This window comes from Lissotriton vulgaris, chromosome 5 (assembly GCF_964263255.1).
Source record: "Lissotriton vulgaris chromosome 5, aLisVul1.2, whole genome shotgun sequence".
Lineage (NCBI taxonomy): Eukaryota > Metazoa > Chordata > Amphibia > Caudata > Salamandridae > Lissotriton > Lissotriton vulgaris.
Genome location: NC_141693.1, coordinates 1,467,125,353 through 1,467,413,710, shown reverse-complemented (window position 1 = coordinate 1,467,413,710; position 288,358 = coordinate 1,467,125,353). Strand labels below are relative to the sequence as shown.

General features: G+C 47.3%; 1 protein-coding gene across 1 annotated transcript; it reads right to left on the bottom strand.

Annotated features, from left to right (window-relative positions):
• Positions 1 to 104,396: 104,396 nt before the first annotated feature.
• On the bottom strand, positions 104,397 to 274,347 carry RAB7B (RAB7B, member RAS oncogene family). Its single transcript, XM_086923424.1, has 6 exons — positions 274,126 to 274,347; positions 165,679 to 165,740; positions 163,903 to 164,029; positions 163,109 to 163,324; positions 134,598 to 134,723; positions 104,397 to 106,315 (listed from the first exon to the last, which is right to left on the bottom strand). Exons 1-6 carry the CDS (start codon positions 274,135 to 274,137, stop codon positions 106,226 to 106,228), a joined length of 633 nt encoding a protein of 210 aa, XP_086779550.1. The 5' UTR covers positions 274,138 to 274,347; the 3' UTR covers positions 104,397 to 106,225.
• Between the last annotated feature and the right edge of the window lie 14,011 nt (positions 274,348 to 288,358).

Sequence of the window (288,358 nt, the reverse complement as noted above, 5' to 3'; positions counted from 1 at the left end):
CTTATGAGGTCGGTACATTATGCGACATTGAATTGTGCTCGAATTGTTACACTAACATTTGGTTGTACTTTTACTGAACACTTTCACTGCCTCCCATGGACGTCATTTAGGGGTCACATCTGCGACGGCTTGCATTCCCCTTGGGACCCTTGGTACTGCCTTTGCAACCCCTAGCTCTTGCTTTTTTCTTTAACCATTTTAGAGAAATATCATACCCCCTGAATATTGTTCTAGAGCATTTATTTATTATTTATTTATTTATTTCTGACATTTATTGAGCGCGAACGAATACCCGTAGGCGTCTCGGCGCTAGACTATACAGCTATCTTTCCCCAAGATATTGATAACTTCGGAAGATCATGGGCAGTGTCACTGGTTAAACAGCCAGGTTTTTAGTTTCTTCCGAAACTGCAAAAGTGAGGGGCTGGTTCTGATATGTTGTGGCAAAGTATTCCATATCTTAGGAGCCGCAACTGAAAATCGGGGGTCACCCCAGGAGACTGTTTTGGAACGTGGAACCACTAATTGGTTGAGAGTTATGGATTGAAGCTGCCTGACCGGTTTATAGGGTATAAGCTGGTCCTTGAGGGGGCGTGGTCCTTGATCGTGAAGTGCCTTGTAGACAATGCAGAGTGATTTAAACTTGATCCTGTTTTGGATCGTCAACCAGTGGTATGTCCTTATAGTATCAGAAATGGGTGCAAACTTGGGTGTTCTAGACAGCAGACGTGCTCCTGCATTCTGTATTGTCTGCAGTTTTTTTGTTACCCTGGCTTGGGCATTTAGAAAAAGTGCATTACAGTAGTCTAAGGATGAAAGTAGTAAGGAACTGACCAGTGTTTTGGCAGCAGCATCCGGTAGAAAAGGGATGATTTTCCTTATCATTCTAAATTTATTTTAAAAAATTCCCATGAAATTGTTGTTGGATTTAACTTTTTCTTTTTACTTATTATTTAGTAAATAACGTTTTTCACATGTATATGATCTGTACATTTGAAACCATAAGGACAGAATACACAAAATACTTAATATTGAATCTCACATGAAAACATTACATAACAACATTATATAAACACATACACAAGTTGTGACTCAACAAAAAATACACTTGGTCATTACATACAGGACATATTTACAAGCCACAAATGCTAATACCTCATCTAATTTGTAACTAAATCTAACATCTTAAACAAGACTTAGCCTAAAGGGTGTCCTAAAGATTGTTTATGTGGGGACCTATGCTGTTTTAGGTACTCCCTACGTGTAGTATAACCTACTACCGGTTGGCCCTATAGAGGTCAAAGTGTAAATGATCTGCTAGATTGAATTCACAAATTACATCTCATAAAATGCACTGCCACTGTACACTTAATATTTCAATGTATGGTCGCTCTTGGTCTCAGAGGTTGTTGCGTCGATGCGTTTTGACCTTCTGGGGTGGGCCTTTGCAGATCTTTCATGGAAGGTCTTCTTCAGTTTGAATATGTTGGGAGGACATGTTTTCCTGTCTTAATATGCATGACCTATCTTGGGCATGTTGTCCATGATCTTGAGTGGATCCTACGGGAGGGTCCTGTTTGAGGAATGGGCCCTTTTAAAGTTAGTGCACCAAGGACCTTTCTGGGGTGTCCTTTTTAGGGCCTTATGTATGGTTTGTTTTCATGTTTCTCGTGGCAAAGTGCTTGTGTTTACTGGAGCCACATGCTTTACGGAACAGAAGCTGTTCATCCTGATGAACGTCGGTGGGGGCTTTAATATCCTTGTTTTTGTCAATTTTTATTATTATTCTAGTAGTGAATAATATTACATTATTTGCTATTAATTTAAGAAATAGCTGGAATATAACTTTCCCTAGCAGCTAAGGTAAGTTAAAAAATACTTTTGAGTGTGTTTATGTAAGAGAGAGTCTGTGTTTGTGTGAATGTGTGTGTATGTGTAGGCAGAGTGTGGGTATGTGTGACTACATGTGTATGTGTAAGTATGTGTATGTGTAAGCAGCTGTATGCATGAATGAAAGTGAAGGTCAAAGGGCATGTGAAGTCACATCCGCTACCCCTGACATTTTGGTGAATTGATAATAATGCTGCCTCCATTAGTCATTAGTTGTACTCATTATGTAGACCCTGTGTTGATCCACCACAGGGACTGGGGTGACTGGTCGGTGTGTGAGCTGTTTTTTGACTGTTTGTGGGCCTGTCTTCTGATCTACATTATGCTCAAATCCATGTAGTCTTCCACACATAGGAAAACACTTATACAGAGTATGTTTGCAAGTTCAAAAAGTTCTTAATCTCTAAATATGGACCACGTTTTAGCAATCTAATGCACTAAATGTACCACTTCTATTTTGGTACCTGGGCTGTTTTTCTGTCCTAGTCTGGCACTGCCTCTCTAAACCTGCTGTGTGTATTTATATGCTCCACACATCCTGCTTTCCAACCACCCTAAGCCAAAATGCTTTTTGTTTCTTTGTTTCACAAACAGTAGCTGATCTTTTCAAATGTTTCTGTTCTCTTCACAGTGTTCCTCACATTCACCCTTTCTAATTACAATTTACCAGCTCCAGTATTACATTTTGGCACTCTATAAAATGAAGTATGTGTGAGCATGAAGATATTTTGTTGAGGAATGGGCTTCGACGTCAACTCTCCCCTAGGAGTACATTCCAAAGTCATGCAGCGAGTTGTATATTTGAGATCTGAGCTATAGTAAGAACTTTTTCTTACTAGCCTCTCATTTTTTTGTGCACGTACCATTTTTGTACTTTTTTACTAACTGACATTGGGTAAGCTCTTGAGCGTACCGGTAGCGTCAGAAAAGTAGAGACCTTAAATATGATATTAGGACGGCACTTTATTTTGTGAAATTATTTAAACATATGAAAAACAATTATTCAACAAGTTTGTTCAAAGTTTAAATACATAATGTCTTATTGGCTATATATAAGGTAACAAAAATACTAATAACACTTTTTTATTATAATGTTTCAATGTGCTGCACAGCACTCACGCTGCTCTACAACATATCTTAAAGATATTGGCAAATCAAATAGCTCTGGCTAAACACTTATAAGGCTCCACAAGCGAGACCTATTTGCTACGCCAATGCTTATTTTAGACTGTCCTACCGCTGCCTGTGAGCCCTGTACTTCATGCAGAAAGCAGAAAGGGTCTGCGCAGTCTGAGAAAAACGAGCAGACTGTAAACAGGCACAGCAAAGGTCCCGAAAGACAAGAGAGAAATACGACAAGAAAAAGGCTGGGGTAAAGTTAGAGACCACATTTGCTCTGCAAGTATGGATCTGACGTGCTTCTATGTGGCACTGTTAGCGGGATCAGTTTAGAACGTATCCTTCCCAGTTGCCTCTCCACATGGTCAATTCCTGAGATGTCATATTTGGGTGCAGCTCATGTCGAGTAATTTAATGTGACGTCATATTTACGCTAATAACCCTTTTTGAAACCTGCACAATGCTACCTACCTCTTTTCAGTCACAGAATTTGGCAAGTATGTCCCCGACACAAAACAATTCGACCAATACTGAGCCTTTTTCATACTTTCCTATTTTCTTAAAAAGAATCTATCCTAAATTATTGCACGTTTTTGACACAAAGGCTTTATTATTCGGATGCGAAGAAGTCTGTAACACTGGAGCACAGCACAGAGTGCAGAAAATGTTGAACAATCAACCCTGTGCGTTTCTCAAACCCGTCAGGCCAGGTACACTGCTTAGGCTTGACGCTAATTTAAAATGTGCTGGCGCTCTCTTGTGGTGGTCTAGCAGAACGACTTGTCTAAGACGACTTAATTGTTATTGTACATTTTAATGCTGTTACCATGTGCCACATTTTACCCTGTGGGAAATTAAAGTTTGATCACTTATATACTTTTTACAACAAAATCTCGGTTATTTCTGTGTCAAAGACGAATCAATGTGTAATCACCGTGCCTAACAAAAATAAACGTGTTCTTCTAACGAAAACTGGTGCTATGTATAATGTAAAGCGCTCTGATACCCGATATCTCGGATCTAGTTCGCGCTAAATAAAACTCTAAAAAAAAAAATCACCCTGGTGACAAACTTGCTTAATGTGACCAGATCTTGTGATTATTCGTAAGATATTTTCTTTCGTTACTTTATGACATGTACTTGTAACACCTCTTTTGTGTACGGGCATTGGGAATGTATTTTATCTCGAACGGGGTGCGTTCTTATCATGTACCTTTGTGTACTTTGAGGTGCATGTAATTTTATGTTGGTTTGTTGTAGTTGTTAACATTTTTTCCAACAAAAGACAATTTTACATAACTCAGGCTTTGATTCATGAGTGTTTTTTAATATTTAAAAATGTAATCACATAGCCCTACTTTTATGTTAATCAATAACACACTGGAAATGTAGGGGAGAGGCCCTGAATGGGAGACCGTACTACTCCCTGTCTAAGTACGACTCAAAACGAAGGAAGAAGGAAGGGGGCGGAAGGTAGGATCATTTTCCTGAAGAACCGAAGAACCGAAGGAAGAGTGAGGAGTTTCTACTGGCACCGCTTCAAAGCGTGGCCGCCGGTACACACGTGGGCTGAGAGAAGGAAAGTGTTACCTGAGCCGGAGGAAGCCGCCGGAGACTGCGAATGGCGGTAAGCAGCGTGAGGAAAGCTGCGTGAGGGACCAGAGTGCAGAAGGGGCCCGAGACAGAAGCAGGCGGCAGACGAGTGCACCAAAGGCCGGGCGGAACAGCCGCGAGGCGTGCGCATGCGCAGTGGGCGCGAAGCTGGCCCCGACGTGCGAGATGCGCCTTACACACGGCGCTGAGGCGGTGGCTCAGGGGAAAGAAAGGGAAAAGCGCCCCGGAGCTAAAAGAAGCCAGCAAGCAGCGGCAGTGGTGTCACTAGGGCTGGTGTCACCCGGTGCGGGTAACTCATGGTGTCACCCCCTCACAACTTACCGGATTGACCATCTCACCCTCTGCCTGCACCATGTTCCCTCTGCCTGCACCATCTCCCCGCCGCCTGCACAATCTCACCCCCTGCCTGCACATCTCTCCCTTAGCCTGCACCATCTCCCCTCCACCTGCACCATCTCTCCTTCTGCCTGCACCATCTCTCCCTCCGCCTGCGCCATCTCTCCCTCCACCTGCGCCATCTCTCCCTCTGCCTGCCCAATCTCTCCCTCTGCCTGTGCCATCTCCCCCCTGCCTGCACCATCTCCCCTCTGCCTGCATCATCACCGCCTCTGCCTGCACCATCTCCCCTCTGCCTGCACCATCTCCCCTCCGCCTGCACCATCTCTACCTCTGCCTGCACCATCTCTCCCTTTGCCTGCACCATCTCCCCTCCACCTGCACCAACTCACCCTCCGCCTGCACCATCTCACCATCTGCCTGCACCATCTCCCTCTCTGCCTGCACCATCGCACCCTCTGCTTGCACCATCTCCCCCTCTGCCTGCACCATCTCTCCCTCTGCCTGCACCATCTCATTCTCTGCCTGCACCATCTCACCCTCTGCTTGCACCATCTCTCCCTCTGCCTGCACCATATCTCCCTCTGCCTGCACCATCTCCCTCTCTGCCTGCACCATCTCCCTCTCTGCCTGCACCATCTCACCCTCTGCCTGCACCATCTCTCCCCTCCACCTTCACCATCTCACCCTTCTGCCTGCACCATCTCACCCTCTGCCTGCACCATCTCCCTCTCTGCCTGTACCATGCCTCCCCCTCCGCCTGCACACCCCTCCCAAGTGTGCTGGTCTTTTAACCCTTTCCTCGTCGCCTTCTCCACCCCCCCACCCCCATGATTTCCCCCACACAGTACTCGCTCTTCACAAAGTGACTGTCTGAAATAATTCCTGAAATTGCTTCTGCCTGGCACGGCACGGCAGGTTGTGTGGTCAGTCCATGTCCGACGTTGGCTCTCATGCACTGTGAGTCATCACATGTTCTCTTTCGCATGTGCAGACTAGAGCAGTCTAAAACAGAGGTGCACTTCAGTGCGAGCTCTGGTGTGCGTGGGGCAGTTGGGCCACGTCTTTTTAAAAATATTTTGTAGGTTTTGCAGTTGCTTTGTGCCTATTGCATATGCTTGCAAAAAATTACAAAATGCTTCAGCCTTACCAAGGTCAGACTTATTGGCTTTGCCCATACTTGCGATTCCTTTGCAGGAAAGAAAGATTTCCGTAAAAAATATTGCATTTTTTATTTGATGAAATTTCAAACCGCTTTGAAGAGGGAAATATTATTTTGCAATTGTCCTCTAGTTTGTGTTTAATATGAGTATTAAGGTCCCTTTATTTATGAATAAACGTTCAGCTCCACATTTTGGAAATTACAGGTTTTCGTTTCTCTTAAGTCTCCGGTGCTCAATACATTACTTTGATTCCATCTGGGTGCACGTTATTGTTCCTGTTGTATTGTTTCTTTAACCTAACTGTACAAATCGATGTTATTTTCTGCCAGTTCATTCATCTTCCTTACGGAACGATCAGATAACGCTCTGCTGCTCACTCGGCTCTCACCTCAGGTGTCACCCCATGTGAGGGTGTCACCCGGTGCGGTCCGCACCCCCCGGATCCCCCTAGTGACGCCACTGAGCAGCGGGGGAAAAGGAAAACGAAGGGGCCGAAGACCTGAGAAACAAGCACTAGCAAGTGCAAATGTGAAACGAGGAAAACAAACGTGTTAAGCACTGGCACATGAGACAGCAGCAGCTACAGGGCATCCAAAGTGGGAAAGCAGTGAGGCGAGGGTGTACCAGGACACAAGGTGCGAACAGCAGGCAGTCATTGTGTGAAAATCGAAGTGGGAACGTAAATCCCAAAAAGCCACAGGAACAATGTCGGTTATTACCCCAGACAATGCAGCGCAAGGGGGACTGCAGCAGCAAGCAGCCCCAGCACAGGTGGCAGGCCCGGCAGGACAGCAGGCAGTGGGTCCAGTGGTCCAGCAATCACCACACTCGCAAATCAACCCTATACCGCCGTTCAGTGCACTGATTGACCCAGGGACAGCAGCACCAAGGTGGACGGTGTGGTTAAGCCAACTGAACAACTACTTCACTGCTACAAGGGAAAAGGACAATGAAGTAAAAAGATCCCTGCTTTTGCATTTTGGCGGAGATGAGCTCTACAAATTGTTCACACATTTACCGAACACTGGGGTAGCGACGGACTATGATTCGGCAGTACAGGCCCTAAATGCACACTTTGACCCTCAATTGAATCCCCATTATGAACGCTTCAAGTTCAGGCAGTCGAGGCAGTGGGAAGGAGAAACGATGGACGCTTTCCACGCTCGGTTGAGGGAGCTGATAAGTACGTGTCCCGATGATGATCAAACAAAAGAAGTGACGGCGCAGTTGATTCAAGGCTGCAAGAACAAACATCTCCGGACACTAATACTGAGACAACCTTGAATAACACTTGATGAAATATTGATGTTAGCCAGGTCACACGAGCTGTCCGATGCACAAACCACAGTGATGGAAGCTGCCATAAACCCAACAGCGAACACTGAGGTTACAATTAAAACGGAAAGAGTAGATGCAGTGCTGTACAGTGGACGAGGAGAACGAGGAAGATGGCCGACCAGAACGCAGCGCCGCACGCCATGGGGTTCCTGTGGGTATAAAGAACACAACCAAGATGGCTGCCCAAAACGTGGCAAAGCGTGCGCCAAATGCGGAGGACTAAATCATTTTGCCAGTGTCTGCAGGAGCGGTGCGAGAGGAAACTTTCGAGGAAAAGGAGCATCAGGCAGAAAAGTACCGACAAAAGCAGTCAGACAGCTGGCCTTAGAGGAAGCCCAACAGGTGAAGGGAGCCAAGTCACAGTCCCGCTACCCACAACGGTTGGATGACTTGTCAACCGAGGATGAAGAAGAGTGCTACTATGTCTCGTTCGTGAACGAACTTAAGAGAAGACTGAGACCGCAACCGAAATGTCAGATCCAAATCGACGGATCGACAGTCATGGGAGTCATAGACACAGGAGCCACGATCATCGTGATGGGCATTCAGCACTACAAGGCATTGAAACCAAGGCACCAACTGGTGCCGTCGAAAGCTCGGATCCTAACATATAAAAGCAAGACACCGCTACCCGTGTGAGGGAAAATGACTGTACATGTGAGAGCAGAGGAACAGGCGCTAACGACCACTTTTCATGTAATCGACAAGACACTCAGGTCGCATTGTGGCAGGAGTAGCATTGCGCAGCAAAGGCAGACATCTCAATGTAAGAATAAACACAGCACAGTAAACATGTGTGTGACGCTCTAGTGTTTCGCCGGTCTCGGCTGAGACCCGGAAGCACCACCACACTTTAGAGCACCTTCTGGCCAGGCGTGGCCAGAAGGATATAAATAAAGGGACAGAGGTCGCTCGGGGCTTCCGGTCCAACAGACTACCATCAGTGTGTAGTGGCATTCATTCATTACGCTGTGCATGCCCTACGTTGTTTTACCCCTCATTCCCTTACACTGGCGACGAGGGTGGGATAATTTTCCTGAAGAACCGAAGAACCGAAGGAAGAGTTAGGAGTTTCTACTGGCGCCGCTTCACAGCGTGGCTGCCGGTACATACTTGGGCTGAGAGAAGGAAAGTGTTACCTGAGCCGGAGGAAGCCGCCGAGACTGCGAATGGCGGTAAGCAGCGTGAGGAAAGCTGCGTGAGGGACCGGCGTGCAGGAGGGGCCCCGAGACAGAAGCAGGCGGCAGACGAGTGCACCATAGGCCCGGCGAAACAGCCACGAGGCGTGCGCATGCGCAGTGGGCGCGAAGCTGGCCCCGACGTGCGAGACGCGCCTTACACACGGCACTGAGGCGGTGGCTCAGGGGAAAGAAAGGGAAAAGTGCCCCGGAGCTAAAAGAAGCCAGCAAGCAGCGGGGGAAAAGGAAAACGAAGGGGCCGAAGAACTGAGAAACAAGCACTAGCAAGTGCAAATGTGAAACGAAGAAAACAAACGTGTTTAAGCACTAGCACATGAGACAGCAGCAGCTACAGGCATCCAAAGTGGGAAAGCGGTGAGGAGAGGGTGTACCAGGACACAAGGTGCGAACAGCAGGCAGTCATTGTGTGAAAATCGAAGTGGGAACGTAAATCCCAAAAAGCCACAGGAACAATGTCGGTTATTCCCCCAGACAATGCAGTGCAAGGGGGACTGCAACAGCAAGCATCCCCAGCACAGGTGGCAGGGCCGGCAGGACAGCAGGCAGTAGGTCCAGTGGTCCAGCAATCACCACACTCGCAAATCAACCTTATAATGCCGTTCAGTGCACTGATTGACCCAGGGAAAGCAGCACCAAGGTGGACGGTGTGGTTAAGCCGACTGAACAACTACTTCACTGCTACAAGGGAAAAGGACAATGAAGTAAAAATATCCCTGCTTTTGCATTTTGGCGGAGATGAGCTCTACAAATTGTTCACACATTTACCGAACACTGGGGTAGCGACGGAATATGATGCGGCAGTGCAGGCCCTAAATGCACACTTTGACCCTCAATTGAATCCCCATTATGAACCCTTCAAGTACAGGCAGTTGAGGCAGCGGGAAGGAGAAACGATTGACGCTTTCCACGCCCGGTTGAGGGAGCTGATAAGTACGTGTCCCGATGATGATCAAACAAAAGAAGTGACCGCGCAGTTGATTCAAGGCTGCAAGAACAAACATCTCCGGACACTAATACTGAGACAACCTCGAATAACACTTGATGAAATATTGATGTTAGCCAGGTCACACGAGCTGTCCGATGCACGAGCCACAGTGATGGAAGCTGCCATACACCCAACAGCGAACACTGAGGTTACAATTAAAACGGAAAGAGTAGATGCGGTGCGGTACAGTGGACGAGGAGAATGAGGAAGATGGCCGACCAGAACGCAGAGCCGCACGGTTCCTGTGGGTATAAAGAACACAACCAAGATGGCTGCCCAGCACGTGGCAAAGCGTGCGCCAAATGCTGAGGACTAAATCATTTTGCCAGTGTCTGCAGGAGCAGTGCGAGAGGAAACTTTCGAGGACAAGGAGCATCAGGCAGAAAAGTACAGACAAAAGCAGTCAGACAGCTGGCCTTAGAGGAAGCCCAACAGATGAAGGGAGCCAAGTCACAGTCCCGCTACCCACAACGGTTGGATGACTCGTCAACCGAGGATGAAGAAGAGTGCTACTATGTCTCGTTCGTGAATGAACTTAAGAGAAGACTGAGACCGCAACCGAAATGTCAGATCCAAATCGACGGATCGACAGTCATGGAAGTCATAGACACAGGAGCCACGATCAACGTGATGGGCATTTAGCACTACAAGGCATTGAAACCAAGGCCCCAACTGGTGCCGTCGAAAGCTCGGATCATAACATATGGAAGCAAGACACCGCTACCGGTGTGAGGGAAAATGACTGTACGTGTGAGAGCAGAGGAACAGGCGCTAACGACCACTTTTCATGTAATCGACAAAGAGGCGGATTTGTTAGCAGGGAGCCACACGGCAGAGGACCTCAAGTTAATTTTCTTTGCGAATGCAGTCAAGGCACTACACACAGAGGAAATACCTCAAATGTTTCCATCACTATTCCAAGGGTTAGGAACCATCAAACGGCCACCGGTCAAACTGCACATTGACCAAGCCATACAGCCTGTGGCACTGAGGCATCGGAGGATTCCGTTTCATCTTCGATCCGCAATCAAGCAGGAGCTGAGGAAACTAGAAGAGCAAGGGGTAATAGAGAAGGTCACTGGGCCGACACCATGGGTGTCACAGATGGTGATTGCGGAGAAACCCCGACAACCAGGCCAAATACGCATATGCATTGATATGCGGATGCCCAACAAGGCGATCAAACGGGAGAGGCACCTCAAGCCCACAGTGGATGATATATTAACAGATCTGAATGGAGCCCAGTGGTTCTCCAAACTAGATCTAAATGCGGGCTACCATCAGCTAAAACTAGCAGAGGAGAGTCGCTACATCTACGCATTTAGGTCTAAGGAGATATAAGAGACTCAATTTCGGAATAACCTCAGCTGCGAAAATCTTTCAGAATGCAATCAAGGAGATTCTGTCAGGGCTACCGGGAGTACTAAACGTCAGTGATGACATACTGATCCACGCAAAGTCAAGTGAAGAGCATCATAGAAGATTGAAAGCCACGCTTCGGAGGTTGTCAGAGTTTGGAGTCACACTCCATAAAGAGAAATGTCAATTCTTCAAACAGTCCATAGAGGTTTTCGCGTACGTTTTTGACTCAGAAGGGGTCAGGGTGGACCCCCGGAAATCGTCGGCCATAAAGTGTGCTGCAGCCCCAACCACAGCGTCAGAAGTGCGAAGTTTCATGGCCATGGCAAAATACTGTGCTCAGCTAGCCACCAAAGCAGAACTACTGAGGAACCTGACGAAAAAGGAGAATCCATGGCAGTGGTCTAAGGTGGAAGCCGAGGCATTCGAGAAGGTGAAGGCAGTACGGCGATAGATCAGGAAACATGGACCGAAGAATTTGTAGACATGATCTCTCAACTATCATTCCCCCAAGCGCTGGCAGCTGACGTCATTATAGCCCAGTATGACAACGATGCAGTAGCTACACGAGTAAAAGAAGCTATAGGAGCCGGATCATGGGAAGACTTCTTGCGCAATGTCAGTGGCTGGAATGAGGCAGACCGTACACGCCTGTCACAATTTTGGAAAGTACACAACAAGCTCAGTAAAGCCGACAATAGACTGATACTGCGAGGATCCAGAGTAGTCATTCCCGTCACTCTACAGGATCAGGCAACCTTGCTGGCCCATCAAGGTCATCAGGGAACTAAGGAGGATGAAGGCCCGCATGAGGGAGAAAGTGTGGTTTCCCAACATGGAGGAGAAAGTTGACAATGTGGTACGAAACTGCCGAGCGTGTCAACTCACTAGTCTGCCGGAGACTCCAGCACCCATTATCACAGAAGACCCATCTCCATCACCCTGGACCTGGCTCAGCCTGAATTTCGGCAGTTTCCCGGATGGAAGGGTGACAGTAGTGTTGATAGACAGTTATACCAAATACCAAATACCCAGTAGTTGAGGTGGCATCACCACAAGCTTTGCAAATGTGCAGCCGATACTCAGCAAAGTCTTTGCGTTGTTCAGAATTCCCCAGTTGATCAAAACAGACAATGGATCACCATTTCAAGGTAGCGAATTTAAGGAGTTCCTACACAGCCTTGTGATTAAACACCATCGAGTCACGCCTCAGTGGCCTCAGGCTAATGGGGAGGCGGAAAGATTCATGAGGACAGTTAACAAAACCCTAAGGATAGCCATGGATGAAGGTACAGACCCGGAAAAGGCACTCCAGCATTTCCTGAGGGAGTACAGAAGTACTCCACATGGCACCACGCAAAGATCTCCCTGGTCGCTAATGTTTGCGGGACCACGACGAGACCTGCTGCCGATGGCTGAAGGTTTGATGCCTGAACCATATGTGCCTGTGAACCAAGAAAGGTTTTGGATCCTACGTCTACCCAGCCCGGATCTCAACTACAAAGTAAACCGAACAAGGTGGCTGGATAGGGAAAATTTGTCTCACAAATTTAGGTCACGCAGTCAATTTATACTACGTAGCCACAGTCATCCGTACCAAAGCAAATTTATTTGATTTTTATCTGGTTTCTCAATTTTTTCAAAACTGCATGGGCAAACCAAAAAACTGTCACGACAGTGAGTACATGAATACAATATTTACATATATACACACATACCAATATACATTATTTACAAAGTGAGAGAAACACAATTAATAAAGACAATTTGTAAATGACACACCAAAAAGAACCAATAACGTGATTCAATACTCAGACATTAGTAGCATTTATGTGCAATTAGAAAATTCATACATAACAAAAAGGGTACAACCAGTCCATGGAGATGTAAAACCAGGGGACAGGCGGGGACGGATGGATTAGTACACCTGCCTGCCTGACAACACTGTGGTATAATGTTTATAATGGGTTGCACCGTTAGGGTCCCAGATGGTATATTATTTCTTTTCCTAGGTGCACCCTTTTGAATAACCACAGGGTGGAAGTGTCGACGCGTTTCGAACCGGATAAATGACGGTTCTCTTCAGGACGGGGACTGGGATCAGTGTCTGCACGTAGCAAAGAGTGTGCCGTGGTGTCGGTAAAACGCCAAAGAAGATGAGATTTCTGTGGTTGGCCTGTTAGAGTTCTTGCATAAATTGTTGACCGCCACACGGTACCAACACGAAGGAGTAGAGCTGCTTACATGTTGATTAATTTTTTCAAATAAGCTGACTTATTAGCTTATGACACGGGTGGCGTCAGCTGATAGGATTCAATCACTCGGAAACTCGTGCGTCAAGAGTTTCCGAGTGATTGAATCCTATCGAAACAGAACTAGTCTCGATCAGTTCCGAACTGATTCTACGACAGCTGACGCCACCCGTGTCATAAGCTAATAAGTCAGCTTATTTGAAAAAATTAATCAACATGTAAGCAGCTCTACTCCTTCGTGTTGGTACTGAGGTTCCGTGACAATTGTAAGTGGTGTTTTCGACTCATACGAATATGGTCGAGTCTGGTATCTACGAACCGCAAATGACGAGTTTAGTAAGTGTGCGCAGTTTCGCTGTGCTAATTTAAACCGTTCGTTTGTTATGTGGGTTTTTCATCTGTACCCACGGGTTCCATCTTAGATACGGCACCCATTTTGTCTCTTGCCCTCAAGTAGCCAGCGAACGGACGTTGTCCGCTTCGCGACCCTGGGACTCCCAAGATATCTGCGGAAGACACATGTTCTTTGTGAGTGTCTTTATGACGAGGGGGTTGCTACTGTAAGGCAGATGGCGCCGCTCGAGGCTCATCTTGCCGCACGGACTTATTGTCTCAGCCGTGCATCTCATTAGGCACGTCCCTTTGATGCCTGTATCTCGTGTTTCCCGATACCTCCCCTTTTACACCCTTTCCGATCTCCCCACTGTCTCCGTCTTCCTCTACACCTGTCCTTGTCCCTATTTCGATCTGTTTTACTGCTGATTGGAATTTGCTAATGGTGGGAAGATGGGTTTTTACAGTTGGGAACCGCCAAATGTTTCCGCACTTATGTTTCGGACCTCATGTGTTTCAAAGTGACCAAAGCGACCCCTTTGGGGGATAATGATGAGAACCAGGCTGTAAACTTTTGTGTGCCATGTTGTCCTATGGGTAAAAACTGTATAAAAGGAGCGATCCACAGAACCAATTTGAAGCAGTCTCCCCAAGTTGCACGCTGTGTACTTGCCGTGATCTCTGTGTTCCCTGCAGCAAATAAACCTTGAATCTTTGACGTCGAAGGAAGTGTCCCGTGTCTCTGTGATTCGTACGCCGGAGCAGGTTACCCACGAAGGTTTCAGGTGTTGTGCCCTGGCACCGCTGGGTCTTAAAGAACCCAGTCCTTCAGTTGGCGCCCAACGTGGGGCTGCATCAGTGGTACCGGTCCAAGCCCGACGATCGTGAGGAACTTCGTGTGAAATCTCCGAGGGAAGGTGCACTCCGCTTCATCGATCCTGTTGTCGAAATAAGTGGCCCGAAGACTTTTCCCGCGAAGATTCCCGCCTCCGGACGGCTGCGACGGACTGCTGCCCTGACTGTAGACCTGTTTTGGCGCCTGGCGTAGACCTTGGTATAGCGAGACGATTGACGGGCCTTCCTGGTGACGCCATCGATTTTTGAGTTAAGTATTTGTGGGTCGCTCCCATAGTTCTTGGTTGTTGACACTTTAGCGAGTGTTTTTGTTGTTAACGCTGTGTGAGTGTTTTTGTCGGTGACACTTTGCTAGCGTACTTTGTTGTGTTGTTTGACGACTGCAGCCGCCAAAAACCGAGGGTTTTGTTCTTTGCTGGGACTTGGTAAATCCCGTAACCCTTGAAGTTTGTGAAACTCGGCTGGTGTGCAAGATGCCTGGTCGTAGTACTTTGTTTAGTTGTTTCAGACCTTGTGGTATGGATTCCCGACTGGAGGATTCGTGTCCGATACCTCCGGTTGGAACTCCCACGTATGAGCTCTATAGTAAGCATGGGCTAGGCCCAATCACCTTTAACGATTACTGGATTAAATACACGAAAAAGGACGGCGACCTTCGTTGGCCACCTCATGGTAGCTTAGAAGCTCCGATCTTAGATAATCTAGAGATTAAATTGTTCAAAAGAAAGTCAAGGCCGGCCATGTTTGATGCCTTTCGGTTGTGGCGCAAAGAAGCCCGGCAGAAAGAAATCAGACAGACTAAACGTAACCAGAGAGATAATGTTGCTACCATAGTGAAGAAAGCAGAGCAATTTCAGCGAGATAAGGAGGTTAAGGATAAGGAAGTGTTTGACCGATTACAGCGTATGACTGTAGATAAATGTTACCCCGCTTTGCCTACGGAGTCGGAAAAGAAGGAAGAGCCAGTTGAGGATCCCTTAATGTCTTATCTTATGAAGTCGCCACCTCCGTACGTACAGGGTACCGCAGCTCCTGTGGTCCCTGCCGTACCTATTCTTTCGCCTATTCCTCTTCCGCCTGTTCCTCAACCTACACCCGCTATTCCGACTGTTCCTGCTCCTTTGTCTGTTGCTATCCCTACTGCTCCTCCGCTTCCACATACTCCTGCTCCCGCTACTGCTACTGGTCCTGTTTTGTTAACTCCTGCTGTTGCTACTGTTTCTACTCCTTCTCTTGTTAGTCCTGTGTCTTATTCTTCTCCCTCTGTTCGTAGTCGCAATTCTCCTCTTGCGACTAGCTTCTATTCGCTCGGACCTGTTCATGGGTCCGCTGGTTCCGATGGTCCTCAGAGACGTAGTCAGCTCCCTGGAAACAGAGAACGCGTTGCGTTGTATAATATGGCGATGGGTTGGATGGTAAATCCTGTTAGATGTCCACCCCGTGTTGTTCTCGAAACATTTTGTCAATTCAATATACCAACCCAGAGATATGTGTTTAACGAAATGTGTAAGTACCTTTATGATCAAATAGCGGCTGATGCGCCTGACGAGGTGCTCACCGCTCTGTCTGATCTCCAGCTTCAGTTCGCAAATGGACTGATAGTGGATACTAACGTTCGACGTGCTGTTGAACGATTGCTATCTCTTCGTCCCGCTCCCATCCCTCATGCATTGTTTGTTGAGGATATTGAAAAACAGCCAGACGAGTCTGGCCAATATCCTATGCGTGAAGTTCCGCCGGTTTGGATACCAGCAAATCCAAATGCTCAACCTCCTACATTGGCGCATTTCCAGAGAGTATGGATACATCTCCCATGGAAACGCTCGGAAGTGTTACAGGTGAAGCAATCTTTGCCTGACCCACGCAAGAATCCTACAGGGTATTACAAAGAATTATCACAGCTTGTAGATGCTACGGTAATGAATCTTGCCGATATCGATATGTTGTTCGGCAATGTCGTGCCGCAACCGGTATGGGCAAAGATTCGACAGGAAAATCATCCGGCTGAATTAGGTGGTGCTTGGGCTGCCATTGTAGCGGCAGATGCCGGACAAGTAGCTGCTACTAAACCCGACCAGTTGATTCTTGACCTTCCTCAAAGGATTATTACGCTAATGAAAACCCTTATGCCAGCTATGAAGGTGAACTGGGACAAATTGTCAGCTTGTAAGCAAAAGAAGGATGAGAGTGTTTCCGACTTCTTTACGAGGTTTGAGGAGGCATTCATCGACCATAGTGGTCAGGATATGGGCACCGAGGGTGGTCAGAGATTGTTTGTGGATAAATTTGTTTCGAATTTATTGCCCGACTTGAGCAATAAATTGAGAAATTCGGAAAGTGCATGGGCCGTTTCTACTTCGGCTCAGATATTGGCTACGGCACAATACTATGAGAATAGAGAGAAAGAAGAGACCGACCGTGCTGATAAAAAGACGAAAGAGCTCAAAACTAAAGTGTTGTTGCAACAAGCGTATCCTCCGCGGTCAAATCAGAATAATTCGCAACAGAATAGGTCACAGCCACAATCAAACAGATCCCAAACTCGTAATGATTCCTCTTCCCAAAGATCCTCGTTAGGGTATAATCAATGTGCTTATTGTAGACAGGAGGGACACATTAAATTCAATTGCCCTGTTTTGAATGAACGTAACAATGGTAATTCATCTAAAGGAGGTCGTGGTGGTTCGCAGCAAACATCACGTGGTAGAGGTCGTGGTTCTCAGAACGATCGCTCGGATAACTCATCCAATTCTAATAATTGTTTCGATCAACGTGGATCATCGCAAGGACGATCTGCGCAGTACAATGTAGACGATTATTACGTCGATCAGGGAACTGACGACAGTAATTACTAGGACAGCCAAAGACAAGGAGAGGGAGTGGTATCAGTTCCGGTTGATCAGAGAGGGCCTTACGTCGCAGTTGCTACATCGGGCGTCGTTGAGCCTTTTCTGTTGGACACTGGTGCAGCGAAAAGTTCTATCATATATTCGAAACTCCCTGGCGCACCTTTGTCTGGCTTAACAAATGTTTCCGTTGGATTCTCTGGCGCCCCTGTTAGCAATCCAGTTTCGTGCCCCTTGCCCCTTAAAATTGGGCCACGTGAGCTAGAAGCTCCGTTGATTTTGACTACGGGTTGTGGTGAAAATCTTTTGGGCCTGGATTTGCTTAAACGTTTGTACGCAACTTTGTATTGTTCTCCTGCGGGTGTAAAGCTTACGTTAGGAGAGAGGGTTGTCTCTCCTATGTATTTGTCCCTCGATAAGCTTCCACCGGAATTGAGTTCTCTTCCTGTATCTTTGTGGGCAACGGGTCCGAATGATGTGGGCCTACTTGATATCTCCCCTTATGTTGTACAGCTGAAATCTAATGTGCGATTGCCACGTATTCCCCAATATCGTATCTCCCTCGATGGTGAACGAGCGCTGTTGGCGATCATTTATGATTTGATTGAGAAAGATGTTATTGATGAGACTCGGGGGAACGTGTGCAACAGCCCTGTGCTGCCCATTCTTAAACGTACTGATCCTTCAAAACCGCCTGTTTATCGCTTTGTTATCGATTTACGGGAGGTGAATAAAATTGTGGTTCCTCAATTTCCCGTTGTGCCTGATATCACGGCGCTACTGACTCTGATTCCAGCTTCTGCATCATGGTTTTCGGTGATTGACTTGAAAAATGCGTTTTTCAGCATCCCGATTGCCGAAGAGAGTAGGGACCTTTTCGGTTTCTCTCTCGGTGGACGTAGCTTCCGGTTCAAACGCGCTCCTCAGGGCTACTGTGAAAGTCCATCTATTTACAGTCAAGCCTTGAAGGGTCAACTGGATGCATTTAGGTTGCCGGTTGGTGCGGCCTTAATCCAATACGTTGACGACTTATTGGTGGCTGCTGATACTCAGGACATTTGCAAAATTGCTACGGTATCATTGCTGCAACATCTCTGCGAGTTAAATCATAAGGTGTCACCTTCTAAACTCCAATATTGTTGTCAAGAAGTAACCTATCTAGGTCACTTATTGTCAAAGGAGGGAAGGAGATTGACCCCAGAGAGAATTGCAGCGATTGCGCGAATGGCTGTGCCAAACACCCAAAGAGATGTGCGTGCCTTTCTAGGTATCACGTCGTACTGCAGGCAATGGATTCCCAATTTCTCGTTGCTAGCGAAACCATTGGTGGCTCTTACGTGCAAGGATGTTTCAACCCCTTTACCATGGACGGAAGAATGTCAGAAAAGTTTTTCTGAATTACGTGATTCATTGTGTTCGGCTCCTGTGTTAGGTACTCCTGACTACAGCAAGCCGTTTACGTTATACGTCCACGAGAGGGAAGGTTGTGCTTTGAGTGTCTTAACGCAACCTTTTGGTGGTAAGCAACGTCCATGTGCATATTTTTCCTCGACCTTGGACCCAGTAGCTAGAGCATTGCCGAGTTGTTTACGAGCAACAGCGGCAGCTGCGGTCTCCATCCGACAATCAGCAGGATTGGTCATGGATAATATGCTTACGGTGATGGTTCCGCATGCAGTCGATACTCTTTTGAATCGAACGAAAACTCAGCACTTGACGAGTGCGAGGTTGTCTGGGTACGAGTTGACGCTCTTGGCAAGCCACATTCAGATAAAACGTTGTAACGTTCTGAACCCGGCAACCTTGTTACCAATTAGCACAGAGTCAGATGAAGTAGCAGAACATGACTGCTACTTGAGGACTGAAGAGGAAACAAAAGGTCGAGTGGACCTTAAAAACACCCCATTGGAAGATCCGGATGGTACTTTGTATGTGGATGGGTCATGTTTTAAGTTGCCGAATGGCGATGTGACTACTGCTTATGCTGTTGTAACGTTGAATACCGTTGTTGAGACTGCAAGGTTGAATCAAAATTCTGCTCAAGCTGCAGAATTGATTGCTCTTACTAGAGCATGTGTGTTGGCGAAAGGGAAACGCGTGAATGTGTTTACCGACAGCCAATACGCGTTTGGCGTTGCGCATAGCTTTGGACGATTGTGGAGAGAGAGAGGTTTCTTGACGTCGCATGGTACGAAGATACAGCATGGCCAGCTTGTGAATGATCTTTTGGATGCATTGACTTTGCCTACGCAAGTTGCGATTGTTAAGTGTAGCGCGCATCGTAAGGTGACGGATGATGTTGGTCGTGGTAACGCGTTTGCGGATGAGATTGCTAAGGAGACTGCCCGAAACCTTAGCACTCGGATGTATGTGACGAGTTCGGTTAGGTGGCCTACAGAATCGAGTATGTGTGAAGACACTATCGAAAGTGTGAAAGCAATTCAGAATGAGGCCACCGAGACTGAAAAGACGAAGTGGAAAGAAAGTACGGGAAAGTTGGATGTGAATGGTTGTTGGATTGATTTGTCGGATCAGAAAAGATGGATGTTGCCGGATGCGTATGTGCTGGCCGTTGTGACAATGGCGCATGGGTTAGCACATATTAGCGCGAAAGGTATTTGCAAGTTGCTATCTCCTGTGTGGAAGAATGATGGCATTACGAAATGTGCTGAACGTCTGGTGAAGAATTGTATGGTGTGCATAATGTACAATCCTGGCAAAGGAACCCCAACTCCTCCTGGCAGTTTTGCTCCTCCTTTGTATCCCTTTGAGGTGATTCAATTGGACTTCATCCATATGGAGCGATGCAATAACTTGAAATACGTTTTAGTTGTGGTTTGCGCATTCTCCCGATGGATTGAGGCCTATCCTCTCAAAGACAATACTGCTTTGTCTACTGCGAAAATCCTACTGAAGGAATACTTTCCTCGGTATGGAATGCCTAGAGTCGTGTGGTCAGATAACGGAAGTGAGTTTGTTGGAAGTGTGATGAAGAGTGTGTGTAAGGGCCTTGGAATTAATCAGAAATTCCACAGCGCCAATCATCCTCAGTCAGCTGGATTGGTTGAAGGGTACAATGGCACCCTTAAACTAAAGTTAGCAAAGATTCAGGCTACGACTGGTCTTTCGTGGCCTGACGCTTTACCTTTAGCATTATTATCAACTAGGGCGACTGTACACTCCCGAGTAGGGCTTAGTCCCTATGAAATAGTGTTCGGCCGTCCTGCGAATGTGTGGGGGGTTCCTAGGCCAGGAATGTTTTCTGATCTTGAGTACCCAATGTTGATCGATTATCTACATGACTTGACTGCTAAACTGAGGTTAATTCACCAACAGGTTCACGACGCATTGCCGACGCAGACGGAGGGTCCAGGCCACCAGCTCCAGCCCGGAGACTGGGTGGTGACAAGGAACTTTTCACGCAAAAATAACCTGGACCCGAGGTTCACCGGACCCTACCAGGTGCTCCTGGCCACGAGGACTGCCGTTCGTCTCGAGGGACGTAAGAATTGGGTGCATGCCACGCACACCAAACGAGTCCCCATCCCTTTGCCAGCAGACCCGTGGGTAAGGAGAGGCATTGCGTCATCTGAAACAGAAACATTGTCGGCGTTTGTGCCTTTTAGCGACGCACAGCTTGTTGAAGAACCCTCAGCGCAGCAGAAAGACATTGTTGAACAATTAGCATCAAAAGACTCAAGACCAGAACACTCAACTGATCAGCAGGACGCTGTCGCTTCAACGGATCCTTTGTTTGACGAGCAGACACGTCCTGGGAAAACCCGATACTTTTTGCGATCTCGCATTAAGGACAAATAAAAAGATCTTGCTTTTCTGTATTGACAACTGCATTACCCCGTTTTCCGTGATCAGTTTTGAACTTTCATGTTACTGTAATTATTTTGCACATATTGAGCTTCATTCCTTATACCTTTTGCCTTTTCAGCTGAGAGACTTTGTTTTTGCATATATATACATATTGTGCATTGAAGGCCGTAGGGCCGCGCGCGTACTTCCTTCTGGATAGTAGGTCTTGACGCTAGGTTAAAGACCGTCGGTTCCTGGGAACTCCTAGGGATTGACTATTGCTACACAGAACGAAGTGCGTCAAGAAACGTTGCGGACGGTCGTAGGGAATGACATTCTCGAAGCTGAATGATTTGGAGGGAGCTCAAGTCCACAGATTCAAGCTGCAGCAACTCAGTCGTACCAAATGTTTTATATTCCAACTGTTTGTATTGTTTTTGACTGCTTCTGCATTATTGGCGGGTGGGGTGTATTACACGATGTCTTACTTCTTACCTGCTACACCTACTCCTACTCCTTACCCCAATCTTACCTCTACTGTTTCCCCTCATTCCTTTCATATGTTACCGGAACACGAACAGGCTAGACGTGTAGAATTCCGCAATAATTCCTTTATTCAGCTCCTCCATCAGCATCAGTTAGTGGTTAACACTACTAATTGTTGGGTGTGTGGGTTGATGCCACATACTACGGATAAGGGAATTCCATATCTGGTGTTACCGTATAGTTCCCAAGGGTCAGCTCGAGCATTTCAAACAATGTTTCGAAGCGCACTGGGTTTCCACCCCATTCGAGAACCACGTTCCCCCTACTCTGGTCCTACCTCGTATCAAAAACCTTTGTCGATAGCAATAGAGGATTTAGATAGTGATATCTATGATCCCTCGCTTATTCCTGAAGAAGAGGTACAAGCCTATAGAGTCCTAAGTAGAGGTGAATATAGTGCGTTCACTAGTGAAAAGCAGCTTAAAAGCTCGCCTCCGATATGGGTCGTACCCCACACTGGTAATTTTTGTCTTATGGGTCGTGGCCGAAGATCGCAAGCCCGACTTGGAGCCAGTGCTTGCACTGAAAATTACATTCTGCCGATGTCCTCGTCCCCTGTGTTTCTGGCTGCCAAGGGTACATACTTTATCTGCTATGATCGTGCATATGCATGGTTGCCCGCTGACTTCATGGGCTCATGCTTCATTGCAAATCTGTTGCCTCCGACGTTCACTGTAGATGCCGATTATCATAAGACTAGAGTTGTACGAGGCGTAATTAGCGAAGAGGATACTGCCGGTCAAGAGGCAGGAGACTTTTTCAAGGGTTTCCTCCCGTTTTGGGGACCTATGGTCAATAGTAGGAACCTGAGACAGTTGACTCGAGTGGTAGAATCGACAGCTAATATTACTGCCAGTGCCCTTGGTAATATCACCACAGAACTTCAGGCGGAGAGACTTATGACGTTACAAAACCGTATGGTTTTAGATGTCATCTTAGCAGATCGAGGTGGGGTATGTAAGGTGATCCATTCGAGCTGCTGCATTTTCATTCCAGATAATGCTCCTACTGTCTATCAAGCCATCTCGAGGTTGCATAAGATCTCCGAATCCATACACGTGGATGTAGGGGATTGGACGCTACTTGGGTGGTTTTGGGGCCTGATGTCGACTTGGGGTTGGAAGATTCTGATGATCATCGGAGTCGTTGTAGTGTTCCTGTTCACGTGTTGCCTTTGTGTGCAGTGTGGTCCTGCCTTATGTGGCCTCTGTGCTACAACGTGTATGAGACAACCATCTGTTACCAAGGGGACTCAGTTGGACAGAGCTATGCTACAGCAACATCTCGATGGTCTGATGAATATCGAATATGATTCCAACTAGTGCTTGCCTACATGAGGGCAAAAGGAGCGTCTGAGGTTCCGTGACAATTGTAAGTGGTGTTTTCGACTCATACGAATATGGTCGAGTCTGGTATCTACGAACCGCAAATGAAGAGTTTAGTAAGTGTGCGCAGTTTCGCTGTGCTAATTTAAACCGTTCGTTTGTTATGTGGGTTTTTCATCTGTACCCACGGGTTCCATCTTAAATACGGCATCCATTTTGTCTCTTGCCCTCAAGTAGCCAGCGAACGGACGTTGTCCGCTTCGCGACCCTGGGACTCCCAAGATATCTGCGGAAGACACATGTTCTTTGTGAGTGTCTTTATGACGAGGGGGTTGCTACTGTAAGGCAGATGGCGCCGCTCGAGGCTCATCTTGCCGCACGGACTTATTGTCTCAGCCGTGCATCTCATTAGGCACGTCCCTTTGATGCCTGTATCTCGTGTTTCCCGATACCTCCCCTTTTACACCCTTTCCGATCTCCCCACTGTCTCCGTCTTCCTCTACACCTGTCCTTGTCCCTATTTCGATCTGTTTTACTGCTGATTGGAATTTGCTAATGGTGGGAAGATGGGTTTTTACAGTTGGGAACCGCCAAATGTTTCCGCACTTATGTTTCGGACCTCATGTGTTTCAAAGTGACCAAAGCGACCCCTTTGGGGGATAATGATGAGAACCAGGCTGTAAACTTTTGTGTGCCATGTTGTCCTATGGGTAAAAACTGTATAAAAGGAGCGATCCACAGAACCAATTTGAAGCAGTCTCCCCAAGTTGCACGCTGTGTACTTGCCGTGATCTCTGTGTTCCCTGCAGCAAATAAACCTTGAATCTTTGACGTCGAAGGAAGTGTCCCGTGTCTCTGTGATTCGTACGCCGGAGCAGGTTACCCACGAAGGTTTCAGGTGTTGTGCCCTGGCACCGCTGGGTCTTAAAGAACCCAGTCCTTCAGTACCGTGTGGCGGTCAACAATTTATGCAAGAACTCTAACAGGCCAACCACAGAAATCTCATCTTCTTTGGCGTTTTACCGACACCACGGCACACTATTTGCCACGTGCAGACACTGATCCCAGTCCCCGTCCTGAAGAGAACCGTCATTTATCCGGTTCGAAACGCGTCAACACTTCCACCCTGTGGTTATTCAAAAGGGTGCACCTAGGAAAAGAAATAATATACCATCTGGGACCCTAACGGTGCAACCCATTATAAACATTATACCACAGTGTTGTCAGGCAGGCAGGTGTACTAATCCATCCGTCCCCGCCTGTCCCCTGGTTTTACATCTCCATGGACTGGTTGTACCCTTTTTGTTATGTATGAATTTTCTAATTGCACATAAATGCTACTAATGTCTGAGTATTGAATCACGTTATTGGTTCTTTTTGGTGTGTCATTTACAAATTGTCTTTATTAATTGTGTTTCTCTCACTTTGTAAATAATGTATATTGGTATGTGTGTATATATGTAAATATTGTATTCATGTACTCACTGTCGTGACAGTTTTTTGGTTTGCCCATGCAGTTTTGAAAAAATTGAGAAACCAGATAAAAATTAAATAAATTTGCTTTGGTACGGATGACCGTGGCTACGTAGTATAAATTGACTGCGTGACCTAAATTTGTGAGACAAATTTTCCCTATCCAGCCACCTTGTTCTGTTTACTTTGAACCATATGTGCCAGCAGCCACTCAAAAGCGTAGGAAGAAGAACAACGACCGGGCGAGCCAGAAAAGGCGAGCAAGGGAAAGGGAGCTAGACCCTGGAGATGCTGTGCTGATACGGACCCCATATGAATCAGAGCCATGGACCACCACAGCGACGAAAGGCACGGCTGTGACAGTCCAGAGAAATGGAGAAGAAGTAACTAGAAATTGGTCCTGGTTCAAACGCATTCCTTCTGGGCCTGACACCCTGGGACCTGACGTGAGGTCAACTCCCGAGGTTGTCATCCTGTCGGAAGGCGCCAGTGACCCCAACGCCGGTGGTGAGCCTGATATCACCCCAGATATCAGGCTCTGGAGAACTGGAGCCTTTGACAGCTCGGGGTCAAGGTCGCCACAACCTCAGACCAAATCCCAGGCCACGTCAGAGAATGGCAGATTTTGCATGTTGACTGTGAGCGAAGAAAGGTCCCGGACAAAATACCAACTTGGGAAGGGATGTGACGCTCTAGTGTTTTGCGGGTCTCGGCTGAGACCCGGAAGCACCACCACACTTTGTAGCACCTTCTGGTCAGGCGTGGCCAGAAGGATATAAATAAAGGGACGGAGGTCGCTCGGGGCTTCCGGTCCAACAGACTACATCAGTGTGTAGTGTCATTCATTCATTACACTGTGCATGCCCTACGTTGTTTTACCCCTCACTCCCTTACAATGTGCACCTCTCTGAAGTACAGAAGCCGCACCACAGTTCAACGAAGTTCTACCACATAGCGCCTAGAGGACCGGTACTCACACGAAGATGTGGTAGACATAGGCCCAGGCGCGGGGTACTCCAGCACATGGTACAGGCAGTTCTGCAGCTAGCAGTACTTGACATTCTGGTGACAGCTCTGCGACATGCTGTAAGAGGGAAGCTTCCTCAGCAAGGTCACGCGGGCACACTGTTTCTCCCTGCGGGAATCCTCAGGCTGTCCGACTGAGCTCCCGGTGCCTAGCAGCAGCATCCCATCCCCATGGTTGGAGTTAAGCAGCACTTGCCAGACTCCAGATCCTTCATGCCATAGCGCTCCAATCCCCAGCCACTGCTCTTCATCCAGAGCCTGAGGCTGCAAATACCAGATCCTATACTCCTGGGCCTTCAAACGTTGCACAGCCGACCCCCCACCATGCACAGCCTTTGGCTGTGTTCAGCATTCGGGTTGCCCATAGGGCCCGACCTGCAGCCAGGTCCTGCATCCAGCCCTCTCAGACAAGCAACCTACGAGCACACTAACCTCCACTGTGTGTGACCTTTGGCTGTGCGCAGCGTGGGGTTGGGCTCAAGTTCTGTCTGGAATCAGGCACACTTACCAACTTTGTCAAAAAGTCACAACACCAAAATATAAAGAGTGGGCCTATTGGCTTTATCAAGGGGTGAGCATATCAATATATATAAAGCAGATCTATCATTGTTGTCCGAAAACTACCAATATTTTTAATCAAATGTATTTTTCAGTAATTCACAAAATGTATTGTTTAAAAATAGTGATTATTATAATAAAATGTAATAAAGTTTTAATTCATAAAAATAAAATCAACATATCTGTGAGTCCTTTTTTAACATCGTTTTTATAATAGCATTTATGGACTAAAACGTGTTTAACAAAAGACTCAGAGATTTGTTGTTTTTCTCAAAAAGAAAACCTACATGTCTCTGAGTCTTTTATCATTTTTCAGACCAGGCTTATTTATTATTCACTTAAAAAAACCTCTTGTGTGTCTCCTGGTGCCCACCCAGGACACCATTAGTAAGACTTTTGGGTACCTGTGGGAGCTAGCATTATTTTCTCTTCCGTGAGGCCCTGGTGCCCACCCAGATCACCCATAGGTGGGTGCCCAGGTGTCCACCCAGAGCACTCACAATGCAGTGGTCATTGGGGGCCACTGGGACAACCCCAAGGCCCAAATGGCCCCCTTGTGTGAGCCAGGCATTGTTAACTTTTTAGGCGTGTGTTCTGGTGCCCATCCAGGGCACCCTCACTGCTGGAGATGTTTAGGACTGTGGGGGGAGCCCCTAGGTTCCTGCAACTCCAGCTGCCCCCCCAGCCAACACCATTATGGGTACTGGCAAGAGCTAGCACATTCTCTTGGTTCCTGCACAATTGGGAGCAGAATTGTTTGACTGCTCCCCTTAGGCGGAACCAAAATTGAGTTCCATGCCCTGGAGAGAGCCAGCAGGGTATGCCCACACACTCCCAGGCAGGGAACCATAGTGTCCTGGGGGTAAGCTATCCGGGACAGTGTACAATTTCGGGGGCTGATACCAGCACAGGGAAGGAGTCGAGGAGCTGCGCACCCTTTTAAAAACAAATTCAACCCCCAGAGGATGGAGTCCCCAGGGCTTGTAGAGGTTCAGTGAGGGAAGCTGCACTCCCCCCCCTTAATTTGTATATCGGTTCAAGGGGGGGGGGGGGAATGGGGACCCCAAGATCTCAGAAAGGCTCTGGGATGTTGGGATGTCCCCAAGGACCCTAAAGGGATGTATGACGTTACCACGCATACTTTTACCACGCATGCATTTACAACGTGGTTTTTACAACGCATACCATTACAACGCATAGCGCTTTGGGGTGCTGGATAGTGAATAGTTTAATTTACTATTCCAACTCCAGTCCCCGTGGACACTAGGGAAGGTGTTGGATAGTAAATTAAACTTATTCCCTATCCTAGAGCGCCCCCCAGAGCAATGTGTGGTACTGGTCTGCTTTGTAAAAGCTGCGTTGTAATGGTAGTGCGTGGTAAAAGATTTGTTGTAAAGGTTGTATACCGCTGCAAACCCTGTAAAGCACAAGAAAGACGTGTGCAGACCGCATAACCCCCAAAGATGTCTGATGGCACTGCAAGCAAGGAGTTAGCAACGTATGCTCCTGGTGTTGAACGGCCAACACCACAAGAAAGAAGAGCAAATACACTAAGCGCGAGAAGAGGGCGCCATGAAGAAGGACCAAGAGCGCAGAATCCGAGGTGCGCGATGCATGCACCCAGAAGCTTGACAACACGGGCAGGCACCCAGGAGAGTGAGACATCTCCACAGAGAAGAAGCAATGCTGAAGGCAGCAGGAAGAGCCTCTACATCTCCACTGCACCAGCGAAGACCCACTGTGGGCTAAAGACAGTACATTGTCCTCTCTCACAGTTCCCCAAGATGGAGTCACCAGTGACCCAAGACAGGCAAGAGGAGAGTCGCCTACTCCAAGTGGCAAGCTGCCACCACAACATGTGCACTGAAGACTTGTGACACATTGCTGGACGCCCTATCGCACCGCAAGCAACAAGGAGCATGTCACACAAATTGACTGACCCAGCAAAGCATACCTGAATGGAGGCAGGAGCAAGTGCCATGACGGTGCAGGCTCGAGGCGCAAGTAGGATGCCCTGAAAGAAGTTGGTCTGCCATCCGGGTTGAGGAGCACCACAAAAATCTCTAAGGAGGGAATGGGACCTGTCAGAGGTCCACAAGGAGTCGAAGCAAGTCCTACTGACAGCACAGACTTACGACAGGTCTGCAGCAAACAAAACATGCAGTCCAAAGAACCAGACACAAACAGTGAGATGTCCATGTGGCGCGAACATGAGACATGTGTCAGGACGCCACTTTAGAGTGAGGAACCTGGTCGGAATGCAAGGAAGAGCTTGACAGGAAGCCACATTGCGAAGGAGGAGAAGAGCGGGGAAGGACGCCACATTATGAAGGAGAAGAAGATAGTGGCACAATGCCACAGGGCAAACAACCACCACAGGCACTAAACAGAAAAGTAGACGAGCGATGGCACAATGCCACAGGGCGAACAACCACCACAGGCACTAAAGAGAAAGGGAGATGAGCAATAAGAGGACTCGTGCCAGCACTGGAGAAGGTGTTCATTAACACAAGCCAGCCAACAGGGTGTAAAGACGTCACTGGAGACAGCTTCACGGGGGGACCAACTATAAGCTGCTAGAAAGCGCGATCAGCATGCATGCCCCATGCTTCACAGTGCTACTGTCCAGTCACCTGTCACCGGCTGCTTGCCATCGATGGGCTCATGGCTAGCAAGTGCACCTATCAAAAGATAACCGCAAGTGGTCACAAAGTCCCTCCATTCCTCCTCACTCCAAGATATCACCTCAAGCAAGATATCACCCCCTGTTGCCCAAGTGTAAGAAAGTTATTGTACTTATTACCCAGGTGCAACACCAGAAACACCTGAGGAGCATCGCACCACCAGAGTGGATCCAAACGCCTGAAATACCTGGAGACCAAAGGGACATGCCTGGTGCCATGGGTGGCTAGCCACCAAGAAACCTGCTGTGTGCCCCTGTGAACCTGCGGCCTGCTGAAGAGAGCATACTCGACCATTTGGACCATCCACCCTTGGGGTTGCACGAGGTTTGACAGTATCTTTGTTGGGAGTTTCACAGTGACCCCTCAGTGCGGCTTACGAGAGACCCCACACAGCCCACGTAGTCATGTGGCAATCCAGGCGCAAGTGAATTCCAGTGAGAGGGGAATCCCAACAAGAGAGATGTGCCTGCAGCAGCTCCATGACAGGCACAGGGAAGTGTTGAGGTCACGGATGGAGACTGACCACCCGAAGACCTCCTGAGGAAGGCATGGGACCCTTAGTATTGATGGCCAGAGCATACAGACCCTGAGATATCACCTGTTGTGGTTGCCAGAGCGACTTGGATGTGGTCCTGTTGGCAGTTCTTCAGCGATTCCTCTGCGCGGCCTACGAGAGACCCTGCACAGTCCACACTGTCCCGTAACAGCCCGAGAGAAAGGGCCTCAAGGAGACTTCTCTAAGAGGGGAGTCCAGGCAGTATAAGGAAGTCTGAAGCCACTCTATCAGTGGGTATTGGGAAGCATCATCGACTTCAAGGAAGGCCCTCATCCACCAAGGTCATCCTCAGTCTTTTCAGGTTTGCCATCCACCTTAGAGCCTTGAAGAAGATCTCCAAAATGGACGCCACCTCAGCTCCAGGTGCACTCCCATTGAACTGTGGAAATAGTTTGCAACACTGTGAGACCTGGCCAGTCCGAATTACATCACAGAGGTGGACTAAAACCTGCTGGCCGTGCGGTCCAGTGATCCAGCACTGCCAGGCAGATGGCCTGAAGAGACTCAATAGTGCACTGTATTGTTGTTTTTTCCCATAGGCTGGACTTTTGTTTGTTTTGTTTCAGTTAAAGTTTGGGAGGGATGTAGTCCCTTGCTGGACATGTTTGAGTGTTCAGCCCTGTGCAGTAGCCGCACTTTACACCCACCCATCACAGACGTTAGCTGTCAGGTGACCCTTATGTACCGGTCGCACATGCCCTGGGCAGTTCTCGTTATCACACCTATGTGTGGCTGTCACTTGTTTGTGTAGCATGGGAGCCCAGGGAAAACAACACAACAATGTAAACAGAAGATCCCCGCACACCTCGTAAGGTGTTCTTATAACTCAGCATCGCTCCTCCTGGCTGAGGTGGGTTGAGAATCTACTAAAGTAAGGTGTTGTGGCAAGATACCAACCAGTCTGGTAACATAATATCGAGTTTTCAATACTGATATGCAAAAATATAGAATATCAACTACCGTGCTATATCGTGAAGGTGAGTATCCATTGATAAGGAAAGGGTTTATTTTGCTAAACTCCACATCTACCTGCCTTCATTATATATGTACATATTGTGAAGGTACGTGGATGTGGAGTTAAGAATAGTAAAATCTTTACTCGCCAATATATACTTGCCTTCACAATATTTGGTTGTAGATATTTTGGCCAGGTCGATATTTTTGTACTGGACATCTGACAAGGAAAGGCTTCTTTAAAATGTTTTTCTTCGCCTTCGTAGATTCTGATACTTATGGCCTTCTGCCACCTAGTGGACAGTTACTGAATAGTCATTGTGCGAGTTAACTTTAAGGCTTCATTCACATCTAGATAATCCTAACACACAGTCACATATCTCTTGCCTTTTCCTCCGAAGAGATTGATTTTTTTCCCACTGGATGTATGGGGGATGCAATAGCTGTTAGTGAACTCAAGCATAAAACGTAAACAAAATTCTGTTGTACTGCGCATACGTCTTCTACTTAGCCAAGGGAGATCCACCTCTCTCTCCTTGCACTGAGGTGTCTTCTCAGCACTGTCGTGCTAGCAAAGATGTAGTGCATGGTTCCTCTCAGTTTCCCTGTGGAGAATCAGGGCGGCCAGGTGTAGGGCATGTCTCTCTGACCCGATGAGGATGGGGCACAGAGTTGGCAAGCCTGTGGAGGTCCCTTGTACAAAGTGCCTTCACCTTATATGTAGTCAGTTGAGGGACTGCAGAGAGGACAGTGGCGAATGGTTTCACACAAAAATGGTGGGTCAACATAAGTAAAATTAAACATACAAATAAACATTTACATTAAAAAAAAAACACTTTTACTCTCCTTCTTAGCCTGCAGCAGTCCTCCGTGTCCAGCACCTCCTCGGTGTTCTCCAGCCGGCGTCAGACTCCTCCGGCAGAAGGTCACGCAGCTCCTTATCCAATACAGACATTGTGCTCTCATGCTAGATGAGAGAAGTGTCTTGATTGGCTAGAGCAGGCTGCTTCAGTGCTCCCAAGAGCACTGAAGGCCTGTGCCTGCTCTCAAACCCAACTGTCTATGACAGCCGGGTTGGAGAGGTTGAATTGTGCATGTCTGTTTGGCCATAATAATTTAAATTTGTTTATTGTTTCCGGTCAACATCGACTAAGCACATTTCCCAATATAAAACAGCTGTTAGCGGTATAAATTTACATCACATGTTTACATCAATATTCGTCTGTTTCTGTACATAGAGAAGCTAATATTCATATCATCATATCTCGATCCTCCTACATCCTCCAAGGTTTCCAAAGCTCACGACATACAAATACAATTTGATACATATCTAGACATAAGTTGAAATATTACATCTACTCTCCGCTCACCAGTAAACTGACGCAAGTATCATATGTTCTACTGTCTCGCCAACACCCTGCATCAACCATCCACCTGTATAGTCTGAAGATATTGCATTAGGGGTTCCCAGAAATCCCGAGGTCTATTATACAGGTCCTATCGACCGCCAGCCTTTAAACTGTGCAATAACCACTCCTTTAGGTTTTTAATAGAAAAATAATTTTGTATAACAGTGATCTATGTATGTTTGTGAAAACCAACTGTGTGTTTTTGAAAAGAATCATTAGATATATATAAAAAAAAATGTAAAATATAAAGATATATTTGATATATGTGATGAAATTATAGAAAGAAGAAAAAACAAGTGAGAGTTTTCTAATAATTTCAATAGTACGTAATTTTACTATACACTGTTTTCACGTAAATCAAGGGCTTATCTAATTCTTTGTAAATGTTTAAATATATCTTGTGGTTAGCTTGTTGTTTACCCCATTGATTTATAGCTCCCTGATCGCCATTTGCAGCCGCAAATGGGCAAACAACTTCATGGGTGTATTATGTATGCTTAATGACGGGTCATTTCTTTGAATAAATCAACAGTGTGCGAAAACATCTGTCATAGTGGATAGTTTCATTTCCTCTAACAGTTGTAAAAAAAAAATCTGTTGCGTAACTGATAGTTTTAGATGGTGCGCAATAGGGAGTGATAAAGCGTAAATGGAGAGTTTCTGCGCTCTGTACGCTAGCGTATACCATGCTCTTGAAGTACAGTGCAGAGTTTGAATCGTGTCTCTATGAGTGAAAGACTTTGGGTCTGACACATAGGCTATCAGTGGAGTTGGTTGTACACTATCCCTTTCCACTGCCACGTGTACTATGTACGCATGTGTTTATAACCAATAATGAGCATGTTTACGCTGTGCGCAATAAAAATATAATTGTAAATCTGGTGCTCCGAAACCTCCCTTATGGTATGGTTTTGGTTAGCTACTGCATGGCCGATCTCAGTTTAGAGAACATCGCCTGCGTTAGCCAGATGGGAATATTAATAAATAAATATAAAAATTTAGGAAGGACTATCATTTTTTGCAGAGCTATCCTATCTGCTAGCGAAAGGGGCATCTGTATCCATCGATCTATCTGATCTTCAAGTTTAGTCATCGCCTTTCCATAGTTTTCTCTTATCACCAGTTCCGGATCCCTATGTATCCATATGCCCAAATACTTTACTGGGTCAGTTTGCCTTTTCAGGGGATAATCTAAGTTCGGCTGTGTTGCGGCCAATGTAAGAGGCATGACCACCGACTTGTCCCAGTTTATTCGCGAACCCGAGTATTGCTCAAAACGGACGTATTCTCTTATAAGCTTATTTAAATGAATATTGGGATGGCGAGTAAAGAGCACCATATCGTCAGCATATAGTGAAATGCTGAGGGGGCGGAGATGAAACTGTAATGCAGCTTCCGAGTGGCGCTGACGAATTTTACAAGCTAATGGCTCCAAGATCAATGTGAACAAAATAGGTGAGAGCGGGCAGCCCTGCCTCGTCCCTCGACGTATGCTGATGGGAGCAGATGTGTGCCCATTAATTCTGATTCTAATGGTGTGTTTGTTGTATAATAGTTCTATCCATCTCAGAAATGGCTCTGGAAAGCCCATTCTGTGTAATACTGTGAACATGTACGCCCATTCCAGTGAATCAAAAGCTTTCGCAGCGTCTAATAGGGCCGCTGCTGCTGGGAGCTCTGGGTCTAGGTGGTAGTACACTGCAAATATGGTGCATATATTTTGGGTGGTGGATCTAGTTGGAACAAATCCAGCTTGATCCGGCAATACTAGCTTCTCCTGCAGGAGCTGTATCCTGGTTCCAACAACCTTCACTAGGATCTTTACATCAATATTGATTAACGATAACGGACGGTAAGAGTCACATTTAGTCAAGTCCTTGTCTGGTTTGGGGAGCGCCACTAGAAGTACTTCTCTTAGCTAGGTAGGGAGGCTACCCTCTTCATATGTCTCATCGTACATTTCGGCTAAGTGTGGTATCAACAAATGCCCTGACTAGCTGGCCACCAGAGGTCACTCCATAGACCATTGTCTCTGCCGACCACCAAAACCTCTGATTTGTTGGAATTCAATTGGAGGCAGTTAGCAGTCATCCACTCGGCCACTGCCGCAAGATCGCTCTGAAACTTAAGGGTGTCTTGCTCGATGTTATTAGAGAGTGCCACCACTAACTGAGTGTCTTCAGCATACGAGACCATGGTCAAGCCCCTACTCAAGGCTACAGCAGCCAAAGGTTGAACATAGATATTAAATAGTAGGGGGGTAGGGGGCTAAGGGAAGAACCCTGTGGCACCCCTTGCTTGATACCATATTCCCGGGACATAAACAGGGGAGCTGATACTGAGAAAGACCTCTCATGAAGGAATGAGGCAAGCCACTCCAATGCCTGACCTACAATTCCTACCTCCGCCAGACGTCGCAGCAGAATGTCATGGGATACCGTATTGAACGCTGCGCTTAAGTCCAGCAGGATCAGTGCTGAGGTTTGTCTCCCCTCCATGGCTCACCAAAGATGTTCTGTCACAGCCAGAAGAGAAGACTCTGTGCTGTGGCCAGGTCTAAAGCCATTTTGAGATGGGTCCAGTATGTTGTTAAGAGTGAGATAGTCTGACAGGAGGGAGTTCACATACGCCTCTGTAATCTTGGCTGCCCAGGTAGCAGAGAGATAGGCCGGTAATTTTCTGCTTTGATGGGATCAAGAGCAGCCTTTTTAAGCAAAGGTATAACTTTGACCTGTTTCCATATCCGGGCACAGTAGCAGTACTAAGGGAATTATTGATAACCTAAATCAAAGAGGGTAGAATAGTTGACAATACCTTCTTGAATTGGCCAGGTTTAAGAGAGTCAGCAGGGGAGCCTGACTTAATCCACCCACACAGCAATCGCTGCAGATCGACTGAAATCGGGGAAAAGGAGTGGAGAAAATTTAGCTGCTGACCGCACAATGCCGCTGGCGCATTGCTGTGAATGGTCAGAAAGGAGCTGAAAATATCTTCTACCTTTTTAACAAAAAAGGTGGCCAGCTCATCTCGCTGCTTATTGGACTTGATAGTGGACCTAGCTGCATTTTCCCGAGATTGCAGACTGGCAAGTATGGCAAACATGCTCTTATCTGGATTGGTGCTTTCGCGGATCTGGTTAGAGAGAAAAGCTGCACGAGCCAGATAAATGGCTTTATGGTATTTTTTAATTGCTGCCCTTAAGATGTCTTTGGCTATTGTGCAAAAATCCCTTCTCCAGATCCGCTCCAGCTTCTTGCATCCTTTGCGCATGTGAGCGAGGTCCACATTATACTAAGGCTTTGTTTTAGTTTCACAACTAACTGACCATTTCATAGGAATGAGGCTATCTAATGGGCACCGGATCCATTCAGAGAACAGCCCATATGCCTCATTATTATCCTCCGGCAGATCAGGCCGACTGGCAAAAAGGCCCGCCTCGAATTGATCCCAGTCCAATTTATACCAGGGACGCCTCAATAGAGTCAACCGACCCTTGGACTGGGCGGGAATGACTCCATGCAGCGACATAGACACCAAGAAATGGTCCATCCAACCCATCCTGGCCAGAGCACATATAGGGCCATATGTATGAACACATTTTCCCATAGACACAGAATAGGTAAAACCCTTTGATACAACTGGCCCCATGTGATGTGGGATATGTTTGTAAAAACTGGGTCCAATAAGTGGCCCGCAGTATGCGTGGCCCCTGTGACCAACTGCCGCAGTTGACATACTGCCAGGTCGGCTACGAAACTCGCGTCCTGATCATTGTCTAAATGGAGGTTCAGGTCTCCCAACACAGTGAAATTAGCAGTATTAACTGCTAATGTGTTAACCATGTCTACCAGGGCCTCTCTAAAGCCTAGGAAGGGTCCAGGGGGTCGGTACACAAGAAGTCCCGAAATAGTGTAGTTAGGGCTCAAGGTAACCTTAAAATAGGCACTCTCACAGCCAGAAATCAACTGTTTGGTGAAGGAGCAAGGAAAGCATTATCTATAGATTATCGCTTAAAGTTACCACGGACATCTGACTGTTTAACCAATAAATGCACTCAGGATTGTAACACAGGTGACACTGAAATAAAATGTCAGCTGAAACGGCGTCTCCACTTCTTTGGCTGTCAGTGAGCATGAGAGGAGTAAAGGAAAGTCAGCGCAGGAGAAACAAAAGTGAAGACAGAAGAGAATGAGAATGAGAGAGGAGAGAGAGAACAAAGGGGCATATTACCAAGGGCCTTATCGCCGCTTTAGCTGGAATTTTTCCCACTAAAGCGGCGATATATTTTATCGCCCTATTACCTAGCTGTCGCTAACACCAGTTAGCGACAGCTAGTAGGAGATAGCGATCATCTTGGGGCCTACTTTGCATGTCAGCAATAATTATCACTAATGACATGCAAAGTGGGTGTGCCAAGATGTTAGCGACTGGAAACAGCCGCTAACATCGCTATCTCCTATTACCTACTTTTGGAAATATTCGCGCTAAGCGCGAATATCTCCAAAAGCTAATGCCTGCCCACGAGCAGTTCTTAGCCATGTTATCCAATGGTAGGTGGATAACATGGCTAAGAGCATTAGCTCGGTAATGCATGAATATCGCTGACTTTTCAGCGATATTCATGCATTTCGGCCGATTTTTATCGCTTTTGAGATAAACCTTGATAATAGCAAGGTTTATCTGCGATAAAAATCGGCGGAGCTCGGCGATAATAATATTGCCGCTAAGCCAACATAGCGATAATTATCGCTAGTTGTTGGTAATATGCTCCAAAGAGAAAATAGGAATAAGCCACAGCATAGTGGCAGATCCGTGATAGACAAAACAGCTGTGTTTGTATTTTATCTGCGAGAGGGAGAGATAATAAAGAGACAGCTAACACAGAGAACAGTATAAGAGGGAAACGGCGCAACAGGTGTGAGAAAGGTTGACATGAGCGAAGTAAGAAAGACAGACTATACCAACAGGTGAGAAAGACACAGTAAGAGCCACATAAAAGGTTTTAGACAAGTGTGAGAAAAAAGTGATAAGGAGACAGATGGCTGAGAGAGATAGCTGAGAAACAGCAGATAGGTGAGAGGGGCATACGTGGATGAGAGAGGTGATTAAGATGAAGATTGGTGTGAGAGATAACTTGAATAAAGAGGGGAGAGGATTGTGAAAAAAGGGCTATAAGGAGACTAACGAGAAAGAAGGTAAGACCGTGGCGTAAGTTGTGATAAACAGACAGAAATGTAAGAGATCATAACAGATGAGAGAGGTGGAAAGATAGGGGATAAGTAGATCAGCGATAAAGAGACAGATGAGAAACAGGTGGAGCGGTACACGGGTGGGAGACAAGTGATAGAAGCTATAAAGAGACAGAAGAGAAAGGTCATATCATTTCGCTTCTTGTGGTGTGATGTGGGACAAAGGGCATGTGATTTCACTAATGCTGCCCCTGGCATTTTCGTGAATTGACGTCCATGATTTTAGTATTCTCTCACCCTGCTCTTTTTTCTTCATACCTTCTCGAGAATTACCTGTAGACAGACTGGGAAAAAAATTCATAATAGAAAATGAGAACTTGAAATAGTCCTAGTGTAAGCTTCCTTTACTTGCATCCATCCCTGTACTTTTGACCCACGAGCCATCAAAGACAAGTTCCTTTCTTTTCACCTAATAACAGGGCACATGAAACAGCTTCTTTAGATGCTTCCCCTTATTGGCTGATTTATCCCATTTTTCACTGTCTTTTCTTGGCTGAAGAGGAGTTCTCTCTTGCACAAGCTCCCTGCCTGGAGGTCTTTCACTTGGTGAGTGTTTGCATCTTCTGAACTTGAGTTTGCCAAAGGTTAATATGGAAGGGCCAGTTACTTACTGGTAACCTTCTTCACTCTGAGCTCTACTCTTCACTGTCACAGTCCTTACACATTGAGCTTCAGCTCATCTCAGGCAAATCACCAAGCCTAAAGAATACAGGGGCATATTATCAAGACAGGCGATAAAATTAATGCAGTTTTAGCGGCAGAAAACTGCTGCTAAAACAGCGATAATGGGCTTGATAATATGCTCTATGGAATTCCAATGGAAGCCCATGTTAAATGTCCTTCACATCTAACATGGGCTTCAATTGGAATTCCATAGAGCATAGCCCATTATCGCCGTTTTAGCAGCAGTTTTCTGCCGCTAAAGCGGCGATACTTTTATCGCCTGTCTTGATAATATGCCCCACAGTTTCCCATCCTCCCAATATGGTACCCAGCACACATTCTTTCACCTGGTTTAGAAGACAATGGCAAGGCACCTCACCTTGTTTTGACCTGCATACCACCCTATATAACACACTCAATTTCAGACCATAATCCTTTGCCATTCTACTGCAGCACAACATTGTCAAGTAAAACTTTTGTCAGTGAAGTTAGGTATTTTTTGCTTTCTCTTTTTATTGTCAATTTTTCCTATTTCAGTTATTTTCTTGTGGGTCATAACATTTACTTCACTCTTTTTTGGATAAGGGCAGGGAGGATAAATCCTCATTTTACAAAGGAAGAATTGTCAGTCATGTAGGATGAAACTATTAGTCTACAATTGTTTGGAGTTCAAGTCCAAAATACAACCCTATCCCACAAAAAGCAATTATGGACCAGAATAGTTGATAAAGTGAATGATGTAACAAACACCCTGAGCACACAGGAGGAAATTAGGAAGAGGTGGAGTGACCTGCAGGGGAGAGTGCATTCCCTGGCCTCCAAGTATCACCTGGAGTCCCAAAGAACTGTTGGTGGTTTTCCTAGCCCCACCCCATACAACTTTTTTTCTAGGAGGAGGTCTTGCAAAGCCTAAATCCTGATGGCTTGACAGGAATCGCTGGTGGATTGGAGACTGGTAAGTTAAACTTTTGAATGTGTCACTAAACCTAAATGTCGTTTTTGCTTTTCATTTAGCGTGTTTTGCACCTTTTGGAAACATAGAATCCTATATATATTTCCATTGTTTTACTTTGTCTTGTTTGTCTGAAATACGCATGGGCGGAAAATCCGTTTCGCTCGCGGATTTTGCGGATTTTTGGGAAACTCGCAATCCGCGAGATTTGCGAATTTCCCGCAAAATCCGCAAATTCACACGCAGCGGATTTTTTTTGCGGCGCGCGGCGTTGGTGATACAATTTTTGCGGCGCGCGGCGTTTATCATCGTTTGCCGAGTTGTTTTTCTCGATAGTTTGCGAGTGCTGCGCCATTTTGGATCTTGCTGTGTGATCCCGCGGGAATTGGCGAGCGCGATTACGTCATCGCGGCTTGCCAGCGATAGTTTGTCAACGCGAGTACGGCGAGATCACGTCTCGCGGTACTTCGCAATTGCGAGATTTGAGATGCGGCGAGCAGCAAGAATCTCGCACAAGCGAAAATATAAAATTTGCAATTCTGCACAAGAAATCCACCAGCAAGCAGCATAAACCTTCTTGAAATGATGATTTTTATCTGAATAACTCCTTAGGTTGACATTTGCCTGCACTTTTTTAGCGAGGAGTCCATTTTGGGGAGGGGGGGAGGGGGGTGGGAGGAAGGAAGTGCCCCACAGTCTTCAACTTCCTGTTCCTGTTCAGCAGGCTCCTCCCAGTGCTTTGTCCATCTCCTGGTCACTTTTCATTTGGATCTGGAGCTGGAAGGATTACTTTTTGTGGATGCTGCTGGATCTTTGGATTTGAGGCCTTTTTGACTTTCTTTGGATCACTGTTGGATTAGAAATTTTACAAGTAAGTTTGTTTGGGGCATTACAGTTGCTGCAACTAAAATTTTGGAATTTTCGATTTTTGGGCTGTTTTGGGGCCTTTTGCCCAGGGGTACTCAGTGGTGGGTGGACTGAGTCTTTCTGTGGGTTGTCTTGAACTTAAACATCATGGAGGGCATGGATGGATTGGGATTGTGCTGATTTTTCAGTGATTTTCGTTTTTTGGGGCTGTACTTGTGGCCTTTTCACCAGGGGTATTTGAGTCTAGCATGGGCCTAGTCTTTCTGTGGGCTGTCTTGAACTTAAACATCAAGGAGGCCATGGATGGAATGGGATTGTGCTGATTTTCAGTGATTTTCGTTTTTTGGGCCTGTACTTGTGGCCTTTTCACCAGGGGTATTTGAGTCTAGCATGGGCCTAGTCTTTCTGTGGGCTGTCTTGAACTTAAACATCATGGAGGGCATGGATGGAATGGGATTGTGCTGATTTTGCAGTGTTTTTCGATTTTTGGGGGTGTTCATGGGGAGGGACAGGCCATGTGGCTGGTGGCCATTTTGAGTGCAGCTACAGGCACTGGCCATGTGCTGGCAGGCAAGTGGCCATTTTGAATGCAGGCTTTGTTGTTAGGCCTGCAAACATTTTGCCTACTTTTCAACCTTTATTTATGCCCAGGGGTAGTGAGTCTTGCATGGGCCTAGTCTTTCTGTGGGTTGTCTTGAATTTAAACATCATGGAGGGCATGGATGGATTGGGATTGTGCTGATTTTTCAGTGATTTTCGTTTTTTGGGCCTGTACCTGTGGCCTTTTCACCAGGGGTATTTGAGTCTAGCATGGGCCTAGTCTTTCTGTAGGTTGTCTTGAATTTAAACATCATGGAGGGCATGGATGGATTGGGATTGTGCTGATTTTTCAGTGATTTCCGTTTTTTGGGCCTGTACTTGTGGCCTTTTCACCAGGGGTATTTGAGTCTAGCATGGGCCTAGTCTTTCTGTGGGCTGTCTTGAACTTAAACATCATGGAGGGCATGGATGGAATGGGATTGTGCTGATTTTGCAGTGATTTTCGATTTTTGGGGGTGTTCATGGGGAGGGACAGGCCATGTGGCTGGTGGCCATTTTGAGTGCAGCTACAGGCACTGGCCATGTGCTGGCAGGCAAGTGGCCATTTTGAATGCAGGCTTTGTTGTTAGGCCTGCAACCCTTTTGCCTACTTTTCAACCTTTATTTATGCCCAGGGGTAGTGAGTCTTGCATGGGCCTAGTCTTTCTGTGGGTTGTCTTGAATTTAAACATCATGGAGGGCATGGATGGATTGGGATTGTGCTGATTTTTCAGTGATTTTCGTTTTTTGGGCCTGTACTTGTGGCCTTTTCACCAGGGGTATTTGAGTCTAGCATGGGCCTAGTCTTTCTGTGGGCTGTCTTGAACTTAAACATCATGGAGGGCATGGATGGAATGGGATTGTGCTGATTTTGCAGTGTTTTTCGATTTTTGGGGGTGTTCATGGGGAGGGACAGGCCATGTGGCTGGTGGCCATTTTGAGTGCAGCTACAGGCACTGGCCATGTGCTGGCAGGCAAGTGGCCATTTTGAATGCAGGCTTTGTTGTTAGGCCTGCAACCATTTTGCCTACTTTTCAACCTTTATTTATGCCCAGGGGTAGTGAGTCTTGCATGGGCCTAGTCTTTCTGTGGGTTGTCTTGAATTTAAACATCATGGAGGGCATGGATGGATTGGGATTGTGCTGATTTTTCAGTGATTTTCGTTTTTTGGGCCTGTACTTGTGGCCTTTTCACCAGGGGTATTTGAGTCTAGCATGGGCCTAGTCTTTCTGTAGGTTGTCTTGAATTTAAACATCATGGAGGGCATGGATGGATTGGGATTGTGCTGATTTTTCAGTGATTTTCGTTTTTTGGGCCTGTACTTGTGGCCTTTTCACCAGGGGTATTTGAGTCTAGCATGGGCCTAGTCTTTCTGTGGGCTGTCTCGAACTTAAACATCATGGAGGGCATGGATGGAATGGGATTGTGCTGATTTTGCAGTGTTTTTCGATTTTTTTGTGCTGTATAACTGAACTGATGTTCCTCTGTCTTCCATTGTTTTTAGGTGCACAAGACTCAAGAGAACCACCAGTGCCAGGAAGAAGTCCTGCAGCGGTGTGTGTGTGCAGCATAACGTCACGCGACGTCACGTCTGGCCTCAGACAACTCTACAATTCGTGCAACTGCGGCCTACTGTCTGACCTGCTCTGAAGAAGATGGCCGCAAAAAAAGGTCTCCGTACCTCCTCTAGCAAGAAAGTTGCTAGTAAGGAGCAGAAGAAGCAAGTTACCAAGGAGGCTGGTGTGCCACCCGCCACGTTTTTTGGGAGAAAAAAAAAAGTACGCCTGCAGCAGCAGGATCTGCTGGGGACCAAGCTGGGAGCAGCACCCCTGCTCCATTGGGTTCAGTGCCTCCACCACCACGCCAACTTAAGTCAAAGCCCTTGAGTGCTTCAGAGGCAGTCAGTGTACTTCTCCAATCACCATCGACCAGTGAAGTTGGCTCATCGCAAGAAAGTAGCAGCAATGTCCCTGAATCAACACAGGTTGTTGTAACTCATCTGACAAGTGTTGAACAACCACAGCCGCAACAACAACACCATGTGCAAGTAGTACACGCCCAAGTACATGTGGAAGGAGAGGCAGCAAAAGGAGATGCGCAAGCAAAGGTGCATGGAGGTTCACAAGTGCCCACAATAGTTGTTCCTCCCGAAGTAGGGGCACATCAGGAAATCGACAATGAAGCCGAGGTATCATTGGAAGCCACTCCTCCTGATGATCATTCATTGTCTTCCACATCCCTAGCAAGGAAAAGATCAAGGGGGGTGTCTACATCTTCTTCAAGCCCACCTCGTTCTGATGCAAGTGATCTGTCTTGGGAACCACAACTGCGGTCTGACAGTGAGGCACACCATGATCTGACACAGGTACCTAAGCGTAAAAGGAAGGTCGTCGAAAAACTCATACCTATGAAGTGTGATGAGGCTCAACAAGAAGTGACAGATACTGCTGGTGATGAAGCCTCTCACGATGACGACGAGCCAGTCATCACAAAGGTCACTGCAGCCCCACCGGGCATGCAGCAAAGAGACATTTTGACCCTATCCCGAGAAGCTGCTGAGCGTGATGATGATGTCGACGAGGAGGCAATGGAAATGGAATCATTAGATTTGGAGTTAAGTAGTACACCAAAACCTACCGCTTCCATATTTCTTCCTCGCAAGAAGGTACCCACCTCGTCCTCGTCCTCGACCTCAATTCGTGGTGGTGAAAGTGCAAAACGTACTGAAGTTCGGCAATCCACATCCTCCACTTCATCTGGCATTAGCAGCAGGACCACCACCACCAGTATCGCCGCCTCCTCCGGCCCCCAAAGACATTTCAAGTCTCCAGTCTGGGACTTCTTTAGTGTTTGCCCAAAAATGGAAAACGTAGCCATTTGTAGCCTTTGTAAGGTTCGAGTTGGTCGTGGTAAGCTTGGTTCTAACTATGGTACCGGAGGCCAGAGAGGTCATCTTAAGAGAGCGCACCCTGTCCAATGGTTTCCGCACCTAGAGGCGTTTAAGCAAGCCAGAATTGCACGTAATGAAAACGTTGATTTTTCATCTGATGATGACGAGGAGGAAGAAGACGATTCAAACACTTCACTTACACCCAGTACCCCTGTCAGCAGCACACCCCATGTGAGGCACACTAAGAGTGTGGGAGAGAGTGAGACATCAATGCGGAAAAGTTCATCAGCGAGCGTAACTGGGTCGAAGATATCATCATCATCCCGTAAATCCTTGGTCCAGGGCAACATTAAAAAGATGTTGTTTACAGAAACGCAATATGAACGCAACCACCCACTGACGCGTCTGTATAACACTAAGCTGGCTAAAATGCTAGCTCTGGACCTTCTCCCTTTTTCTTTTGTAGAAGGGGTTGGTTTTCTAGAATTAGTGGCAGCGCTCTGCCCTAAATGGAAGGTTCCTAGCCGGTTCTATTTTGCCCGAGTTGCGGTTCCAGCACTACATGAAGATGTTCTGAAGGTGATTGGGGCAGCTTTGCAGAAGAGTGCTGTTCACACTATACATCTGACAACAGACATGTGGACCAGTGGCGCAGGCGCTGATTACATGTGCATCACTGCACACTGGGTCTCTTTTTCAGGGGCTAAAGCAAAGCTAAACGCAGGTGTTGACGCGGACATTGTTTTTAAAGCTGCTCGGAAACATGCAACACTAGCCATGTTTGGTTTGGAGAAACGTCACACAGCAGAAAACATTTTGGATGTCTTTAAGACAAAGGTCCTTAACTGCCTGTCCCCACTAAAATGCCAGGTTGGTTATGTTTCCACGGACAATGGCGCCAATATAGTTAAGGCCATGAGGGACGGTGACTATTTCAGAGTGCCGTGTTTGGCGCACTGTATAAACCTGGTTGTCCAAAAATTCTTGGGTAATAAAGGCAGTGCAGCGTACAGTGTATTGGACACCTGCCGAAAAATGTGCAAGCATTTCAGCCATTCTTTTAAGGCCCGGAAGCAGCTGAGGAGCCTGCTATATCAACATCAAATGCCAGTGAAAGCACTCATCCAGGAGGTGGTAACACGTTGGAACTCAACCTTCTACATGCTTGAGCGTCTGTATGAGCAGTATACGGAACTCGATCAATATTTCCTTACATAGGGTACAGAGGAGCTGAGGATGGGTGCGGCGCAATGGAACATAGTTCAAAGCCTGACACGCATGCTTCGTCCTTTTGAGTTCTTCACGCGTGCAGTCAGCAAGGAGGACTCTAATTTGGGAAAAGCTATCCCATTGTTGTACATGCTGGAGGACCAACTGAAGGAGGTGTGTTCTGTGTATGAAAAAGATGACAAAAACCAAGACTCTTTGCTTCTGGCTGAGAAATTATTAGAGCTCCTACAAGGTGATGAACGTCTTAAAAAGATCCACTCAGAACAGCATTACATTTGTGCTACTATTCTGGATCCACGCTACAAAAAGGCGCTGGCAGGCCAAGCATTCTTTCCTTTTGATGATGAACATGTTCCAAAGTACAAACGTTGGCTAGCCTTGTCAGCCAAGAGGTTTGAAAGAGAACGGCTGGAAATTGAAGGAAATGGCAGTACATCAGCAGGCCATCCCCAGTCAAAACAATCCACTTCTGCACCTGTGGCACAAGTGACCTCTCAGCCGTTAAAGACACCGGCAACCGGATCATCTGCACGAGACACAACAGAAACATTGGAGGCTGAAGAGGATTGGCTATCTCTGCGTGGGTTTGGTTCTCAAAAGGTCAGAGGCACAGCAAGAGCTAAGCAAAGTGGAGGAACCTTGGATGAGGACCTTGAGTCGATGGTGAAGGACTATCTGAATGACTCAACAGAGGTCTATGTTAATTCTGACCCATTGGCGTATTGGCATGGGAAAAAAGAATTGTGGCCACAGCTCACCAACCTGGCTTTAAACTACTTGTCTTGCCCACTCGCAAGTGTGTCTTCTGAACGGGTTTTCAGTGCTGCTGGTGGCATTGTAACTCCCAAACGGAGCCGCCTCTCGCCCAAAAATGTGGAGAGGTTAACAATGATCAAGATGAATCAGCACCTCATACCACCAGATTTCAGAGTACGAGAAAGCGTGCCGGATGAAGAGGAGGTGGCCAGCAACATAGATGAGGGAATTTCTACTCTGTCAGATGACACTGAGCTCACCCTGCCTGAATTCGCAGAGTATGATGACGAAGCCTTATTCTTATTCCTGGACCGTGATACCGAGCCCTGAAAATGAGACAACGAATCAATAACTTTCTTTTTTATCCTTATTCACTTTTATTCCTGTGTGTCTGTCTTTCTTTGTTGTGCACAGTTAATATATTTCAAACTTTAATCAGATAATCACAAAATCAAGCCCATCAGCAGAACTGTCTTCACTGGTTTGCTAATTGATTTGAAGTTGCCGCAGTCTGCATTCCTCAGGTTCACAAGTTCAGAAGAACATGCTCCTCTATCCTCCTCCTCCAGACTCCTATTTCCATCAAACCAGAGGGCTGGTTTACGCCCAATGAGGAAAGACTCAGCACTTGTGGGGGTGTTGTTGTACCTCTTTGCAGGTGAGTTGACGGCTCTGGGGCCATTGCTGGGAAGCTCTAATACCGGATAAAAGTGTTTTGGACCAAATCCCAGGCGGAAATTTTTTTGTGTTTTTGATGACTTGCTTGCCTTTGAGGTGCTCTTAGGGGGGGTTCCGTCTGTTTGTGGGTCAGTTTCGTGGTCTGGGAGCACTGCTGGGACACTCTAATCTTGATTGCATTTGCTTTTCAGGAAATCCGTCGTGGCAACCCCGACTTATGGCCTGGCTACGCAGCGCGTTTGAACCGAAGGCCGAGAAATATTGCAAGTATGAGATTTTGCTTTTGGCCTGTTTGGGGGTGTTATGCTTCTTGGCGGGTGGGTTGGTGGGTCTTGGGGCATTCCTGGGAAGGTCTAATACCGGGTAGAAGTGGTTGGGACAAAATCCAGGCCGATTTTTTTTTGGCTATTTCTGACATTTTGCTCAATGTAGCCTTTTCGGGGGCCTGTTTGGGGGGCTTCCTGGTGTTTGTGGGTGTGTTTCGGGGTCTGGGCTCACTGCTGGCTATATATACTTTACTTTGCAAGAGGTTTGAAGCAAATCCATGGTGGCAGAGGGGAGTTAGGGCCTAGCTGCAGAGCGCGCGCGGAGTGATTTGGGAAATTTGTGAAAAATTGACTAAGTCCCCATTTTTGTACTTTTGCTCTTTGGCTGTTTGGGGGTCTTCTACTCATTTTCTCCTGGGTTGACGGCTCTGGGGCCATTGCTGGGAAGCTCTAATACCGGATAAAAGTGTTTTGGACCAAATCCCAGGCGGAACATTTTTTGTGTTTTTGATGACTTGCTTGCCTTTGAGGTGCTCTTAGGGGGGGTTCCGTCTGTTTGTGGGTCAGTTTCGTGGTCTGGGAGCACTGCTGGGACACTCTAATCTTGATTGCATTTGCTTTTCAGGAAATCCGTCGTGGCAACCCCGACTTATGGCCTAGCTACGCAGCGCGTTTGGACCGAAGGCCGAGAAATATTGCAAGTATGAGATTTTGCTTTTGGCCTGTTTGGGGGTGTTAGGCTTCTTGGCGGGTGGGTTGGCGGGCCTTGGGGCATTCCTGGGAAGGTCTAATACCGGGTAGAAGTGGTTGGGACCAAATCCAGGCCGATTTGTTTTGGCTATTTCTGACATTTTGCTCAATGTAGCCTTTTCGGGGGCCTGTTTGGGGGGCTTCCTGGTGTTTGTGGGTGAGTTTCGGGTTCTGGGAGCACTGCTGGGACACTCTAATCTTGATTGCATTTGCTTTTCAGGAAATCCGTCGTGGCAACCCCGACTTATGGCCTAGCTACGCAGCACGTTTGGACCGAAGGCCGAGAAATATTGCAAGTATGAGATTTTGCTTTTGGCCTGTTTGGGGGTGTTATGCTTCTTGGCGGGTGGGTTGGCGGGTCTTGGGGCATTCCTGGGATGGTCTAATACCGGGTAGAAGTGGTTGGGACAAAATCCAGGCCGATTTTTTTTTTGGCTATTTCTGACATTTTGCTCAATGTAGTGTTTTCGGGGGCCTGTTTGGGGGGCTTCCTGGTGTTTGTGGGTGTGTTTCGGGGTCTGGGCTCACTGCTGGCTATATATACTTTACTTTGCAAGAGGTTTGAAGCAAATCCATGGTGGCAGAGGGGAGTTAGGGCCTAGCTGCAGAGCGCGCGCGGAGTGATTTGGGAAATTTGTGAAAAATTGACTAAGTCCCCATTTTTGTACTTTTGCTCTTTGGCTGTTTGGGGGTCTTCTACTCGTTTTCTCCTGGGTTGACGGCTCTGTGGCCATTGCTGGGAAGCTCTAATACCGGATAAAAGTGTTTTGGACCAAATCCCAGGCGGAATTTTTTTTGTGTTTTTGATGACTTGCTTGCATTTGAGGTGCTCTTGGGGGGGGTTCCGTCTGTTTGTGGGTCAGTTTCGTGGTCTGGGAGCACTGCTGGGACACTCTAATCTTGATTACATTTGCTTTTCAGGAAAACCGTCGTGGCAACCCCGACTTATGGCCTAGCTACGCAGCGCGTTTGGACCAAAGGCCGAGAAATATTGCAAGTATGAGATTTTGCTTTTGGCCTGTTTGGGGGTGTTATCCTTCTTGGCGGGTGGGTTGGCGGGTCTTGGGGCATTCCTGGGAAGGTCTAATACCGGGTAGAAGTGGTTGGGACCAAATCCAGGCCGATTTTTTTTGGGCTATTTCTGACATTTTGCTCAATGTATCCTTTTCGGGGGCCTGTTTGGGGGGCTTCCTGGTGTTTGTGGGTGAGTTTCGGGGTCTGGGAGCACTGTTGGGACACTCCAATCTTGATTGCATTTGCTTTTCAGGAAATCCGTCGTGGCAACCCCGACTTATGGCCTAGCTACGCAGCGCGTTTGGACCGAAGGCCGAGAAATTTTGCAAGTATGAGATTTTGCTTTTGGCCTGTTTGGGGGTGTTATGCTTCTTGGCGGGTGGGTTGGGTTGGCGGGTCTTGAGGCATTCCTGGGAAGGTCTAATACCGGGTAGAAGTGGTTGGGACAAAATCCTCACGGAAAAAAGCCTTTTGGCACTTTTTGTAACTTAGGGTTCGTTAGGGTTAGCCCTAGCAGCAGGATTGCATGTGTTTCGGGGTGTTCTAGATTTTTGCAACTGAGTTCTGGGGTCTTAGAGCACTCGTGAGAATGTGTAATTTTGGTTGCAAGTCATTTGAAGAAAATCCATGGTGGGAAAGGGGGGATTTGGCATAGTTAAAGGAAGCCTTTGCCACTATTCTTAACTTAGGGTTCGTTAGGGTTAGCAGTATTTCTATTGCATGTGTTTGAGTGGGGGGGATTTCGAGTCTTGGAGCGATGCTGGCTATGGCTACTTTTGCTTGGTTGCTTGCAAGTGGTTTGAATGCAATCCACGGTGGGTAAGGGGTAATTAGGAAGGGGGTACTTCGGCCTACTTTTACTTTCAAAGTAAGTTTTGTCACCAGCTTTCTGCTAGGCCTCGTTTTTTGAGATTTGATTGGGGGTCTTCTACATTTTTGTGACTGGCTTTAGTAAGGGTCTGGGTGGGAGCACTACTAGGAAGATCTAATTTTGTTTTAAAACACAGTTTACAGTACACCTAGCTTGAGGGGAAAGATCCACTACATTAATTTGCCCATACTTATTTATCCTTCAAAAGGTGACTCAGACAGAGTACGCACTTTCAAAAATATTGTACCGTCTACTAGGAAAATCAAATTGTGACTTTTTGCACTCCACAGCCTACATACCTTATATTTATTTATCAGTGGTGTTGTAATATTATATCACTTCCTGTTTTTCGTTGAATAATTACAGGCCAGGTTTCAGTCTCTGCAATGGGGAAAAAAGGATGGAGTCAGGCTTCACAGTAGCGAGCCACAATTCAGCATCAGGCAGGCAGTGGACAGGGTGTCTTCTGGTGACCAACATCGATGGACGAAGCGTCGGCTGCAATGGAGGAGTGCCGCTAATAAGAGGATTTTTTTTCTGCAGGCAACTTACTTACCACTTCCAACAGGACAACTGCAACCACATAGATACAGTATCCCTTCCCTTGCCTTTTTCTCTGACTGTGACTGCATTTCTTGGATCTCTCTCTGCTTCTAAATTGATCCCTTAACACATCACTTAGTCCACTCCACTATCACATCTGCACCACACATAGTCATTTGTAAGTGCTCCTACGTAATTCGCAAGTCGCAGCACGCCCCGGCCCGCAGAGGACTGGGATGGCCCCAATGATGAAGCATGTCACCAAGGGGCAACCCTGGTGAGTGAGGGGACACCTAGAAAAAAAGCAATTTCTCCTTCTCTATCTACTATACCTTCCAGACCAACCCCATTGAGTGTTGTTGTGAATGGATTTATAGTGACCAGCAAGGCTCTCGGGTATCTGGCTAGTACAGAGACCTTATGTTGAATATCGTTATCATTAATTCCACACAGGCCCTGTACTGTCGCATTCTTTCTTCCACAGTTGTCGAAAGTACTACTTACTTTTCACTGACATGCATGCAGTAGTGCATGCACTTTCAAAGATTGATGGATAGGTTTGTACCCAAAGAATTGTTTATGTTCAATTGTTTGTCTATGCTGTGCTTTTTTTCTTGTCTCCCAAAACCTTTCCCAAAAACCCCCGTACCCATCCATTTTTCAAACCCTAACCCTCTTCCCCCGGGCTGTGTGGTTTTGATTGATGTGTGACTAAATTACAGCAATAAATCCACACACTTGCTGGGGAGGATAAGGTGATAGCAACAGGCTGGTGAAGAAATCCGAGGATATATTCTTACTCTGCTTGACAAAGACCCATGGCTAATGTCAAAGAACTGCAACCGAATTAGTAGTTATACTTTACCATTTGTTAGGCTACAATGTGGCACTGTTCTAGTGTACTTCTGTCACCTGCTATATTCTCAGTTGTACCGTTAAATTGCTCAGGAGGACAAACCAGATTTATTTTTCTTTTTTTTCATAGGCATGCAACTGCCACTGTGTCACACAACTAGTACCACCGCTATGAGGAAATTTTATCCGACCAAGATTGCCAACCTTATTCGCTGGTTATCGTGGAGCCAGCCCTGGGTCTAGCCCTACTTTCAAACACAAATTACAGGTAAGATAAGCGTTTGGTGGTTTGGGGTATAATGGAGTATTAGTAGGAGAGACGAGAGACTGACGGTAGTACTACTAAAGTCCTAGGACTCTTGGATTCACTTCAATTACTCTGTGAGAGGCACTTAGTGTTGAAAACATTTGGGCATTTACACTTAAAGGAAGAAAATGGAACTAAACTTTCAGGAAAACAAAGTCACTGTTAAACCCCCACCCACCAGGCAAGCAGTAAGAAACGGGTATGCTCAGATAAAGTTTGAAAAAGTATATTTATATCCCTAACAAAATAATCTCCCGCAAGACCCTCCCTAACCCCAACGATTGTCCTTCAAAAGTCCCCAAAAACCCAACTCCCAATTCCCACCCCCCAAAAGTCTCTAAAAAAGGGGCAAGGGACACTATGGGTGGATGCTGTCTACTTTTTGGGCCAGGGCATCATGCTCCGGGCGGAGCAAGGCGTGCTCTACGCGGAGCCCCTCCAACTGGTTGGAAAAGTGGTGGAGCTCCTGCTGGAGGCGGGACACCATCAGGGTACTGCGGCGCAGGCGTGCCTTCAATGCCTTGCAGGTGCAACGGCTGTGAGAGGAAGCTGTTGTCCTTGCTACTCGGCGGTGGCGTTTGGCTTTGGCAGCCCGGCTCAGTCTGGGTGGACCACTGTGCTGGGTGTCACTGGCAGCCCGTGGGGGCACGGAGGCCGATGCAGACGACGTAGTTGTTGTGGTCGACTGCACACTTTCTTCGTCCTCCAGGGCCACCAGCCGCCGATATTCGGCCACAGTGGCATCGATCCTCCGTTGCCGGGCCGCTCTAGCCAGCTCCTTCCTCCTTGTTCGTTTGGAAGGAGAACCTATATGAAGAAAGAAAGACATAGTCTGTAACCAATGCTCTTTAAGATTAACTCAATCATTCAGCAGAAATTTGTGTTGCACTACAACTAGCTAATTGCAAGCGCATTACATAACTATTGAGGCCAGTATCTATCTAACCTCACACTTCTTCATCCTTGCTCTAACATTAGTGGGAGTTTAAGGAACAAATCCTACGAGCACTATGGACTTCCATTGGAGTCGACTATGAAAGAACACCAGTCTTATTCTTCTTCTTGTCTCTTGTTTAGGAAAATTGGTACGTTATCTTCTGCAAGCCGGCATAATGCCAGCGCAGTAAACTTGCACCCGAGAAAAAGAGACGCACGCCATGAGGAGTGACCTAGACTTGCGTTGCGTTACTGTACCCGTCCAGTACATGCAGGTGGTGAAGCTCTTACTTTTCTATTACGGGTGGCACTGAGGATACTCTGTTACAACTCAAGGGCTACTGCTTAATTAATTTAACTTTCACCCTACAGTGGAAATGAGTACTAGAAATGGAAAATTGAAGAAGAGAAATAATCTGATTATCTATCACTTCACATGGGATGTTTTTGCTTATATATGGGATGACTTTAGGTGCTTTGCTTTTTATTGAGTGACCAGTGATACATCCACACATGAATGACTGAGTACTACTAAATTTATTAAGAGAGGTTGGGAGTGGCCACCGTAATAACCGGATCTATGCTGTGCTTGCAATACAAACTACTGCTACTATTGATGGTAGTATTTGGACAAAATTAAAACTTCTTTTCCTTGCCTTTCCTACACTGGAACGGACGTGCGGGTGCAGTGTTACATGCTCTTCAAAGTTACACTTAGTTCATCCACTGACCGTCTACTCTCTCTAGATCATGGGTACTCACAAATTTTCTCTCAGGGGCTAAATTTACAGTGTAGTTTGTGGCCGAGGGCCGCACTGGTGGGGGCGGAGTCAGAGGGGGCGGGGCTAAAGCAAAACGAAAACTTGTGACCATGAGGTTGCACACAGGTCCCTGCAGCAGATGCCTTCATCCACTGAGCCACCAGACCCAGCATTTACATACATCTCTCTCCCTCCTGCTCTCCCTCCTGCCCTCCCTCTCCATCTCTCTCTCCCTCCTGCCCTCCCTCTCCCTCCACCTCTGTCATCTCACTGTGTGTGTGTCTATCTGTGTCAGCCTTCAGCCCGGGTTGAGACCGCTTCCTCAACGCGCACACACAGACAACACCAAAGTACTTAACAGGTCTTTAAAAGACCATTAACATATTATTGAGGCTTTGTTTGTTGTAGCGCCCCTGCATCTCCACCCTGACAATCACTGCTTGCCCGGCCCCGCAGAGCAGAGGCTTTGTTCTATTTCACCTCTTTGTGGCCTTGCATCTCCACTCTGCTCTGTGGGGGCCGGGGGAGCAGTGATTGTCAGAGTGGAGATGTAGGGGCGCTAACAGGTGAAATACAAAAAAGCCTCTGCTCTGTGGGGGCCGGGGGAGCAGTGATTGTCTGCAAGGTCTGCGCACCGCCAAGGAAGGCTTGCCGGGCCACCACCGGCCCACGGGCCATACTATGAGTACCCCTGCTCTAGATACACATATGCTATCTAAGAGTCAGATAGTAGCATGATCCAGGTATATGGACACATACAGTTTCTGTGTCACCCACCCAGGCTGTTGTCCTTCCACCCATCATTGCTTCATCATTCACACAGCCATGCATCTCATATTCTTGCCTTCCCAGCTAGTCTTCAATCTCAATAAGTAAGGAATATATAAGAGCTTACCTCTGGCCGCCACCACCACCGTCTCAACTCTCACAGCCGCTGCCTCCTCCCCTGAAGAATCGCCCTCCGCCTCCGTGTCGAGCACCACCACCTCCACGCTGGCCCCGCCACCAGATGTTCCACCTACAAAGTATATTGAAGAATGTTAGAATAAAGCACTCACTAGTCTTTGGTCTAGGAATGAAGACATGTGAAAACAATGTAATTTGTGACTGTCTACTTTAAAGTTAAAAAAATGTCCCTTTTTCCAGGGAAGGTTGTCTTGCTGCACTTTTTGGCACAACTGTTGAAGGCTGGTTTTTTAACACGCACCATTTTTCTCCACACAGACAGAAGATGGACTTCTAACAACAAGATCAAGTTGAAACCAGGTGAGAGCTCGGCTCGACCACAAGAAATGTCTTCAATTAATCGTCAGCACTAACCACTTTTCCATTATCAGTTACACGTTTAGTTTTATTATGACTTCATTTTAATAAATGTGTTTACTTTTAATAAAGCTTTTAAACTTAAATACAATCTGTGTTTTTTGGTCCAGACTAGAGTGACTGAGCGAAAGGTTTTGCAATTTTTGCAAGCATGAGTCCAGATAGAACACTTCAAAAGACATTATGGACAATCCCAGAGGACTGCACTAAGTTGATAGAGCTATTGCTGACTAGAATCATGGGAGTTTCGCCAACCGTGCAATCTTAGTTAGCTACACAGACAGACTAATAAGAATAATCTAGTAATACCACAGGGAGTCATAGTAGAGGCAGGATAAGAATTTAGATACAGTCTACAAGAAGATCAAAGACAATTTTGAAAAAAGTCAAATGAGGAACGCAAGGAAAAATAGGTACTAGTCTAAAATGAAAACTTACTGGGGCCAGCAAAGGAGCCCTCGCCTGCCCGATCCTGGCCCTGTTGAACAGCATCCGCCGCCTGCTGCTCCTGTGTCCTCCTCTCGCCCCTGGGGGGAGCTGACGTACAACATGAAAGAAAGAACAGAAAACATGGATGATTGTTGCTTGTCAATGTCAACTAAATCAAACATTTCAAAAGAACAATAACAAAATATTTCCGCGAAATTATATTGATTAGGGTTAGTTTTCATTTATTTGCGGACCTGTGACTTCGAAAGTCACGTAACTCACTAAACAAAGTACTGAAAGGTTCACCTAGGACTGGCAGGCAGCAGTCCGCAGGCAAGATGCAAAGTGACAGACAAACTCCATTGTGATTTCAGTCAGATCAGTGACAACACTAACAGTTGCCTGCTACATTACCAGTCATTTAAATAGTCAAACTATCAATCCACCGCCACTATTTTTCTTATTGTCAGGGGTACAAAGGAAGGGGCAGATTTAAGCCCCTTGCGGCTCTTTTGCTCCGTTCTTGCGTGACTTTTGTGACGCAGCAGCTAAACAAAAAAGGGCGCCATGGTGTGGCGTATAATATTATAACAACGTGACGCATTTGAGAGATGCATCCCGTTATAAAGCCCTGCGCCATCAGGGGGCGTTCCGGCGCAAGGGAGGGCATTCCTGCACTGGAACACATCCTAAAAGTGGCTGAGGGAAATCTACAAAATTTCAATCAGTCACCTTTAGGACAATGATGCGTCACACAAACCCTGCACCTGCTTGAAGCAGACGTACGGCTTGACCCAGCATTAGGGAGATAGGGTACCCCAGAGCATTGCTGGAGTTGCGCCATCGTTGCGACGCAACTCCAGCAGTAAAGCTTCGGTGACGTTTTGGGCCCATGGTGCGCCGCATTGCAAATACGGCGCACCATGTTTGGTGGTGGTAGCGGGCCGCACAATTAATGGCGCATCCCTGCTACTTTGCAGGGATGCGACGGTAATTGCAATTCTGCCCCTTAGGGGCATACTTACTTACGCGTTCTGGCGCATCTCCAGAGATGCGCCAGATCAAATGCGTCACGCAAAACTACCCTTGCGACACGGCAGATGCGCCTCATTTACAATGCTATTTACAACAAGGGGTGGTGAGGGACAGAGTCTCTGAATTAAGCAGAAAGCTCTCACCCAGTCAAGAGATCAGGGCTAGATCCAACACCGTTTTTTAGCTCACTGCACCATCCCAGTTTCAGAACCTGGCTGTATGCAAATTAGTCTGTTCCTGTCCCAGTGCATGATGGGAACAGGGCAAACCAAACTACAAAAGCCAATTCTTACACTGGGAAGGAAACAAGCTCCCGGGGACCGGTTTCTGGCATTACAGCCGTCTTCGGCCCGGTTTGCTTGAATCCTGATGGTGCAATGAGCAAGGGTCTCACATCTGAGAATACCCTTCCACGCTTAGGGTGGACAAAAATATTTACAACAAGGGGTGGTGAGGGACAGAGTCTCTGAATTAAGCAGAAAGCTCTCACCCAGTCAAGAGATCAGGGCTAGATCCAACACCGTTTTTTAGCTCACTGCACCATCCCAGTTTCAGAACCTGGCTGTATGCAAATTAGTCTGTTCCTGTCCCAGTGCATGATGGGAACAGAGCAAACCAAACTACAAAAGCCAATTCTTACACTGGGAAGGAAACAAGCTCCCGGGGACCGGTTTCTGGCATTACAGCCGTCTTCGGCCCGGTTTGCTTGAATCCTGATGGTGCAATGAGCAAGGGTCTCACATCTGAGAATACCCTTCCACGCTTAGGGTGGACAAAAATATATACAACAAGGGGTGGTGAGGGACAGAGTCTCTGAATTAAGCAGAAAGCTCTCACCCAGTCAAGAGATCAGGGCTAGATCCAACACCGTTTTTTAGCTCACTGCACCATCCCAGTTTCAGAACCTGGCTGTATGCAAATTAGTCTGTTCCTGTCCCAGTGCATGATGGGAACAGGGCAAACCAAACTACAAAAGCCAATTCTTACACTGGGAAGGAAACAAGCTCCCGGGGACCGGTTTCTGGCATTACAGCCGTCTTCGGCCCGGTTTGCTTGAATCCTGATGGTGCAATGAGCAAGGGTCTCACATCTGAGAATACCCTTCCACGCTTAGGGTGGAAGGGTATTCATCACCACCCCCTTTTGTAAATCGATTTTGGCCACTATAGGTGTGGCAGGGTATACTCAGACATGAGTCCCTTTCTCACTGCTCCATCAGGATTCAAGCAAGCCGGGCCGAAGAGGCTGAAATGCCAGAAACCGGTCCCCGGTAGCTTGTCTCCTTTCTGGTAAAGAATTGGCTTGGTAGTTTAGTCTGCCCTGTTCCCATGATGCACTGGGCCAGGGACAGACTGATTTGCATATAGCCAGGTTCTGAGCTGGGATGGGGCAGTGAGATAAATAACGGTGATGGATCAAGCCCTGATCTTTGGACTGGGTAAGAGTGGTCTGCTCAATTCAGACACTCTGTTCATCACCACCCCCTTTTGTAAATCATTTACAATGCGGCGCGCCCTGGCGCAAGGGTAGGCACTTGCGTGACGCATCTCATCACGTAAGAGCGGCGCATCGCTGGAGTCACGTCGCCAACGCAATGCAACTCCAGTAATGCTCAGGGCCACCCAATACTTAACATGCTGTGTCAGTCCTTTCGCCTGCTTCAAGCAGGCATAAGGAATTGAATTGACGTAGCAGCGTCGCAGAAGTGCCTGCGTTAAATCTTGTAGATTTCACGCAGGCAATTTTGCGAGGTGCACAGCCGCCGGACCGCCCACCCTGCGTACTATGAACGCACCCATTGTGGTGCAGGCCCATGGCTTTATAACGTGACGCATCTCCCTAGATGCGTCATGCTGTAAATGACTCGCAGGGATGCGGCACGTTTACGCCGCTGTTGCGTCACGCAAGGCAACGTAAACGTGGCGCAAGGGGCTTGTAAATGTAATCTGCCCCCTAGTGTCTAGCATTACGCAGTTCTGTAAAGTACACTCATACATAATAGTTACTCAGGCCAATGAGACCACGAAATAGAAAACAAATAAGCATAGTAGCAACGCCACTGAGAAGGAGAGCAGTGCACCTGAAATGCACAGAAGATTTTGAAATATAATTTAACTACAATGTAATCGTCATCAGCGGCATTATTGGCTTGCTCCATGTAAAAAACAAATATTTGCAATACAACAACACAGAGCAGGAGAAAACATCATAGTAGTGAGTGATGAAATGGCTACTACTACTCACCAAGCCCGGGGATCTCCAAGCCGAGCTGGTCCAGCAGGTCGCGCTCCCGGTCCAGGAGGTCCGTCCAGCGATGGGTGACCTGGCTGTAGGTGCGCTGGACCCCGTAGAGGTGGGATATGGCCCAGCACACCTTCTCCCACCGCTTCCGGCGCTCCCGCATGTTGTAGCCGCCAGCCGCGATCCTGCCGCCTCCCGCGATGGTCCTGGGCAGGCGGCGCTGGACGAAGTAGACCAGCGCGCCCACTTCCTCCGGGCTGAATATCTCCTGTCGCGTCACCTGCTCCCCCCTCAATCTCCCGCATGCTGTCCTGGCACTGGGTCCAGTACTACTCCCCGCCGCCGCTGCGGCCCTCAAGTGCCTGGGCAGCTTCACGGCGCCTGGCTTGACCATGGTCTGGGCAGGTAAGGTAGGAAGAAGTAGAAAATTAAGAAAGAATAGGATAGGGAAGAAGAAAAGAAAAGAGTTTAAAAAAGTAGTTTAAAAGTAAAGAAAAATAGCAGAAAAGACAAAAATATACAGCTAGGAAAAGAGAGGGATAGATAAGAAGCAAAATCGTAAAAAAAAACCTGAAAACAAGCAAAGGATGGCAAAGATACCAAGAGGATTAAACACCATGCCCAGACACAGGAAATGAATGAAAAACAAGATGGCCGGCGCCCGTTCACGAGCGCGAAAGTAAGTTTGCGCGAGATTTCCCTCGCTATCTCATGCGAACCTCTAGATTTCCCTCGCGATCTCGTGCGAACCTCTACTCGCAATGCGCTTACTGCGCGAGATTATACATAGCGGGCGGAAACGGAAATACGTCACGCAAACAAAATGGCCGCGCCCGTACTCGACCTTGGGGTAAATTCGCGTGTTGCGCTGCAAGCGGCTCGCGTATACTGCAAAAAAACTCGCGAAACAACAAGCCGCAAAAAAAATAAAAAGCTCATTCGCACGAATTGGCGGCTTCCGCGGTCGGTTTCGCACGACGCCGCGCCCCGCGAATAGCGCGAAAAAACCGAAAAACGATTTTAGCAAAAGCAAAAGCAATGAGCAGGTGCAAAAGGTCAACCTCATGATTTGTAACGATTCCCTGTAGTGCTTCCTGAGGGGGCCCTCCAGAATTCGGTTGCCTGCTTGCAACTATTGTGTGACCCTGCTCTGACCTTAACTGTATGCCACAAAGGTCCTGATTTACAGCTAAAGGAGCAGACAAGCAGGTGCCAGGCTGGAACTTCAAATTCTTTCAGTGACACATTAATTAGCCCCTAATTCATTATTGTCAGTTGGGGCAGGGCAGGTGTTGTTAATAAACTAACCCCAAATTAATTCATGTCAGTTCAAGCAGGGCAGGTGGGCTTGCTTTCCCCCCCCATCTTCTACAGTGATGATGAACCAGAGGGTGGCATTGATGTAACAGAGGGTGGCATGGGTCAAAGAGAGTGTGCCAGTGGTGAAACAGAGGGTGCTGGGAGGCTGTGATGATGAACCAGACGTAGAAACAACATAGTCGCGACCGTTGCGAGCCGACAAGTAAGTTCGCAATTGCGAACTAGTACCAAATCCTCGTGAACTGGCAGAAACACTTGCGAACACACAAAAAAAAATCCGCAAATTCGCGAGAATTCGCGGATTTTGCGGATTGCGAATTCGCAAATCCGCAAAATTCGCGAACGCGAGATTCGCAAAATTCGCCCATGCTTAGTCTGAAAATATTTTCTTTTATTTGAGATTACGGGTTTCAATCTCCATTATATTTCACATGATGTCATGGTGCTTGTAAATTTTTTTACACCAAATAGCATATTTCAAATATGTTTTAATATTATAAATGCCTATTCTACTTTCACCATTACATGTAATGGGGTGACCCTGTAACCCTCAGAACCTGGGTGGGTAATAGAACAATAATAATGGTTCTGTCGGACTGAAATACACAGTAACATAGTATTTCCTGGTTTGTTACTCACAACATCCGTCCCTACAAGGGTACAACGATAGCGGTACCTATACCAATATGAAACAGAACACACTGACCACACTGACCACAATGAAGATTAGAGTAAAGTTTTAGTCATATACTTTTATCTTCTCTGAATTGTATTAAAACATTGATTATAGCTGTCCAGACAAACACAAAACATATATACCACATACATTTTGAGTAGGACTCATATACATTTAAAACAACATACAAAATTGTCAAGTCACGAAATTATTAGTAGCATCAACTATAAGAGCAATAATCCACTAGGCATATCAATCAATTCTTGGTTCCTAGTAGATTTTATAAAGTTGATTTCACAATAGAGAAAATGCGTCGACGTTTCGACCCTGGGGGGCGATGTGCTGGTTGTGCGCATCAGGGGCGGGTCTTCATCAGGACTGTACGGTTGTGGGACAGCCTTTTCTGGACCTCGGCTTCTCTTGGGTACCTGGTCCTATATATGTAGTATTGGTGATCAGCCGACTCAGCCAATATCGGAATGATTCTTCGATCTCTGTATTGATTATTTATACAGCGTTGACACGATCGGTAAGGCGTTGTGTCCGTGATATGTAAAACAGGTGTCACGGTCTAACTCCTTCCTTCTGAGAACCGGATCCGGTGTATTTCAGTCCGACAGAACCATTATTATTGTTCTATTCTACTTTCACTGCAAATCCCCAGTCTCCAAGTCCCAGCCCTATCCCAAGCACAATCCCTAATTGGCATGCTCCAACTACAACAGACACAAGCTGCACACTCGTGCACACACACACATAAACACAAACAGGCAAAGAAACACAAGCAAACACGCAAAAAAGATAGACACTTTTGACACTGCACCATAACCACCACACCAACAACCACCACCACCACCACACCCACAACCACCACCACCAGCACACCAACAAGCACCACAACCACGTCCACAAGCATAATCACTATCAAAACCACCACCAGGAGTACACCCACAAGCACCACAACCACCGCCCCACCCACAAGGACCACCACATCCACATCCACATCCACAAGCACCCCAACCACACCAGCAGCACAGTCATCCAAAGGCACACCTTCATGCAAAACAACACCAACCAAAACACACACAACTACACTCACCCAAATACAAAACACCTGAGAAACCATAAACATCCAAACATACACCAGATCCACATGCAACTGCAAAACATATACCCACACGCAGCACAACCACACCAACCACCTCAACAGCACACTCATGCAAACCAACACCCTCACACACTCTGATCAGGCTGTGCAGGTGAGTGGATATGTGCTGGCTGAAAAACAGTGAAGGGTTTGAATTAGGGTCACTTTGCTCAGTTCTAACAGGACCAAGGGACTTCTTTAGAATAAGCTTGAGTCACTGGTCTGATAACACTCATTTTAAGAGCTGCCTTAGAGCTAACAGCATTAAGTCATTCCTAGGATTGCCTTTATAAAAACTGTGGGGCATATTATCAAGAAAGGGCGTTCAATTATCGCCGCTTTTATCGGCAGGAAACTGCCGATAAAGCGGCAATAATGGGCTTGATAATATGCTCTTTGAATCCCAATCGAAGCCCATGTTAGATGTGAAGACATCTAACATGGGCTTCAATTGGAATTCCACAGAGCATATTATCAAGCCCATTATCGCCGCTTTATCGGCAGTTTCCTGCAGATAAAAGCGGCGATAATGGAACGTCCTTTCTTGATAATATGCCCCTGTGACTTTTGCCTCCCTGCCCTCTCACCCCTCTCTGGTCAGCTCCTGACTCTTACTCTCTGCCGGCAACGCCTATCAGACAAACATTTGCTTCATTTCATCAGCAGCTGCAATACTCTATTGATAACATCACAAGACTTTCCTGCTCTGGCTGGTGCTTGTAAATTCTTCCTAACAGCACAAGTACACAAACCCATCACACAGAGAGTTAAACTGTGAAATCCCCTGGGGAAATGTGACATCAGTTCGTACAAAAGACCAGTGTTGTTGTGGATTCTTTTTAGAATAAATCACAATGAACCTTAAGTAGTGTACAAGCACTGAAACTGATGTCCTGAGAGGCGTTGCAGGCTTTAAATGATGTGGTGTGCTGTACAATATTGAAATAAGGTTCCTAATAGACTCCTTAAAAGTCTTCCTTGAAGCACTGGCGCCTGTGTTAACAGGCTACATGAGGAAATAGGAAAGTAAAGAAGCATTTCAGTAACTCACTTAATTTGCTTTCTCCAACTAGCGATCCATGAAACCATGGAGAACTTAATTTTAGCAATTGTAGCTATTTATTTAAAGCTGGTGTATGGCACGCACATCTGTTTTCGTACTGCTCCTTTAGTGGCCCGGCTGTTTCTCGCCCCATCATGGCATTGTGTCGGGCTCCAAACCTTGGTAGAGCAGGGGAAGAGGATCGTCTCTTCAACCAGATTTGCTGGTTAAACGCTGGCCTTGAAAGAGTGCTTTTCGTCTCTTTTTCTGAATCTTAAGTATTTATTTCGGTACCTGAAGAATTGAGAAAGAGGTTCATAGCTGTATAATCTGAGTGTCTTTCTTCCTTTGCACATTCTGTTGGTAGCTCAATGTTGATGAGTTCCTCAGGCTTGAGGATTCTGGCTGAGACCTCATGCAATGGCATTTTTGAGGTTGTTCGACCCTTTTCAAAGAAAGCTATTGGAGTAGTTCACAGGATTCTGAATTAGATTTGTTCCTGCTCCAAGAGCTTCAGGAAGAGCATCATGGGAGATCAGTTGATCACGCTTCTTGTGTCCAAAGAAGAGCTGAGATCAGTGCTCTAAATGGGCAGGTACTCTCAGGTACTGGGTAGGTGATTTGCCTAAAAGGGACCTTGCAGCAAGGATGCAATAATTTTAATGGGAGTGTACCAGCAGCAAATAGGCACTCTGAGATAGTGACTTCTATATTTCCTCTTCAAGCAGAGGCTTTGATACTTTGAGGCATATTTAGAAGCCCCTATCGTCACGGCAATGTCACTTAACGTGGCTTAACGCTGCCTTGTAAATAAGGCCCCCTTTCACGCTATGCTTAGTGTGAAAGGGGAGGGCAATGGGTGTTGCTGTGGGCGTTCCACCGCAACATCCATTGATTCTGACAAGCTCCCTTTTTACAAGGGAGGCAGCTCCAGAATTAAAAGCAGGGAAAACCTGGTCTTACTCTGGGGCAAAGAGGAGAAATGCTTAATTTCTCCTTGTTTTTGCTGTTTTTATTTGTGCTGCGTTGTACAGCACACATGAAAACAGCCAAAAAGCCAAGGTCTCCCTTCCTGCGTGTTTCCAGGAAGGGAGACTTTGATGAGCTGGCACCAGGAAATTCATAAAGAGGGCCTCATTGCTGCAGTAGGTCAGCCTTTTCAGAATCGTGGGGCTGATGAGTTCTCCAAACAGAGTAATACCAGGGCATTCCTAAGGGTGGGCAATCGCCACATTTGATACTCTTCACCACTGAATTGACCTGAGAGCAGTGGCGGCCGGTACGATACGGGGTGGCTGGGCAGCCTTTTGCACTGCTCCAGGAGCAGTGTGGTGATGCTGCTACATCTAAGCGGAAGAGCTGCCACTGCCTGAGAACAGAAGTGTTACTTCAGGTGCCATGGACGTTTTCATTCAGGAGTAAAACAAAATCAAACCAAAACAGCTCTGGTTTCACAGGGACTTGATTTTTAGAGTGTGCATCAGTCAGGGGGGGACAGAAAAGTGAGCTGAGAAATGTGACAGGTGGCCAGCATTGAGTTCAGAGGCCAAAGATGGAGGGTTTGGTGTGGGAGAAGTCCCAGTAGGCAGATATTACTGCCATGCTTCAACAACACATAAGTATTCCCTTCTTCTAGGGTACTCCTTACCTCGTATATAAGTTGTAAGAGGTTGAACGTCAACGAAAGGTTGCAGTGGAATGAAGTGAGTTTGCAAAATCACTGACAAGGGATCATGGAGAAACAAAGGAAGCAGAAGGGACAGGACCAGTAAAGTCTTGCAGAGGAAAAGGATAAGTGAATGTAAACACAGGTATAGAATGCTTGCCTAGGATCATACAGGATCTCTAACGTTAAAGCCAGACTGCAAAAGAACAGAAACTATCAATGATGGCGCAGGTGAGGCAGGAGAGGCAAACAGGACATCATCGGCGCAGCAGGACGTCAGCAGACAGCAGGGAGGAAACAACATCAGGGTCAATACAGAAGCTTTGAGCAGAAGTATAGGATGTGACAAAGAGTCAAGTAGGGATTCATTCCACACTCGAAACAGAAGAATTCAGTTACAGAACATGACATTATCCAGGTACAAGTTAAAGAAAATCATCGAAGTCAAGGAAAAACAAGGCTTTGGGAATCTGTATCCTGCCCCAACATGGCGGTCTAGCGGGGGTTCTTGTGCAGCACTACAGGCTGACTCAGCATCACCCTTCCACCATCCAAGATGAGTCTGATGGTCTTTCAGATGACACATGGTGCAGTGGATTGCACAGCAGTATCTGAGCGCTGCCACCAACCTCGACCCCCAATCCTGCACAAAATAAGTCTGATGGTCTTTCAATTCAATTCAAAAGTGCTTTATTCGAGTGTTACTCATAAAAGCAGACATACAAACATGTAGTAAAAAGGACGATTAAATTACAAAAAGTCATATTTGACATAAGCACATATCTTATTAAAAACCAGTTATTTTTCAGCAAAGTATACATAATCACAGGTGTAAAGTTCGTTACTATTAGAAATACAGTTAAAACAGATTATAATATCATTATGCTAAAATCGTTAAAATTTCATTCCAAATGACACATATATTGAACCAATACAGAGAATAGACAATAATCTAGCAGTCTCTGAACGACTAGGCAGAGAGTAGTTACCCTACTAGCAATCTCTGCCTTATTACCCATGCCCACCCCAGGTACTTTGCGGTGGCAATTGTGATCCAAGTCAAAGTAGTAGATCTAACAATACGCAAAGCTACCATACTGCTTTTAGTACCCAAGTTCCTACACATAGGTGCCAGCCAGATTCGCCTTGGAGCGGAATATACTTTACAGGAGAACAAAAAGTGACCAAGGGTTTCGTTTCCTTCCCCACAGACTGGGCAAGTAGCTGGACCTCCTTCCCTCCACTTAGATGTTAGATTACGGAGAGGGAGAGAGCCAGCCCTTAGTTGAAAAAACAGTTTCCTATCCATAGGGTTGGATATGTAATCCCAATACAATTCATATATAGGGTACAGTTTAACCTCAAGGAAACTGGTGGACATGGACCCGCTGTTAGTACTGAGCAAACTCCTATTAGCAACCCGTTCCCAAAAAATATTTTTTAGGGTTGTCTTAGTGGGAAATGATGCCCCAACAGGATCAGACCATAATGCATTTAGACCTAGTTCAAATAGTGCAAGTTTTAATGATTTGAACCATCTAATTTTATTAAAGCGATCTGCTTTAATGACATCTATGAACCCATCCGCATAGTGGTAGAGCTCAGGCGTGGTCCAGAGCCTACGCCAATATAGAATCGGTCGTAGTTTACCCATTTCCGAAATTTCTCTCCTGCCAAGCTCGTATCTCAGAGGCAATAACGGACTACTTTGTGGAGTACCTGTAAGTTTCCTAAAGAATTTGTTCTCAGAAGTTTGGAGCACCTGCAGATTTTCATGCCCCCACAACTCAGCCCCGTACAATGCTGACCCAATTGCTTTTGCCTCATATATGATATGGGGTGGTTTAATCGGTTTGGTCAGCGATTTCCTATGCTCCTTTATAATGGTACTAGCTAATTGCTTGTGCCTTAATATTGCAATATTTAGATGTTGGTTCCACCTATTATCGTTAGAGATAAGGATCCCCAGGTATGTAAATGATTTTACAACCTCAAGAATGCGTCCACTCATGGTAATTTTGGATTTAAAATTTCTATGTGGATTAAAAACCATGAGTTTTGTTTTAGACGCGTTCACCTCCAAACCGTGATCCCCACAGAACTTATCAAATATAGCCAATGCTTTTTGCAGACCACTTGGGGTTTTAGATAAAATTAACGTGTCATCGGCGAACATTAAAATAGGAACTTTTACACCTGCGAGAGAGGGAGCATCCACTACCTGTGATTGCATGCGGGGGACAATACCGTTAATAAAAAGGGTGAACAGTGTTGGTGCCATTGAGCACCCTTGCCGAACCCCACGCTCAACAGGAAATTCGGCAGTGTCATTACCGTACCCACCCCATTGGATTTTGGCATAAGTACCTTCATGTAATCTCATGATCAAGGTCAGCAAGACCCCTGGGACCCCCAAAGCTGCAAGCACTTCCCACAGTTTCGCCCTTGGTACCAGGTCGAAGGCAGCCCGCAGATCGACAAATGCCGCATAAAGACTGCCTCCACCTAGCACCACGGTCCTCCACTGGATCAGTTGAAATCGAAAGACTTGGTCCACAGTACTAGTTGCCCTGCGGAACCCGGCCTGGAAGGGAGATAAAATATTGTGTTCCTCCGCCCAGTCGAGCAATCTGTTTACAATCACTCGCCCCACGATTTTTTGGACAGTATCAATTAAACTGATTGGGCGGTAGTTGCAAGGCTGGGCACGATCTCCCTTTTTATACACAGGAATGATTACAGCACCCCGCCATGATACCGGGATATCTGCACCCTTGGCAATGTGGTTTATTAGCAAATAAATGTATTTACACTACCTTCCAGTGTCATTTAGGAAAACGTCCGCTGGGACCCCATCTATGCCAGGAGCACGACCGCTGTGTACGGTTTTGAGGGCAGACAGTATTTCACTCTGCGTGAAGAGAATGTCTTCTGCAAATAAATGAGTAGGACAAATACTATTTACAATCTGGTCCCTAGTAGCATACTGATCACTGAAAAATTTGACCCAGGCGTCCTGTGGGACATTGTTGTTACATGCCACTTCAGACCTTTCTTGACCCCATTTGACAATGTGCCAAAATAGTCTAGAGTGTTTTCGATCACTTGCACATTTCAACTTGTTCCAGTGGGCTTCGTCCCAATCTCTTTTCGCCTTAGCAATGCAGATTTTATAACGCTTCCTGGCAGATCGAATAGCCCCCAAATTTTTACTCTTAATTGCGGCTCCCAAAGAGGTTCGTGCCACCTTGCAATCATGATTATACCACTTAGCTGCTCTAAAAGCACATGCCTTCTTTCTACTTACAGGTTTTAAAAAGTAACATTTAATTTCATTAAAAAGAATCTCATGTACTTTGGTAGTATCATCTTGACCCGGAGGATTCCCTGCCACACACTCTAGGGCCATAATATCCTTGTCAGTCGCAACTCCTATTTATTCTAAGGCCTGCTGGTCTGTCCTAACACTTGTCCACCTCAACCTGCGCATGTTATTTGTTGGTACAATCAGCGGGGGTTGAGGATCATCACGAGGATCAGAAACATTATCTTCGGACAACCACCATTTGTGAGAAACACATAAAGGGTTATGGTCACTCTCAAGCCTTTCCATTACAACCATATCACTAACAGTTGACCAAAGGGACATGCTACAGATGACATAATCAATACGACTTTTGTTTCTCCCATTGTTCAAAGTCATAGCTGGTACTCTATCTGACTTTGTCCTGCCATTCAGAGCTCTTAACCCTTGTTCGAGGCACATTGCATTTAGACCTAAAATATCCTCAGTCCAGCGAGTTACTGGAGTAGTATCTAGTGTGGGAATATCCCATTGCTTGTCTTCCTCTGTACCTAAGAAAGCCTCACCGGTATCTAGAGGTTCAAACGTACGATTTAAGTCGCCTGCAATTATTATGTTCTTCCTACTAGAATGTGTCTCAAGAAGATTATACAGGGTAAGAAGGACCTCAGATTTTCCTGCATTTCCACCTCTGGCATATATGTTATAGATGTCGATGGAAATGGATGAATCACTCATTTTTTTTTTTTTTAAATATGTCTTTTATTCAGTGCAAAGGAGAAAAAAAGAATACAAGCATATTCCATACAGAGTCTCAATGTATGGAGATTCAATAGTCAAGGTAATGCATACATAGATCATGGAGTAGTCCGCAGAGTATATCACAACATTTCGCCGAGAATGTCAGCGTTCAAACAGTGCATGATCATGCTGTCTTAGTTATTGTATCCTGCCAATCAAGCAATTTCAATAAAAGCGTAACGGGATAGGGGTATCAAACTTGGGGTCGTGGGGCGTGCGGTGCAACAGCTGGTGGGGCCTACGGTAGGGGGGGGCGGGGAGAGAGGGGGGGTAGGGCCCGGTAGTAATGTTTCAGCAGGCTCATGTCCGATCTTGCATGTGTGGGAAGTATGCTGGCGATGCAGGGGGGTGTCGGCAATCCTGGCGTGTCAGCTGAGCCGGGGGGGGGAGAAGAGGGGGGGGTGCCTAGGGGTCAGGTGTATGGGCGTTGTGTCTGTCGTCTGCGGCACCTGGAGTGTGTTGGTCATCGCTATGTCCCTCATCCGGGGGTGTCTGTCCCTCAGGAGTGTCTTGTGCCTGGGGTCCATTGTGGAAGGAGCGGATCATATCGTCCCAGAGCGCCGCTATGGGGTACTTACGCAATCCCGCCGTCTCCTCATTATGTAATGATATGCTTTCCGCTTTCGCCCAGTTATCTAGTGAAGCGCGCCAGTGTTCCGCCGCTGGTGGAACCGCCCGTTTCCAATGCTTCGTGATGAGTCTTTTGGCTGTGATGAGGCCAAGGTCCCAGAAGCGGGAAGGCACCCTGTTCAGTTTGGTCCTATGGAAGAGGCCCAGGAGGCACGCCTCCCACGAGAACGGGACCGGCATTGCCGTGCATCGTTTCAGTAGCGTGAGTATCGAGTGCCAGTATGCTCGAAGCTGGGGACATTGCCACAGCATGTGGAGGAGGTCCGCTCCCTCCGTGCCACACCTCGGGCATTTGGCTCCCGTGCCCGGGAAGTACAAGTTTATCTTGTCCGGGGATAGATATGCGCGGTGTAGAACATAAAATTGGATCTGTTTGAAACGTGCATTACGGGGAATGTTGCGGGGGCCTGAGAGTATCGCCGCCCACTCCTTGTCCGTCCATGCCTTCCCTCTGTCCACCGCCCATTTGTCCCGGAGGGGTTGCAATGTGTGTTGAGTGTGCGAGAGTAGCGCCTGTGTCAGCCAGTGCACCACATGCGTCCCGTTGCCCATCACGTGCATGCACTGCACTAGCTGGTGTGTGGGTGGCTCGTCAGCGATGTTCCCCCATTTCCGCGTGAGTGTCCGCAGTATTGTGGCATGTTGCAGGAATTGTCCCGCGGGCAGTCCCGTGTCAGCAGTCAGTGCCTCGAAGGAAAGTAAAGCGCCATCTGCGTACAAATCTGCCATGGTTTCTATGCCTGCGTGGGTCCACTGTGCCAGTGCCGCCTCTGTCACGACTGACGTGGCCTTGGGGGTGCCCAGGAGCGGTAACGCTGGCGCATACGGTATGGTGGTTCTAGTGAGGCGTAAGCATCTGTCGTAACATTTCGTGGCCACAGCCACATGTAGTTGCGAGTGCTTCCTAGGGCTCGTCAGCGGGTGAAATAGGGTGAGTACCTGCAGTTGGGAAAGGACGTCTGTGGCAGTAGCCGTGTCCTCGAGATTCCTGCCCGAAATCCAGGCTACCGCCCATTGCACTTGTGCTGCTAGGTAATAGAGCTCTAGGTTCGGGACCGCTGCGCCGCCCTCAGTGACCGGGTTGTAGAGTTTTGTCAGTGCTACTCTTGGCCTGCCTGTGTTCCAGATCAGATCTCTGAGCATGGATTCCAGCTCCCTGAATATGCGGACAGGGATATAGAGTGGGAGGTTGGCAAAGTAGTACAGGAGCCTGGGGAGTATTATCATTTTCGTTAAGGTTACCCTGCTTGGCACATTGATGGGGAGAGTTTTCCAGAAGGCGACCTGTGTTCGAACAGACGTTATGGCCCGTGTCAGGTTGCCGTCTAAAATGTCTGGGGGCGTCCTGTATATATGAATGCCCAGGTACCTGAACGTGGTTTGGTACCATGGCAGTCGTTCATTATTAATGTGAAGTGCCGGGTCCGGAACGTCGGGGGTGAACGAATATGCCCCCGACTTGGCCCAGTTTACTTTGAGGCCGGACATCGATTCGAACGTGCGGAATATGTCCGACAGTTCCGCCGGCACATTCTCGAGGTCTTTGATATATAAGAGTAAGTCGTCTGCGTATAGTGACACTGCATGCGTGCCATCTGCTAGCGGGATACCCCATCGTGCTCCGCTGGTGCGCAGCCGTTCAGCCAGTGGTTCAATCGCCAGGGAGAATAGTAATGGGGAAAGTGGGCAACCTTGTCTGGTGCCTCTTCTAACCTTTATGGGCTCTGAGACCAGCTTGCCAGTGCGTACCCTCACCTCAGGTTTCCCATATAGCAGGCCGACCAGTTCTAGAAAGTCATCACCCAGGTCAAACTTACGTAGCACTGCCGATAAATAGGGCCATTCGACAGAGTCGAACGCTTTCTCCAGGTCCAACACCAGGCAACCCGATCTTGGCCACGTCCGGGCTGCGTATTCCTGCACCCGGAACAGCCTCCGGATGTTCTGGGAGGTGCATCTCGTTGGGACAAACCCGTTCTGGTCCTTGTGTACCAGGGCCGGTACCAGGGCCGCTAGTCTACGAGCCAGTGCTGATGCCAGGATTTTGTAGTCCGTATTGAGCAGGGCTAACGGCCTATATGACCCGAGGAGCATCCCTTCCCTGTTTGGTTTGAGAAGCGATACCAGTGTGGCTTCGTTCATGGATGTTGGTAGGGATGAGTCGTCTAGTGCTGCCGAGTATGTTCTGAGCAGCTCGGGAATCAGGATGTCATAATATGCTTTGTAGTATTCTGCAGGCAGTCCGTCCGGACCAGGGGTCTTCCCGTTAGAGAGGGCGAATATGGCCTCAGGTAATTCCTCCGCTACCAACGGGGCTCCGAGCTCATCTCGTTGGTCATCAGTCGGGGCGGGAAGTGTGAGTTCCTCCAGGTATGCCTGGATGTCCGGTTGCGGATTGGCCATTTGCGACTGGTATAGTGTCTTGTAGTGCGCCACGAAGGCTGCATGTATGCCCGCCTGGGTGTATACCACGGTGTCCGCAGTAGGGCTTATGGCCGTTACTGGGGCGGAGCGGTCTTCTCGCCTTATCAGCCAGGCCAGTAATTTGCCCGGCTTGTCGCCATAGCGGTGTGTGCGTGCTGAGTGTGCAGTGAAATTGACTTGTTTCAGTCTGCCTATCAGTCTGTCGTGTTCCGTCCTAGCCTCAAGCAGCTCTGTATCATCCCCTCCCGTCGCCTCTTGTTCTTTGTGCAGCAATTCCCTTTCTAGCCGTTTCAGGTCTGCTTCCAGCTGTCGGCGGGTGTGTGCCTGGGTTCCGAGGCATAGCCCCCTCAGGACCACTTTGAACGCGTCCCACTCTATCTGGGGTGTGGAGGCAGTGTTGTTGTTATCCTCGAAGTGTTGTGCTGTTTGTGCCCCTATCGAGGTTCTGAATGTGCCGTCGAGCAAAAGGTCTGGCTGTAGTCGCCAGGTGGGGATTGGTGGTCGCGGCTGTTCCCAGGTGAGCGTCATGAAGTGTGGATTATGGTCCGAGTGCGTGCGGCCCATGTATTGCGTGTCTCGTATCGCCGGTAGTAGGTCTCTGGATACCATGTACCTATCTAGGCGTACATGCAGATTGTGTGCCCCTGAGTGGAAGGAGTAGGCCCTGGTGTCTGGGTTGTGGCTGCGCCATGCGTCTAGTAGGTCCCATTGCACGGACCAATCTAGGCGGGCTCGCGCTGCGTGAAGAGCTGGGGAATTAGGGAGTGGGGGACGGGAGCGGTCTAGGGAAGGGTCCAGTGTGCAGTTATAGTCCCCGCCCAGTATCCACTGTATGCCATGCCATGGCGCCAGGGTGTTGGACAGTTGTGTTAAGAAATCCTGTATCCCTGTGTTGGGTGCATATATCGAGGCTAGTACTATCGGGTTCCCGTCTATCCTGCCCCTGACCGCTACATGCCTCCCCCCTGGGTCCACCAAGGCGTCCTGCATTATCCATGGGGTGCCCGGACGTATCCATACCAGCGCCCCCTTAGCGTAGGAAGAGTGGTGCGTGGCATATAGGTGGCCACGCCATCTGCGGCGTAAGGTGGTGACTTCCTTAGCACAGAGGTGCGTCTCTTGTAAGAGAGCGATATGTACGTTATGGCGTTTGAGGTATGAGAATATTTGATACCGTCTGGACGGTGTGTGCATCCCTCTCACATTCCATGTGCATACATTGATCACAGACATTGCTTTGTATTGACGGTCTCCCCAGAGCGGCCTCCCCGTCCCACCCCCCGCCCGCCCGCAGTTCGTAAGGAATATTGATTGGCCCGCACGCCATTGCAGTACTGTGAAGGGGGAAAACAGGCAGTTAACGTGGCCAATAGAACAGTTAGCCAATGAACATCGCAAACATGCGAAATACCAAAAGGTCGGTGGGCAAACGTGCTCCCGTCCATGCTCTCAAGGAGAGTAACAAAGTTTAGTTCAGTTCTGGGGGGGGCCGTGCAGTGCTAGCAGTAGCAGCTGGCCAAGTGTTTGTAGAATCATCGTATAGGGGTTGTTCCCCTTCCCGGGGGGTATGTGAAGGCCCGAGTCAGCCTCAACTGTAAAAGTCATAGGTGCAAAACCAACATTTAATGCCATACATTACGTGTCTTGATTAGTGTGCAGCAGGATGACTGGCCCCAGGAGTGGGGGGGCCGGCCGCTCAGCGTCCGCCGGGTCATCACCAGGGCAAAACGTGGCTCTCAGCTTTCCGGAGGTCTCGCCGGGCCAGGCGTACTCAGTCCGAGTCCGCGATCTCCACGTGGATGGCCCTTCGAGTGTTCTTGCGGGAGACTTGGTGGATATGCTCTAGGAGACAGTTAGCCGATGTATTCCGAGGTTTGGGGGGTGACATCCGGTCCAGGATCTGTCACAGGAGAGTCCGACATTTTGTAGATTGCTTCGTCGTCGCTTGGGGGGTCCTGTGTGCCGCTGCCAGTTGGGTCGCTATGCGTTGGGGAGTTGCTGAGTTCCCGCACAAGGCGGAGGGCTTCTTGTTTTTCCTGCTGTGTGGCGTCGGCAGGGGGAGACATCTTCCTTGGCCCGTTCGTGCGCCCCTGCGCCCGCTGCTTCGGGCGCCGTCACCTCCTATTCCCGCCGGATTGGTGTCCATTCGCGTGGGTTGCCGGGGTCCTGGGGGCTGTGTCAGTGCCACTGTCCAGCCATGCTTCCACTTCATCTGGGTCTGTAAAGAAATGGGTTTTCTCCCCGGCTATCACTCTGAGTTTCGCGGGGAATAGTAAGGAGTATTGTAGGCCCTGCTGGCGCAGGCGTTTCTTCGCCGCTAGAAAGGATTGTCTCTGCCTCTGTACATGTATGGTGTAGTCCGGGAAGAACATTACTTTGGTGTTTTCGATTCTCACCTCCTCAAGTTTGCGCGTTTCTCTCAGTATGGAGTCCCGGTCTCTATAATTCAGGATGCGGAGGAGCATGGGTCTCGGGTTGGAGCCCGTAGCCAAGGGTGTGGTCGGGACTCTATGGGCGCGCTCCACCACGAATTGAGGCGAGAGTGAGCCCTCAGGCAGGATGGATGTCAGCCATTTTTCCATGTGTTCCTCCGGTTTTCTCCCTTCCCATTTCTCCGGAACGCCGACCAAGCGTACGTTGTTCCTCCGCGCCCTGCCTTCTGCATCCTCGGCCCGGTCTTCAAGGAACTCCACTCGGTTCAGCAAGTCCTGTATTTGGGTATGCGTCTGGCTGGCTTGGGGTTGGAGCTCTTTCACGGTTCCCTCCAGCATCGAGGTGCGGTCGGCAAGTTTTTTGTGGTCTTCGCGGAGATGCGTGAGGTCTATGGCCACACTGTCGATCTTAGTGGCCAGGGAGGTGCGTGTGAGTTGAATTGATTCTTCTAGCCGCTCCATGGCTGCCAGCATGACGTCGAGCTTCGCTGCCGTCTGGTCCTGGTCCGTAGTTTTGCCAGTTTTGTTCATTTCGCCTTTAGGCCTCGCGCCCCCAGTGCCGGTCCGCGCCCTGGTCCCGCCAGACATCGGCGTCCGATGGGGAGTCCGCTTTCCTTGTCCCGGCTCGGTTCAGTCTGGCCTGGCCAATGGCGGGTGGGTGGATGAAGGTCGTCGGCTGCCGGTCGGGGCTCGGCTGCTGGTATCGGTAGGCTCTGCCTGCGTGGTGTTTGCGTGGCACTCGTTCGCTCCTGGGAGGGTGGACAGCTGCTGGGCGCCTCGCACCTCGGCGCTGCGTGGTATATCTGGGCGTCGCCGGGTGTATGGCGCGGTTCCGCGATGTGCCCCTTGTGAGTCGCGAGCCTGTTTGTGGCAAGGGGCTCAGGGTCTGTGCGGATCCATGCGGGCTGTGTGCTGTGCTGGCGTGGTGACTGGTTCCGCTCGTGTGGCAGCTGCTCGGTGTCGAGCTTCGCTCGGATCGCAGGTGGTGCAGGTCTTCGTCCCCTCAGGCCGTCGCTATTCCCACGGTGTGTGCCTGGGGTAGCGCCAGTGGGTCGCAGGCCGCGCTGCGTTGTGGAGCCAGTGGGTGCTGCCTGTGACCGGGGTCCCGTGTGTCGTGGTTCGCGTGGCTGCCGGCGGGTGCCGAGTTGCGTGCCCCAACCTCCACTGCCCTCCAGCTCCCCAGGCGTCCGAGGCCCAGCCGCTCACCTCTCCGCACCGCTATGCGTTTGGGCCAGTGTAGCTCCCGATGCAGGGGAGACGCGTCCAGGCCTGGTGGCCACCGCCAGGTCCAGGGCACTCCCGCCGATCCGTCTTAGTGCGCGCGCGGGATGCCCAGCTGGATTTGTGTGGTCATCTCACCCCAGTTCCTCACCGTCGTGGGGGGTGGGCGGCCTCCGGTGCTTTGGTGCGTGGTCCGCTGGCGTTTGGCGTCGGCCTCTTTTTTGGGCCTACCGCGACTGCTGGATCCCCGGAGTTTCCTGGGTCCGCGCCCGGGCTGGTGGCAACTTTCGCGGCCGCGGGCGGTCGGCACCCCCCGGTGCGGTTTCGGAAGTCCGATCCGTGCCAAAGTTGGGCAGGCGCCGCGTCGGGTCTAGTGGGGCACTCGCCGGTGGTTTTCGGCAGCCTCAGGGCAGAACTGTCCCGGAGAACAGCGCCGGGAAGGGGAACTCGGCACGGAGCTCTACCCGCAGGCGACCATTTGCTTCGCGTGCTAAGCCACGCCCCCCATGGATGAATCACTCATGAGTCTAATGAGCTGGATATCTTTTTGATCAAGCTCCACACTTTTTACTACAGCCTTTAGGGACTGTCGGACCCATATAGTGAGGCCCCCCATCGGGCGCCCTTTTGGGCCCTTGATAGCTGGTACATAGAAATTTAGGTACCCTAAAGCAAAAACAGGATCACAGGCCCATGTCTCCTGAAAAATGCAAACATTGTACTTGCTAACAAACCCAAACCAGTCTCCACAATCCAGCTTGGAGCATAGCCCAGCCACATTCCAGGATAATAGATTCCCAGAACCGTATGCCTTTTTAAGTTTAGGGCTAGAGACAAACCCATTCAACACCGTATCGTCAATACCATTGTTATTTACATTTTTGTTGATTGGTCCAACTGTGTCCTCAGGATTGACAGTCTCAGTTTGAGCGCCTACTAGATGACCAGACTCCCCAGTAGTGCATGAATCAAGTGAATTTTGCAACAAAGGCTTAGGGTTAAATGGTTGTCAATCACAGGCATCCATGTTTGAGAGGTCAGAGAATCTATTTTCCAAGCCTAGACCCCACTCATTAAAACCAACATCCTTACTGCCCCTTTTGGTCACAACGTTCCATTTTGTTCTTAAAGTACTAGAATTCGGGCCTCTTCCTTTCCGAGGGTAGAAAAAATCCAAGGTCAATGGAACAATTGAAGTTGATCTTCGCTGTGGAGGTAAGATGTTGGGCAGGATGTTTGACAAGACCTCAGGGTCAGAGAAGTTAAGGACAACACAATCCCCCTTAAACCTCTTGACCCTATTACCAATCCACTCTACCCTTCTGGCATTTACAAGTTCTTCAGATAATTGCTGCTTTCCCCAGGGAGATATTACCATGTTGTTAGTAAGCCACGATAAAGATTTGTTTAATAAAGATGATGTTGATTCAACCTCCCCAGATGCCAATGGGGGGACGTTTGCAAGGACGAGAACTAATGGAGAAGCTTCTACTACAAGCTCAAAAGACCCTTTCCCAGTATTAAAATCAACAATGGTAAGAACCGGTGGTACAACACCTGAGGCACCACCAGGTGGATTAATCAGTGGTACCATTAGAGGATTTGGCGCAGGAATAGGAATAGGTACACTATTTTCGCCAGACGGTGTTTTACTCATTAATGGCTCTACCCTAGACCCAACAACTTCAGGGAGATTTCCTTCCTCCACCAGAGTTTTATCTAATAAACCTCCCAGTCTATTAACCTCAGCGGCTAATTTGTCTATTTTACTAACCAGGGGTTTGACTATACCTTTAATTTTTGTGTCCATCATGCTCCATAGTTTATTAAATTGAGCATTGGAGAGGGTCACATAGGCTTCACTAGTCAGATCATCCTCCTCATCCTCAAGTATTTTCCTTGGTGGGGTTGCGACTTTATTTCTACCAGACCTTAGGCCCCCCCGTTTTGGCATAACCTTTCTTTTGCCCCCAGTAACCCTCGGGGCTGGAACAGGGGCTGCAGTAGGGATAGGGGACTCGTTATTGGTGGATATCACTGACACCACTTTACTGTCACTAGTGTCTTCAGTAATAGCAACTATGCCACTGGGTTGGATGGTATTTGTATCGTGAAGAGAATCATGTACCACCCCAGATGTACTGCTATTTTGTAGTGCAAAAGAATCCTCTATCTCTTTATCATCCAGAGGAGATTGGTTAGATAATTCTAATCCCAATGAGGATCTCCTGTCGCTATTTATTTTTGCCACAACTTGGAAGAGATAGTTATCTATGGTATTATTGACTGGGGTTTGCTTTTTCCCGGGCATGGTTAGGATGGACAATACACTCAGAACAATATGTTTACACTCAGGACTCAGTAGTTGTTTTATTTACCCAGTGTAGTCCGAGCCGGTCTGTATCCAGAGAGTGTTCGAAGGGATTTTCGGGCAGGGTCCCTAGCCCAACCCAACCTAGTCCAACCTCGGACGGCCTCAGACGGCCCGCCCTTTGCCCGGGCTTAGCCCGGCGCAGACCCGCGCGGAGACCCGCGTCGCGGGGACGCTGTGGTCTTTATCGCGCCTCCGGGCGCACAGATGACGTTGCGACCTGCGGGGGAGCCTGGTTGTTGTGGTTTCCCTCCTCGGCGGCCAGCGGAGTGCAGCGGCGGCGAGGGACCAGGAACACGGGGCAAAGCAGCACAGTCAGGGGCCAGGAGCCTCGAAAGCAGCAAAGGATCCGGCGGTCACACAGCAGGTTCTCAACAGGTTCCACCCGCTCTGCCGGGGACGCTGTGGTCTTTATCGCGCCTCCGGGCGCACAGATGACGTTGCGACCTGCGGGGGAGCCTGGGTGTTGTGGTTTCCCTCCTCGGCGGCCGGCGGAGTGCAGCGGCGGCGAGGGACCAGGAACACGGGGCAAAGCAGCACAGTCAGGGGCCAGGAGCCTCGAAAGCAGCAAAGGATCCGGCGGTCACACAGCAGGTTCTCAACAGGTTCCACCCGCTCTGCCGGGGACGCTGTGGTCTTTATCGCGCCTCCGGGCGCACAGATGACGTTGCAACCTGCGGGGGAGCCTGGGTGTTGTGGTTTCCCTCCTCGGCGGCCGGCGGAGTGCAGCGGCGGCGAGGGACCAGGAACACGGGGCAAAGCAGCACAGTCAGGGGCCAGGAGCCTCGAAAGCAGCAAAGGATCCGGCGGTCACACAGCAGGTTCTCAACAGGTTCCACCCGCTCTGCCGGGGACGCTGTGGTCTTTATCGCGCCTCCGGGTGCACAGATGACGTTGCGACCTGCGGGGGAGCCTGGGTGTTGTGGGTTCCCTCCTCGGCGGCCGACGGAGTACAGCGGCGGCGAGGGACCAGGAACACGGGGCAAAGCAGCACAGTCAGGGGCCAGGAGCCTCGAAAGCAGCAAAGGATCCGGCGGTCACACAGCAGGTTCTCAACAGGTTCCACCCGCTCTGCCGGGGACGCTGTGGTCTTTATCGCGCCTCCGGGCGCACAGATGACGTTGCGACCTGCGGGGGAGCCTGGGTGTTGTGGTTTCCCTCCTCGGCGGCCGGCGGAGTGCAGCAGCGGCGAGGGACCAGGAACACGGGGCAAAGCAGCACAGTCAGGGACCAGGAGCCTCGAAAGCAGCAAAGGATCCGGCGGTCACACAGCAGGTTCTCAACAGGTTCCACGGCTGACTCAGCATCACCCTTCCACCATCCAAGATGAGTCTGATGGTCTTTCAGATGACAAATGGTGCAGAGGATTGCACAGCTATATCTGAGCGCTGCCACCAACCACGACCCCCAATCCTGCACAAAATAAGTCTGATGGTCTTTCAACTGACACATGGTGCAGAGGATTGCACAGCAGTATCTGAGCGCTGCCACCAACCACGACCCCCAATCCTGCACTAAGCCAACTGATCAATCTCGCTACTGCAGAACACTGCACCCAGAGAGGGATGCTGCTCCCCCGGAATCTGACACTAAACGGGTAACTCTTAGTGTTTCCTCTACTTGCAGCCTATACCCTATGGAGTATCCGTGTAGAGAGAAGCTTGTCGTGCTAACTTGTATTCAGCATTACCATGGTAGGAGATAGCTGCATGTTCAATAATCAAGGCTTTAGAAGCTTACTGAATTGGAAAAGATTGGGTTCAGAGTGGACACGTACAGGTAAAGAACTCCACTTCGTGGCAGCAGCCACTCAAAATGGCTTTTCCCTCTACTCCACGGAACACGATCATGGAATGCAGAGCAAAGGGAATGTTTAAGGGAATACCAATTAAATGTTTTGGCTATGAGGGTTGAGAAACGATGATAAACTGCTCTTTAAACTATAACCATTGATTCAAAAGTGAACCTGCGGATCATGAAGTCAATAGCGTGGCCGAGGAGGTGTTTGACAAGGCACAGGAACTCTGGTCAGTAGACGCCTTGATGTTAGAAGTAGGCTTTCTTGTTTCTCAATGAATATACCTCTTTTTAACACATTCCTTCTCCCCTCAGGGAATTACAACGCGGTCGTTTGCCAGCATTTTTCTAATTCCATGACCCAAAGTGGATCCGTGGTTCTGCCATTGTCATAGGTTAAGAGGTGCCTTCGAGAAACGTAAATCCACCTAAAGAGGAATGTTTATTTTACAGATGTCTGTTTTACATTTCCCTTCTTTTCTATGCTTTCCTATTACACGGTATTGATTAAGGCCTGATTGGTAAGCAGCGGTGACATGACTTAAGACATAATGAAACACAGTCATCTTCTTTAGTTTTGCCCATAAATATTTCGCCACCGGGTGATTATACTTTAACAAGTAAGCCTTCACCAGGCTCCTTTAGAGCCTGGAAGTTGGCGCACCAGCTTCCTTGGACCTTGGCACAGTATTGCTAGCTATAGCAAGAGAGCCCCGCCTGCTGGGAAGTTCTCACTGCATTCAGAGCATCCAATGATGCCATCACTGTTCTAAAGGGTTGAGTTTAATGAGCAGGCACCATGTTTTTCACAAAGATACTCCTCACTGGCAATTTTAAAAAACATCCAAATAATAATTTCTTTGCATGACGCCGGTTGACTGTACAGTCTATCAAATATGTTTATAAACTCAGCCCTGAAGCCATCTTCATCATACAGAAGCAGGCTATGGCTGATTATCAATGTATTAGCTTGTAGTGTCCCCTTCACTTTAGGATGTCAGAAAAGAAACCTAGGTCTGGACAGCCAAAAGATCAGCAGGTCTGCCAACAGAGTATAGTTTACACTATAGGGCCGATTACGATGGCGGACTGACTGGAGTCCGTCGCCATCGTGGTGGTGACTGGGACCGCCCGCAATACATGCGACGGTTCTGCACACCGAATTAGCATTTTGCATTTTAACATTGGGGTGGGTGCTGCTGACAGCAGCACCCGCCGTGATGTCAAAATAGCATGTTGTGCATTTCACTGCACTACGTGGCAGGCACCACACGGTGCCTGCCACTTGGTGCAGTTAAATGTAGGGGTTACCATGGGTACCCCCCGTGCACCCACACCTCCCCCAAACAGAAGGTGGACCCGCAACGGGCCCACAAAACCAATCTCCACCAGCCTTTCAATGGCGATTAACCTGCCACTGTAAGGCTGCCTGCAGACCGCATCCTAATTTGGGAGACAGTGCCTGCTAGGCACCGCCACCATTTTAGGGATACAGACTGCTCCGCCAGGCAATGGGAACGAATGCCTGTGGCCGTTCTGTGGCGGCTGGTCTTTGCGTCCGCCATGGTCTGAAAGTGATTATGCCGCCATCGTAATGTGGTGGGAGAAACGCAGTCCGATTGCAGAAGGACCGCCACCGCAAGGCTGGCGGTGGCGGTCATTCTGCAATCGTAATTGGCCCCTCAGTGGTACACTTCTGCCATAGCGCACTTTACTGCAAAACCGTAGCCAACGTCGATGAGCATGGACAATAGCCATCCAGTGTTTGTCACTGATGCAATCAGTTCTCCATGGAGAACCATTAGTAGATTCACTTCCAGATGTCTTCTGGCAGTGAGTGCCGCATTGACTGGTACTGGTGCTTTGTATGAGCTGTTACACCAAATCCATAATGGTCTCTATTTGGTCCATGATGTAAAGGGTAAGGTAGTATATAGGTTTTACCATCTGTCCTGGCTTTTATCATCGACATGCCTTGGCAAAAAAGACTATATTACAAGCAGCACCACCAGAGCTTCACAACGACTCCCCATATAGACGTTCCAGCCATGGAGGAGATGTGACCTAGCACTTCCAGCTGCCACCTATAGAACCAGGGAGTCTAGGTTCCAACCCAGGCATTGGCGTTAGACTCAACATCGTATGAATCTGAGTAAAACACTTAATCTCCCTGTGCCGTAAAAAATACCGATTGTGAGTTAAATGTATTTGTGGAATTCCCACTTGATGCACATGAGCTGTTTGTCTCCCAACAACTTATATAAGTTACTTTGCTACATAGCTACGTTTGCACTATATAAATACCAATACATTACCAATTCAGTGGATAGCTCATAAATACAGCTCCTAAAGTGTGGTAGGTGGACCTGCATTGAGGTTAGAGAGCAGAGGTGACCATCACTGCATCTAAATTCTAAGGCAGTAATTATATCGATGGTACTACGATCTATATATGTACTTTTCCAGCTCACTTCTTACCTTATGCATGATGTAAGCTATATTATTGGGATGAGATGACTGAATCTATGGGCAAAGGATCTCAGAGAAACGAAGAAAATGAGCAAGGACAGAACATGCAAAGTGTTGTAATGGGGCAGGAGAAGTACAATTTCACACACAGAAGAGACAAGCACAAAACACAAGGACAAGAATAGCAAAGTCTCCTAAGGGAAAAGTATAAGCTAAGTCTCGCACAGAGACAAGATAAGCATAGTTCAGGACAGGACCCAACAATGCTGCAGCAAATAGGAGGACTCTATAAATAGAGGACAAGGAAAGGCGAAGCACATGTGCAGAGCAGGAGAGTAGGGTGGACGGTACACAAGAAGATGTCATTTTGCAATCGAAGGATGTAATAGGACGATAGTTGGCAAACAGCACCAGGTGTGATAGATCAGACTGTAGCGCAGGTACAGATCAAGATCAAGCGGTAGGCCTGGCTGTATCGCCAGGTTCTATATAAATAAACTGAGAGGTCGAAGATGACATCAACAGCATTCTTGTACTATTAACATGCACTTCCTCAATGGCCTATTGTGTTCGAGAACATGTACACAGCCAACAGGGATTGTCGATGTTATGGCCGCGATGATAGAGGTATTATGCTCCCCTACAGCACAATTTAGCACCCCCCCTCACTTTTATCTAAGAATGCACCAACAGCCAAGTAGACACAATCTTGGACCACAGCCATCAGAAATCATTGGCCTAAACATTACCACCCACCACTAAACAAAGCCCATAGTCTTTCTTCTCCATTCATCACAACGCCCACCCTGTCACGCTAGTATGCACCAGTCTTGCCTGTCAGAATAAATATACAGGGACTAGGCCAGTACAATTGGTGACACATGGGTAGGAGGGTGGGGCTGGGACGGTAGGTTCATTCTGGAGCCTTGTGTTATTGCATTATTTTTTAGAAGCTGTTTCTAATCTTGCCTACAAGTGCAGATAGTTTCCAGTGAGCTTTCAGGGAGGAACACATCTCTATGACCCTTCATTATCTGAACTAGGTATTATTTCAATTAGGCTGGAAACAGAATTTTAGGGACAAATTGATATTACAAGTAAAAAGGTAATACTTACACCCGATTGGTCCGTATCCTGCTCCAAATCTTGCTCCCCTGGCCGTAATTCTTGCTGGTCTAATTCCCACTCTTTTTCAATTTGCAGGCCAGTTGCTCCCCCTTGTTGTTCTTGTGGGGATTTATCAGCTTCAGTCTCTTTGTCATAGAGTTGTGTTACTGAGTTATTCATGGTTGTTTTTAGCCTTGGTCGGTGTGTTGTTTGTAATGATTCAGTTAAAGTTGAGGAGACCTTTTGTTGTGAACCTTCTTCTTCTTCTTCACCTTCCGTGTTTACCTCCAAATATTCTAGAGCAGGTATCTCTTCTACCCCGTTCTCTCCAGTAGGTTCTTTACCCTTGCTTCCACCTTCGCCTAACGTGGAAATATGTGCTAAGACGTTCTCAGCTATAGTCTCCGCCGTGGGCTGTCCGCCTCGTATCTGCAACACTTGTTGGACTTTAAAATAAGATCTTAAAGATGGAGTGATTTTAACTTTTTGCCCCTTGATTTTAGTTTTTTAGACTCTACCTTTAATACTTTCTGATAGTATGTCCAGCCGTTGAAGATTTCTTTTCTTTGTGCTTCTTGGGGTGATATTATTTTTCTTCTGGACTGACGGTGTATTTTGTTTAGGTAGGTTTCGACTTCTTAGAGAGTAAACTGACCTACTAGTTATCTCTTCTCTTTTGTCCAGTGGCTCTGGAGATATTGGTTTCTCTACTAAAGGCTTTTTTGATCTGGTGATGTAAGTAAAAGCAGGAGTAAACTCTTCTCTGGTATTTTTTGTCTCCAGCTCTTGTATGGTAAACACACAGTCCTCCCCCCACAGTACTATGTTCTTTAATGCTCTGTCTCTGGCAATACTCTTTCTTTTCCTCCCCTTTTGAGATGGTATTCGATTGCTTAGGTACAATTATATTTTTGTCCTCCGAGACAACCAGGTTTCTTTTGCTAATCATCCAGTACCAATCATGCAGTATTTGTAAGTTTTTATCGTGTTCCTGATTTTGATTTGATTTTACACGTATTTTTATATTTAGAAAGCACTGGGGGATTGCTTTTTTAGTTTGTTTATATTCTTGATCGGTTGTAATGTCTTTTTTGTTGTTTTTGTTGGTTTTGCTACTGTGTGTATTCTTGTGTGTATTCTTAACGTTCTTGTCGTTTTTCCCTTCGTTACTGTGTGCTTTCTTACAGCATTCAGGAGCAGCACCACTAACGCCGCTGACTCTGTTCACTCTCCCCCGGAAGAGGAAAGTGATTTCCCCAAGCACCTCCCTGAAACGCCGGGCGGCTTTTCTCGCTCTTTCCCAGAGCTCTGCCACCGCTGTTTGGGTGCCGTGTGTGCCGTGCTTGCCTGCAACCCGCTGTGACAGCAGACCCCGGTTACGGCCATCCTCCTTGATTCATTCAGGACTCGCCTACGCCGCTCGCTGCCCAGACGGAAGAATCATCCAGTTATCGTGAAATACTGAGGTTTAACCCAGGATTCGGACTTTGCCATCCTAGGAAAGCTACTACCACTGTTCTCATCGACAACCCCGTCCTGATGAGGATCCCGAACAACAGGGATCGAAACGCCGTCGACTAGACAGCTCGAACCTAAAGACGCATTCCACATCTTGTGCTCCCATCTTAATAACTTTGTTTCGAGTGAACAATTACTTGTCTCCACTGGGGCCATCATTTGATGTTGTGAACTTTGTTTTAATGCGTCGCAATTGCTGTCATTTTAAAACACTTGCACACTCACTTGTCACTTATTGTATATAGCACCTGCACCAAGTGTCACCGGGTTGTCACACGATCCACTCTGTACAGTGCTGCTTTAACTGTATTGACCTTCAACCAATTTGGAAATAATACCACTGTTTATGAAAAACTTTCTTGACTCCTTAGCTCTTCCTTCTTTGTAATGCTTATTGCATACGTCTTTCAAACTGTCTCTACATAATACCTGTTGGGAACTGTCCTCATCTACATATTGCACCCATCCCAACGTGGTTTATGGGTTTTCTCCTGTTGTTTTCTTACATACTTCCCTGTTCCAGCATACGTTCCTCCGCTGTCTATCGCTTCGGCACCCTGACAAACGTCCGCCGAAACTGCCGATCTTCTATCTCCGTGTGATGCTGCTGTCCTGCCTTCTTTGCCCCAGGTAAGACTGCAACTCCTATTCTCCTAACCCCAACAGCTAGGCTCCATTCTTTTTGCGCTGCTAAGACGAGTTGCTCGGGGGATGCGGGGGATGCGTGCTCCTTCAGAGAGATACTTCAAATGTTAAACTATGTTAAACTATCAGTTTTCAGACAGCATAGCCCTCACCTTTCCAGGTCATTACTGAGTAGTTAAACCGGCTGGCATCACTCATTGCTCTCCATGGGAAAGCGCTGGCATCGTCTTGCTCGTCGGCGTCTCAGGAGCTCACGACCGAGCGTCTTAGTCGGCCGCCATCTTCCTTCCAGTTCCAACAAGAAGAAATAATGGGAGCATGCTTGGACAAGATGATGAATAAAATCTTGAGTGAAATGAGAGAGAAATTCTCAATATCGGAAGGGAATCAATCTAAAATTCAAGAAGTAGTCGAAAACCTTGACCAGAAACTGAACGATTTAGGAGTACGAGTAACGGCTGTGGAAAACGAAATTGGCACTTTAATCAAAAAAGTAGACGCAAACCAAAGAAAGATACGACAGATAAAAGACAGTGAGAGGGCTATCAAAGAAAAACTTGAATCCCTGGAGAATCAAGGAAGACGCAACAACCTCAGATTATTGAATATTCCTGAAAATTCGGAAGGGTCAGATATAAAATCATATGTTATATCTTTGCTGGAGGAGTTCTTTCCCTGGGCAAAAGATTGTGAGCTATCAACTGACATCCAGCGAGTACATAGGGATCCCTTTAGAAAAAGTAAAGATCGAAAAGCCCCAAGGAAAATACTGATAAATTTCAGGACTTATTCTCTGAAGGAAAGATTACTCAATGAAGGACTAAAGAGCGGATCTTTTAATAAGGACAACTGGTCATTTCGCGTCAGGTCAGATATATGTAAGGCCACACAAGATAGGCAATGGGAGCTGGGGAAATATATGCAAGAGTTAAAAAGCCTGGGAGCAAATGTCCAACTGAAATTCCCAGCAGCCTTAAGAATAATGTGGAGAAACAAGATGCACAATCTAAGAGAACTGAAAGAGGTAGAAAATCTTATCCAGATGATAAAAGACCAAATTGAAATCGACAAGATGAATCAAGTCTAATCAAGAAGCTTAAAGAACTTTTTGGTAGCAAAACATGAAACTGATCTAAAAACCAAAACATTTCAACTGAAAGGGGAAAGTGAAGGCAAAATACCCACCTAATAAGCAGTTTTGCAATAAAAAAAGCTGGCGCAGAGGAGCACGAAAAGGGTGGAAAATACCACCTGAAAAAAGAAGAAGGGAGGCTTCCTTAGGGTGGGATGATTCGCTTACACTGTACAATAAATATGTAAGATATAATCACAAGTGGGTGGGGAGCAAAATAGGGAAAAAAAAACAAAAAAATAACCTCAAACTTGGTAAACAAAGGTTTTCGTTGGGGACAAGATGGTCCTTTTTGTCTTTACTTTTTCAACCAAATTTTCTTTTTAAAACGGAATGGTGAAAGAAAAGATGATAAAAATACTCTCATGGAATGTTAATGGTCTGAGAACTCCCAAGAGAAGAAGAAGAATCTTGGAGTATCTAAAAGAGGTAGAAAGTGAGATAATTATCCTTCAAGAAACTCACTTAATAAAATCAGAGTGGTCTCAAATTGTGAAAAACTTACATTGGATTGGCTCAAGCATTCACACAACACAAGATTGCAATATAAAAGGTGTGGCAATTATCATAAAAAAATCCCTGAATGCTAAATTGGAATCAGAAGAAGCTGATAGAAAGGGAAGATGGGCATTGGCCAAAATAAGAACAGAAGACTCCACACTTATGATAGCAGGATATTATGGCCCAAATATTGACGACCCGACGACGCTTAAGAAACTATACTCAGAATTAATAACATCCACAGTCCCGATAATCATAGGAGGAGACTATAATATAATATTAGACCCAACCTTAGATAGGCAACCCCCCACTAAACAAAGGAGTTCACCAAAGATGAGGGAATGGTTGGGGATACTGAATAGAGATCTAAACATGGATGATATGTGGAAACAAAAGGGTGAAAAAACATACCTGTTTACTTTCCACAATAAAAAATTAGGTCACAAATCTAGGATAGATTTCTTTTTAATAAGCAACTCACTTCGGGATAAGGTTAAAAGTATCGAACATCAACCTGCTCACCTATCGGATCACTCGGCTGTCCAACTAGAACTTTCATTAACACAAAGTTTAACTCCAACTAGATGGACGCTGGATCGATCAATCCTAACAACGGATGATAGTGTGGATCCACTGCTAAAATCGACAACTAACTACTTTGCTGACAATGGTGAAGAATCCTCTGAAAGAATTAAATGGGACACTTACAAAGCAGTAATAAGAGGTCACTTACTTAGTTTGGGTGCACATAAACATAAGCGAAGGAAAACCGACATAAAAAACCTAGAGAAAGAAATTAAGGAAACAGAAACACAATTGGGAGCCTGCCCATCTCCGTTTTCTAAAGAAAAACTAACGGAGAGGGTATGTAAGTTAAAAGAGACCTTATCAGACTACTTGGAGAGTGTAGTGCAAGAGAAATGGGAGAACAGTAAATTGGCTAAACACGAATATGGGGAAGGCTGTGGGAAAATGTTAGCCTGGAAGTTGAAAACAGACCAGACAAGGAATACTATATTATCCGTGTATACCAAAGACCAATCAGCCCTATGCGAAGATGACTCCGCAATAAGGCAAGAATTTGCAGAGTTCTTCTCAACAATATACAAAGAGGATATAAATCCAACAACTGAGATTATTAAGGAATATCTAGAAGGGATAAGAATGCCAAAACTAACGGAAGAGGAATGCATTTTCTTACATAGTGTTATAACATCTGAGGAAGTTAGACTTGCAATAGGTAGCCTAAAGAAGGGTAAAGCGTCCGGACCCGACGCCCTTCCGAATGAATTTTACATAGCATTAAAAGAGCCTTTAATTGAGCACTTGACAAAAGTCATGAACAAGATTTACATGGAGCATGAAAAAATCCCCGACTCATGGAATGACGCCACAATAAGTCTTATATTAAAACCGGGGAAAAATCCAAAGATCTGTGAGTCTTACAGACCAATATCCTTACTTAATTGCGACTATAAACTATTCATGAATATAATAGCGAAAAGACTATCAAAACTAATGCCGGAACTGATTGATGAAGATCAGAAGGGTTTCATAAAGGGCAGACAAATTCAAGAAATAACACATGAACTACTAGCGACAATCGACGTAGCTATATCAGAACAACTACCCCTCACGATCATCACCTATGACGCAGCAAAAGCTTTTGATCGCGTAAATTGGTTATTCTTAAACAAGATCATAGAGAAAAATAACCTGGGAAGTAATTTTAGTCATATGGTGAAGGAAATTTACACATATCCTAGAGCAAAAATAGTAGTGAACGGAAGTTTGACAAGTAATATCACTATCCAGAGGGGTACGAGGCAAGGCTGCCCTTTATCGCCATTACTTTTCAATTTATATATTGAACCTTTAGCTTGTTCAATTAGAAATCATACCCAAATAACTCCTTTCGAATACAAAAACTGGGAAAAGAAAGTAGCATTATATGCAGATGACCTTATGGTTTTTACAGATAATCACAATAATTCAGAATCAGCAATTAAAGAAATAATGAACGACTTTGGCAGGGTCTCAGGCTATTTGATAAACATTAATAAGACAGAAGCAATGAGTTGGAACTGCACGACAAAACCTGCTTTCTCAAAGGAAAAAATAAGATATTTAGGGATCACGCTAACCGAAGATCTGAATAAAATCCCCCAATTAAATTTAAATCTAGTTGTAAAAGAAATGAGAAGACTTCTCAAAGCATGGTCTGGTCTACCATTAAACTTTTTGGGCAAATCAAACGCAGTCAAAATGACCATCATTCCCAAATTCACATATCTTTTTAACACGATTCCGTTGGAGTTTAATAAAGCTGCCCTAAAGAAAATACAGGGAGAAATATCCAGTTTTATTTGGTCAAAGAAGAGCACAAGAATTGCGTGGAACAAACTCAGGAGAAGGAAAAATCAAGGGGGCATCGCAAGTCCGGACATTATTGAATATTGTAGGGCTTTTCAGTTTAAAAACTTTAGAACGTTACTAATGAAGCACGGTAATTTCCCGAACTTCCTTCAACACATCACAAATGGAGAAGACTATTTCCTTTTCAAATTTGGCCATCCCAAATTTTTTAAGAAAGTAAAATTGAAGCTGTTAACTAATGCGGTCAAACTATGGACACAATTTAGAAGTATTCTAAGGATTCCATACTATAGCAATATGGCCCCAATTTGGGATTCTCCTGGAACTCCAGATTGCCTCAAGGATGCATTATCCAGTATAATTAGACAACTAGGCTTCGAAAAATGGGGACAACTTCTATCTGAAAATGAACTAATATCATGGGAACACCTGCACACAATATCGGAAGGGAAAGTGTCGAAGTTTAAATATTACCAACTGAAGAGCTGGGCAAATACCATTCCGAAAGAGACAACGGACCCAGGAAACTTCGAAAAGGAAATGACAAAGGAATCCATAATAACAAAAGAAATATCAAAATGGTATTGGGCATTAATTGAAGCTGGAGAAGAAGGCCAACCAATATCTGAAAAAATATGGAGAAGGGAGTTTACTAACGAAGAAATTGACCTAAATATGATGTGGAAAAAATCTTCAGAACTATGCTGGGAGTCTGTAAATCCTGCCGCTCTAAAAAGAAATCACTCTCAATACATAGAGCGTACTGGACTCCAAAGAGATTATCAAGCTTCAAAGGCGCATCAATAAAATCTTGCAGTAAATGTGGTGAAGAAAAAGCAGATGACACCCATATGTTTCACCATTGCCCGGCACTTGCGCATTTCTGGCAGAAGATTGGTAAGACACTCTCGGATCTAATGAGAACCCCAATAACTGTAAGTACCTCTTTAATCATTTTTGGGATCGCCTTAAATACCATCAGATTAAGTAAACCTCAGGAAAAATTAATGTTTGCACTGATATTACTTGCACGTAGAGAGATTTGTATAAACTGGATAAAATCGACTCCCCCATCTTATGAGGACTGGTTAAATTCTGTAATTAGGGTGTGTAGGCTGGATAGGAAATGGAATAGTACTAAAAGAATGCAGTATTGGGAGATATGGGTACATTTTTTTACTCCTGAATGATTATATAGACCTTTTCTTTTTCTTTTTTCTTTTTTCTTTTGTTTTTCTCTTTTTTGTTTACCAATGATTAAATCGGAGACAATAATTTCCTGGCAGATCAGGAATACTGCATTTGGTAATACACCACCTTGTTTTCCCAGGAGAAAAAGGCCCAGAATATTCAATTATCTGCAAAAGCCCCCTGGCGGTCAGGGACAGTGAAAACTGCAAAATGAACCCCACACCATGGAAGACAACTCCCATGGCGTGGGGCTCATTACATTTTGCATTTTCAAAAACAAGATCCTGGTTTGGGATTTTGTTTTTCAAAATACAAAAACATGTTAAAAATTTGACGGACAGTATTGTCGTTTGACAGCATTCCTGCCAAAGTTAAGAGATGTCCACTGTGCCGGCAGACGTCTGTAAATTTGGGGGGTGAAGGACTTCTGCATGGTGGGAGTAAAGTACTCCGCCACGCAGACAGAATTACCTCAGTTCCCTAAAGTCTAATTCAAGCCCATGGTTAGTTATTTACAAGGATTTCCGTAGCAAAAGAAGGTCACCTTTAAGTTACTTCGGAGCACTGGTTGGTAAAACACAGATCAGAACATAGCAAAGGTCTGGAAGGACATCAAAGTGAGACATCCAAGTTTACCTGGAAAATATCAGAATTCTGGGCTAAGGAATGCCTAATGGTGCTGTTAGGGAAACTTGGCACAGTGTAGTTGTCCTGTTAAGGCTGGGTCGAGTTTGCTAGAGAGTAAGGGACCCAGGAATTTAAGAGATTTCCCACACGTTTCAATAGTCTGGTCTTGCTTGGTCACAGTTTTGATGCATAGAGCACATCAGATCTGCAATGGGATATTATTGTCTGACCAGATTGTGCAGGTAGAGGGGCAATTTCTATGGAGTGCATTGTGAATGACTTGAAGAGAGCAGTCACAATAGTGAGCCCTGAACAATTCCACATGAACTGTATGATTTGTGTTATGTTATGACACTTTGTTTGGGCAGCATGTGCCAGTTACTTGTCCTCTTGGCACTGTTGGAAGTTTCAGTGTCTCTTGCTTGTGAGTTTTCCCCATGGAGGGAACTCCTTAAGTAGGGTTGAATTCAGAACTACAAGCTAGCCATTAGTTCCTACAAACCCACGCAGAGATACAAGGCACAATCACAGAGCCATAAACAAATCAAACCATAAACAAGTGTCCATCACTCAGCCACCCTCTGCTGACACCAAACAACACCTGAAATGCATGCTACTCAATTGCAAATCGTGAAACATGTAGTGGACATAGAGGACCTCATCCTCACACAAGAGCTAGACATACTAATCCTGAATGACAAATGGCTTAATGATGCCTCCTTATCACCTACCTTTGACCTTCTAGTGCCACCTAATCACAACATCACTAGATTAGATAGGCCAAGCAGACCTGGTGGTAGTGTCACCTGCATACACAGAAACAATATTGCAGTGAAACAGTCACATAAAAGGGAAATAACTTGACGTGAATACCTATGCATTAACATTTTGAGCAACACCAGTCCATTGTGCAAACTGTAATGCCAGAAACCGGTCCCCGGGAGCTTGTTTCCTTCCCAGTGTAAGAATTGGCTTTTGTAGTTTGGTTTGCCCTGTTCCCATCATGCACTGGGACAGGAACAGACTAATTTGCATACAGCCAGGTTCTGAAACTGGGATGGTGCAGTGAGCTAAAAAACGGTGTTGGGTCTAGCCCTGATCTCTTGACTGGGTGAGAGCTTTCTGCTTAATTCAGAGACTCTGTCCCTCACCACCCCTTGTTGTAAATATTTTTGTCCACCCTAAGCGTGGAAGGGTATTCTCAGATGTGAGACCCTTGCTCATTGCACCATCAGGATGCAAGCAAACCGGGCCGAAGACGGCTGTAATGCCAGAAACCGGTCCCCGGGAGCTTGTTTCCTTCCCAGTGTAAGAATTGGCTTTTGTAGTTTGGTTTGCCCTGTTCCCATCATGCACTGGGACAGGAACAGACTAATTTGCATACAGCCAGGTTCTGAAACTGGGATGGTGCAGTGAGCTAAAAAACGGTGTTGGATCTAGCCCTGATCTCTTGACTGGGTGAGAGCTTTCTGCTTAATTCAGAGACTCTGTCCCTCACCACCCCTTGTTGTAAATACATTGTGCAAACTGCACACAATCTATCACTCACCTGGTGACAACATCACATTTATAAAGCAAATGATGGAAACCATCTCAACCAACGCAGGACAACACAGAACCCATATCTTCCTCAGATATTCCCACCTTCACTGGAACAACCCTAACTGACCTCAATCTGATTAATTTCTGTGACAGTCCTACCCATAACTTGGATGCAACCCTGGACCTCATCATTGCCAAGAGTAATACCATCCGATTGGAATCTATCATCCCTTGTGACTGGACAGATAATCACTGCATCACTTTCCTCATCACTGAACCAGTGAAGACTAGAAAGGGTCAACCAAAATAGCACAAACAACGGAAAAGGAGCATGCAGAGTATTAACTAGATGATCTGACATCGCTCAGCAACAACATCCTGACACGTCCATTGGATATGGCAGATGTCTATGTCCTCACAAGTCTTTACAACAACTCCATGGTGAACATTTTAGACTCAATATTGTAATGCCCAGCTTTGTGTACTTCTCTGCTTTCCATTTCTATGTTCTTTTTAGAATATAGAATTAGGTCTCTGTAATGTTCTGATGCTAAGAATGTTGTGCCGGGATTCCTGGCAGTTGATCTTGAGCTGTTTGTGGCTGAAGTTTATTCAATCTTACCTCGTTTAACTTCATCCTATTGTCCTGATTTATTTATGTGGAAAACACCACATTTACTTGGCGACGATCGGAAGAGAACCCTTCCTACCTCAACACAAAGCCTGCTCCCATGCCGTCTCATCACTCCTCCAGCGGCTGATCGTTTTGGACGGAAGCGTGGTCTTCCCAGCGGCTGTTGCGTTTTCAAGAAATAAACGGTGTGGTGGGAGGTCAAATGAAAAGGGCTTAATTGGATTTAAGGAGAGAAGTCGGGAGAATTTGTCTCGACCGCTGTGCGTTTCAGTGACGTTGTTCTTTACATGCGCGTGTGCGTTCCACTGAGAACTGCATTCAAAAAGGAACGTTGGAGATTTTTTTTGTGAAATCAGCGTCTGCGTGTCAATGACGCATTACGTTTAGATCTCCATGACAACCACACGCTTTGCCTGCAATTATGACGCATGATCTAAAAAAAAAGTAATTGACTTGGAAATTGCTGACAACATTCTCTTCGAAACAATTGCCAATTCTATGTTAAGAATAGGCATATTATCGGCGCAGTATTCCTTTGACATTCCTTTTCACAGTGTAAATATAATATAAGATTCTGGCAATATACAGCTCAAAAAAAGAGTTATAAACCTTCAAGGACAATTAATATTTAAAAAAAAGAGGTTTAATACATATATTGTGAATGATAAATCTTCAAGGTCAATAGAGCTATATTCAGGAAAATTATAATAAAATAAAAATACATATTTCAGTAAATTCAAGGAGAAGAATAAAAAAAAAAAAAGAAAGAGAATGCAGAATGTAACTCAACCTGCGTTTTTTTTTTAACGAGTCCAGGAGAGCCTAAAGTAAAATGGCAAAAATGGAAAAAAATATTTGCTAACTACGCAAGAGTGTGCGGAACAAATTTAAGTGCTGAAAGAAAACATTCATTGTTACTTCATTGCTTAGAAGGTGAAGGTCAGGATGTATTAGAACATTTACCGGAACTTAGCGCGTCTGAGCAAAGGAACTTAAATGAATATGAAATAGCAATTGAACAATTGGATAGACATTATCTTCCCAGATTGAGTACTATTATTGAAAGATACCATTTTGGTTTGAGAGGTCAAAAGAAAGATGAATCGGTGGAAGAATATGTTTCTGCGTTAAGGAAGTTGGCCTCTTCTTGTAAATTTGGGCAAACGTTAGAAGAGAGAATAAGAGACCAGTTTGTTTTAAAATGTGCACATGACAGTATCCGGAAAGAACTTTGAATAAAGGACGACCCTCTGTTCGAAGAAGTTTTAGTTATTGCAAAGCAAGTTGAGCACATGACTAAATGTGTAGACGAATTGAAAGGAGAAAAGGAAAAGGCATCTGTTTCAGAAAATAAAAGTGAATTAAAGGTTGAGGAAGTAATTTGTCAAGTAAAAAAAGAAGACAAAATAACTGTAGATAAAAGTGACTCTACGTTGAATAGTTATAATTCTAATGTCACAAATGTTAATAACAAATTTTCCTGTTTTAGATGTGGTAATATTGGTCATCTTGCGACTTCTCCAATTTGTCCTACTTTGAAATCTATCTGCAATAATTGTGGTAAGAGGGGACATTTCTCAAAATGTTGTAGAACTAAAATCAACAAGAGAGAGAATGTTAATAGAAAATGGTCTCAACCTCAAGTGAAGACTGTTACTTTTCAAGTTAATGGAAGCCATTTGGAACACCCATCTGATTTGGTGAAAGTTGATAATGCGTTAATTGAGTTCAAATTTGATTCATGTTCGCAAATTACCATGATTGATGAAGCATTATTACACAAAAACTTTGGTAAAAATGTAAAGCTCTTAAGAAGTGGCATTTTGCCTTTGGGTTATGGAAACAAACCTATCAAATTGTTGGGTTATTTTCTGGCTACCATTGAATTGGGAAGTCGCATTATTCCTGGAAAAATTTATGTAACCAAACAGGGTGATGCATTGATTAGTTGGAGACATCAACGTGACCTAGGTGTTAAGCTTAATCCAAATGCTTCACCTCAAGTACAAATACAGGAAGTGGAGGATTTATCTTCAATGTTTGCGGGAAATTTTCCAGAAGTTTTCAATGAGAATTTAGGTTGTTTGAAGGGTTACATACATTGTATTAAATTAAAGAAAAATGTGGTTCCGGTTATAGCGAAAGTTAGGAGAATTCCCTTAGGCGAACAAGAAAAGGTACAGAAGGAAATCGATAAACTCATTTAGAATCAAATTATTGAGCCTGTAGAGGCCACTGAATGGTTGCCACCCATTGTGATAGCTAAGAAGCCCACTGGTGAGATTCGCTTATGTATTGATTTACGTGCCTTAAATAAAGAGGTTGTTGTTGACAGGTTCCCCTTGCCTAATATTGATGAAATCGTGGGGACTTTGGAAGGTGCCAAGTACTTTACCACTTTAGACTTAGCGTCTGCTTACCACCAGGTAGAGTTAGATGAATCTTGTCAGGACCTAACAGCATTTATTACTCCAATGGGCGCATTTAAATTTAAAAGGATGCCCTTTGGGCTGATTTCAGCTGCTTTTGTTTTTTTTTTTTCCAAAACCTTTATTGCACTTTGCATAGTACACAGCGGAATGCCTACAACCCTGTGGGCCGGCCGCTATCAGAGGAGCGTTGTATACAATGATGTTCAGTACAAAGGATAATGAAGCCACAGTTATTATAAATGCGTGATGAAGCGTACTGAAAAAAATAAAAGTGCCAGTTGAGCAAGTATTCGATGCAGGAAATGAGGTTTTGATGGAATTTTCTCGTTTTTTGAAAAATAACAAACTCATAACAACAACAGTTAGGAATGACATTACGGTCTGACATGAATCAGTGCATCTCAAGTCTCCAGTGTCTCTTGGGAGTACGGAAATCCGTCATCCCTACACAGCGCTCGCATGCCTCCACTTACTACATCCGCCCCAACCCCCTTGACTCATCAGGGTAAGCTCTAAAAAGAAGCCTCCCACAGCAGCCTAGGCCTCCTCCCCAGTCCCTCATCCCGTCTAGGTTAAGCCCTCCTCTCCCTCATCGTCAGATTCATCCTGTTCATCCTCTTGTAGGGGTTCGCAGATGTCCCCCCTGTACTCATTCCATTTCAGCCATATCTTATTCCATTTCCCGGGGCAGGCTCGGTTGGTGTACACTGCTCGCTCGGTTAACATCACTCGATCCATGTTCAAGCACCATTGGGACTTGGTCGGCAGTTCTGCTGCCCCCCAGCGCTGTGCTATGTCCCGTTTCGCCACCATTAGCCCCGCTGTGACCCAAAGTTGCTCGTATCGGGTCAAGTCGGTAGGCCCCCATATATTAAGCAAGCACCTTCTCGGGTCAGGCAATATGGAGTGATCTAATGCTTGTGAGAGTGTGCGGAGCACCTGTTTCCAATATTCCTGGATCTTGGGGCAGTCCCAAATGGTATGGAAGAACGTGCCCTCCTCCCCGCACCCACGCAGACAGTAAGGATGGGGCACCCTGTGTATGAGATGTAGCATTGTCCTGGTATAATAGACCCTGTGCAAGATCTTAAATTGCACCAGCCGCATGCGCGCCGAGATGCCTACTTCTTTAGGGGACCCAAGTGCTTCGTTCCACTCATGCTCATCCATGTCGTTAATCTCTCCTTCCCATTTCTCTTTCAGGTGTGATGTGGGCTCAGGGGAGTTATTGAGTAACTTGCGATAAGTGAGGGAAGTCGCCCGTTCTAACATGTAATCAGTGAGTAGGCGATCCTCCAAGGGTGAGGATTCTGGCAGTGGTGAGTCTGCTGGGATGGCTGCCAATAGTGCGTGACGGACCTGAATGTATCTGTAGAGTTCCCTGTCGTTAAGCTCATAGAGTTCTTTCAGTCGGGCAAACGGGATAACCTCATTCCTCTCCCATAGGTCACCCACCACGGAGATGCCTATTGTGTCCCATTGTGCGAACCCCTTGGTGTTCCTCAGGTTGCCCAGTGTGCGAGAGTCCCACAGCGGAGTCATCCTAGTGATTCTCCCTTTCCAGCCCAGAGCTGCCGTAGCTGCGTGCCATATCTGCAGGGTTAACTTGGTGGGGCCGACCAGAGTTCGCATCTTGCGGTGATCATACAGTGGACCCAATAGACTATCAGCGCCCAACTGCACCCTGTCTGAGTGAAATGCTGGCTCTGTATGCGGTGTGTGGATCCATTGATTAATGGGTTTTAGGTGTGCAGCCCAATAGTACAGTTTTAAATTTGGTAGTGCAATGCCCCCGCTATACCAGTCTCTGTGTAACTTGGATGGTGCCACTCTCGCCGGGAGGTTGCCCCATAATAGGTTGGAGACCAGAGCCGCCACTTTCTGGAAAAACTTGGGCGGCACAGGGTAGGGCGAATTATCAAGGACGTACAAGAAGCGCGGTAACGCCATCATCTTGTAAAGTGCCGCCCTACCGAGGAGTGTTAGTGGTAGGCCGGACCAGAACTCCACATCCCGCTTGAGTCTGTCCAAGGCGGCTTCAGATTCTAATCCATGAATTCAGTCGGGTCCCTAGTGACGTGTATGCCTAGATATTTAAAAGAAGATCCCGCCAGTCGTAGCGGGCAATCATTGCCGAGATCCGGAGCCGGCCCCCTTAAGACATATATCTCTGATTTGGACCAGTTTAGCGTGTAGCCGGAGATCCTGCCATACGTGTCGCAAATGCGCAACAAGGCCGGTACACCCTCCTCGGGGTCTGTTAAATACAGCAGCATGTCGTCTGCGTATAGGGACAGATGGTCTTCCCAACCCCCGGCCCCTGGTATACCCTTGAGGAGGGGAGAGGCTCGTATGAGAGTCGCAAGGGGCTCCAGTGAGATGGCGAACAACAGGGGTGACAGAGGGCACCCCTGTCGCGTGCCCCGTCCCAGCTGGAAAGTGCGGGAAATGTGGCCGTTCGCCACTACGTGAGCCACTGGGGCTGTGTACAGCAGTTTGACCCACGCTAGAAAGCGAGGCCCGAACCCAATACGCGTCAGCGTTTCGAAAAGGTACTCCCACTCCACCAGGTCAAATGCCATTTTGGCATCAAGGGCTAGGATTACTGCCGGCGTGTTGATGGTGTCCGCTCTGGCCAGGATACCATGCAGTCGCCGCAAATTCAGCGCTGTGTTCCTATGCGGCATAAACCCGGACTGATCCGGGTGTATAATCGAGGACAGATGGGGCAGGATCCTTTGTGCCAGAAGCTTGGCCAAGATTTTCACTTCCGCGTTTAATAAGGAAATGGGTCGATAGGAGGAACAGTCCTCTGGTGGTTTGCCCGGCTTGGGGATTGTTACGATAGTAGCCACACGTTGGTCTGGTGGAAGGGAACCCCTCTCCAAACTGTCCTTGAACATCCCCAACAATTGCGTGCTGAGGGTGTCCGGCATCATTTGATACCATTCTATGGGTATCCCATTCGGTCCCAATGCCTTGCCCGGGTTTAGAGCCTTAATGGCCAGCTGAATTTCATCGGCCGTAATGTCCGCCTCCAGCTCGCTCGACGCCTCCGGCGAGAGGGTCTGAACTTCAATCGGTGCCAAGAGCGCCCTGGCCCTCTCAGGTGTAATCTTACGAGCCGGGGTGTACACTTGTTCAAAATGGGTCGCAAGCAGTTCAGTTATATTCCCGCGGATCGGTGAGTGTCACTCCCTGTTCATCTTTTAGACGCTGGACTCCCCTGGAGCTGCCCTCACGCTTATCGGGCCACGCCAGCATTTTCCCTGCTTTGTCCCCCACTTCATAAATCCTGTTCTGAGTGTCGGTTATGAGACCCTTGACTACAAAGCGTAGGTGATCATTGTACAATTGTTGTTGGAGAGTGAGTGCGTGCAGGGCAGAGGGAGAAGGGTGAGACTCATGTGCCGCGGTCCATTCCCTCAAAGTAACCTCTAGGTCGGCTAGTTCCTGTGACTGTTGTCTTTTATGTCCGGTTATGGTGTTAATGGCTTGGCCCCGCAGAACCATTTTATAGGCCTCCCAAAGCGTTGTCGGGGAACGCACTGAATGTGTATTTTCAAGAAAGTATTGTTTCGTGGCGTGTTTGAGTACTTTACGAACCTGTGGAACTTTAAAATATGATGCGTGCATGGGGTAAATGCGCTTACGTGCTCTCGTCTGTAGGGAAAGTGTCAGTGTGAGCGGTGAGTGGTCTGAAATACCTCGAGGGTGTATCGCTAGGGTATCTACATGGCAAAGGGCTTCCCCCAGTGACAGGAAATAATCGATGCGAGACAGGCTGCCATGTACCGTGGAATGGAATGTGTATTGTTGCATGCCCGGGTGTAAGTGCCTCCAGATGTCCGTCAGGCCCATGGCCGTGGTAAACCGTCGAAAATACGTTTCCCCCCCTGTCTGGTTGGGGGAGGGGTGTTTATCTAGCTGTGGGTCTATGACCACATTGAAGTCCCCCCCTAGAATGGTCTCACCCTCGGGGAGAGTTAAAAGGAAGTCCCCTAGTCTCGGGAGGTGGACCGAATGCAATGCCGGTGGAATATACACTGATACCAAGTTGAAGAGTTTCCCCTCCCATTGTCCCTGCACGGCCGCGAAGCAGCCCTGGTCGTCAGTTTTAATTGATAGGGGCAGGAAACGTGAGTTCTTCTGTACTAGAACGCCGGACCCCCTGGAGCCGGACGTGAAAGCAGAGTGGGCCCACATTTTGTAACCTCGCCTATCCAAGGCCTTCGTAGCTCCCCCCACTAGGTGAGTCTCTTGCAACAGGGCCACAGTAGGCTGCAGACGCTTAATAGCAGTCAATACCAATCCCCGCTTAACCTTGTCCCCCAAACCTCTCACATTCCAGGACATCAAGGTCATAGGTGGGCATTGTGTGTCAGAGGGATTCACCCCCCCTGTCGGTACGGAATTGTTAGCCATCGGGGGGTATTAGATGTAACCGGGCTATCGGCTGCGTCGCCGCGCAGCAAGGCGTTCAGAAGCATCATGGGGGCATAGTGTCACTGTCCGTTCCCAGCAATGTGTCCTGATTCCCATACGTACCGAAACATTGTCCTCGACCCTTTGTGCACATTCCTAACATAAACAGTTCAAAACAATCCCCCCTCCCTGCTCCCCTGCTTAACGGACCTCCAACTGCCCGCCACCCCAACTGAGCAGAGTGCTTTACCCATCCCAAAACCAGAGTACTTGCGTGTAGGGGGGAGAGCGTCTCCCCGGGTTGGCGGCTCCCCTGTAGGCTCTCGGGGTTGCCATGCCAGAGACAACGTGCAGCTATGGAGCACCAAGTTAGGTTGATGATCGGCGATCTCGGTCAGATCAGAGTCCGTAGCCGGAGTCATTCATCTCCGCCTCCCCCTTCAAATCCATGGGAAGGCGAACGTTCTGCACCCTCCACACGACCAGAGGCCTGCGAGCCATTTCTGCTGTCTCCTCTGCGATCTTGATCCGGTCTATTCGTCCTGCGCTGTCGTCCAACGGTGTGCCAGCCCTCCAGCCAGTCTCGGGCCGTGTCAGGAGAGTCGAAAAACCATACTTTCTTGTCCGCCACCACTCGTAGTTTGGCCGGGAATACCATTGAGTATGGTAGTTCTTTCTCTCTCAAGGTTTTCTTCACTTCCAGGAACGTTCGCCTCTTCCTAGAAACCTCCGCTGTATAGTCCCGGAAGAAGGCAATTTTTGAGTTCTGAATCTGAATGGCCGGCGCTACTCTCGCGGCCTGTAAAATGGCGTCCCGATCACGGAAATTGAACAATCTCGCCAGGATTGGTCGTGGCGAGCCTCCCGTCCTGGGTTTCCCCCCCGGGACACGGTGGGCCCTTTCGACCGAGAAAAAATTGGACAGGCCTTTTGGCTGGAGTGGAGTTTTTATCAAATCTTCCACATATAAGTCCATGGCCCCAGTGTCTTCCGATTCCGGTACCCCGATAATGCGGACATTATTGTGTCGTGAGCGACCTTCCTGGTCGTCCAGCTTGTCCCTGAGTAGTTTATTGTCAGTTTGCAGGCGTTCCATAGCTATCTGCAGTTCGGACACATCTTCGACCAGCGATTTGGTGACCACTTCAACCTGTTTGACCCGCTCGTTCATTTTTTGAAGATCCGCCCTGATTAGGGTGACTTCAGTCGCCATGGCCCCCACTGTCTCTTGTACTTGCGCCAGCGCCGCCAGGACATCGTCCAGCATGGCCTTTCTCGCCACCTCGGCTTCTGCCATTTTCCCACCGGTTTTTCGCTGGTCCTGGGGGGTGAGCGTCTCTCATACGCGAATTTGTCCAACTTGGCCTGGGTTGTTATGTTCTTGGGGCCCCTGTGCGACATATCGCAGTTGCTGTTGAGGCGGCTCAGCGGCCTTCCCGTTCGTCTCCGCCGGGTAATGGCGGCGTTGTGCCCAACGTGCGCGACGTCCTCCGCGCCTTCAGTAAAATTTTGCACGCCCGGAGAGGGTCAACAGGAGACTGTAAAGCGTGTTCTTGAGCTTGGGTCGTTGTGGGGAACGTTCGCGGGTCTTTGGAGTGATGCAGTTGGAGAGCCGACACTTCCTGTCCCCCGGCCCCGGCCTCAGGTCGCTTCCGGTCGGGTCCGACCAAACTGTGGCTCCGCGGCTTCGCGGTCGAGTGCAGGCCCGGCTCCTCCTCCGTCTCCGGCCAGCGGGAATGTGCTTGTGCGGTCTATCGCCGGCCCAAAAAGTTCTGGAGTCGCTCGCTGCACGGACTCCGGGTCTGGTCCACCCTTTGTAGCTGGAGTAGATCAGGATAATTGTACGGATTGCTGCGGAAAGCTGCCTTTACCCGGGAGCCTCCCTAAGCTGCTGCCGCCATCGTTGGCTGCTAGCCACGCCCTTTCTGCTTTTGTTTTTCAACGCATTATGGCTCGTATTCTCAAAGGTCTGTGTGGTGTGAAGTGTTATCAAGATGATTTGTTAATTTATGGAGCTGATAAGTTTGAACATAACAATCGTGTATGTGCAGTATTAGAGAGGTTGAGTGAAGCTGGTTTGTCACTTAAGAGAGAAAAATGTAAGTTTGGGCTGGAAGAGGTGAATTATCTTAGACATTGTATAAACAGTGAAGGTGTTTTTCCAAAAAATGAGTTAGTTGAGTCTATTGACAATATGGCTGAGCCTGTGAATAAGGAGGAGTTACTTTCGTTTCTTGGCATGGTGGAATTCTATGGAAAATTCATTATACATTTTGCTGATAAAACTAAGAATATGAGGAGACTTACTGCCAAGAGTGTGGTCTTTGAATGGTCAAATGAATGTAAGAAATAATTTGAAGAAATTAAAGAGGAATTGAAGAAAGCTCCATGTCTTCATGCATTTGTTGCAGGTTTTACAACTTATTTATTTACTGATGCTAGTGATAAAGGTCTTGGGGCAGTTTTGGTTCAAAGTAAACAGGGTAATGATTCTCTCATTGCTTGTGCTTCAAGATGTCTTAGAGGACCAGATTTAATTTACTCTGTCATAGAGAAAGAGTCTTTGGCAATGTTTGGGGCTCTGAGAAAATTAAAAAATTTAATTTGGGGTACTAAGATTTTTGTTATGTCTGATCACAAGCCTTTAAAAGAGGTCTTTTGTAAGAAAGGATTAGATTATATTTCATCTAGGATTAGGAGATGGATTATTTCGTTGCAGGAGTTTGACTTTGAGGTACAGTACATACCTGGTGTTTCTGATAAATCTGCTGATTGTTTCTCCAGATTGGTGAAAAGAGACAAATTGTGTGTTGAGGATGTATTTGAAGAGGATGATGATGTTATAAATGTCTGTGAAGTTACGGAAGGTGTTGTTGAGGAGCATGAGTGGAAAAATGAATTGGAGAAAGATGAGGATTTAGTCAAGGTTATGGGTATGTTGAGAGGGAAGCAACGTTTGGAAAAACCTTGGTCGCTTGCTTCTGAAGAATTATCTACATCTGATGGAATGTTGACACGTGGTGTGAGACTTATACCTCCTTCTTCCTTGAGAAACAAATTGTTATTGCATGCACACTGTGGTCATTTGGGTATAGTGAAGACTAAAGAGATGTTACAAACACAATTTTGGTGGCCTGGAATGGATTTAGAAATAGAAAGAATGGTTTGAGAATTTGTGAAATGTTCTGCAAGCGATAAAATTCTTAAGACAAAATACATGCCCATGGTTTGCAGGAATTTACCTAATCATCCGTGGGATGAGATTGCCATTGATATCCTAGGGCCACTTTCTGGGGTGTCAGACACTCCTTACTTGATTGTTGTGATTGATTTGTATTCAAGATGGATTGAGGTGTGCGCAGTTAGTGATATTACTTCTGATTCTGTAAATAAATCTATGTTCTTTTTAGAATATAGAATTAGGTCTCTGTAATGTTCTGATGCTAAGAATGTTGTGCCGGGATTCCTGGCAGTTGATCTTGAGCTGTTTGTGGCTGAGGTTTATTAAATCTTACCTCGTTTAACTTCATCCTATAGTCCTGATTTATTTATGTGGAAAACACCACAAATATCACCTCTGAAGCTAAAAGGAATGTCTACCAAAGACTCCAAACCTTGGTTCAACGGCAGTCTTAATACAGAAAGATGTAAACTTAGACGAGCTAAACGAGCATGGAGCCTCACCATTCCTTGAAAACCTTAAAATCTTTCGATCACAGAGGAGCACGTACAACAAAAGAATTAGAAGCTAAAAAGCTAATTTCTTCCGAAGTCAATTAGACAACGTTAGAAATTGTCTGGCTACAATCCAATAAGCAACCCAACACTTCTCCCACAAGTTCTATACCACAGCCAATTGCAAGGATTTAGCCCCCTTCTTTGTGGAAAAGACAAGAAAAATTGTAAATGGGCATCTACAGAGCAATATCCTCTCACACCTCAGTGTAGCACCTGCACGCTCCTGATAGCTGAGACTCCAGGTATCCCAGCACACACCCCTAAAAACAATGCTACGCGGAGCATATTCAAAACTTTTGATGAAAGAGCCAGCCTCACAATCCTCTCAACCCTAAAACACCCAAACCACTTTAGTGACCTTCTACCAACGAACTTCTTTAGAAAGATCAAAATGTCATTATTCCCTCCCTGGTCTAAAATAGTCAATGCCTCATTACTTCAAAGATCGACCCCTGAGTGCCTTAAATATGGGCAGGTTACCCCATTAAAAACAATACAGATGGCAGACCTCTCAGATCTAAACAACTTTCACCCAATTGTTACGATTTCGACACTAGCAAACCTCCTTAAGAAATGAGTACATGTTCAACTTCGTGCCACATTGATCAATTTCTCTAGATCAATTTCAATCCAGCTTCTGCCATGGTCACAGCACTGAATCGGCACTCACACACATAGTTGATGATGCGCTAAAAATGTTGGATCAGAATGAATCCTGCCTTCTTATCCTCCTTGACCTCTCTTCGGCATTCAATACTGTCAAACATGACAGCCTCCTAAACCTGCTTAAATTAAGGATGGAGCTACGGGGACAGTTCTTAACTGGTTTGCCTCTTTTCTCCAGAACAGAACTCAAAGAATCAAGCGTAATATGTCCCTGTCCAATCCCAGAAACTTAACTTTAGGGGTCCCTGGGGGTCTGTGCTCTCGCCTAGTCTTTTTAACTTATTCCTGGACCCTCTAACTGATCTGTTGTATTCAGCTAATATCCACTATCATATATATGCAGATGATATCCAACTGTACTTAAAAATCTCCTCCCCCGAAAATATAAAGTCTCTAAACCTCACACTACAAAAATCACAAAACTGGCTGACTGTTAACCACCTCAAACTAAACGCTCCCAAAGCAGAATTCCTCCTGATTGCCCCACCCAAACATTCACCAGACATTGAAGTATGGATGAAACAACCAACAGCACTGAATTGCATATCACACTTCATAGAGTCAAAGAGATCACCGGGAATAACACTGAACAAGAATCTGAATATGCAGGAACACATCAGCTTTGCAGTGTACTTCCACATGAGCATCTCAAGAAAAATAAAATCCTTCTTCCCCCCAGATGATCTCAAGTCCTCTGTTCAATCTCTAGTGATTCCCAGACTGGTGCCACTAAGGGCCTCTCTTAACTCTGCTCATTACAGGATCAAAAAGAAATAATCATGTCACTCCTGACCGGAAACCTCTCAACTGGCTTCCATATGAGGCAAAGATTCATTTGAAAATTGCCTGACCCATGAAGCCCTCTGTTGAAACACTGAGTTAACTTGCACAAAAACGAAATCTGTCTGGTCGTGTCAGAACATCTAGAGGCACTAGTTCCCTACTGCTAAAACGACCAAACCTTTACAAAAACAAAACTTACAACCGTACCTTCTAAGGCATGGCCCCAAAAATCTGGACTGCCACTCCCCCTGAAGTCAGAATGAGCCCCTCAACTGCTTCTTTAAAAAAAGAAGTCAAAATAATATTGATGGCCAAATTCATGCGGTAAAACTCATGATGATCTATACTCCAGGCCTTTAGTTATCCCTTCGCCTGCATGCATGCTTATTTTTCACATACGTTTTTATTCTTTGTTTGTTGTCCACCTGGAACCTGTGGTTTTCTCTCTATGGGATTCTCCCATACCTTGTCCCTCCTTGATGATGTATGTAGCCTTGAACAGAGTAATGCGCTTTAAAACCCGCAAGGGTCATGTTTGGGTTATATAAAACTTTATAAATACATTTGTTTTAAATTCAACAGAACAGGCAAAAACAGGCAGCTGAGATGAACCTTTTACCAAACACTTTTACCCACAATGGGCCACAATTATTTTGGAGGGATCATATTTTTAATTATCTAAAAAAAGGCACAATATTGAAATAAAACAGAATAGCAGCAATACAAAACAAGTACTTAAAACTTTGATGGAGGGCACGATGGATCTGTGAAATCAAAGTCCTGTTCTGCAGCCATTCAGTCTCTGGAGTCTGTATAGAAGAAGCAAGAGGAATGTTTGAGACAGGTTTAAACTTATGCCCACTTGGTCCATTAAATATTGCCATAGAGATTGCCACTTCCACAGGAAAAAGAGTTTCTTCTTTTGGGTTATTCAGCCTTTGTCTTTTTTAATCACTCAATCACATCTCAACAGAAAATACCTGTTCTTATTCAGTACCAATTAAGCCAATGTTGGAACTTCTCCACCACTCTAAAGCTAGTGTCAATCAAAATAACAAGTTTGATTTCAAGTGTGTTTCATGGGCTGAGACACTCCACTGTGGCAGTTACACATCTTCAAAAAAGTTCAAATCCAGTTTACACTGGTCTTTTTCAACATACCTAAAAATACCTTTCATCTATGTGATTTTACCTCACTGCACTAATTTAACCCTTTGTGCATAGGTTTTGATAACTTTTTACCATCCAGCAACCCATATTCGGTGAGACAGGGGTACAGCATATGATATCAAGTTCGATGTTTTCCTAAAGTAAGCCCTGATTTCCATGTCTGGTGAAAAATATTTTGCCCCTTTAAGCCCATATCGTTCTATTTGATATATTGCTTGGTCTCGAATACTGATTTAATAATGAACCACCAGCCACATTTTACAGTCTTTCAAAGAAATCTGGCACAAACGTACCTGAGTTTGTGTGACAGGTTTACACCCTCTGTGAAGAGGAGCAATTTTAAAACACTGAGGCCCAATTTTACTAATTCTTTGCGATGGATGTTTGTTACTTTTGTAATTCAAAGTTTTAAGGTACGATTAAACATTCGATGTAAATCAGGATTTACTTTGATAGTGTCCTAAAGTAAGACAAAGTTTTCTAATGCGCTGCCTTGTGCTAATTAGCATTAAGGGGGCATTCCATGGGTGGTACATAGGCGTTCCCATGAAACCACCCTGGGTTTTGATGCAAATCCCTAACTAGAAAGTATTGTCGACAAGAATTTGGTCCAAAATCTAATGCCTCCCCTAGGCAGGTGCAATGAGAAGAGATGATTTAATTTCCTCTTGTTTTCCTTGTTTTCTTACTTTGCATGTGTACTGTATTAAAGCATAGTTTTTGTACTGGAAGGGAACCCTCTTAGTAAAAAACCTATGCTTCACAGACAAACAACCCATGCACTATGGCGGAAGACTGTATGTGTAGGTACAAGGGTGCCAGATGTGCACCAGCGCAGGGAGAGAGGAGAACAGAGTCATATTTTAATAGATTCAGGTTGATCTATTGAGATGGCACTGTTCTCTCTCCCTTTCACGCAACACAGCTCATCAACTTTAGTTGCTGTGCTGCATTGCATGACTTCTTAGTGAATCTGGCTCAATGAGTAGCATTTTAGGTCTGTATGGCATACTACCTGAATATCAATTTTAAATAGCCACAATACTGACTACCAAAGTACAAGAAACAGAGAAGATTATGACTCTCCTAACATAAGTCAGTATTGAGTTGACCTCGAGCCATCAATCAGCAATAGCACCTTTTATCGATGAATTGTTGAGGAATTACCTTATAATCAACAAATACAAACATTCAAGTTCAGTTTCATTTAAGTTTCTTCTCTGATTTACCATTCACAAGAGTTGAGTGTCTGATCCCCTCTCTTAGGTAGATAAGGTGGGCAGTATGCGCAATAAAATGGTTGATTTTGCAAAGTTAAGATCTTTCAATGAAATGCCAATCTTTTGTCAAGAAGAGAAAATTGCCAGTGCACATTGTCTGTTATAAAGTCATTTGGTTGAAGAGCAGAATGGTGCATCCATGACTAAGTTTCCTGGAAAATCTTTAAATGTTTTTGGGGACACACGTCAGGGAGGAAATTCTGTATGTCATAGTATGCCGCTGAGAAGTAACACAAATCCAGATCACAACTCCAGGCAAATGTGCAAATTTGCAGTGTGTCCTTATGGGCGCAAAGTGCATACCCAGCATCAGAGTGGCATTCCCTCTCATTGGATTCAACAGCAGGGACTCTTCTTTGTTGGCTCATCCTCCGCTGGCGTCAATTTAAAGGAGTCGGTCATAAAACTCTGTACTGATTCCAGGTACTGTAAAATTAAAAAAAGATAATTTTATATTTTACAACAATAATTCCTGGCTCTGCCAGTCCTACATCGATACATACCGTTATAATACATGGGATTCTGTAATCCCTGTATAAACATGTCTCTAATTGCTTTATCATTGTCAACTTGTGATGCACCAAGTCACCGATTATAAAGAAAAGACGTAAGAACTCGACTATTATAAGGTATTACAGCTTAGTTCTGAAGTCACAATTCCTGCTGCCAGCAGCCGAGGTCAAAGGCAGGTCAGGTCACAAGCATAATTGAAGCAACTGTTTAAAGCAATACAAACAGAGGGAGGCTTTTCTTTTTTCTGCTATACATTTCAGCCTAAATGGACAGGCATAGAGAACATTTTTATTTTTTACACTCATTAAATAGTAAGGGAAAAGCTAGAATCTCCATGTTTCTACACATTCCAAGCTACTGCAGCATTTTTATTGTTTTGAACTGACTTGCATTGATTCAAATATCTGTTTGCAACAAATATTTAACAGGTTTTTGATGTGTTTAATTTTGCACTTGAGGTTTTATTTTTATTGCAAACATGCTTGCTCTTTCATATGAAAGAGCTACACCCAGATGTTTTAAGTGGTTTCTGGAAAAGGTGATGGTGTGATCATGTATTATATGGGATAAAGTACCCCCTGGCGCACATGATAAGGATATTGCAAGTCCCTTTGGAATTCCACAGCCTCGTTCCTCTATACGGTTATCGAACTCCCTTGGGATTTGCAATATCATAATAATGTACAGCAAGGGTTACTTTGGCCAATATATAATATAATAACATCACTTATATCTCATGGGCATGTATTACTAAATGTGCAGGTTACATATAACTGATATATGAGTTGGGATGTAACTTCACAACATTAGGAACTATGTTTTACTTAAAAATATAAAAAATGCTGTAGAGAGTTTTTGGTCTCTTACAGAGCTCTTGTTAACATAATGTATAATAGCCGCTTCGGGAAGCAAATATAGTCCATGCAAGGGTCTCTAGATGTACATATTGTAGCTACAAGGGCCCCTAAAGATTGTCAAAGTGTCCTCCCAATATCAACCATGTCATTCTCCGGCGATGCTGTAATTGTTAGGCAAAAAGCTTTCCTGTCATGTGCTCTATCTGGGGTGAATGTATGCTAAACGCACAAGGCTTGTGGTTTTGGCAGGAAGAAGCGATAGATGTTCCAAGCATGTTAGTGACCTGTGGTTCTCAGAACTGCTGGAGTAGTCACCCTGATCGATGCTGGGGAGGCATGGACCTGCGCTGTCTCGACTACCAAGATATAGCATCTGACAATCACCCCAACTCCCTGAAGAGAGATGGAAGTATGCATCCAAATAGAAGGAATCTGGAGATCTTTACAGCCCAAATCAGCATTTCCTCCTCCAAGAATAAATGTACAGGTAGCACCTGACAGCAGTGGTGCCATTTTTCGCCACCAAAGCAAGGAGAAAGGGGAGCTTCATATGGGCCTGAGTAGCAGCAACTCCTCCCCTCGGGCTCCGTGAGGCCTTTGTTCACAGCAACAGGTGTGAAGGACAACATTGGAATGTTGGAGCTTCCGGCTTCTAGCGGCTATTAGAAGCCCGGAGCACTCCATTGTTTTCAATGGAGCTCTCAACATTCGAATGTTCTAATTCATGTTAAGCCCTTAAGTTAATTGTCCTGCTGGGGCTCCATTTTCCCTACAACTGTGTCTGTCCCCTTGTCCCAGAGCTACCACTCCACACCACACACCAAATTCTATTACAGCATTCCAGTAACCAGCTCAGACATCCAGGGAATGGAGAAACACACAATATAATAGTTCCCCCTTCCTAGGGGTTAAGTCTCCTTCTGTATATTTAGAGCACAGAGATGGTCCCCTGACCGCCCATATGCATGCCAATGTCATGGACATGGTTATCAAATTATATTGCCTGAATGTGTTTCCTGTGTCTGCATGCGTGCCTCTACACATATTCCTTTTGTGTACATAAGTGCTTCTAGTCTTACCTCTGTATTTTGCATGTGCCAGTATGGTTGCCTGATAGTGTGTGTATGACAGGAAAGATATACTTATTAGCTTTGCCAATTCTTGATTCCAGTATAAATGTCCGTTATTTCCATCGTACATGTAACACGTTTTCTCAGTCTTTTTTTCTGCAGCTTACTGCTTCCGAAGCAGCCACTGCCAGTGGGAGATGTGGTGCAGGGTATTGGTCAATGGCTGCGGAACCAGGAGACCTGGCTAGGGGTGTTATTTCACTGTTAGCACCAGAGCCCTTGTGAGACATGCTGGAAACTCACCTGCACTTTATAGCAATGTTTTCTGCACTGACTGCAGGTCTAAGGGGAATGATGCTCAAGTAAATGGTGAAACAGTGGTACAGACATGTTCATGCGAATATAAGTACAAGCATGAGGTCATGGGATCAGCTACAACAGCACCATATGAACCAGACGTCATGGGACATTGTTGCTTTACCAGGGATAAGATCAACGCCTACACTATAAAATGAGTGCTTGTAATTAGTCTAAGCTTCCCAACATTTCTTTTGGGTTATGTTACATGTTTCTCATAGACTTGCTGGATTTGTCTTGTATTTTGATCCATAATGTTCATAACATGCTTTTGTTTCGCAGTATGAACTTGCTTCAACAATGTAAATGATACATGACCCTTCTTGGCCATGACTTGTTTCTATCTAATCTCCCTTACTACTTTGGTTCTGACCATCTCCAAATCAAGGCTTCACATTGTCTTTCTTGATCTTCTTGAAGGATTTGCAACTTTACCTGGACCATTTCTCTGATTTACAATTTCTTCTGGTCATGAATTCTTTCTTGAGTTACACCTTTGTCACTGGAAGGAATCTTTCTTTGTATCTGTCCTCTTAGTTTGTTACTGAAAGCTTCATTGTGCCATTGGTACAACCTAAGATATTGGCTGATATAGGAACATTTACTAATGACTTTGAGACTGATGTTGAGCACTTTCCATGGAATTACTACTAATCTTCAGTGACTGCATCTGCTCGAATATATGTTTTTTCCACGATTTCAAGTTCCACGCATGGCATTACCACGCAAATTTTAGTTCGCATTTGTCTTTACCACGCAGCAATTGACAACGCATGTTTTTACTCCGCAATAATAACGTTATGAAACATCTCACGTCCCCTTTAAATTTACATAATGATACTGATAGGCTACATGCAGTACGAAGGAAAAGATCGATGTTTTAAACAATAAAAAACAACAGATTCCCTTACATTTTATTTTGATTTTTCTCATAATGCGCTTAAATAATACCTTAATTTACAAAGTTTTGATTCTTATATGACCCCTGTACGTCTTTCACCATCAGCCCTTTCTTCCACCGACCACGGAAACAGGCGTCAAAACACGTCTATCAAAACTGATAAAGGACTTCTATTATGACGTGCTCTTTCCTTGTTCGTTTTGAGGCATTGTAGAGCGTTTTTTTTTAAGTTTTCTTCTTATTTATTTATTAATATCCGCTTGTTTTTTTGGGGGGGGGGGAGACCCCCCCCAACCCTCCCTAGCCCCCCCCCAGCCCCCCCAGCCCCTAAATTCCCCCCCCACCCAGCCCCCCAGCCCCTAAATCCCCCCCCCCCAAGCCCACACAGATCGTACTGGCAGAACGACAGGAAGGAATACCACTCGCGTGGTAAAGACGGTCGTTGAAGGCATACGCGTGGGAAAGACCTTTGCGTGGTGAGTGACGCGTGGTAAACGTTATGCGTGTTATTTCCTTCGTAGTAAATGATGTTTCCCCATCTGCTCACTGTGTTCTTCTCTACCTGTTCTCTTCTATGGAAAGGTGGGCGCCACAGAAGGCAGATCAGAATTATTGGACTCACCAGAGGAAGACATGTGGACCTGGGGCTCACCAACCCCTCCCAGCTCCCCTCAGCTTCAAGTGCACGATTGGCTGTATACTGTTCTCAATTCCTATCTTGTAATCCTTGAAGGCTCTGAATGTGAAGCTAAAAGCAAGGGATTCTGCATTCGTGCTGGCACAGCTCTTTACAATCACAGCAAGACTCTCATCTACCCAGCTAGAACAGCTGCCAATGCTGGAGCAATTGCAGGTGCCTAAAACCATCCCTGGGTTAAAGTCTTTCTGTGTGTTTCAACAGAGATGGTCCTGTCCCAGTGGTCCACCCAGGACCAGTTGCTCCAGTAGATTTCCCATCCATGTCTTCCCCTTACAAGAGTCCTGGATTGGTGGTTCCTAACACAGACTCAGAAGCCACTAAAAGGCCAGTACCAGACCAGGAATACCTGCTACTATTTGGTCATGGGCAAGAGCTTGGAGGCAGTATCCATCACAGAATCCTCTTGTGGTGGGGAAGCAATTGCCCGACACCGAAGCCGGCCCTGGCCATTGACCACCAGGTTCTCAAACATGCTCAGGAAGAAGCAATTCTCTGAGATAAAATGTACAATATACTGGACAATATGTATCAGGCTCCCACAAACAGACAATATTTGTCTTTGGAAACTCACCTGCATAGTTTTCAGCCATATGGAAAGAAAATGTACCAATGCGGTGATCTCTACATCAGACAAGCCAATGTTATAGCGAAGATGCCCAACTATTGCCTGACATGTATATGTGTCTGTCAACTCCCTGTTGCTGGGGGAGGCTTTAGAGAAATATAGGTATATGCTTCACCTGGGCAAGGAGGCAGCTATTCAGAAACTGCATGTATCTAGGCATCTTTGTAATACAACAGTCAGGAACACAAACTCTGCTCTCTTCAGACACTGTTATCAGGATTTAATTCTTAGAACCTCAAGCTAGAGAACTCCTGGCATCCATCAATAAGCTGACAACCCATGACATGGAACTAAATCAGAACTTTTTTCACTGCATGACATATAGCAACTCAAAACCTGCTTCAGTCTAATTCAGAAGCAGATGACAAGTGCTTACATAAAGCTCAACTTGAGAATGACAAAATACATCTTGCTTGCCAGCCAATGCACCATTATCTGGATTCACCATCACTATACAGCAATCTTTCAAAGAATGAATTACCAAGAAAACCAGCACAGCAGGCTAACAGCTCTCCATTTTGAAAAAAGGGAAGGCCTTACTCCCTGAAACTGACTTCAGAACTACAGCTCATGCCTTAGCACTCAACCTGGATTAAGCGAACACTCTGATCAACGCCCTTACCTATACCAGTGCCCCTCTCCCTCCGAAAAGTATCCTTCGTACTGCAGTGCAACTCTTCATAGGCTTGAAGAAGTATGCCACGTCGCCCCAACAATGAAGCAACTACATTTGATAACATAATTTTCAAGACAATCTGCATCACGTAAAACCAGAAACAAGTCTTATCCATAACTGGATGAGAAAATAACCTCCAAAGGTGGACCGCACCAAAGAAAGAGCACAGACATTGGTAGACTAGAAAAAAACGGAAGGCATGACTTCTCCATCTGTGCACAAGTTATCTAGAAAAATAACTGTAACAGCATCACAATGGCTCCTACGCTCTAGCAATTTCGAAAATACCTAAAGATGCATCTCTTCAGAGAACACTACCTCCGAACACTATAGGAATCCCACACCCATGAAAACTCAGCGTATCGGTAAAAAAACAAGTATCTTTCCTCTGGGTTCACCCCCACTGTTGCGCACTCAGTTGACTCTTAAAATGAGGTTTCTGCGGCAAAGACAACTGAGGCTCTGCCATTAGAAACATGAAAGTTACCTCCCCTCTAAACGAGACTGGGGAACTGCAAATTTACAGAGGCAGGTGAACAACAGATTAAAACGGTTCACCCATGCTAGGAAACTGAAAATTACCTCTTAGATCTTGCAGGTGGACTGGAAGAGAGGATGACTCGGTTTGAGGCTAAACTCAGAAGGAAGTGGGCATCACAATGTTAGTCTTATACTCACAATGTGAACTCTTCTAGAATAGTGTAATAGCCTTAGCCTTGTCAGCCTCACATCGTCTATGGATCTACATTTGCAGCCACCAACTTAGGGGCACAGTAAGCAGGACCGCAGATAATGGGGCCCTGTCCTCTGCTAAGCTTTGAAGCCACAAAGACCAGCTTGAATTTGACCCTTCAGGACCCCTTTATTGACCAGCAGATTAAGTCTCACGTTATTAGTAAAGCTCTGGTCATTCTTGTAGCAGCATGTCTGCAGTTGTAGTTGCCAGGGAAAAGCCTGCTTCGTAAATTACTATTTAGGAAGAGGTCAGAAAAGGAAAAGGGTCTGGCCATTCTGCTTAAGTGCACTAGTGTGCAAGATTTCAGGCTCTGAAAAGATTCATTCAGAAACATTAATGAACTTGCACTTAGACCAGACCATTCGTCCTCAATGCTAGTACTTGAAGGGAGACTGGTTGGACATCTTGAAAGGTAACTCAAATATTTATTACATTGGCGAAAAGGAACAGAGAGATAGATTTCTTTCTAAGAGTCCCTTGCTCACTTTGCCACTGGATTCAAGCAAGCCGGGCTGAGGACGGCAGGAATGCCAGAAACCGGTCCTGCGAAGCTTGTTTCCGGTCCAGGGAAGGCATGGCTTGGCAGTTCGGGCTGGACTGTTCCCATGAGGCACAGGGTCAGACTGATTTGCATATAGCCATGTCTGAACTGGGGTGGCAGAGTGGGCTAAAGAACGGTGATGGATTAAACCCAGATCTTTTGACTGGGTGCGAGTGTTTGGTTGGTTCAGATGCTCCGTCCATCACCACCCCCTTTTGTACCGCTTTTGGCCGCCATAAGTGTGGCAGGGTATGCTCAGACGTGAGTCCCTTGCTCACTTTGCCACTGGATTCAAGCAAGCCCGGCTGAAGACGGCTGTAATGCCAGAAACTGGTCCTCCGAAGCTTGTTTCCGGTCCAGGGAAGGCATGGCTTGGCAGTTCGGGCTGGACTGTTCCCATGAGGCACAGGGTCAGACTGATTTGCATATAGCGATGTCTGAACTGGAGTAGCAGAGTGGGCTAAAGAAAGGTGATGGATTAAACCCAGATCTTTTGACTGGGTGTGATTGTTTGATTGGTTCAGATGCTCCGTCCATTACCATCCCCTTTTGAACCGCATATCCTAGACACAGCATGTCTGGGAGACCCAAAACATGGCTTTGAATGTAAATGCAGTTAATAGTTTCAAAACCACTTTTTTCAAGTGGTAATCTTCACATAGAGGAGTAGCGTCGCCCACTGCCTTGGACCTGGGTGCTTCAGTTTTAAGCCATGAATAACCCAGGGCCAAGTATCAATCAGTGACACCTCGTCACAGAGTGGGGTGGGGTCAATAGTCTCATTGGCCCTATCCCTCTCTGTAACAAGTTTGGGGCAGCTGTCTTCCCTCATTGGAAGAAAACAGTCCCAATCCTCTTAGGACATCCGAGGCGTTCCTCTCAGAGATCTGCATACGTTTTTATGGGTTTTTTTATGTTTGGGTTGTGCGTGTATGTATGAATGTATGTGTATTCGTTAGTAAGTATTGTGAATGTGTGTATTTGTGCATGTGTGAATGTATGGATGTAAATGATGTAAATGTGTGCCCCCCCCCCAGACCCCACTGCGACCCCTCCCTGGTAAAATCACCAGTTAACACTGCTCAGGATGAAACCATCTTTTTTTTGTTTTCAGGCCTTACAAACACTTACATATTCTTTACACAAAGCCGACACTGTTTATGTTCTTCTGCAAGGCTGTGCCTTTCTTTGTGATAGCTACAATTGACAAGGGTCCACACCTCATCATCCCAGAAAAAGAGGTGTTTTTTGTCAGAATGTGTGCCCTCAGGTTCATAACTTCTTGTGGGTGATTGGAGGCCTCTGCTTTAGAACCCTTGGAACAAACAGAAGATCCACTTCCTTGTGGGAATTTGTCTTTCCCTTCTGACTGTCCTCCTTAGGCCCATTTGCAGCTATTTGATAGGATAGAGTTAGCCAAGCCCCACCTGCTAGATAAGGGAACTCCATCATCACTATTGCTGAGGAGGATAGGGATCTGAAATGGCAGTAGGAATACTCCCAAACTGCTTTTGGTTTTGGCTGTGCACCAAATCTGCAAATGTTGTTTAGTGCTCAGGGTCCCACTCCATCACCCTTCTTGCACCTCCTCCAACACTACCAAGTACCCTCCCTAGGTGGGAACTGGGTTGCCTATGTTGCTGGTGGCAAGCATGTGTGGTAGGCGGTTAAAGCAGAAGAAAAGATATTCCAGCACATGTATTGCAATCAGCCACAGGCCAAGCTCTTATCTCTCCCCCAAACGACATTATCGGTGTAGGTACCTACAGAGAGGAATAAGGGAGAGCTTACAGCACTTATCTGTACTATTCACGAGGTGGCACAGGATCCATCTCCGCTTGGACTGAAATGTTTGCGTGTATGTGATATATGTAGTGCCCAAATGTAGCCGAAAGGTACTAGAGAGCTTCACTGGGTAAAAGGGAAACATAAAGTACAATCAACAAGTGTTACAAGACACAGACTATCTCTGGGAGCAGGAGTGCACTGTTAATATAGTGGCATGTACTGTTCTTTAAAGAGCTGCATCTTCAGCTCTATCCTAAAGTGGAGCAGCGTTAGGATGGTCTTGAAGGATAGAGGGGTTTGTTGCAGATCTTGGGTGCATAGATGGAAAAGGCCTGCTGCCTTGTTTTTACGTTTTACCCTTCTTAGTCTCCACTCTGATGGTGGCTTGGCTAGGGGCTACTGGGAGCCGCCAAAGATGCTGAGCTTGCCTGCAACAAAAGCAAGGGTTCTAGTTGTAATGGCTTTGCACATGATACATCCGGTGTTGAGGATAGTGTGGGCCGGCAAGGGGAAGGAATGAGGTTTCATCAGGATGAGAATGATGTGATCATATTTCTTCATGCTCTTGATGAGATGTACTGTAGTGTACAGGATGCCTTAATTGTTGGGGATTTGGAATCTGGGAGACCGTGGAGCAGAGTGTTACCACCATCCAGATGTGAGAGTGCGCAGGTTTAAACTGCATTTCTGAAGTCACTTTCTGGAAGAAATGGGTTCACATTCTTTACAAGAGAGACCTGCTACCAGGCCATTTTTAGGTCGAACCTCGGTGGCTCGCTGCTCTGCGAGGCATGCTGTATTGATGTATGAACTTGAAGCTCCGCCCACTCTCCACCCATCTTTTTAATTAGCTGCTGTGACTGTCCTTCGTAAATGTTGGCTTTTGATGTGTTAATAAGCATATTAGTCTCTCCTTAGTACCTCACTGTCTTCTTTGTAACCTCCCATCAGGACTGGACCTTTTACATGTGTCCTTATGGTATTGTTTGCATTAGTTATGAAGTGCATTCAATTGGCAATTGATAGCATCCCTGGCGGCACACTTTTTAGAAAAATATTTCCTCAATGATTCCTTTGATTCAAATAAGAAACCCTCGTTGAAAATTTTGAAACATGATTTATTCCATGGTTGCTGTTATATTTTCCATTGTATTCATACAGTATTCCATTATTCATATCCACACATTTTTTAGCTCCAATGCATTTCGGGCATTTGCCCTTCGTCTGGGAGCATATCTAGAAAGAACAACATATATTTAGTATGCTGATACTAATTGTCAAAAGTAAAACATCAATACAGGTGCAAATATGGTTGTCAAACCTTATATCCCAATAGTGGTAATCTAAAATGTTAGGAAAATGGCACCAAGGCAACACAACGTGTAAAGTGTAAAGCTAAGGGGTCTCTACTAATGAAATCTGACTTACTCATGTGGACAGCTCTTATGTGTTTAAGCACGCCCGATCTGTGAAGGAAAAATTGCGAGCGGTAAAACAAAGTGAAATGCCATACATTAAAGCAATCTGACGGGTGGTGGTCCGATTGTCAAAAACACGCAAAAGCGTGAACCGCTATACTCAGTTGCAGAGTCTAAAATACAAAGCCGCGGACGCTGGCTCAGAAAACTCCATTCGGTGCTCAGTTTGTGCTTAGTTTGCGAGCAAGATAACGCAAGATTGTAAAACGAGGTTGAGGTCACGTGAATCCATCACGTGATCGGAACTCTGTTTAACGATATCAACAACGGACTAAAACCGAAAAGTGAACGAGCTGAAGTGCGTTGTGGTGCTAATCAAGCGCCAAAAGTGAAAACGGACTACAGGAGAACCATGTAGTGTATGTGTGCAATGTTGCCAATAAAGTTACTGAAATGTGAAAACCAATAATAACAATACAGTAAAAAACAGTACAGTGGTGGTTCAAAGTTAATTCTAACAATGCCAGTCATTTGACCAGATAAAAGTAAGTATATGCTAATGATCAGGAAAAAATGTACAGAACTGTGTAAGCCGACCGGCTTTTAGGGCTCATAATTAATAAATTCATCAGTATCATAAATAACATGAAAACTCAATACGATCATTGAGTCCATTGGGCTTAGTGCTGTTAAGTCTATAAATCCAATAGTTCTCTCTGCGGAGTAGGTGTTTCTGGTTGTCTCTTCCTTCAACTTTATTGATCACTTCAAGACCATGAATTTAAGCTGAGAAATGTTGTGGTTCATTTCGTTGAAGTGTGTTGCCACTCATGATTTTGGATTTTTTGTTCTTATGCTTGACTTGTGTTCATTAAGTTGTATTTTTATTTTACGCTCAGTCTTGCCTATGTATACTCTTCCACAAGGACATTTCAGTAAGTACACAACATTGTTCGTATCACAAGTAGCTGTTACTTGTAAAGTGATTTCTTGACCCTTCATTGGGTGCATTACCTTGTTGCCTGGGATAATATTATTGCAACTGTTGCAATTAGCGCATGATATAAGGTTTGACAACCATATTTGCACCTGTATTGACGTTTTACTTTTGACAATTAGTATCAGCATGCTAAATATATGACGTTCTTTGTAGATATGCTCCCAGACGAAGGGCAAATGTCTGAAATGTATTGGAGCTAAAAAATGTGTGGATATGAATAATGGAATACTGTATGAATATGAATACAATGGAAAATATAACAGCAACCATGGAATAAATCATGTTTCAAAACTTTCCACAAGGGTTTCTTATTTGAATCAAAGGAATCATTGAGGAAATATTTTTCTTAAAGGTGTGCCCCCAGGGATGCTAGCAATTGCCAATTGAATGCACTTCATAAAGGCAGTAATACTCGTCCACTGGAGGGAGACAATACCTAGGGAGCACGTGTTAAATTCAGTAACCTTCACCTAACATCAAACCGAACTGCAGTGCACTGGTCTAGTCTTTACAGATCATTGTTTACATTAGCCCTTCTGGAGAACTCTTTGCTTATTTTTATCATTAAATCATGGTGGCCGAGTAGTTTGTGCGCAGCTTTTTCAGCTCGTTTTGTAAGTTAAGGTGTGAATCTCCACTCACTTCACCTCCTTGAAGCTCATCAGAATATAAATTACAAACACTATCATTACAAACCAAGCCCGAGCAAATTACCGAACCCCATGTCCATGCGGTGTTTACGAGTCCCGCATTAAGACACACACATCTGCCCCTAACTCCTTGCATCTAGGCACTCTCCATGACACTATGTAGTTACTTTCAGCCTGATTCATGAAGCAAAATTGGGCTCGCAATAGCTACGAAAATGCTATAGCGGGCGCAATTTCCCAAATCGGTATTCACCACGAATATAGCGAATTCGCAAACACAGAATTGCGAAATCGCAAAAAGATTCGCAGAATTCTGGCAGTAGGCCATTAGAGAATCGGAAATAGCGAGAAATCACGGAATCTGCGAAAATAATAGCGATTTCGCAATAAAATCGCAATTGGTATTCATGAAAAATCGCAATTAGCGAAAAACCCCAAAATCGCTGTTTGCGAGGCGCAATTTAAGGACAACCAGGCTGATGAAGGCTGATAGCCAGAAACCGGTCCTTGGATGCTTGATTCCGGTCTGGCAAAGACATGGCTTGGTAGTTCGGACTGGACGGTTCCCATGAGGCACAGGGTCAGAGCTGATTTGCATATAGCCAGTGTCTAACCCAGGGTGATGTGGAGTGCAAAAAAACGATGGATTTAGGCCCAGATCCTTGTACTGGGTGAATGTATGACATTGTTCTACATTCTGTCCATCAACTGTGTTTTTTGCAATTTTCACCCCGAGTGTGCTGGGTATACTCAGACGGGAGTCCCAGGCTCTCCACACCACCAGAGTCAAGCTATCCAGGCTGATGAAGGCTGATAGCCAGAAACCAGTCCTTGGATGCTTGATTCCGGTCTGGGAAAGACATGGCTTGGTAGTTCGGACTGGACTATTCCCATGAGACACAGGGTCAAAGCTGATTTGCATATAGCCAGTGTCTAACCCAGGGTGGTGTGGAGTGCAAAAAAACGATGGATTTAGGCCCAGATCCTTGTACTGGGGTGAATGTATGAGATTGTTCTACATTCTGTCCATCAACTGTGTTTTTTGCAATTTTCACCCCGAGTGTGCTGGGTATACTCAGACGTGAGTCCCAGGCTCTCCACACCACCGGAGTCAAGCTATCCAGGCTGATGAAGGCTGATAGCCAGAAACCGGTCCTTGGATGCTTGATTCCTGTCTGGGAAAGACATGGCTTGGTAGTTCGGACTGGACTGTTCCCATGAGGAACAGGGTCAGAGCTGATTTGCATATAGCCAGTGTCTAACCCAGGGTGGTGTGGAGTGCAAAAAAACGATGGATTTAGGCCCAGGTCCTTGTACTGGGGTGAATGTATGACATTGTTCTACATTCTGTCCATCAACCGTGTTTTTTGCAATTTTCACCCCGAGTGTGCTGGGTATACTCAGACGTGAGTCCCAGGCTCTCCACACCACCGGAGTCAAGCTATCCAGGCTGATGAAGGCTGATAGCCAGAAACTAGTCCTTGGATGCTTGATTCCGGTCTGGGAAAGACATGGCTTGGTAGTTCGGACTGGACTGTTCCCATGAGGCACAGGGTCAGAGCTGATTTGCATATAGCCAGTGTCTTACCCAGGGTGGTGTGGAGTGCAAAAAAACAATGGATTTAGGCTCAGATCCTTGTACTGTGGTGAATGTATGACATTGTTCTACATTCTGTCCATCAACTGTGTTTTTTGCAATTTTCACCCCGAGTGTGCTGGGTATACTCAGACGTGAGTCCCAGGCTCTCCACACCACCGGAGTCAAGCTATCCAGGCTGATGAAGGCTGATAGCCAGAAACCGGTCCTTGGATGCTTGATTACGGTCTGGGAAAGACATGGCTTGGTAGGACTGTTCCCATGAGGCACAGGGTCAGAGCTGATTTGCATATAGCCAGTGTCTAACCCAGGGTGGTGTGGAGTGCAAAAAAACGATGGATTTAGGCCCAGATCCTTGTACTGTGGTGAATGTATGACATTGTTCTACATTCTGTCCATCAACTGTGTTTTTTGCAATTTTCACCCGGAGTGTGCTGGGTATACTCAGACGTGAGTTCCAGGCTCTCCACACCACCGGAGTCAAGCTATCCAGGCTGATGAAGGCTGATAGCCAGAAACCGGTCCTTGGATGCTTGATTCCGGTCTGGGAAAGACATGGCTTGGTAGTTCGGACTGGACTGTTCCCATGAGGCACAGGGTCAGAGCTGATTTGCATATAGCCAGTGTCTAACCCAGGGTGGTGTGGAGTGCAAAAAAACAATGGATTTAGGCCCAGATCCTTGTACTGTGGTGAATGTATGACATTGTTCTACATTCTGTCCATCAACTGTGTTTTTTGCAATTTTCACCCGGAGTGTGCTGGGTATACTCAGACGTGAGTTCCAGGCTCTCCACACCACCGGAGTCAAGCTATCCAGGCTGATGAAGGCTGATAGCCAGAAACCGGTCCTTGGATGCTTGATTCCGGTCTGGGAAAGACATGGCTTGGTAGTTCGGACTGGACTGTTCCCATGAGGCACAGGGTCAGAGCTGATTTGCATATAGCCAGTGTCTAACCCAGGGTGGTGTGGAGTGCAAAAAAACTATGGATTTAGGCCCAGATCCTTGTACTGGGGTGAATGTATGACATTGTTCTACATTCTGTCCATCAACTGTGTTTTTTGCAATTTTCACCCCGAGTGTGCTGGGTATACTGAGACGTGAGTCCCAGGCTCTCCACACCACCGGAGTCAAGCTATCCAGGCTGATGAAGGCTGATAGCCAGAAACCGGTCCTTGGATGCTTGATTCCGGTCTGGGAAAGACATGGCTTGGTAGTTCGGACTGGACTGTTCCCATGAGGCACAGGGTCAGAGCTGATTTGCATATAGCCAGTGTCTAACCCAGGGTGGTGTGGAGTGCAAAAAAATGATGGATTTAGGCCCAGATCCTTGTACTGGGGTGAATGTATGACATTGTTCTACATTCTGTTCATCAACTGTGTTTTTTGCAATTTGCGCCTGATGGTGGTGGCGCAAATGCTGTAGCCCTGGCTGTGGGGGTAGGTGGTGCGCCTGTTGGTGCAGGATGTGTCGCTGTTGGCACCTCCTCGGCATCCTCTGGTTGCTCGTCGATGAGCAGCCGGTCACTGTCGCTGCTGTTGTCAGCGCCACCTGTGAGGGGAAGTGGACGTTCATTAGTTGCATGTATCTGTCACACGTGCAGTTGCTACATGTATGCTGGATGACATTCCCTGACTGGCTGTGGCATTGCGTACTTTGTGACATGTCTGGCTGCATTAGGGTACTTGTACATTGTGGGCAGACTACATGTCCCACAATGCTTTAGGGCATTACCTAATGTGCATGGATGGCATGACTTTGGAAGATTATGGGAGGCTATAGGGTCATGGCCATTGATAGGGGACAGGGTCGCAGTCGCATGCCACTTACCTTGGCTCTCTTGGGTGGGGCGGGATGAGTCCATTCGGATGACCCCAATGCACGCCTCGGGCTCTAAAGTATCCTCAACGCGGTCCTCCATGGGGGTGTTGGGAGGGACTGTAGGTTCTCCCCCTCCAGTAGCCAGGGTCTCGCCCAGCCTCTCTGCCACACTCTCCTTGGCACGACCTCGGAGGTCGTACCACCTCTTCTTGAGCTCCTCCAGCGACCTGTGTGCCACGCCCACAGAGTTGACTTGGGCCGCTATTCCAAGCCAGATTCGCTGTTTCTCCGGCTCAGGCACCCTCCTGGATTCTCTCCCAAAAAGTTTTGGGTGGTTATCAACCACCCCATCAATGAGGTGCTCCAACTCCTGTTTGGAGAATTTGATCTTCCTCTTGCGCCTGGTGTTGCTGGGCCCTGGTACAGCCTCCTCTGCCATTGGTGCAGTAAGATTAGTTGAGGATTTGCTAGTTTGCTGGTGTCCTGGTAGGAGCTCAGTAAGTTGCAGCCTCGAGATCAGCCTCACTTTTCTGAATGGGGGTGGGAACTGGCTGCTTTCTGGTTGTGATGTCATCACTGTGCTCGAAATGCGACTTCCCGTTTTTCCGATCTCGCGATTTTGCGATCTCGCAATTAGCGATATTGCAATTAGCGATATCGCAATTTGCTTCCAGTCAGCCCACTGCTAGGGTTGCCACTTTTCCAATAGAAATAGGCATTTGCAATGCACTAGGTAGCACATTTGCAAGAGTTTGAGCTGTTAGCATTGTAAAGCAGTTTACTTATGTGTTGGTTTTTGAGACATAAATAAAAGGCATTGTCATTTACAATGCCAATAGCTTAAACTCTCATAAATGCGAGAACTATTGCAATGCATTGAATGCCTTGAGGCTGAGGTTGGTGTCAAGTGGGAATCCAAGTGTTGTGGTATTCAGTAATAGTTGGAATTCAGAGCTGTCACGGTTCATGTGAGGTTTGTAATATTTCTTGTTCTTAGCAAATTTCAGGAATTGTGTAAAGGTGGCGGAGTTGAGGTTCAGGTAGGTGCTGGACATCCAGGTCTGGAAAAGGTGCAGGTAGTCTGTGAAACATTGGATTTTTGAGCAGTGGAAACCTGTAAGTAGAGTTGTGTATCATCAGTATATTGATTACTTTTGATGCCTTTATTGGAGATAGAGCCCCAAAAGGCTAAGTGTAGAGGTTCAAGATGACAAGGGGCAGTATGGAAGCTCTGAGGGTTCCCGGCAGATGATGGGGATCTTCTTGAACCCGAAGGTGCCCCTCTGAAAGAACTAGTGCTGGTTCCCTAGCAATGCTCCAGGCTGCTTTCACAAATTCTGAGCCCTCCAGTTGGGAGATCCAAAGATAAAAGTGAATAGTTCTGCTAGGCATCTTTTCCACTGATCCCAATCCTTTACCTCTAGCCACTCTGAATCCTGTAATAGATGTTTAGGCAGGTTTACGCCTATGCATCTTCATGGTTGTTGAATCCCAGTGGATACTAAGGTTCTGCACTTGCGTTATGAAGGCTCTATCAGAATTCTGGGATTGATTTATGCGCCTTGAGGCCCAAATGAGTGTATGTTTTGAATTCGTTTGAAACCTCAACTTAAGTAATGTCCACCAATATCAGCTATCCTTTCTTGTAATAAGCACTTAATAGTGCCTCTTATCTTTCAGGGCTGTGTCCTGGTGGCTGGATATACACCCTTAGGCAGACGATCCTCTAACCCTGCAGGGCTAGACTCTTCTACGTGGGGTTACTGCCGCACTTGCACACCAGTCTCCGTCATTCCCTTGTCTTGAGATTGCTCTTTTGCTATCATCTGCACCTGTACCTGGTTACTCAGCTCTTGCATTCTGCTGCTAAGCTCTCAGTGATCAGCGCCTTCACACTTTTCTCATGTGTTCAGTCTGCTGTTATTTACAGAACTTCAGAAACAATGGCCTCACTTCACTTTGCATCCCCTCCTCTGCTTCTTATCTTTGTTTCCCTCCTCAAAGGTCTTGAATGTCAGCCACTGGGTTTCTTTGTCATCTATCCAGGGCTCTGTGCTAATTCTTCAGTTTTTGCCTCATCGTACCCAGTCACCACTGAATCTATTGCAGGTACTCTTTTCTATTACTTTCATGGAGATTCCTTACAGTATTTTCAATAACAAGGCCCCTAAAGACAAAAAGATTATTCTTGTGAGTAATGAGAGTTTCCAAAACAAAACCATAACTGTGTCATGCTCAGCTGTTCAGCTCCTTCCCGTCAGTGATTAGTGAATGGTCTGTATGTTCTGAACCTTTGTAAACAGTATTACAGATCTTTATTCTACACTCATTGGCACAGATTACAAGTGGACCATGAAATTCAGGTCCATTTGTAAATCCCAGTTTGTGCATGGATAGGAATTATGGATTAAGTAGTAAGTACTTGCCACCCTTCAATTTTCCCCGGCCAAAATTCAACATGTGAAAAGCAGTAGTATTTCTACTGCATGCAGATTTTGGCATGGAAAATACCAACTTCTGCATGCAATTCCTCAGTTTTTCAAATGACAGCTGAGAATAGGAGCAATTTAACAATCCTTGTTACGATTCCATTGTTCCGCCTCAGGGGGATGCTTTACATGGACCATCTGCAGCCTGTAAAGCACTGAGAAAACTCTTCCAAAGTCCCTCTCTGACTCCTGCCTGCTTCCCATTTCAATCTTATGTGCAACTGAAAGGCTACATTTGCTTCCACGGACTTCGGGTTCCATAATGCACTACCAAGTATTCACTAAGACCTGTAATCTGCTCTCTATGGAAGTAGTCCTGTTGTTCCTCAGCTCTGAATTATCTCCTCCAGGACTTGTGAGAGACTGGACTTGCACACACCTGTGGCCAGTCTTGTGCAGCCCAGTCACGTGACTCTGCCATTGGCTTCCTGGAACTGCTTATAAACTGCAATTTGCTGCAGCTCCTTGTTCGTGCATGGACGTTTGTTGCTCTGTGTACCAGACCACTTGTTCCTTGTTTTCCAGTCCAGTTCCTGCCTTGCTTCAGCCAATAACATGTGTCTTGTTCCTGTGCAGCCTGCTACAGATTATCCCAGCCCTGCTTCTACGTTTCTCCCTTTTTGTATGCCCTTTAGTGCAGCCCCTTTTCAATTGTTCCCAGTTTTTTCTTGCTAGTATTTGCCCTTTACTTATTCCTTTTACTTCTACCTTAGTTCTTGTATTTTTTCCTCAGTCTCCTCATTTTGCCAATACTTTGTTCCCTTTCTTTGTGGCTCTATTGTAATCTCTAGTTCCCTTGAAGATCCAGTCTCTTGATTGTTACAGTTCCTAGGAACCTTGTGCTGACTTGCATGTTCTCCAGTTTTCATATATACCTTGCTCCTGGCTATTTCCTACAGCTCTTAGGTTCCATTCTAGTGTTTGCTCTGTAGTTTCCTCTTGGCCTCTTGTGTCTGATAAGTGTACTATTTGGTCCTCACTTGTTTATAGGTGCATTCCTTTGTACAGGGGTAGCTCATGGTTTCCACAAGGCAATTCCTGCCAATCCTTTGTCTTGTGTTATATGTAGTCTTAACTGCCTTATCTGTGACACTGTGCCATTTCTATTTTTCTTAGGAATTTCCACTGTCGCCACCAGCAGGACCCATAAGGGTTTGTCTTGTCTTGTGTATGTAAGTCCAATCCTTGTTTGTGTCCTGGTGTCAAAAGTCATAATCAGATCTGCTGCCTTCTTTCTATGAAGATTGCATTGTGACTAAGAGTAATCTGCACAGAGGCATTGACATTCCCTGTTGCTATGGGAAGTTCTGAGTCTTACCTGTGTATAATCCTAGCTGTAACCCAGAGTGTTTGTCCATTATTAGTCCGTTCCCTGTTTGTTCATGCCAAGGTTGCTTGCCTTCTCTATCCCATTCCTGTGCTTTACTCTGTATCTGTTCTTTCCTGGTGTATGCCTTTGTCTGCTCCTCCACTTGGTATACTACATCTGTCAGGAGATATTCCTTGACCTTGTGGGGTGCTCCGCCCGGTGTCCCTGACACTCCTAGTCAATAATGTATTCCTCGGTGTCAGTATTTAGTAAGTGCTGTAAATACCTCATCACCATCCGGCCCACTCATAATCAGGGGGTGACTGGGGGTGAATGTTTTGCCAATGTGCAACATTCCGTCCATCACCTTGTGTGTTTTGCTGTTCACCCTATGTGGGAAGGGTATGCCCAGACGTGGGTCCCGTGCTCACTACGCAACTGGAGTCAAGCTATCCTGGCTGAAGAAGGCTGATAGCCAGAAACCGGTCCTAGGATGCTTGATTCCAGTCCAGGGAAGACTTGGCTTGGCAGTTTGGTCTGGACTGTTCCCATGAGGCACAAGGTCAAGACTGATTTGCATATGGCCATGTCTGAACTGGGGTGGCGTGGTGAGCAATATAACAATGGATTAAACCCAGATCTGTGACTAGGGGTGAATGTTTTGCCAATGTGCAACATTCCGTCCATCACCTTGTGTGCTTTGCTGTTCACCCTATGATGGAAGGGTATGCCGAGACGTGGGTCCCGTGCTCACTACGCCACTGGAGTCAAGCTATCCTGGCTAAAGACGGCTGATAGTCAAAAACCGATACTAGGATGCTTGATTCCGGTCCGGGGAAGACATGGCTTGGCAGTTCGGTCTGGACTGTTCCCATGAGGCACAGGGTCAAGACTGAGTTGCATATGGCCATGTCTGAACTGGGGTGGCGTGGTGAGCGAAATAACGATGGATTAATCCCAGATCTGTGACTGGGGGCGAATGTTTTGCCAATGTGCAACATTCCGTCCATCACCTTGTGTGTTTTGCTGTTCACCCTATGTGGGAAGGGTATGCCCAGACGTGGGTCCCGTGCTCACTACGCCACTGGAGTCAAGCTATCCTGGCTGAAGACGGCTGATGGCCAGAAACCGGTCCTAGGATGCTTGATTCCAGTCCAGGGAAGAAATGAAGGCTGATAGCCAGAAACCGGTCCTAGGATGCTTGATTCCGGTCCAGGGAAGACATGGCTTGGCAGTTCGGTCTGGACTGTTCTCATGAGGCACAGGGTCAAGACTGATTTGCATATGGCCATGTCTGAACTGGGGTGGCGTGGTGAGCAATATAACAATGGATTAAACCCAGATCTGTGACTAGGAGTGAATGTTTTGCCAATGTGCAACATTCCGTCCATCACCTTGTGTGCTTTGCTGTTCACCCTATGATGGAAGGGTATGCCGAGACGTGGGTCCCGTGCTCACTACGCCACTGGAGTCAAGCTATCCTGGCTAAAGACGGCTGATAGTCAAAAACCGATACTAGGATGCTTGATTCCGGTCCGGGGAAGACATGGCTTGGCAGTTCGGTCTGGACTGTTCCCATGAGGCACAGGGTCAAGACTGAGTTGCATATGGCCATGTCTGAACTCGGGTGGCGTGGTGAGCAAAATAAAGATGGATTAAACCCAGATCTGTGACTGGGGGTGAATGTTTTGCCAATGTGCAACATTCCGTCCATCACCTTGTCTGTTTTGCTGTTCACCCTATGTGGGAAGGGTATGCCCAGACGTGCGTCCCGTGCTCACTACGCCACTGGATTCAAGCTATCCTGGCTGAAGATGGCTGATAGCCTGAAACCAGTCCTAGGATGCTTGATTCCAGTCCAGGGAAGACATGGCTTGGCAGTTCGGTCTGGACTGTTCCCATGAGGCACAGGGTCAAGACTGATTTGCATATGGCCATGTCTGAACTGGGGTGGCGTGGTGAGCAAAATAACGATGAATTAAACCCAGATCTGAGACTAGGGGTGAATGTTTTGCCAATGTGCAACATTCCGTCCATCACCTTGTGTGTTTTGCTGTTCACCCTATGTGGGAAGGGTATGCCCAGACGTGGGCCCCGTGCTCACTACGCCACAGGAGTCAAGCTATCCTGGCTGAAGACGGTTGGTAGCCAGAAACTGGTCCTAGGATGCTTGATTCCGGTCCAGGGACGTCATGGCTTGGCAGTTCGGTCTGGACTGTTCCCATGAGGCACAGGGTCAAGACTGATTTGCATATGGCCATGTCTGAACTGGAGTGGCGTGGTGAGCAAAATATCGATGGATTAAACTCAGATCTGTGACTCAAGGTGAATGTTTTGCCAATGTGCAACATTCCTTCCATCACCTTGTGTGTTTTGCTGTCCACTCATAATCAGGACATTGTTGTTTATGTCGTTTTTAGATTAAATCCCATGACATTTCTGGGGCCTATGTATGTCCCCATTTGCCTAGAGCAGAAGTACAATTTGCAGCTTGTAAATTAGCATAGGTTGCCTAAGACATGTAACAGCAAGCATGAAACATAAAACCTTTACCAACCAGCATTTTCAACTTTCTCTGTTGGAGCCCTACTAGTGTGAATAAATACAATGTTCAAGGAGAGGAGTAGGAGACTTCAGCACTGTAGAACTTTGGTGAATAGCGTCTGATGTCAGTTAGTTGCTGAGTGATTTCCAGATGCAAACGCAAAGCAAACGTGTGGCCTACCTTCATCACGATATGTATGCAGGTTTACACTCTTTTGCTTAGTGCCATCTGAAAGAAACGCTAACAACAGTTGACTTACTTTTAGCTAACTAGTGTCTCTTGATAGTTGGGATATATAAACAAGCATTTGCAATGTAATAGGTCTCGCGTTTACGCAAGTTTGAGCTATTGGCATTGTAAATGACAATGCCTTTTATTTATGTTTTGGTTTTTAAAACATAAATAAAAGACATTGTTATTTACAATAGTATGAGAAGAGAGAGGAACCCCTTGAGAAGAACAAGGGAATTAGGGTATTAAACCTGAGTCAAAACAGATAGATTCCCTTGCGTTGTATACACAAATAGCTAAAAGTTAGCTATAACACAGAACAATTTTATATCACACACATTAAGAATATAAACAAAATTAATGTTAAAAGTATTTAACAGTTTATTATAGTATAAAAATAGCATACGGTACACTTGTAAATAATATCCAAAAACAGATTAAAAACAAATTTGAAATTCTGTGACCTGCACAAAAAATACAAGACAGACAAAACTAAATTGTAAAACGTGGGACTTGAGAATTTACAGAGCGTATATTCACAGTAGACTTTTCAAACAACCCTGGTGTTATAACCTTACAATCTTATGTACATCTGGGAGAGGTGCGTGAATTATACATGGACTTGCGTCGACGCGTTTCGGTGGTTGAACGTGTGAATAAGTACCACCTTTATCAAGACTGTTGTTTTCGTTGTCTGTCTCACAGATGGATCTTCATCGATCTCCTGTGGGTTTCCTGTACGTGAACTGTTCTGCAAATTATAGTGGCTGCGGTTCTTGAAATTAAAAGATAAAACCATCTGTGGTTTATTAATATAATTCCTATTCCCTTTGGAGATAAAAGTATTAGTTCGGGTCCATCAAAAAGTGGATACTTTAGTGCGACCAGACGACCTCTATAAATGACATGCGTCGTGTCGCGCTTCTCATCAGGTATATGCAGTTGACCTGAGTAAATCGCTCAGTTAGGGGGGATGGCTCAATCTTAAGATTATTTCTCAGAGGCGCGATGTGCTGCCTTGTCTTGGTTATTCGCTGGGGTATTTTTGGTCTTTTAGGTAAGAATATCCCCTGGTAGAGCAGTAGCGTAGCTTCGCTGTGGGTGTCTGGTCGCACTAAAGTATCCACTTTTTGATGGACCCGAACTAATACTTTTATCTCCAAAGGGAATAGGAATTATATTAATAAACCACAGATGGTTTTATCTTTTAATTTCAAGAACCGCAGCCACTATAATTTGCAGAACAGTTCACGTACAGGAAACCCACAGGAGATCGATGAAGATCCATCTGTGAGACAGACAACGAAAACAACAGTCTTGATAAAGGTGGTACTTATTCACACGTTCAACCACCGAAACGCGTCGACGCAAGTCCATGTATAATTCACGCACCTCTCCCAGATGTATATAAGATTGTAAGGTTATAACACCAGGGTTGTTTGAAAAGTCTACTGTGAATATACGCTCTGTAAATTCTCAAGTCCCACGTTTTACAATTTAGTTTTGTCTGTCTTGTATTTTTTGTGCAGGTCACAGAATTTCAAATTTGTTTTTAATCTGTTTTTGGATATTATTTACAAGTGTACCGTATGCTATTTTTATACTATAATAAACTGTTAAATACTTTTAACATTAATTTTGTTTATATTCTTAATGTGTGTGATATAAAATTGTTCTGTGTTATAGCTAACTTTTAGCTATTTGTGTATACAACGCAAGGGAATCTATCTGTTTTGACTATTGTTATTTACAATGCCAATAGCTTCAACTCACGTAAATGAGAGACCTATTGCATTACAAATGCTTGTTTCATCCCAGCTACTTGGCGCTGCCCTGCATGGGAATTATTACCTGGAGAATGACAATGCTGTCCAGAACTGCCCATTCCTTCCTGACTTCATTGACCTTGCATGGCCTCCACTTTTACCCTTACTTTATCAGTACCACAGAATCAATACTTCGAGGTTATTTTTTGCCCAAATATTTTTTTGGGGGGGACAGTGCCATAGATTTACAACAAAGTCTGTAAATCAAGGCCATTATACTAAAAGTCTTTGCTCATAGGCAGGACCACTGGAATAATACAAAATTGTGGCAGCTGCATTCTCGGAGTATTTCATATTTTCCACACTAGCCGTATGATTCAAATCTTCTGTATGAGTTACAGACATTGATTCTAGCTTACATGGATCAAAAGAGGCTTTAAAAAGTATCAGCCATGGTCCCCTGGGGGGACAGACGCTTTGCAAAGATTAACTGTCACCATTGTGTAGCTGACGGCTGTATTCGGGTGTTAGTGGGCTGCTAATGAGGAGAAATGTTTGCCCAGACAGTAATACTGTGTTGTAAAATGTCTAAATAGCAAAATATTGAGACAGAATGTGCCATATTACGCTGCAATATTGAACCTCTTCTGTGTCTGATCACGTTTCTCCCTCTCCAGTCCCTGCAGCACCTGTTCTGACCTGGGTCTCAGGCTCTACAACAGCTCTGCTGACCGGTTCTCTGGCTCTACAGCAGCTGTGCTGACCTGGTTCTCTGGCTCTACAGCAGCTCTGCAGACCTGGTTCTCTGGTTCTAGAGCAGCTCTGATGACCTGGTTCTCAGGCTCTAGAGCGGCTCTGCTGACCTGGTTATCTGGCTCTACAGCAGCTCTGTGGACATGGTTCTCTGGCTCTACAGCAGCTTGCTGACCTGTTTCCCTGGCTCTAGAGTGGCTCTGCTGACCTGGTCCTCTGGTTCTAGAGTGGCTCTGTTGACCCTGTTATCAGGCTCTAGAGTGGCTCTGCTGACCTAGTTCTCTGGCTCTAGGGCGGCTCTGCTGGTCTGGTTCTCTGGCTCTAGAGCGCTCTCCTGACCCGGGTTCTCTGACTCTAGAGCGGCTCTGCTGACCTGGTTCAAAGGCTCTACATCAGTTCTGCTGACCTGGTTCTCTGGCTCTACAGCAACTCTGCTGACCTGGGTCTCAGCCTCTACAACGGCTCTGCTGACCTGGTTCATTGGTTCTAGAGTGGCTCTGCTGGCTTTGTTCTCTGGCTCTAGAGCAGCTTTGCTGACCTGGTTCTCTGGCTCTAGAGCTGCTCTGCTGACCTGGTTCTCTGGCGGTACAGCGGCACTGCTGACCTTGGTCTCAGGCTCTACAATGGCTCTGCTGACCTGGTTCTCGGGCTCTACAGCAGCTCTGCAGACCTGGTTCTCTGGCTCTAGAGCGGCTCTGCTGTCCTGGTTTTCTGGCTCTAGAGCCGCTCTGCTGACCTGGTTCTACGGCGGCTCTGCTGACCTGGTTTTCTGGCTCTACAATGGCTCTGCTGGCCTGGTTCTCTGGCTCTAGAGCAGCTCGGCTGACCTGGTTCTCCGGCTCTAGAGCAGGTCTGCTGACCTGGTTCTCTGGCTCTAGAGCTGCTCTGCTGACCTGGTTCTCTGGCTCTAGGGCATCTCTGCTGACCTGGTTCTCTGGCTCTACAGCAACTCTGCTGACCTGGTTCTCTGGCTCTAAAGCAACTCTGCTGACCTGGTACACTGGCCTGGTTATCTGGCTCTACAACAGCTCAGCTGACCTGGTTCTCTGGCTCTAGAGCAGCTCTGCTGACCTAGTTCTCTGGCTCTACTACAGCCCTGCTGACCTGGTTCTCAGGCTCTACAGCCGTGCGCTAAACCCCGAATACAAATACCAGACAAGCTGTCGCCATTGGGGAAAAAGTATAGTGCTTACCGACTAATGAAGGAGACCGTGTAACGCCGCAATTAAAATATCCAGTCCTGATGGGCGGTCCCAAAAGGAGGCAGGGCGGTAACAAGGAGGGACTAAGAAGCTGATCTGGTTCTTTGGTTCAAGAGCGGCTCTGCTGACTGGTTCTATTGCTCTACAGCAGCTCAGCTGACCCAGGTTCTCAGGTTCTCAGGCTCTACAACGGCTCTGCTGACCTGGTACTCTGGCTCTACAGCAGCTGTGCTCACCTGGTTCTCTGGCTCTACAACAGAGCTGCTCTGCTGACCTGTTTCTCTGGCTCTACAGGAGCTCTGCAGACCTGGTTCTCTGGCTCTGGAGCGTCTCTGCTGTCCTGGTTCTCTGGCTCTACAGCAGCTTTGCTGACCTGGTTCTCTGGCTCTACAACAGAGCTGCTCTGCTGACCTGGTTCTCTGGCTCTACAGCAGCTCTGCAGACCTGGTTCTCTGGCTCTAGAGCGGCTCTGCTGTCCTGGGTGTCTGGCTCTACAGCAGCTCTGCTGACCTGGTTCTCTGGCTCTACAACAAACCTGCTCTGCTGACCTGGTTTTCTGGCTCTACAGCAGCCCTGCAGACCTGGTTCTCTGGCTCTAGAGTGGCTCTGCTGTCCTGGTTCTATGGCTCTACAGCAGCTCTGCTGACCTGGTTCGCTGGCTCTACAACAGATGTTTATGTTTATGTTTACAGATTTCTAGAGCGCATGGCTGCCCGTAAGCGTCCCAGCGCTAGTGATAAAATGAGCGAGAACAACAGAGGAAGGGTTTAAGGGAATAGCCAGGTGTTTAGGAGTCTGCGAAAGGAAAGGATATTGGGCTGAGCGCGAATGTCTAGTGGAAGCGAGTTCCACAGTTTGGAGGCATTATACGAGAAGAGACGGCCTCCTGATCGGGCCCTTTTGATCCTAGGTATTGAGGTCAGATGGAGGTGCGTGGATCGAAGCAATCTGTTGGTTTTATGGGGAACAATCAGGTATTTTAGAATGGGGGGGCGCCTTTCCGTGCAAAATGTTGTGAGTGGTACAAAGGGCTTTAAAATGTACTCTTTCCAGGATGGGAAGCCAGTGAAGTGACCTGAGGGCTGGTTTGGCAGAACAACGGTTGTTGGCGCCCGTAAGAATCCGGGCGGCAGTGTTTTGTACAACCTGTAGTTTGGCACTGCTGACCTGGTTTGCTGGCTCTAGAGTGACTCTGCTGACCTGGTTCTCTGGTTCTACAACAGCTCTGCTAACCTGGTTCTCTGGTTCTACAGCAGCTCTGCTGGCCTGGTTTTCTGGCTCTACAATGGCTCTGCTGGCCCGGTTCTCTGGCTCTACAGCAGCTCTACTGACCTGGTTCTCTGGCTCTAGAGCAGCTAGGCTGACATGCTTCTCTGGCTCTGGAGCAGCTCTGCTGATCTGGTTCTCTGGCTCTACAACAGCTCTGCTGACCTGGTTCTCTGGCTCTACAGCAGCTCTGCTGACCTGCTTCTCTGGCTCTAGAGCAGCTCTGCTGACCTGGCTCTCTGGCTCTACAACGGCTCTGCTGACCTGGTTATCTGGCTCTCAACGACTCTGCTGGCCTTGTTCTCTGGCTCTAGAGCAGCTCTGCTGACCTGGTTCTCTGGCTCTACATCGGCTCTGCTGACCTGGTTCTTTCGGCTCCAGAGCAGCTCTGCTAACCTGGTTCTCTGGCTCTCCAACGGCTCTGCTGGCCTGGTTCTCTGGCTCTAGAGCAGCTCTGCAGACCTGGTTCTCGGGCTCTACAACGGCTCTGCTGACCTGGTTCTCTGGCTCTACATCAGCTCTGCTGACCTGGTTCTCTGGCACTATAGCAGGCAGCTCTGCTGACCTGATTCTCTGGGTCTACAACGGCTCTGCTGACCTGGTTCTTAGGCTCTACAGCCGTGCAGTAAAGCCCTGAATACAAATACCAGACAAGCTGTTGCTATTGTGAAATAAATATAGTGCTTACCAACTAAGGAAGGAGACAGTGTTACGCCGCAAGTAAAAGATACAGTCATGATGGGCGGTCCAAAAGGCGACAGAGCGGTAACAAGGAGGGACTAAGAAGCCTCATTATAAATCGGAAGCCAGCATTTACCATGGACGAGGACGCCAGCCAATGAAAAATATGGGTAGGGCTTCCGCACCGCTTCTAAAACATACCTTAATACAGCATGCCTCGCAAAACGACAGCGCATGCGCTGCAATGCTAGGCTCGACCTAAAAATGTGACATCTGCATAAACTAGAAGACTATTAGGACCACAGTCATCAGTGTGTTATTTGTTTTTTGTGCAAGATGCTGCAGTACCTACAATAAAAATCTGTAAGGATCTTTAAAGGATCAACATATTCTCACAATCTGAACTTTTTAACACTTATTATTTTCAGATATGCATGGCTAGATGTTTTAGAGTTTGCTTTTAGGTGCAAATGTTTAACATGAGTCACACGTTTGATCTAAAAATTCTCTCCTTGCAGTTTTATCCTCTCTATACACTTTTACCTCTGTCAACCCACGAGAGTTCCATTTTTTTCACTGACAACAGAGTGGAAAGTGGGGAGATGTGAAATTGGCATCTAGCAATGACATTTATGTGAAGTTTAGTTAACTTACAGTTACATATTTTAAAAACAAGTATGATTTTATACCATACACTGTGACTCATAGGGAAATGTGAATATGGAAAACATGTAGGGTTAAAACACGTCACCCCCAAGATAACCTATAGAATGGGAATTTTTCAGAAATGTAAAGTGTGGGTGAATTTTCTGAAAAACTTGGATCCAAAGTTTGGAAATTTTAAGCATGTCACATTTGAGACTTTAAACAAAAATTCATATACACCTAGCTGCTGTATCCTTCTCACTGTATGAGATATGCCATATCAGCCCATCTCTGTGTGCCCAGATTTCATATGCACTGTCGGCTGGAGAGCAGAGATTGATCTAGTCTGCCTGCCTCAATGAACACATCTCCAGTCTGAAAATTGTTCTTGGTTGAAATTGCAAAACCAAAATATCTTCAAACTTTTAGATTCTCAGATGATGGAGCTTAGCAATAACCATAGCATCCATTATCTACAACAACAGGATAATAGTCATCAGAATTTAAACATTATAATGTAATGAATTCCTTATTTTAAATGGTTAGAAACTCAATTTCCTCCACACTCACCCTCTGAAACGCGTTCATCGCTAGTTTTTCAAAGGCCTGGTCCACGTTGAGATCATTTTTAGCACTCACTTCAAAATAAGATGCGTCTCTTTCTTTGCACCATGACAAGGCTTGCTCCTTCGACACCTGCAGGATTTGTTTTTAAAAGATAGGAAACAACATTTTACAAGTTTGATTGTGTCTGCATCAGTGATTACTTAGTAAAATAGCATAAAAGTGCCATTGCTCTCGTCTGGAGGCAGCTTGCACCAGCCCATTTATCTTGTTGGCACCAGCTAAATCAGAACCAACCACTAACCATGAAAGTGGGGAGAGGATGTGGTGTAATGGCCAGAGTTGTCGACTTCAGAGCTGGGGAACCAGGTTCGAGTCTTAGTGTCAGCTCAACATCATGTAATTCTGGGTAAATCAATTGATCTCCCTTTGCCTATCATAAAATGGATGTGTCCTTAACTGGTGCTCATGAAAAGAGCTGGTGTTGATGATTAGTGCCGGTGCTGAGCACCGGAAACTACTGCCTCAAATTAAGCACTGGGCATTACTTATCACTATCTGAAGTTAAGTTCCCTTCTTAATCTTTATAAAATCACACTCTAAATTTCTTAATTTTACGTTGTTGTTGAAAACAATGTGACTACAATTTATTCAGCCGGAGGCAAAACTCTGCTAACCAGCATGTCCCCTATAAAACTTCCTTCAGGAGGCCCCATGCCTAGCCAAAGGCCTCTGTAGGTTCAAGAGTATGAAGCCAACCCTTGTGGGCCACCATTGCCACCCACTGCTCGTGTGCATACTCTTCAAGACCAACTGCATCATCTACAACAGTGGCTCTTTACCTTTTGATTTCTGTGGACCGTCACTTAAGCATAACTAGAAACTGGGGACCAACACTGAATTATTACTGGAATCTGGGGACCCCCACTGAGTCACTACTGGAAGCTGGAGACCACGGTCTATGCATTTATGATGATTTGAACCACAAAGCAATATATAAAGAATACAGAAACAAGCATTCATTTAACAAATACACATATAATTAAATAATTTCATTAATTCACAAATAAATATAAAGAATAATAATAATAATAATCTTTAATGGGAAGGTTGGAGCTTTTCTAAATTCAATTGAGGTCACTCATCGTCCATTCTACAATCTGTTTGATGCACTTGCACTGCTCTTTCAAAACAGTTGCAGACCCCCAGGGGTACCCGGACCACAGGTTAAGTTCCAATGATCACTGATGCAGTCTCAGTGAAGGAACCCCAGCCTTGACTCCTGACAAGGTCAATACCTCAAAGAATAAATTATATGTACTAAAACTGCATGCTTCTTGTGACCATCTTAGTGTCTTGTTACTTTTCATATTCCTTAACTGTGAGTTCTCCTTCCAAGGCGCCTTTCCATTGGCTTCTGGAAGCTCCTACGACAGTGTATAGTGCTGCTTAGCTTGTACCGTATAATAAGAACATGGCCCGTCTCCCTGCCCCATGTGTCAGTATCACCTGTAGGGTGTTGTTAGTAGATGGCTCAACCTCTCTCTGCCCCATGAATTCCTAACCGCTGCTGATGAGGCATTGTGTGTGAGAAAGTGGCTTGTGCCCAGTTGCAAGAAGTCTGCGAGGTTATCATATGAATGTAGAGTTCCACTGGAGAATAAATCTCCCACCACCAGTTCTCATGCCTCTGTCCATATCTGATGACTATAATGTCTAGATAGTCGTTTAAATTCAGGGAAAGGCCAAAGGGGGATCCCCAGAGTATTAAACTCCAGAAGCCCCAAATAATTCCCCAAGCCTACCCAGCACTGTCTAGTTACTTGCACAGCATTTGGGCACCCCTCTGGTACAGATGTAGTACCCAGGGCCACCTCATACATTGAAATGGGGCCCAGTGTTTAACTACGTTTTATCCGAATGTTGCCTAAATCTGGGGCCAGACATTGCATTGGCCACTGGAGATGACCTGCTAAATAATAGGCCTTATGTTTCACAGCGCCCAAACCATCCTTATCTAAAGGCCTCATAAAGTTTATGGAGAGCTACTCTCTTCCTGTCTGTGCCACATATCAGTTGGCTAAGTAGAGTATTGATCTCATTGGAAAGTTTTATGGGCAACAATACAGTTAAGGACGCAAAGTAGTAGAAGATGTTTGGGAGCAGTAATATCTCGCTGTTGCAACACGTCCCTTGGGGAGGTAACAGGAGATCTCACCATTAGTTACGTGAGTGCCTAGCAGCCGTTAGGACTCGACCAATATTCTCACAAACTAAGCATGGCATGCGTGTAGACTTCTACACCGAGATACCGAAAAGTGTTGATCTCCTATATCACATGAATGTGTCACGTTGCCAGCCACTCAGGTCTAACCATAGAGTGCAGTGGAAATAGGCAAGATGTGATCCAATAAACTCTTAGTCCATTTATCTAGCCAAAGGTCTCCAGTAGTGTCATCAACTTCTTCAGAGAAGATTCACGGTACTGCAGATACAATAAAGTGTCATCAGCATACATGAACATGATGTGTCTTTTGTGAGATAATGCAATGCCCCAATCTCTTTCTTTAATGAAGACCATATAGCCCAAGGGCTTCTTCGCCAGAGCAAAGGGCAGATATGACAATGTGCACCTCTGTCTAGTGCCACTCTCAACGGACCATTGTTTTAACACTGTATATCTTGCGTGCACTCTGGCCAACAGTTGCATGTATAATAATGTTAGCCATCTGAGGATTTTGGGTCGGAACCCCTTTTTTGTGGCACTGCAATGAAGTGGGACCACAAAGGGTGTCAAATGCTTTTTTTAAGTCAGTTGAAAGAATGACCGGAGTTGTGGTACCCTGAGGTGTCTGATCGATCACATCAAACAGTCTCCATAGGTTAAGGTAGGTGTTCCATTCTGGGATAGCCCCACATCGGTCTGAGTGCACCAGATACATCAGTAGGTCCTGTATTCTAGTGATCAACTATTGACCCAGAATTTTCCCGTCTGTACTGACCTCCCATCAGTGGGATCTTGTCCCTGCTTCTGTTAAACCACTAGCACAGCCTCAATCACATTCAGGTAATGCCACTTTGTCAAACGCCCCGGTACACATGGCTAACAGGTGTAATTCCAGTTGTGTGTTGCATGTGGAGTGAAAGTCTGCGGGGATAGCATTCGACCCAGATACCTTGCCCATTGGTAATTGTGTGATGGGGTCCTCTAAGCTGTCAACCAGTCTAGTGTGAAGCATGGAAGTGGAAGACCATCTAAATGGCGCGACATATACACTTCCTCATCCCCTGAAGGGTGGGTGTAGAAGCAGGTATAGTAAGCAACATTAATGTCAGACTGGCCATGTTGAAGCATGTATGCGCAATCTCAGACCACACAATTCGGGGTCGTAACGGTCTCTGATTGCAGCAACCATGCTAATAGCCGCCTGCCCTGTCTACCTCATCTTGGTGCTTGGCCACATATTCCTAATAATTTCTGGGACGCAATTGCCAAGATGCTTGATGAATTGTCTCTTCACAGCTTCTAAACTTGGAAGGACAGAGGCAGCGGATATCTCAGTCCTGCATTTCATTTTTGGGAGATTGAATCTCATCCTGCAACATTTTATTAACCCCATATGTCGTCTGGATAGAGAGTCCCTGGATGACCACTTTAAAAGCATCCCATTTGGTCCCTTGCTGTTGAGTGGAGGCACTCTTTTCAATTAATTACTTAGGTATATGTTTCCCTACCAGTCTATGGAAGGGTGTGTCATGGAGTGCCTCCAGTAGTAACCGCCAACTGGGGACCCAAGAGCAGGGTCAGGTCCACTTTAATGGCAACCACAGCGGGTTTTGATCTGATCCTATCTGCCCCGGGTACTCTGCTGCATCAACCAGTATTGGTGTATATTTATCTCCTAGGAATACATCAAGGTGGGTATAAACAGTGTGAACCGGGAAGTAAAACGAAAAATCGTGGTTGTGGAGATGAAGCCTCCTCCAAACATCCAAGAGCTGCAGCCAACCTGAAAATCTAGTAGCTAGCAATGAAACTGGGGATCCCCGAATTGGAGGATTGGATTTATCCCTCGTACAGTTATGTACCATATGAAAGTCGACCCAGAGAGACAGGCCAGTGGGGAATACCGTAGGCAGAGGGGACCCAAACCATCCAGAAAAGCCACCTGGACAACATTTGATGCATAGACACTTGCAGGTACCAGATGTCTACGATCTAGAGTCCCCTCCGGAACTGTGTGTCTGCCCTACGGGTCTATAAGGGAGCAATAGCCCACAAAGGGGTCTCCTGATGCTATCCTTAGTAGAGTACCCCTCGAGTAGGCGCAGTATGTTGTTACGTATAATTGCACATGCAACTTCTTCTTCAACGTATTTAATTCCAGCACAGTCATGTGAACCTCCTGTAAGCATGCAATGTACATTTCTTGTCTCTTCAAAAAAGAAGACACATTGGGCCAGATGCATCAAGCATCCATTTTGCGATTCCTTATTAGCGAAAAATAAGGAATCGCTAATAAGGAATAGCAAAATGGAATGCATCAAGCAATCACTATAAAAATAGCGATTCCTTAGAATTCCTTAATTGCGACTCGCAAATTGCGAGTCGCAATTAATGAATACCTCCCCATTAATTCCTATGGGCCTAGAGGCCCATAGGAATGAATGGGAAGACAATCTCAATTTGTGAATCGCAATTAGCGATTCGCAAATTGAGATTGCGAGTTCAAGGGTGCAGGGGTGTCCAAAGGACACCCTGTTACACCCCTGAATGTGATCTGTGCATATATGTTGCGCACACACATGCCCTTAGGGCATGTGTGTGCGCAACATGAAACTGTGAAAAATGCACAAAGGTGCATATTTCAAAGTTTTTGCAAATTACCATGAAGTTGTACTTCGTGGTAATTTGCGTGCCCTATTAGCGAATTCGCTATTTTTGATACTTTTAGGAATCTCAATTTGAGATTCCTTAAATGCAAACAATCGCAATTTAGCGAATTCTCTATTTGCGATTTTTGCATTTGGGATGATGCATCCCAAATGCAAAAATTGCACTCGCAAAGGGCCAGATTCTGAGAATCTGGCCCTTTTGCGAGCGCATTTCACTTGATGCATCTGGCCCATACAGCCTGATTCATCAACGGGCCGTTTTGCGAGCCCCTAATAGCGAATCATAGCGATTCGCTATTGAGGACTCGCAAAACGGTAATCATGTAGGAATCGCATAATAAAATGCGATTCCTACTGATTCCTTGTTTGCGATTAGCAAATTGCTAATCGCAAATAAGGAATATCTCGCCATTCATTCCTATGGGCCAAAAGGCAAATAAGATTGCGATTTGAAGGGTGCCAGGGGTGTCCACAGGACACCCTGTAGCACCCCTCAAATGAAATTTCACACAGGTGTTGCACACACACATGTCCAAAGGTGTGTAAAATGCATTTTTCTGAGTTTTCGCAATTTACTGCGAGGTCTGACCTCGCGGTAAATTGCGGCAAGAAATTGCGAATTCGCAAATTTAAATTGGATGTTGAATTGCATTTAAGGAATCTCTAATAGCAATTGTAATATCAGTGAATGCATTAGCGTTTGTGGACAGTGTATCTTCCTCGACGCAGAGTGCACTTTTGCTCTGTGTCTTATCCTCAGTATCCATGCAAAGTGTCTTTGGAAAAGATGGTTCAGGGCAATGAGCGAGTCGTTTCTAATTGACTGACATGCCTCTGTTGCCTGGCAACAGCACACGAAAGTGGGTCACTGCGCAAAGGCTGCTAGCCTCGGAAAGTTTTACTTGTTGATGGCTCAACAAGTGGCAGTGCCCATGGGGGCAGGAATGGGCAGCCTTGAAAGGCAATGCTCCGAGAAGTTTCTTAATTCCATTTGTTTAGTTAAGAATAGAGAACATTAAACTGTGAGGATTAGGCCTGTGTCAAATTGAATTAGTTCATGAATTCTCGGAGCGCGTGTACATAACAAGCCATGCCTCTTCCCGTTCAGTGATTTAATTATTACATTGTAAAAGCCTTTTTTTGTTGACAAGGGACTAGCGACAGGTAAGTGAAGAAGTAAAAATCATGGAACGATCTATAATTATATTAAATAAGTAGACCAAACCTGCTAAATACTACCTCGAAAAACTACTATGTTGTAAAATTACGTCAGAGAAAATCTGCTTTCATTGGCGGCAAGTAGGCGTTCCCCGGGCAATGAAGCCTTGGAAATGCGTTGGACACCCTCAACCTTGCTATAAGGGTGGTATTCATAACATTCTGCAAGGCCCAGTGCCGTCATGGAAATGACTCGAGAGTTACTCCATTCAAGGGCAGGAGTACATTGGTGTCCACAGTGGGATTGAGAGAAGAAGAGCTTTGTGCTGGGGATATAAATATATGTGTAAATGTTTACAAATGTGAAAATGCCAATTTAGCTACGACGCTAAGAGCTTTACTGGAGTACTCGTGGATATTTTTTATTATAGGGTCCAGGAAAGTGGCAACATTACTCTAAGCGTAGAAGTAAATGTGAGAGAGTATATTTGTTCGTTTAGATCCCTTTTGAGTATTGCTCCCACCACGAATACATCTGTTAAACAGAAAAGGAGGCGTTGTTGCTTTAATTCAAAACTCTTTCAATAAATGTGACCACATTCAGGGCCCGATGTAGGTAAATCCCATTTACCGATTTTGAAATACCGAATTTTACCGATTCGGTATTTCAAGATCGGTAAATGGGATGTAGGTCCCAACATCTGGATTCGTTACCGAATCCTTAACAATTCTTTAATTACCGATTCGGTAAATACCGAATCGGTAATGCCCATTCATTCCTATGGGCTTAGAAGCCCATAGGAATGATTAGGCATTACCGATTCGGTATTTACCGAATCGGTAATTAAAGAATTCACAAGGGTGCAAAGGGTGTCACTTTGACACCCTCTAGCACCCCCAAAACGGGCATGTGTGCAATGTGGCACACAGACATGCCCTAAGGGCACGTCTGTCTGTCACATGGCACATGTGTACATGCACAGATGTGCATGTACACAGGAATCGGTATTTTACCATGGATTTGTATTCCATGGTAAAATACCGATTCTGTAAGCCATGTGCTGATTGAACATTGGCTACCTACATTGCATTTTCGGTAATTTTACCGAATCGGTATCATTACCGAATCGGTAAATATTACCGAATCGGTAAATTTACCGATTCGGTAATGATAACGATTCGGTAAAATTACCGAAAATGTGCCCCTACATCTCGATAGCCCTTTACCGATCGGAAACGGCCGAAGATCGGTATTTTCGGCCGATTTCGATCGGTAAAGGGCTACCTACATCGGGCCCTCAATGTGCTACCGCCCATTCTTTACATTTGTACTAAAGAGGGACATTGGGGATCACTCCAACTTCATTTTAATTGCAGTAGTTTACATGAACTCTTCCTTCCGTTTTTAACATTTAGGATTATCAAATAGAATATTTACTTTAGGTGATCTCAAAGGTAAAAACAGATGATGCTTACTCTATACTTAGAGACCACACGCTCACATTACTGGTCATGCTTGGCTGTGGGGACCTGCTCTCTCCCACAGTAGCTCCACCGCTGTACCGTCGCCGCTGATAAGGACCCGGCAGGGTCTGAGCCTGCCTGCTGCCAACTGCCTCAATTTGCCTGTTTTTAGGTGTCGCCTGAGCTATCACATGCGCTGCCCTGGCGAGAATTTTAGTAAGGGCTTCAGAAAATGCTACCACTGTGGCCTCGAGCTTGCGGTTACGAGCGCGAGCACGCGCAGAGCGGCCATCTGCTCATCATTGCTCATTACCTCTACACACATAACCCTCCCCCGTTCTGCCTCATTAAGCGTGAGATCACTTTTGCGGCCTCAAGGCCAATGCTTGTCTGTTTTATTAACTGTTTACCTCATGTCTGTCCTGTTTCTGAGCAATCCCGAACCTAGAGAGAGATTAAAGGAACTGCTCAGATTCACACAACTTGTTTAAACGGAGCCACATTATGAGTTTGGCTCCTAGTTCTAAATTTGTTGTTAACTCTTGAAAGTTCGTTGGCAAGAAGTTTATTACACCACTTCCTCTAATCTCAGACAGCTCACGCTTCTTGAAAGAACGATGTTATTTTGTTGCGTAACTGTTATTGTTGTCCCTACTTGTGGATTGCCCTGTCTTCCTTAATTGAGTTATTTCCCTTAATGAATCCGTACATATAACTAAAATATTAAACTTCCTAGTTTAGGAGTATATGCTTAACGTTAATTCAGGATTGGCTGCAGCATGCAGATATTGACTCTTAGGGAGACATAGTTTGCTGTTGTGAGTCACCAGCTGGTGGCCGACCAGGCTTGTGCTTTTTTTAGGTTCCACCTGCACAGCGCTTGCTCTGCTCTTGTGAAATCTATAAGCACATGACTTTGTTTTTGAATGGTCCCACTCAGTGTAGGGTTTTCTTTTTTTTATTAACTAATAAAGCTCTGAAATTTTCTACATTCACTTGATTTCTGGTACATGTTTTCTAATGTAGAGGGTGTTTTACTAAGAATGCAAATGCTTCATTAAAAAAATCAGTTGTTTTAACATGGTTTATTTGTGTACGATTACGGGTCAGACAGAATATTGAATGGGCAATTAACTTTATATCACTTGTTTGTAAGCTTTTACTATTTACTCCTGTTGCTTAATGTATACAAAGTAACAACAAGCATTTGCAATACAATAGGTCTCACATTATTAAAGTTTGAGCTATTGGCATTGCTAAATAATGCAACACCAATAGCTCAGGGACAGACACAAAGACAGAGACACACAGACAGAGACACACACTGAGTGAGAAACACAGACACACAGACGGACACATACAGAGAGACAACCAGACAGAGACACACAGACAGAGACACGCTGACAGAGACACACAGACAGAGACACACAGACAGACACAAAGTGAGACACACAGACAGAGACACACAGACAGAGACAAACAGACAGAGACAAACAGACAGAGAATCATACAAAGACATAGAGGCACACAGACAGACACACAGGCAGAGACACACAGACAGACAGACAGAGGTACACATAGACACACAGAGACACACAGACAGACGCAGAGACACATACAGAGACACACATACAGAGACACATACAGAAGCACACATACAGAGACGCACAGACAGAGACACACAGACAGAGATACACAGATAGAGACACACAGACACAAAGATAGACGGACACACAGAGAGACACACAGACACACAGACAGAGACATAGAGACACACAGACAGAGATACAGATACAGACACAGAGTCACACAGACAGAGACACACAGACAGACAGAGACACACAGACAGAGACACACTGGCAGAGACACACAGACAGAGACACACAGACACACACAGACACACAGAGTGAGACACAGAGACAGACACCAAGGGCACAGTTACACACCTTTTAGAGAATGACTCCAGGGAACTTGCAAAAATAGATATCGAGTCCCAGAGGCGCTCCTCGTCATCCCATGTACCGCATAATTCACCACACAAATAAGTCAACGCCTAGGGCTACCTACCTTGTGGAAATCCTAGCTCCTGCCCCCTTCGCCATCCTTTGGACCACATAATTCACCCCACAAACGAGTCAATGCCAAGAGCCACCAACCATGTGGGAATCCTAGCCCTTGACCTGTTGGTGAGGCTTCAGACACACCATTAACAATAATCACAAGCGGGGAATAGTTCTAGATGGGCGTTTCAAAAGCAGGACATTGTCCCGCCTTTGCCCAATCGCGTAACATTTTTTTTTTAAAAACATGCGCAAGCCAATGCCACACGGGGAAAGCAAAACCACACGCACGAGCGTGTGGGTAGCTTTTTAAACCCTGTACAAAAGTTCTTGCACTGCAGCGCGAGACCTAAAAATAGGAACCTTTGTAGTGCAGGCAAAGTAAGTCCTCTTTTAGTTGAAAATATTCTATTAGTTCATCTTTCAGTACTACAGTATGTTTTGGACGGTAATAAAATGTTTTATGCCAAAACACTTTTGGCAGAATGACTATAGTACAGGTCTACGACGGCCAGACTCATGCATGAATATAATTGTATTTACTTTTCTTATGAGTTCCATGTGGATTCACAGTACACACATTTTTTTTATGCGTATCCTGAAAATCTAGTATGGGTCAACCCTCATAAATCTATACAGGACAGCCCCGCTATAGCACTTATAGCGATCTTCCAGAAGATTAGGAGGGCAGCCAGGCTGTAGGTAATATTGGTATCTGTGATGGACTATGTAGCTAACTTGATCTTCTCCATATTGTTTGTTGGGCTCTCATTAGATATTCGCTGGTTCTTAATTTTATGTGCACATGTCTGCATCAACAATCCTCAACAAGAACAAGCATTGGCATAGCCCATAGGTCTCGCCTTTAGGACCTTATAAGTGTTTAGCCATGCAACAGTTGATGTTGTTGCAGTAAGGATATTGTGCTGCATAACTAAATACTTATAAGGTCCCAAAGGCAAGACTTATTAGCTATGCCAATGCTTGTTTCTTCTGTCTCCTGTGCCATCCTTCTCTTTTCTGTTTATATTTTTAAGTGTGTAAATATGGTTTTAAAAGAGTTATTTGTCAACGTGCTGCGCGTCCAACGTGTTTTTCCAGCTGCAGCTCCCCCACGGCCCCTGCCTCTCATGCTCCCGCCTCCCAGCTGAGCTTTCCTACCTCCTCCCCTATTTAATGGTGGCCACTGCAGAGCCGAGCGAACAAGACCTCTGAGCTCTGGTCAGGGAGCTGCTCTCTCCCCCGGCAGCTTCACCGTTGTGCCATTGCCGCTGATAGGGATCCGGCAAGGTTCGAACCTTCCTGCGCCAACCTGCCTCTTTGTGCCTGTTTTTTCCTCTGTTTCCTGTGCCATCCATCTCTTTTCCGTTTTTATTTTTAGGTGTGTAAGTATTGTTTTAAACCTGTAATTTGTCATTGTTTGTCACTGTGCTGCATGTCCCGCTCGTTTTTCCTGCAGCTACTCCCCAGCAAATCCTCCCTGCCTCTCACGCTCCTGCCCTCCTTCCCTATTTAATGGTGTCCGCTGCTGGGATGAGTAAGCAAGACCTCTGATCTCCGGGCAGGGACCTGCTATCTCCCCCAGTAGCTCCACTGTTGTGCCGTTGCCACTGATTAGAACCCGGCAGGGTTTGAGCCTGCCTGCTGCTGCCACCTGGCTCATTGTTCCTGTTTTTTCCTATATTTCCTGTGCCATCCTTCTTTTTTCTGTTTTTATTTTTAGGTGTGTAAGTATTGTTTTAAACCTGTGATTTGTCATGGTTTGTCACTGTGCTGCGCGCCCTGCCCGTTTTTCCTGCTGCTGCTCTCCCCTGGCCCCTGCCCCCTGCCACTCATGCCCCCACTTCCCAGCTGAGCTTCACTCCCTCCTCCCCTATTTAATGGCAGCTGCTGTACTGCTGGCGCGCCGAAGTCTCACCTAAGGCAAGCCCGTCTGTGACACCCGCAACCTGACCACGACCAGCGCAAGGGACACTGGATCTCCAACCATCCACCTCTATGACTCAGCTACAATCCTTGACCTCTACCACGAGAGGAACAAAAACTGCCAGCTGTACACGCCAAGCACCACCCATAGACAGTTCTCCTGCCGTCACTGCCAACAGACCTTCAACACCATCAGCACCCCCACGGCCACCACCCTGCATCAAACGGCAACACCCCCGAAACCCTGAGGTGCATCCTCCTGAACGTGCGCTCCCTGCACAGACACGCCATTGAGATCTGGCACATCTTCGCCACCACCTCTCATCAGACCTCACCTTCTTTACAGAAACCTTGACCAACACCTCATCCTCCCCCGACATCGCCACCGCCATCCCAGACGGATACAAGATCCAGAGGAAAGACTGCCCCAACCCCCCAGGAGGAGGACTCGCCATCGCACACAAGAGCTCACTCTGACTCTCCACCTCCACCACCAACTCCCTCTCTACCACGGAACACCTTCACTTCCAGATCCAGACCAGCCTTAGAACCACTTTGCGCTGCACCCCCGCTTACAGACCCCTCAGACCTTGCGCCCCGTTCACCACGACCATCGCCGACCTCATCACACCCCACACCATCGCCTCCACAGACTACATGATCATTGGAGACCTGAACTTCCACCTCCAGGAACCCCAAGTCCACCACCCTCCTGGACAACCTAGCCAACCTTGGCCTGAAACAGCTCGTCACCACGCCCACCCACAAGGCAGGTCACATCTTCAACCATATCTACGCAGGAGGTAACAGCATCCACTTCAGCCACACAACGCAACCCCCAGGATGGATCAACACTACGTACACTTCAACGTCGACAAACCCACCCCCACAAACCAGAACTGCGACCTCCATGAAGGAACTGGAGTAAAATCACTGAGGAGTAGTTCAACTCCATCCTCAACCGGGATGGCCCCACCAACTCGACCGACGCCAACCGCACAGCCAAAGAACTCCACAGATTGATCTCCAACTGCGCAGGCTAACACCTCTACGCAACTCCGACAGACAGCGCCCCAGGAAAGTCACCCGGTTTACCGCCAACCTCCAAGAATCCAGACGCACCTGCAGACGTCTCGAGAAGAACTGGAGAAACAGCAAAACACCAGTAGACCGCACCACCTTCAAGAACGCCATGACGGAATACCAGCAACGCATCAGGTCTACCAAAAGGACCTTCACCCAAAACAAGATCCTCGCCAACTTCACCAACTCCAAAGTACTCTTCAGAGTCATCCAGGAATTTTCTAAGCCCCCCAGCGAAACAACGGACATCACCTCCTCCCAGGACCAGACCTCTGAGACAAGCTCGGATCCTACTTCCATCTGAAAATCAACGGCCTCTACAACCACTTCAATGACTAGACATCCGATGCCGAAACCACCTCCCTCCCCAGCAATGCCAGTCAGCCTACCATCTCCTCCTGGACCCCAGTCACCACCGAAGACACCACTTCGACCATGAAGAGCATCCACTTGTGGGCCCCCACGGATCCCTGCCTGCCACAGATCTACCACAGAGCCGCCATCACTCCAGAACTACAACACACCATCAACACCACCTTCAAGACCGGCACGTTCCCCAATGACTGGAAATGCGCAGAAGTCAGACCACTTCACAAGAATCCCACAGCAGACCTCACGGACCTCAAGAACTACTGACCCATCTCCCTCCTCCCTTTCATGGCCAAAGTCACCGAGAAGATCGTCAATGCCAAGTTAACAAAATTTATCGAAGAAAACGCCATCCTTGACCCCTCCCAATCCAGCTTCCGCAGCAACCATAGCACCGAGACCTCTCTACTCACCGCCACAGATGACATCCACACCCTCCTCGACTAAGGATATACTCCTTACCTGATCCTACTCGACCTTTCTGCAGTGTTTGACACAGTCTCCCACCACACACTCACCGTTACACTCATGATGCTTGCATGCAGGGAACCGCCCTCAACTGAATCTGCTCCTTCCTCACCTGTCGAACCCAAAGAATCAGACTGGCACCCTTCCTCTCCGAACCCACGGAAATCAACTGTGGAGTACCCCATGCTCTTCAACATCTACATGGCCCCACTCGCCGCCATCGTCAGACACCACGGACTCAGCATAGTATCCTACCCCAACAACCACCAGCTCATCCTTTCTCTCACCAAGAATCCTGTCACCACCAGACTCAACTTCCAGGAAGGAATGAAGGAGATCACATCCTGGGTGAGCAGCAGCAGCTTGAAGCTCAACTCGGAGAAGACAGAGGTCCTCGTCCTTGGACTCTCTCCCTCCGCATGGGACAACACCTGGTGGCCCACAGTACTCACCAGCCCTCCCACCCCCACAGACCACGCCCAAAACCTTGGCATCGTACTCAACTCCTCCCTCTCCATGACCTGACAGGTCAACGCCGTCGCCTCCAGCTGTTCCAACACCCTCCGCATCCTCCGAAAGACTTTCAAATGGATCTCCCATGAATCACGGAAAATTGTCACCCATACACTCATAACCAGCAGACTGCAATCAGACTTGTCCTTGGCATACCCTGACACAAACACATCACCCAACACCTGTATAACCCCCACTGGCTCCCCTTCAAGAAGAGAGTTACTTTCAAGATACTCACCCACACCTACAAATGCCACCACAACACCGGACCCCAATACCTCTACAAGAGAATCCCCTTCCACGTACCCAAGAAAAACCTCAGATCCGCTTTCCTCGCCCTCACCGAAATCACTCGAATATGCAAAGCCAGAACAAGTGGAAGAGTCTTCTCCTACATCGCGGCCAACACCTGGAACGAGCTCCCGATTGACATCAGACACGCCCCCCCCACCCGAACATCTTCAGGAAGACACTCAAGACCTGGCTCTTTGACTGAACAGAGCTGCTTACCTCCGCCCCTCCACCCCAGCGCCTTGAGACCCTTATGTGTGAGTAGTGCGCTTACAATTCCCCTAATTGATTGAACCACAGAAGCAGTTACTTACGCGTCTGGCTGCTTAGTGTATTTTGTACTTGAGATTAATGTGTTCTTGTTTGTGATTGCTCACATGTTGAATGACTTCTTGGAGATATCATATCAGAGCCATACACAACAATCATAACAATAGCCATCTCCACAACACAAGAAGGGAATGTGGCTTAAAAGATGGGGAAAATATATTTTTGGGCAATTTCAAAGCTATTCTGTGGCCAAAATAAATAGTTGGAGATCATTCCACAAAATAATCGCCTGATACAAAACTGATAGTCACCTTGTCTTTACCTCTTGACTGTAGGGCAGCGACGAGAAAATGTAATCTGCCTTTTAATGCCCAGGTGGGCAAATAATGTGGAAATATAACTAAAAAAAAAGGAAAGAAGATCTCTATGGCTGCATCTGTGCATTATGGGTAGAACATGATTCTCTAAGTTGCTGACAATCAAAAGGTACGCTAGGAAAGGAACGCTGCCTTCACCTTGGCATGAAGAATATATGTATGGTCCATGAAATGCCATGGATGAGTAATTTAGTAAAGGGGGGCGTGGCTTGGGCGCCGATGGCGATGGTCGCCTGAGAGCTCGGCTCCGGGACTAAGCCCGGGATTATCCTGAAAATCGGAGGCTGCGGGGCACCCCAGACTAGGCATGGGCGGAAAATCCGTTCCGCTCGCGGATTTTGCGGATTTTCGGGAAATCCGCAATCCGCGAGATTTGCGAATTTCCTGCAAAATCCGCAAATCCGCGAGCAGCGGATTTTGCTCGCACTGCTCGCACTGTTCGCGTGAGTTCACGCCCCGCGAATAAGTGCGAAATTGCAGAAATACGATCTAAGCAAAACTGAAAGTAACTACTTACCAGGTTCAAAAGTTCAGGCACATCATTAGTAGCCATTTCCTGTAGTGCTTCCTGAGGGGCCCCTCCAGAGTTCAGTTGCCAGTTGAAACTATTATGTGACCCTGCTCTGAACCTCAGAATAGTTACACATATGCCACAAAGGTCATGAATTACAGCTAAGGGAGACAAGCAGGAGCCAGGCTGGAAGTTGAAATCCATTAATCAGCCCCTAATTCATTATTGTCAGTTGGGGCAGGGCAGGTGTTGTAACTAATTTTGCAACAATGAAAGCACTTAGCAAGTGCAAAAGATCACTAATCAGGGCGCACTAAGGAAGCAGGTGCCAGCTAAAAAAATATTCTGTGACACATTAATCAGCCCCAAATTAATTCAGGTCACTTGAGGCAGGGAAGGTGTGCTTTGCTTTGCCGAAAATAATGTACACTGGACAACCAGAGGGTGTGGTGATTAAACAGAGGGTGGCATGGGTGGGCCAGAGGGTGGCATGAGTAGTCAGAGAGTGGCAGTGGTGACAGAGAGTGGCAGTGATGAAGAAGAGTGTCCCAAACAGGCTGGACATGTAGAAACAACAAGTTCGCAAAACTTGCGACCCGACAGGTAAGTTCGCAAATTGCGAAATTGTAAAAACCCTCGCGAACTGGCAGAAACACGGGCGAACACAAAAAAAAAAAAAAATCCGCAAATTCGCGGGAATTCGCGGATTTTGCGGATTGCGAGTTCGCAAATCCGCAAATTCGCGGATTGCCAATCCGCAAAATCCGCTCATGACTACCCCAGACCCCGCATTCTGGTGAGCGTGCCGACGGCAACCTGCCGGGGCCCCTGGTGGAGCTTGGACGAGGGTTCTCCGAAGTAATACCGAAGTTTGCGGAGTTGCGGAGTGCGACCCAACATGGCGCCCGGACTCCTTTGTCCCCCTGGTCGAAACTACTGAGTTGAAGAGGTGCCGCGGGTGTCGACTGGCGCCCGGCTTCGCCATCCCCGGCTGTTCTGGACATTGGACATTTACTGGATTGGACCTTTTGCAACGGATTTGCACTCGGTTGGACGGCCGGACGGGTGCCCACGCACTGGAGGGCACCGGGAGCGGACGCCCTGTGATCCAAGCGGTGGCCCACCTCGCGACTCCGCAACTAGCTACGTCTTCCTGGCCAGTCCACCTACATGGGAGGCGCGACACTCTGGCGCCACAGATCATCCGAGGGAGTTGGTGGCCCTCACCCCGGGGCTATAGTGGGTGAACGGGTCTGCCCGACTCGGCGACAGCTGTCTCCGCCCCCTCATCGGTGCCCTCGGACGCCGTGGCGGTGGCGTGAGCCGAAGCGGCGGAGTCTCCACAGGCTCTGGAGAAGGAGGTCGCCCATACCCGAATTGAGGACAAGCACCCGGGAAGGTCGTGATCGACACCTGTACACGGAGACGCCTACTCCGGGACCCTCACGGAGTGCCCCTGGAAGCATGGGGAAACCTAGAGGAGCCAAGGGATCCACCCAGACCACCTCGGACTCTGAAGCCCAGGACAAAGAGGAGCATGGGGACCCAAAAAGTTCTGGTAGCGCGCCGATGCAGCAACAGTTCGACTGTGTCCTAGAGGCGATAGAGGCTACGAGATCGGCCCTCCAACAGGACATTGCTCAGGTGGCGACGAGCCTGGGCCTCCTCAGGGCGGACCATGGCAAACTTTCAGACCGGGTCAAGGAGGTGGAGGGCACGGTGAAAACTTTGGAGCCGGCGCAGCGAACCTTGGCTGCGACGATGAAGGACGCCTTATCCCGAATTGAGACCCTGGAACGGAGGGCGGAGGATGCGGAAGGTCGCAACAGGAGGAACAACATCCGAGTGGTGGGCCTGCCGGAAAAGATCGAGGATGGTGACATGGTGCGATACTTGGAGACCTGGCTCCGAGACACGGTGGTCCCGGAGGGTCTGTCCTCCTTCTACACTCTGGAACGGGCCCACAGAGTCCCAGCACGGCCCCCACAGCAGGGACGTACCCCGAGGCCGGTGGTGGCGCGGTTGCTGCATTTTCGGGACAGGGACTTAATCCTCAATGCCGCCAGGCACAATGGCCCGTTCCAAGTAGCGAACAGTCAGGTGAACATCTTCCCTGATTACACCTACGAGACGCAGCGCAAGCGGTTCTCCTTCCTAGCGGTTAAGCGCGAACTCAGGAGCGAGGGCATTCAGTATTCACTCCTATATCCTGCAAGGCTCCGCATCATTGTCGATGACAAACCCAAGTTCTTCGACACCCCGGAGGAGGTCTGTGACTGGCTCGAACTATACCGGACAGGGAAGGATGGTTTTGGCTCCTCGTCCCAACAGGCAGATGAGCCGGAACAAAGGAGGCGATCCAAGAGGGTCAGGAATCACCGCGGCCGCACGGGAGGGCCCTCGACTGCGGAGACATCATCGGAACGGAGGGGAGTGTTGGAAGTATTGTCGGAGCTGTCGGGAGCAAGGGATGAAGCCATCGAGGAGGAAGAAAACCCGGGTGCTGAGGGAGCACCATCGGACTCGGAGGATTCAGTGGCAGATAGTACCCATACACCGGTGATCACACCGAAATCGGTGGAGGACCTTCTAGATGGACAAGGGTAACGGGGTATACTGCCTTGTTTTGGGTGGGGGCCCGGCAGGGGGGAGGCGGTTGCCGTTCTTTATTGCTGGCAAAGAGGGAGAGAGGGTTGGGGGGGCCTCTGCTTTTGCCCCGGAAGGTTTTGGCACTGTTTGGGGCTTGTTATAGTCCTGGTGGCCTGGGCGACGAGGGCCCACTGCCTCCGCCCAGCCCGCACCTGGCCCATAAGGCCTTCCTACGGTGGCGACCGTAGGATTAGTGGGGGTTCTGGGGTTGATGGAAGACGAGGTTTGGATGGGATCTAGATGGTGCAGTTTGGGTCCTGTTCTGGGGTGGGTGGGGGGGGCTTGGTTGGTTCTTGGGTGGTTTGGTTTTGGTTGGGGAAAATGGCCGCCATCAGCGCTGGGAGGATTGATGCCCTTTCTTTGTGGGGACCCGGATGGGGGGACTGTGCAAGAACAATCTGGGACAATGGCTGATGTTGCTAACTTGAAATGTGTTACTTGGAACGTGAGGGGGCTTCACACTATGTCCAGGCGCCACAAGGTCCATGCTTATTTAGTGCGTAGGGGAGTGCAAATGGCGCTGCTGCAGGAAACTCATCTGAACAAGGCGGAAGGGGCGGCGCTTCAGCGTAGATGGCGGGGGCAGGTCTTTTCCACGTCGTACTCTGCTTATGCCAGGGGGGCGCTAATATGGATCAGGGCAGGGGTCCCCTTCCAGGTCACGAGGACAGTGTTGGATCCAGAGGGGCGTTTCGTGGCCATCTCAGGCACTCTAGGAGGGAGGGACCTGAACGTTTGCTGTGTATACGCTCCTAATGTAGACCAGACTGCCTTCCTTTCCAGGTTATCGGGCTCGTTGGCCCACTTTTTCGCCGGGCCCCTCCTGTTGGGGGGAGACTTTAACTCCGTAGTGGATGTGGACATAGACCGCTCGCATCCCCCGCTCCCCGATTCCCCGGTCCGTCGCACGGCTAAGGGTCGTCAGGATTGGCAGACCCGCTGGGGTTTGACGGACATTTGGAGGGCGCATCACCCCGCATCTAGGGATTATTCATATTTCTCGAGCCTCCATGAGCTGCATGTCAGACTAGATGGCTTTCTTGGTTCGCCCGAACTGGTTTCGGCAGCAGTCCGATCGGAGTACTTATCGAGGACCATCTCGGACCATAACCCCCTCCTACTGGACCTTCGCTGGTTTCCTGGGACGCCGGCGGTGCCCACCTGGAAGATGCGACCCGAGATCCTCGAGGACAGTGTCTTCAAGGCGGACTTGGGGGAGAGAATATCGGATTATTTTGCGTCCAACGGCGGCTCCGCGAGTACTAGGGCGTTAGAATGGGACGCTTTTAAGGTAGTGGTGAGGGGCTACTGTATCTCTAAGAAGGTAGGCATGAGGCGCGTCATCCTGGCTGATTTAGACACAGCGGACCGGGCACTCCGCGAGCTTGAAGTTCGCCGCCCCGGACACCCGGAATTGCAAGCACAAACGGCGGAGGCGAGGGAAAGGGTAGCGGTGGAGGTCGAACGGCTCCGCTGTTTTGATTATAAGGCCTATACGGTCCGGTCTATCGCGGAGGGAGACAGGTCGAGTGCGTTGTTGGCGTGGTTGGCCAACCCTACGCGCCAGTCCCAGACGACGACAAATATGCGTGGGGCAGACGGGACCGAGGTATGCACCCAACCGGAGATTCTTAGTTGCTTCCGGCATTATTATGAATGTTTATACCGCAGTCGCTCCGCACGTGACCCAGACCGGCTTGATAATTATCTTCGCCCACTGGAGATCCGCACAGTAGAGCAGGAAGTGGCGAAAACTCTGGGTTCCGACATCGACTTGGGGGAGATCCGCGGGGCCATCAAACGGATGGCGAGGAACAAGACCCCGGGCCTAGATGGCCTACCAGTGGAGTTCTATGCAGCTTACGCTGACCTCCTAGCCCCCCGGTTACTGGTGGTCTACAGGGAGGCGAAGAGGCTGGGGCGACTCCCGAGCTCGATGTGTGAAGCGTTGGTGGTTCCTCTCCTCAAACCGGGCCGAGACTCATCCGACCCGGGGTCCTACCGTCCCCTATCAATGTTGACGGTGGACTACAAAATATTGAGCAGCATCTTGGCATCGAGGCTGCTGGGACATATGAGTTCCCTGGTGCATGAGGACCAGGCCGGTTTCATCCCACGGCGGAACACGACTATGAATATTCGTAGGTTGTTCCGCTTGCTAGGGGAACCATTTGTGGATGCCCCGTCCCCGGTAGTCTTGTCGGTGGACCTGGAGAAGGCTTTTGATAGCCTAGAGTGGGACTACCTCTGCACAGTGTTACGGAGATTCGGCCTCGGGGAGGGATTTGTCAGATGGACCGCGGTTCTTTATGCTTCTGCTTCGGCCAGGGTCCGAGCGGGCCCATTGATTTCATCGCGGTATCCGGTGGAACGAGGCACGCGGCAAGGGTGCTCCTTGTCCCCGCTTCTTTTTGCGCTAGCGGTGGAGCCACTGGCGATGCACCTTCGCTCGGGAGCCCACTATACGGGCTTATAGACGGCTGCGGGCCTGCATTATGTCTCGCTATATGCGGACGACCTGTTGCTCTTCCTAGAGGACCCGGTCGACGCTTTACGGGGAGCGGAATTGGCGCTCACGGAGTTCGGAGAGGTCTCGGGCCTCCGAGTGAATTGGTCTAAGACCTGTCTTTTTCCGGTACGCAGGGGTACCCCCACCCCTGCGCTAAGTAGGGAGATTAGATGGGAGCCCGACTGCTTTAAGTACCTTGGGGTATTCGTTTACCACGACCAACCCGACCTCCTAGATGGGAACATTGCCCGCTGCATTCGAGCACTCCGAGTTTGCATGGACTTTTGGGCTACGCTGCCGCTCTCAGTGGCGGGACGTATCGCCCTGCTCAAAATGGTGGCGCTTCCCCGGTTATTGTATTACTTCCGAACTTTGCCGATCTGGGTCCCACCGGCCACGTTTCGTCGCTTACGCTCTATGGTGGTCGGATTCCTCTGGGGAACGGGCCGGCGGCGGGTGGCCCTCAATACCTTGATGAGGCCGAAAGACGAGGGGGGGCTCGCTGTGCCGGACTTCGAGAGGTACTATCTGGCGGCGCAGCTCCAGACCTTCGCCCAGGAGATCGCCAGGGAATTCCGGGGCCCGGAAGACGGTAGAGGGACGGGTATGGCCAGGCATGTTCTCTCCTTTATAGCGCTGCGACAACGTTTGGTCCTGCGGGACTTGTCGATGGAGGAGCGGACTGTCCGACTGTGTTGGAATCGGGCTCACGCCCGAGGCCAACTGAGAACACCGTATGCGCCTGAAATACCGTTGGGGATGCTGACGGCCCTCCCCCACGGAGGGGATTGGTCACGTTTGGCGGCCTGGGAGGATTCCGGTTTACAGCTCGTCAGTGATCTGTACGAGGACGGAGCGCTCTTGTCCTTTCAGGATCTCATCGACCGCTTCGGGATCTCCCGGGGCGACTTTCTGCTGCACTCGGCCATTATGCGAGCGATCCAGGCACACTGGCAGAATGGGCAGGAGGAACCCCACTTGTCTCAGGTGTGCCAGTACGTAATGATGTCGGCGGGCACGGTGAAGGCGGTCACATGCCTCTACGGCAGGTTGATTACCGAGGGATTGGCTCCTCTCACCACTTTGAGGACCCGCTGGGAGGAGGACATTGGTAGGGAGATCCCGGAGACGACCTGGGCCCAGTTGGTGAGACGAGCCTGGAAGGGCACACGTAGCGCCCGTTTCCAACTGGTCCACTATTATGTTCTCCATAGAGCGTACCTGACCCCGGTGAAAATCAGGCGTTATTTTGCCACGGCTTCGGCGGAATGCCCTAGATGCCCGGCTCAGGAGGCGGACCTCCTACACATGTTATGGGCCTGTCCAGGACTGACGTCCTACTGGCAGGAGGTAGCGACGACTCTGGAGGAGGTGACAGGGAGACTCTTATCATTAGATGCGGCGGTGGGGCTCTTGCACTGGTTCCCCCATACCCCCAGGAATAAAATTTCCAGTAAATTTATCGACCTGGGGCTCCTCCTTGCTAAGCGAGAGGTGACCAGGAACTGGAAGGCACGAGCTGGTCCGGCAGGCAGCAGATGGCACAATGAGCTTTTGAAGTGGGCGGCGGGAGAGAGCGCGCTGAGATATCAACTGGCTTGGAGGCAGGGTAATGAGAAGGCACAGGAGGCCGCGTTGGAGTGGGAAATGCTGGTGCAGGCCCTCAGGGATTATTGTGCCCCCAGCGACTCCGAAAGTGAAGAAGCGACTCGCCCCGAGTCCTGATGAACGTCAGCACTGACAGTCCTATTACCTTCCCCGTGGGTCAAATAGCAGATCCTATGTTGATAGCTCCCTGGCGCTGGTGGTGGGGGGGGGGGGTTCAGTTAGTAGACATTTTGAGGGGGGGGGTTATTTTGGGGGTTTTAGGCTTGTTTGGAAAAGCAGATGATGGACAGTGTATTTTCCGGACCAGCTCCAGCATCCTACTGACCCCCGTTGCATTTCGCCGCCCGACCCCAGGGTTGTGGGCCGGTTGGCTGTGTACAGACTTTACGGAGGGGGGCCAGAGGGCTTTATTCTGTTTATGTTGCTTATGATACAATGCTGGTCGCTACTGTACTGATTTACTGATTCCTGCAATAAAAATATATTTAAAAAAAAAAAAAATGAGTAATTTAGTAAATTCCAGGTAAATGCTGGAAAATACACAGGGATTCATTTTGCCTTCATCATGGTCAAATCATTTTTTAACTTCCCTTACTTTTCTCATGCCCGCACACACTGGACTCGAATGTATATTTTTTTGTTATTTGCATCCGAAGGCAATTACAGCTGAGATATTTTCAGAAGTCTACAATGAATTAAATTCAATACAGGGAGGGTAAGTAAGTAAGTACGTTTTTATTAACTGTGTGATTACTTAAAATCTTTACAGTGTTAAACACATGAACAGCGCCCCCTCCCAACCACCCTGCTCCCAGAAACAACCCGGTATTCAGCTTTAAAATAGCACCGTGGCTACATTGGCTCTATTTACTACATTATGTCCATTTAAAACTTCAATTAAAAAAAGAGTTTAAAATATTGGGTTACCACCCTTTCACATTTTTACACCTATAGGGATCAATGGTTATATAAAAATCCAACAGGGTAAAGTCCCTCCGTGACATTAATTGTCATTAAAAAAGAGTTCTTAGCATGCCCCCTGATGGGCCCCATGTTTGGTTTAAGATTCCAGTGACCTTGCGAAAACCCCCTGGGTTAGGTGACGACTGACAGGGTTAGGGCACCAGATGATTTTCATTACAGAATGACAGGAACCCTGAATTCTCCGGCCTTATGATGGGAATCAAGTGTGATTCTAATTTGATGGATAAACTACCAACTCTGGCAAGTAAGCAAGTTGTGGTTTTTGAAAAGCACCAATCCGAGGCCTCACTGCAAGTTCTGAGGCCCATGTCCTTATGGCCGGGCGCAGCAAACGATGATGATCGCTGGCCATCTTTGGGCAGCAGCATAAGAGATGTAGCCAGGATTCTCTGTGGAAATTGCATAACCAGCAGGAGATGATGCTGTCAGTACGAGCCCATTTTGGGTTGAAATCTAAAATCTTGAGGGCCGTGAGGCGCAAGTACAGAATTTTCTTTCTTGCTTGGGCTGAGAGTGAGTCTCGCAAATATGGTTGAGCTTTCCCAGGAGTATATGACTTATCCAGGGCCAGTGTGAGGGAGTTGTACCGGAGTGATGAAAGATCCAGTTCAGACGAGATGGTCTGGACTTGGCGCTTCACAGCTTTGGCACAGGCAGAATAAGGAATTTCGTGAAGGGGCATGCTCTTTGCCTCGATTTTCAGTTGGTCTATTGCTTGTTCCAACTTGGAGTGCTATGGGGAACCCTCTGCCCTGAAAATGAATTTTAGGAAATATTTAAGATTGTTTTCAGGGGCTTTCAGTATTCTGATGTAATATTTTATTTGGTCCCCCTGTAGTGCCAAGTCCAGTCTGTGCAATCCTATTTCCAGCCTTAGCCTGGTGTTCCTTGCTTGTCTAGGAGCTTGTAGCACGGTCTTGTGAGCTTTTATCTGGGCTGCATTGATGACTTTCTCAAGTGAACCTTAAGTGAACCTGGGAAGGCTAAGGGATCGTAAGTGATTGCGGGAATTAGTTTTGCCCTAAGTACAGTCAGCATGGGTTCTACAGATGGACTTTCTAGGCGATGGCTTAAACGTCCGAGAGACAGAATTATTTTGTTCATTCTAGGTGTTAACTCCTTTATGTCTTTGGCTGCTGTGGCCCTCTCCTACACCCATACCCCCAAATAATTGTAGGATGTAGCTGTCCTGATTTGGTGCTCACCCAAAGAAAATGTTGCTTGTTTTTTGTGAGGGTATTTACCAAAGATTACTATCTTGGTCTTGCTCTCATTGATCTGTAGGCTATTTTCCTTGTTGTATACTGGAAGACTATTTAATGCTTTTTGGAGCCCCACCCTGATGTGGTCCAAGATCACTGTATCGTCTGCATGCTGGAGAGTTCCCAGGGCCAACTTCCCCAATCTCGGAGGTACTAGGTTGGCGTCTTTCAAGGCTGGCCCCAAATATGCTGTGTACAAGTTGAATAGTAGGGGGGGTCAAAACACATCCCTGCTTTAGTCCAGTGTTAGTTTTGATTCTTGATGTCGCAATTGTTGGACTTAGTTTGACCTGGACCCATGTCCCCTCGTAGAGGGTTCCCGGGATACCTCAAGATTCGAGTTTTACCCATAACTGTCTTCGATTGACTCGGTCGAAGGCCGTGGAGTAGTCTATGAAGCAGCAAAACAGGAACAGCTTATTACTCAATACGGCTTGCTTCGAAAGGTGAGAGAGTGCTAAGATGTTGTCCATGGTGGACCTATTTGCCCTGAAGCCAGTCTGGAAAGGCGGGAGGATACCATTGTTGGCCGCCCAAGCCTCTAGGTCCCTTAGTAATAGGCGGGCGTAAACCTTTGCTTCTATATCAAGCAGGGTTATGAGCCTATAATTAGCAGGGTTCGAGTGGTCTTCCTTCTTCTGTATTGGAAATAAGACCAAGCCTTTCCAGGAAGTTGGCAAAATTGCTGTGAAGAATGAATGATTGTATAGCGGGGTAAGTATGGATGCAAAAAAGGCAGGAGCGGCTTTGAAGACTTGGACCTTGAATGCCATTTGGGCCAGGCGCCCCATCTGTTCTTATCGCCCTAATGTACCTTACAGTCTCCTCCACTGTATAAGTGATGGGCTGACTGGGCACTGTAATTTCTTTCTGCACACTCTGAGTTTTAATGGTTACAGCTGCCACCTGTGACCATTCTGGGTTGAGAGAGCCCATCCTGTTTGCTCCACAAGTGTACAGACCCCTCAGGTACTGTTCCCCCACATTGCCTGTAACACTATTTTCTTTGTGCTGGCTTCCAGAGCTCAAACTATTGATATATCGCCATAGCTTGCTGTTGTCTTTTTCTTTAATTAGTGAGAACAATTTAAGCCAGTTCTTTTCTGTCCACTGTCTTTTCAACTCCCAGACTTTCTTCTTATATGTAGCTCGCAAGGCAGGGATGGAGGTCATCTGTGACGAGTAGATACCTTTCCTTTTTGCCTTAATTGCCTTATTAAGAGCTTGTTTACTTTGTGTCAGGCACCTCCATTTTCTTCGTTCCGGCAAGGATTGATTTGAGTGTGGGCTGCTTCTTGGTTGGTTGGTGTTACCCAAGTTCTTCTGTAGATCTGTTATCAGTGTTTCCCAAAAATGTGTGATGTTCTTTATATCTTGTGTCTTTAGTTCCGCCTCCCTTTTGGCTACATACTCCAACAGGTTATGACTAAGGTTGGCTGTCCATTTTATTCTTTTGAGGGCTAGATGACGTTCATCGCCTGTGGTTGTGCCAATTGTTTCCTGGGCTTCCTCCAGTTCCCGGGCCAGATTAAAGGAGGCAGGGAGGGGAAGAGGAAATGGTAGAAGAACCTTTAAACAAATTTCTTTTAAGTATGCAGACAGATTACAAATCAGTGTTTGTGCAAAAAAACAAAAGATTGTTAAAAAAGGATACAATGGGTGTTAAGTTCAATGCCGCTTCTTCCTTGCTGGGAACAAGAATTGTGACAGTTCTTAACAGAAAATAGTGGCACAGAGTTGAGGCTACAGAGGGGCAACGCGTGCTAAAAAAATTAAATAAAAAATAAATAAACAGAGAAAGGGAAGCGAGCACCAGATTTGGGTTATGGGCAAGGACAGCCCCACGCAGCTATGGAGGAGTGTTGCGGTATCTATTCCAGGTTTCTTTCTGGATTGGGGTCTGTATCCGTTACTGTGAGTCCTTTTTCTTCATCACCCTATGTGCAATATCTTTTTGTACGCGGGGTGACATCAAGGGGACAGAAAAAGTAGTGCGCTGTACTCAGCAGGTACAGGTCAGGTATTCCATGGAAAGGCTTTGAGTACCTCAAGTTGATGAGAAGCGGGGAGCATGGGGGTCTTCTGCCACACCACGTGGATGCACTTCTTAATAACAATTTAAAAAACTAGAACCGAAAAAGAAACTGCTGCTATCTACTAAATAGTATGGTAATGAATTGTCAGTTATGTGAAACGGCATACGTCTGGAGAGACGCTGAGTAATCTCATACTCAAAAACGTATATGTTGCCATGCTGTGTTTTCCACCGCATTTATCAGAAATGAATAATTGGGTAAAATATAACGCTGTACATTGTTAAGACAGAAGGGCCTGACAGCCAGACGGCTGAGCTGCCGAAGATCAATAAAGGTCTTCAAGCTCCAGGATGCACCAGTGACAATGCTGGTCACCCGCCAGAGATTTGTTCTTTTACGGTTTTGACCCTAAGCAAGAATTGATGAATTCACTGCCTATTTTTTAGATTAATCTTGTGTACCGGTTTTTAACCTAGGATCTGTACATTTATACTTTACACAGGTTGTTACCTTTTGTATGTGTACAGTAAAGTCTGTTGTTAAATACATTTATCTTTTCCTGGATTCTGACAAGTGAGCAAAATAATGGGGCCTCATGGGGCAGTACGTGTTTCACTCCATTTCTCGGTCCCCTAGTCAGCGCATGCACCTTCTCTTCTAGAACATTTGGTTTCTACCAGTGGGCTTAGAGGTCACTCATTGCTTACCACTGGTTGGCTTCATTGTCACTCTCTTTTCATTGCTTCTTAGTGGACAGTTTCGGTAAGCCTCCTTCATCTTCATGTGTTTGTCCCTTCAATGGAGCATGAATGCATTACTTGTGTCCTTCCTCTGCTCATTGTCTTCGGTACAACTTTTTTCTTTGTGTTTAAGCACTCTACAAGAGTCTGTCTTCTTGACCAGTTGATCGCAACCACATGCCCCTTTCTGTGTTCCTTCTCCAACCAGCCCTCCATTGTCTGTCTGCGTGTCCCCAGCCTCCTGCTCCATTGTCTTCGGCTTTCCCCATCCCCTCTCTTTCACCATCTGTTATCGTCAGCCTGCTCCTAGGCCCTCTCCCAACTTCTGTTGTTGCCAGCTTGCGCCCAGGCCCTCCTTCCATCCGTACTGCTTTCTACCCCATCCCTCTATCTGTTTTGTCTCCCATCCCCCACTCCATGTTTCCTCCTTACCCTCCTCCCTTCGTGTTGCCAATCACTTTCCACAATGCAAGAGACAAATAAAACACTAAGACGCAGCCTGCCCTGACAGTGTCATAGCATTTTTCCCACACTCTCCTTTGTTTTGTTACCCCCACCCCCACATGCCCTTCCTCTGTCTTGTCTAGGCCAGCAATTTAAAAATAAAAGCATGATGATGCGACCAGGGCTGGCCACATCATACTGCTTTAAAATGCTTTAGCCTTGCTGCACAGCTGCTGTACAACATAGCTAAAAAAACAAAAAACAAAGACAAATCCAATAGATCTTTCGTATGCGAGACATATGCTCTTTGCCAATGCTTGCTAACACCAGATTCCCACTCATAGTCCCAAATTTATCTAAGACGTAATCCATTGCTGTTTCAAATACACCACACAAATAAAGGTAAGCAAAGCCTAACTATATATTACGTTGGTAAATTTATTATACATGAGTTGGCGGGCCAGATACCTGAAATAAACCTGCTGAGATGGCCTGGATGCTGAAGTACTAATGCTCCCTCTCATTTCACCTCTCAAGAACAGGCAACAACTAGGGAGAAGATCAGAAAAGAACACAGAACTCTTCAAGAATAAAATATGTGCGCATAGTATTTGTGTTGCATTGTGCAGCGCAGCCCTCCAGACTCTGTTTTCCTGTACACTTACCTCTTGTCCCTGTGTTTTCCAACGATTTAAAACAAGATCTTGTTTTATGATCAGCAGCTGACTTTTAGGTTAGATTTCCAGTGCCTCAGACCTGCAAATAGGCCACTTAAATGAGGGAACAGCCTTTAAAAAGCAATTTCCAATTCTACCCTAAGGTGAAGCGGTTCCCAACATTTGAAACTTGGAAAGAGTGCTGTGGGAGGTGATAAGTCACCTTTAAAACAAGCTACTCACCTGTCTATCTTCCAGGTCAATCTTATTGCCCAACAGTACGATGGGGAAACCCTCCAATGGGATTCGCAGGTTATCCAGAAAGTTCTTTCTCCAGTAGTCAAGACTCTCAAACGACTCCGCGTCTGTGACATCAAAGGTAAGTATGCATGCGTCAGAGCCCTTATAGAAGGATGCCACCATGGGCTGGAAGCGGTCCTGGCCACCCATGTCCCAGATCTAAGGGCCACAAAACAACAAGCTCTGTTACAGTTCAACACATCACTTACACCTGGAACAAAATGAGCAGGTTGTAAAGAGAACCTTTTTTTAAATTTAGAACCTACCAGAAACAGCTTGCTTGTTAAGGGAAGGGAACAGAAGCAGAAGGGAAGGGAAGTGGGAGAGAAAAGGACTGTCAATTTCTCTTTTAGGGGGAAACATCCTTTACAACGCAACTTTTACCACGCAGTGCCTTTACGACGCAACTTTTACAACGCAAACCATTACAACGCATTGCGCTGGGGGGCGCTCTAGGATAGGGAATAGGTTTAATTTACTATCCAACACCTTCCCTACTATCCACGGGGACTGGAGTTGGAATAGTAAATCAAACTATTCACTATCCAGCGCCCCAAAGCACTATGCGTTGTAAAAACTGCGTTGTAAAGGCATGCGGGGTAAAAGCATGCGTTGTAACGTCAAACATCCCTTTTTGGTGTTAAATGTTTCCGATGTGACATGTAACCAAAGCAATGCAGAAAAGAATGTCCTGAAATTGCTAAATCAGACAGGTGACCTGCTCGGAGCTGACTCACCTGAAGCCTCAGGGTGGTATTCTCCACCTCAAGGTTTTTGGACATGACATGAGCTCCAAGTGTGGTCCGGTAATCATCGTGAAACTTCTTGTGCACGTACCGGTGCAAAAGGGAGGTTTTCCCAGTCCTGATGTAAGATACAAAAGTAACATTAGCATTTTCTGGAGTGCAGAGACCAAATAGTCAGCAATTTCTGCCCATGGTTCTACAAAACCGGCTACAAATTTGTCAAAGTGTCAAGTAATAGTCCAGGGCATGGAAAGAACAACAAAACTCCATGTACACCTTAAGCAGGTGAGGTTGTTGTAGAGCCCCATTTGTGAGTTCCAGGTACTTAGCCTTCCACCCATGTTTGTGGGAGCCTCTGGCATTGAACCTAAGACCTCACCCTGTCATATTGCTCCATGCTTCATTATAACCACAGCTTTAGGAATTCTTCTATGAGAAGGGTGCTCAAGGCCAACAACGAAAAGTTGTCCCTGCAGGTACCTATGGTAGTGAGATGTGAGCAATGCAAACTGTACAAGTATTCGGTGAACAGGGTCAGACTCCTCAATCGGGACTCAGACAGACTCAATCGGCAAGTTACTAGATATTATATCCTGAGCACACTGGGACAAGAAGTCAGATCACACATACCTTGAGAATGGGCACACTGAACAATGGTATGCGCATATATTGTACAAATACTGCATATGTGACTACTTATATGAACCTGAAGTTACCAGATGAACACATTTTAAGAGCTGTCAGGGATACCCTGGGGCTCATTTATGAGGCTGTGCGTCACTTGTACGCCGCTGGTGCGTCACTTTTTGTGATGCACCAGTGGCGTAAAACATGCGCCTTGTTGCGCCATATTTACAAAGTGACGCATCTAGGTAGATGCGTCACTTTGTAAACCCCTGCGCCACATTATACCTGCGCCAGGTATAATGTATGCAAGGAGGGCGTATTGACGCAAGAAAGGGTCGTAGAAGTGACGCAGTGAAATCTATACCATTTCACTGCGCCACTTCTAGGATGCAAAAGCGTCAATATCTTATGCCTGCCTCACAGCAGGCGTAAGACTGACGCAGGCCCTTTCACATGGGGCTTGCCCCATGTGAAAGGACGCATTGCAGGAGTTGCGTCACTTTTGTGACACATTCCAGCAATGCGTCACTTTTGCGCCATACAGATACGTCAGAAATACTGACGTATCCTTGCTCAATGATGCGTCATACTGTAAATATGACGCATCATTAGTGTCGCAAGGAGGGCGCAATGGAAAGTGACGCATTGCTGTTTTCACACAGCGATGCGTCACTTTTCATAAATGAGGCCCACTGTGTTTATGCGCATCAGCATAAAGGTTAACGGAGTATGGAACTGACAGGCGATAAAGTTGAGGACTGAGATACTTCGTCAGTGCTGTTGGGACTGATGGGATGGCACATTATAAATATCATGTATCCGTAGACCGGAAACAGCGTCCACCAATGACTGTGAAGACCAGTTAGAGCAAATCCTGTCATTTCCTGTTGGCAGTTTATTATATAACTAAATAAATCATGGCTGCGATCTACAACTCATTCCCCACTCTAGATGACGTCAGTGTGTATCATGACCTCTTTTTTTTTAACAAAGTAAAATGTTGACACTGTAGAGGGATTTAATTAATAATTGCTTGCCCTCGCAAAAGCAATGTTGAAGAATGGCTCAAAAGGAGATCTGATTGCTCAATAGTGTGTGATAATCACTGTTCATGCACAGGGCCAGAAAGTAATTACTTACCCTACAGCTCCAAGAATGACTATTTTCAGATCCACTTTCTTAGCAGAAATCATATAGACATGCTATAAGAAAATAAGAAAGGATAGAAAGGCACAATGTGTATGTACATCAAATTTATTTGCACATTAGAAAATGCAATTATACACAGTCTGCAGTTCCATATGCACTATATTACTATTCGTAAAATAGAATGCTAAGACCCTTAATCCGAGTGGCCTGGTGTGCACATACCCCGGGATCATTATTTTTCGGGGCAATAAACATTTCCATTGTATTATGTCACAATATCGTTAGCAAATATATCGTCAGACAGAATATTGTACCCTAACTATAATACACTAAAATATCGTCCTTTGACTCCAATGTGGCAATATTTTGGACACAATGCTCCTGTGTCAGACAATATATTGGTTATAATATTCCGATACTAAACATCACCAGTTACAAGCCTTCTCGATACAATGGAGATTTACATGCAGACGTTGGCGATTTCCGTGCCAAAATCAGTATTTCTTGGCAACTACATGGTAATTTCTGTAAGTTTCACCTGCCGTTATTGACTTGGGGGGAAATTGTGGGAGTGACTATCACATGCACTTAGCGCCATGAAACCTTTCCGTGCGCTCTATAAATTTCCCCAACTTCAACTTCAACTTCATGCAATTTTCTCCTCATTACTTGTAATTCTGATATTGACTGTTGATTAGTTGACGGCATGATTACGCTGTGCAGCTAAATCATTTGATAAGCAGCTAAAACACCATTCACCTAAAGGAGGGAGTTTTGAAGGTCTAGCATGTGATTTCTTACCTGAAGGGTCTAAAAAAGTTGGCATGCCCCACCCAACAGTACTGTTATGCTGGAAGACCAGTTGAACGTTGACAGGTCCACTGAAGATAGAGGATCAGCAGTGTGCTTTAAACATATATGCTGCTGTCAACATTGCAATGCCCCAAATAACAGAATCTGACTCCCCCTCTTGCCTTACTGAAATATGTGGATTGCAAGGGAAATAAAGAAGCAGAGGCAGTGGGTGAGGGTGTGTCCCTCCTTCCATGTTTTCACAGTGACAAAGGAGCCATGGAAAGGGAGGTGGGATTCTTATTAGCTCCTGTGCCTCCTTTGGCTCTGCCAAATGAAGTACAAGCATTTGCAATGCAAGAGGTCTTGCCTTGCGGGACCTTATAAGTTTGTCTCCATGCAGAACCTTATATTGGGTGTTGTACTATTTAATGTTCCTTTGGGCGCAAAACAACTGGTTACATAAAGCCGAATCCACCGCTGATCTATTGAAAAGTGTTGGTCATGTTAAGTGCAAGAGATCCCACGAAAGATGGCTGATTCGGACGCGGTTCAGTTGTAAATTATTGGCCATGTTTGCGTCGGCCATGTTACGTGGGGGTGATCCCATGAAAGTTGTTAACAGAGGAGTTAAAAAAGCGCTCCGATCCCTTGTGGTGGAGTTTGTGCAATGTGAATTCAAAAAAATAAAGCATCCAAAAGACAAATAGATGAATGCACAAAACCCTTGCAGGGGGTAACGAGCGCCTGCGGTAGCGTGAACAAATAAGCACATCAACTACACCACGCATGGGGTGGAGTTTGTGCAATGTAATTTTTTTTACAAATAGAGCGCATACATTGCGCTTAATATCAAAGCTCCCTGCTCCCCTTAGACGAGGAGTCGAAAAAGCGCTTAGATACCTTGAGGTGGAGTCCGGGCAATATTTTTTTTTTTAAGACTGTCCTTAAGGTTCCCGCTATGTGTGCAGAATGCTAATACACAAGCCATCACCCAAAGAAAAAAGTAGTGCCCACAAATGCACGTTAATTAAAGATTGTAGCTGAGACAGTCTGCAGGGAGGATTTAAAACAACAAAAGTGGGAGTAATTAGACATGCTGACCAAACAGAAGCATTAATTTATAAAAGGCATGAATGGGAATGAATGAAAAAACAAGCATTTACAATGCAACGGTCTCGCCTTTGCAAAAGTTTGAGCTATTGGCATTGTAAATTACAAAATTGTTATTTATATGATGGTTTTGAAAACAGATAAATAAATGGCATTGTCATTTACAATGCCAATAGCTTAATCTCTCCCAAATGCGAGACGTATTGCATTTGCACCCACACACACAAAGAGCCACATACACAGAGCCACACACATACACGCACAGCCACACACACAGAGCCACACGCACACACACACACAGAGCCACACAGAGACACACACAGAGCCACACACACAGCCACACACACAAAGTCACACACAGAGCCACACACACAGAGCCCCACAGAGCCACACTCACACAGAGCCACACACACACAGAGAGCCACACACACAGAGCCACACACACACACACACAGAGCCACCCACACCCACACAGCCACACACACACAGAGCCCCACACACACAGAGCGCCACACACACACACACACACACACACAGCGCCACACACACAAAGTCACACACAGAGCCACACACACAGAGCCCCACAGAGCCACACTCACACAGAGCCACACACACACAGAGAGCCACACACACAGAGCCACACACACACACACAGAGCCACCCACACCCACACACACACACAGCCACACACACACAGAGCCCCACACACACAGAGCGTCACACACACACACACACACACACAGCGCCACACACACACACACACACACACAGAGCGTCACACACACACACACAGAGCACCACACACACACACACACAGAGCGCCACACACACAGAGCGCCACACACACAGAGCGCCACACACAGAGCGCCACACACACAGAGCGTCACACACACACAGAGCCACACACACATACACAGAGCCACACACACATACACAGAGCTCCAGAGCCTAATTCCAAGAGCCAGCAAAGGCTCGAAGCATCAGAACCAGGTTACACAGTATTCCCTTTTCATGGCTGCCTGCCCCCTCCTTCCTCCTTCCCCCTCCCTCCTCTCTGCAGCCTGTTCTGCTCTCTGAATCAATGATCAGTGCGATTTCCAAAGCTGGTCCGTCAGCATTCGGGCAGTCATTCCCCAGTTTAGGCTGATCACCTACTTACCTACTCATTACCGAGTTGTCTAACCTAAGGGAAGGGACGACGGTGGCAGCATCTCCCGACCCCGCTTGGCGCCTACCTTGGTATTGAGCGGAAGCGCTGCAACAAAGCGCTCTAACTTACTGTTGAAATTGATTAATAATATTAATAAGTCCCAGCACTGACCCCGCACCTTTTGTTTTAAAATTGATGTTATAATTTTAAAAGCCTGCACTTACTTGGACCGATTGTTTTAAAATTGATGTACTAATTTTAAAATCACTCGTTACTGAATCACTAGCGCCTGACAGGGCTCAGAGGGGCTCCCACAGCATTTTTGGTTGTCTTTGCTCGTTGCTCAAGCCTGCCCGCCCCGGTCCGACTCGGTAGCCTATACCGTTGAGCGGAGGGCGGGGCAGGCAAGAGCAAGACACACCCAGGAAGGCGAGCGGTTAGCGCTGCAGCTCTCCTCTTCATAAGGCTATATAGCCCTCGTCGGCCATAGCGCGCAGCGGTTGCGCGCAGTGGGGCGCCGTAGCCAGCGCCGAAGATAAGCCAAAGACCAGCCCGTCTGCGCCCGTCCGCGACAGGACGGGGCCAGGGGGCGGAGGTTATGGCGGGACACACAGGTGTACAACTAACATACACCTCACAGGTATTATTAAAGATCCTAAAGTTTTTACCGACGAATTGTCAAACCAGGGTGGAACATAGCCTAGAGGGCCCTTTTTCATGCCGCCATTGAAAAACTCAATTTGAGGCGGGAGCTGTGGCTAGTAATATTTCTCACGCCATCCCTAAGCGTTTTCTCCCCGGCAATGAAACAAAGGTCCATAACCCCAAATATACAGAAAATGAGGGGAACAACATCCCTCTGAAAACCAAAAATCTGCTATGTAATATTAGATCCCTACCGAAACATACTGTAGAAGTATGGGACTTGATCACTTCAGAAAATCCAGACCTATGCTTCTTGACAGAAACATGGCTCAACCCACATTCTATCCCTGCCATAACATTGGGAATTCCCATAGGGTATAAAATTGTTAGGCTGGACCGTCCCATTAAAGTTGGTGGTGGATTAGCGATTGTCCACAAACAAGAAATCAATGTCACGGTGTTGGACGAAATATGCACCCCCGACTTAGAACTACTGATTTTCAAAATCCATACCTCGAGCAAATATAGTAGAAAGGGAGCACTAGTATACCGTCCCCCTGGGCCATGCTCAAATGTATCTACTACTTTGATGGAAGCATTGGCACCCCATATACATGACAACTCTGACTTCCTCCTTTTAGGTGAAATTAACATTCACAGTGAGTTAGATCTTAACAGTGAAGCGCAGACACTATTGTCAGACCTTGGCACACTGGGTCTAAGGCTAATTAATAGCGAATCCACCCATCAGGCAGGACATACGCTAGACCTAGTTCTAACAAATTCCCTGCAGGTTGAGTGTAGATCCCCTTATCAAGTCGAATGGACTGACCATTTTATAATCAAATTTTACACCCCCACTCCTACCTCATATGATATCGGAAACACTGCCCTAGCAAATAAAAGAAGACCTTGGCACAAACTGACCCAACAAGACTTCAACAATAAATTTGTAGCACCGACATTGAACGCCAATGAGAGCATTGATAATGCCCTACATAAATACGAAGAAACACTTCTCAAAACTATAGACGGCATCGTTCCGCTAACAATTTTTAAACCTAGACCTGCACACAAACAAGAAATCTGGTTTTCAGAGGATCTTAGATTGCTCAAGCAGGCCGCAAGAAAACTGGAGAAGAAATGGAGGGCCTCTCGCCAAGATAAAGACAAACAACTATATAAAAGCTCTCTGAAAACATATCACAAAGCTATCCGGGCGGCGAGGAAAAATCATATTGCATCCCAACTACTGGCAGCTGGTAATAACCCCAAAACACTTTACCAGATTTTAGAGACTTTTATTAAACCCACAGCCTGTGAAAGCTCAGAAGTGGCTTCACAGCAACTTTGTGACAACATTTCCCAGTTTTTTAACCAAAAAATCGATGCAATTTACAGCAAAATCACGCTCTCGAATCAATATAATACTAATGATAATGACCTCATTACAAACCTGGAAATAGAAAATCCGATTATGCACTCCCTCTCTGTCTTTCCCCCTGTCTCTATTGAGGAAGTAGTAGGAAGCATCTCTCAGATAAAGAGTGGATCTCCAAGGGATACTATCCCTGCACGGGTTATGCCCATTTTAGCCACGGTTTAGGGACCTATTATCCAGAGACTAATTAACCTCTCACTGAGCACAGGACAGGTTCCAAAAGGATGGAAAAAGGCTCTGGTAAAACCGCTCAGGAAAAACACTGCTACTCCATGGGAGGAGCTAGCCAACCTTAGACCCATATCCCTGCTCCCGTTTTTAGGCAAAATTATTGAAAAACATGTAAATAGTAATCTGTCTAAATACATTGAATCTGCTGGAGTGCTGGACCAATCCCAATCTGGTTTCATGCCCAGACACAGTACGGAGACCGCTCTGATGTCAGTCGCAGACGATCTACACATGTACCAGGATAGGGGTCACTCTGTTATCCTGGTACTGTTGGATCTGTCTGCGGCATTTGACACCGTCTCTCACTCCACCTTGACCACCAGGCTAGCTAACATCGGCCTGAAGCAGGAAGCCTTGGCATGGTTGAGGAGCTTTCTGACTGACCGCACCCAGCAAGTAGATATGGCCACATACAGGTCAGAGGAAGTTGGAATCTCCAAGGGGGTGCCACAGGGCTCTTGTTTGAGCCCCACCCTCTTTAACATATATGTGGCACCCCTGGCTAACATCATGAGAAGATACGGATTCATCCCAATATCTTACGCGGATGATACGCAACTCCTCTTTCCTTTTAAGATCTTTACACCTGAGGTCAGAAACTCCTTCTCCCAGGGCATGAAAGCAGTGGCACGATGGATGTCCTCCAACTACTTGCAGTGCAACGTTGGGAAGACAGAAGTCATGTTGTTTGGCGAGGCAAAATTGCTCTGGACCCCAGACTGGTGGCCACAAGATTTCGGCCCAGTGCCCAAGCCTAAACAAACTGTCAAGAAACTGGTAGTCCGATTAGATCAGGAGCTCACTCTCAAACAACATGGCAACCAGGTGGTGGGAGCCTGCTTTCATGTAATTGGTATGCTGCGAAAAATCTTCCCATTACTACCCGATACTACTAGGAAGACGCTGGTCCAGGCGCTTGTCCTGAGTCGTCTGGACTATTGCAATGGCTTGCTCCTGTCTGCCAATGAGGGAGTTATGAATAGACTTCAGGTGGCCCAGAACACAGCTGCTCGCCTGGTTCTGAACGCTCCTCCCCGCACGCCTTCTAAACCTCTGCTGACGAAACTACATTGGTTATCTGTCAGACAGAGGGCCAAGTTCAAGGTATGCTGTACCATACACAAAAGCCTGAATGGAATGGGTCCTGTATACCTGACTACCAAATTTATACCTTATACTCCTTCTCGGACACTTAGATCAAGTGAACAAGGCCTTCTGTGTGTACCCAGAGCAAAGAAGGCCAGACATGGAGCAAAAACACTATCAATAGCCGGACCCTCTCTCTGGAATAGTCTCCCAATATCCCTCAGGTTATGTGTAGATCACCTTCCTTTTAGGAAAATGCTGAAGACCTTCTTGTTTAAACAGTGGACTAGAACAGCTTCTAAAAGCCCTTCTTCTTAATTCTCTGTAGAAGCCAAAGGCGCGGAGATACTCCTCCGGGAGTGAAGCCAGCGCGGTACAAACCTGCAAATAAATAAATAAAATAAATAACCTCGTTCCCACAGCTGACCCGCCTCTGCACATCTACTGAATAACACAGCAGCACTGCACATTCCCAAACAGCGGCGCTAACACCCCATGGGTCACCAGAAATGTACAATAACTGCTTAACAGGCATCTGCAATTCTATGGCAGGACCGGAGGCTTCTGATTATGCTTTCTCATTTCTTTACTGCACAAACAGCAGCGACTGAAAAGTAAACTACAATAAGTAAAAAACAACATTCCCCATGAGGCTTTGAACCACGCCTCCAATAACAGTAACCAATCACAGTGGTAACAAGCATATATAGTATAGAGACACTAATCTGGCCTCCTCTTTCTTTGCTGCTCCGCAGCCCAGATAAGTGCTCCTTACTTTGTATGCTTGACTGATCTCATGTTATGTATTTTGCCTCGGGCGTATTTGTTTTCATGATCGGATATTTACGCTGATGTTATTGCTAATACTGTGCACTGTGTACTACTCATGATCGGATATTTACTCTGATGCTATCGCTATACTGTGCACTGTGTACTGTTTCCTTGGTATTGTTCTAGTGCCTGTTAATAAAATTGCCGCGCTGTTTACTTACGCCGCTTTCGGCAGTCCCTCTCCCCCAATCTCGGAGCGGAGCTTCTCCGGCCCGCTCCGTGCCCCGGTATTGCTGTGTGGAGCGCGTGTTGCATCCGTAGGCTTTCCTCGTGCCCCTGCTCGCTGCTCACGGCTGCGGCCGCTGATTTGGAGGGACTTGGCCCCCCCCTCGGGGAAGGAGGCGCACGCAGGAGCCCGGCTGAGGCCCGGCGTGCGTCTTCAGGGCCTCACGCACGCTGTATGCGCACGCAGCCCACAATATTGTGCCGTTCAAGACGCTCTAGACGCTCTAGCCCCGGCTGAAAGGGGATTCCACGCAGTTTTGCCAGGAGCCGAGGGGCCCGTTTTTTATCACAAAAAGCAGCGTTTTCGTTCCCTTTGACAATCGGAGGTCTTGGACATTAACCCCTAACTTCCCAAAGACAGAGGAAGTGGGGTAATTAATTTTTGGAAACCCTTTTCATTCCTGATTAAGGGTTCTTTTCCCTCCGTTAGTCCTAGAGTTGGACTTTATACAGTTGCTGACTCTTGGTATTTTCGGCTCCTGCGCCTGGCACTTCCCCACCCGACGCCCCTGACTGGGCTGGCAATTCTGCTTCCCTCTGGGGATTTATAGTGGGATTAAGAGGTCCCTTGTGAATATGGCAGATACTGAGTACTGCGAAGAGGAGGGCACTGCGTGCGACTACCAGGGCAATGACGAATATTACGAGGAGGAGTCTATGGAAGATATAATTGACAAGAAGCTAGACGCTAAGTTTGATAAGGCCCTCTCCTCAGCCCTGCTTCCACTAGCCAAAAAACTGGAACTGCTGGTCCCTGGTAAGCCACTCCCTCTCCCTGCCCAGGTTCACTCACGTCCCCCTCTCCATAAGAAAGTGGCTCTTGACCCGTCCAGGCCCCACGCTCAATCCTATGATAAACTTTAAAGATCCAAAGAGGCTTCCGCTGGTGACAAGTCCTTGCCGTCCCGCCCCCCACTTCCCCCCTCCTAAAGACACCACCACTAACACAGATACGGACACAGACTCCTCTGATGCTGCACCCCGCAAGCGCTCTAAGAAACGCAAGCATGCCTCCCCTGCTGTCACTCCCTCGCCCTTTTCCTTTGACCCAACGGACATTATACATCCTAGGTCCTCTGATTGGGTTCCCCCCCTGCTGTGGTGGAATACCTGGAGTCTCATCTCCATAAGGGTTTTGATAAGGAGGTGAGAGCTCGCCTTAAGTCCGAATGCCCCCGTCCCGACTTGGCCCATAAGGTGGCCGTTACCCCAGACATCGACCCTTCCATGACTACTTTCCTCAAAAAATACAAGAAAGTTAAGGTCCTTGACCTTTCGGGGCCTTTGGCCAAGATACTGGAGCTGGCCCTCCAGGCTCAAGAGACGGGTGATGCCATCCACCCGGAGGTCCTTGCGGGTTGGGCGCAACGGGCCATTTGCATGTTGGGTAACGCCAACTGCGCTTTGGCTTCTGAGAGACGGAAGTCAGTCTTACTCCGGATTGATCCCCAGTTGGTTGAATTGGCTTCATCGGAGCCGGGTCCTTTGGCGGAAGGACAGTTGTTTGGGGACAATTTTGTAAAAGACATTGCTAAATTTGTCAATACCTTTGTATCGTTGGATAAGTCTCAAGCCTCCTTGAAGAGGGTGTTGCACCAGGTCTCTAATAGGGCCGGCCGTGGCAGAGGGCGCTCGACCGGTCGCTACTCGAATACCAGTCCTCAACGAGGTTACGCCCCGAGGCGGGGCAGAGGCTATACACAAGAACCAGACCAGGCTAGTTTCTACCCGTCGAGATCCCGCGGCTTCAGAGGTCGCTATAATCGAGGGGTCAACAGAGGCTACAAAAACTTCGACAACCAGTCCTCCGGTAAGTCAAATATGCCCCTTGGTCCCTTTGGGAGGCAGATTGCGTCTTTTTGTAAGGAATTGGACGTGTATCACTTCAGATACTTGGGTTCTACAGACCATCCAGGGCTACCACATAGAGATGTTGGAGTGTCCCCTTCAACCCTTCCCCCCACAGCCTCTCCTTTTTTCCCGTCTAGAACAGAGTTTTATCGACTCAGAACTGGAAGAATTGTTACAAAAGAAGGCTATTGCTGTCGGACCCTTCATCCCCGAAGGATTCTGCAGCAACGTCTTCCTGGTACAGAAGAAGGGTGGAGGCCAACGCTTGGTTCTAAACTGAAGAGACTTCAATCCCTATGTCACTTATCGCCACTTCAAGATGGAGGGTATCCATCTTTTACGAGACCTCCTATTGGAGAACGACTGGATGGTCCGCTTAGACCTAAAAGATGCCTATCTGACAGCCCCATCTGCCCCTCTCATCAAAAATTCTTACAGTTTCCTTGGAAAGGGCGATGGTATCGTTACAAGGTGCTTCCCTTCGGCCTGTCTTCAGCCCCTTGGGTATTCACCAAGATTCTCAAACCTGTGGTCTCGCGTCTGCGAGAGATGGGAGTGCGCCTCATTGTGTACTTGGACGACATGCTCATCCTAGCCCAAGATCGGTCCCTTCTTCTCACTCACTTGGAGTGGACGACGTCCCTGCTTCAGAATCTGGGATTCGTCATCAACACCAAGAAATCGGTGATGATACCGAATCAGCAGATGGAATTCCTAGGTTTCCTGACAGACTCTGTTGCGGCAACTGCTCCTTCCCCTTGACAAGATCAGGTCCATAAAAAGGGAGATTACATCCACTTTGACCAAGGAGAAGATTTCCTTGCGTGTGTTGGCGAGGATTGTGGGCCTCCTGGCCTTGTCGATCCAAGCCATTTTGCCCGGTCCCTTACAATACAGGGCCCTACAGAGACTGAAAATCTTTTACCTACAGAGGAAATTTCACTACGATCACCTAATTCCTCTTTGCCCAGAGGCCCGGGAGTGTTGGACAGGCATCGTGAAGGGCTCGTTCCCTCCCCGCATGACAGAGCCTGGACACCGGGCCCTCTGCAACCTACATCGTCCAAGGGACCTGCTGGCGCTGCCGCGGCCCTCTGCAACCTTCGCCGTCCTAGGGACCTGCTGGCGCTGCCGCGGCCCTCTGCAACCTACGCCGTCCTAGGGACCTGCTGGCGCTGCCGCGGCCCTCTACCACCGACATCATCGTAGGGACCTGCTGGCGCTGCCGCGGCCCGACCCTCCAGAACTCCGAGCTCGAGGATTGTGAGCTATCCATCATTTCACCTCAATACCAGATCGGTATCAAGACTGTCCCGCTACCCCCTATCCCTTCCAGAGACTAGAATTGAGAGGACCCTCGTGTCCCGACCTCACTGTATCGTGATACCTTGCTTTCAGAACTGCATATAAAGAGCGTTAACCTTATTCTTGTGTGGTGTCCATCTGTGGGGGGGAAGTTACTTGTCTGTACGATCGCTGGAGACGGCCCTCCCCGGAGGCCTCTCCCCTTGTCCTCGGCCGACCCTCCAGGTCTCCGTCTAACATTGGTGGCAGCGGTGGGATCAGAACCAAGGCGTAACGTACAGAAAGTAACTCACCCCACGACTCAACCACAATGACAACAAAAAAGAGCGGATCCGCAGAGAAATTCCAGATGGAGAAACTAGAAGATTACAACCATTGAGAACTAAAGCAATTTTGCATGGAACTAGGCATTGCTACCACCGGGCTGAGCACAAAAGAGGACTTCAAACACGCCCTAGAATCTTGGGCAGAAACGGGTGCGGCTGCACCCCGAAACCAAAACCACGAGACACCCGAAACAAACCCCACTCCGACGGAAGAAAGGAGAACGGGTCTCTCCCCGGAAGAGATCCAAGAACGAGAGAAAAGCCGACTCCATGAATTGGAGTTGGCACGGCTCCGGTTGGACGGAGAGCTGAAACTGGCGGAACAAAAGATAAACTTGGAACACTTACGGCTCCGAGATGAGCGGGAAGAGAAACAAAGGCAGAGAGAACTCGAAGAGAAAAAACTGGCATACGAACACGAGCGCAAGCTAGCCGAAATAGAAATGCGGAAACAGAATAAAGATCTAGGGGTGCCCGAGCGCCCGCACACCCCGGGCACTACCGAACCAAAGGTCCACATCCCCAAGGATGTCGTCAGAGAATATTTTCGGAACGACGACATACAGCAGTGGTTCAAGGCCTACGAGATCGCCATGACCTCCCACCGGATTGATCGAAGTGACTGGGGAGCCGGGCTATGGGGGAGGTTCGTCAATGAAGGCCGCGATGCCCTGCTACAGCTCCCAGACCACCAGATGACCTCCTATGACCACATGAAGGCCGCCCTCCTCACTCGATACGGACTCACGCCCGAGATGTACAGCCAGAGGTTCCGCGACTGCAAAAGGATCCCGGGTACAACTTGGGTCGAGTATGTGAACTATTTCAGCCGAGCCTTCGAGGGATGGATCAAGGGCAGCCACGTAACCACATACGAGCAACTCTTTAACCTCATGGTATGGGAGCACCTCTCCAACAATTGCTTCGTCGAGCTCAGGCAGCACCTCCTGGACAGTAAGATGACTGAACCTCGGCAGCTCGCCGCCGAAGCTGACCGATGGGAAAGCACTCGAGTGGCCCGGAGTGGGCCAAGTGAACAGAACAGAAACAACCAGGGTCTCCATCGCCCCCGAGGAGGAGGAGGAGGCCAGGGCCGCCCCGGCAACTCCCGCCAGCAACACCCCGCCCCCGGCCGGTCGGGGAAACCCCCCGATGCGCCCAGGGTTCCGAGCCAACGTTACTTGCCACCGGTGCCAGCGAATTGGACACTACGCCAGCGACCCGAGCTGCCCGAAGAACCAGACTCCAGTGCCCCGCCAGGTCACGGCCGCCGCGCTAGGAGAACCGGCCACCATGACCTTGGCCTGCCTGGGGGAAAGAGACATGATTCCGCGGGCTCCCCTACCCGCCAACACCAGAAAATACAGCCAGTAGGTGAACATAAATGGGCGCAAGGCCGAAGCCCTGCGCGACACCGGGGCCAGTGTGACGGCAGTCCGCTGTCACCTGGTGACCCCGGAACAAATCCTGCCAAACGTTCTTTGCCCTGTCCGATCAACCGACAATTCAGAGAGCCTGTGTCGGATGGCCTGCGTCCCCTTCGAGTGGGGAGGAGTGTCCGGCATGCTAAAAGTGACTGTCCGCGATGATGCCCCCGTGGACTGCCTCCTGGGAAACGACCTCGAGAGTTCCCCGTGGGCGGCCGTTGACAGAAGAGAGCACCTGGGGATGTTGGGCCTCCCAGACTGGGCGTGCGTGACAACCCGGTCCATGGCCGCCCGTGCCATCCCCAGACCAGAAGAACCCGAATGGCCAGCACCTCCTCCCCCGATCAACCCAGAGGAGGCCACCTTCAATGCTGATCCCCCAGAGCAAACCCAAGAAGGGCCCACTCCGCTCCAAGATCTCCCAGAACTGGCTCAGTGGCGTCAAGAGGGTGGACCCACCCAGGAACAATTTCGGCAGGAGCAGAAGACCTGTCCCTCCCTCGAGGGACTCCGACAACAAGCACTCGCCCAGAGCGCAGGAGACACCACAGGGGCCCACTGGATCTATTCGGACAATGACCTACTATACAGCGAGCAAAGAATTGCCAAATTGGGGGCCAGTCGGGTACTGGTAGTGCCCCTCTGCTTCAGGGACTTCCTTCTGAACTTGGCACCCGATGTCCCCCTTGCTGGGCACTTGGGGCAAGACAAAACGTACAACCGCCTGGTAACCCACTTTTACTGGCCCAAAATGCGAAATGACGTCTCCAACCACTGCCGGGCCTGCCCCACCTGCCAGGCCAGCGGGAAGAGAGGCCGAAAAATCAAAGCCCCCTTCCATTCCCTGTCGTAACTACCCCGTTCGAACGGGTGGGAATCGACATCGTGGGGCCCCTGGACCCCCGAACAGCACAAGGACATCGATTCATCCTGGTCCTGGTGGACCACACCACCCGCTATCCCGAGGCCATTCCTCTTCGAACTGTAACAGCACCAGTGGTAGGCCGAGCCCTAATGGGGATCTTCTCCCGAGTAGGATTCCCCCGGGAAGTCGTCAGCGACAGAGGCACAAACTTTATCTCTAAATATATGAAATCTCTCTGGCAGCAGTGCGGGGTCACGTACCGGTTCACGAACCCCTATCACCCGCAAGGAAACGGACTGGTCGAGCGGTTTAACCGCACGCTCAAGGGGATGATCATGGGGCTGGAGGAACCCCTACATCGCCAGGGGGATGTGCTGCTCCCGTGCCTCCTCTTCGCCTACCGAGAAGTCCCCCAGAAATCCCTCGGTTTCAGCCCCTTCGAGCTCCTGTACGGACACCCTGTCCGGGGGCCCATCAGCCTGGTCAAAGAAGAATGGGAAATGGCCCCCCTGAAGACCCCTCCAGACGTGTATAAGTACCTCCTGACCCTCCGCAACCAGACCCGGCGATTCAGGTAACTCGCTAAAGCCAATCTCGAGGCCAGTCAGGAGGACATGAAGAAATGGTACGATCAACATGCCTCCTCCATCGAGTTCGAGCCCGGTCAGCAAGTATGGGTAATGTCTCCCATCGAGCCTTGTGCCTTGCAGGACAAATGGACAGGACCCTTCAAGGTGGTCGAGCGCAAGGGCCCTGTCACCTATCTAATCGACATGGAGTCCCCCCGGAACCCCCTCCGGGTCCTTCACGCCAACAGACTCAAACCACACTTCGTCCGCTCAAGCTCAGCCTACTGATGGCAACAGATAGTGGGGCAGAAGAAGATTCCGAGCCCCTCCCCGACCTACTGAGGACCCGTGAGAAAGATGGCTCGGTGGACGGGGTCCGACTCTCCGATGCCCTGACCCCTGAGCAGCGCCAAGACTGTCGGGCTCTCCTGCTGCAATTTGCAAGCCTGTTCTCCCTCACCCCCGGGGTCACCCCCTGGTGCCTTCACGATGTAGACACAGGGGACAGTCCCCCTATCCGACACCGGCCGTACCGAGTGCCAGATCGGGTGCGCACCTGCATCCAAGATGAGGTCTCCAAAATGCTCACACTCGGAGTCATCGAGCCATCCGACAGCCCCTGGGCCAGCCCAGTCGTACTGGTCCCCAAAGCTGCTGCCCCGGGCACCACCCCGAGCTCCGATTCTGCGTCGACTATCGGGGCCTGAACGCTGTCACCCGAACCGACGCTCATCCCATTCCCCGAGCCGATGAACTGGTTGACCGTATGGGGGCTGCCCGCTACCTGAGCATCTTCGATCTGACAGCGGGCTACTGGCAGATCGGCCTCACCCCCAGAGCCCAAGAACGATCCGCCTTCTCTACCCCGGATGGTCACTACCATTTCAAAGTGATGCCATTCGGCATGAAAAACGCCCCCGCCACTTTCCAACGACTTGTGAACCAGGTATTGGCGGGCCTCGAAGAATTCAGCGCCGCCTACCTGGACGATATCGCTGTGTACAGCCGCCACTGGACAGACCACCTTCACCACCTCCGAGAAGTCCTGCATGCCCTCCGACAGGCCGGCCTCACCATCAAGGCCAGCAAGTGCCAAATTGGCCAGGGGTCCGTGACCTACCTCGGGCACCAAGTAGGGAGTGGACTGGTGGCCCCTCTCCAGCTCAAGATCGCTGCCATCCAGTCCTGGCAACCACCCGTCACCCAAACCGAGGTCCGAACCTTCTTGGGGCTCACCGGATACTACAGGCGGTTCGTGAAGGACTATGGCAGCATTGTGGGGCCCCTCACGGAACTCACATCCAAGAAACACCCCAAAACTGTCAACTGGACTCCGGACTGTCAAACGGCCTTCAAGAAACTGAAGGCCGCCATGTGCACCGCCCCTGTGCTCCAGGCCCCCGACTACAGCCGTGAGTTCATCGTCCAGACGGATGCCTCCGACCATGGCATTGGGGCAGTCCTCTCCCAGCTAAACCCTGAGGGAGTCGACCAGCCAGTGGCCTTCATCAGCCGACGCCTGCTGGCCCGAGAACAGCGCTGGAGCACCATCGAACGGGAGGCCTTTGCAGTTGTGTGGGCCCTCAAAAAGCTCCGGCCCTACCTCTTCGGTACCCACTTCCGGGTACAAACAGATCATCGCCCCCTGCAATGGTTAATGCAGATGCGGGGGGAGAACCCCAAACTGTTGCGATGGTCCATCTCCCTGCAAGGGATGGACTTCACTGTGGAGCATCGTCCAGGCCAGGACCACGCCAACGCAGACGGCCTGTCACGCTTTTTCCGCCTCGACGAGGAGAGTCCCCAAGAGGATGGGTGACTCTCCCCGCCTTCAGCTGGGGGGGACGCATGTTGGACAGGCCTCATGAAGGGCTCGCTCCCTCCCCGCATGACAGAGCCTGGACACCGGGTCTCCCAGGGTCCCCAGAAGAACAACCCCCGACGACCCCCAGAAGCCACCCGCAACCCGTCCCCTACGGGACGCCTGCTCCCGGACATCTCTGTATCACTGGCCCGGGCCACCGTCAGCACCATTGCCCGGCCCAGCCGCCATCTTGGACACTGCACCACGAGGCCGCGTGGCCTCAGCTCGACCCCAACCCTGGGTCTGGCCAGGCCCCGACATCCCGGCACCACCATCCACCCAGGAGGTGAACGGACCACTTGGCAGGTCAACGGGAGAGAGGAGTGTCGATGGCTCTCCCCCGCCAGGTGCCGATCGCCCCCAGCCTCCCCGGGCGCTGGCTCCACCACCCTGCTGGGTGTCTGGACTCCCTCATCCCGGACCTCCCGACCTCCAAGAGCGAGGGTCCGGACATCAAAGTAGGCCAGACCTATAACTGGGGCAGCTCCAGAGCAGGAAGGCAGTTGTATCCTGGAGTCGAGAGACACCGTGAAGAACTCATCCTTGACGGACTGCTGGCGCTGCCGCAGCCCTGCCTTGTAAACCATCGTCCTGCCTGCCGGCGCTGCCGCGGCCTCCTGCAACCTTCCTCATCGTCCAAGGGACCTGCTGGCGCTGCCGCGGCCCTCTGCAACCTACATCGTCCAAGGGACCTGCTGGCGTTGCCGCGGCCCTCTGCAACCTACGCCATCCTAGGGACCTGCTGGCGCTGCCGTGGCCCTCTGCAACCTACGCCGTCCTAGGGACCTGCTGGCGCTGCCGCTGCCCTCTACCACCGACATCATCGTAGGGACCTGCTGGCGCTGCCGCGGCCCGACCCTCCAGAACTCCGAGCTCGAGGATTGTGAGCTATCCATCATTTCACCTCAATACCAGATCGGTATCAAGACTGTCCCGCTACCCCCTATCCCTTCCAGAGACTAGAATTGAGAGGACCCTCGAGGCCCGACCTCACTGTATCGTGATACCTTGCTTTCGGAACTGCATATAAAGAGCGTTAACCTTATTCTTGTGTGGTGTCCATCTGTGGGGGGGAAGTTACTTGTCTGTACGATCGCTGGAGACGGCCCTCCCCGGAGGCCTCTCCCCTTGTCCTCGGCCGACCCTCCAGGTCTCCGTCTAACAGGGAGGAACTCCAGTGGTGGCTGGAACACATGTCGGCCTGGAATGGCCGAGCCATCTTCGGCGCAGCCCCGGATGTGGTAGTCGAATCGGACGCCAGTCAGTGGGGCTGGGGCGCACGCTGTGGAGATTATACCACAGGAGGACAATGGTCAGCAGACGAACTTACACTTCACATAAACTGTCTAGAGTTGTTGGCAGAGTCCTTTGCCATCAGGTCTGTCTCACCGCTGAAGAGCAATTGTTGTATTCTCCTTCGAATGGACAATGTCTCAGCGGTAAGATACATCAACCGATTAGGGGGGACGAAGTCCCGAATGCTGCTCCACATTGCGAAGGAATTTTGGCACTTCTGCCTGGATCGCAAGATCTCTGTGGTGGCGGAATACCTTCCGGGGAAATTCAATCAGGTGGCGGATTAGAATTCCCGATTTCTCCGAGACTTCAGCGCTTGGAGACTTCACCCATCGCTGTTCTCTCAGATCATGACTATGCGAGGCCCCTGTCAAGTAGACCTGTTTGCCTCTTGCCTCAATGCCCATCTCCCTCTATTTTACAGTTGGAGACCGGACCCAATGGCAATGGGGACGGATGCATTCCTTCATCATCGGGGGCAACGGAGGAATTATGCTTTTCCGCCGTTTGCGCTGATCCCGAGAGTAGCGGGCGACAATAGTGTTGGTGACTCCGTTCTGGTCGACTCAGTCGTGGTTTCCCACACTGTTGGAGTTATCTATGGATCTCCCCTTCCGGCTCCCAGTCTTCCCGACGCTTCTGCAGGACCCAGTGGGAGCTTGTCCTCCCTTAATCCTACAGAACCAGTTGACCTTAATGGTGTGGACGCTCTCCGGAGACATGAATGCCTTGCAGGCCTTTCACGAGAAGCTTCCGGCTTTATGCAACAAGCGTGGGCTCCTTCCACCCGGAAACGATACTCTGCTTCTTGGAAGAAGTGGGTGGGTTGGTGCCTTTCAAAACAGGTGGATCCCATGGGATCAAATGTGACTGATGTACTGAATTTTCTGTCTGAACGTGCAGCTTCAGGCCTGGCCTACAGGTCGGTTAATAATTTCAGGTCTGCAATTTCTGCTGGTCACGACCACATCGAGGGTAAGCCTGTGGGGATGCACCCCTTGGTTTGTAAGTTGCTTAAAGGTGTGCGTGTGGCCAATCCTCCTCGGCCCAGGTATTCCACAATGTGGGATGTTACAAAGGTGCTTAATTTGTTGGAAACCTGGCCCAATAATGGTGATTTGTCTTTAAAACAGCTCTCTGCCAAGCTCACTATGCTATTGTGTCTCATTTCATGTCGCAGAGTTTCGGATGTTAGAGCTCTAGATTTGGCTGGTAGGATGTTTTCTCCGCAGGGTGTCTCCTTCGTTATTACACGACGTACTAAGACCATGTCACGCTCAGTGGAGTATCCCGCTTTCCCACATAACAGCAAGCTATGCGTGTTGCAGTGCCTCAAGTGTTATGAAGAGCGTACTATAGCACACAGGGTTGATCCTTTAGGCCAGTTGCTGATCTCTGTTCAGAAACCCTTCAAGCTGGTTGCTGCGGCTACTTTAGCCAGATGGGTTAGATGGATCATGTCGGAGGCTGGCATTGATACATCTGCTTATGGTGCTCATTCAGCTAGAGGTGCGATGGCTTCTAAAGCCTATTTATTGGGTTCCCGTTTGGAGGATATCCTTAAAGCGGCTGACTGGTCTTCGGATTCAATGTTTAAAGTGTTTTATTATAAACCTATTCCTCATGTTTCTGATGCTGTGATTGATGAGCTTTGATTGATCAGCTTTAAACCAGCATAATCAGAAGCCTCCGGTCCTGCCATAGAATACAACATTTTCTAGCTATTGCAACAAGAATTTTAGATTCTATTAAGGACATGGAGGCGAGGATTATCCCACCCGTTGGGACAGTTATATAACTGTAAAGTTGTTTGAAATGATGTTTTTTAACAACTTTGTACCCGCCCTCTGAGACATATGGTTTGTGGGCTTCTTTTCTCAAACTTCTTTTTCTGTTTCAGGAAACGACTCCAACAAGAGTTAATTGCCTTCTGTGGATTTTGCTGCTGCCCCTTCCTGGTGCAAGATGATCCTTCATGTTATGGATATTTTTCTCCGTTGAGAAGTCCTAAGGAACTGTTCTCTCCGTTGAGAGTTAAAGACTTGTTGACTGACTAGATTGTTCGCGCAAAGAAAGAGGAGGCCAGATTAGTGTCTCTATACTATATATGCTTGTTACCACTGTGATTGGTTACTGTTATTGGAGGCGTGGTTCAAAGCCTCATGGGAAATGTTGTTTTTTACTTATTGTAGTTTACTTTTCATTGGCTGCTGTTTGTGCAGTAAAGAAATGAGAAAGCATAATCCTCGCCTCCGTGTCCTTAATAGAATCTAAAATTCTTGTTGCAATAGCTAGAAAATTTTGTATTGCATTCCCTGGGTGTGTAACAGTCTTTAATGACATTTCCACAATTGTAAATAATCTAGAATTATGTGGTTAGGCTTCCTTGTAACCTTTGACATTGGTAGTCACACTGCAAGCGTAACGGGATATATACAGCTACATACTACAGGGAAATTTACACACCTACGTTTCCTGACTGTGGAGGTTACATCATCTAGTAATTCCAGTGTGTACACATGTATGGTTACATTCCACAGTCATTCCCTTGTATTAAGACATCTGGGACAGTACTTTCAGGGCATCCAGGCGTCAGGAAGCAATCTCTGCTTACATTCCCTTTGTAGGCAGGTGTTAGTTACATTCCCTTCACAGACAGGCCTCTTGGCACTGTCCCCCGTGAGGACAGACATCTAAGGTTACACCCCCTTGGTAGGGAGCATCACTGGTTACATTCTCTGGGTATCCCGGCATCCTCCGCTACCCTCCTGGGGTATTGTGGTCCCTACACTGAAGGAGACCCCGAGCCCTTTATAAGTCTGGGGCTGAGACCCCACAGGGTCACCCTGGAGGGGACAAGGTGTCGACCACCTTCTGCATATTTGCGACTCTGTGAATAGCGATCCCGTCAAAGGAAGAGCACACGCTTCAAAGGGAGAAAGCCTTGTGGCAGATTAGGAAGTGAGCATGACCGGGTCACTGGCGAGAGGCGCCCACTGCAGGGTGAGGGAGCTGTACTCCCGTTAGCAGTGAGAGGGGGGCACAAATTAGTCAGTACATGTGAAGGCAAAGGTGTAAATTAGGACCATCAGACTTTGGATCAATCAGCGTCTGACAACGGGAGGAGGTTCTATCCGGGACATATGTCTGGATGGAGAGAGATAACCCTCGAGAAGGCGGGACAGCTAACAGTGAAGGCACGCTATACAGCGCCCCCTACAGTCCTGCAGAATGGACCAGCCGCAGCGCCTAGATGCGACTTCAGAGACCGTGGGAACGAAACACACCCGCACTCTCCAAGTGAAATCATAAACACACCCCGCGCTCTCCAATTGAAATATGCAGCATTTTCAGAGAGCGGAAAACTGTTTTGCGAGCCCAACTCTCCCCTCACGAGCCAGGAGTTTACAAGGATAGTCGTCACCCCAGGCAAGACTTGTCAGTGAGGGTGAGGGTGAGAGGGTGAGTTAGGGTGGGTGAGAGGGTGTGTGAGGGTGGGTGAGGGTGAGAGGATGTGTGAGGGTGTGTGAGGGTGGGAGGGTGTGTGAGGGTGTGTGAGGGTGAGTGAGGGTGAGAGTGTGTGTGAGGGTGAGTGAGGGTGTGTGAGGGTATGTGAGGGTGAGAGGGTGTGTGAGGGGGAGGGTGTGTGTGAGTGAGGGTGAGTGAGGGTTGTGAGGGTGAGGGGGTGAGAGGGTGAGTGAGGGTGTGTGAGGGTTAGGGGGTGTGAGGGAGGGTGAGGGGATGTGAAGGTGAGGGGGTGTGAGGGTGTTAGGGTCAGGGGGTGTGAGGGTGAGTGAGGGTGTGTGAGGGTGTGTGAGGGTGAGAGGGTGTGAGGGTGAGTGAGGGTGAGTGAGGGTGTGTGAGGGTGTGTGAGGGTGAGGGGGTGTGAGGGTGAGGGTGTGAGGGTGAGGGGGTTCGAGGGTGAGGGGGAGTGAGAGGGTGTGAGGGTGAGGGTGTGTGAGGGTGAGGGGGTGTGAGGGTGAGGGTGTGTGAGAGGGTGTGAGGGTGAGGGGGTGTGAGGGTGAGGGGGTGTGAGGGTGATGGGGAGTGAGGGTGAGGGGATGTGAGGGCGAGGGGGTGTGAGGGTGAGGGGGGTGAGGCGGTGAGGGGGTGTGAGCTCGAGGGTGTGAGGGTGAGTGTGTGATGGTGTGAGGGTGTGGGTATGTGAGGGTGTGTGAGGGTGAGGGTGAGAGGGTGAGGTGGTGTGAGGGTGAGGGTGTGTGAGGGTGAGGGTGTGTGAGGTGAGGGTGAGAGGGTGTGAGGGGGTGTGAGGGTGAGAGGGTGAGGGGGTGTGAGGGTGAGGGTGTGAGGGTGAGGGGGTTCGAGGGTGAGGGGGTGTGAGAGGGTGTGAGGGTGAGGGTGTGTGAGGGTGAGGGGGTGTGAGGGTGAGGGTGTGTGAGAGGGTGTGAGGGTGAGGGGGTGTGAGGGTGAGGGGGTGTGAGGGTGATGGGGAGTGAGGGTGAGGGGGTGTGAGGGCGAGGGGGTGTGAGGGTGAGGGGGGTTAGGGTGAGGCGGTGAGGGGGTGTGAGCTCGAGGGTGTGAGGGTGAGTGTGTGATGGTGTGAGGGTGTGGGTATGTGAGGGTGTGTGAGGGTGAGGGTGAGAGGGTGAGGTGGTGTGAGGGTGAGGGTGTGTGAGGGTGAGGGTGTGTGAGGTGAGGGTGAGAGGGTGTGAGGGGGTGTGAGGGTGAGAGGGTGAGGGGGTGTGAGGGTGAGGGGGTGTGAGGGTGAGGGGGTGAGGGTGAGGGGGGTGAGGGTGAGGGGGTGTGAGGGTTTGTGAGGGTGAGGGTGTGACGGTGTGAGGGTGTGGGTGTGTGAGGGTGTGAGGGTGAGAGGGTGTGTGAGGGTGAGGGTGAGAGAGTGAGGTGGTGTGAGGGTGAGGGTGTGTGAGGGTGAGGGTATGTGAGGTGAGGGTGAGAGGGTAAGGGGGTGTGAGGGTGTGAGGGGGTTAGGGGTGAGGGGGTGTGAGGGTGAGAGGGTGTGAGGGTGTGTGAGGGTGAGAGGGTGAGGTGGTGGGAGGGTGAGGGGGTGTGAGGGTGAGAGTGTGTGAGGGTATGTGAGGGTGTGTGAGGGTGAGGGTGTGTGAGAGTGAGGGTGAGGATGAGGATGAGGGGGTGTGTGGTTGAGGGTGAGGGTGTGTGTGGGGGTGAGAGGGTGTGTGAGAGTGAGAGGGTAAGGGGGTGAGGGTGTGAGGGGCTATGAGGGTGAGGGGTGTGAGGGTGTGTGAGGGTGAGGGGGTGTGAGGGTGAGGGGGTGTGAGGGTGATGGGGAGTGAGGGTGAGGGGGTGTGAGGGTGAGGGGGGTTAGGGTGAGGCGGTGAGGGGGTGTGAGCTCGAGGGTGTGAGGGTGAGTGTGTGACGGTGTGAGGGTGTGGGTATGTGAGGGTGTGAGGGTGTGTGAGGGTGAGGGTGAGAGGGTGAGGTGGTGTGAGGGTGAGGGTGTGTGAGGGTGAGGGTGTGTGAGGTGAGGGTGAGAGGGTAAGGGGGTGTGAGGGGGTGAGAGGGTGTGAGGGGGTGTGAGGGTGAGAGGGTGAGGGGGTGTGAGGGTGAGGGGGTGTGAGGGTGAGGGGGTGTGAGGGTGAGGGGGGTGAGGGTGAGGGGGTGTGAGGGTTTGTGAGGGTGAGGGGGTGACGGTGTGAGGGTGTAGGTGTGTGAGGGTGTGAGGGTGAGAGGGTGGGTGAGGGTGAGGGTGAGAGAGTGAGGTGGTGTGAGGGTGAGGGTGTGTGAGGGTGAGGGTGTGTGAGGTGAGGGTGTGAGGTTGAGGGGGTGTGAGGGTGAGGGGGTGTGAGAGGGTGTGAGGGTGAGGGGGTGTGAGGGTGAGGGGGTGTGAGGGTGATGGGGAGTGAGGGTGAGGGGGTGTGAGTGCGAGGGGGTGTGAGGGTGAGGGGGGTTAGGGTGAGGCGGTGAGGGGGTGTGAGCTCGAGGGTGTGAGGGTGAGTGTGTGACGGTGTGAGGGTGTGGGTATGTGAGGGTGTGAGGGTGTGTGAGGGTGAGGGTGAGAGGGTGAGGTGGTGTGAGGGTGTGTGAGGGTGAGGGTGTGTGAGGTGAGGGTGAGAGGGCAAGGGGGTGTGAGGGGGTGTGAGGGGGTGTGAGGGTGAGAGGGTGTGAGGGTGAGAGGGTGAGGGGGTGTGAGGGTGAGGGGGTGTGAGGGTGAGGGGGTGTGAGGGTGAGGGGGGTGAGGGGGTGTGAGGGTTTGTGAGGGTGAGGGTGTGACGGTGTGGGTGTGTGAGGGTGTGAGGGTGAGAGGGTGTGTGAGGGTGAGGGTGAGAGAGTGAGGTGGTGTGAGGGTGAGGGTGTGTGAGGGTGAGGGTGTGTGAGGTGAGGGTGAGAGGGTAAGGGGGTGTGAGGGTGTGAGGGGGTTAGGGATGAGGGGGTGTGAGGGTGAGAGGGTGTGAGGGTGTGTGAGGGTGAGAGGGTGAGGGGGTGTGAGGGTGAGGGGGTGTGAGGGTGAGAGTGTGTGAGGGTATGTGAGGGTGAGGGTGTGTGAGGGTGAGGGTGTGTGAGAGTGAGGGTGAGGATGAGGATGAGGGGGTGTGTGGTTGAGGGTGAGGGTGTGTGTGGGGATGAGAGGGTGTGTGAGAGTGAGAGGGTAAGGGGTGAGGGTGTGAGGGGCTATGAGGGTGAGGGGGTGTGAGGGGGTGTGAGGGTGAAGGGGGGGTGAGGGTGACCATGAGGGGGTGTGAGGGTGAGTAAGGGTGTGTGAGAGGGTGTGTGAGGGTGAGTGAGGGTGTGTGAGGGTGTGTGAGATTGAGTGAGGGTGAGTGTGGGTGTGTGAGGGTGAGGGGGGTGTGAGGGTGAGGGGCTGTGTGGTTCAGGGTGAGGGGGTGTGTGAGGATGAGAGGGTTGTGAGGGTGAGGGGGTGTGAGGGTGAAGGTGTGAGTGTGAGTGAGGGTGTGTGAGGGTGAGGGTGTGTGAAGGTGAGGTTGTGTGTGGTTGAGGGTGAGGGTGTGTGTGAGGGTGAGAGGGTTGTGAGGGTGAGGGGGTGTGAGGGTGAGTGTGTGAGGGTGAGTGGGTGAGGGTGTGTGAGGGTGAGGGGTGTGAGGGTGAGGGTGTGTGAAGGTGAGGGTGTGAGGGGGTGAGAGTGAGGGTTAGTGGGTGTGAGGGTGATGGTGTCAGGGTGAGTGAGGGTGGGTGAGAGGGTGTGAGGGTGTGTGAGGGTGAGGGTGTGTGAGGGTGAGGGGGTGTGAGGGTGAGGATGGGTGAGGGGGTGTGAGGGTGAGGGTGTGAGGGTGAGGGGGTGTGAGGGTGAGGGTGTGAGGGTGAGGGGGTGTGTGGGTGAGGGAGGGTGTGTCAGGGTGAGAGGGTGTGTGAGAGTGAGGGTGTGTGCGGGTGAGGGTGAAAGGGTGAGAGGGTTGTGAGGGTGAGGGGGTGTGAAGATGAGGGTGTGAGTGTGAGTGAGGGTGTGTGAGGGTGAGGGTGTGTGAGGGTGAGGGGGTGTGCGGGTGAGGGTGTGAGGGTGAGGATGTGAATGTGAGGGGGTGTGAGGGTGAGGGGGTGTGAGAGTGATGGTGTGAGTGGGTGTGAGGGTGAGGGTGTGAGTGAGGGTGGGTGAGAGGGTGTGTGAGGGTGAGGGGGTGTGAGGGTGAGGGGGTGTGAGGGTGAGGGGGTGTGAGGGGGTGTGGGTGAGAGGGTGTGTGAGGGTGAGGGAGTGCGAGGGTGAGGGGGTGTGAGGGTGTGAGGGTGAGGGGATGTGAGGGTGTGTGAGGGTGTGTGGGTGACAGGGTGTGTGAGGGTGAGGGGGTGAGGGTGAGGGTATGTGAGGGTGAGAGGGTGTGTGAGGGTGAGGGTCTGAGGGGGAGAGGTTGAGGGTGAGGGGGTGTGAGGGTGAGGGAGTGTGAGGGTGAGGGTGAAAGGGTGTGTGAGGGTCCCTTGGGGAGGCCTCGTGTCTCTTTCCGCAGTTTACAGTGAAGTCCGTGCTGGGGGAATCCAGTGATTTTAAATTAATTGTTCATTCCGATTTTTCAAAGGTAAAGGAGCGTAGGGTTGTAGGGCTCGTGTACGCTGAGCTCCTACCTGTGTCCTTTTATGTAAACATGCTTCATGGTTCCCTTGGGGAGGTCCCAGGTGTTTTGTCAGTTACATACTCGGGTTGGAACACTGCATTAACATTTTTGTGTTTCGATTTTCCAAAATAAAATAAGCATAAGGTAACTGGGTTCATGTGGTCAATGCGCCTGCCCTGCACCGAGTGATGGATCACGGTTTTGAAATGAATGAGGCGTGCCTTGTCCCAGGGGAGGCCTCGTGCGTTTCTCTTAACATTTGACAGTGAAACCGACCCGGTTCGGAACGCAGTGCTTTAAACACAGTGTATGTATGTAAAACAGAAACGGGCCTAAAGGAAACACACCAGGTGTGTTTGATGCGAAGGGGCAGAGATAAGGACACATCTAGGTGCAGAAAGACAAGAGAGGCAGCGCTGTGTGTGAGAAGAGGCAGCACCCACAGGAAAGGGGAAACTGGACTGCAGAAACTGTGCACAGAGGGAAGGGGGGGGCAGGCGAGAAGACGGGAGGGGTAGAGGGAAGAGGACGGCGGAGAGAGGGAAAGCGCTGCCTTTAATCTTTTAGCCCCGTCCCTTTCAAACTGGGCGCCCGACTTCCTGCTGGAGTAAAAGGTTCCTTATCTTCTTTATGGGAAAATCTGGACTCATAAAGAAGATAAGAAACCTTTTACTTCAGCAGTAAGTCATGGAACCCAATCTGAAAAGGACAGGGCTAAAAGAGAAAGGAGAACGTCACTAGGACCTCTTCTCCAATGGCTGGCCACCGTTTAGGAGGTCAGCCAATGGAGAAGAGGGGCGGGGCTTAACCCTCGCTAGTGAAGTTCTCCTTAACACAAAAAATCTTGCGAGCTCGACTGCGCATGTACGCAGTACGCCACGCGAGACCTAAAAAGAGGACGGGCTTAAAGCCACAGTGTGCATTACTGCCCCACAGAGCAGCGCATGCGCTGCCCAGGCTTGACCTAAAAAGCAGTTTTCATAGCTGAGGGAGGATCGAGGGATGGCTTCATTCTCCTTTCACAGATCCTCTGGCCCTATGTGATGTTTGTCAGTTGCTGCTGAGACAGGGCATGCACATAGCTGCCAAGGTTTCAGATTGCTTATGTGACATTTTCATAATTTCAGTGTAATTATGAGTGACATTCAACGGCTATGAGTGACACTTTCTTGCGAGCGAAATCATGCAATAAAGAAGAGGGAAATATATAAATACAAGAAATTAAACGCATTTGAGCAGCAAGAAACCCTTAAAAGAGCTTACAACTATTGCTAAGCCCCAGAAATGGAAGGGCACTAAGCTAGTAAAAAAGCAGGAAATCATGGCTAATTCTCATCAAAAACAGCTTAGCGAATATATGTGTGGTTCATGTTCTTTCTCTCCTTCTCCCTTTTTGTCCTCTTTCTTGCTTTTTCCCTCCTTCCCACTGTCTCATTTCCCTCCCTGTTACTCTTTTTATTCCTCCTTCCTCCTTCCTCGCCCTCTTCCACCTTCCCCGTCTCTGCAATCTGGAACTAAAAGCACTATGAAGCAGTCATCACTGTCTACTTATTAGTGCTTTTTTCAAGTTATTCAGTTATCCAACCTTCTTCCCCATTAGCTACCCCCCACTTGGCTGCCAAAGTCAAAAGCTCTCCCCGAGGGGAGAGCTTTTGGGTTTGTCAATACTTGTTATATCTACTCTTCCTCTGCATACTATGAGCATACACTCCTGCCCAACAACTGCCTGCATAAACCCCATTTTACTGGACAAAAGTATATCATCTACTACGTCACCACGCCCATTCACTCTGGGAGAAACACATGAAGTTCAGCTAAATGAATGACCAAAAAAAATGAAACCGTTTAGACATTAGAATAAAGGCTGTATTCTAATCATTCAGTATAGAATGGTGTGAAACACAAAAAAACTTTTATGAAACAGAAAATTGTCCTGACGTATATCCTTCCTAATGACCAAAGTGTCAGCTCCACATATGCAAAGCTGTATGGTCAAGTGCCATATATACTGACTTGGCCCTGGGCCCGGCGCTTTCTGATGAAATAAAGAGCCTTGCAGGGTTTTTATAAAAAATCGCGCTCTGTGATGCGCTTTCCTATGTCCTGCAAGCTCCTGAGTCCTCTCGCTGGACAATCAGTGATAAGGGCTTTTATTTCACGCCCTGAACTGACCAAGATTGAGCCGTCTCTGGCGGTCACCTCTGCTTGCCCCTCTCTCTCTTTGCTCCTTGTGGCGTCACCTTAAGAGTACATTTTAAATGAAGGGCAAATTATCCTGGCACAGGCTGTTGCCTGGAATAGCCATACTTCTCCCATGCATCTCCCAGAACCTCTCTCAGCAGTGTGTGCGAGAAGGAGACAAGGATGCACTCTACACAGCGTATGTGCCCCCACTGAAGTTAGCTGCAAAAACTATTAAACATACACAGAAGAAACTGTGAAAGGCTCTGATTCGCCTGAGCTGAGTGAGTTTTAACCTTGGTGTGTCTCCCAGGAGGCTTATTTTCAATTAGGACATACTGCAGTCATGGGGCGGAAGGTCCTAATAGCCAGATACCCGTAGGTAGTGGGTTATACCGGCCATAAAAGTTAACTCCCTTGTTACAGGCCCTCGTCTTTGGCTCTGGCCTATAACACTGGATCAGACATTTAATGGCTGGTGTAGCCCGCTACAGCATATCATTAAAAATCACATCATAAAAATCTTTATTCGGTATGTAAAAACATCCATAAAAGAACAAGATAACATGGCAATTGCTACAGTGCAAATATCAAACAAAAGCATATGGTTTAAATAAACAAAAGTAAGTTGCCAAACATCAATCAGACAAGATAAAAACCTCCCATTAGCAGAAATGCGGATCACTCAGGCCTAGACAGCCTAGACCTAAATGCTGCTCGTAAAAAACAGTTAACAGCATATAGTACATGGTAATTAAGGAGCAAATGCAAATGCATGAGAGCAGGATGGACTTGGATACAATTCAAGGTCTTTTGCAGAGGCAAAATACACTGCCTTCTTGGCACACTAAAATATTTGCAAAACATAACAAAATGTAAAGTGTCCTGCGTGGACCTGTTGTTGCAACTGATGGGCAACATGGCACACCCACTCAGTGAGGCAAAGAAATGATATAGCAAGTTAAACTGAATCTAGCAAAGACAAATCTGTCCCTCATATTAGGTACCTGAACGAGGTAGGACTCCAGGCCCTGTACTGTTTTCAAGATCATATGTTCCTCACTGAGGGTTTAATCAGTTCTCTGTCTAATGATACACGCTGAAAAAACAGGGGTGTCACCCTTTTAAGGTCTAAAAACACCAAGTAGTGGTGATCCAGAAATATGTCTGCCCGCCCTAAGGCGGCAAAAGCTATCTTTTTTAAAGCAATCCAAAGGATTTTATGCATGTGGTCAAGAGTCAAACAGACCTAAAGAACTTGTCTGTTCAACTTAAGACTCTGATTGGTCCAGACCTTTATCCAGCACAACAAAGGCCTGTGGGCGAATATGTCAACTAAATACCTGATTCCAAGCTCCTTCTGGACAGAGTAGGCCAGGGTGCTGCGAGGAACCTACACCAATTGTCTTAAAAATTGGTTTTCTGTGGTCTGAATTTCGCAAATCTCAGAATACCCCAGATCTCACTGCGATACAGGACCTGCCGCACACATTAGGCCTGATAAATCTTGAGGAAAATGCAGGGAGATCAAGAGCCCAACCTACGCACGAAGCTGGCCATTGCCCCTGCAGACCTGGTAAGCTCATTCCTTTTTCCATCGCTCAGGGGCTTCCAATGTTTATTTACATCAAATAACACCCCATAATAAGGAAAGGTCGGGACTTTAACCAGGGTATGGTTAGCCACCTTGAATGTCTTGGAACTGGTAGCCCGGGGGCCATCTACCATGATGTATGATTTAGAAAAGTTTACTGCCAGATCCAAACGCGCCATAAAGGCAACACATAAATTCCGTAGTAGGTGGATCCCAACGTCAGTTCATGCCCCCTACAGCAGGATAAGAGACAATCTTCAGTTCAAAATGAACTCTTATCCAGAACTGGACTCAAAAACAATGCATGACCATTACGTTTCTATGCAATACCTCTACTCAAACAACATCCAAACGATTCCTCATTCGACATGATCAATCTTAATCAAGTACAGAAAACAGTGCACAAAATTAAAGTATCAAATATGTCAAAAGTCAGGCTTAGTAGTCCATCTGAGAGGGTTATAAGAACACATGGACAGCACTTCTAACTTCATCTCTTTACAAGGCATGAACCAATCAACCAAATCATATTGACCCAACAGTCCCAAGGAGCACTTCAGACATTGTCCTAGCCACAAAGTCTCTCAGTTCCCAACGTTATTGCTTGCAAGGTCCATACTCATGAGAACAAGGTTTTGGAATGCAAAGTTGCATGATTCAACTTATGGAGTATGTAAAAGAAAAACAAATAAACTCCTCTTCAATGGACGATCTATTGTCAGGCTTGCAAGAAGGATTAAGGGAACATTGGCTGATATCGAGTAGGATTCTCTCCTCTCATCCAATAAGAGCATTATAACAACGCGGATCCACCAGGGCCTTTTATCAGAGCAAGGTGCACACCACAACATTGTTCTTGAATATCTGTTGGAAAGGACATGAGTGACAGGCATGGCTCTAAATTGGATACAATATTTCCTTAACAACTGCAGCCAGCAGTTTTTTTCATTTAATATCGATGTTTAGCCATTGGCCAGGGTATTGAGCAGCAGAATGTATGTGGTTGACACTTGATACATCTGTGGCTGGAGGATTCAAGCCAATCAAAATCACATTACAGACTGATTTAACCACACATACCAATGTATTAAGAATTGCATGTTATGCTCAAATATAGCAAATATGGACTTCTTTAGCGAGAAGAGACCAGAAAGACTACTCTATCACAGAAAAAGACTACTAGAATATGCCTGGGATAAAAAAGAATTTTTCACAATACATTTGCTTTGAATTATCACCACTGCTTTCCAGTACAACACATGGTCAAATTCAAGATATTGGTATTGTTAATGTATGGCTGTTTGACCTTTGAATAGTGTCATAACCCCTTTCAGAAGGTAATGGGGAAACAAGGAGTTACTGTTGTGATTGAGGCCTTTTACTGCTACTGTTCAGGGGGCTGAAATACTATGGGTCCTGAGCAACTGGGCCAAGGAACCCTTCAGTACTTGACTCTCAGTGGTAGTGCATGTTGAGCAGTCCTAGGCATCTTGGGCGGGGGGGGGGGGAGGTATATGCATGGGGAACGAAGGCTCAAGACTCAAAACACATTCAACAACCCCAATAAATTATTGTCCAGTCACCTAGTGCTAAGGCAAATGACTGGTCGGCTCAAAGGTGCTCAGGTACCATGCAGCACCTAACTGATACACATGTTCATCCTCTCTCGGGATTAGATAGGCCTTGGTCTTCGTTATCTCATTGAGGGTTCGGTTGTCCACACAGAACTGCAAGTCAGTAAAGCTGTGCTTTGCTATTAGCACCATGGACTGGACCATGGACTACGAGATCTTTCAATGACTCCCAGGTCAAATGTTTTGCCAACATCCACCTAAATTCTTACCTGAAACTGGTCAGACATTCTGCCCTAAAATGGCAGAGTGTCTCCTGTGTCTATGTCATTTACACTGACATGTGTCAACCACGGAGCCTGCTAGAAGAGGTTGGAAAACTGCCCAAACACCTCTCTACATTCTCATTGCTGCTCAGGCATTAACTCAAGGGCTAACTGAACCCCTTCCACAGTGGTATTCTTCATGTCACCATGCAGCTGGTAAGGAAGAGGCTCACTGTGTTCTTCAACCTCCTCTGTCATCACCATAATATTCACTGTGTAATCCCTCCAGAGATAAGTCTTCAGCTGGTTCACATGGAACATCTTCTGTGGGTTCTCTTTTGACACCTGTGACCACCAAGTAGTTAACCATAGAGATCTTCTGAACCGCTTTGTAGGGTTCAAAGTCATGGGACAAATAGGCATCACCACCAACACCCCCGACCTTCCTTATACCCAGTTAGCATAGCTTTCTGGTCATATAGTATCTTCATTAGCGCTTGGCAATACTTAAGGTTTTTCTTTCCCTGACTCATGTATTGCGCCATCAACTTCCTGAGGCCAATCACATAGTCCACCAAATCTTTTGTGGAGACTCAGAGGTTCCGTCCCACCCTTCTCTGGGTAAAGTCAGTGGACCCTACATTGGGTGTTTATACAGAGGTTCAAAAGTACTGTACCCTACCCCTTCTGCGGAATCTCTTGGGCAAACATAACACATGACATGAAAAGATACCACTTCCTCTTGCAGTTCTCTGGCAGAGATCCCATCACACTCTTAAGTGTTTTGTTAAACCACCCCACCAAACTATTAGTTAGCGGGTGGTATGCCATGGAGAAATAGTGGGTCACACCAGTTTTCTGTCACATCTCTCTCATATAAGAGGAGATAAAGTTGGGTCCCGGGTCAGAGATTACCATTCTCGGAATTCTGAACCTACAGAAGATGCTAAGAAGAGCGTTTGCTACCACCTGATCAGTTTTGCTCCTCAGAGGTACTGTCTCAGGATACCTGTGGGCATGATCCACCATATATGCCAAAAGGAGGGGAGGTAGTGGATCAGGTTAATATCCAAGGGCTCAAATTGCCATTCACGTAAAATTGAGAATGGGAGGTCCAGCCATAGTCAGAGCCCCAAAAGACAGCAACTGACAAAAGCGACTAGGCTGTTCCTAGAAGATGAAAGAAAGACAAGGAGAGAAAGTGGTCACGGGGAGGGTAAGGGTAGTGCTCAGTGGAGGGCTACCCTGGGTATCCAATTTGTTGGATGTAATGGCCTCACACACCCTTGCGAGTGTCATGCTTCATCATAGACAATGCTCCTTGTTGGGCAGGCGGTGCAATGCCCAACGGGCTCACCTCAAAGAGGGGCTCTTTGGCGGAGATCTTTTATCCAACTGCCTATGGGTAAAGTGAGGGTGAGGGGCCAGAAGGGAAGGGATAGTGTAGGTAAGTGAGTTTAAAATGTGGCACAAGGTACCGGAGAAATATTTTATTCTGGCAGTCCCCTGTTACAAGTAAAAACAGTGGGTGATCGAAGGAATTTCGGATTCCACGTCACGATCCAGGACTACATTGCATATCGTGAGGTCAACATGTTTCTCGCCTATGCACACTGGCTGCGATCCTTCAGGACCTAATTAGTTACTACTATCTCTAAAAAAACATGACCTAATAAAGTATCAGTTTATATTTACAGTTGTAATACCTGTATGGTACTGCTCTTGCCTAGGGGAGACAAAAGAAATCGTTACCATAATTCAGTGACAACAAGTAACCCTTTAGTGACCGTGAGCACGCAGTGTTGATGTGGATAAGGTAACATACTAGTGGTGACAAACTAGTGGTGAATAGTGATCAGTATGTATTATCTCATATCACACATTTAGGAACACATACACACAGCATACATAAATATAAAAACAGCAGCAGTTTCTTCAGAGCCCCCGGTCAACATCCTGTAGCTAGGGTAGCTTGTTACTCACCTAAGGGTCAAGGTGTATACGTGTCAACAGTACCCGGTAGGTTTGACATCAAGGGGCAGTGGCGGATCCTCCATATGGGCGTTTGGGTGCCGCCCCACTGCTTTCTGGCCGTGCGAGAAGGCAGAGACAAATAGTAGAGAACTACCATTTGATTCTGCCTTCTCGCACGGCGAGAAAGCAGAAGTTCCTGCTTTTTTTCAGTGGGAGGGGTTACTCGAGGGCACGGGGGAGTGGTTTTCCCCACTGTTGTAAATACAGTCTGTTTGGCAGCCTGAGAGGCTGTCCAAACAGACAGTATTAACTGTATTCATAACAGCGGGGAAAGCCGCTCCCCCCTGCCCTCGGATAACCCCTCCCACTCTCCCTGTTCTCTGTATGCTGCAGCATACAGAGAAATCACGTGGTGTTGGGGCAGCCGGCCGAACCAATCAGAGCGCTGTGCTGTGGGGGAGCCGGAGGGGAGGGAGGCTGCCTGGCTTCCTGCATGACGAGTCTGATGACGAATTCAAGAACAGGACGGCGGCGGGGGTCGGAGTTAACTTGAAGGCGGGAAGCCGGAAGGTAAGGTAAGTAGTTAAGTTTATTAACCCACTTTGCTGCTGTTAGAGCAAATATGTCTTCCTTTCCATGCTCACTTTCCCTCCGTGTCCCTTCTAGTCAGACCGACATTATCTGTGCCTCAGTCTTGTATGCCTTTGTGTTTGTGCTGCACTCTACAGTTCCTGTGTTTGCAGCACTCCTATCTCTTTTTCCGGCCGCGGTTCTCAGGGATGACCAGTGGGAATCGATACTGTCATCATCACGCCCCGCCACTTTCAAATGTCACCAGCCGCGACTGTCAAGGGGGAACCATAGGGGTTTAAGGCTATGAAGGAAAACAAGCAAAAGTCCAATTTGAATAGTTTGCTTATATATTTAGAAAAGGTGCCTGCTGATGTGTGCAGGGGGGAGGTATCTGGTGCTGAGTTGAAAGAGATGTCATGATAGTATTTGGGGAATAATCTATCTCGGGAGCCCAGAGTTCGACGTGTGGATGTCGCGTTGAGATTATGGATCCCAGAAATAGTAAAAATAGTAGGTGGACCAGTGATCCCATGGTATAGAGAACCCAGCGTGTGGTTCGTTAACTAAGAGAAAGCACTGAAAATGAGCAGTGCCGGTCACAGAATAGCGAGTTAATAGCTCCTGGCAGTTGCCGATAGATGGACAGGCATGCGGGAGAAAGTACTGTGGTTGCTGCCTGCCTTTTATAAAATTAAGGATTTTAAGCGGCGTGCAAACGGTCATAAGCAGTAGGAGCCCCCTCGCAGTATCAGTATCGCGTTAGGAGGTTATCGCTTAAAGGTCAAAGAACGCACCTTGCCAGTGTGAAGGAAGCGGCGTCCGCGTTGCGTGCCCTCGTGTTGTTCGCTGGGTGTGCGTGCAGCCGCTAGATGGACAGGTATGGGGGAGAAAGTACTGTGGTTGCTGCCCGTCTGTTATTAAAATAAGGATTTAAAGCGGCGTGCAAGCGGTCATAAGCAGTAGGAGCCCCCTCGCAGTATCAGTATCGCGTTAGGAGGTTACCGCTTTAAGGTCAAAGAACGCACCTTGCCAGTGTAAAGAAAGCAGCGTCCGCATTGCACGCCCTCGTGTTGTTCGCTGGGTGTGCGTGCAGCCCAGGGGAGAACGACTTACTTCTCTCTGCCTCTGTCAACGCCCGTTGTGCCTACCCATCACTACCGGGTCCGGATAGTGCTGTAGCCTGGTATGCTGGTCTGTTAAGTGTTGTTGGGGGCGTGGCCAGTGTTGGAAGTAATCCCGCCCTGCGCATCACGTGATTTCGACCGTGACTGTGGTGGCCATCTTGGAAGGGACCACTATTGAGAGATTCTAGCATTAATGCCACTTATTCTAATCATGCAATACACAGTGAATCCTGGTCTCAAACTGAACACCATCTTCTCTCTTGCATTCCTTGAACCTATGAAGGTACTCCGCTGGCTTCAGCCCAAACATTCAAATCAGAGCTTTTTTCATTCACTCATATACCATCTGACCAATGACTGCTGTCCCTTCCAATGGCACGTGCCCCATTAAGGCAGCTGCCTTAGACACCTCATTAAAAGCCTGCGCCTTGCTGGGACCTAAAAGTTCACAAACCGTTCCAAGATATCCTGCCCTTCCACCTGTGTACAAGCTCTCTTGGAATCATAACTCCAACCGGGTCTGAACTGGAGGCAGAGTCACTTCTTCCAGATGGAGCTGTCACTGCTGCCATCCTAAGCTTCTCTCTCTCAAAGGATGTATTTTCCTCTACACCTGTCTTTCCCTTTCCTTTTCCATCTTGTCCCTTTATCTCTGTTTCTCTTCCCTTTCTCTCAATTTCTTCTCTGCCTATTTCACCTTTATCTCCCGCCTCCTCTCCTCTTCTCCCTGGTGAACAAGCCTCAGCTTCTTCAGAGGGCTACGGTGCATGCAGGAGTTACTGAGCCCAACCATGCTGGTTGAGGTCTTTTACATCAGCTGTCCCGGGGTCCAACCTACTATGGGTCTTGAGAAACTGGGTTAAGTATCTCTTCAGCAGTTGACTCTCAGTGGCAGAGTGGGTCGAGCAGTCAAAGCCTTTTTAGAGGTAGAGATGCTTCTCAGGGGGTAGGTGTAAGGTGAACACAGACTCAAGACTCAAAATACATCTATCAATCTCAGTAAACAAATGTCTAGCCAGATACTCGATCTTATGACAAAAGTGCTATTTATGTAGGATCACAACATATAATATGCGACACACACAAACAATACACACAGCCCTCCTAAGGCCTGCACTCCAGCGTTGTCCAGACAGGGTCCCGAGTCCCACTTCCCTCTCTACTGGCAGTGGCTATTCTTCATCTATCATAGGTACTATTCAGGTTAGGCCTCTCTATGGAGTTCAAGTCATAGAAGTTCCACAAAGTTTATTTATAAGTCAAAGTGTTTCAGGTTTATAGCGCTATGATGCATTGCAAGTTCCTCCTACAATCCTGTAACCCAGTGATCAGCCAGACCCGCTGACACTGGTGTTGAGATATGGAAGACCCTGGGAGTCATCATAGCCTGGCGTTGCTTGCGGTAGACTGGAGCAGGTGCGGGCCATGAGCGGTAGTCTCAGCAGGCAAAGTAGCAGGACATCCATGGTGCTCCTCTGGTGATTTCGTAAGTTTCCTCTGATCTCGCTGGCAGGTAGGTGCAGTCACTTTGCTTCCAATACTTTAGTTGGTGCTCTGGGTGCATGGGTCAGACGTTGTGATGCTTCGCAGTCACACGGTGTACCCTGGTGTCGCCCCTCCATCTTACAAACAGTACACTAGGCAATTGCCCTTGGTCTTCACTGTGGTCCCCTCTGGCATGCAGGGCAGACAATGTTTAATAATGTGGAAAGAAAGCTCAATTGGCGAGTCAGCAATTATCTTCTCAGCGGCGCCCCCACTGGCATAGGTGGTTGCTAACTTTGGGCAGCACGCTGGTGGATGGCCTGACCAGTGTTGTAGCACTTATATTTACAGTAGCCCTCCCTGGCATATTCAGGTCTCCGACTTTTGGCAGCACACGGACAGATGGCCCAATCAATGCACCGCAATTGTCTTCAATGTGGTCCCCTCCTGCATATGGGGGCCTCTTTTGAAGTGCCCACTCCTGTCTCTTGTCCTTTGCCCAGGATGCAATCTGCTACAGCAGGAGCGACTCATACCCAGCTATCCCCACATCACAGACATTGGGAGGTACTCGTGAATCACACATGTTGGTCAGCCTTACTGATATATGCCTAACAAAAGGTTTCAAAGGCAACCAGACCAACTCTTTATAATTCCTTTATCAGCCCTAACCCCTCCCCTGCTGATGACGGAACCGCTCCGTCATCAGCCGCGGTGGCGCTGTGCTGATGACGGAGCGGTTCCGCTCCTGTACAGCGCGAATTCCGCGCCTGCGCTGAGCGTTCTATTGAGCGGGCGGGGCCATGACGGAACCGCTCCGTCATAAGCACAGCGCAACTGACGCTGGTGACGGAGCGGTTCCGTCCCCAGCTTGCGCCCGCCGCATTTCCGCCCGCCCCTTTAGCACTGCGGCGGAATAGCCCCTGCAGTGAAGGGGTTAAGGTGCACAGAAGAGCCTGACTCTCCCCTTCTTCTGTGTGTTTCCCACCCAGCTCTCAGGAATGTAGCAATCCACAAATCTGTCTGGGGGATTCTTCCACTCTACATACATTTCCAAGGCCCTGGGTAAGCAATATGGAACCCACAGGCCTCTATGTATTGTACCACTCACAGAGACACATACATCACGGCACGCACACGCAAAAGCATGCGCTCTGCACAGCATTATAAAAATATGATATTCTGCCACCAATGTGCTCATGCTGCTTAACTGCTTAGTAAGGGCAGCAGCGTTTACTACTGCATGGGTAGTGCTTTGGCCACCTCCCATGGTCTAACAATACCACAATCTGTGTGACAGGCCTAGGCCATGGTGCACATACATGATCTGTGTTTGTCCATGACCAACAACCAGTACGGGGGATCCAGACAACGTTGCAGCTAGGTAACTCAGGGCAGGCACGCACATCCTTTTCCATTCTAACATGTAGCATGATACTACCATTTATGTAGCATTGAAACTCATCCATGTCATTGTAGTGTGCGTTTATATGTAGGCAGTGTGGCAAATGAAGAGTTTGTGTCATATGTGAGTTTTTTCTTTGACGCTGCACTTGGGACCGCAAATATTAAGAAAAGTATGCAAGAAGAGTAACACATTAATGCATTGCTATTAACCTCCACTGTCCTAATGTACAGATTTCAGACCTTTGTGAAGGCTATGTCGAAAAAGACATTGTGTTGAATACTCACACCATTATTTTACTAGTTGACTTACATTGTATAGATATTTTAGCCCCCTCCAGTAGTAAACTACAAAACTGAGTAAACTTTCAAGCTGCTGAGACTCCGATTGAAGATGAGCAGTCCTGCGGTAATATATGGAATATCGCAGGATATATAGGATGACCAGATTGTCTGAACCAAAAACTTGAACGGCCACAGAAAAAGAACTAGGAATAAATGTTGCCATTCACTGTGGATGCTGAAGGACAACAATGGCAACAGCCATAATGACGCGCCTATTGCAAAAGATTAGACTAGCCAAGGAAAGAATAGAGATCTCAAGTTATCTTATGTTACACATACGTGGCTCTCTCAGTCTGTTTTTTTGGGGGAAATCGGGACTTTTAGTACTGTATGTATAATGGTAAAACAAGACTACAAGAACCAGAAAGCAAATGAAAGAAACAGGACTGAATGACCTTTAATATGTGTTTCACCAAGGTAGTGAAGGAGGTAGTAGAGCAATGTACATGGTAGTGAGTTTCAGAGCACCTTTTCCTCTCCCATGTGGCATTCCCATCACAGGCTTTCTAACCACAGCCACCTTTCCACATAACTGGAAAGTGGCACGCATCAAACCTCCGTTGAAAAAGGCACTAGCAGACCCTACGGATGCTCAAAACTACAGACCTATCCCCCTTCTCCAGTGCTTGTCCAAAATTATGGAAACAGTAATTAATCAACATATTTCAACTTGCCTAGAACAGAAAAAGATCCTGGACCCCTCTCAGTCAGGCTTTCGGGCATCCTACAGCATGGAGGCCGCACTGCTTGAAGTTACTGATACACCTAGGATGGCGCTTGACAGGAATGCTCCAGTCATGCTAGTGCTGCTGGATTTGTCGGCTGCTTTCAACATCATCTCCCACCGCATCCTGTTAAGCAGGCTGCAAGAGATTGGTGTCATTGGCTTAGCCTTGAAATGGATTCTGAGTTATCTCTCTGATAGAACCCAATCTGTTCAGCTCGATGCCTATGTGTCTCCTACAGCTACAGTGGACAAGGGGGTACCGCAGGGCTCTATTTTGAGTCCTACGTTATTCAATCTATTTGTGGCCCCCTTGCCCTCAATCATCAGAAACTGTGGGTTTGAAACCATATCCTAAGCTGATGATACGCAGCTGATAGTTCACATAGAGAAGGATCCTGCCGAAACGAAAGCCAAGTTTTCAAAGTGCATGATCAAGATGGCAGATTGGATGAAGAGGAACTTTTTACAACTGAACTCTTCAAAAACAGAGATCTTCCTGTTTGGCAAGGCTGTGGACCTGTGGTCCTCAGATTGGTGGCCTTTAGAGTTGAGAGAGGCCCCCTCTCCAAAAAGTTGGGTGAAGAATCTGGGAATAAAGATTGATAATCAGCCCTCAATGGAGGAGCAGGTGAAGACGCTTGCAGGCTCCTGTTTCGGGACCATGCGGATATTGAGAAAGATGTTCCCATGGATCCCGCTCAGTGCCAGGAAGACCCTGATTCAGGCGCTTTCAATTAGTCGCCTTGATTACGGCAACTCCCTATTGGTGGGAAATAGGGAAGACAGGTTGTGCAACATACAGCTGCACGTATTGCCCTGGATAAACAAGCTCAAAACCCCTCCGCGCCCCTCCTACGCCAATTACATTGGCTTCCAGTCAAGAAACAGGCCACCTTTATGCTGTGCCTGGTCTTCAGGTCCCTGCATGGACCGGTCTATCTGACTAATAAACTTAAATGGTACCATCCTGCACGTCAGCTCAGATCCAACAATCGTAAGCTGCTGTGATGCCAGAGAATCAGGAAGGTAAAATGGGAGGTTGTGCCTTCTCCTATCTGGCCCCCAAACTCTGGAACGACCACCCTGAACACATCCGGGAATGCCCGAATCTGTCCCAATTCAAACAAGCATTTGCAATGCAATAGGTCTCGCAGTAGGAAAGTTTGAGCTATTGGTGTTGTAAATGAGTTTTTTTTTATTTATGTGTTGGTTTTGAAAATAGTGAAATTAATAGCTTTGTTATTTACAATGCCAATATTTTTAATTTTTGCACATGTGACACCTATAGTATTTGTAATGCAACATGCTTTGTATTTACGTGACTTCGATGTATTGATATTACAAATAAAAATGGCTTGTAATTTTTTTAAATAATTAATACTTAAACAAAAGTTATTGTAATTTATAATGGCAATAGCTTAAAGTCGGGAGCAAATTTGCTCTTGTAACTAAACAAGTCAAACCTTGTGCAAATGACAGGACAAAAGAGCAAATATGAGCTTTTGCAGACATCGGAATGGCTATAGCATGTTATTCTGTATTCTAAGGAATGGGGTATTACATGAGGATCTGCTTATTAGCCACCCTGTGCTAATGCTAATGAGTGGGTGCACAATTTACACAATCAATGTGCAGGCCTACTGCTGTAATCGAGCCCGTGACGTTCATATTGCAGAATTGATAAAGCCTTGATTTTAAGCTTAAGAGCACCGTCAATCTGCACGCGTTGACGCAGCACTTAGAATGTTCTAGAGGCCACCTTAACATTCCCATGCTGATTAGCCACATTGCAACCACGCACACTTCCAACCGTGAAAGGTTGCTCCAGTGTTTGAAACGAAATATGATTGAGTGAGCGATTCGACTCGAGAATGCAAAAGTGGCAGCAGTGCGCTATACAAATGATCAATATAAAAAAATAACAAGTCTGGACATGAAAAGAATGGGATGAGCCCTCTTTTTTAACGGGGAAGGCAGATATAACCTATGAACTGCCCCCCACCCCGCCCCCGGCAGCAAATCCAGCGGAGAGGAGAGGCGGCCCGCTGTGACCGCGGCGGCTGGGACAGTGCACGCACAGCTAGTAGCCACAAGAAGGCGTGCTCGCGACAGGCTGGGGAGCGCGCGCACACGTTCCAGGCAGCCACAGAGGCCTGGCGCGCACCGCCTCCCTGTGCCGTGTTGCGCGTCGTGGGTCTCGTCCCCTTTTCCTCTTCCGTTTGGAAGACTCCGCTCCTGGTAGTGCCCCCCGCCCAGTGTGTGCACCGCGGGGCCTGTTTCCTACGCTGGGGGCCTTCAACCGCCGCTCCCTGCGATGTTAGACGGCCGGAGTACGAGGAGGAAGAGTCGGGGATTCCGCTGACCACTTCGGCGCCTAACCAGTAAGTACCGATTCGGGGGTATGGAAGATCTCCTGGTGCATGGGGCGGGTGTGTGTGTGTGTGTGTGTGTGTGTGCCGGGGGGGTAGGGGCGGCGGCGTGTGTATGCGTGCGTGTCTGTGTGTGTGCGTGTCTGTATGTGTGTGTGTGCAGGGGGGGTGGGGGGGCGGCAGCGTGTGTATGTGTGCACGCGCCTGTGTGTGTGTGCAGGGGGGTGGGGGCTGGCTGTGTGTGTGTGTGTGCGCCGTTAGTGCATGCGAGCCAAGCGAAAGCAGGGGCTGTGCATGCGTCTGCGACTCAGAAGCGCGCTCCCGCGGTCAAATCTGAGAATGGAAAAGCGCGCGTCTGACTCGTGTCTACATTCCCAGATACGGGTGACAATAGTTGTCGAGCAGACAGCAATCAATGCTTCGCATTGATTGCACGTCTAGGCTTGACCTAAAAATGGCTTAAAACCTGGCTATTCTAATCTGCCTATTAATGACTGCTTGTCTTTCTCAGGCGCCGAGAGATCCCCTTGGGGATGATTTGTGTGCATTACAAATGACCCCCAAAAATAAATAAATAAATAAATATGAAGCTGCGCCAGCTAATCGGTAGGTGCAGCCGGTGAGTCATTCCAAAGAGCTGAGAGATGTAGCACAGTTAGGTACTTGGGCTGGGTAATCTCATTAAATTCTGATGAGAGCAGTATTAAGAACGGGCCCCAGATTTTCTGAAAGGAGGCGGTGGAATTGTTTAGAGTAGCTGAGATGCGCTCCATCCCCAGAATGTACCAGAGCCTATGGAGCTAACCTGTATGTGTAGGAGTAGAGGGGGATACCCAGTGTGATAGGATATTTTGCAGCTCTGCCCCTAGTGCCAGCCCCATTTGGCCTCCTCTCATGCATTTATGTGGATAGGTAATTGGGTTAGGGAGGCCTAAAACTACAAAGACAGGAAGCCTCTGTATCTGTGTGTTGAACAGCTCATCTATCAGGTCTAGGATCGTGGTCCAATAGTTAGACAGCAGTGGGCATTCTCATAATATATGTAACAGTGTACCCTCGTTGTCACAGCCTCGCCAGCAAGTGGGGCTCTGTTGCGGATTACCTATATGCAATTGCGCGAGCGTGAGGTATATGTAGCTATTTTCATAGCTGTTTCTATACTGGCCACATTCCGGGCCGTGTATTTTGACCTGTAATAAATCCCTTCCCAGTCCTTCTGTGTAAGGTCCAACCCTAGTTCTCTCCCCCACCTCCTTTGGCTCGGCGAAGCTTGTGATGGGGGGTTGTGTCTAACCATATCGTACATTTCGGAGATCAGCCCCTTATCAGTGAGCTTAGTAATGAGCCCTTTCTCGTATTTAGTCAGGCGGCGGCGCCCCTGATCCTTCATTCCCGGTTGAAGCACCCAATGTCGGAGTTGCCGATACCGCAACTGCTCAGACTCAGGAATTCCGTATTCCAGCTTCATTTAGAAGAAAGAGAGGACTCCAGAAAGTTCAAATAGGTGCCCCACTGATCGGCAGGAGGTGCCCTGCCAAGCTTTGTAAGATTTGTCAGACACGCCAGGTGTGAACTCACTGTTACTGAACAGGGGAGTCAAAGGGGAAGGATAAGTTGTAAATTTCTTTGTTATTGCCACTCCATCCCAGACCGACTTCACCGACCTGGTGATTGGGGACCCCATCAAACCGCGTGGGCGTTGGGCCTTCCTCAAAAAGTGCATTTTCCAGAGAGGGTTTCCCGCCCGGGCTCGATCCTGGAAAAGTCATTGTTTTCCAGATTCAGGCCGTGTCCCATTCCACTAGGTAGCGCAGTTGGGCAGCCTTATAGTAACTGAGGAGTTCTGGGGACAGATATATCAAGATACCATTTTGCACTTCTCAAATACCGATTGTTAAGGAATCGCTATTTGAGAAGTGCAAAATGGTATGTATGTAGAATTTTGCTATTTATTAGCGATTCCTTAAAATTCCTTAATTGCGATTAGCGAATTGCTAATCGCAATTAAGGAATAATTTCCCATTCATTTCTATGGGCCAGGAGGCCCATAGGAATGAATGTGAAATTATACTCAATTTGCGATTAGCAATTTGCTAATCGCAAATTGAGAATAATTTCAAGGGTGCAAGGGTGTCTTAAGGACACCCTGCTGCACCCCTGAATTTGACATGTGTACGCATATGGCGCACATACATGCCCTAAGGGCATGTATGAGTGTCATATGGCACCTTTAGAATTTTTAAAAAGTGCTTTTTGAAAAGAATTCGCCAATTACCACCAACTACAAGTTGATGGTAATTTGCGAATTCTTAGTCAAAAATCGCAACACTGAAATGCTTAATACATTTCAAATGATAAATCGCAATTTGCCATTTCTTAAAAGCCTCGCAATATTAAGGAATCGCTAAATTTGCGATTCCTTAATATTGCGAGGCTTTTTGCATGATACATTCCAAATCTCGTTTTTTTTGTCGCAAACGCTGCTATTTTCCGATTCGCAGCGTTTGCGACAAAAAAAACGGATGATACATCTGCCCCTAAGTATCCACAGCCCCCCCTGCTTGGGCCGACCATATCCCAAGGCTTTGCTCATCCGTGGACGTGCCCCGGCCCAGATGAAGTGATTAAGTACCCATTGCATCGAGGCGATCGCTTCAGGAGGAGGCACTGCCCGTAGGGTTTGGAAAAGATAGAGCACTTTAGGTAGGGGTGACATTTTGACCGCTGCTATTCTTTCGAGCAGTGAGAGGTGATGTTTGCTCCAAGTGCCTAAGTCTGAATTCATTTGTCGTGCGCAAATCAGCTGTTACCAGCAATGAGCAGGGAGCGTAATAGCGCTACGATACCAGGAGCCAGGGAGCGTGGGGAGCGACCACCTCTGAGCGAGTTAGGAGGGTCACAGCGCAGGGACAGACGGCACTAACTACAACTATCTGTGGGAGGGAGGAGCAGGTGGGAGGCGGCAGCGGGGCGGAGGGACGGGCTACGAGGCACAACAACAACAAAATGGCTGCAAAGCAAAAGCGAAACAGGGCGAGATTGGGGCACAGTCTGTGGTGTCTCAGAGAAATGGGCAGAGGCGCAATCGGACACAAATGACTCACAAAGCAAAACGAACAGTGAAATACAATGTACTGCAAACGATCGTACCAGGCAGCTCTTAATAACAGTGCAGGCAATGAGATCAATGCTACAGCAATACAGCGCTACGATTTAACAGGCAAGCACAGCAATACAGCGCTACGATTTAACAGGCAAGCATAAATTAAATAACAGAGACAATGCCAGCAAAGCGAGCAATGCGCAAATCAGCTGTTAGCAGCAATGAGCAGTGAGCGTAATAGCGCTACGATACTAGGAGCCACCGCTGTGCTGCGTGTGAGGGCGGCAGCTACTCGGCCAGGGATATCGCCTGGCGGAGGCACGGGGGGCACCTACGCGGCTGACGAAGGAGCAGGGCGCGGGCGGGAGCTGTGTGGTGGGTGCATCGGTGGAGCTTTGTGGATGCATCGGTGGAGCTGTGTGGTGGGTGCATCGGTGGAGCTTAGTTGGTGCATCGGTGGAGCTGTGTGGTGGGTGCATCGGCAGAGCTGTGTGGTGGGTGCATCGGTTGAGCTGTGTGGTGGGTGCATCGGCGGAGCTGTGTGGTGGGTGCATCGGCGGAGCTGTGTGGTGGGTGCATCGGTGGAGATGTGTGGTGGGTGCATCGGCGGAGCTGTGTGGTGGGTGCATCGGTAAAAGCTGCGTGGTGGGTGCATCGGTGGAGCTGTGTGGTGGGTGCTTCGGTGGAGCTGTGTGGTGGGTGCTTCGGTGGAGCTGTGTGGTGGGTGCCTCTGTGGAGCTGTGTGGTGGGTGCCTCTGTGGTGCTGTGTGGTGGGTGCATCGGTGGAGCTGTGTGGTGGGTGCCTCGGTGGAGCTGTGTGGTGGGTGCCTCGGTGGAGCTGTGTGGTGGGTGCCTCGTGGAGCTGTGTGGTGGGGGCCTCGTTGGAGCTGTGTGGTGGGGGCATCGGTGGAGCTGTGTGGTGGGGGCATCGGTGGAGCTGTGTGGTGGGGGCATCGGTGAAGCTGTGTGGTGGGGGCATCTGTGGAGCTCCGTGGTGGGGACATCGGTGGAGCTCTGTGGTGGGTGCATCGGTGGAGTTCTGTGGCGGGTGCATCGGTGGAGCTCTGTGGTGGATGCATCGGTGGAGCTCTGTGGTGGATGCATCGGTGGAGCTCTGTGGTGGATGCATCGGTGGAGCTCAGTGGTGGGTGCATCAGTGGAGCTCTGAGGTGGGTGCATCAGTGGAGCTGTGTTGGTGGAGCTGTGTGGTGGTTGCATCAGTGGAGTTGGGTGGTGGGTGCATCGGTGGAGCTGTGTCGGTGGAGCTGTGTGGTGGGTGCATCGGTGGAGCTGGGTGGTGGGTGCATCAGTGGAGCTGGGTGGTGGGTGCATCAGTGGAGCTGGGTGGTGGGTGCATCAGTGGAGCTGTGTGGTGGGTGCATCGGTGGAGCTGGGTGGTGGGTGCATCAGTAGAGCTGTGTGGTGGGTGCATCGGTAGAGCTGTGTGGAGGGTGCATCAGTTGAGCTGTGTGGTGGGTGCATCGGCAGAGCTGTGTGGTGGGTGCATTGGTGGAGGTGGGTGAAAATAACCAAAGGCAGACACAAAGAAGAAATAGCTTCTATTATACACTAACAACTGAGTGCATGGCACAATAAAAAGCATGAATTACTTTGTTTTCAAATTTGCGACACATTTTCTTTAACACTCAGCTTGGCGTCCCAACTCAGGCAACACAATCCTCATTCCCCAAAATGATGTGTGCCAAAAGGAATAACTGATTAACTCGATCTGAGCTACATATTGCACTTTCTAAACTGGCAGTCGACTTATGTGATTCTACTACATATGGAACTACCTCTGTAATGAATACTACTGGTAGTTTTAGAACACTAGCAAAAGGAGGGGCGAATGGGAGCATTAGGTGAGAGTAAGGGTGACAAGACGCACGGGGAGCAGCAGCCTTTGATGTGCCGGCCGGCCGTGGGCAGTGAATAATTAGGGGAGGAGAAATGCCAGAGCGCACGCTGGGGAAAGCTTGTGGAGGGAGGCTGGTGGCTTTGATGCGTAATTGGCAATGGCGGAGCATGTGTAAGAAACACCAACATTTACTCAGCGTTGAATAGATGGTCTCGCTGCAGTCAAACTTCAGCGTTGTGTTTGAAAAGAGTAAAGACCCAGCGTGCTGCACCCTTCTGATGAAAACAACGCGGCTGAGCTGCCAAACCAGGCTGAGGCAACAAGTACATGTGATAAACCACTGGTACCAGGCAAATCTGTCCTGGGGCGTGCTGAAACCTCCCGCTTTAGCAGCTACCGCAGGGGCGCGGCTTTAACGGCATCTTCTGTCTGCAACTCACGCCATAAAACCGCATAAAGAGAGATGGAATGACAGAAAAGGGAAAAAAAGATGAACGATTACCAGGAAGGATGGGAGCAAGGATTGGTGGCTGGGAGAAAGAACGAGTTAATGGGTGAATTGGATAAAGAATGCATGGGTGCATGGATGAAAGGATGCTTGGATGGATGAAAAGATGCTTGGATGGATGAAAGGATGCTTGGATGGATGAAAGGATGCTTGGATGGATGAAAGGATGTTTGGATGGATGAAAGGATGCTTGGATAGATGAAAGGATAATGGATGGATGGATTCGGGGTGGGTGAAAAGAAGCGTGGGAGGGTTAAAAGATGCGTGGGTGGGTGAAAAGATGCTAGGGTGGGTCCGCGAAAGGGAGGGTGGGTCTGCAAAAGGGACGGTGGGTGGGTCAGCGAAAGGGTGGGTGGGTGGGAAAATGGCACTGTGAAAAGTTAGTCCGTGAACGGGTGGGCAAAGTATGCATGGGTGGGGGGCTTTGTGCTTTTTACATTACGTTGCCTCCAAATGGTGCTACAGGATCTGAGATTGCGCGGCTTCCACACTGGCTCAGCGCCCTTCAGTCATGGGGATTCATAGTCTTCCATTCGCTCAAGCTGTTTCTGTAATGCAAGTGATTGTGATGTCTGTGCCATTAAGGTGTTGCCGTTATTAACTGAAGCTTGTGCTTCGATCTGTTTGACTTGTCCCTTAACTAGGATTCTTGCAAAAATCCGTCATGATAAAACACCAGGTAAATAAGAACATTTTATAACACAGGGTGAAGTACATCACGGGGATGATTAAATTTAGGCCACAGAAAAGCTATTTAATTCAACAAAACATTTAAGATAGGAAGGCACTTTCATGCCTAGAATGTTCTGTGCCACTGATTGGGACAGACAGCTGTTCACATGGTCCTAAGCGTGTTATGGCTTCAGACTGGAGGAAGGCCACACAACAATCCTACTTACTAGTCACCGCGAGGAAAATAACCAAAGGCAGACACAAAGAAGAAATAGCTTCTATTATACACTAACAACTGAGTGCATGGCACAATAAAAAGCATGAATTACTTTGTTTTCAAATTTGCGACACATTTTCTTTAACACTCAGCTTGGCGTCCCAACTCAGGCAGCACAGTCCTCATTCCCCAAAATGATGTGTGCCAAAAGGAATAACTGATTAACTCGATCTGAGCTACATATTGCACTTTCTAAACTGGCAGTCGACTTATGTGATTCTACTACATATGGAACTACCTCTGTAATGAATACTACTGGTAGTTTTAGAACACTAGCAAAAGGAGGGGCGAATGGGAGCATTAGGTGAGAGTAAGGGTGACAAGACGCACGGGGAGCAGCAGCCTTTGATGTGCCGGCCGGCCGTGGGCAGTGAATAATTAGGGGAGGAGAAAAGCCAGAGCGCACGCTGGGACAGCTTGTGGGAGTGAGGCTGGTGGCTTTGATGCTGTGCACGCGCTTTTTCACGGGCACAGCAACAAATCGCCCCTTTGGGTAAGCTCTGAATAAGTCCCAATATGTCTCGACATCTGCAATGCTTGCGCATTGCAGAGGTCGAGCCCTAAAAAAGAGGAGGCATCGCCATTGTCCATAAGAATACCATCCGCATTACGACTAGTTCCGATGGTAACCTAACAGACGCCGAACACCTTCACTTCCAGATCCACACCGAACCCAGGACCACACTCAGAGGCACCCTCATCTACAGGCCACCAGGACCCAGCGCACAATTCAGCGAAGACATCACTGACTTCATCAGCCCACACGCCCTCCCCTCCAAGGACTACTTTCTACTGGGAGACCTCAACTTCCACCTGGAAAAGAACAACGACAGCAACACCATCACCCTTCTGGACAACCTCGCCAATCTCGGACCCAAACAACTCGTTGACACCCCCACCCACTATGCCGGACACACGCTCGACCCAATCTTCACCTCCAGCAAGCACATCTCCTTCAATCACACAACAGCTCTCCATTGGACGGATCATAGCTGCGTTCACTTCAACTACAAAAAGACTACGTCCCACAACCACCCACAACCTATTCCCCGCAGAAACTGGAACAAACTTACCATCGACCAGCTCTTGTCATCACTTCAACAAAACCCCCCTGCCAAATCATCGGACCCAAACCAAGCAGCCACCAACCTCACACAATGGATCACCCACAGCGCTGACGAATTAGCACCCTTGAAAAACCTTCAAATCAAGCAAGGTAGCAAAAAAGCCCCCTGGTTCACTTCAACTACAAAAAGACTACGTCCCACAACCACCCACAACCTATTCCCCGCAGAAACTGGACCCAATCTTCACCTCCAGCAAGCACATCTCCTTCAATCACACAACAGCTCTCCATTGGACGGATCAACCTGGCCACATTCAAGAACGCCACCCGCAAACACCACCAACTGATCTGATCCATCAAGAAATCAGCATTCAAGGATCGACTCGACAACAACGCCCACAACAGCAAAGAACTATTCAACATTGTCAAAGAGTTTACCAACCCTACCGCCGGCACCAACGACATCACTCCATCCCAAGACCTCTGCGGGGAAACAACTGCCCTCATCCTACTTGACTTCTCCGCGGCCTTCGACACAGTCTGTCATAGCACCCTTATACAACGCCTCAGCAACGTCGGAATACAAGGCAAAGCATTGGACTGGATCATCTCGTTCCTCGCCGGAAGAACCCAGAGAGTCCGCCTCCCCCCTTTTAGATCAGAAGCAACCGAAGTCATCTGCGGCGTACCACAAGGATCATCACTCAGTCCCACCCTCTTCAATGTTTACATGAGTCCCCTCGCATCCATCGCGCGCCAACACAACCTCAACATCATCTCCTACGCAGACGACACCCAGCTGATCTACTCCCTCACAAAAGACCCGAACACCGCCAAAACCAACCTACATGAAGGGATGAAAGAAGTAGCCGAGTGGATGAAGAACAGCCGTTTAAAACTGAACTCAGACAAAACGGAAGTCCTCATTTTAGGATCATCCCCCTCTGCCTGGGACGACTCATGGTGGCCACCGGCCTTGGGTAACGCACCCAAACCAACGAACCACGCACGCAACCTGGGCTTCATCCTCGACTCCTCACTGTCAATGACCAGACAAGTCAACGCCGTCTCATCTTCATGCTTCAACATCCTACGAATGCTCACAAAAATCTTCCGCTGGATCCCCACCGAAACAAGAAAGACGGTCACCCATGCACTGGTCACAAGCCGACTGGACTACGGAAACACTCTTTACGCTGGAACCACAACCAAACTACAGAAAAAACTCCAACGCATCCAAAACGCTTCAGCCGGACTCATCCTAGACATCCCCCGCCAAGATCACATCTCCGGACACCTGAAAGACCTCCACTGGCTCCCCGTCAACAAGAGAATAACGTTCCGTCTACTCACCCACGCACACAAAGCCCTCTACAACCTAGGACCCGAATACCTCAACACGCGCCTGTCCTTCTACACCCCCACCCGCCAACTTCGATCGTCCAATCTAGCCCTCGCAGCAGTCCCACGCATCTAAAGATCCACCATGGGGGGAAGGTCCTTCTCCTTCTTAGCGGCCAAGACCTGGAATTCTCTCCCGACCCACCTCCGCCTTACACAAAACCACCTCTCCTTCAGAAAACAACTAAAAACTTGGATTTTCGATAAGTAAAGCACCCCTCCTCCCTCAAGCGCCTTGAGACCCTCTGGGTGAGTATTGCGCTATACAAATTTTGAACTTGAACTTGAACTTCCACCTCTGGATCCTGCCCAGCTTGGAAGGCCTTGTTCTGGCCCTTCTGGCCATTGCGTTATGCTGGGCCCATCAATAGGCCCTCTCACCGGTACTTGGGGTCGGGCGCTCCCCTGGAGGTGGTGATTAGTGGTGGCAAGCCCAGCTGGGCTAGGCACGATGGCCACTGCCCCCCGCTGCGCACCTCTGACAGCTGCCTCCGCCAGGCGACGACCCTGGTCGATCCCTAGTCCACTCCACACGGCGGCCCCGCTTCCCGCTGCCTCATGGCGGGGCTCCTCTCTGCAATCACGGCTCGACCTCTCTGCGTTCACCGGGCCTGGGTCCCACCGCCTGACCCGCCGGCCATTGCGATGCCGTCGAGCTCCCAAGCACGCCCGGCCGTCAGCACTCCGCAGCCACCAGGGTATTCAACTGGCGTGGTTGTTTCACTGCTCCCCTGGGGGTGGCTATATGTAGCACAGGATGTCGTCGGGTCTGGGCGCCATTTTTTCTCGCCACTGCTCCGTATCTCCAGACTCTCTAGCAGCGTTGGTCGGGCCGTCCACCCCGCAATGCACACCTCTGATTCTGCCCCTGCATTGCCTTGCTCATTTCCCCCTGCAATAACAGCGATCGCGGGGTCTGAAGTACTAAAAGGACCTGGCGAGAAGAGCCAGGATCTTGGAGCCACTGGGAAGTGCGACTCACCAGTACGCCATCTTGGCCATGCCCCAACACACGTATTTTAAAATGCATTGATCTGCGATAATGCAAGGGGAAAAAGAGGTGAAATAAAATCTTTGGCTAAGATCACACAGTTTGTTTAAGCAGCGAAGCAGAGATTTATTCTAATTATCACCAGGCCCACTCAAGGGCTAGCTGACATTGGTGCATCAGGTGCAGTGGACCGGGCCAGAGGACTAATGGGCCCATTGATCCTTGCTATATTTTATCATTTAAAAAGCCAGGGGAGTCATGCCCTTCCTTGGCGGGCCTCTTAATCCGTCGAACAATGGCTGCCCCTTGCAGAGGAGGCTTGAAGACAAACACTTGCAGGCGGAGTGTTTGTGAAGTATCTGTTGACCCCAAGCACAGGATGGGACTTCTGGCTCTCATTGTTGGATTGTCATTCCGCGGAACTCGCAGGGCCTTTGTTTGCTCAGGTGAAACGCTAATCCGTTTAAGGAGGAATCCTCCGGAAACGGTGGCTTCGGGTTTCCCTCGCAGTGTGTGAGGATGCATCCGGCCTCTTTCTAAACACGGGCTTTGTGTGCACTGGGGGGCTCAGCATGAGGGCACCCGCCCCCGGCCTGCACCACCGAGAACTCATGCGGGGGTTTTTACTTTGCAAGGCCACCAGAGAGCGCCATGGTGGGCAGGAGACACTCTGGAATAACAACGGGCTCTATGATGTGCGGTGACAGCATGTCTGTGAAGAAGAGCTTGACGACAGCCGTCCTTTCTAAGTGGTGGTGTGAATGTGACAAATAAACTGGGGGGGGGGAGGGGGGGGGCATCGAGGCACTCTTCAGGACAATGTTGTCGATGGCTTGATTACTTCTTATGACTACTTCTGGTACTTATGTGATCTTGAGGCCGCTTCTCAGTATGGAAGAGGCGCAGCTTACTCTGAAGTCGCTCCTCCCTCCATCGTTGTCTCTCCTTTCCCTCCTGAGTGTGACTGCCTCGTGCTCCCTTCTCTCCTCGTCTGATGTGAGCTGCAGACCCACCCTCACAGAGCCTCACGTACTCCCCATGGGACAGCGGGGGTGATGGCCGAGCTTTATTTGAAATGAGCAGGCAGGAGGATCCGAGGTATCATGTCTGACAAATGTATCCACATTTTGGGTTCGTTGATGTTATGGCCTCTTAGCGCTGTGGTATACACCCAAGTGCAAGATTCACCCAGCCATTTTATGTATTCAGGCTTGGCCTATATATGTGTTTATGTGGTATGAGTGGCTGAGTCTCAAGGTAATCAGATGTTTTTGTTTTTTTATAGCGCCAAAATGGCCTGAATGAATTAGCGCAGATTACAGGAGAACCAGGCTAGTAACACATTTTTAGGCGCAAGCAGACTAAATGGCTTGCCCAGAATCACAAGATGTGGATTCGAGAACCTACTTCCCAGTTTCCACAATCACCAGCTGTAGCTGCTGAGTCACACCTACCACACTCGAAGTAGGGTACGAGTGCACATATGTGATGAAGACATCTGATATGGGCTGTCTAGAGGTCATGTGATACAAGCTATGTGGTGCCTGGAGGCTATGCAGTATGTGGTTTATGGTCAGTGTCTAGTATTTAGTATATGGACCCAGCTCCCAGGAGCAGTGGAACACTTTACAGAGACCATATATTTTGTATAAGAAGTACTCAAACATAAGGCACTGCCTATGGAAAACTAGCCTTGGCTAAGCTAATAGATCTCGCCTATGCAAGAGCTATTGGCTTTGCCAAAGTATTTTAGCCACTTTGAACAGCAGCGTGGCTGTTGTTTAGCTTGGCTAAATGTTAACGCCATGGAGTGAAGGGTCACAGAGTGTCGTGGAGTGACTTACAATGGAGTGTCGTAGAGTGTCCTAGAGTGGATTGTCATAGAGTGGAGTGTTGTAGAGAGGAATGAGTAGACTGTCGTAGAGTGGAGTGAAGTAGAGTGAAGTGGCATAGAGTAGAGTGTCGTGGAGTGGCGTACAGAGGAGAATGTATGGTGTGATAGAGCACTGCAATTACAGACAAGAAATTTTAAATCAAATTACCATTACATTTGCACAGACATAACGTATACAGTTCAGAAAAGATAATGTGTGGAAAGCAGCACCACCTAGTGCATTGATTTGCTTTGATTGTAATAAAATATTTGTTTCCACTACACATCAGAATTACTCAAAAATGTGATTAATTTGTGCCTTCCTAATTCACCTCTGTGTTAGAATGCACAGCAAAAGTGACAAGATAAAACATAATTCAGAGGCCAGTTCATTGCTCATTCACTTGTGAACTCCAGCATGGTTATTTTTGGGGTGCTTCATGATCCCCCATACCTTTCTGCGCCTATGCCATGGTCATTAAATTGAGGAAGAGGATTGCTTAAGTTATGCTATTAGTAAAGCGCTCTAAAAATAACATCCTACAGCCTACCTCAATCACTTCCCCAGAGCCAGCATGATTGTCAGATAAATCCTCTTGCTTTGAAGTCAGAGACAAAAAAGTAAACACCAAGTGTGACATTTGACCTCAGTCCTCAGAATGTACAGCAAATGTGACAAGATAAGAACAAGATTTAAAGGCCTGTTTACAGAAATCCAGCACAAATGGACGAATACAGTACATAGGGTTTGGGGAAGGAAGGGGAGGACCTAAGGCTGCACGGCCTAAAACAAATAGAAACAACGAATGGAATGCATTCGAGGAGAGCTTTCCGAATGTCCTCAAGATGTCGGTAGCAAGCAGGTGTCTGGTAAGCTTCAACTTTAAAAACAAGCATTGGCATAGCCAATAGGTTTCGCCTTTGGGATGTTATAAGTTTTTTGTTATGTTCTATATTATTGTATGTGCCTAGTGAAACAGGCAACTGCAGCGTATTAGTGTGAATGTGCCGCCTCCTCTGTGCCTGCAGAGCAGCTGGGGGTGGGGACCGAGGAAGGACTCCGAGAGCCACTTAAAAGCTCTTGCCTGGAAGAAGGGTCGGTGTGTGTAAGCAAAGGCCTCGCTACCTCTGCCTCGGCCGCCACTGCCAAAACACAATTCTGCTGCCTTCTTCCTTCAACAAGTCAACAGCAATGGGCCTGGGATGACAGCAAATGGGTTAAAAATATGAACAGCATAAGAAAAGCGCTATCGAGACAGTTGTATGAGATGTACAAGTACCTCAACGACCGCATGACCTTCTACACGCCCACCTGCCAGCTACGATCGACCAGCCACGCCCTTGCCACCGTACCACGCATCCGCAGAGCCACCGCCGGAGGAAGATCCTTCTCCTACCTGGCAGCCAAGACCTGGAACTCCCTCCCCACCCACCTTCGGCGAACCCAAGACCATCTCTCCTTCAGGAAGCAGCTCAAGACCTGGCTGTTCGTGCAGTAACATACCCCTCTCCCCCAGCGCCTTGAGACCCTCCCGGGTGAGTAGCACGCTTTACAAATGCCGTGATTGATTGATTGATTGATTGGTAATTTGGCTATTGCAACTCAAGTTGTACGTTTTTATTTTTTCAAATTCGTAATAATGCTGCCTTGTTGGACCGCAGTGCACGTCAGAGGGCTTTCAGACCCATGGCACAAGATGGGGGAGAGAAAGAGTAATGGTGAGGAGCATGGGGTGGAGGGGGTCCCCGAGTGGCCTGGAGGAGGCGAGAAGAAAAGGGGCGCGACATTTGGAGAAGGGGGCGGTGTGAGGATATAGAGCACAACATATCGAGGTCGAGGGTCAGTTAAATGCATAACTTAGTAAGGAAGACCATTACCGGTAGTGGGCAGACTTTGATGGCAGTGTTTCTGTGGGTCATCCAAATGACACTATGGGACTGGCCTTCCACGCTGTAATGGCATTGATGGCCCGGGCTTGGCTGGGAGTGCTCAAGCACTGAGGCTCGGCTGCTGCAGTGAGGCCTCAGAGGCTTTTGGAACTCAAGCGGCTAAGGAGCCAGGAGCTCGCACAGGCATTATCATGTTAAAGCTGTTTTCTGGTACTGGCACAAAACGAGAAGTAAACTACTCGCACATGATAGTTCCCAGTGAGGTCACTGTTGTGTAAGGCCAAAACATGAGATAATGTAGAACAAAACCCCCAGAGAAACAGCATACCAGAGCATTGGCAGACCTCTGCGTGTGCATGGCGCGAGAGAGAACGGCGCGAGAGAGAAGCGGGGTGAGTGAGCACAGCAGCGCGGCGAACACGCTAATTAAAAACAGATGGTGACATGACCTAGAACTGATGGCGCCTCTGCTCGTAACCGCAAGCCGTAGGCCGTGGGCGAATACATTTCCTGGGAAATGTGGGACATGTACCCGCCTTTTCCCAATTGTGTGCTGTCTTTTTAGAAAGACTCACACGATGCCCAATAGAATAAATGCTAAAAAAAACACAGGCACAAGCGTGTGAAAAGTCCAGACTGATTCCAAGAGGTCGTTTTCCTGGAGCAACGCGTGCGCGCTGCGCTAGACTCTACCTAACAAGGCAGTCATTTTTTCCCTCTAGAGACCCAGGATATCGAAAACCATCCCTGTAGTCTGGTCCTTCCCTGGACTGCTCCAAGTCTCTGCTTTTGTTCAGTAAAGAGTTGAAGCTGCACCTATTTGTAGAACACTACATCCTGATGTAGTAACAGTGTTTTGATGCCTTTTAACTAGTTTTAAGCTATACAAATAACACCTACAAACGTTAAAAAAAATAGTCTAAATCTTTTCTCTTCTATCCCTCCACTATCCTTTTCAATCAAAATAGCAGACTAACATGTCCACTTCTCAAATTCCATATTTCACTATACTAATTCACCACTAATCGTTTATGGGTTGCAGAGTAGCGTGCTACTCACTGAAAAAGCACTTCAAAACCTCATCAGGGGTAGCAAGCGCTATATAAATGCAAACCTTTTTCCCTCTTTTTTTTGTAGAGTTTTATATAGCATGAACTAAACCCGAAGATATCGGGAATCAGAGTGCTTTATATAGCACCAGTTTCGTTACACAAGGACACATTCATTTTTGTTATGCACAGGGAGATTAAGTGATTTGTCCAGAATCACAGGATGTTGAGCTTCATTACCAAGACTTGTATCTGGTTCCACAGCTTCAACTTTGAATGCTCTAGCCATAAGGCTACATCCTCTCCTCCTCTATCCCTCCGCTACCCTTATCTATCCAAATAACTGAATAACATAGCCACCACTCAAATTACTTTCATATTTCACTATACTAATTCAACACTAATACTTTATGGGTTTCGGAGTAGCATGCTACTCGCCAAAAAAGCACATCAACACCCCATCAAGCGTAACAAGCGCTATATAAATGCAAACCTTTTTCCCTTTTCTATCCCATGGCTATACTTCTGAAGCCAAATACCTGACTAACCTATCGACCATTCAAATTACTTTCATATTTCACTATGCTAATTATATACCAATCCTTTATGGGTTCCGGAGAAGTGTGCTACTCACCAAAAAAGCACTACAGCACCCCATCAGGGGTAACAAGCGCTATATAAATGCAAACCTTTTCCCCTTTTCTATCCCTTGGCTATCCTCCTGAATCCAAATAACTGACTAACCTATCCACCATTCAAATTACTTTCATATTTCACTATACTAATTATATACCAATCCTTTATGGGCTCTGGAGTAGCGTGCTACTCGCTGAAAAAGCGCTTTGCCGCCTCGTCAGTGGTAGTAATGGCTGTATAAATGCAATTACAATACAATACAATACATCAATACAAGAGGATGCCAGCTAGCCTGTTGATTGAAGCTACTGCACCCTTTAAAGGTGCTGAACGCCTGTGTACTGAGCTACGAGCTGATGTTTTCGTAAGCTGCAGCTGCTGAAATTCACAGCCCATCATGTCTGGAACGTGCCTGGTTAGAGCCACAAGGCCCAGGGCATGTTGAGGGAATCTGAGACTTAACAGAGTGTATATAAGGCCTAGCTCTGAACCACCAGAGAATGTGCCAGGACCAGGGTGTCCTTGTGTGATGCAGGACACTGAAGCAATGCCTGAACCAGGGTGCCTCTTGTGAAATGTGATTAATGTGCCTCTTGTGAAATATAAGACTAATGTGCCTCACAATGGCCCCTCTTTTGAAATAAGAGACAAAAAATACCTACTGTGTGTTGTAACGTGTAATTATCATTGTAACAGTGGGGATGCATGTGGTGCCATACTGGTGCTTGGCACTGACATCTTTGCTGTCTGAACCTGATGGTTGTTGTTCCAGAGGTAAGCTTGCTCTATACCTTATGTGTCCCTAAGGCTTCTACCTATGAAGGTAAATCTGAAAACAAACTGTAGACACCAAAGATAAACGTGGCAACAATGTTAGTGCAGTGGATTGGTAGAATGTTACTTTGCTCACCGTTCTTTTTTGTCGAGAAATTAGGTATTGCGTCCGATGATGTGCAATGTAGTTAGGCACAAACAATCCACCATTAGATGTTCAGGTACTTTAACTGTGCAGCCAAAGACCCTCTCTCCTCAATTTCTCTCTATTGATAGGAAATTAATTTTTAGTAAACAGATATATTGGTTCGAACGTAGAAAGTGGGTCGGGCCTTGACAATAGGGGGTGGCTGCAGTTATTTTATGCTAAATAATGTTCAGTGTAAGCTCTTTTCTCTCCTGGAACTGCAGATTCTTTTACCTCCAGGCTCGTCCTAGCCTTTCTCCCTGGGTTGGCATCACATCTGTCATATGGCTCTATAGGTGGGTAGAAGTAAGGACCGGAGACATTCTAAGGGTTCTCTGCTGCCTCTGTGAAGCGGATCCGAAGATCAGGTCTGTTAGTTGGTAAGCGGGTGACAGCCCAAGTCACTCTAGTCCTCATGACCACTTCATGCGCTCCTGTGAGAAAGCTCTGCCATTGGTGGCAACGTATTGCATCTCATTTCATCGTGGATACCACCCAAGAGGCATAAGATCACAGACTGGGAGATCTCCTGATATAACCAGCAGAGGAGATGGGATTGAGAACATAAATAAATATTAAGAAAACAATGGAGGGACATGCATAGCTAATTAGAGCTGCTAGAGGAGAGGGGGGAAGCACACAGGCAAGGCAGAGCAACATCGAGTGCAGGGGAGGCAGGGAAGAGAAGTACACAAGCGAGACAGCTGGACAACACATGCATTTTCATGGAGTACTTAACCAAAAAGAAAATGTAGTTCCCCAAAGTAAGCGGTGGAAGGATACTATTTTTATCAAGAGTAGGTGGGGATGCTGAGTGGTAGGAATTTTGTTGTTCTGCACAGATTATGGAACATTCCCGTTAAGAATGTGTGGAAATGTGTGATTTTAGCCACATTGTGAGGTTTGCAGGGGATTCTAGGTATGAAATGATAGCAGGATCCATGTAAGTCAGATCACATTTCACTCCACTGGGGGTCTAGATTTCAGAAATATTTAGGTTTAATAGGTTTCCCAGTCATAGACAAGCTTGGACCCAAATTCTGCACCTACCCACATCACCCAAAAGGGTAGATTTTATTGGGTGAAAAGTGATAACTTCATGTTGCAGTCTGAGGTCTTTCCTGTTGCGGGTGCCAGTTCCAGATACACAAGTGGGGTGCCATTGTTATCAGGAGAAGTGTGGCAACATAGCATAGTTAAACATTTTCTATTACCAATTGGATTTCTCTCCATGTTAGGCTTCCAAAGGCAATGTGCAGGAAAGAACACATTTAGCAAAATGCCCTCTGACTCACATGATAGTGTGGGTATCCCCAAGTTCAGAGGTGTACGAATACCCACTGTTTGTAAGCTGAGTATATTGTGCACATTTTAAAAATACATCGGTTTTCTTTGTACCCATATAATGAATGTAAAAATAATTACGTTTTACCATATGAATTTCTGCATCGTTGTGATGTGAACATTGCCTTTTCTGCTTATGTACTCCCCGCATTGTATTTCATATATTGACTTATTTTTGTGGATATTTCTCTTTTATAAATGTGTGCTGAATTCAAGATTGGTTGCAGATGTATAAAGTATAACATTTGCTTTATAGTAGTTTGATAGCACATCAATTATTCATACATATGTTGTCATATGATTTATAATAATTTAAAGAAGTAAGAGAAGGTGAAACAAGATGAATATGTTTATTCGTGCAGTATTCATTGCTAGGCCTCCCCTTATCAAAATAAACAGAAAAGTGTATTTAAGCTAGGTACAGACAAGTATTGGACAGAGATGAGAACCTTCGACTTCCTGGGAGACTTGGTTTGTGCAAGCTGAGCTCTAAACATGTTTGCTGACTGCTAGGAGCTTCTCTGAGCTAGCCTGGTCCTGTGTATGTGCTGGGACCGCCACAAATGAAACACAGAAAATAGCCTTCTCAAAGTACAGAACAGCAGCCTTGTTGTTTGGCTAAGGAATGAGGGTTAGAGGACACGTAAAGAAACCCAGGCAGACGCTTCAGATGCTGAGACAGCTTAGCTAGGGGCTAATGGAGAGAGGTTGATGAACAAAGACTGGTTCTATCATTCCAGGCAAGAAACGTCCGAAACACCGTCGCAATGTTTCAATACTTTTTAATAGTTTGCTCATTAATTGCGTTAACTGACACGGTATTGTTTGCTTTCATTTTTTAAAGGCAAACTTTATTGCATCTTTTCCCACTTCACAGCATGAGTAAATCAAATCTTAAGACCTGTTCACGTGAACCAAAGGTTGACAAGGATGTCCATGACCGCGGCAGTTCTCGAACAGATGAACAAGAGGCCTTCAGTATAGAATGTAACACATACAACATAAGAAAAACAGTCTACTTCTCCCCCCTTAAACCGTAACCTGGCACCTAGTGTGTAACTCTATTATAGGGGAGCCATGTCTGCTAGGGGTCCTAGGGTATTGTGTATGACCTATAGCGGCTCATCACTGTATTGCTGTCAAATCTGCGGTGCAGCCTAGAGGGGTAAGGACAGGCATAGTCAGCCTCAGGGCACTGGGAGGGCCACCTCTCAGAAGAATCAGCGGCATAGGGGGTCCACTCCAGCACCAAGGCCGCTTGAGGATCAGCCCGGTCCTTCAGGGTTGTCTCCCACCTCAGGCATCCCATTCAGTGTCTTTAACTCCTCCATTAACTGATCCCATTCCATCGATATGGCTTTTTCTGGCCGTCTGTATATTCTTCTCATCTTAAGGTCTCACTTCAGCCTGTTCCAAATGCAGCACTTCCTCATGCCATCTATCCACCCTTGGGACCGAAGGGGCTTTCCATTGCCATGTTATCAGTTCTTTCGCTAATAACAATGCTAGTGCCGTGAAGCACGTCACCACTTAAGTACACTTGGGCCATGGGTGCGGCTCCAATTTACACAGGTATGGTGCATTCCAGCCGTCAAGGCCAGTCACATCCATCAGTGCCACTAAGATTTTTACCCAGTCGCCAGGCAAGGAAAAACAGGACCATATTATGTGCAAGAGGTCAGCATCCGGAGCATGATATCTGGACACATCGAGGCAGCTGTACGAAACATTTTACTAATTTTAAACAGGGGTAAATGAGCCCTATGTAAGATAGTGAACTAAATTAATTTAAACCTCGAGTTACGTGGGAATTGTTGCAGGGTATTCCAGCAGGTGGGACACTTCTTGATCTGAGAGTTCCCTGGCAAGCTTGACCTCGCATTTAGTTTCCAGGGCTTTGAATAGAGTGCTAAGTTGCTCCTGGAGTCCCCTGTAGAGCCATCTTATTAAATGTCTGCTATGCCCTTTATTGTGTAGTGCTCGGAGTAGCTCATGTGTCTTGGGTTCTTTATCATCAGGAGCCTAGTGCTTAAGTACGTAATGGAGGACGCTGGCATGAGTCAAAAAGAATGTTTCAGGCAAATCATGAGTGTGCACAGAGTCAGTAACAGTCTTTAATATGCTCTGCATAAACAATGTCGCCACTGTCGCTACGCCTTCCTGTTCCCACAGGCTCCTTCTGTGTCGTCAGTGTGCCTGAAGGTGTGGGCAGACCGCAGAAAGGGACATTGGGCGCATAGAGCGCTCACAAAGAAGCGTACCTCATTGCCATCTTTCAATTAGGGCAGTGCACAGTAAAAGGGGGTTTGCGTGCATCGTCGGGGTGCTGGCACAGATCAGCATATGTACCAGACCAGACCCCTGTTAAACTGGGCAGTTGTCCTATTTCAGGTAGATTGTAGCCAGCCAGCCAGTATGAAAGCCACTGCAATTGTCCGGCTATGCAATAGGCCTTGAAATCTGGGGGCCCCATAACGCCTTTGGTGGACGGCAAATACACAGTGGCGGCTGATGACATTTGAAAGCGGTGAGGCGGAAAATGATCATCATACTGCACCTTAGCGAGCGAACCCCGAGACATTTTTGAAAAAATAGTGGGAAAATGGTGCATTTCCAAGCAAATTTGAGAAAGCAGGAAGGTAAATAAAGCAATTGTGAAAGTGCAGGTATTACAGAGCTGTGCAGGTATTACATTATTAAAGAGCTGTCATATAACATACTAGGTAGCTGCTTATTCAGTATAACATCAGAGCTTCATAACAGACTTCAAGATACAATGCTGAGAACCTCACAGATTGTTTTTACCTACAGAAAATGGTTGTGGGGCCACGGTCTGCTCACCCCCTCTTTTAATAGGCTGCTTTCAATTTTCGGTACAGTGGGACTGGTTGTGCAGTACCCGAAAGGTCCAAGGACGAAAAAACTCATGAGGCCACATTGGAATTACGGTCCCATGGGACCTGTCACCTACAGTCCAGTGATGCCTACATTGTTATCCCCTTCAAGACCACCGTGAGAACCAATTTAAAAGCACATTGCTCAAAAGCAGTGAGCTGAATAGATGTACACCAAGTAGGCAAGTATGGGAATTAACATGGGGAATCAATGATTTGTCTTGGCTCGGGTCAGTTAATTTGCGCGGGGAAGCCCTCGAATGCTGTAGCTGTTGCTGGCTTGAAGGAAACAACCTTCTTTTTAATTATGATTTGAACTCTTTACTTTCGATATTGACAGGTGTAGTAGTTCCTCCTAATACGTTTTTTAAAACAGGAAACATCGCATTTCAGCTTAACTTTACGAGCCTCATTAAAACATCTCGTGTTGATTTCGAAATTTCTCTTCACACATATTTCTCTGTCTGTCAGACTGCTTAGCATGGCAGTATCAAGGCCTGCAATCAGAGCTGCTGTTCTCTGCTCAAACAGAGCCCTGGGCGAAATAAAACTTGGCACAAGGTACGCACTTGTCATCTTCAATTGTCAGTGTGTTGAGAAAGTAGGGGAAGGTGAGGGGGAGCGAAAGAAGGGAGAAAGACAGACAGACTTAGAACAGTGTGTTTACTACACTTTTCTTTCTAGCCCCAGGTTAGAGAGAGGCTCAGCTGTTGTACGCCACTCCTGAACCCCTCTGAAGATCGGCGCCTGGTTACCCAATGCCAAAGGCTAGCCCTGCTTGCAATGTTGATGGGTGAGCCTAACTGTATCAAAACCACGTCACAAAACCTTGATAAGCGCGCGTACACCGCCGGCGCCAAGCCACGCCAGGCAGAAATGGCGCTTGTGAGAAGCCTTCACCTGGCACTGCAGCGGCTTTGCTTTGCAGAAAGATTAACTTGCAGCGTGCCGCACGACTAAAAGGCCTCTGCATTCAATCAGCACCATTTCTGTTGGTAGAAATCAGTTTGTTTTGATTTCCCGATAACACGAAGGACTGGAGAAGGATTTTTTGTTAACTGGCAGCCGTTGGACGGCGCTCAGACTCTGATGTTTTCATACCGAGCTGGAGTCTGATATACCGGGCCCGGTCACACACATGGTCAATACAAACACATGAAAGGCACTCGATTCTCGAAGAATGCCTACTGGCCCTGGTAAAATACTATTTTAGGACAAGATGGCTGTCCATAGAAACACTAGCCGGCTGTTAAGTAAACACACATAATATTGCCTTATATTATATTAATACTGCCATGTCCTTTAGAAATAGTGAAATCTGTATGCTCCGAGGTTCTCCCCTAAACTGATTGTTAGCCATACATTGTATTTTGTCTGAGGTTCTCGTTTTTCGTAAATATGCTTGAGTCGACACGCAGTACTGGTGGTCACGACGACACGACTCCCACAACAATAGTCACTCCTCAGTCCGACTCAGGCGCCCACTGCTGTGCTGACTGACTCTAGTAGTGCATGACCAGACTAAGACTCCTAAAGGTCCGGACCGTCTTTGTTTGAACTACTACTATGACCGGACCCGGCCAGTGGCACTGAGTCACTCATGCATCATTAATAAAAACAACGTTACGTATAACCAAACAAAAAACAGATTTGTCATGATGACACACATGATGATCATAATAAATAACTGTCTTTCTTACGTGGGTGGCAGCAGGGGGTCGGACCGTCGAATCCACACACACACACGTCACGCAGTACTGGTGGTCATGACGACGACTCCCACAACAATGAGTAGTCAGTCACTCCGTCCTCAGACTCAGTCACGCGCCCACTGACTCTAGTCTCACTATGACTCAGACAGTCATCACATGATCCACTTACTTCCACTTTCACTGCCCTGAGCAGCTCTCTGGCATGATTCCAGCACGTGCAGTGACGAGGGACAAATGGCCAATCACCGACGAGTCTGGCTCAGACCAGCCAACACCCACGCGCGGCACCATCCTGCTGCAGCATCCAATCCTGGTGCAGCGTTAGCAAGGCCACTGCGCCAGGATTGGCTCAGAGCAGACTGAAATCTGCCCATTGTGAGACCCGGGGCCCCGGGTCCATGCCTATATTCCATAGTGGTAGAGGGGGGAGTCTAAAGTGTGCGCATGCGTGGGCCAGTCGAAATCTGGTCTTCTCCGGCCTTTTACATGCGCACTCGCAGTACAGTCACGTCACCCTCTGCCTGTGCGCTGCCTGCCTGTCACTCTCTGGCGCAGCCCCGCCCCCCACGGGCCGGTCCACTTCCTTATGGATGCCCGATCCGGTCGGGCTTCTCCCGGGGCCTTAGTGCGCTCGGGGCACCGATTCATTTTTCAATTTGGAATTAAAAATACTTATTTATTAACACATGTTGGCAGTGCAGTCGGCGGTCGGCCAGGCTAGTGGGGCAACGCCCCAACGCCCCCAATGGACGCACCGCCACTGCAAATACAGTTTTGTTAAGCTAACCCTACGGCGGCCAGTCCCTCAAGTAAGTACAATCAGTATAGTATTTAACAGTCTGAACACCCATACTGGTATTGCAATCGATAAATTCACAAACTGACACAGTAACCGTGGCAGCACAACCATCTTCGCTAGGGCCAGACGAGCAGCCACCGACAGAGGCAGTGTAATCCAAAAACCCACCTGGGATTAAAGTACATTGATTGTACATATAAGATTGATTACCTTCCAGTAAGTCTTGTGGCTCTCGGTACACTTGGATTCCTAGATAGCGAAATGTGCATGGAGCAATGGGTATCTGTGCTTCCCTGAATCGAAATGTCTGTTCTGTGTATCTGCCCGCAAAAGAGTACGTACATGATTTATCAACATTAATTTGAAGTCCGAACAGTTCTTTGAACTTTGATAGTAGTTGGGCAGGTCCCACAGTTTTTCTCACAGATCCTATAGATACATGATTATGTCATCTGCGTATAAGGATACAGTATGTACAGTGTTATTTATTAGAATCCCTTTATCCCTAGCCTCTTGCCGACTCTGCAGCACTATCAGTTCAATTGCCAAAATAAAAAGAAGCAGAGAAAGTGAGCAACCCTGCCGCATACCACTCAGTACCTGAACGGAGCACAGGATGTAGGGCCCAGTTCTGGCTCTAACCATTGGTGCTGTACACAGCAATCAGACTCATCAGATGTAAGCAGGAGGTATCTTGTAGAGGGCCAACGCTGCCAACATAAAATACCAACTGTGCCAAAGGCCTGACTGATGTCTTTGGGCAGGCAACCGGCATAGGGATAACGTACCTGAGCTGTGTCCATCACTCAACACAACCACAGAAAATTCAGGGAAATGTTGTGTCAAGGGACAAGACCACTTTGGTCCATATGTACCACCTACAGAAGTGGGAGTAATCGGCGCACCAGAATTTCGGTAAGACTTTTGTATTCCTGAACTAGGAAAACTCCATAGGTGGTTAGCCAGGTTATAGCAGGGAGGTGACTGGCACTTCTCAGGTAGTAGGGGGCAGTAAACCCATAGCAAGAGAGGTCGCATAGAACGAATCGCGTGGCATAGACAGAATAGAATTCCACCGGTAGTCCATCAGAACCCTATGTTTTATTGCAAGCAACCTCCTTGATAGACCCTCATATCTCACTTGCTGTAATGGGATCACTGATTTGGAATCTGTCAAGATGGGAATGGAGGGCATGTGGGTGTGAATAAAAAAAATATTCCTTCATACCTTCATTGCGACTACGCAACAAGTCGGAAAGTCCCCATCCATCTACGCCTTGCCACAGGATTTTGGCCTGATGTTCCACACTCATTCCGGGCAGGGTGGGTACAAACGATCTAATGTCATGTCCAAAAATGAATTAAAGTTCCCTCCCAGTACTCACGAATTGAGAGCCTAATCCGTCAGTTCAGTTGAGAGATGAGATAAAGTGTCTTGTTCGGGACTTGGTGCGTATATACATTCTAACACAAACAGCTCACCGTCTAACGGAACCCTAAGCAATACATAGCAGCCCTGCATGTTAATTTTCGAGTCAAGCATCACAAACGGGACCCCAGCTCGGAGCCAGATTGTGGCCCCCCTCAAGAAAGCGGACTAGCAGGGGCGGCTCTAGGCTCATGGTGGCCCTGGGCTGGGAGCGTAGATAGGGGGCCCCGGAAAGGGGGTCCGGTCAGGGCGGAGCCCGGAGGCCAGTGAAGAGGGGGGGTCAGGGTGTTTGGAAGTGGAACAGAGCCGGAGGCTGACAAATCCCTGTCAGGGACCGCCAAATCCCTGCCAGGGGCCGCCACGCAAATATGTATCTATCCTCAGAGGATTATTATATTATGGATATATATTGGTGTGGTGGCCCCTGGGGTTGGTGGCCCTGTGCAGGTGCACAGCTTGCACATGCCTAAAGCCGCCCCTGGGACTAGGATGTGTAAAAAAGTTGACCTCTCCATCGTCTGTCGAGTTTTTGGGCCTCGGAAGCCACAAGGTGTGTTTCATGTAAGAATGTAATCTGAGCGTGACATTTATGTTAGTATTCTATGTCTTTTGTGTAGCGACTAGATACCCCTCACATTCCAAGTGATAATATTGTATGTTCTCACTTCAGCTGACACTTTTGGCATAACAAAACAGCTGCAAAAACAAGCCCCCCCGCACATTAAAATTGCCTCCCTACAGTACATCAGGTAACTTCTGTAAACCATAATAAACATTTCACCAATGCTTGGTAAAGCGATGCTTCGTCGTTCGACCAAACCTAAGAACAGCTGACAAATTGAACATAGTAAACCATGTGCCTTTGCTAACAGGAAGTGTATTGACAACCCCGGAAAGCGGACTGCCTCTAGTCAGCACATTCATGTCAAGGGTCAGCCAGACCTGGGAACTCAAGTAAAGTGTAGGTAGCTAGACTGGCCACAGCAATAAGAAAGAGGGTTACCACACAGAGCAAGTCTGATCAAAGAAAGTAAACAGAAACATTTGTACAATTAGTGTGTACCCCAGATGGTCTTGCATGCGGTTATATGTAGAGTATAGCCATCATAAAAACATCCGCCACCTGGTTTGTACCAGCATGTCAGATCAAGTGGCATTAAACAGTACTCACAACAGTTAGCCCAAAAGGTTATAAGCAGTTTGTGGCCAGATAGATGGAAACAGGGCCATACTGCTATTGGAATCTGAGTCTGAGGCACTGCCCCGTGATGAGCTGGAGCTGGCGGATGGCTTGGTGGTGTGCAATGCGGTCGCTGAGCTGATCACTTCTAATTGCCCCTCCAGGGCCTTCTGCGGGGAGGGTGTCCGTCCGATACCACTTCAGGGAGCCACCCCACAATGCCTCGCTGTGCCTTAGACTGAGGTGGTTCATTAGTCTTTCGTTTTAGAGGATCTGGAAAATGCTGCTCTAGCCATTCCAAGGCCATCTGGAGTCTCAAAAAAGTGGGTGCGCTGATAAGGCTTTCTTTTAAGTCTTTTAATTACACCTAACAAAAGGTTCAGGTGAAAACAGAACACAATTAACATTTATACACTAAACATTAGAGTTACACACAAAATGAGGATGAAAAAGAAGAAGAAGCCTATATATACACACATTGAGAAATTTTCACAAACCATTATAATTTATTATATACATATTCATCATAAAAAAGTTAATAAGGGACAATAACGCTCAAGAAGAAGTTGACAGAACAAAAACCATACAAATCACATGCCAAACTAGTGGCTAACAGACAAACATTATTGTTACAAGAACAATTACAGCCACAAATAGCGTCAACGGCGTTTCAACCGCATGGAAACTACGCGGTCATCTTCAGGACAAGAATTATGAGCGTACAGGTTCTGTTTAAACAGCCAACCAAACGAATTGAATTTTGCAAGTGGACGAGATTTCAACCTTCAGACATTGCAAGTTTGGAACACTCCAATGATTGAGAGCCCTAATATTCAATATTGTGTAAACATATCTCGAATTGCCGGAACATTAATTATGCCTGTCAGTCTGCTCAATAAATCAGCAGCCGAAGTTGCAGGCGACTGGTAGCAGCTCTGCCAATCCACCCACAAGCTAGTTAGTCTTTCGTTTTAGAGGATCTGGAAAATGCTGCTCTAGCCATTCCAAGGCCATCTGGAGTCTCAAAAAAGTGGGTGCGCTGATAAGGCTTTCTTTTAAGTCTGGCACAGAATAACAAGGCATATTAGAGGTCAGCTGCGCACAAGTGCTTTTTCACTTCCTTGAAGGATGCCTGTATCCGCTACACTGCAATCGTGTAGTATGGGAACAGAGAGATCTGTGCATTGTCCATAAGTATGGCTGCTCTTTCACAGGCCTCTCGAAGCAATAGATCCCAAACCCTATAATTCAGGATTTTGCCACCATGGGTCTAGGGAGTGTTCCAGGTATAGGTTTCCTTGTAGGGGCGTGGTGTGCTCTCTCCACTGTAAATAAATCAGACAATTCAGTCGGAGCCACCACTCTCTGGAGCCAGTTTTCGACATACTGAGTGGCGTTGGGGCCTTCCGGTACCCCAACTATCCAAACATTGTTTCTGTGGGCCTTCCTTCCACATCTTGTTCGCTCTTGAAACTGGTCCACCTGTCGGCGTAGCAGGGCAATTTGTGTAGTGTGGTCTCTGAGGCCCAGCAACAGGGCAGTGAACACCAGTTCATTAGATTTGAGCTTGTCCGCTAGTTTACGTTGATCATCTTTCAGCAAGCTGATGTCAGTGGTGATAACCCCCAGATGGTAATCATGGATTTCCTGAAGTATGATATCTGATTTTTCCATGGGGGGTGCTGTGACAACAGGAGGAATACAATCATCCGGCATTTGGCCTGGGGAGCACTCCAAAGGTGGGGATCGGGACAGTGAGTGGGCAGTTGGACCCTCAGGCTTGTGCCCCATTGTGCCTATGCCTGGCTTTCAGTGGTCACAGCCAGAAGGGGAACAAAGCGGTCAAAGTGCTCCGAATATCTATGAAGGGGAGGTGCTCCTCTCAGTCTCCGGGACAGTTGTATCGTCCATCGTCGGGGAGGTCACACTAGAGCACGGGGCCGGACAGTTTCTCTGGCCACGCCAGCCAACCTCTTCAACCTGGCCTTCACGCAGTTCTGCCCAGGCACGGAAGTCACCCGCTCTGCATTCAATCTGGCTGTTACGCTCAGTTGTTCCTTCAGTCTAGGTGCTCTGAGAGGCCACTCAATGGCTGGGTTCTTCAGCCCTCACGGAGCAAGGGCTCTGAGGGTCTTATTAGCTCGCAAACCTCCCATCTCCAGGTGTCATTTTGTCCTCACAATGATGTAGGAGTGTACGCTGTTTTTGGGGGAAGCCCTGTTTGGGACCTAGCCTTTGATGCTGCTGCCAGACGGGATAATTAGCGAGGTTGCAAATCCAGGGTCTGGGAACTCACAAACTATTCCCATGCCATCTTGGGCAGTTGGCCCCACCCCTGTATTGTTTGCTTTCATAGTTACATCATACATTTAACTTGTACTAGACTAGAGCATTGATTTTAATGATATTCTAAAATACATCTTTAACGTGACTTCTTGTGTTCTTGTGATGGTGAAAAGAGATTTAGATCTAACTAACAACAAATAATCTTGTAATCCTCACAAGATTGATTGTTGCCTAGAATACACCACCCTCATGCAATGTGCAGGTGTTTCATAGGTGGAAGTCAACCAGGATATCTGTCTCTAGTTGGCAAGTTGGCACTTGGTCCTGCACTTAGCCAGAGCATTTAGTGGGTCCAATCCTGAACAGTATTTTGCAAAAACGTATCAATCGAAAAACAATGAAAAATCATTATAAAATGCACCTAAGCTGCTGGCTCTTAGTATCACGTGTTTTTAGACAACCAACGAGCACGATATTTCCCTAAAACCAAAAGGGTCTGTCGAAAGTAACTGTAGGTTACTTTTGTAAATCGGTTTTTAGGGCAAAATATAACAGATGAATATTTTGTCACTAGTTGCTAGTTTTGCCTACTTAACTTCATTATTTTTTATTGTAATGATTATTTTTGGGGGAAAACACTGAGCAACAATAAACTCAAATAACCCTTTGCTAAAATTGTGATTTTGAATACTTTTCAGAAATGCATAGCTTTTCAGGAGTAACCGTGGGATTCACACCAGTTTCTCCCACAAACAGGCTAAATTCATAGAAAATTGGAACAATGAACCATCAATTAAAGAAATTTAAAACCTATGGTAAAAAAAACATTGTTTTCTTTTACAACTCTGCTTGCCTTGAAAGATAGAAAGGCCGATATTTGTTAATATAATTTTTATAAAAGAAACACGCTTTTTTTCACAAAACATCAAAAATGTTATATGTTTTGGGGTTTTTCTCATGTCTGCCCAGGAGAATCCAACAATTCAGGATACCTTTAAAAACACCTACATGTAGGAAGGAAAATGGACGCAAATTAGACCTAGGTGCCTTTTGTGGAGACAGAGCATGAAGGTTACGTGCAAGGTGCTCCAAACATAAAAAAAACAGTGGCACTGCCAATAGGTCTGGCTTATGATAAAAGTGCTTTTTGAGTCATTGATGGATTTAGGCACGCAATAAGTTATCATATTTGTACTCTGACATTCTTCTTTACACTCATGCATCCAACATTCATCAATCAACTGATTCACTCTTGCATTCACCCACTGACACAACCACAACAACACACACACAATCTCAACAACATATGCAAGATAAATAAAAAAAATACAAGTATAAAAACAAAAGCATGCTGCTGTCTAAACACCGCGGGCATATGCTTGCAATGACAAAACTAAACAGAGCAATGGATGTCTGTCTTGCAAAGGTATTGTAAATAGTCTATTGCTGTTTTCGAGTTTAAGCATGGTCAGCACATTTAGAGCCAAAGTATTAGTCAGCTTGGAATGGTAAAACAATTATAAACTATGGACTACAGTCTCCCATAATGATCTCCTTATTTAGAGGAAGCAGCCAAGTGGGATGTGGTGATCTAAAGAAGAAATGAACAGCAAGCAAGTGACACATTAGCACTACCTGAAGGGCTGTAGTATTCTCTTAAGAAATATTAAAATAAAAAGAGGAGAGGCAAAGAACTGAAAAGGTAGCTATAAAGGGGAAAATTCAAATCTAACGGATGGTCCAACCAGCCCTGACACTAAAGCATTTTCAGGTGGATGTAAACATGGTCAGAAAATGCTAATATTTCAAGGAAGGGAAAGAGTGCCAATGACTAATGTGGACTGAACCCTTGCCCCTGCAGTTCGCTGTTATGAATGGTACTGAGAGTAAATGACACTCAGACATTCCAATGGGAGAACAGAGCTAACTCAAAGGCCCTATGTGCATGCACATGGAGATATATATATAGATCCCAACAGACAGCTACGAAGAGACACTAACAAGCATTATACTGTGCTTCGTTCACCCTAGGATGTGTCAGGGGCAGTAACCAACACCAAAATCCTTACCTGCAAAGGTAATCTATGACACTTTATGTAACAAAATACCTATCTGTAGACTTTAATACAGAAAAATAACAATCTATCCATAAACACCTATTGACATTAACATATGCTTTACACAATCAATATGTCAGGCCTATGGCATTTATTATAACTTTTCACAATAAACAGATCAGACCTATAGCATCGGTAACACTTTTTTCTAGTGAACCAATCAGGCCCCTAGCTGTTATCACTGGCTTGTGACTATAACCAACTGAGCACTCAAGTAATGAGGTTACGTTTTCCCACAAGGCTACCACGAGGCGTAGTCATAAAAATACACGGTGTAGAAAGTTACAGTTGGGAAAGCAAAATATTATTTTGCCTAAGATGGCCTTACACGGATTCTGACAGCAAATCTTCAATACCAATGATTTGTCAGGAAGTAACCAGCACCAAATCCTTACCCTACTATGGTAATCTGTGAGATTCTATGTACAGAATAAAAACCATCTACCCTTAAATTCCTTTTGACTTTCACATATGCTTTTTACAATCAATATAGCAGGTTTCCTCCCTTTATATCGTATTTTTCATTAAAAGAAATCAGGCCTACAACCTTTATCATTTGGTTGTCACCATATCCATCTCAAGCCTACTGTACTGAGCGCAAGCTTTCCAGAGAGCAACCCTTTGACATAAAGTCATAAAATTACATATGTATACAAAATTATGGCTGTAATGCAAAACACTATCTCTCGTAAGAGAGCCTAACAAGGCCTATTGTGGTACATATCTTCGATCCGCAAGGTTTGTTCAGTGGATCACCAACACCAAAACCCTTACCTACTACAGTAATCTGTGAAATATCCATCTAACAAAATACCTGCCAACAGGTTAAGCACAGGTTAAGCATAGTATAAGAGCAAACTATCCTTAAAAGCTTATTGTCTTTAACAAATGTTTTTACAATAAGCAAATCAGACCTACTGGCTTTGTCATAATGTTTCACAATAAACAGATCTAATCTCGGTCATATGTTTTCTCAATGAAGCCTTTATTTACTCTTTAGCACTGGCCCAACATCGGCCTATTCAAGTGCTCATAAATCAGCAACCATCATGCAAAGAATTAAAAAATGACACTTATGTAGAAAAATAACAGCTTTCAAAACAACATACAATCCCTCACAACAGGGTCTAACACTGTAAAACCCTTTGGCTTTGTGGGTAACCAATGCCAAAATTCTAGCCCACTTCAGTAATCTGTGAAATTATATATAATTATATATAACAAAATACCAGTCTATAGCCTGTAACACAATGTGAAGACAATCAACTGTTAAAGGCTTTCTGGCTTTAACAAATGCTTTTTGACTGTTAATAAGCTAGGCCAACTTTCTTTGTCATAAGGTTTCATAATAACATTACCAGACTTATGGCTTGAACGCAACATTTCCCATTGCACCAATCAAACCTATAGCTTGTCACCACCATAACCAACTCAGATGTACAATTTTGAGTGCAAGCTTTTCAACAAGGCAGCCATTAGACACGGTAATAAGTTAGAGAGCTATACAAACGGCTAAGCAAAATACTGTCTCTCCTAAAAGGGCCTAAAAAGGATTCTCACAGAGTAAACATTCTATATCCACAATTTGTCACACAAAGTAACCAACACCAAAACAATTGGCTATTACAGTAATCTGTGAGATTACTTGTAACAAAATACCTATCTGCAGTCTTTAATACAGATTAATAACAATCCATAATGAAATGCCTATTGACTTTAACAAATGGTTTTTACAATAAATAGCTGTATTAAGATTAAGTATAAGTTTTGCAAAAAGCCAAAAAGTGTAATACAATCAGTCTTTTTAGTGGTAACACACATATACAGCCCAATCAAATCCTGTAGTCAAGGAACAAACATGTGAGTGGAGCCTAAGCCCCTCTCTAAGTGGTACTCTGAATGCTGTTTTGTTGATCACATAAAGTCATGCAACAGTCGCACTGTCCTGTGTGTAAATTAGTTTAGCTCTGGGCATCCCATACTGCTCTTAAAAACAAAACTCCACTTTGAGGTCTAAAGTTAATGATGGCAGGGGAGGGGTCTGTGCTGTTGCCCGAGAAAAACAAAAGTAATCTGAGACAACTTTTCCCAGTGAACCGATAAGGGCTCTAACCTTTACCAGACTGTATGACCTTTGAACATTATAACTAGCCTTGAGAAAGCACTAGGCCCAACTTGCCACATAGGGCGAAACACGTGTCGGCTGTCCCCCTGTTCTTAAAAACCTTCCATATAACATGACAAAAAAAGAGTGGAATGGATCTAAAAAGTGACAAATGGAAATAAAATATCTACCTTCCCTCAATTCTACTTGGACTAGTGTGTTGTGTCACAAAAAGGAATTCATCTAATGAATAAAATAGACTGGTTGAAGGGAGGAACACATCCTCAACCCTCACTCCTATTTACACAATTACAGTTGGCTTGACAAAACAATATATAACCCCTCTCAAAAGGTACCAACAACATTCACAAAACCCTTGCCTACTATGGTAATCTGTGAGATTAAATGTAACCAAATACTTTTCTACTCCCTGTTACATTAAGAGTTAACAAACCACTTCAGAGGCCTATTGGCTCTGCCTTATACTGTTCACAATAAATAAGCTAGGCCTATCAACCCCACAAAGCAACCATCAGATATACAATCATAAAATTGCAAATATGTCCAAAATTACACTTGGCAAAGCAAAATACTATCTCTCTTTACAGTACTCAATAAGGATTCTCACAGTGCAAATCTTCTTTACTCACTGTTTGTCAGAGGGAGGAACTAACACCAAAACCCTTGCCTATTAAGATGATCTGTGAGATTCCATATAACATCAAACTTATCTGTGGGCTTTAATTCAGAGTAATAACAATCCACACTAAAATGCCTCTTGTCTATAACATATGGTTTTTACAATAAATATGTCAGGCCTACTGCCTTTATCATAACTTTTCATAATAAAAAGGGCATATAGCCTTTATCATTGGCTTGTCCTTATAACCTAGCTCCAGCCCATTGAACTGAACATACACTTTTCGCAAGACAAACATCAGGCATTCAGTCATAAAAGTACAAATGTGGATCACCAACATCAAACCCTTGCCCACTGCAGTAATCAGTGAAATTGCAAGTTACAAAATTCCTGCATCCAAGTTATAGCAAAATTCATCCTTTGAAGCCCATTGTCTTTAATGCTTGCTTTTCACAATAAGTAGGCCAGGCCTATTGAATTTATGATAATGTTTCATAATAACCATATCAAATTTATGAAATCTGGCATGGCTTTTCCCAATGAGTCAATACATTCTTTACCCTTTAACATTAGTCTTGCACTTTATACAACACTGGCCTAATCAAGTATATTTAAACTAGCAGCTATTGTGCATCCAGTAATAAAATTACAAATATGCAGAAAAATACAACTCATCTCAACAGGGCCTAACAAGAGTCATCACAGTGAAAATAACTAACTCAAGCCTACATTTTTCAGCTTAGCTTTTCCACAAGCCAACCATCAGACACACAGAAAATAAAAAATGTATACAAAGTTACAGTTGGCTAACCAAAATATTATTCCTCATAAAAACTGAATAACAGGGATTTTCATAGAGCAAACCTATATCCACGGTTTGTCACAGTGAGTGATCAATACCACAACCATTGCCAACTAAGGTAATCTGTGAGATTCCATGTAACAAAATACTTATCTATGGATTTCAATATAGAGTGATAACAATGAAACCCTTAATGCCTATTGACATTAACATATGCTTTTCACAGTAAACATGTCAGACCTAGTTCCTTTATTATAACTTTTCTTAATAAACAGATTAGGTCTATACCAGGTCCTCGTCCCACCTCACCCTGCTACAGTTCTTCTGTCCAGCTTGGCCGCAATGCGCTACCCTCTGCTGCGTGTCTACCTGCCGTCCTCTGTTTACGCCTCCTCTGCTCGTTTCTTGCTCTGTTTTGCCTTTTCTGCTCCTTTTTCTGCCCTCTGGTTTGCTTTTCCTGCTCATTATTCTGCCATCAGTTTTGCATTTTCTGCTTGTTTTTGTGCCCTCCGTTTTGCCTTATCTGCTTGTTTTTCTGCCCTCTGTTTGGCCCTCTTTTGCTCCATTTTACCTTTTCTGCTCATTTTCAGCCTTTTGCCTTTGTCCTTGTTTTACTGCCCTCTGCTTCGCCTCTTCTTCTCTGGTTTGTCTTTTGTGCTCAGTTTTCTTCCTTCTGATTTTTCTGCTTGTTTCTTCCCTCTTCCCGCTGTTTCCTGCCTCCCACTGTTTCACTCATCCCGCCACTTAGTACCCCACCCTCCCCCTCAGGACCTACCTCATTAACCCCTTCATTGCAGCGGCTATTCCGCCGCAGCGCTAAGGGGGAGGCGGACCCGCGCGGCGCTCCTGTGCTCGTGACGGAACCGCTCCGTCACGGCCCGCGGTTGAGCTGTGCTTTTGATGGAACGGTTTCGTCACAGCCCCGCCCACTCTTTAGTACGTCAGCGCAGGCGCGGAATTCACGCTGCGCAGGCGCAGCGAGCGGGCCGTGGGGCGGAACCGTTCCGTCACCAGTACAACCCACCCGAGGCTTGTGACGGAACGGTTCCGTCACGAGCATCGGAGGGGTTAAGCAGGTCCTGTGCCAGCTCCCCCTGCAATAGTTCTCCAGACCAGCTTGCTCGCAATCTGTTACCCTCTATTGCCTGTCTACCTGCTGCCCTCTGTTTGTACCTCCTCTGCTCCTTTCTTGCTCTGTTTTGCCCTTCACTGCTCTTTTTTCTGCCCTCTTTTTGCCTTTTCCTGCAAGTTGTTCGGCCGTTTGTTTTGCCTTTTCTGCATGCTTTTTTGCCCTCTGTTATGCCTTTTCTGCTTGTTTTTTCTGCCCTCTGTTTTTGCCTTTTCTGCTCTTTGTTTGGCCTTTTCTGCTCATATTTCTGACCTCTGTTTTGCCCTCTCTTGCTCTGTTTTGCGTTTTCTGCTCATTTTCTGTGCTCTGTTCTGCCTTATACTGCTAATTTCTTCCCTCTTCCTGCTGTTTCCTCAAGATCTGGCTTTTCGATGGAGACCTTGCACCCCAGAGCACTGAGATACCCCCAGGGGTGACAGTGCCGCGCTCGACAAATGCTGATTGATTGATATAGCCCTAATCATTGGCTTGCCAACATAACTAACTCAGACCTGTTGAATTTAGTATAACCTTCACAACAAGTCAAAAAGTGCAACACGAGTAGTGGGAAAGCAGTGATTACTATATTGACAACCATGTTTAATTTTTCACTCAAATCAGGAAAAGTTCCATCAACCTAGAAACATGCCATTGTTAAGCCACTACTAAAAAAAGTAATCAGCCGATCCCCTAAAATGTGAAAACTACCAATCGATCTCCCTCCTTCCAGGACCCAGTAAAATTCTAAAAAAGTTTGTCAATAAGACTCTTTCATTAAATCTGGAGACAAATGGCATATTACATCCTTCTCAGACTGGCTTTAGACCAGGTAGCAGCACAGAAACAGCCTTGCTTGCAGCTACGGAGGAACTTAGAGTCATCCTGGATAAGGGTGGGTCCGCAGCCCTGATCATGTTGGATCTTAGCATGGCCTTTGACACTGTCTCCCACCCAGTGTTAGTCAAAAGGCTGGAAGAAGTAGGTATAGCACTAAACAGCACTAAAATGGCACACCTCTTTCCTCCAAAACAGAAGTATGTGAGGAAGCCTCACTGTTGGAAATTCACTCTCTAAAGTGTGGGGTCCTTCAGGGTTCCTCACTGAGCCCCACCTTGTTCAATCTGTATTAAAAGCTCATGGTTTCTCCTCGATATCCTATGCTGAGGACCCCCAGATTATCATTTCCCTCTCTCATCAGACTGATAGGACATCCATGCACCTTAACAGTTGCCTTTAACATGTTGTAGACTGGAAGGCAGCAAGCAGTTTGAAATTAAATGGGGAGAAAAGGGAGGTGATGGTTGTGGGAAACAACCCCGCCAGGTGGATGGAGCTGATTGGCTGGACTTTCTTGTCAGTCAACCCACCCCTAAACTGGAGGTCAAGAGTTTGGGCTTCTGGCTTGGCAACAAGCTTTCTATGGCAACCCAAGCCAAAAAACTGGCGTCAACATGTTTTGGCATGCTAAGGACTCTGAGAAAGCTACGGAGATGGCTAACTGAACCTTTGCATAGGATAGTGGTGCAATGCTTGGTCATATAACAACTTGACTATGGGAAGCCCCTGTACCTGGGAAGTCCCATGTCTATCATAAAAAGATACTCAGAATGCCACAACCTGTATACTGTTGAATATTCCCAAACACCAACCTGCATCTGCGGCCCTGGAGATGCTGCACTGGCTACTTGTAGAGAGGTGTGGCTCACTGGTTAGAGGCGGCAGACCCGGAGGCTGAGAACGGCCCGGGACCAGGGTTCGATTCCCGACGCGGCAGGGTCGAGGACCAGGGTCAGCGGACTGATAATTCTCGCCTCGGTGCCCACTTTGGGCAGTGATCACACTCGGTAACTCTGGGCATTAAGCTTGCCTCATCTCTACAACGGCCCCCCACAGACGCCGGGGATGCCTGGCTTCACCTTGGAGATACCCAGCATGGGACCATCTCACAGGGAAAGCCAGGACGGGTTCCCCAGCGGTCATTCGCGCCAGGATACTCCGGTAGTAATTGAGCGCGCTACAAAACACCTTACATTTACATTTACATTTACTTGTGCTCAGAAGGATTCACTTTAAGGCACTTTGCCTGGCTCATCGAGCTACATATAAAAAGGGTTCCAGGCTAATTCAAAGACTACTTGCTCCCTATGGCCCTCAAGAGTGTTGCGCTCCACCAGCCAACAACAGTCCGTAGTACCTAGAATAAAGAAAACTAGGAGTGGTCCTACGCATTCCTAGTTCCAAAGCTCTGGAATGCTCTCCCATAACATATAAGAAAAACTGGGTCAAAAGCACAATTTTGAAACCTGCTAAAAAAAGCTCTTTTTTAGCCAATATGCTCAGCATTGATAAGTAACCTGAACGCTGTCTTAGCGCTGGGAGGCCCCCTGAGTAGCCATGCACTCTAGAAATCCTCACAGATAGAATAGAAGTAGTCTTTTTAGTGGAAGCAAACAAATTCGGCCTAATCAAACTCTTTAATAGCATTATTCTTCTCTAGCCTCTCTATTCACCACACCTACAATCTGCATGGACTCGCAATCACCCCTTCACCCCACTAACGATCATGCTTAACCCTATTAATTATATCTACCACAAAACTGGAGTACATTTTTTTGAATGGTTTCATTGAGAGCAGAAAACGTATATTAATAACCAACAAAAACCTATGTCCACTGGATTAGCTACAAAGTTTGAGTTCCTCTGTTGGGTGCTACTTGCCACATACAACTGAAATGACATTAAAACTCATTGGCATAATGATGTGCTTTATGTAAATGAATGCACCACCAGTGGCATCGAGAGCCCCTACGCAGCTACGTTGGGTTTGGCCTTAAGACTCTAACACCTTGAGAGTTTTCTCTCATCAATTGATGTTTTTTTTCTTTTCTGGACCATCAGGCTTTCCGTGAGGGTTTGCCAATGCTCATTGATCATATCAACCATGCAAAGAAAAAAAGGTCTATTGTAGGGACAGCTGTAAGCATCTGGCAGGCGCGGGCCGCAATGCCTTTGGCCAGCCGGTAGGTCAGGCTAGTTCATTCAGCTGCGGGCGGCCCTTATGTCAGTGCTGGGAGTGGCTCACTTGTCAGAAGGCGTGGGCGTCATAGTTCGACTCAAGAAACAAGCGCCTGGCTCGCTTCCTGACTTTTTTTTCTGTTTAAAAAAAAATGTTGTGAGAACTTTGACTGATATCCAGGTAAGTGCAGAAGGCCTTCTGTCAAGTTTCCCCACCGCCGCCCTGTTGTTGGGAGCGCTCGGTGAGGGTGGGTGGGTGGAGCCTGCCTGTAGGGCCACTCACATTTGCGTGTGGTGTTTTGCTAACCAGTGACTCATTCCTTCCTTCACATGATCACAAGGGAAGCTTTTCTCTGTCCCGCTTAGCTCGGTGAGTCAGCAAACGCGGCCAAGACTCACGGGTCACAGCAACTCGAACAAGGAATTTAAAAAACGCGTCCGAAATTCCCCTGCTTCATATCAGTAGTTTCAGCTGTTCTTAAAAATTCGTGGGAACAATCCAATCCATTGAAATGCTACATAACGTACCTTGATTTTTAGCACACTAAAGTGTTTTAAACCAGCTTGAATGGAAGGGCTTGTGTCTGTGCCAGTGATTGTTTGCCAGGTTAGCAGTGGCAGGTAGCTGTCGCCGCAGTGTCATTGATAACTACAGCACAAGTGGAACAAGATGTTCAGTGAGTCTGAGATGTCAGGAAAGTGTGTAAACGCGGGAATCTCCACTCTCTCCGTTGACACAACTGTGCCCCGGAGACAGAGGGTATGATTCATTAAGCAATTTCAACATAGAAGTTCAGCTTCCACGTGCAAATGGCTCGATTTACGAGAGCAGCTTCACTACACGTGTGAGCAAATCGTTAAGATTACAAGTCGCTGAGGCCCCAAGGATGCAAGACTCAGGGGCATATTCACAAGGACTTACCTCCAATTTATCTCCACCTTAATGCATCAAAAGTGGTGATAGAATTAACACCCCACTCACAAGCTGCTGCAAACAGCAGACATCGTCAAAATTCCCACGATAAAAGCCACAAAACCTAAGACCACAGCGGCGGACACCACCAACTAACCCTAATCAGATGCAGAGTAGGCGTTCCCGGGCAGAAACACACGAAAAACAACACCACTTTCACAACAAACTGACAGATCCGCGAAGCGAACCAAAAACAGGCGATAAGCCGCGGTATCCGCAGGTATTTAACACCTGCATCAAGCAGATATAAAGACGGATGACTACCTGCAGTAGGCAAAGGAGCCCCACACACAGCCATACCCAAAGAACAAACAACGCCATGGAGCTACTCATCATGCAGCTTGGAGCCCCAACAGTGCCACAACACCCACCTCCACCACCCCCAGGACCGCCAACCCCCCAGGACCAAACCTGCCCCACCCCCGGACCACCACAGAGGCTGCGCAGAGTAAGACAGCAGACCTACCGAAAACGCACCACTCTCACAGACTAACGCCAGAGGAAGTCATTGCCCACTACAGGCTCACAAGGACAACCATCATCTGCATCATGATGACCCACATCGTCCACAGGTTGATGGTGCCAACACAGCAGAGAACCAACATCCCTCCGCAGACAAAGCTGCTGCCTGTGCTGCACCTGTTGGCCTCTGGTACCTTCCAACCAACAACTGCCAGAGTCGGAGGGGTCGCACTGCCAGCCCTCTCAAAGTTCATTATACCTGTCCTGGATGCCATCCTCAGATTCCTACCCCAGTACCTTCACTTCCCCAACACTGTGCAGGAACAGCTGGAAACAAAGCAAGGCTTCTACGTCATAGCCGGATTCCCTGCCGTGTTGGGGGCAATCAACTGCACACATGTCCCACTTGTGCCCCCGCGATACTGCACACCTCTACAGCAACAGAAAGCACACGCATTCCATCAATGTGCAGGCAATAGTGGACCACCGGGGACTCTTCATCACAATGTCGTCGTCAACTACCCAGGCAGTGTGTATGATTCCTTCATCTTCCTACAGTCCGTCATCAACCAGCGTGTCCAGGAGGCCACATATGGAACTGCTCGTTGGTAAGTACCAAATCAACACATCCCAAAGCCTTCAAGGCACAATGCACAACTGTGGGGATGCATACGTGACTAAACCACACCAAACATGTCAAACTACACGACCACCTACCAGACACGACCACACCACTCCATGGTCATCCTGTGCTACCCCTGCACCCAATACAGACATTTCATGGCACCACAGCCACACACCAGCTGAATGTGTGGACATGCAGAATGCAGCCATGACACATTTGAGGCACTGCTCTGCCCACATGACCCTACCCCAGTCTCCTGCAGGTCAGCGTCCCTTGGCGGTGGGCTCGTGTCTCCCACTGGGCCTCCAGGGCCACTAGCCCTGTGCAACTCGTGTTATCCCCCCTTGTAGTTCTTACATTGCATTCCTGAGTGCCTGATGACTGTTGGTGTAGTTGCCAGCATCAGCTACTCCCTGCGGACTGGCTTACACTCATCCCATACACAGCCAGCATATGCGTCACGGAATTGGTGGACATGCCATTACATCCTGCCGAACCAAGTATTGACTCTTTTCTCCCTGAACTGTCACAGGTGATCAAGCATATGCACTCTGCCCTTGGATGATGAAACTCCTCCGAGACCCGGCCACACCCGCCTAGAGGCAGTACAATGCGGCCCACATATGCACCAGGGGCATCGTTGAACACACATTTGGCGTGTGGAAGTCACGTTTCAGGTGCCTGGACGGCACAGGTGGGAACCTCCTGTACAGCCCGGACATCGTGTGCAAGCTGATCATTGCATGTTGTGTGTTGCACAACATCTGTGTTCGCACCAGGGACCCATGGATCCTAGTTCCAGAGATACCAGCCGATGATGGTGGTGATGGGGCAGGTGGCCCACATCCTACTGCAGCAGGGGCAGGAATGGCCCATAGAAATACCATCATTGACACTTACTTCTCATGAGCATGTCACATTGTGACCGTCCATGGCAATCATGCGACAGTAGAAGATGTCCAACTGCACTGCATGTGTGATTAAAACATATTTGCAGGTTACCGGTTGTACTTGTACATTGTCATGTTGCATTTTCCTGCGGTTTCAGATGTGATTTGCCAGGTTGTGCACATTTACGGAACCAGTTGTGTCCTGTGTTCAATTGTGGAGGGGTTGCTGTTTGTACCGGGATGTTGTCAATTTCGAGGTGCAATTCTGTTTATGTGCGAATATTGCACGGTGTGTGTGTCGCTCCTGCGGCTCTGAGTTGTCAGCCACTGGTCTCTGTTATGCGGTTTGCCTGTCGGTTCTGTTCTTCCACAGTGGTTGGATGTTGTGGTGCACATGTTGTCCTCTGCAGTTGGCATCCGTGGTACTCCGCTGTTGATTAATTTTGTTCTGTAGCATTTTCCGTATGCTGTTCTGGTGCTTTGAGTATTGCTGCCCTCACGCTGGTTGTCACTGTTTTGTTATCGCGTTTTTGCCCATCGCAGGTTTTTTCGCGTTGGAGTTTGTCTTTTTATCTCCGTCGAAGTGGTTGTGTCGTGGGCATTGGCCGCAGTTTTGGCAAACTATTGCATGCTACCGCCGTGTTGTGGATTCCACGTTGTCACGGAGTTGATTTCCCACAATAGGCTGCGAAGTAGAAAGTTGTGTTACGCTACTCTTGCGGTAGTTATCACACGTTCTTGTGAATATACCCCTCAGTTTAACAATCTAATGCAGTGCTTCCCAAAAGGTCTGGAACGGCGAGACAATATTTAGAACAACAAACTTTTGCTACCCACCTATCTTTCCTGGCGGGTGATATTTAATGTAACTAAAGCATAGTGTGGTAGCGCACAGCATTTACAGACAGCACATTTTACATTGAAATGGCCACTAAGTTGGCAGAGCCATAAAATGTTACTGTGATAAAACTTTATAATGTGTGGAAATCAGGCTTCAGTGCATATTTATAATTCGTGCATCACCAAGTAAAGCATCTTGATTTGGTTAGATCTAGTGCTTGAAATGGAAAAATAGAAGTGCTGATACTCCGTACCGGACAGTACTGGACCATTTAAAGCAATGGTGAGATCCTATTAAAATCTTCGTTTCCATCACAATTCAGAATTACAAAAAAATATGCTTCATTTTTGCTTTACTAACTGCTGAATGTGTACTGTTCATTTACAGGTATTTTCTTGTGTGTTACAAAAAAAATAATTCTATAGCCTTTCTTTTGACACTCCCTCAGAAAGATTGTCACATAATTCACTTTACTTTTCTTACAATGAATGCTAAGTGAGGGGAGTTTGTAAACACAGTCCCCATATTATAAAACAAGCATTTGCAATGCACAAGGTCTTGATTTACTGAACGTGTGAGCTATTAGCGTTTTTTTTTTGCAATGCCGATTGCTCAAACTTTCAGTAATTATTATATTATATGAAATTTATAGCGCGCTCAGATTACCCGGGGGCATCCCGGCGCGAGACAGAACCAAGAGGAGAGACTCAAGTCCAATCACTACTGTAGGAACAAATAGGTCTTCAGGAGATTCCTAAACAGTAGGATCTTGGGCTCTGAACGAATCTTAAGGGGCAAAGAGTTCCACAGAGTCGCTACTTGCACTGAGAAAAACCTGCCCCCAGAGCGAGCTCTCCTTACTCTCGCAGACTGCAGAAGATGTTTTTGGTTCGAGCGCAAAGGACGTGTGGGCTTATAAGGACGGGCCATATTAACAAGGATGGGGGGGCCCTTACCATGCAGGATTTTGTGGGCCGTGCATAGCGCTTTAAATTTCACCCGCTCCTTCACGGGGAGCCAGTGAAGCGTTTTGAGGGCCGGGGCGGCAGACTGCCTTCTGGGAACATCCATTAAGACTCTCGCAGCTGCATTTTGCACCTGTTGGAGGGTTTTGAAAGTCGCTTCGGGAGCACCGAGAAACAGCGCGTTCCCATAGTCGAGCCTCGATAAGATTAAACCACGCATCAGGAGCTTCCTTGCTGAATCAGGAAGCAGTGGTAACACCTTACGGGCTGACCGCAGCAGACCAAAACAAACCCCCGCGGTCTTCCTGGCGTGGGTCCTAAAGGACAGATCTTCCTCCAGCAACACTCCCGAGGTCTTGATTTCCTTCTTGGAAGATGGTGGGTCACCCAGAGACCGGGGCCAACAACTAGCAATAATAGAGGGACTGGAATTACCCAGGAGCATCAGCTCGGTTTTTCCTCCATTGAGCTTTAAGGCAGAGTGAGACATCCAGCGATAGACATTAGCAAGGCAGTCGTGTAAAACTTCAGGTTGTTTCGCCAACTGAGTGAGGCCCACCACCAGCTGAGTATCATCAGCGTAGCTGATGATCTTCACCCCCGAAGGGGCGACCACTCTTTCAAGTGGAGTCATGTATATATTAAATAAGGTAGGGCTCAACGATGAGCCCTGCGGGACTCCACATTGAAGAGGGAATAGGGTCGACTGCTCAGCCCCTTCCCAAACTTGGTAAAAACGGTTGGAAAGAAAGGATTCCAACCATTTCAGGGCCGTCCCTGAGACACCTACCTCTGACAGACGTTGGAGGAGCACCTGATGACTCACGGTGTCAAAGGCAGCACTCAAGTCCAGGAGGATCACTGCCACTGACCCTCCTGTATAAAGAGTGCTCCTTGCTTCCTCCACTACTGCCAGTAGGGCTGTGTCCGTTCCCTGGCCGGGACGGAAACCAGTCTGGGAGTCTCCCAACAGGTGGTTGGACTCTAGATGATAAGAAAGCTGACGGTTGACCAACTTCTCTGCAACTTTTGAGAACCCAGGCAGAAGTGAAATTGGCCTGAAGTTGGTCAAGTTGGAAGGATCCAATCCTGGTTTTTTCAGTAAGGCTTTTACCACTGCCCTTTTCCATCTCTGGGGCACTATACCATGAGAGAGTGAAAGATTAATAAGGTCCGCCAGCGGAGTAGACAGAGTGTTTGCCACAAGCTTGAGGTATTTCATGGGCACTGGGTCACTCGGAGAGCCACTCTTCATCTCTGTCAATACTTTTATAACCTCCTCTTCCGAGAAAGGGCCGAAGGAGGCTAGCTCAGCCGGACATCTTACTGGACTGACAGCCAACTCAGGAATTTGAGGGGTCGCGGGCAGGGAGGACAAAATCTTCTCTATTTTTGAATGGAAGAAGTAAGCCAGTTCTTCGCATTTTTCTTTAGGATTATCATACACGACTGGTGGGACCGGGGCCTTCAGCAATTCCTTAAAAATTTTAAAAGATTCTCCTGGAGAATTACTTGCACTCTCAATCCTATCACTAATGAAGTTCCTTTTAGCATCCTTCAGTGCACTTTTATACTTCCTCATCTCTCTTTTATAATTTGCCCGACTTTCTTCCGTCTGCTCTCTCCTCCAGGCACGTTCAAGCCTTTTACATGAGGTTCTGAAGCCCCTGAGTTCTGGGGTATACCAGGGAGCAGAACCGATTCTTCTTTCCCTGACAAGCCTCCTTTTTTTAGGAATCAGTGAGTCCAGAGTATTAGTCAGCCATTCGCCCAAATGTTGATCAGCGATAGTGGGGTCAGCTACAGGATGAGGACAAGTTCTAGCTAACTCTGCCGCCCAACTGTCCACCGGCAGCTTCGACCAGAGTCGTTCTACAGTGTGTTGCCTGGGTACGGGGTCTCTCCGGTTCCCCAGCTGCCATCTGAACGGAATAAGGTAGTGATCCGTCCAGGGGAGAGCCAACATCTGGAGAGCTTGCAGGTTCGCGGAGTTGGCAAAGACCGCATCAAGCTGATGACCTCTATTATGGGTGACTCCAACATTAGCAAGATGTAAGTCCAATGCACCAAGCAGACTTTGTAAATCTCTTGCTACTACATCGTTAGGGTCATCAAAATGTAGGTTAAAATCCCCAAGAATAACAAAGTTGGAAGAGGCGAGACCTATTACCTTAGAAATGCTTGTTTTTACAAATTGCGTGGTGGAGGGGTTCCGGAAGTAATAGTGACTGCAGCATAAATTCTGTCCTCTATTGTGTGGTTACAACGTTTCAGGCCTAGTATGGGGATTAACATGCTGAGCATGAAAGTTTGGGGCTCTGTAGTGCATATTGCTCTGCCCCTGCTATTGGCTGCCTCTTACCTTCTTCTTCCAGGCCAGACTTTTATTTTGGCAATGGAACAGCAACTAGCAACATCGCACCTGCGCCAGGTGTGTAATGTGCAAGCGTAACTATGTGTTGGGGGCTGCCAGGAGATGGGCAGTTGTATTTACTTTGCTGGACACAACAGGCTTGCAATGAAGGGCTCTTGGAAAGTTTTGGCAACAAGCCACAAGTGTTGAGTTGAGCGAGCCGCACGCAAGAAAAGAAAAGAAGCGCAGCCGGCATTACTAAAGATGTAGCACGGTGTGCCATGATGGGAATAAAAATCGTTGAGTTGATCGAGCCATGAACAACAAGATGCGCGGCGGCTATTGTTTAAGATGTTAAAAAAAAGTTGAACTGGGTGAGCCACGCACAAGACACGTGGCTGCCATTGTTTAAGATGCTAAAAAAAAAATTGATTTGGGCGAGCTGCGCACAAGATGTGCGCCCGCCATTGTTTAAGATCAAGCTCAGTGTGGCGTGCAGCAAACATTTATTTATAATGTTGCCTTGCACTCGCTTTTACAGAGCAGTGCATGCTAATGCAACCAAAAGCATAACAAAACACACCCAAAATTGCAAGAATGGGGTTAGTGGGATTGGTGAAATGTGTAAGTGTTGTGCCTCCAACTGCAACTACCAGTGGCGGTGCGTCCATTGGGGGCGTTGGGGCGTTGCCCCACTAGCCCCCATGGACGACCGTCACGCTGAGGCACTGGCAGGATTAAAAATGTTCATATTGCGCGCACGAAACGGCAGCCGGCAACCCTCAAGCCTCAATTACCGGGACAAGGCTGGCTGACATCGCGGAAGGTGTGGGGGCGGGGCTGCCTGTGGCAGTGATTGACAGCACAGTACAGCAGTGTGCACAAACAGTGCAGTTGCAGTCTGCGCATGCCAATGTCTGGATACTCGTTTTCTGGACTTAACCGCGCATGCGCTCTTGGCACTTTACCTTCCCCTCCCTTCCCAACAGCGACTCAGCGTGCTAGGGACCCGTGCCCAGAGGGTCTCATAAGGGCAGACACTAACCCTGCCTCTCAGCCAATCCTGGCGCAGTGGTGCTGCTAATGCAGCGCCAGAATTGGCTGAGACTCCACTGCGCAGCCTGGGTGCATTTAAAAAAACGCTCGAGTCTCTGAGGCGGCGGCACGGCGCGTGATTCGGCCCCTGGTGTGGAGAAGGAGCCGAGGACGAGGTCCGCCTCGAATCCGGAGGAAGGTAAGTTTTCTCTTTATTTTATTACCCTTCGTCCCCTGTGCAACACTCCTGGACCTGTCCCCCCCCCCCCCCTCTCACCCGCCCGTATTGCCGGCCGCAACTGTGTCGAGTCCTGGGTATTACAGAAGAGGCCGGGGTCTCCAGCTCACCAGGGACAGGCGAACCCATTATTGGGGTAAAAAAATGTGGGTTTGCACAGAGCTCTAGCTCAGGGTGGGTCTGTGCGTGTGTGCCTCTCAGGACGAGTCCGACGGGTGGAAAGATGGAGTGCTGTGTCCCCGTGCCAAGCCATGGAGCAATGCTACCTTACCTCCTAGTGACTAACACGGGAACTATGTGTAATGACCAAAGCCAGGTGCAATGGTCAACATCTGCTGTAAGCTGTGACGAAGGCAGGGAGGCCTGCATTACTCTGGAGCACGGAGCTTGAAAACGGAACGGAAATAGGCCTGACTGTAATCTATGGTTGCAGAGGGTGCAGAGGCTTTAGGGACAGAATGAACCCTGTGTTTTGGTGTCGTTTACTAGTCGCCCAGCAGACAGACGGCCCGCTTGCCTTGCCTGCACCAAGGCCCAAGGCACCCTTTCTGCGCCACTGGGGAGGGGCGCAGTACTCCATGACGAGGGCGGGCAGATTCAATCCTTGGAATTAGAGGTGGGGTGGTGGGCAGTGGCCTGCAGATCACTAGAACAGCTGGCTCACGCAGGCTCTAGAACCAAACAGTGGAAGCTGGAATCTCTTTAGGGGCAAACAGCTTTATGTTGTTGCATATATATCCAACGAATGCATTATGTAAATATACTCTAAAAAATAATGAGCCCATTTTTGAAAATAAATCATGGGGAAAATTAGACAATTCATCATATTTCAGCGAAGAATCACTTCCTTGGCACCAGACACTCATTCTGCTTCGCCCAAGCAGGCCCCGGTTTCAGCAGACTAAGCATTTGAGTGTTTTAATAATACTGACTCTGTGTAGGCAGATGCGTAGGTGGGGAGGCAGGCCTGCCTCTCCTGACGGATTATAAGCAGGCAGGACAGACTGCTTACTTGGGGGGAGGAGGGGGGGCACGGAGAGGGCTCCAAAAGCAAGGGGGTGACAGAGACTGGTTGGAAGAGAGAGAGGCAAACGGCAAGCAACATAGAGGGGCAAAGAGGCGAGGGGGAGAGACTGCCGAATGGAGAAAGAAAGGCAGGGAGAGAACGGAAACAGGCCTGACTGTAATCTATGGTTGGCAAGCATTGGTACATCCATCGCCCGCTGTGCCTCTGATTGACCTGAGGCAGCCGGGGGCTGCAGACAGAGAAGGGACAGGAGAGGGAGGGAGCCTATACTGTGCTGTATCCCTCACAGCTGCCTTAAGCATGGTCTTCATCACTATACTGTGCCTTATCACATAAAACTACATTTTTGCATGGACTTCCACCACCATACTGTGTCTTTTCTGTTACAGCTGCCGTTAGCATGATTTACCTTTACCTTACTGTTAGTTATCCCTCTCCACTACCTTTAGCATAGTCTTCCATCACCAGGAGCTTTGAGGGGCAGAGAAGGAGCTACCTGAGGCTGATGCTCCATGTGCCTCTTACGACTGTTAGCCTCGTTCGCTACGCTCCCCCGCCAATGGGCACTCATCCCGAACTTTTACGCCCCACTACTTTCAAATGTCACCAGCCGCCACTGGCAACTACGACAAAGAAGTGTCCAAAATTCTGTAACTGGCAGTGTGGACTAAGAACAAGGACGCACTGGTGTAATATCAGGACAATTCCATTAGCATACTCTCACGCTCAACTGTAAGTTGTAACACTACTACAAGGCCACCTTCTTGCAAAATCCAATTTTAGAAGAAAAGGAGCATGTAAAAGTCCATGCTGGATGGGCTTTTACACATTTTACACACTCTTTTTTTCTAAAATTGGATACGACAAAGAAGTGATTCACAAAAGAACGCTGTGAAAAAGTAAATAAAACATCCTGAATAAGATCACTGACATGTAAAAGGGATAGTCCTTATGGGAGGTTACAACAGTAGAAAAGGAGAGATCCAGGAGGGATTACTAAATAAATTAACCAATGAAAAAGAAGTATTTACAAAAGACAGTCAAAGGAGCCAGTTAAAAACATGGGTGGAACTTGGGCGGAGCTTAAAGCCCATATCCTGAATATAGCAGGTCTCAAAAAGACAGCACAAGTGCAGCCTAGGCGAGATCTAAAAAGCTATTTCTCAGAAAACATGCCCTGACGTTTGACCTTATCTATGAAGATCAGCAAAGGTGACAGGATAAACACAGAATTGAAAGGCATTTTTATTTATTGAGTGGACTTTCGTGGGTCGCTATTCACAGTTTGGGAACTAATGATCTACTGCATTATGGGAGTTGTAATTTTGGTTCCTATAAATGGACTACTAAACTGACAGACAACATTGCTTTTTAAAAGCAAAGCCCTGAATTGAAGCAATGTGCCTACGCAATCACCTGGTAACCTTACATAAATTTGCTCCCGAGTGCCTGAAGTGGGCGTTCCAGGCCAGGGGTGTCCTGGAAAGTTTGTGCCTAAAAATATAAATTTGAGATTGTGGGTATTCACAAACTGTTTCTCTGTCCACTTATGACTAGGAAATGGTTGGAGGTACATTCCTGTTTAGAGCATGAGCCAATGCCCTTGAAGGGTGACAATGGGGAGAGAACAGCTACAATTGGGATGGAGGTTTAGAGGTTGGAAATTTGTATTGCTAAAAATGATGTCCCTGTGAAGGAAAAAAATAGCAAATGCAATCATGCATTTTTGCATGTGCATTTACCCACAATGTACAATGATGTGTGCACAATTGATTTTGCCTGAACATAAATAGGAATCTACAAAAAAGAAGACCTGCAGATTTGCAGGATACTCTTAAAAGATTTTTGAAATTCCAGACTTTTGAAAATTTTCACTCAAACATTGATATGAACCCACTGGAGTATATATTTTAATCTTTTGGAGAATCAGACAAGAGTGAACAACTAATGCTGAGCTAAGACCCCCGCTATGGTTCGCAATCTCAGGAGGAGGCACGATTATTGAGTGTAGAAGCGATGCAGTTCAAATTCCTACTGTCCTGCCTGATCAAACTGTGTTTCTATACAATCACTTTGTCTCATTTCAGTACAAAATTTAGAATAGGATAATAACCAATAATGATAGCTGTATATAAACTAGGCATTTACATTTTCATTTTATAATGAGTGAGCATACCATTACTGAGCCGTGACAGTGTTCTCTGCTCCACCGTAATGACGCTGCATATTCTTGGCTGTGGATCACTCACTGATTAGTTATAGCCAAATAGAAAGGTACCATCAGAGCCTTCTGTGGTCAATTCACTTGTAGCCATGAGGAGAAAAGGCAGTGACCAATCAAGAACCTCAGGCTTTTGTGTGGTTAAAAGCTGTTGTTGTTGAGCTAACTTTGACTTAGGTGGGACCGGTGGACACTTTACATGCACAACTGGATTGGTTGGGTGGGTTTGCTTTCAAAAGGTCAACATTGTGGGAGGCCCCTAATAATAAAATGTTGGTGCAATTTGAGTTAATCGAAATGTAACTACTTGTTAATCAAAAATAGAAACACGGATGCACCAGTGCTGGTTTCAATTAAATGGATCCAAAACTAAAGTCAAATTCTTCTTAGGTAATACAATGGGCACTGATAACACGCAGCTAAGCCGCCCAATGTCTACTATTTGTAGCCAAAAGTCAATCTTGTAGATAAATTAGAGACCAGCTAGTGAAGAGATGTTGTCAAATTGTAGTAGTAGCAAATAACTTAAACTCTGAGTTTTTCAAACTAAAAAAACCCCATAAATCCTCGATATGGTCAGTAGTAGGATCTCTAGATAATTCCGACCTTGACTATCCAAATAGGCTGTAAGTGGGGATTACTGAAAAGCTGTTACAAGGTTTACTAGGGTAAGAAGACTGGACCATGTCTCGGGTTCCACATTAAACTTTACTTTTAATTGGTTTTGATTAGTTACTTTTGAGAGACTAATTTCTATAATTTCTAAGACCACAGTTTTTACGGTTTCCAAGTACTGTAAATTACAGATATTACTCCATGTATTTCCCATAGTTGATTGAAAGAAGAAGGAGGAAAGGCTGAGTTGGTCTTGCTTCGTTTTGGACTACTGACTAGGGGAGTGTGAAGTTTATGAAGTCCAAGAATAGCAAAATAAAAATGAAAATTAAAGGGATTGCTTCAACGTCCCTTCACAGCAAAAGTAAATAGTTCCCACTGTTCCTAGCACCTTTGATGGAGTGACCCTGCTTGTCAGGTGTCCCCAGTGAGACCCGTCACTCTCTGGCACACCCTCTTCCCCAAGCCCCACATCTCGTACTGTTCCTAAGAAATGTCATCAACCATCACCAACTGACAAGGTCATTAGAGTCTCCTTTAATACCAGATTTTTGTCACAGAGCTCCCTCTCAAAGTCCTTCCTGCCCTGTCCACTGACCCATAACCCTCTTTCCCAAATTTCCTTTCACTCAGTCTGTTGACCTTTACAGGCTGAGCAGCCAGCAGCTGAAGAGTAGCACGGTTGTGAAAGCGGCGGGCCGGAAAGCTTCACTTTGTCAATGTTGGACAACATTGAAGTGGAGAAGTGTGGCTCACTGGTTAGAGCAGGCAGACCCTGAAGCAGAGGTCAGACCCGGGACCAGGGTTCAATTCCCGACGCGGCAGGGTCTTGAGCTCAAATGTCCACGGACTTGATAATTCTCGCTTCGGTGCCTGACCTAATCATGGGTTCACACTCTACAACTCTGGGCATTAAGCTTGCTTAATCTCCACAACGGCCCCCTGCGGCGGGATGCCTGGCTTTCACCTTGGGGATGCCCTGTAGGGGCTATCTCACAGGGAAAAGCCAGGACGGGTTCCCAAGGCAAGCGCTTGGAGACCCCTGGGTGATAAGCGCTATATAAATCCAACATACAATACAATACAACGTCTCTCAGCTTCACCGACAAAAAGTTCCCCAATTCCCTCAGCTTTAGGAGTAAAGATGAAACTTCCACCATTGATGGTTGCGTCCATCAGACCGTCTGCACAGATATATCATTATCTAGCCATATTGCCTCTTTTGAATTATTTACATTCAAATGAAGTGCTTTGTGGATTGCTTTTTAAACCATATATTAACAAGCACTGTCAAAGTCAATAGGTCTTGCTTTCCTTTAATTTAGAAGCCAGATCTAATGGTCTTGCCAAAATCTTGGACGCTCTTAATTTCTATGTCAGTAACAGCCATATCTGTAGAGTACAAGAAGATATATAAACAATCCACAGATAATATGGAACCCATCAGCGTGGCAAGGCCCAGACAAGTATGTGGTATAGTACTGTATGCACACAATCCATGGCTAACAGGGTGTCAGTGTGGGAGAGCTTAGACAGGTCTGTAATACAGCGCTCTGATAAATACACAATGCATGAATAACATCGAACCTTTCAGCAACAGGGCCACGATGGGTCTTTAGAATAAAGATGTTTGTAACAAAATATGCATACAATGGCACAAAATACTTGTATTAATCAAAAAGGAGACTGGTGAGCTCTTTTGCAAGCTAAGTCTGGGAACATGATTCCTTAATTTCTTGTCATTTTCGAAGATTGCACTGGGTGACAACCGTCATCATAGGGGCTGTTTCACCCAAACCCTATTCGTGCAAGGTGGGCTCCACCTGAGCTCTTTTCAACATTGTAGTCCTTAAGTGCTTTAGTGAGGTGACAGTAATGTGTATTAAAACGGTATTTGGATCCCAGCAGGGAAGGTAAAATTAATAGTTATCAGTGTCCGGGGCCTGCGAAAACAACCATTGCGGCCACTTGGCAAAAGAAAGAACCCACAGATATCACCCAATGGCATGCTCGACTTTGGACACCAATGGCCATGGAGAAATTATCCTGGGACTAGCTGAGGACTGTGAGGCTACATGTGACCCATGGTTGATTTATCTCACAGAAGGGACCCCATTTAGGGCAAATGGCAAGCCCATCTGTGCCAGTCCACGCCCAACGAGTCCCGGGGTCAGGAATGCTACCCCCATGTCCTTAGGTAAGCTTATTTATCCTGCTTCTCAACTGCTCGCTCATCACCACATTGCTACATGAGTTTGCCCCCTCCTCCTGACTTAGATCGAGCTGTCGCAGTCAGAAAGCGGCCACACTGTAATTTTAGAACCACTCCCCAGCACCCAAAGTTTGCGCCCTCTCCAATTGACCAACTCATGCATTGTAAGTTTAACCCTGCCCAGGATTGTTGTGGTTTTAAGTTTTTTAATCTAAATTGCCATTTGCTAGTAAAACATCACTGGGACATTTTTTACTTTCTTATCGATCATGACACAGATGAGGTCTTTTTGACAGAAACCTGGCTCAATGATGCTTCAGGGCTAGATGTAATTTTAGCTCTGCCCCCTTCCTATCGGATTTTGAGAGTGGACGGCGAAAATAAAAAAGCAGGCGGTACTGCTATTATTGAATTATTTAAAAAAAATGTATTGGTATTTACACATTACAAAATGCGATGTGACATATAGCAAATATCAGGTTGCACGGACAATTACATAAGAATCGGTGGCTTGCTGTGTTGACTGTACCTGGCTGTGGATGAACGCTAGGTTGGTTATACAGTCTTCGTTTGTCTGCCCAACAGACTTGCGCAGTTACAACATTGAACATCTAGGTACTAGCAATTGGGCGCGTAGCAAGTTGGTACATAAAACATAACACAAAACAGATAGGTGTTGGGCGTTTTTTTTTTTATGACAGATCGCCAGACCTATGTAACGTTTAGGGGGTGCAGTGTGTTCAGATGTTTACAGGAGTTTATATGGATTTAGGAATTTGTCCAGTGCTGACCACATCCCTCTGTTGGGGTTCCTCCAAGGTGTGTGTCTAAGTGCGGTATTGTCCGCCCCTCAGAGAAACGTCACCCAGTTTAGCCATCCCTTGAATGTGGCTTTGGTGGTGTCTTTCCATTTGGCTAGCACTGTTTTGACTGCTGTCGTCAGAAGGAAGTCCAAAAGGTTTCTGTCTTGTTGTGTGGCTATGCCTGCTGTGAAGTGTGCTGGGGTCGTCGTGGCAAATGTTTGATCTAGGATGCAGCCTAGGACATTGTTGATGAAGCTGAACACCTCCCCCCAGAATTTGCAGACATTACTACAATGAAATATGAGGTGTGCGAGGTCTCCCTTTTCTGCGCAGCAGTTCCAGCAGCAGTCATTGTCTCTCAGGCCTATTGATGCTAGACGAGCTGGTGTCCAGTACGCTTGGTGTAATAACCAGAATTTCGTCTGTGCTAACACTGGGGATATCATATTCTTTGATGGGGCCGCCCAGAAGGTTTGTAGCTCTTGTTCAGTGAGTCTGTAACCTAGTTGCGTTTCCCAGTAGATAGTGTTTTTGGCGTTGAGTTTGGAAGAGATAGGGCGGAGGAGTTTGTACAAGTGTGAGACCTGATGGCCCGCCATGTTTATGTTTGACATGTATTGAAAGATTGAGGGTTTGTGCTTGGTAATTTTGGATTTTGTTAAGGCTGTTTTAATTGCTAGGAAGTTGTATAGTTCTATGTCCGGAAGGTCGTGGTGTGCTTTCAGGCTGTTGAAGGTGTGGGGAACCCCTGCGTCTTCCAGCTGAGCTGGACACAAGAGCCCTAGCTTTCTCCAAGACTCTATGTCTAGGGGCTTCCCCCTGTATTTGATCTTGGGGTTAACCCAGAGTGTCTCCCAGTGCGAGTTTTTGATGCTATACTCGAGCTTCTGGTCTATTTTGAGCAGGGCGTGCCTAGTGAACTTGAAGATCGGGTTGTTCATTTGTGCCTGCTTGTTGGCGGTGAGGAGAGTTAGAGGATCTGTGTTATTTTGGATGGCCTTCTCCATAGAGAGCCAGGTTGGAGTGTATTGCTGTTCCGGGAGTACCCAGTGAATTCTTTGTCTGGCTACGAAAGCTATCTGGAAAGTTCTCAGGTCTGCCATGTTAAGACCCCCTAGCTTTTTCTCTAGTCTTAGTTTAGAGAGGCCTATTCTAACTTTCTTGTCACGCCATATGAATTCTTTTAGCATTTGGTCTATCTTTCTGTGGAAATCATCTGTGAGAGCCAGGGGAAGCATTCCTGCAAGGTAGTTTACTATGGGGGTAATCATCATCTTTACAGTGTCTATTCTGCCCCACTAGGTGATGAATTTGGGCAACCAGGTTTCCATTAGCCCTTTGATCTTTTCTAGGGTAGTTTTCTCGTTTTGTTCAAGAGTGATCCTTAGATTTTTCCCAAATTGGATCCCTAGGTATTTGACAAACCCTGGTTCCCAGGAAGGCCTTGAGGCTCCTTTTACCTCCCTTGTTGTGTGTATGTTGAGGGGCATGAATTCCGATTTGTCTCTGTTGAGTTTGTATCCTGAGTGTATAGCATACAACTCAACAGTGTGCATGAGAGCTTGTATGGAGTGGGCGGGGGTCCTCCGTTATTAAGAGTAGGTCATCTGCGTAGGCTGCGAGTTTGGCTGTGGTGTTGTTTATGGTTACACCCGCTATATTTCTGTTTGCTAGGATATCTTTAATCAAGGGTTCGAGAGGTAGTAGGAACAGTAGCGGGGATAGCGGGCAACCTTGTCTCGTCCCCCTCTGTAGGCAGAATTGGGCTGAAGTTGTTCCGTTAATGGCTATTTGTGCTTTAGGGTTTTCGTAAAGTGTCATGACTTTCTTCGTGAAACACTCTCCCAGATTGTATACTTGCATGCATTTCTCTAGGAAATGGCAGGATACCCTGTCAAAGGCCTTTTCAGCGTCTAGCGTAATTGCTACCGTCGAGTTGTATGATTTAGAGGAGTGCTCTATGACCTGGCAGAAGAGTCTTGTGTTGTCATGAGACATGCGTATTTTGAGGTAGCCTACCTGCGTGTTTCCAATCAACTGTGGGAGCACTTTATTTAATCTTTTGGCTAGGATTTTGGCGTATAACTTGCAAACTAGGTTTATCAGCGAGATGGGGCTGTAGTTTTGGGCCACTGTGAGTTTTTGCCTTCTTTAGTTATGACAATTATGTTGGCTTGTGACATAGATTCTGTTACTACCCCCACCTTTTCGAAGTAGTTGAAGACTTTGGTCAGGACAGGGAGTAACTGGTCTTGGAAAGTTTTATAGAAGGGCGCTGTGTATCCATCTGGGCCCGGGGCTTTGTTGTCTTTTAGGGCCTTAATAGCTATAGTGATCTTGTTGGTTTTTATGTCTTGACCCAGCACTACTGCTTCCTCTTTTGTTATCTTGGGTAAGTTTAGTCTGTCTAGGTAGGTCGCACAGCCCACCTGGTCTAGATTGTCATCTCTATTGTAGAGCTCTTTGTAGAATTCCATGAACGTGTCAATCATTCAATGAATCATTACATTTATAAAGTGCGCTACATACCCGTGAGGGTCTCAAGGCGCTGGGGGGGGCGCTACTGTTCGAAGAGCCAGGTCTTGAGGAGTCTACTGAAGGCCAGCAGGTCCTGAGTCTGTCCTAGGTTGATTGGGAGGGTGTTCCAGATCTTGGCGGCGAGGTAGGAGAAGGATCTTCCGCCGGCTGTGGTTTTTCGGATCCGGGGGACAGTGGCGAGGGCGAGGTTGGCTGAGCGGAGGTTTCGGGTGGGGGGTGTGGAAGCTGAGTCGGTTATTGAGATAGGTGGGTCCGGTGTTGTGTAGCGCTTTGTGTGCGTGGTTGAGGAGTTTGAAGGTGACTCTCTTGTTGACGGGGAGCCAGTGCAGGCCTCTCAGGTGGGGTGTGATGTGGCTGCGGCGGGGGACGTCGAGTATCATTCGAGCCGAGGCATTCTGGATTCGTTGTAGTCGTCTCAGGAGCTTGTTTGTTGTTCCTGAGTAGAGGGCGTTTCCGTAGTCTAGTCTGTTGGTGATGAGGGCCTGGGTGACGATTTTTCTAGTGTCGATGGGGATCCATTTGAAGATTCTGCTGAGCATTCGGAGGGTGTTGAAGCAGGACGCTGAGACGGCGTTGATTTGTCTGGTCATGGAGAGGGTGGAGTCGAGGATGACCCCCAGGTTGCGTGCGTGGTCTGTGGGTTCCGGGGCTGTGCCTAGCGATGTGGGCCACCAGGAGTCGTCCCAGGCTGCTGGGGTGGGTCAGAGGATGAGGACCTCCGTCTTGTCTGAGTTCAGCTTCAGTCTGCTGTCCTTCATCCAGTCGGCTACGGCCTTCATTCCTCTGTGGAGGTTGGCTTTGGCGGTGTGGGGGTCTTCGGTGAGGGATATGATCAGCTGGGTGTCGTCGGCGTAGGAGATGATGTTGAGGTTATGTTGTTGTGCGGCATGGGCGAGTGGTGCCATGTAGATATTGAACAGCGTCGGGGTGAGGGAGGATCCCTGTGGAACGCCGCAAATGATCTTGGTGGATTTTGAGCGGAAGGGTGGGAGGCGGATGCTCTTGGTTCTGCCGGAGAGGAAGGATGTGGTCCAGGCCAGGGTCTTCTCTTGAATTCCGGCGTAATGGAGGCGTGCTGATAGGGTGCAGTGGCAGACTGTGTCAAAGGCTGCTGATAGGTCCAGGAGGATGAGGGCGGCTGTTTCTCCTTTGTCCGTCAGGATCCTGATGTCGTCGGTAGCTGCGATCAGGGCGGTCTCGGTGCTGTGGTTGCGGCGAAAACCGGATTGGGAGGGGTCCAGGATGTTGTTGTCTTCGAGGTAGCGGGTAAGCTGTTTGTTGACGATCTTCTCTGTCACTTTTGCCGGGAACGGGAGCAGGGAGATGGGCCGGAAGTTCTTGAGGTCCTTTGGGGTCTGCCTTGGGCTTTTTCAGAAGGGCGTTGATCTCGGCGTGCTTCCAGCTTTCCGGGAAGGTTGCTGTCTCGAAGGAACTGTTGATTGTTTTTCGGAGGTGGGGCGCGATGGTTGTGCTGGCTTTGTTGAAGACGTGGTGTGGGCAGGGGTCAGATGGGGATCCGGAGTGGATGGAGTTCATGGTTTTGATGGTGTCTTCGTCGCTGACGTTGGACCAGGCGGTCAGGCGGCTGGTGCGGGTGGTGGTAGCAGGGGTGGTGGACTCCGTGGTGGGTGCTGGGTTGTCGGAGTTGAAGCGGTTGTGGATGTCGGTGATCTTGCGATGAAAGAAGGTAGCCAGGGAGTCGCACAGGTCTTGTGAAGGTGGGTAAGATGTCTTTGTGTCGGGTGTGTGTCTTGTTTGCGTCTGGGATTGTGGAGATACAGTGTTGCCTTTGTTTGTGTTTGAGATATGACGCTAGGATTTTCCCTGCTTTGTTAGCCTCGCAGAGGTTTAGTTGTTTGTACTTTCTTATCCATAGAACCGCTCGTTTGCTGAGTATACTGTTGAATTCGTATTTTTTGCCTGTGAGTTCTACAAGCATGGCTTTGTTCGAAGTGTCTCCAATATGCATACTTTCTAGTTGTTTGATGTCTCTTTCTAGTTGGTCTAGCTGTGCTTTTGCTTCTCTGTCCCTTCTAGCCTTGATTTCTATTAGCTTGCCTCTGATAGTCGCATTAAGGGCATCCCAGAGGCTTTTCGGGTCTATGTCTGGTGTGTCGTTTTCCTTGATATATTCTTTAATGGGTACCTCTATTCTGTTTCTGTCTTCCTGTTTTGCCATGACTGTATTGTGGAATCGCCATCTACGTGTGATGTGTTCGTTGTGTCAACCTGTTAGGAGTAGGCTGATGCATGTGGTCGGATATTGTTCTTGCCGCAATTTCTGTGTGTTTTATCAGGTGTGTGTGAGCCTGAGATGAGGATATAGTCTATTCTACTGAAGGAGTTGTGTGGGTTGGAGTAGGAAGTGTAGTCTCTGGTGTCAGGGTGTTGTAGGCGCCATGGGACTTGCAGGTTGAATCTGTTGCATATGTTCTTTAGAATACTATGGGATGCAGGAGGTTGCGCTTGGGACACTGATTGTCTGTCTAGGGTGTGGTCGAGAGCTAGGTTGAAATCGCCTGCCAGCACAGTCATGTTGTTTGAGTGAATTGCCTCTATTTCCCTCATTAGCCCCTCCCAGTATGTTATGTCGTCTGTGTTTGGTGCGTATATGTTTGCTACCAGTAAGGTATCTTCCCCTCTTTTTAGCTGAGTGATCAGTGTTTGCCCATCGTTGTCGCACTGTTCTTTCTCAATGGTAATCTTGGATTTATTGTTAATCAGGGTGTTGACTCCTCACTTTTTGCCCACCGCTGGTGAGCAGGCTACCTGACCTATCCATCTCGCCCTAAGCTTGCTCGCGTCCTCCTTGGAGAGTTTTGTTTCCTGTAGTAGGATAATATCGCCTTTAGTCTTAGCCAGGTAGTCTAGTACTTTCTTTCTTTTGATCGGATGGTTAAGACCTTTCACATTGAGGGAGACAATCTTTAGGTCAGCCTCCAGTGCAGTAGTGCTATTCACTGCCATGGCTTACAGTGTGCGGGGCGCACCCTAGGCTCTGCATGGGTGTAATTACTGCTGCGTTTTGGATCTGTATGGTCTGTCTGTGTGAGTTGTTTGTTGGATTGGATGGTTCTTGAATTGTTGCAACTAGACCACGCTTTATTAGTGCTGGTTTGTTGTTGTTGTTTTTGTGGTTCTTGCTAGTGCTGTGCTATGGCGGGCTTGGGCTGCCTCTATTTGGCCTGTTGTTTTTGTGTTGCAGTTTCGATTTCAATCATCTACCTTGTGTCCTCCCTGGTGGGACACCGGCTTTCCTTAGCGTGCTGATGGTTAGAGGGGGTGCCCCAGACGGGATTCAGTTTTGGTTTCACCCTTTGCGATCGTACCCCCCGATGGTGGGGCAACAGTGATCTTTGACGGTGCAGGGGCGCTAGTTCGTTGGGGGTTTTGTCCACTGACCTCGCAGGTGAGCGCGGCTCCTCCGGTTGGCGCTTTGTCTTCGATTTGTCCTCGCTCGCTGTTACGCGTAAATTCATTCAGGCGCCATTTTACCAACCCAGCTCTCCCGCTCGGTTACTGGAGGAGTGATTTTCTGTAGCTTCTGGCTCTTTGTGGCATCCTTCGGTGCTGCCCTTCGATGCGCTTTGTCCTCCGATTGCCGAAGTTATGGTTCTGTTTCCGTTTAGTTGGAGATGTCTCGCTTTTTATCCCGTTAATGAATCGGGGTGTAGTGGAGCTCCGGACTCAGGCAACTCTCCACATTGCCGTCCAAGCCACGCCCCTCCTGGTACTGATATTATTTTAAAGAATACTTTATGTGTAAAAAGATAAGCTTAGAATCCCTGATTGCGAAGCTCATCTTTTTTCATTGTTACTGACTAAGAACTGCACCTAGTCGGGAGCTTTCATTTATCGCCCACTGGGCAATGCGACCAGTTGGAGCTCTAGTATTTCCAAAGCTGTCGCATCATCTATCTTTACGTTATCTAATTTGACTATTTTGGGTGATCTTAACATCCATTTTGACAAAGTGGATTGCAGTACAGCTTCCTCTGTAATAGAAGTCCTTGCGGTTCCTAATGTTCATCTCATTACAAACTTCCCCACTCATATTGCTGGCCATATGTTGGATCCTATATTCACCAATTTTCGTAGCTTACAGACTGAGCAGCCTTTCCCTTTGCCATGGGCTGATCATTTTGAAGTCCCATTCTTCCTTTCTGTTCAACTAGGGGCCAGAACAAGAGAGAGAATCTGATGACATATTCTGGTAAGAGCTGGTCCAAGCTTAATGTTCCTACCCTTAATTCTAAATCTTGAAGTCAATTGTCCCTAACTGACTCAGTCAGTAGATAATGAGGTTCATAATTTAGACTCCTGGATCAGAATCTCACTTGATGTGTTAGTTCCCACTACTAGTAAAAAAAAAATCATCAAATGTTTCACCCTGCCCCATGCTGCAATGACTCATTGCACCAACTTAAAACATTGTGTAAAAGTGTGGAAAGAGGATGGTGAAAAACGAACGGATATGAGAATAAAATTAAGATACAGATTGGCTTTAAAAGATTACCAGAAAAAAAATGTAACATTGCTAGAGCCAAATTTTACTCAGATAAGATCACTGCGGTCAAAAATTGTTAAGAACCCTTCTGACTGGACTAGCACCATTCCAAATACGCCTCTGAAGCAAGTTTAATGTCCTTCTGAGGTTCCTCCTCGCACGGTTGCCAGTCATTGAGCAATTCACTTAACTTCTGAGCCTTAGTTGCACCTTCACAAAAAAAAAATCTAGACCCTCTCCTAAGGTCAAACTATAGGCCTATATCGCTCTTGTCTACCTTGGCCAAGGTGTTGGGGAAACATGTTAACCTGCAACTTTCATCCTACATCGAACTATATGGTTTTTTGCACCCGTTGCAATCAGGCTTCAGGACTGGTTACAGGACTGAATCTGCCCTCCTCGGTGTTACGGAATGCCTGCGTTGTCAGCTGTGGTGGGTGCTGCTGCAGCACTGATCTCTCTGGATCTCAGTGCCACATTCGACACAGTGACCCACACCATTCTGCTTTCCAGACTAAGGGATATGGTTGTGCAGTGCACAGTCCTGGCTTGGATGAGTTATTTCCTACGTGACCGCAAATTTCAGATGTATTCACACCATCACAGGTCCAAATCTCACCATTTAGTTTCCAGGGTGCAGCAGGGTCCCACCCTAAGCGCTCTTCTCTTCAATCTCTATATGAAATTTTTAGCTTAGATTGTAGAATTTCATGGGTCAACATTTTTTTCGTAAGCAGATGACACACGTTTAATTGTGGTATCTCTATCATTTAAGGATAACTACAAGGCAGAATCTGTTTCCACCTGCATTTCCCAAGTTTCATCCAGGATGAATATGAACGAATGGGGACAAGACAGAGGGTCAGCTGGTGGGCACCTACCTGTGGTGTCTGTATCTGTGGCCATCTACTATGGGTATCAAACACAACAATTGGGAAGAGGGTCCGAGGGCAAGTTTAGTGACCCGTATCTAGATACATGCCCCAAAAACAATAATCACAACGAAAATTATATCTAGGTGTCAGGCAAAAAAGTGAAGCTCAACTGTAAAGACAGACCTCGACACGACAAGATGTTAGTTCACTGTGGAAAGTGGAAAACCAAATGTGCACTTAAGTGTGACAAAATATATGTGAACTTAGACTCAAGAGCATGGGAGAAATTTTCCCATCAGTAGCCATTCTGTGCCGCCCTTTTTAACATCATATGGGTTCTCCTTACCCAGGAGACAAAGTCCACAGCCTAGAGGTGTTCTCAAGGCTGTGGCAAACCTTTGCGTAATGTGTTAACAAATGGGAGGTGCAGAAAATGTATAAATAGTAGTGGCAAGATTTAACAAAATATCTGTGAGCAATGACCGTCATTGCTCACAGATATTTTGTTAAATCTGTTCTTGCACATTTTTAGATTTGGAAGAGCTGAGAAGAAATATTAAAGTTAAGCATATACTCAGTCCTATCCAATTTTAATTCACTTTCACGTACACTTCTTGCACTGCTTATTCAGTTGCCACTAATATTTATACATTTTCTGCACCTCCCATTTGTTAACACATTACGTAAAGGTTTGCCACAGCCTTGAGAATACCTGTAGGCTGTGGACTTTTTCTCCTGGGTAAGGAGAAGCTATATTATGTTAAAAAGGGCGGCACAGAATGGCTACTGATGGGAAAATTTCTCCCATGCTCTTGAGTGATCATCTACTATGGGTGTCAGTCCTTCTCCTGTTCATGTTTTAAATAATCTGGGGGTATGGCTCGATGACAAGCTGTTTTATGAGCCACCAGATAAATAAAATAGCTGCCACTTGCTTTGGCATCCTTAAGTGGTCAATGAAAATTCTGATATGCCTCCCGGTCCCTGCTCAAAGAACTGTATATTGAATGTTAGTATCTTACGGTGCAGTTGTGCACTTGGACATGATGCGGTTTGCTGGGGCTGTTAAAGGTTAAATCTCGTGCCCCGCAGATGGTCCTTTTAACTGGACCTTCTACAACTATGAGGATTCTTCATGCCTAATGCCCTGCTTTGGGTCCTAATTGTCTGGACTTGGTCATGATGTAGTTTTGGGTGCTATCAGAGATCGACTATTGTGCCCTCCAAATAGTCTCTTAACTCGATCTAATGCACATGTGCAAATTATCGCCGTGCGGTCAGTTAAAAAGATTATGTAACGGATCGCTGTGTGGTTTTGGTCAACTGTTGTGCAAATCCAGTCTTTTTTAAAAAGGTGATTATTTTATTAAAATTGTAAACGTTTTTGTGTATTACCCTCTAGCAGATTAGCTACTGCCTCTTGGGTTGTGGGTACAGGCAAATTGCACCCTCAGTGTATAGCAAGGGCTTGCATCTTCCTGTAATTCCTTACCTGGAGCTTTCTGACTGTTAAAACAGATTGTTGCATCTCAAGTCACTGGGATCTGGGTATTTTGTGTTGTGAATAACAACTGTGAGCCAGAGAGTCTTTTGTTGCTTCTAATCAGCGTGGCAGTTGGCTGCATCTAAGGACAGTTCAGGTATGTAACAAGCATTGGCAAAGCCTATGGACGAAGTATTGCCAATGTGTTTTAGCCATTCTGTACATTAGTGTGGCTGCTTTTCAGCATGGCTAACATTTAGTGGCGTAGAAGAGAGTGGTGTGAATTGTCGAAGAGTGGAACGGCAAAGAGTGGAGTAGAGTGTCAGAGTTGAGTGGCGTAGAGTATTATGTTTAGGAGTAGCAGGGTGGAGTCACGTAGAGTGGCATACAGTGGGATGGCATAGAGTAGACTGGATTTCTGTACAGTGGACTGGTGTAGAGTGTTGCAGAGTATAGTGGGGTAGAGTGCAGCGGCATAGAATTCAGGAGCATTCAGTACAGCATTGGAGAATGCAGTGGCGTAAATTAGAGTGCAGTGGCATAGAGTAGCATAGAGTGCAGTGGTGTAGAACAGAGTTGCATAGAGTGGAGCAGCATACAGTGGCGCGGAGCAGAGTGGTGCAGAGTAGAGTGATGTAGAGTGGTGTAGACAAAAGTATAGGGCCATAGAGTGCAGTGGCCTAGAGTGGAGTGCTGCAAAGTGCAGTGACATAACGTGGAGTGATGCAAAGTACAGTGGAAAAGAGTGCAGCGGCATAGAATGTAGTAGAGTACAGTGGAGTGGCGTAGAGTGCAGTGTTGGAGAGTAGAGTGCAGTTGTTTAGAATGCTGTAGAGTGCAGAGGCATAGAGTTGAGTGGTGTTGAGCAGAGTGGTGTGGATTGCAGTTGTGCAGAGTAGAGTGCAGTGGTGTAAAGTGCAGTGGCGTAGAGTGGAGCAAATCATTGTGCAGTTGCGTGGAGTGGTGTAGAGTAAAGTAGAGTGAACTGATGAAGAGTTCAATTTAGCTGCATACAATTCAGTGATGTAGAATGCAGTGGCGTAGATTATAGTGCAGTGGTGCAGAGTGCAGTGGAGTAAGAGTGCAGTGGTGCCGAGTAGAGTGCCATAAAGTGCATGGGGACATAGTGCTGTAGTGTACAGTAGAGTGGCGTAGAGATCAGTGTCGGAGAGTGCAGTGGCATAGAGTGCATTAGTGTAGAGAGTAGTGGCACAGAGTACAGTGGTGCAGAGTAGAGTACATTGACATACAGTACAATGGTGTAGAGTGCATTGGGTTACAGTGCAGTAGTTTAGAGTAGAGTGACATAGAGTGCAATGGCATAGAGTGCAGTGACGTAGAGTAGAGTGAAGTGGCATAGAGTGGAGTGGTGCAAGGTAGAGTGAAGTGGCGTAGAGTGTAATGACGTAAAGTGGTGTAGAGTGCATTGGTGCAGAGAAGATCAAGTGGCGTACAGTGGATTTGCGTACAGTGCAGAGGTTTACAGTAAAGTGGTACAGAGTATTGTGCATTGGCGTAGAGTGTATTTGCATAGAGTACGATGGCATAGAGGGCAGTGTTACAGAGTGGCGTAGTGCTGATTGGCCTAGAGTGGAGCTGTGCAGAGTAGAGTGGAGTGGACTGGACTGGAGTGGTGTAGAGTGCAGAGGTGCAGATTAGAGTAGAGTGGTATAGAGTGAAGCAGCGTAGAGTGCAGTGGCATAGAATGCAGTGGCATGGAGAGGTGAGGAGTAGAGTGGAGTGGCGTAGAGTGGAGTATGAATGGTGTGGTAGCACACTGCCATTACAGACAACACATTTGAAACTGACGTGACTATTACACGTGCACAGACATACAGTTTTACTAATACAACAAAACAGCGCACAAACGATATGTGGAAATGGCATCACCTAGTGTATCGATTTTATTTTATCATATTAAAGTATTTGTTTTCAACAGACTTCGGAATTAACAAAAAATGTTCTTCATTTGTTTTCCTAATTCTGAAATACTTGCACAGCTCATTTAAACATTGTTGTGTGCCACAAAAACCCCTTTCCTACCCCCAGTATCCAGCAAGATTGTCACATTAATCCTCTCACTCTTAAGTCAGAGCAGTGGCATAGCAAGGGGAGGGGGGGCGGTCCGCCCCAGGCGGCACGAATGTAGGGGGTGGCGGTAGGCACTCTTATCTGCGGCCGTCTTATGCGGCAGCAGTTGGAATCGCCGGCACCTCCCCCGCGCTTAGATTCGGCCGCCATAGCTCCATTGGAGGACTGAGTCTGACATTTGACCTCTGTCTTTGAATGCACAGCAAATGTGACAAGATACAAACAAGATTTTAGGCCTATTTACAGATTGCAGGTCTGGTGGTAGAACAATCGGGAAGCTGGACAGAATAAAAAAAAAAGAGCCAGCAAATAGAAAGTCAAAAAATATCAGTTACAAACCACAAAACCAATGGTAAGCAATGGGTGGAATGCATTCCCCGGGAAGTTTTCAGAATGTCCCCAAGATGTCTTTAGCAAACCAGACAGATGTGCTTTCTGGTAGGCTTCGACCTAAAAAGAAAGCTGCTGGAAAGGAACAAAAAGCACACGCGGAAGCAAGCAGTACTTCACCGAGACTTGTGGTTTGATGCTCTATTGGGAAACCTGTCTCTTTTTTTATGAAGAACTGAAATTAACCGCCCAACAACGTGACTTGAAAAACAAGTTCTAGCCAACCTCAGCTTCTTGGCTGTCTTGTTTGAGAGATAGGGCTGATGGGAAATAAGTAGCCATGAAATGTACAGGAGTGCAGGTGCTCTACTCATTCACAGCTTCGCCCACAGAACAAATAATTGCAGATAAAGACAGCAACTTCAGGGTACTAAGTTCTGTATGATAAAACTCAACTTAACAATTGGTTCAGTTCAAGGTGCATTGAAGAGTTCTAGCCACCAACCCACTTTTCATCTATCACTGCTAATCTGAGCTTGATTCACAAAGATTTGTCTCCGAGTAGATATGATTTCTGACTTCCAAACTTTCAGAAGCACGTCATACCTACAAACACATGGAAGTAACATTAGTGTTATCGGCCCACCTGTTGCTATTCCTGCAAATCTGAACCACTGACTGAGATCATGGAAAAGATCATTAACTCCTGCGTCAAGCTAAAATAAATAGAGGTAGAAATGAGTGTAGTCTTAAAAATATGTAAGGCCCTAAGTAAGACATAGTTTGGGGCTGCTGTTCATAATTTTACTGCCCATTTTCTGCTAATTGAAACCCACTTGATGCCAAACAAACTTTCAGTAATGGGGTGCACAGAAAAACTGTTGAAATATGTATTTACAGAACCCACAAACGTCCTCAAGATGCCACTGGGAAAAGCGAGAGAGACTCTGAGGCAGCGGTAGGCAGAGAGGAGTGAGGCTGAAATCTGGAAATAGACAGAGGTGTGCTAGATAAAGACACATGTGTCCTTCCCAGTTGGGCCCCTGGAAGGAGGGGGGCCTGGGCAATTTCTCACACCTGAAAGCGTCTCTGCTAGAAAGCCTTGATGGCCAAGCCATGGACTGGTTGCCTTGACATGGAACACAACTGAAATAAGGTGACTCTGCATAAGTTGTCCTGTTGTGTGCTGGTCATATGGGTAATGCCTCTGTGCCTCACTCAGCTGAAGACATGCAAAAGACATAGAACCCAGCATCAGAGAGTTGAAAAGAGGGGCTTTGGGGTCAGAAACAGGGACATGTTCAATTTCTCTATTGACAGGCATTTGGACACAGCTTTAAGTCAGACATCAGTGGCTCTGACGCCTTCGAAACCGCATGTAGTAGAAATCCAGGCCCAACCAATTTCCCACCCAGACGTAAGCAGCCACACATTATTTAGATCAGGGGTCTCCAGCCCTTGCTGTAGTAAGAGCTACTTATGTTCAATAGAAATCATCCCGAGCTGCTAATATTAGTGATGTAATAGTGACCATCCCATCCAAGATTGTCAGCAGTCATCACATCACTGGCTGAGGCTGGGTGTCCAGCACTAATGTAAAAAAATCCTTGGAGAATTTAAAATGACTGTACATGGGAAATACATAAAAGCCATAGCTACAATCCCCCGGGCACTAAGGTCATATTATGTGTAATGAACCTCCCCAAGCCAATAATATCTTTAAAAACATTTTGACAATGCAACTATTTTTGCCAAACATCAGCTTATGAGCTCTATATATACATACACACATTTTCATCTTGAGGACGTGCTTTTAAGTTTTAGTATACATATAAGAATTCAACCAAGCAAAAGCTTCTATATTAGTAGGCTGGGATGAGCACAGGTAGCTGGAGAGGTTCTTTCCGGGTGCTCACGAGCTACTCGTTGGATACACCTGATTTAGATTAAAAGAAAGTGAGTCACGGGCCTGCCACCTTATAAAGTGAGTCACAAACCTCTGCACAAACGCAGAGAACCCAAGAAAACATTAAATACAGACGCCTGAGAAGTGTCAGCCTTTGGGTAGACCTCTGACTTCCATTGTTCCTGTCCCAAGGACTGTCCTTATCCTGGGTGCAAAGGTTAAGTCTCCTCGCCTTGAGGAGGTTAGGCAGAGAACACCAGCAAGTCAGTGAAATAATGTGGCTTTCAGTGACCACCGGGCCAGCCACTTTTGACACGTTCTGCCTCATTTTACCCACGGGGTGCTTGCTGCCACACTTGATTCGCCTCTGACCCTACCAGCCAATGAAACTCGAGAGCTCATGACATGTGGCCTTCGGTGCTTTTGACGCTTGCGCTTTCACAGGGGCCTGGGCCACAGGTCGCGACCTTTGCCCAATTAGTGATCTGAACAAGTGACTCGTGGCAAAGATGTGCTGTCAAGAACCAGACAATAAATAATGAACCCGCTCTCTTTAAAAAAAAAAACAGTTATCAGTTGGGTGGGGTTTTAAAGAGCTTGTCATCATGTGAAATATGTCCTCAGATGTCCCAACCATACAAGTCACACACGCATTATTGTACATGTAACGTTTGTTTCGAACTCTGAATGTCAATAACACGGGCATTGTTCAACATCACAAGGGTGAAACGCCAAGTCAGTCCGGCTGGATTTCAAACATGCCACTTAGACATTCGGGACATTGGTGCCACAATTGCATCAACCCACTACGCTACCTTACCACGAGGGTTGCAGCATTGGGCTGAGCGGCTTATGGAACACAATGAGATGGGGAATGCAGTGGGGGGACTATGGTGGATACTTTCAGTACAGTGAATGAGCCTGTCTGTGGAAGCAAGAGGCGAGAGAGTGAGAGAGAGAGCCTACCCTCTTCCATAACAAAGAAAACAAGGGAAGCCTCTATGCGGGCATAACAAACGCCCAGCATTAACCCACTCCTACCCAGCAAGAAGGGGAGGCTGGGCAAAGATGAAGCGAAAACACGGAAGAAAAAAGTAACTTACGGGCTGGGGCATTCTCTTCTGGACTCCAGATGTGACGGAAAGTCGCGCAGCAGCAGGAAGGAATTATTCCCGGGAGCCCATCGCCTCTTCCTGCCCTCTGCCACTTGCTTTCACTTTGTGTTTGAGGGCAGCGGTCCGGTCGGGAGTTCCCTGTGACTGAGCTTCGCGCTCTCTCTCGCCTTCCCAACCCGGCCGCTGTGTTTATTTCTCTGCCTTTCAGTCCGAGGGCAGGGAAAGGGGCCGTCCCAGCGTGACTTCACGAGAGCCGAGCGCCTCTTCGGATTACACGGATCTCCAAGGCTGCACCAAACAGGCCCAAACACAAGCAGGTCCGTCCCGCCCGCCAGGCGCGCTCGCAGGACTGCGGGCAAAATACACCCACGGGAGGCTTGCTCAGGATTGAGAGACCGTGACTTCTTTTTACAGAATGTGCTGATATTTAAATGTGTTTTTCATAATGCCACCGGACGGAAATCTAACGCAGGAAGCTTTACTTTGAAGGGGAATATTGACTATAAAATAAATAATGAAACAGTTACTCACCGTACATCTAATCAAACACCATTTAAACGTCATTTAAATAACCAGTGCTTTAAATGTGCCGGTACTTTCCGGGACGGGGTACCGCCACTTTTTATTTTGAGAGGGAGAGTACAGGCACTTCTCAAGAACAAGCACTGGCGTTGCCAATAGGTCTCGCAGTAGGAAAGTTGGAGCTATTGGTTTTGTAAATGACAAAGCCCTTTATGTTTTTAAAATGAAAAAAATAAAAGGCATTGTGATTTGCAATGGTAATGGCTCCAACTTTCCTACTGCGAGACCTATTGGCAACGTGAGTGGTGTAGCGTGTGTGAGTGGCGTTGCGTGAGTGATTGGCGTTGCATGTGTGATTGGCGTTGCGTGTGTGAGTGGCATTGCCTGTGTGAGTGGCGTTGCCTGTGTGAGTGGCGTTGCCTGTGTGAGTGTTGTTCCGTGTGTGATTTGTGTTGCGTGTGTGATTTGTGTTGCGTGTGTGAGTGGCGTTGCATGTGTGAGTGGCGTTGCATGTGTGAGTGGCGTTGCATGTGTGAGTTGTGTTGCGTGGATGAGTGGCGTTGCGTGTGTGAGTGGCGTTGTGTGAGTGAGTTGCGTTGCTTTGAGTGAGTGGCGTTGCATGTGTGAGTGGCGTTGCATGTGTCAGTGGAGTGAGTTGCGTTGCTTTGAGTGAGTGGTGTTGCATGTGTGAGTGGCGTTGCATGTGTGAGTGGCGTTGCGTGGGTGAGTGGCGTTGCGTGGGTGAGTGGCGTTGCGTGGGTGAGTGGCGTTGCGTGGGTGAGTGGCAAGTTGGAAGTTCGGTGGTATTATATTTACATAAGGCAGAGTGAAGTTCCCTCCTAATTCTGGCATATAAACATATATTCCCAGCATAGGTTTTATTTGAAATGCAGTGCTACGATGAATGAGCGCCAGGTCCTAGTACCTCTGTCACTTACCAACCTCTTGTATTCGCCCTATAATTCGTTCAGGTATAAGCAACTAAAGCATCCGACACAATAATCAAAAGTGGTACCGATAAAATGATGTAGAGTGTAAAGTAAAATGACGCTTGGCTCTCAATACAGCTGCTTTCGTTGCGCAACGTGATGGTACTAATGGTATTGGCCTTGGAATTATGAAGTACAAACCCTACCGAGATTGCGTCCCTTGACCCTTCGGCAAGACAAGCTGCACGTGCTTAACGCGCAGATCCATACTATCAAGTGAACGTGACCTTATATAATGTAACTGGTGCCCATGTAAAGCTTTCCAGTACTTCTGCCTCGGTTTCACGCAAAAAAAAACAATTGGGTGGGTCTTTTTTCGGTTCCATGCACACGCTTGTAAAATACATGCTGTATTTACCAACAGGTTTGCTAATTTGCTATATGTTGTAGGGAAACTACTTTCAATTTCTGTGCTTGCTGTCATTAGATGTGCAAATCCGATTGGTTAGGTGGAGGCAGCTCAGAACTGTAGCCCCTAGAAAACCATAATTTTTTCTAAATAAAAGTGCAAGACCCGAAACATGGTGGGATCGATGTAGGTGATAGGTACTGTTTACTCAGTGGTTTTAGTTTGCAGGAGAATAGAAGCACAGGGAATGCGAGCGAGGGGAGGGAGGCAGATTACGAGGGAAGCCGGATGGGGGCGGGAGACCCTGGTGTGGGGGCGTGAATGCGCGAGGGGAGGCAGGCGGATTGGGAGGGAAGCCTGATGGGGGGCGTGAAAGCGAGAGAGGGGAGGTGCTGGTGTGGGAGGGGAGAGTTGTTGTATAATGTAACTGGTGCCCATGTAAAGCTTTCCAGTACTTCTGGCTCGGTTTCACGCAAAAAAACAATTGGGTGGGTCTTTTTTCGGTTCCATGCACACGCTTGTAAAATACATGCTGTATTTACCAACAGGTTTGCTAATTTGCTATATGTTGTAGGGAAACTACTTTCAATTTCTGTGCTTGCTGTCATTAGATGTGCAAATCCGATTGGTTAGTTGGAGGCAGCTCAGAACTGTAGCCCCTAGAAAACCATAATTTTTTCTAAATAAAAGTGCAAGACCCGAAACATGGTGGGATCGATGTAGGTGATAGGTACTGTTTACTCAGTGGTTTTAGTTTGCAGGAGAATAGAAGCACAGGGAATGCGAGCGAGGGGAGGCAGGCAGATTACGAGGGAAGCCGGATGGGGGCGGGAGAGCCTGGTGGGGGGGCGTGAATGCGCGAGGGGAGGCAGGCGGATTGGGAGGGAAGCCTGATGGGGGGACGTGAATGTGAGAGAGGGGAGGTGCTGGTGTGGGAGGGGGGAGTTGCTGTATAATGTAACTGGTGCCCATGTAAAGCTTTCCAGTACTTCTGGCTCGGTTTCACGGAAAAAAAACAATTGGGTGGGGGGGCGTGAATGCGAGAGAGGGAAGGTGATGGTGTGGGAGGGGGGAGTTGCTGGTGTGGGAGGAGTGCTGCTAGGGGAGGAGAAGCCTGATGCCGGATGGGGGCGGAGAGCCTGGGAATGCGAGAGGCTGGGCTTGCATGCGATGCGCGTGCATGTACATGGGAACTGCATGAAAACCGCGGGGCTGAGAGCCCTTTGGTTTCATGATGTTTTCGCCACTTGAATTCAGCTCCGCTCGATGCGCACATCGATAGGTCGCGAGACCTAAAAACGTAATACTTTTAATTACAGAGTTCCGGCACTTCTCAGAAACAAGCAGGTACTCTGGTACAAAGTACCTGCACTTCTGTTTATCAATCTCAAGCACTGTAAATAACGAATTGCTCATTTTATGGGAGGGACTGCCGGCAATAAACATGGCCACGTGACACAGATATACAACAATGAGATGCCCCAAAAACTTCAAACCTGATGAATTTACAAAGCGGCTTTAGGTTATTTTATTTTGTAATCAACGGAAGTCGTTCAAATTAGAGATGCATTAACACCATGGGCATATTTTGGTGGCTAGAGAATCACTGAAATGTCTACAGCTGAACAGCCAATAGATATCTCACGATGCAATATGCAATTAGCATTATTGACTGTCTCCCGGGCAATAATGCCACACCAATATCACTTGCACTGTAATATTGTTTTACAATGTAATAACTTTTCTGTATGTAGCAACTCTTCATGTTGAAAGGGGAGGTGTCTTCGTTTGTAGCGAAAATGTTGCTATTTACTGGACTTTTATGTTTTTGTAGCTTCTCCATCATACAATAATATTTTTTGTCTCAATTCTTTATTAATGTTTTTTTCAAAATTAAACATACAATGATCAACAATTAAATACCTTCATACAAATAGAGAAAAAAAAAGAAACACCAGTTATACAGTGACATTAATAACCAAAATAACTAATAACAAAACATAAATAAAATAAAAACCAAGCAATAGTACAAATATCTAGATTACACAGGTAGATGATTTCATTCAATAAAAAGTGTCATGCATACAATATATGAGAATCAATGGAGAACTCATGAATAGTAAATATGCATTATATAGTCAGAATCACCATACATTTATAAAAGGACCCCATATTTGTTCAAAAAGATGTAAATTGTCGTTCAGCTTATAAATCATTTTTTCAAAGTGAGCCACAGCAAACATATCTTCAAGCCAAGATTGACGTGTTGGATTAAAACTAGTCCTCCAAAAACGTAAAATATTAACTTTGGCTAGACCGAGGGCAATAGAAAGCCCTTTAAAGGCACGAATGGATATAGGTGATATTTCAGATGTATCATGTAAAAGTGATAAACGTCCTCACAGGGAAAAATTAATAAAAGAGTGTGCCTGCAAAAAACCTTCAACTGACGCCAAAATGTGCGAATATTAGGACATTCCCACAGAATTTGAACGATATCACAGTCAGGTGTGTTACAAAGCCAGCAAAGAGAATCAGCTGAGTACAGTTTGGCTGGTGACCAATGCAAATGATGCAGTATTTTGAATTAATTACATTTATGATGGGAGTCTCTAAGTCCTTTATTGTAGTTATCCAATATAGTATCCCACTCTTTATCCGTAATTTCCATATTTAAACGTGTTTACCACCATAATCTTAAATTACTGGAGGTCTCAGAAAATGAAGAGCCAATTAAAATGGCATTGTGGCCGGACCCTGTACCCTTGAAAAGTTTGCAAGTGTGAATATAGTGTGCAATTGGGAGTGGGTTGTTATATCGTGAGCTTTTGTTGTACTTAGAGCAAGTGCAGAGGAAAGTTGATTGTATCTAATCATTTGTGATGAAGGAAGATCAAAATCGTGTTATAAACAATAGAATGATTTCAAAGAATGATTATGTGTACATACCGCCTTTACATGAAATATTTTATGCCTGGTCCAAATAGACCAGTTGAGTTCAGCCCCTTTGTATGTGATGTCTGCATTATTCCATAGCAGATCTTCAAAATCAAGATGAATATGAGTATTCGTAATCTGTTATACTTTCTGCCATGCTAATTGTGAAGAATAAATAATAGGATCAGTTGAATTAGTACATTTTGGGCGTTATGTATAATAAATCACCAATTCCATATCCGATTGAAATATTGAACGTTCAACAAAACGCAAAGTGGTAAATTCCTATGAGTGGGTAGCATATAAATAGAATGACACAATTTTTGTGCTATCCAATAATATTCTAAACGAGGGAGACGTAAACCTCCCTTCGAATCTGAGGAATGTAACTAGGTGCCACTTAACCGGAAAATAGTGAATGTCCACATTTTTATAAAAAAAGATCTTGAGATGGTAAGTTGGACCATGCCAAAAATGTGAATGAATTAAGGAATTGTGTTCATTTTTATTATTTGCACTGTACCCCATAATGACAGGATATCAGAAATGGAGCACATTACTATGGCAAGTGGCTCCAAAGCCTAAAAGGAACAATAAAAGAGAAAGTGGGCAACCTTGCCTTGTACCTCAATAAATGTTGAAATACGGAGATGTAAACCCACCACAAGTGACAGCCGCTGTGGGTGAAAAATACATCCCACTAGCTAGTGCCAAAAAATCAATTCCTAGGATGTCATTACCGATCCAAGACGATGTGCTAGAACTTTAGCTAAAATTTTGACATCAGAATTTATACATGAAATTTGTCTGCAGCTAGAGCATTCTTAGGGTTCCTTACTGTGTTTAGGAAGGACCGTAATATGGGCCCGTAAAAAATCAGATGAAAATTGTCCTTGACTTAAAGCCTTATCAAAAACAGAAACCAATTTTGGGACAGTGTCGGTTTCAGTAATTTTGTAAAACTCAATAGGGAACCCATCCTCCCCTCCCCTTCCCTTGACCAGAAGCCAAAGAGTCAATTGCCTGACGTACCTCGTCACTCGTAATACTCCCTTCTAATTCATCTTGTTGTTCCTGTGAAAATTTTGGACGTTTAAGTTTGGAGAAGAAGGCATTTTCTACAGCATGTTCTGAGTTGTCTATGAACGCGTGGAGTGTTTAATAAAATGTATGAAATTGAGAAAGAATCTCTGAGGTATCCCTGAAGAAATTCTAATTGTGGGGATTACTCTAGAGGATTCTTGTTTGTGGATATGTTATTCTACTAATCTCCCAGCTTTTTCCCCACGTTCATAATGACATTGATACATTTGAAAAAGATATTTCTCGGCATGAGAGGTATAAAGATTGTTAAGAGCAAATTTCGCTGATACAAAATCCTTTAACACCAGTGCTTTAAATGGGCCGGTACTCTCCGATACTGAGCACCGGCCCTTTTTTTTCCCACCAAGAGTACCGGCACTTCTCCGTTACCAAGGAGAGTACCGGTACTCACTGTATCAGGACGGCATTTTAAGTCGCAAATAGTCATGTGAACATGCATCCCATCTCTACACTGCTGCGCATGCTCACATGATGGTAATTTAATTTCAAGTGGGGTCAGTGGCGCTCCACGGCTGAACAACGTGTGACGTCACCCTCCAGGTAGCTGCGCGGCGGGTTGCAATCCTTTAGACTTTATTACATAGTACATAAATGCAATAAATATACTTTCCCCACCCCATACCGACTCATTCTCCATTCCACCTTCTCAAAACCATCTCACCTGTTTGACTCTTCCCCATTCACTCGGTGACCTCCTTCCTCTCCCCATTATCACCTTCACTTGCCCTCCGAGCATCCTCTGTTGAATTTCCTTCATTGCCTTCCGCTATCAGTCACCCATGTACCGTTCTCCCCCCCAGAGGGGTGGATCCGCCCGTATGTGACTCACCACCCCTCCAAAGTACCGCCAACCAGGGAACCCCCGGAGGGCAGTTCACTGCCCCACCCCCCGCTCTCCCAGGCACCTTTCGCCTCCTGTCCGCCGACCCCGCGGCACCCGGTGGAAAACCAAACCACCACCCAAACGTATATATTATACAATTCACCGTTGATGAGACAACCGTCAGTCGCGAAAGGTGCCAACCTGCCCAGCACCACTTGAAACCCCAAGTTCCTGTGCGGCTAATGCATCCGCCACCTTGTGGCACCCAGTGGCCGACCAGCCACCACTTCAACATGCATCTTGCGCAAACAAATAGCCTATCCAATGCAATCCCATGTCCAGAAAATGTGTCCCCCCTTTCCGTGAAAGACCATGCCCCCTTTTTCTTGTACCAGTGTAACCAAAACCTTTGACAAGCCAAACCCTGTCAGTGACAGGAGTCCCCCTTTTTATTCGGTGAACGACCATCCACCACCTGTGTCTGAACCCAGATTACAGAGCACATTGCGACGGGCCAAACCGTGGCCGGGAATGTGCCCCCCATCGCGGTCACTGCGACCCGCGTAAACCAATCACATATGGCAAGCCACTCCTCGGCTGTAAAAGGTGCCCCCGCACGTGGTTAACGACCATCCACCACCTTCGCCTGCATCCCGTGCAAAACAGATACAATTAATTTTAGGCCAAACTTTGCTGGCGACCAGTGCCCCCTCTGCGGTGAACGACCATCCACCCTTTTGCTGGCATCCAGCGTAGACATATATGTTTCTCGGGCTAACATCTTGTTTGTGCCAAGTGCCCCCTTTCCAGTGAACGACCATCCACTTTTTTGCTCGCCTCCATTGTAAACATATAGGATTCTTGGGCCAAAACCTGTTGGGTGCCAAATGCCCCCCTTTTGCGGTGAACGACCATCCACCATTTTGCGTGCAACCAGTTTAACTGAACATTTTTTGGGCCCACATGTTGCCTGCGACGAGCACCCTTTCCCGGGTGAATGACCATCCACCCTTTTGCTGGCATCCAGCGTAGACATATAAGTTTCTCGGGCCAACACCCGGTTTGTGCCAAGCACCCCCTCATGGTGAAGGAGCATCCACCCTTTGCTTGCATCCCGTGTAGACAGACATGAGTCTTGGGCCAAAACCTATTAAGTGCCAAATGCCCCCCTTCGCGGTGAACGACCATCCACCATTTTGCTCACCTTCAGTGTACAGATAGGATTCTGGGGCCAAAACCTTGTTCATGCCAAGTGTTCCCTTCACGGTGGATGACCATCCACCCTTTTGCTCGCCACAATTGTAAACAGATCAGAGTTGTTGGGACCGAAACTTTGTGACAAATGCCCCCTTCGCGTTGAACAACCAGTCCACCCCTCTGCTTGCATCCTGTGTAAACCCACTCTGAATATTTGGGCCAAACGTCGCTTGTGAAAAGAACCCCCTATGTGGTGAACGACCATCCACCACCAGTACCTGCACCCAGATGAACCAGTGACGTGTGTAGATGAACAGATCCCTGTCCATGCAGGTGAGCCCCATCCTGGCGCAATCCCCCTCCTCACACCAGTACTTGCGCCCTTCAATAGCCCCCCCCCTCCTTGACCCACCCTGCTGCAAGGTCCGAGTCATCCCTGTGACCAAATCGCCCCCATTATCCGCTTCAGTGCACCATGTCCCCCTCCATGCATCATAGTGTAAAGCCATACCCACGATATTCTAGCATACTTCTTTCTCCCACCTGTATCCTCATATCGGGGCAACTCCTTATTTCTCAGAACACATTGCCAACCGTCCAGGCCACACATCCCCACACACATCCTGCAGATTCCCTCAATATTGCACATCCCTTGAGAAAACTGGCCAGTTCGCCTCTTCTGTCCGTCCATGCCCAAGAAAAGGGGGGGGGGGGCACCCCCGCCAGGTGATCGCCTGGGGTCCTGTTCCACTCCCAACTCCTGCAGTAGAAAAGAATAATTAGTCCTTCATGAAGTGTATCCCTCTTCCCTTAGCCCCTGTTCTGCCAGTGTCAAGTCGCCACGTCATCACAGAAACAACTAGTCGTATACCCGTAGCCCTGAAACCTGCAGCCGCTCCCCCCTTGGGCCCCGCAACCACTAAAAGCACATCCACACCATCCTCACAAAGCGCCTCAAAGCACCCAAGTTGCCCTGCTTGAGAATCAGGCGCTCCTTTATGTACTTTAAACAGTAAAAAAAGGGTTTTCCCTTGACTGACACACTTATAATTTCATGCCTATCCGTATGTATTTCTATACAAACACTGTACTACATACACAACAATCTATCCACACACTTGTTGTATAGTTTAAAACATTTATTCTTATTAAAATTCTCTCTTTGGTACAAAGTTATTAGACATTTCTAAAAAGATTTTTCATAATCACAAAACATAATCACGATGTAACATTTGAAAATTCATAGACACAATATCATACACTTAAATGGTTAAAAAACGCAATAAGTAGATTTTTTGCACTAGATTATAAAAAAGAGAAAATCACATCAGAGGAGAGACATACAAGAGACACAAACAATTTGTCATCAAACGTTACACATCTGAGACCCTAATATTGTCAGAATCTAAACCTAGGCCCGTTATTTTCTGGACTTCAGGGTAGATTTGTTCTCTTGAATGTGTATATGCGGCGTCAACGCGTTTCGATGGCTACTATTGATACTCTGCCATCTTTTTCAAGACTGTGTGATTAGTCTCTCCTATGTTCTGGGCACTGGATGGTTGCCACTTTCAGGAAGTCTCCTGGGAATAAACAATATACTATCAGAGTTTTATACAGAGATCATTCTCAATTCATAAATTCTCAACCTGCATGTTCGCTACATTCATGAGGACAGCATTGTGCTTAGGAACAACCTCTCCTAGATCTTAACATGTTATATATGGACTGTACATTCTTAGCTTTCATGTTTTCTGGTGTTTCTATGGGGTCCCTTGTTACTTCTATACCTCCAAATCTTTGTATAGCCACCCAGGTGATCTGTTGATGCACGATACACGAGAACCGTTCTTTTAGTTTCCAGATTCTTGTTGACAGTTGCACTATTTTTTAGTATGACGTTGGTCTCTATTTGATTGTTGGGATGGGGGAGATTTGACCAATGTTGTGAATTACTAAGGGCTGCAAAATATACCTGGGTAACATGGTTCTTCCTCATCATGATCTCTTAAGCTGCCCGTTATGTACCCCAAACCCACCAAGCGCCACACCGCCGGTCACCCTATGCATCGCCCATTCATCCACTGCTCCACGGTCACCACAGCAACCTGCCTCCAGGGGGAACTAACGAACTCCCAGGTCCCCTTTAACTCTTGAGAGAAGCATAGTTGCCAGTCTTTTTGCCGCTGCCCCGCACGCCATCTCCCCACACAACACATCCCAAAAACCATCCCTACACCTACCCTGAACACACCTTCTGCACCCGTCAGCTCGCACTCTGCGCACCTATTAAAGATTCCCCTGCCAGACACCACGCCTAACCCCCCTCCCCCATGTGCAGCACTCTCAGACCTGACATACCGTAAAGCCGCCTGAACCTCAGGACCCCCACGCGCCTCAGACCCCAGGCCACCCTTGTTCATTACAGCATGTGCGTAGAGCACTCCAATACCCACGGTCCAGCCACTGCTATATAAAATTGTACTTAAAATAAATACTAGGGGAACAGCGTATCAGTCAAAATCGTCTCACACCATAGCGCAAACCTCAAGCCGCACCACTCTTACCGCCAGTCTTAAGCACCTGCTGCATTTGTGTCAGCCACCCATGGCCCCGCCCAGGTAGGGCCTCATCGCAGCCGCCTAATCCCGCTCCTGTGTCCTTGGACCCGGGCAAACCCTCCCCCAGTCCACCCCCAGTCAGAATAATACCTGCGCCAGAGTCCCGGCTGTCTCACATACGACATCGGGCGCCACTGCCCATGGCCTCAAACAAATGGACTTTCTAATCCCGTCAAACCCCTGCACGTCAGTGGATCTTTCAAATCTTTACTTGTAAGTCATCAACCCTGCCTAATGGCCCCCAATTAGTCTGCTTGCCTCAGCTGTGGGCAAGCCCCTCCTGCTCCCCAGATCCCCCTCTGCGCCCGTACAGTGTGTGTACGCCCCCCAGCTGCTTATTATATGTTATGTTATGTTATGTTATGGAAATTTGTATAGCGCACGGCTGCCCCAGCCAAGGGGCGTCCCGGCGCTGCGAGCAGACCAAATGCAGAGTGAAGGTGCGCAGATAGAAGACAGATTATTGGAAAAGATGGGTTTTGATGGCCTTTCTAAAGGCTAAGAGGTCTTGCATCCCCGTATGGTTTCAGGCAAACTGTTCCATAGCTTGGCAGCAAGGAAACTGAAGGATCGGCCACCAACTCTGGCCAGTCTAGTACGGGGAATGGTCGCTAGATGTTGTCCCTCAGAGCGGAGCGATCTTCTAGGGGTGTACTCAGACAAAAGGGGGCTCAGCAATGGGGGAGAGGCGGTTTTAAGGATTTTGAAGGCTAAACATAGAGCCTTGAACTGGATCCTTTTTCCCACCGGGAGCCAATGCAGTTTTCTTAAGGTTCCTGAAACTGAAGAATGACGAGGGAGGCCGACCAAAGCCCTGGCAGCCGCATTCTGGACTCTCTGCAATCTGGTGGTTTCAGCCAGATTCGCTCCCAGAAGGAGAGAACTGGCATAGTCCAGTCTAGAAAGGATCGTCGCCTGAACAATGAGCTGGCGGGTGCGGCAGTCAAAGAACTTCAGAATGGGCCTGATGTTGCGTAAAATGCCGAAGCACGTGGCAGCCACTTTCTTGGTATGGATGGTAAATTTTAGAGCCGAGTCGACCCAGACACCCAGATTTTTAACACAGTCTTTTGGCTTGGGGGGTGGACCTAGGATGTCAGGCCACCAGTTATCTCCCCAGGATGCGGTGTTTTTTCCCAGGAGGAGAATCTCGGTTTTTCCGGCGTTTAACTGGAGAAAATTCGCCGTCATCCAGTTGGTGATGTCAATAAGTGTCTGTTTAAAGTGATGGACTTCCAGACCACTGTTGTTATTCAGAGCCACCACCAACTGGCTATCATCTGCGTATGATACCAGTGCCATTCCATTCCTTCTAGCCACCTCCGCCAACGGGCGAACATAGATATTGAACAGGGTAGGGCTAAGGGACGAGCCCTGCGGCACTCCCTGTCCAATGCTATGCTCCTTCGAGATGTAAGGGGGGGTAGAGACTCTGAAGGACCTGTTAAACAGGAAGTCTCTGAACCATCCCAAGGCTGCCCCTGTGACTCCAATTTCCTCCAATCTCGTCAAGAGGACCTCATGTGACACCGTATCGAAGGCAGCACTGAGGTCCAATAGGACCAGTGCTGCAGTTCCGCCGGCGTCAAGAATGGAACGGAGGTCTTCAGAAACACTGAGCAAGGCTGTCTCGGTGCTGTGACCAGCTCTAAACCCATGTTGGGAGTCATCCAGAATGTTATTGGTGAGGAGGAAATTGGACAGGATATTGTTGACATGTGCCTCGGCCACTTTGGCAGGCCAAGGGAGCAGGGAGATCGGCCTAAAGTTCTCCGGGAGTGAGGGATCTAAAGTGTTTTTTTTTAGAATGGGGGACACCCACGCCTGCTTCCATTTGGAAGGAACACTGGCGGTGGAGAGTGACCGATTGATAATGTCACGGACGTGATCTGTGATGAGATCGTGAGCTTCACAGAAAAGGTCCGGTTTTAGGGGGTCTGCCGGAGATCCGGATTTAATCTTTCTACAGATTTTTGAGAAATTCTCACGGTCAAGTGTAGGAATGGAAGTGAGGGAAGGCCTGGTAGGGTCAAAGGTGACCAGTGACTGTGGGCATTTGGGGAAGGTGTCGTATATCTTCTTGATTTTATCTGTAAAAAAATTGGCCATGTTATTGCAGAGGTCAGGCGAGGTAGTGATAGTGTTAACAGATTTTTTAGCAGTGAGGTCTTTCAGAATTTTAAATTCCGATTTTGAGGTATTAGAGCTATTGTTGATTTCACTGGCATAATATGCCGCTCTTGTTCTGCAGACCTTACGGTGGTAGGTTTTTTGGAGCAGGACATACTCTTGTTTAAGGTTGTCATCGTAGTTTTTTCTCCAGCATCTCTCTGCCTTCTTACATTCCTTTTTCAAGGTAGCAAGTTCTGAGTTATACCATGGACTCGCCGTGTGGGTGCGGGCCTTGGTCCATCTGGCAGGGATAAGGGTGTCAAGTGCCTGGGTAATCCAGAGGCAGAACTGATCATATCCTTCATCCAGGTCCTCACTCGGGAGTAGGGGCTTTAGTACCAGGAGATCATGTAGGTCTTCAAGGCGGAGTTTTCTCCATGGCCATTTCTGAACTGGGGGAGTGGGTGCTACTACAGGGCTCGAGTTGCAGGGGATAGTTAGCGTCACTAAGTAGTGATCAGTCCAGGTCATGGGAATAGGTGTGTCAGAGGACCCGCCGGTGATGTTGGAAAAAATGGGGTCAAGGAGGTGTCCTGCTCTATGGGTAGGGCCACTGACAAGTTGATTGAGTTCGAAAGCCGCAAGATCCGCTAAAAAAGTTGCCGCTTTAGACTCAGTATTCTTGTCGAGATGTAAATTAAGATCGCCTATAATCGTAAAGTTGGCAGAATTAATAACATTAGTGTTCAGGTATTGTAAAAGGGAGTTAGTGAAGGGAACGTCAGCACCAGGAGGTCTATAGACCAGAAGGCCAGTAGCACAGAACTGGGGATTGACTTTGATCGAGAAGCGAGCGCTTTCGCTGCCTCTGATGTCTACTTTACCGAGTTGACACTCAAAGTGGGATTTAAGTATGAGCGCTAGCCCGCCCCCTCTCGTGCCCCTGTTCACGGTATAGATAGAATAGCCTGTGGGTGTTACCAGGTTGCAGACCGAGTCCATCTCGTCAAGGAGCCACGTCTCAGTCATGAACAGGGCATCAAGAGAGTGGTCAGTTAAAAGATCATGAATTTCAGAATGATGTTTGTACATAGATCTGACGTTAATGTGACCTAGCCTGAAGGTATGGGCAAGGGGGGCTTGGGGTTTACATTTAGAAGTAGAGCACAGTTGGGAGGGAGTAACAAGGGGGTGGCGTATATGCGCAGGATTGCGTCTGGCGCAGGAGCATGAGGAATGCTGAAGGCTCAACAGCTCAGATTTGGAGTAACACATCTTACCGCCTTAATGCCAGAGTGAGGAGCAGAGTGCCTGGCGCCTAGCGCTACCTTAGCGCGGACGGGCGCAGACGGGCAGCTCTTTGGCGGGTCTTCGGCGGGTCTTCGGCGGGGCTGCGCGCTCAAGATGTTGTGAGGGCTAAATAGCCACAGGAAGTTGGACACTAGAGCGCTAACCGCTCTGCATGCTGGCCGACCGGAAGTGTCCCAACGAACAGATGCAGGGAAACGGATCCTACAGTCAGTATTATGGCGTGTGGTGCAGGGGAAAGTGAATTTTAAAAAAGCAC

Coding starts and splice junctions, on each gene's coding strand:
- RAB7B (XM_086923424.1), bottom strand. Junction 163,325..163,902: donor ATACCACCCTGAGGCTTCAG/GTGAGTCAGCTC, acceptor TGTGGCCCTTAG/ATCTGGGACATGGGTGGCCA. Junction 134,724..163,108: donor TTGACCTGGAAGATAGACAG/GTGAGTAGCTTG, acceptor CAAATCCTGCAG/GTGTCGAAGGAGCAAGCCTT.